At 35.0% G+C, this 235,431-nt stretch overlaps 14 protein-coding genes, 2 long non-coding RNA genes, 1 other non-coding gene and 4 pseudogenes across 25 annotated transcripts; 10 read left to right on the forward strand and 11 right to left on the reverse strand.

Annotated features, from left to right (window-relative positions):
• Positions 1-6,901: 6,901 nt before the first annotated feature.
• Positions 6,902-12,578, reverse strand: LOC110686707 (annotated as a pseudogene).
• Positions 12,579-13,330: 752 nt separating this feature from the next.
• On the forward strand, positions 13,331-16,505 carry LOC110686708 (F-box protein CPR30-like). 3 transcript variants are annotated; one of them, XM_021863312.1, is made up of 4 exons: positions 13,347-14,019; positions 14,462-15,123; positions 15,425-15,472; positions 16,199-16,505. In XM_021863312.1, the coding sequence occupies exons 2-4, from the start codon at positions 14,544-14,546 to the stop codon at positions 16,204-16,206; spliced, it is 636 nt and encodes a 211-aa protein (XP_021719004.1). In that variant the 5' UTR covers positions 13,347-14,019; positions 14,462-14,543; the 3' UTR covers positions 16,207-16,505. The 3 variants fall into 3 exon arrangements, 2 of the variants coding, with proteins under 2 accessions (XP_021719004.1, XP_021719005.1); XR_002504286.1 differs by having other exon boundaries at positions 13,331-15,325; XM_021863313.1 differs by lacking the exon at positions 15,425-15,472 and having other exon boundaries at positions 13,350-15,123.
• A 4,179-nt stretch (positions 16,506-20,684) lies between these two features.
• On the reverse strand, positions 20,685-26,041 carry LOC110686709 (putative DNA glycosylase At3g47830). 4 transcript variants are annotated; one of them, XR_002504287.1, is made up of 6 exons: positions 25,235-26,041; positions 24,258-24,458; positions 23,852-23,908; positions 23,645-23,774; positions 22,017-22,103; positions 20,687-21,116 (listed from the first exon to the last, which is right to left on the reverse strand). XR_002504287.1 is itself a non-coding variant. In XM_021863316.1 (5 exons), exons 1-5 carry the CDS (start codon positions 25,646-25,648, stop codon positions 22,072-22,074), a joined length of 834 nt encoding a protein of 277 aa, XP_021719008.1. In that variant the 5' UTR covers positions 25,649-26,041; the 3' UTR covers positions 20,685-22,071. The 4 variants fall into 4 exon arrangements, 3 of the variants coding, with proteins under 3 accessions (XP_021719008.1, XP_021719007.1, XP_021719006.1); XM_021863316.1 differs by having other exon boundaries at positions 20,685-22,103; XM_021863315.1 differs by lacking the exons at positions 20,687-21,116; positions 22,017-22,103 and having other exon boundaries at positions 22,625-23,765; positions 25,235-26,040.
• Positions 26,042-28,872: 2,831 nt separating this feature from the next.
• Positions 28,873-31,079, reverse strand: LOC110686711 (U-box domain-containing protein 38-like). Its single transcript, XM_021863317.1, has one exon. It carries the CDS (start codon positions 30,783-30,785, stop codon positions 29,133-29,135), a length of 1,653 nt encoding a protein of 550 aa, XP_021719009.1. The 5' UTR covers positions 30,786-31,079; the 3' UTR covers positions 28,873-29,132.
• Positions 31,080-45,439: 14,360 nt separating this feature from the next.
• On the reverse strand, positions 45,440-48,745 carry LOC110686712. Of its 2 annotated transcripts, none has more exons than XR_002504289.1 (2): positions 48,100-48,745; positions 45,440-45,884 (listed from the first exon to the last, which is right to left on the reverse strand). It is a non-coding gene; the product is annotated as an uncharacterized LOC110686712 (long non-coding RNA). The 2 variants fall into 2 exon arrangements; XR_002504288.1 differs by having other exon boundaries at positions 45,440-45,906.
• A 10,217-nt stretch (positions 48,746-58,962) lies between these two features.
• LOC110686713 (ribosomal RNA small subunit methyltransferase G-like) lies at positions 58,963-65,541 on the forward strand. The gene is made up of 7 exons (XM_021863318.1): positions 58,963-59,419; positions 59,517-59,709; positions 60,308-60,417; positions 60,530-60,608; positions 60,701-60,768; positions 63,753-63,819; positions 65,202-65,541. The coding sequence occupies exons 1-7, from the start codon at positions 59,198-59,200 to the stop codon at positions 65,312-65,314; spliced, it is 852 nt and encodes a 283-aa protein (XP_021719010.1). The 5' UTR covers positions 58,963-59,197; the 3' UTR covers positions 65,315-65,541.
• Positions 65,542-67,858: 2,317 nt separating this feature from the next.
• Positions 67,859-70,094, reverse strand: LOC110686714 (protein JINGUBANG-like). Its single transcript, XM_021863320.1, has one exon. It carries the CDS (start codon positions 69,234-69,236, stop codon positions 68,010-68,012), a length of 1,227 nt encoding a protein of 408 aa, XP_021719012.1. The 5' UTR covers positions 69,237-70,094; the 3' UTR covers positions 67,859-68,009.
• Positions 70,095-84,494: 14,400 nt separating this feature from the next.
• LOC110686715 (F-box/kelch-repeat protein At3g23880-like) lies at positions 84,495-87,281 on the reverse strand. Its single transcript, XM_021863321.1, has 3 exons — positions 86,260-87,281; positions 85,976-86,048; positions 84,495-85,882 (listed from the first exon to the last, which is right to left on the reverse strand). The coding sequence occupies exons 2-3, from the start codon at positions 86,044-86,046 to the stop codon at positions 84,673-84,675; spliced, it is 1,281 nt and encodes a 426-aa protein (XP_021719013.1). The 5' UTR covers positions 86,047-86,048; positions 86,260-87,281; the 3' UTR covers positions 84,495-84,672.
• A 1,232-nt stretch (positions 87,282-88,513) lies between these two features.
• Positions 88,514-92,050, forward strand: LOC110686618 (annotated as a pseudogene).
• An 11,281-nt stretch (positions 92,051-103,331) lies between these two features.
• LOC110686716 (betaine aldehyde dehydrogenase, chloroplastic-like) lies at positions 103,332-108,903 on the forward strand. The gene is made up of 15 exons (XM_021863322.1): positions 103,332-103,596; positions 103,885-104,027; positions 105,557-105,637; positions 105,724-105,872; positions 106,296-106,388; positions 106,485-106,608; positions 106,708-106,773; positions 106,852-106,918; positions 107,067-107,143; positions 107,287-107,400; positions 107,482-107,559; positions 107,947-108,098; positions 108,174-108,234; positions 108,338-108,444; positions 108,544-108,903. The coding sequence occupies exons 1-15, from the start codon at positions 103,488-103,490 to the stop codon at positions 108,623-108,625; spliced, it is 1,503 nt and encodes a 500-aa protein (XP_021719014.1). The 5' UTR covers positions 103,332-103,487; the 3' UTR covers positions 108,626-108,903.
• A 6,410-nt stretch (positions 108,904-115,313) lies between these two features.
• Positions 115,314-116,349, forward strand: LOC110686619 (calcium-binding protein PBP1-like). The gene has a single exon (XM_021863216.1). The coding sequence runs from the start codon at positions 115,682-115,684 to the stop codon at positions 116,054-116,056; it is 375 nt and encodes a 124-aa protein (XP_021718908.1). The 5' UTR covers positions 115,314-115,681; the 3' UTR covers positions 116,057-116,349.
• Positions 116,350-130,710: 14,361 nt separating this feature from the next.
• LOC110686717 lies at positions 130,711-136,809 on the forward strand (annotated as a pseudogene).
• Positions 136,810-137,983: 1,174 nt separating this feature from the next.
• Positions 137,984-146,279, forward strand: LOC110686718 (mannose-1-phosphate guanyltransferase alpha-like). Its single transcript, XM_021863324.1, has 15 exons — positions 137,984-138,364; positions 138,822-138,919; positions 139,042-139,142; positions 139,258-139,336; positions 139,481-139,541; positions 139,634-139,680; positions 139,785-139,877; positions 140,012-140,102; positions 142,643-142,691; positions 144,404-144,520; positions 144,632-144,779; positions 144,881-144,973; positions 145,063-145,131; positions 145,850-145,892; positions 145,988-146,279. The coding sequence occupies exons 1-15, from the start codon at positions 138,307-138,309 to the stop codon at positions 146,086-146,088; spliced, it is 1,248 nt and encodes a 415-aa protein (XP_021719016.1). The 5' UTR covers positions 137,984-138,306; the 3' UTR covers positions 146,089-146,279.
• A 589-nt stretch (positions 146,280-146,868) lies between these two features.
• LOC110686719 (E2F transcription factor-like E2FE) lies at positions 146,869-150,485 on the reverse strand. 2 transcript variants are annotated; one of them, XM_021863325.1, is made up of 11 exons: positions 150,104-150,485; positions 149,904-149,971; positions 149,747-149,799; positions 149,186-149,263; positions 149,026-149,076; positions 148,844-148,937; positions 148,602-148,669; positions 148,441-148,513; positions 148,291-148,361; positions 147,526-147,919; positions 146,869-147,432 (listed from the first exon to the last, which is right to left on the reverse strand). In XM_021863325.1, exons 1-11 carry the CDS (start codon positions 150,199-150,201, stop codon positions 147,344-147,346), a joined length of 1,137 nt encoding a protein of 378 aa, XP_021719017.1. In that variant the 5' UTR covers positions 150,202-150,485; the 3' UTR covers positions 146,869-147,343. The 2 variants fall into 2 exon arrangements, with proteins under 2 accessions (XP_021719017.1, XP_021719018.1); XM_021863326.1 differs by having other exon boundaries at positions 148,291-148,352; positions 150,104-150,479.
• A 13,073-nt stretch (positions 150,486-163,558) lies between these two features.
• Positions 163,559-167,494, reverse strand: LOC110686773 (annotated as a pseudogene).
• Positions 167,495-171,118: 3,624 nt separating this feature from the next.
• Positions 171,119-174,803, forward strand: LOC110686620. Its single transcript, XR_002504266.1, has 3 exons — positions 171,119-171,279; positions 171,380-172,734; positions 174,333-174,803. It is a non-coding gene; the product is annotated as an uncharacterized LOC110686620 (long non-coding RNA).
• Positions 174,804-183,597: 8,794 nt separating this feature from the next.
• TRNAD-GUC lies at positions 183,598-183,669 on the forward strand. Its single transcript has one exon. It is a non-coding gene; the product is annotated as a tRNA-Asp (tRNA).
• A 13,861-nt stretch (positions 183,670-197,530) lies between these two features.
• Positions 197,531-203,514, reverse strand: LOC110686720 (alpha-L-arabinofuranosidase 1-like). 2 transcript variants are annotated; one of them, XM_021863327.1, is made up of 18 exons: positions 202,612-203,514; positions 202,020-202,225; positions 201,839-201,893; positions 201,471-201,673; positions 201,270-201,391; positions 200,760-200,913; positions 200,609-200,678; positions 200,370-200,515; positions 200,015-200,060; positions 199,878-199,930; positions 199,628-199,772; positions 199,428-199,546; positions 199,235-199,312; positions 198,949-199,058; positions 198,784-198,840; positions 198,457-198,658; positions 198,230-198,370; positions 197,531-198,019 (listed from the first exon to the last, which is right to left on the reverse strand). In XM_021863327.1, exons 2-18 carry the CDS (start codon positions 202,209-202,211, stop codon positions 197,876-197,878), a joined length of 2,037 nt encoding a protein of 678 aa, XP_021719019.1. In that variant the 5' UTR covers positions 202,212-202,225; positions 202,612-203,514; the 3' UTR covers positions 197,531-197,875. The 2 variants fall into 2 exon arrangements, with proteins under 2 accessions (XP_021719019.1, XP_021719020.1); XM_021863328.1 differs by lacking the exon at positions 202,612-203,514 and having other exon boundaries at positions 202,020-202,278.
• Positions 203,515-209,444: 5,930 nt separating this feature from the next.
• On the forward strand, positions 209,445-215,568 carry LOC110686721 (anaphase-promoting complex subunit 8-like). Its single transcript, XM_021863329.1, has 4 exons — positions 209,445-211,011; positions 211,480-211,789; positions 213,481-214,731; positions 214,880-215,568. The coding sequence occupies exons 1-4, from the start codon at positions 210,926-210,928 to the stop codon at positions 214,982-214,984; spliced, it is 1,752 nt and encodes a 583-aa protein (XP_021719021.1). The 5' UTR covers positions 209,445-210,925; the 3' UTR covers positions 214,985-215,568.
• A 2,157-nt stretch (positions 215,569-217,725) lies between these two features.
• LOC110686723 lies at positions 217,726-218,936 on the reverse strand. The gene is made up of 2 exons (XM_021863331.1): positions 218,323-218,936; positions 217,726-218,052 (listed from the first exon to the last, which is right to left on the reverse strand). The coding sequence occupies exons 1-2, from the start codon at positions 218,442-218,444 to the stop codon at positions 217,899-217,901; spliced, it is 276 nt and encodes a 91-aa protein (XP_021719023.1). The 5' UTR covers positions 218,445-218,936; the 3' UTR covers positions 217,726-217,898.
• A 161-nt stretch (positions 218,937-219,097) lies between these two features.
• On the reverse strand, positions 219,098-225,517 carry LOC110686722 (probable ATP-dependent RNA helicase DDX46). The gene is made up of 6 exons (XM_021863330.1): positions 224,670-225,517; positions 222,675-222,726; positions 220,226-220,315; positions 219,933-219,997; positions 219,631-219,801; positions 219,098-219,548 (listed from the first exon to the last, which is right to left on the reverse strand). Exons 1-6 carry the CDS (start codon positions 225,429-225,431, stop codon positions 219,492-219,494), a joined length of 1,197 nt encoding a protein of 398 aa, XP_021719022.1. The 5' UTR covers positions 225,432-225,517; the 3' UTR covers positions 219,098-219,491.
• Between the last annotated feature and the right edge of the window lie 9,914 nt (positions 225,518-235,431).

Here is a 235,431-nt window from a genome sequence, read left to right on the forward strand (position 1 = left end):
AACAGTATCGGCAGCCGCCCACAAGCGGAAAATAACAGCTGCCGAAATACGTACATAAGCAAAAAAAATAAAACTGCTGTACGACAAGGCAAGCTGAAGCAAAAAACAAGGCAAAAAATTCAGAAAGCGGCAAGTCTAAAGTTAAGCACATGATGAACCGCAAGATTCTGAAGACGACTGCCCGAGTTCCTATGCTTCAGCCTGAGGATCAGACTGATCAGCGTTGAGCCCCATGGTGGCCTCAGCCCCAGCAGCAGAAGAAGCGGGCTTTGCACTCTGCCGAGCCTCCCTTTCCCTCTGTTCAGCTTCCAACTCCATTCTCTCAGCTTCCTCTTCGGCTTCCTCAGCCTTAAGGATTTCAGCTTCGGCTGGAGTTGCATACTTCATATGAGGGTCTTCGGGATTCTGGACCCATTCAGCACACTTAGACCAGTCCAGCTTCGGTTCAGCATGAAGGCAGACTCTTCGGCATACTCGGAACCCGTTTCTGAAACCCATCTCATATTCCTCTTGGGTATAGACACGGACTTTGAGTAGAGCCTCAGCATCAGCCAGCTTCTTCTGGGTCTCCTCCAAGTCTTCCTTGGATTTCTTCAGCTCATCAGCGAGCTTGGAGGAGGAACCTTTCAGCTCGTTCAGCTCCTGCTGAATTTGGGAAGCCTTTGTCTGGGCTTGGGCCACTTCAACTTTTTGGATCATCAGTTGATCCTCAGCCTCATGGAGTTCAGCTCTCTGAGCTTCGGCAGCAGCAGCAGCCTCTGAGAGTTGGACATCTTTGGCATGGAGCAGCTCTTCAGCAGCCATTCGGCTGGCTTCAAGAGCCTCTAGACGTTGCTGCACTTCAGCTTGTGCAGCAGCTCCTTCCTGAATTCGGCTCTCAACAGCAGCCTTGAATTTGGAGACGTCCACTCCCATATGCTCCTGGAGGAATTTTTCCACTTCTATCAGTGGGGGAAAAACTTCCTTCTCCATAGCGTCGCAGAAGGTTTTGAGGGCTTCAGCAGCTCTTTTCTCATACTCCTCACCCTTCTGCTGCTTCTCTTCAGCTGTTGCTTGCTTCAGCTTAGCAAGCTTTAATTCCTCTTCAGCCACCTTCTTGTCGTGCACAGCAGCGTCTACCCTATCTTGTAGGGTATCTATCAGCTCTACAGTGAGAGTCTGATTGTGCACGAACTGAAAACAGGAAGACAAAAAAAAAATAATAATAATAAATAAATAAAAAAAAAATATATAGAGCTGAATTTCAGAGGAAATGAAGACAAGGAAAATTACCTGCATCATCAGCAGTTGGTTAGACCTGGCTGGGTCAGGAACTGATCTGCTGGATTCGCCCATCCCAGCAGTGGCCTTTAGCGACCAGATCCTTGCCCTATCTACTTCGGACATGCCAGCAAAATCGCCGAAGTAGGCTGCAGCTCCTTCTCGGTTCTGACCCCATATGAGGTCCCAGATGTGGTCTGGGATTGGAATTCGGGGGCCGAGAAACCCATTTCTCAAGAATGCAGAGTCTGGAAAGAAGGGAAGGATGACGATGGAGCTTGATTAGCTTTGGTTGTCTCAGCATCATCCTTCTCAGAGGAGTCAATTACTATGACCTCCTCTTCTTCAGGGGTGAGGACGAAAGCCTCAACCTCTCTTGCGATGTCTGCCGTGAAGCCCTCAGCACTGGACATCACGACATCCTTATTTTCGTGCTCAGCAGCACTCTTCTTGATTTCTTCTTGGACCCCTCCCTTAGATTCGGGAGTTCTCTGATCCACCTCCATCTCAGGAGGTGGCGGAGGGGTCTTTTGAGGTGATTGGGGTGGTGGCCGGGGAACCCTCGGCGATCCATTGCCTTCATCGGGTTCCCTTATTGCAACGCTGATGGTCATCGGCCTCCTCTGAAAGTCATGAGGGCCGATGATGGCCATCCTTCGGCGCCTTTTCAGAAGGGGCTGCTCGTCCATATCTGAGTCTGAAGACTCTTGTATTTGGTCTTCGGGACGAACAGGAGCTTTGCCTTCTCTGTGTCTGTTACTCTCTTCAGACTGTAACAGACAGGGGGGAAGAAGAATGTGAGTAAAAAAAAAAAGAAAAGAAAAAAGAAAAAGTTGTCTGAAAGCTCACCGAGGTCTTCAGCAAAGCCTCGTCTTCTTCAGCTGCTCTAGCTGCAGCTTCGGCTTCAGCAGCTCTGGAGGACCCTTCTCCTCCTTCGCAAGCTTCGAGAACCCGTGCAACCTCTTCGGCTGTGCGGGCAGCTTCAGCTTCTTCGTCCAGCAGCTGAAACCAGGGGTCTCTCTTCTTCCACCAAGGCTTCTGCCTCTGATATAGAGCAACAACCTCAATTTGGAAGTGGGAAGAGTCTAGATGAACTTCCCTATGCCTCGGCTCAGTGATAGACGGGGCCCGTTCAGTTACAACTCGTTCTCGGTTGACACCAAGACGAGCGTAGTTAATGCCAACGTTGGTCTCGTCCCGCTCTGAAAAAAGGAAAAGGGAAAGATTAGCTCAGATAGGTTGGCACAGCATAAAAAAGCAAAGCGAGAGAAGAAAAAGAGGTAGTTAAAAAGCCTCGGCCCCAGCCGAAGAAGCTTACCATCCTTAAACTTTCGGCTGAGGCCAACAGCTGCTAGCATGTTCTCTTGGCGGGGAGCCAAGTCTCCGGGATATGCTGCATTCGGCCACTGCCCCCCCGGTTCGGCAGCTTGCCGAAGATATGTTGCTGATCCAGGTTCGGATCCGCCCCGTTATCTGCGGGGGGACCTAGACTTCCCATTTCGGGATCAGGCTCAGCGAGGTACCGGGGAGCGCTGAAGACACAAGGGTGGCCCGGATCTGTGGGTGCCCTAACCCAAATCCATTGACCTCTCCAGTCCTTGTCTGAAGAGTCGTTTGGCCACATGGTTAGGTATTGGGGCCGGGACTCAATCCGGTACCACCCAGAACCATGGCTTCCGTGCCCACTTTGAATATTTGGCACTAGCCGATGGAGCTTTTTGAAGCAGTGCAGGTTCGGCACGTACTTGAAGAACTTGCAGACCCATAAGTATGTCATCACCCTTCGGATGCTGGTGGGAGTTAACTGACATAGAGAGATGTTGTAATGGATCAGCAAGTCTCGGACGAATACGTCCAAAGGGAACCTCAGCCCATACTGAAGCTGTCTTGTGTACACCCCCACATACCCCGGGGGTGGACGATGGATTCTATCGGATGCCGAGGGCATTCGGCACCAGTACCCATCAGCTTCAAAAATGCCGTAATGCAACTCAATTTGCTCGGCAAATCGATATTGATCGGCATTCTCCACCCACCATGAGTAGGGGCGGTTCTTTATCATGGCCGAAGTAACTTCGGCATTCTCCCATTCTGAAAACCCGGGGAGGATATCCCAAAGGACAGCGGGAACTTCATCATCCCGTCCAGAAGCGCTCGGCTCCTCCGTTCTCTGAGGAGGAGCCGAGGAAAGGGGAGTCGCCCTAATCCCTTCAGCAGGGTCAAACTCCGGCCTTTGACCATTCCAGGTCCCAATCCTGTTCCTAGGATCGGGAATCAGCCTTGCTCTTCTTGGAGCACGGGCTCTACCTCTAACTCCTCTTGCCATTGATTATTTCGAAGAAAAAAGTCGAAAGAAAAGGGGAAGGAGTTCGAATTCGAAGAAAAATAAACTGAAATCAAAGGAATTTACCTTAATCTGAAGCGAAAGTTGCCGATTTACGAGTTCGTAGTGGCAAGTCTTAGTTTCTAAGCTTAATGCTCGGGGAATTTGCGAAGTTTTGATGCGGGTTCTTGGTTTCTCTCTCGAGAATTCTGGGTTTGTGTTGGTGAATAAGTGAGGAGAAATGACGCGCCTCTGTTTATATCTCCAGGTACGGGATACGAGGAGTCTGCGTTTTAATTTCTCTTAAATACTCCACTAAGTAACCATTAAACACATGATCTTGTGATTAAACTGCCCATTATCCGTCCAACTTCCACAATCATTAACCGTTGTTATCTCATTAATTACGGTTTAAATTCAAATTTTTGGATTAATTAAATCATTTACTTCCCTCCTTTTCTGAATTAAATCAAACCCGACCCGTCATCCTTCCAAATCGGGTCTGGGGGGCAAGTTGTTTGGGTCCAATTTAGTCCAATTGGGCCTAAGCACTAAATGATCCAATTAAAAGCCCAAGGTCAAGGTTCAACTCTCCAATTGTGCTAAAGTCAAAGGTCAGCCCACAAAGCAAGCCAATTGGGCTAAGGCCCAACCTCTCCATATATGATGAGGTATAAAAGCCATCATATATACACATTCATATATATATATTCTGATTCATTCATAGATTCACAGGTTCATTGATACATTCTGATATATTCCATAAAAGCCTCAAGCTACAAACTCTCTTGCATAGTGTCTTCTTCTTACACATTGTACTGACTTTAGCATCGGAGGGGCCTTCCTCGGCAACACCCCCGAGGCTAGTTTACGTGTGTTTACTGTGCAGGAAACCTTCGGCCCAACATAACTTGGACCGAATCCAGTCTTCTCCATCTCAGCGGACCTTCGGCAAGGTCCCATTATTTTCACCCGAAACACTTACTATCCACTATTTCATAGAAATTACAATACTAATCTTATCATGTTTCAAAAGGATTGCAACATCTTTTTATGCTATTTTGCAATTAGTACAACTTAAACTATTTACTTCACACTATTTCTCTGTGCTCTCCTCTCTTCATTCCTTGTTTTTTTTCTTCTTGAGATACTCCTTTCTACATTCCTTAATTAAATGAAGTATATACTTTTTGTATTTCTTAATTTAAAGTATGATTGCGTGATTTGGTTTACCTCTATCCTTTTGCCTAAATCAATGAGTTGCATGCAAATATTGCAACTTTAGTGTAATAGAAAAATTATATGAGTAATATGATAATTTAATATAAAACAAATTCAAAAAATTCTACACTTTAACATTATCAACTTTCACGCTTTTTATGATGAATGGTATTATGTAAGTAGTTAAATATGAAGTAATAGCAGTTAAATACTCTGTACAAAGTTATATATTCTGAAGTCTAGTTAGTAAAATAATTTATTCAGCCTGTCAAAAAAAAAAAAAAAAAATTATTCAGAAGACGTTTCTAACCAAACCATCTATATACCGTACATGTCCTATTGTACCTTTTACGCAGAATTCTTTTTTGTGAAACATGGAAGTTGCATTAATCATGCACTAATTGATACGGAGTACTAGTGTTTGGTGACGCAAGCAGCCAAGCAGTGGCATGTACTCGTACATGTTAGGTTACCACTGGGTCTTGGCCCTCTCAGCCTTTCTCTTTAATTTAAAGAGACTTTTTTTTTGGCAATTTTTTTAATATTTGTTTGAAATAAAAGAAAAAAAAAATAAAAATTCACCATCCATATAATACCTTTGGCCATACATATTTTTTTTTTTTACGAGAAACCGTATATGTTCACTAATTCATAATGTTCAAAGCACGCAAAGATTTAAAAAAAAATAATAATAATAAAAAATTAAAAAAAAAACAACGTTATTACAACAATTTCATTATATATTTTCATGGCATGATCAACTTTTTCGAATTATTTCTTTTTTATTATTATGAGTAGGTCATTTTATATTACATTGTTTAAAGTTGTACGTTGATATGGTACTAGTCAAAGTGTTGTAGGCATTTTAAAATGGAAGAATTTTTGTTAATCACTTTTCAAAGGTCCACAACAAGTGGACAAGGTTTACTTAATGAGATTATTGATCCCATAGACATGTAAATGTAATGGACATTAGTTGTTTGTGTTGGCTATAACCTCCTCAATCAAAGACAAAAACAAATTAGGTTTACAATAAAATTAAAAACACTAGCAATAATGTGATCCCTACCACCAATAAAATCTTTATATGTGGAGCACTGGAGCGTCACACAATCTGCAAATGGTGTGACACGTACACATGAACTGGAATCCGGGGTGACAAAATTTATGACGGTCATGCTCAAGATAACACCAAATTCACTAAATTCACTAGGTTGCTCTTTCTCTATTTGAAATTTGTCTATTTTGATCGATTGATTGCAAATTTGATAGAATAGGATTCGATTGGAGATCTCTAGTTTTGTGGTTAGAAATTAGAGGGCCTTTATCACTCTAGTTTTGTCACTCTCTGTTTAAAATCTGATTAACTTAAATTTCGAATGTTTCAGTGTGAACACACCACACTGTCAATTGATAGTATGGCCCGTCATATAAGTTACGACTTGGGATTTGAAAATAATTTGAATTAGGCAAATAAGATTAGGGTGTACGTATTGTGTTAAACAAATAAATCCACTAGTTAAAACTTCTATTCAATTGCATATCAAATATCATTCTTCATAGTCTCTCATAGTGATTTACAACCTTCTTTAACAAGGGGTTTATAACTTAGTTTTAGTCGTTAAGACAATTTTCTTCTAATTCAATTGATCTGACTGTAGTCGAAGCATTGGTCTCTTATATAAAACCCCCTCCCCTAAATATTTGTTAGACTTAGTTTGTACTAGACCCGAACTTGCATAAATTCCAACATAATGTAACGTAGTTATTTTCGACCTATATAACCCTAATTTTAACAAGCTCCGGAGTATTGTTTAAAAAGGAAGGGGCGGGGGGGGGGGGGAGAGAGAGAGAGAGAGTTTGGATCAGAGGTTGCTTTAGAATAAAATACCAACCTTCTTGAAATAGGAGTACAAAGGAGTAAGTGGACCAACCATTTTCAACAAGAGAATAGAAATGACATGGAAGTTTCATTTGCCCCACAACAAAGAAAAACAGGACCATCAAATTATTCTTTTTCTGTCCTCTTAGATCTTAACTTTACAACTACAGAACTTAGAGAGATTCGGCCCAAAATTTAGAAAAATTCACTGAAGCTAATTCCAAAATACTTGTGCTATATGATAAACTATTGCTACTTCTTCATTCTCAGTTTTCAGTACAATAATTCAGTATACAAAGATACAGTTTTGTAATAGATGCCGACAACTCATGTTCGATCAACATAAGTATTATGTCCAAAGCTCCGAGCTCATAACTTCACGACCGTACACCACTACTCCCACTTCATTCCTTGAAGCTTTACATTCTGTATAACTTAATATATGGTTGTCAAGAACACTGTTTTACATGATTTACGGAGTAAATGACAGTAAATAATATTTATCTCTATACTTGATCTACCTTCAGCAATGAGGAGATATTCGACTATTTTTCATTCTAGACTAGACTGATAGATGGAGATAGTAATATGTATCTGTAGACTTTCATACAAATAACCACAGCCCACAAAAGCCAGCAATGCTGCATGATCTTCGCCTACAACTGGTTGCATCAACACCACAATCTTCATCAGTCAAACACCTATAATCGATACGTGCATCAGCGACATGGCATGCACTTTCGAGTTTCTGGTAGGCTTGTCTACTAGTGCTTGCAGTCATTGCAGGACATACCTGCAGTGACATCGCACTTGCTCGTCTCACCTTACTTGCTCTCTGTAAACAAGATGATTTCAGCTTTCAATACATGGATTTTGTATTAACCCAATTATTTCTCTCCATACTATATTCATTCAGTTAATGTGAATTGGAGTTAAATTATCCAAAAATGTGTACCTGAATGAAAGTATTATTTGCCAAGGTATACTCTTCTGGAAATTTATCATGCCAGGCAGAAAGCATGGGGAGAGGGTGACCTTCAGTTGTGAAGATGTAGTTCCGATCAGCTAAAAATGAGTCATCGTAAAGTAGATACAGGTATTTGCATCTGCAGATACAAATGGGAAGTTTATTAAGGGAATTGATATATTTGAATCAAAAAAATTCTTTCATTGTTGAGTAGAATATATACGTCTCAGAAAGGAAGAAACTGTGCTGATGGTCTTCCAACACCATAGTTGAGACATCTCGAACACTTGCAAAACCACCTTTGACTTTGGTGTGCAAATTTAGAGAGTCTGTAATTGATTCACCCACTTCTAGGTACCACGGATCTGACAATAAGGGCAAAATGAGAAATAATTGGAGCACAGATACATAACAATTTGTTTAGGCCTATGCTATTTTTGAGACTTCAATTTGTTTAAACTTTTATATACCCAAGAGTCCAAGACAGACCCTCAACACTCATACAAGGGTATGTAATCTTTTTGCACACAAACACCTCAATTATCTTACACCGCATATTTATGAGAAAGAAAAACAAAAAAAAATGAGAAAAATAAGAGATGACAATGTGACATACACAAACAGACTAGAGAGTAGAGACAAAAATTTAACAAGAACTAGCCACCAAATTCAACTTAAAAAGCATACATATATTTGAAACATGAAAAAATACATGCAAATGTTTTTGAGATTAAAATTATATTCCATGCAAGCCAATGTTGCCGTGTCTAAAAATTTGAGACCTAACCTAACATGTCCAGCACTTGGATATGTACCTATACCCAACACTCATACCGGTATATAGAAACATAGACTAGGTTAAACAGCAACAAGGAGAATTGTATGAGTGCAGCTACATCCCAAAAAGCTGATGAAAACCTGTGCTACAGTGCTACCTATATTAGCATTGTTTGAAGGCTAATTAGCTAACCTTTGGTAGCTTGATACAAGTAGAAAGTTGATTCTGCCAATTCAGGGCGTAGCGGATAATACTTTTCTGTTGGATGCAGCATTTGATGGTCAAGAAGATATCTAAAAACAATTGAGGCTCAATTCAGTGCAAAATAGGGCATCGTCATCAGTTTGACAAAAAGACAAGATAGAGGTTACAGCTCTGATAATACCTTTCAGGCAAAACACCAAATCTTTCCCAAACCTTGAAAAACTCACGGTGTGAGGAATTCGCAGCTGCAATATCTCCGACAAGAACCTATGCACAACCACAAAGATAAAACTATTGGATTAATCAGAATAATTTTGCTACACTAAACTGTAGTCCAGACAAAATCATTTCAAACTTGCCTGTACTCCAGGCCAAAAGGCTTGAAGGCTCGTAAGTTGCCAGTAAGTAGCATGCCCAGTTCTCATATCAGCTTCATGATACCTACTCAATAAGAAACAGTTAACAATTATTAATGCATCGACTGTACATGCCAATCATTCTATTATTTGCTAACTATAGTCCTAAGGGTTAAATATAAGCACAAATTTTTCCTAATACGGGAATTCATGACAATATCAAGAATCATCCAGTGTTATTAAATGCTTTTAGTATCATAATTTCTAATTATACCCGTAGCCCTTAAGGTCACGTGTAGCCTTAGCATTTCAATACAACTGAAAACTTATTAACTTTTCAAATTAGAAAGCAGTGTAGTTCATTATTATACCATGGACCATGTCTGAAATATTTCTGGACAGCAACATAAGCAGACTGAAACATTCTCCAATACTCCTCCTTTCCAAAGAGAATGTAGGCTTTGACTAAATACTCATAAAATGAGTCAACTCCTACACGGCATCAAAAATACTTCAGCCACGAGAATAGTAAAATTCATAATCCATAACACATGCAGATGAAATTACTGAAGTGACGATTGAAAAAATGACAGCTTACCAGCACCAATCCCAGAAGAATGCTCTATCCACTTTCCAGTAACCACGTCCAGTGTTGTCCCCAACAGATTCAAGGAACTTCTTAAGCTCCATAACTTACACAAAGCACGAAAAGCTGCAGCTTCATACTGTGGGTTTCCGGTCAATTTTGATAACGCCCCCATTTCAAGAATCAGGGAGCCTGAAATTAGAATAATAAGTAAGCCATACTTATCACTAAATGTCCAAATTTCACATGACTGAACCCAAGAAAAATCTCCACACCAGAACCAGATGTGCTTGTTTCCGTTGTCTCATTCGCCATTACTCCATACTGTTCACATAATTTTGCATTCATCCTGAGTCATATATCCTTCTTAAAGCAAAACCAGTGGACCATCTTCATATATTAAAAAGAAGTCTAAGCAAAACAATAACATTTCACTCAGCGCAAACTAATAACAAACTATCTTTCATCACAATGTGAATATGCCGAATTGCCAAGGGAATTCAGAAAAACCAGACTATAGGGAAAGGAATTCTGTTACAGAAAAAGAAGCACTAAAAAAATGGCGGGGAAAACTGTGAATGGGATGACTCTCATCGTGAAAAAGAAAATGTGCTTAGCTGCACTTAGATATATTTCCTGATAAAATTCTACTCTTCACGGTCAAAAACACATTCCAGGAATTGGCATTACCTTAAGATTAATCCATGCATATGGTAATCCCGTTGGTGTACTAAATGCAGGCAAGAAGCGTTGTCCCAAGTCTTCAGCTAGAGTAAGAAGCTCATTCTTGTAAGTTCCTTGAGTGAACCTGTTTCTAGAATCAATTGCAAGCATATGAGCAGAAACAAGTCCCCCAAGAACTCTTATGTTGCACTACAGATTGTCATCAAGAGAAGGAGATATCAATTAACTTCTACATAAGCTAAGATTTTATGGCTTCAAGCATCAAGTTAAGGAACATTAATGAAATTTGAAATACATGCTGAAGGATACGCATCCTTGTTAGCATCTATTTTTGTTTCATTTACAGTGTACTGCAAAAACTCAAATGATAATGAAAACATTAGAATTGGTTCCATTTCATGAACACATGCTGCTTAAGTTCTACAGAATTCTCTAGGTAATGTATCCCTTTGCATCCAAATTTATTTAACCTTCCCAATAAACAAATCCTTTATTAGAGATATTACTACAGGCAGCTCGGCAACTTGACATAACAGAAATTAGTTGGTTTGTTAGAGCTGTGTAACAAACTCTTTGTAGTATAACCCAAAGTCTGTTAGTTAGCTTGTAATGAGAATTATATAGTTATTCAACCAACAATAAACACAACATTTTTTCTCAATTTTTCTTTTCTTCTACATTTCTCTCTAGTTGCTTCGATGGAAACTTCCATAGAGTTCTAAGCAACAGCTTCTGTTTCATCATCCTTACTACCTTAGTATCAAATAAGCCAATGTGATACAAACAAAGAAGCTAAATTCTACAAATGATATACACACAAGGAATTGTGATCAGCATAAGAACAAAAAGAATAAAAACTAAAAAATAAAATCATATAACCACTAGAATCACATTTTGCTAACGTGAATATCTTTGAAAAAGATTTTTAATGACTATAACGAATTAAAGCGTACCTCAAACAGATTCACCCTTGCATCCACATCAAATGTTAGGTTTTCAGAAAGCCATGACACTGCCCTTTCAAACTCTGTATTGTTACCTAATATAAGAAGACTGAAAGAAAAAATGTTTCCTACAGTCAAAACACAAAGCCAACAAAACTGAGCATATAAACTTGTAATCTAAATACTCACTATTACAAAACGAATACCTGGATAATGACTCGATAAGTGTAAGGGCAGAACCCTTGTAATTTTGTGGCAAGTGTTCTAACTGAAAAATAAACCAGTAATCAATAATGATGCAGGTGTAATCAATGGAAGGGTAATCAATTTCCTTGCAAGATATCTCTCACCCTCAAATTTCCCAGCTCGCTGAGCGAGTCCGTGAAAGATTTTGTCAGAGGTTTCAGCTCATCATGCTACAAGAATGACAAAGCAAATAAAATTACTTTAAGTGTTAAAGTTCCTACAAACTGCAATAGTTGACGGAATTGCATATTAGGGAGCTTATACGAACCGGAAAGGCGTATTCATGTAGTTGTCATAGGCATGATAAAACCTGAAATGGAGATGTACAAGCTCATACTGTCAAAAGATCAAGCTTGATAAGTTGAATTCGAAAAAGCAATGAAAGATTAGAACTTTAGCGAAAAATTATTGGAGATTTTGTTAGTAGGATTATCCAACATATTGAAATTTGAGAAAAAAACTGTGAATTGATCATGCGAAAATGATTTTAAGGTTTGAAATAGTAAGCTACAAGATTCCACTGATGCCTTCATATTTATGAATTGATTACGTGCAATTGGCAACAAATTGAAGTAAATTGAACATACAAGTCAAAATTGCAAATTGCAATAGATTTTAAAGTAAACAAATTTAATTTATCATGAATTAGAACACTGTAATTAGATGGGAAAAACCCAGAACATGTAAATCAACAAGATTGAGCAAACATATCGAGTACCCAACAAGAAATTGAGAGAGAAAGGATTACAAATGAAACAAGAATTGAAGTAGAAATTGTAAAAATAGCTAGAATCTTACATACGGCGGACTTTCTCTCTCATCAAAAGTTTCTTACGGCAGAGATGGGAATCGGGATCAGATAGAGAAAGCTTGAGAAGGGTAGTCGAAATCAGGAAAACTAAGAGAACCCATGTTCTCCAATGGCGGATTGACATGATTTTTCAGGTCAATCCCTAAGTTTCTGGGATGTGATGATGAAGAGTTGTTCTTGTGGATGTTGAGGGAGGGAGGATGGTGGTAAATGGTAATGAAGGGAACCAGGGGAATTCAATTGAGTCATGGAGATATCTAATGGGCATTTGGGTTACCCATCGCCTTTTGATGCTAACTTGGCCCTCCCGAGGTCGGTTTGTGACTCCGGGCGGGCTATGAAATGGCAATGTGGCAATGGGTCACACATTGCCCATACCGGCTAGATATGGTTGACTAGTTATATAGTCGTATTACTCGTGTATAGATATAATGTTGATGAAGTTTTTAGTAGCTTTGGTCTAACATCAAAGTCAACATCATTTTCGAGGTGTTTGTATGGAGTCTTCTTGGTCGATTTTATTGGATATGCAAATATATTTTGATACAAGGATGAATAAGTGACAAAGGATGTTTAACATGTAAGGAGAATAATAGGGTTATCCTAGTTATTTTGATACGAGGATGATCAAGTGACACGATTTTATGATGATCATATTACAAAATAGTAGTTTTCTATTCTTATTTAAGTGACATTTTACTTTATTACGTATGCCAACACACAAGTTTAACAATATTTTTATTGATCAATATATAAAAATATTACTCGTAAAAAGTAAATATTATAAAAATATACTCCCTCCGTGTTTGAAGAATGTCAATGCAAAAATTATAACGGTTGAATACTAATAAACTATTCATTGGGACAATCCAACAAGTACCCATAAGATTATATTTATTCTTACGTATAAATCACAAAATTAGTCAAAGTAAATTAGATGAATAGTAGAAAAATGCAAAACGTTTCACTTATTAAAAAACGAAGGGAGTACATTAAAAGTTTTAAAGCAATTCATCTCATATGATTATGTTTTAGTATAATTACGAGTATAAAAATCTAGTTGAAATAAAAATTTGTAAACAATGTCAAAAATTAAAATATGTCAATTTAAAATATTTTGTATATACCAATTACTCAATTAGTTGTTGCCTGTTGGTGTAGTAGTAACTGAGATTTTACATGTTAAGGAGAACTGCATATTCGATCCCTCGCAACAACAATTGGAAGCGAACTGAACATAACAACCCAGCACTGATCCCAAATCCGAATCAACCCAAAAGGTGAATCGGGTGACACCACTTCGTATATCTATACTTTGTACTTCATACTAGTATACTGCCTTACAAGGTAAAGGTAAGTTGAGGATAGAGCTCGCCCCTCCTGAGGAGGGGTTTTAATTCTTTCCTTTTTTCGTACCTTAAAAAAAAATAAAAAAATAAAAAAATAAAAACAAAAACTCGAGGATAGAGCTGGCCACAAGCTGAGCTAGTCAAAGTAGGTCCCGCTAATTTCGGTTTGGAGTCAAAGATTAAGGTCCCGCTAATTTTGTTTTCGAGTCAAAACAGAAAATTCATTAATTCCAATTCCCCTTGTCTTCAATTACTTCAAATAACAAAGTCGAGCAATATCTCCGAAAATTCGAGTGAATAATCAACCATGGAAGAAGAGAGAGAGATTAATCCATCCGATAAACTGCTGCCGGAATTATGGATGGAGATCTTCTCAAAACTTCCAGCAAAAACTCTGCGAAAATCAAGGTGTGTTTCCAAATCATGGCGCTCTTTAATCGATAACCCTAGTTTCATTTCTATGCATATCACCCATTTCAAGAACAATTCCAACAAACATTTCGTTTTATCCTATGAAACCCAGAATACAATGTGGGTTTTAAATCAATTTGAATTGAAGATTAGGGTTCGAACAATGGGTAAATTTAGAAAACGTCAAGAAATTTTGGGAACAACCTTTTTATCATCTGAGTATCATCTTGATCATAAGGGTTATGTTGATGGGTTGATTTTATTTGGTCAATTAATTGGCGATAAATATGATTTGTTCTTGTTTAATCCTTCAATTAGGAAGCGTATGTTGTTACCCCAGATACCCGTCCTGGTGGTCGTGCTGATACTGTTATTGGGTTTGATCCTGTTATTAATGATTATAAGGTTGTTATGATTTTCTTCCCTTTCGTGTTGGCAGAGCTTGAGGGCTTGCTTCGATTCTAGTTTACGAGCTTGGCACGGGCTGTTGGAGGGTTAATGTTGGTGTTGAGGTTCCAATTATGTGGTATTTTGGAGATAAAGTGTTAGCTAGAGGTGTTATGCATTGGATATCATTTAGTCTTGATGAGCGTCCATTGCGTACGAATTATACCCATATTGTTTCCTTTGATTTTGGTAGTGAGACGTTTAGCTACACGGAGTTGCCTGGTGATCGATGGAGTGATAAGGATAAATTCACTTGGCCTTTCCGTCTAGGTGATCAATTTGCTGTCTTGGATGTTGCTCGTGCGAGTGTTTGCATATGGGTGTTGAAGAAGTGTGGGGGAAGTAGGATGGAAGCGTGGAGTAAATGGTATCATACTACAGATTCAGGCACGTATAAGTTTTTTCTGAAGCACAAAGCTGTAAAAAATTTGATATATATCGAGAGTATCCACAAGTTTCTTTTGGAGGTGAATGGAGTAGTGAAATCTTATGACTTGGAGAGCCATAAGATGAAGAATCTTGAGGTTACTGATTGTCACTATGTTATGGATCCTTACGTGGAGAGTTTACTGCTGTGCGAAGGATTGAATGATCGGGTTTTCAACAAAAATAATGGAGTAGGGTGGTTTTGGCTGAGCAGCAGGGGAAAAAATGGTATGGCATTAGACTGCTTGTTTAATTGTTATCTTCAATCTTTTAGAAAATAAATTACTTTACAAATTTGAATTTACAGTGCTGTTGGCCTGTTGCATCTTCTATGCTAATATTGCAATTGTGTTGGTAGCATGAGTAGCATATATAGCAATTTTCCATCATTCGATTGGGTAATCAACATCTTTTCCGTCATTTTGTTGTGGTAGGCTTGTCTACTCATGTCTTAAGATTAATTTGGATGACTCTCAAAATATGCATATAACACTATAAAAACTTGAGTTGCTTTTGTATCTGATTCCAGGCACTACATTTGAAGCAGAATTTTGTGGCTTGGTGCTACTGATGGAAGGTTAAACACTTTCTTGGCCTATACTAGCTTTCTCCAAATTATTACAGGATCTATGGCTTGATATTCATAGTTGGGAATTGAGTTACATAGCTCATGGATATGATACGTCTTTTTCAATTGAAAACGTACTACAATTTGTTACTCAGCTCACTTGCACAATAGATGTAGCTTTTGTTCTCTCAGTGTCTGATACAAGTATATGTAGTACGGAGTAAGAGACTAAGAGTATTTAATTTCTTTTGTTCATGGAGAATGACCTCAATGTATGTGTGAATCTTTGTGATATGTATAAGTGTATAACATAATTGATCTCAAGATCTCTTCTTGTCGTCATTATGTAATGGAATGTAAGTTGGAGAGTCCAATGCTGTGAAAGGATTGAATTGCTTACTGTTTATATTTCATGGCTAAGGCAGAAAACAACAGAGAAGGGTAGTTGATGCTATGTTATAATACCTACTGCTACTTTGTTTTAACGTTCTTGTTCCTTTTCTTTTTATTAGTAAATGAGATCTCGTTATTTTCACTCTACCATTACTAGTTAGCATTGCTTAATCATGACAAAGATGATCCTCTGTCTAATCTTAATGTTAAGGTAGATTGCTGTTTTTGTGATACAACTTGTATATTTCTTGTGTGCTTGCATCCCTTTCATTGATGGTTCAAGTATTTGTTTGCCATTATGTTATTCCTCTGTAGCTTAATATTTGTTATGTTTTGTTTTAGGGGATTAACAGCTTATGATTAGGTGCTGATGGAGCTAAAAATTGTTGCAATCTGACCATCTGTTTGATGATCAAAGCCTACTTGGTAGAAGTTTTTCACCTCCAATCAACACCAGATTTGATTTTGGAAATTTAATCTGCATCAGACTTCCTCTTATAGTACTATGATCATGGTAAAATAATTGATGTTTTTAACTGCTTTTCATCTTTCCTAAATAATTCATTTTATGAGCCAGACTCCTCTAGATCCTGGTACTGTTCCTTTTGGTATTCTGCAGCAATTTAAGTGATGAGCATTATTATTACTACTTGCGACTTTACGAGTAGTATTCTAAATTTTTACTACTCCGTATAGTATATACCTAAATTCTGAATTGAAATAAATTGTCATCTTGATGCTTAATCGTATGCTTGGTTCTGTCCAATGCACGTGCAGATGGTTCGTTAAAAACGTTTGTTTCACTTGAGATCAAGTTATTTGTTTGCGTTTGAAACTGTTTTTTTACTAAGCTATACCGTCAGATCAGCCTACAATGCTACCGATAGAAGGTCAAATTTTTATGTTGTTGATACTACTCTGTTTCCCTTTACTGATTTGTTTTGTTTCTGGTTTCTTATTCGCCTAGAGCCTTTACTGTTATTCCGGAAAACCTTGAGGAGGCTCCCAAAACAATGATCAAAAGCTCGAAACTTCCATATAACAAGTTACTCCGTATTTTGATCTCTAAAATATGTTTATACTAGTGTATTACTCAAAAGATTGAAGTAGGAGATTGACTTTGGTTGTATGAAAATTCTATCTATTTTGGGAAGTTTTGTAGACAAGTCTTATCTTAGAAAGTCCTTCATGGAAACTACGACGATACTCTGATTACGATGAAGAAATAGATGACAACGAAGATGATTATGAGGAAGCTGATCAAATTAAATGTTTGTGTCGAAAACCTTGGTTATTTGATACAAGCTAAAGGGGGTAACTGGTAACGATAACATAATTCTAGAGCAAGACCCTGACCCTGACCCTGACCCTGACCCGTCCTACTATTATTGGTAGTCAAAGAAGCGTGTTGAGTTTAAGGTTGCAATAGGAATAAGTACTTCAAATTGAACCTACGGAAGTTTATGGAAGGCCGAGTTAGCAAGTTGTCTAGCCCTAACCCATAAATAGATTGTACTCCGTAACAATTTTGTGGGTTCAAGCATGATTGTTTATCCTGGCCCAGTGTTTTATATTATCAACTCTTGTCTCTACAAAACAAAAACCCTAACAGCTAAAAACACCTAAGAAGCAACATAAATCCTAAAACCCTAGGAAGCAACATAAACCCTAAAACCCTAGGAAGTAACATAAACCCTAATACTTTAATATAAGAAGCAGCAATTTGCGTATCAGAAAAATTAAACCAACCCCTAAAGAAAATCAAATCAAAGCAAACCAGCCATGCCAAGAAGAAGAGGAGGGCGAAGAAAAGGAAGAAAGCCAAGACGAAGGAAAGCGAGACGTCTTCCTAATGATGTATTAACAGACATATTTCACAAATTACCCTTCAATTCCATGGTTCGCTCCAAGTTAGAATGCAAGGAATGGTACTCCATAATCTCTAATCCAAAGTTTATGGACGAGTATTTTAAGCGCATTGGTAAATGTTTCATCTTTTTTGAGTCTGTTTCGTACAGGAAATTCAACATTTACGACGTGAATTGCTCTAATCTCATTAACAACGACACAGCAATATTATCATCCATACCTCCTTTAGAGGATCCCTGTAAATGGGGGTATAATGATGAAAATCTTGAGATAATTGGTTCTTGTAATGGATTAGTTGCGTTAGCTAATTATAATAGCTTAATTTTGTGGAACCTATAAATAAATATTACAAGTCTCTTTCGGGGAAATATTGGTTCTTTGAGCCTCGTTGGGAATTGGGTTTCAACGCTCGCATTCTATGGGGACTTAGTTATGATGCTGATCGCGAAGAGTACAGCGTTGTGGTAGCTATAGACTATCAGCCCGCCTGTCTCACCCAGGAATTTCAATGATCGTATAAATTATGAAACTGAATCTGTTCACGTAGAGGATTGCCAGACGGGTAAATTTCGGAGGCTACAGAATCATGCTCTTCCAAGCAGACTACTCGACGGTAAACTATTTAATGGAGAAGCAGGGAAGGTTGTTTCTGGTGTTCCTCATTGGGTGGTGAAGTTTTATGATTTTAAGAATCCATGGGTTCAAAGGGAGATCCTTTACTTTGATAACAAGGATGAGAAGGTTAAGCAGATGGCTCGGCCAAATCAAGGAGGAGAAGGTGGTGGAGAGGAGAAAACAATGCTCGGTCTAGCAACCTTGGAAGGAGAACGACAACTTGGAATCGTGTTACACCATGTGAACGCATCTACTCTTGAGGTATGGGTGATGAAGGAGTATGGAGAGCCGGAATCATGGACTAATTTATTCATGATTCCATACTTAAGCGATATTGCTGGTGATTCAATGGACGTGCTTGGATTTATGCTGAATGGGGAACTCTTGATTCGAAGCAATGATCTATGGGCTCATGCTCTTGAAAATGGCAGGTCGAAGAAGATAGAGATTAAGGATGAGGCCAAAAAATCATATTTTGTTGCTGTTGAATATGAGCCTAGTTTAATTTCGAACCCTGGATCAAGAAGGAATACAACACCGAAGAACCAAAAGGAGCTCAAGTGCACAAGGAAACACTAAGCTAGCTAATGACTAGTAAGAATGATATGCAAGTTTCAAGTATGGTGTCTTAATTATAGTAATTAGTTTTTACCTACTGTATTACTCAAGAACTGTTTTTTATTATTATTATTATTACTACAAAATAAATTGAAAATTAGTTTTGTTTATCTTAATGATGCCATATATGTGTTTCCAATGATAATGAAGAGCATTAATTATATATATTAAGATCTCGTAGGATGTATATTTTGCTTTCTGATAGAGGTTGTGGCAAATAGCCCACTTGGATATGATTTGATTAGGGTCGAATTAGTATATAATCATTTGAGTAAGTTGCTTTAGTTAAAAATACTAAAAATTAGTCATATTTGAGTGTGTTGCAAAATGAAAATGAGCTTTTCAATTAAACTTTAATCGTATTTAATTATGATAACAACTTATGGACATGACCTCTTGATATTACATAGATGGGGATTGAGCTACATAGCTCATGGATATGATACGCGTCTTGTGCAATTGAAAGCTTAGTGCATTTTGTTACTCGATCAGCTCACTTGCACAATAGACATAGCTTTTGTTACAGAAAAGAGTATTTACAACGACCTCAATGTATGTGTGAAGTGTGAAGTGTGAAATGTGAAGCTTTGTGATATGTATAACATAATCGATCTCAAGATCTCTTCTTTGCTTACTTTTTTGTATTTCCATTGCAAAGGCAGAAAATAACAGAGAAGGGTAGTTGTGATGTTATGTTATAATAATTGATGTTTTTAAATGCTTGTCATCTTGCCTATATAATTCATTTTATGAGCCAGACTCCTCTAGATCCTGGTACTGTTGTTCCTTTTGGTATTCTGTAGCAATTTAAGTGATGATGTTAACTGTTATCCTTATTGTTTTGCTGTCAATTCATGGAAAGTATGAGTATCATTATTAGTACTTGCGACTTTATGAGCAATATTCTAAAATTTAAATTTAGTATATACCCACACTCTGAATTGAAATAAATTGTCATCTTGATGCTTAATCGTATGCTTGGTTCAGTCCAATCTACGTGCAAATGGTTCGTTTGTTGCACTTGAGATCAGATCAAGTTATGGTTGGTTGCGCTGCGTTTGATACTGTTTTTCACTAAGCCATACCGTCAGTCGTCAGATCAGCCTACAATGCTACAGATAGAAGGTCAAATTTGTATGTTGCTGATACTAGTCTGCTTCCCCTTTTCTGATTTGTTTTGTTTCTGGTTTCTTATGAGCCTTTACTGTTAACCTTGAGGAGGCTCCCAAAACAATGTTCAAAAGCTCAAACCTTCCATATGATAAGTTGCTTTATTTTATCATGTTTATAATAGTGTATTAAAAAGACTGAAGTAGGAGATTGACTTTGGTTGTATGAAGATTCTATTTATTTTGGGAAGTTTTGTAGGACAAATCTAATTCTAGAAAGTACTTCATGGAAACTACCACAATACTTTGATCACGATGAAGAAAAAGATGATGACATTGAAGATGATTATGAGGAAGCTGATCAAATCTAGTTATACTTAGTATTTAAAAACACAAACCATCAAAAACATTGTCTCATCCTCTTCTGATCTCCCAACCCACCCTTTTTTTAAAGCAATTCTATGTATCAAACTCTATAATGAAAGTGATGATGTTATGTTTTTTTTACACATTACCCACGATAAGGATAGGTTAACACTCACTTCTATGGGTAATGAAGGAGTATGGAGAGCCGGAATCATGGACTAATTTGTTCAAGATTCCATACTTAAGCGATATTGCTGGTTCATTTGATTCAATGGACATGCTTGGATTTATGCCGAATGGGGAACTTTTGATTAAAAGCTTGTATCTATGGGCTTATTATAAGAATTATGAAAGAAGTTGTTATTTTCTCATTAAACGATTACATATACGAAGTATATAGTATACAATTGGTAAGGGCTTTGGCTAAGTTAGGCTATACAAGATTACAATCAATCAGTCACTAAGATTAAGGCTAAAATATATTGACTAATTTACTGACTAATATTCCTAGAATCAAGCTAGAGAATATTTACAAAAAAAATAGAAGATATTTAATTTGAGAAGATCAATCCTTAACACTTATGATCTTGAAAATGGCACGTCGAAGAAGATACAGATTAGGGATGGGGCCAAATAACCATATTTTACTGTAGTTGAATATGAACCTAATTTAATTTCGAACCCTGGATCAGAGAAGGAACACAAAACCAAAGAAGAGACGAGATCAAAAGGAGCTCAAGTGCACAAGTAAGAGATGTGTGCTAAGAAACACTAAGCTAGCTAGTGACTAGTGAGAATGATATGCAAGTTTCTAGTATGGTGTCTTAATTATAGGAATCAGTTTTTATTTACTGTGTTAGTCTTGATCGAACTGTTTGATTTTTTTTTTTTTTTTTTTGCACCTTTTTAATTACAAAATAAATTGAAAATTAAGTATTCAATTATGACTTAATGTACTGGTGATTTAATCTCTTTAAGTTTTGCTTATCTTAATGATGTCACATATGTGTTTCCAAATGATAATGAATAACATCAATTATATATTATCATGTCTCGTAGGATGTATATTTTGTTTTGTGATAGAGGTGGCAAATAGCTCACTCATATATGATTTGATTAGGGTCATATTAGTATTCAATCATTTGAGTAAGTTGCTTCAATTTAGAATACTAAAATTAGTCGTATGAAAACGAGATTTTCAATTAAACTTAATTCGCATTTAATTATGACAGATTGCTGATGGACAAGACCTCTTATGAAGATTAATGCTTGCGGAGTACCTCTTATGAATATACCCACCTTAGGTGTTCCAATAAAACAGGTTGAAGATTAATCGGGAACACTTTTAAGAACTAATATTTGACCTTGTCCATTATACTTAAAGATAACTTTTAAGTTAAGATTAGGTTCATGCAACTTGCCTAACCCCTAATGTGCAGGAAAGATAAGCAAAAGCCCTTAATCTTCTGTTGTGAAACATAATTTGGAACTTTAATCAAAACAATGGATAATAAAAGGCGCAAAATGAAAGAAACAATATCTGGATTTCTTGCATCTTTTAAGACGAAACAGCAGTGGAATACCTTTTTAAAAGCACATTTGACACCTTATCTTAAGATATACCATACTTTTGATTCGCTAACATTTGCTTGTCATACCTCTTTTTTTTTCTGCACGCAAGAAAACTTTGGTTGTCAATTGCAATTAGCATACATAAGACGTATTACATTCTAAAGCTCACCAGCTTAGTGGAACAACTTTAAACACCAAACCCCCCCCCCCCCCCACCCCCACCCTCTTCTCCCCATTTTTGTTTGTGTAATCTTTTGGCATCCTAATGTTGGACGCCAAGCCGAGCCGCCTATTTCCATTTCATATTAATCTATTTTCGCTACGCTTAGCCTGATCAAGTAATAAAATCTCGATTCAAGTTAGATTTTATTTATCCGAATGAGCCACAAGGGTATATAGAAAATGAAATAGTAGACAAAGAGGCAAGCAACTTATCTAAAACTTTACTTGTAGTACAGAAAACAAGTTTAGCACTTCAGCAATGGAAACTTGACTTGGATTGTGATCTGCATCTTTACTAGTTGAGGCGAATAAAACTAACGTAAAAGAAAAAGAAACATAGGAGTAGGATCAAACTATAAGTGTGATAAAGTTAAGTCATATAGATATGATTCAGATGTTTTTTTATCTGTAAACAAAGATATGCTCCAATCATTCATAAAAGGCAACAAGTGCTTTTCTATCTATCCTAGGGACAATTATGAGAGAAAAATAGTTGCTCTCCCTTTTCACAACTTTTTGAACTCCGGTAAAAGATGTGTGTGGCTCCTATTTTAAACTATTTTCAGCATCTTCCTACCAGCCCTTGGGTCACAATAAAGCATAAAAATCTTCCTATAACTTCTGCAGAAAGAAAAATCGCACTAGAAAAGGTCAAGTAATTTGAAACAAGATTCAATTGGGTTGATGTTTAAGTTCGCTTGATATACACAGAATTGATTGATCGGAAAATGACCCTAAGCATTCTGTTTATACATTACTCCCATCCGAAACAATCAATATTGCCCCCACAACCTCACTTCCTTAGATAAAAAGTACTCCCATCCGAAACAATCAATAAACTCCTAGGTGAGATCGTCTCACATTAATTTATTGTGAGACTTACAGCTATCCCCATCCGAAACAATCAATAAACTCTTATGTGAGACCGTCTCACATTAATTTATTGTGAGACTTACAGCTATCAAAGTAATGAGAGAGCCAATTTGGTCTCATTATAAGCTATTGCAAGATTTCCCATAAAAATGTTTCGCTATGGTTTTAATAAAATAAGCCTTCTTACTCTATTGGAAATAGAACCTTAACAGATTATGTTGCAAATCTTGTAAACCAAGTCAATAGTTTCAGAAGCAACCTCTCTACTAGACTCGACTAATTTGGAGTTAAGTCGCATTCACCTATACTAAGAATCTAAGATTACTAACCCAGCAAAACGGTGGGGACCTATACAAGGTTCTCTGTTGTTGTGACCATGTGAACTGGGATAGAATGACATAGAGATATAACTGAAGAAGTTGCAATGTACACATGCATTTCTAATCAGACTTCTTACAGTGGTTTAGTAAAGGACAGGGCTTATTGACTGATTCTTTCTTCTCCTGTTTTACGGTTTTTGTAGAACATCTATTGCACATCTTACCATGTGTAAACAGAAGGCAGTTCAGATCAAATTTCAGTTCATTTGGAATTCTACGGTTCAGGTGAAGGTACGTCTTCTTCGCATCAGCTCCTTCTGGTACCCAACCAAGAGTAGTTGCAATCTGCAAAATCTGGATTTATAATTCAGTTTTAGAGGATCTTACAAACATGTGATAGTCTTTTCACCAGCACAAAAACTCAAACTTACATGTGTGTCAACTGGAAAGTCATCTAGCTGTAAATGGAACATGAGAACACAAGCTACCTGAAACCAATTACCAAATTATCACGAAGCCATCAAAAATAATACTAGTATATGTTTTTATCTATTTCACGCATTTATAAAATCACGTCATAATGAAAACAACTCAAACACCAGGAAGCTTACAAGTAATACGCAATTGACAGAAATGGGCACATATCTATGTTTTCGGAGTATTAGGCACTATTCACATATCCACATTTTCTTTTAACCACACATCTTGCAAAATTACCAAACAAACAGGTAGTAATAAAAATTAGACACATAACGCAATATATTCCTCCTGCATAACATAGCATCCTACAAGCCAAATCACATGCACAGATGTAATGAAACATAAAACAATACTCACAGTTTTAGGTCCGATTCCTTTGAAAGAGGAGAGCTCGGACTTGATTTCGTCTATGGACAAATCCCGCAAGTATTCCAAGCATAACTTCCCACTCCTCTCCTTGAGGCAACTCAGAATGTTTCTAATGCAGGAAGCTTTAGTTGGAGCTAAACCTCCACATCTGATGGCATTCTCTAACAAATTTTGATCAGCAGCAAGGACCTAAAATTCATACGAGTAGATTAAGTTACAAACAGATTACACAGACATCTAACGGAAGGAGTAAGATTTCAACACTTGCGAACCTCAGTGAAAACTGATACACCACTAGCTATTAGCTACGACTCATCATATACTCAACATATAAGAATTTCATTCCTTCTGAATGGTTAATGATAAAAGGAACAATGTATGAATAATCGCGACTCTTATTGATGGAATGCTACTTAATAACAATGACATTCAATCAGTCAATCAATCAATCAATCAAAGCCTTAATCCCATAAGTATATGTGTCATTGATGGAATGCTACTTAATAACAATGACATTGCACTTAAAAAAATCAACATAAAGCTAAAACATTATTACAGAACCTTCAGTAGTATTGTATATGTGTCATTGAGCAATTTGAACCTGAATAATTCCACATCAAACAAAATACAGCAGAACACATTTAAGAGCCCAAATGTCAATTACTATTACGTACTATGTAAATAACTCACTAATTCAATCAAAAATTAGAGGCAACTATTGCCTAACATCTTCATTCTTAATCTAACATGCATGATATATTATTTGCACATTCCTAAGCATACTTTCTAAACCAAGATATAATCAGAAACATGAGATTCTCCACCGAAAACAGTACAATCAACACCCAGAAAGAACAGTAGCAAAGACTGAGAATCTCCCTCCCATTTGCAAATTTGTATCCAACAATTGAATCATAAATCTTAAATAAAATTGTATAAAAGTCTGAAACTTAATGCAAACTTACAAGTTCCCAAGTGGGAAATGCAGCTTTAAGAGAACCAAAAGCCTTTTGAGAATTAACATCAGTAGTATTCTGAGAAAGAACAATGCTCACTAAACCATCCAAAACGCTCAATTTCTCAGCTGAAACCTCTGATTTCTCTGACCCATTAATCAATTTTGAAGAATTGAGTTCTGGGTTTTCTCGCTCGTCGCGATATTTTGCGAATTCTTCAGGAAATCCTTGAAATTCCAACAGTTCATCTCTAATGGCTAAACAATCTTCAGGTGTTGGTCTTGGGTGAGATGGGTATGGTTCAATTGTATCTGTTTTTGGGTTTTTCTTGGTTTTATTTGATTTGATTTTCGTAATTGTGATTTCTGATTGTTGTTTATTGTTTTTGGGAAAAATTTGCTTCCTTTTTCTGGTATTCTGCATTTTTTCAGCTGGGTTTAGGTTTGCAATTGAGAAGGGGATTTTTAAAAAAAATGGCTAGATTAGAGATTTACTAGAAGGGGAGTATTGTATTTTCTCTTAATGTTCCCCTTTTCTTAATTTTCTCCCTTTTTTTTTTATTTTCTAAATGTACATTTTGTTGGTTGGTACTATATCCACTACAAAGTGATTGCAAAGTATTTAAATCTTACTATTATGATATAGGTTTAATAATTTTTAATTATATAATGCAAGATATTGGGTACGATTTTTTAAATATTACTGGCAGTTTCACCCATAAAGTGATAAAACAAAGCAAATACGGAATATTGGCTAATTATTTACATTGTTTGTCAGATGATAAGCTTGTATTTTCTCCAAACACACACAAGCTATCAATGAGCTCTTGGCTTAGTGGTTAAAATTGAGAATTTGTGTACGATATGTCGCAAGCTCAATTCCCTCAATCCCCATTTGTCATATACTCATATCTATTGCCTTTGCGGCTCATCCACAACAAAAACACACCGGACAAGCTAGAATATAGCCCTGTTCTCTCACCTTATTATTGTTGAGCTTATATTAATTTTGCTGAACTAGAATTAGTTTTTACTAATTAAAACCTATTTTTAATGATTTTCTAATTTATTTGTTCTTCAAAGTTATTGATAAAAAATTATTTTTATTTAACTGAGATTATTTTTGTTGGACCGAACTTATTATTGCTAAACTGAAAATATTTTTAAAAAAAAAACTAATGGGATTTTTTTTGAGAAAAAAAAAACAACCAATGGCTTAGAGTGAACTAATTAAGGATTATCATTGTGCAACGCAAAACTATATATTTTAAGCTCATGAGTTTAAAAGATACACGCGCACATGGAAAGAATTAATTAACTATTAAGGATTTTCATTGTGCAACGCAAGTACATCAACTCAAAAGAGTTGTAGGAAAGAATTGACATTGGTTATAGACCTTATAGTATTATACCATGCAGTAAGGGAAGAAGCTAAGTTTCCTTTTTAGACCCTCTTGAGCAATATTATTGTAGAATAAACATTGATTATACTATGCATTAACATTGGTTTCCCGAGTCCCCTTTTTTAGATCCTCTTGAGCCACCACTTGAGCAATATTGTACCGGAGTATGCTTCTAATGAAAAGGGAAGAAGTTTCCTTTATATTTTCTAAAGCTTTTTATTCCAACAAAACACTTCCCTCCAAAAATAACAAACAAAAACTTAACAAGTGAAAATGACGATCTACATTGTCAAAAAGTGGTGGTTGTTGGTAGAGTAGTTGTTAATATAGTGATTAATAATTGACAAAATATAACATTTCCTAAACCAACCCCAAACTGTACGTTGGGGTCAAAAACTACATTATAGTTTCATGCTTAAAAGGTAGCTATCATTATTGATGCACATTAATTACATGGTTTAAGATGGAATTAAGGAAAGTGGCGTATCTTTATTCCTATTTATAGTTGATCTCATGCAGTTTTACCTTGTGGTTCAAATGTTCAATTCATACAGAGAGGAGCACATGAAACTGGCTTTGTACAAGTATATGCAACTCACATAACCAACCCGTAACAAGTACTGATGAGTTATGCAGAAGTGTAACGAGTACTTAGGTGTAGGGGCGGATACAGCTCACACAATGGATATGCAAGTGCATAGCCCTAGGTATTTATTTAATGTTTTATGAAGCAAAATTTACTCACGAAATGAGAGTAGTTCAGCTTGTTATTTGATACTTCTTCGGAGTTATAGCTAGTTAATTAGTGTATCGTTTGAATCTTGATATACCCACTATTTAACCTTTCTTCAATATTTTTTTTCTTCTTGATATTTTTCACCTTTATGAGTCATATTTTATAATTGATGTTATTTCCTTTATTTTTTCCCATCTTTAAATTAATTAATATTTAGTGGTCAATGACTAAAAGACATAGCTTAATTAGCCTAATGGAAAATGGGTTTGGTTATTTAATTTTGTGCATATTCTATATGTATATCCTGGATACGCCACTACTTAGGTGAGGTTGTAATACTATAAAGTCTGTAATAGCAATGTGACATAGAGTTCTTGTTATGCGATTATAAATTGTTCTAAAAGAAATTTCAACGAATCCAATGTATTTACATTAAATATTATTTATTTTTTATTAATTATATTAAATTAAAATCATAAAATTCGTTTTGCTTATTATTTAAACATTGTTGTAATAAGATGACTATAGTATTTATCAAAATGAAGTTATAGAAAGTACGTATTCTTAGCAATGACATTCCTAAGCCTATCACATCTAAATTTATACTTCGTATTTATTATCACTCACATATAGTCATATACAGTACTACATACATAGAGAACAATTTGGAATTATCCCATAAAGGATGGAACGAAATCTTCAATGAAGATAACATCTGCTATTATTAAAAATCATTCAGCATTCTACTTCAATAAAATATCAAATTAAAAGTTATTATAAATTACATATCACTGTCTTGAAATATATTCATTAGGACTTCCCAATTAAAAAATAATACAGTCAATATCAAATAAATTCAATACTGCGAGTAATAAAGTATTATAGTCCTGTAGTCCACTTTCAGGATGTAACAACAGCTTATAAGTTAATTTTAATGGAAACAATTAATAATGCATCACAAATTATACTGAAAGGGTTAAAAAAAAAATTGGCAGTGACATAAAAGATCTCTAGTCAAACCAATGAGAACGAGGAACCTTAACATTGAAGAAATCAGATTTCTTCTTTTGAATGTCTTCTTTGTTTGTGGTCATCATCTCATTTCCTTGCTACTTCTATCTAGTTTGTAGTAGTCCATATTTATTTTATAGCTGCCAAAAGAGATATTTAAAAGTTATTTTATTCAACAACTTTAGTTACACGTACATTTTGTTACGCTACCTTCACTAGTAATGAGTATAACGTAATTATAATTCGAGTCAAGTCATATGAGAGTATAGCGTATTTTAGATTCGAGTCAGGTCATATGCTACATCCTAATTTAAGGAAAACTAAAGTATAATTTCGTTAATTTGGTCATAAAACCTTGAGTAAAGCTCATATAAATCTATTTCACGGTACCGTTTTAGCAAATCGCTTGATGTCATTTTACCTCAAAGAGCCAAAAAAATTAGATGTATACAAATATACAATAAAAAAAACAAAAACATTCTACTAAGTACTAACAGAGACACAAATGTTGCATGAGAATAATGAGAAGAATAAAACGTGTTCAAAGAGACTTTCCAAAACCATCAATATTTCCAAAATGTAACACTAATTATTTACATAATCCACAAGTATTTATAGAGAGAATCCACAATTAAATGTAAATTAAATACCCCAAAATCACAAAATCCAGCAATAATAATTACATCCTGTACCTAAATTTAATACCCAAAAAGATAATTAATGAAAATCATCAAACACCAAATAAAAAAGTCAAAGAGTCAAAACTCAGCCGTTTTACCAAAAGCAGGACCATCACCAAGTCGGTTCCGAGTCCGACTGAGTCCACCACCACCACCATCCGATTCAAGAATCGCCTCCCAATCAATACTCTCCCCAAGTCCATCCTCACTCTCCCTCCTCCCCTTCAACACCACCATTATCCGCCTCGCTTTCTCCTTCGCTCGCTCGCTCCCGTTCTCCTCTACCTCCTTCAACACCTCCATCACCCTCGCCTCCTTCGCAAGCGCCTTGAACCTCATGCTCCCGTGACTCAGCGCGTACAGCGCGGCAACACAGTTCTCCCGAGTCGACTCGGACTCGAACTCGCCCTTCCCCTTTCTCAACATCCACACCAAATGCGCCACCGCATTTCCGTCCAACATCGCCGCCTTTCCCTCCGCACTCGCCGCTAATTGATACAGCACCAGCAGCACTCTCCCGGCGATCGACTCCTTTTCCTGCCGGAGCACCGCCAGCAACGGCGGCACCGCGTTGAATTGCTTAACGAGTTTGACTCTGTTGCTATGATCGAGCGAGAGGTTATACAGCGCTAAAGCTGCGTCACTCCGAGTTCGCTCCGATTCCGACCTTAACAAGCAGTTCAACAATGGCGGCAAAGCACCGAGAACTCCGATTGCTGTACGATTCTTCTCTTCTAATGAGAGAGAAAATATCAACCCTGCCGCGTGTTCCTGCGCCTCGGATAATCTCCCTCGCAACAACTGAATCACCGTCGGAACTATTCCTGACCGTACGATCTTCACCTTGTTCGTCTTCTCAAGCGAGAGGTTCACCAGCGCAGCAATTGCGTTTATCTGAACTTTCTCGTAGCTCGAGAAAAGCAACGATCCAAGCGCAAGCAACAAACGTGGCGTACACGCTGATTTCCGCGCTTCTTCATCATTTCTCGTCGCGTTTCTCAGCGAAATCGCACCTTGTTCCTGTTCATACGGATCACAACTCTTGAATTTCGCGATAAATTCCTCGTCATCGGAAATATCAAAGCTAGGGTTAGGGTTCATCGCATCGTCGGAAACTAGGGTTTCCGATGACGAAGTATGAAACGGCGACCAACACGAAGCAGGTCGAGTGGTGAACGGTAACGGCGTAAGCGGACTCGCCGCCGCAATCACCGACTCCTCCGAACTCGTCGACGTGTCAAACCGGTTAACCCGGTGAGTCAACTCGGTAACAGCGTGGGAAGCGTCGGGGTCAGCCTTATCCTTTACCGACTCAATGAGAAACCTTTCCGACGGCCGAATCAAATCGTTGCCTCTCTCCTCCTTCTCAATCATCTCCTTCACAATCTTCTCGATTGCAACCTTATCATTCCCCTGCGGCAAAGCGACGCCGTTTTTGGAGCACCAGGCAGGGATAGCAGAGCGCAGGGCTAAATTGGGGATTTTGGTGGAGAAATCGGGTCGGGTTTTATCTGGGAATTCGGGCTTGTAGTTATGGGTTTCGCAAACCTCGGCACAAAGACGGTCGACGGTGTGACCCGACCCGACAACAACCGGGTCGGAGAAGAGGGAATTACAAACGGGGCAAATATACTCTGGTGGTGGTGGTGAAGATTTGGAAGAACGTGAAGGTGAGTTCCTGTAAAATGAGAAATTCAATTTGAGGAATTTGCCCTTTCCCTTTCCCCCCATTTTTATAATTAATTTTGATTTGATTTGATTGGTTTTAATTTATGATTTTCATTTGGGATGAGAGAGATAGAGTGAAGAAGGAGGAGAGAGAAAGCGAGGAGGATATCGAGGAGGTTGAAGAAGAGACTGAGTCGTAGGAAGAGGAGATGTAGTTTAGTATTCAGTCGAGATGACTCAAAGGAGAGTGATGAATGAATGATGATGATGAGGTTTTGAGGTGAGAGTGAGACAAGAGAAGTGTGGGAACTGGGAACCAACTACTGTTTTTTTTTTAAAAAAAAAAAAAAAATTTAATATAGGAGGAAAAGTAATCGATGATAATGACTTTATTTCGTGTTTGGAATTAATGGTCGTGTATAAGAAAAAGTTTGAGTTCAGTATCAAATAAGGGACTCAATTCTTGCAAAATGTGGACAAAGAGGACTCTATTTATTTTACAGAGGGAAAGGGGACTGGACTAGAATAGGTTTGGGTTTTCAGTGGGTTTTAATTAAATAAGGGAAAGAATAGAGTCCCCTTGGTTAAACAATTGAGTCCCCTTAGTTAAACAATTGATTCCTTTTGTTCATTCTTTTTTCTTTTTTAGAGTTCCTTCCTCTTTTTGGAACAAAAATAAGGCATGCCATAGAATTACAATTTGAATGTTTATTTTCTTCATCATCTTCATTACATCCTCGACCTTCCAACTAAATATTTCTCTTTAAAATCATGACTATCTCATAAGCTAACTCTGACTCAGGTAGATTGTCAACCCACCTATCACCTAATATACTCACACGAAACTCTCCTTAATGACCTTCTGTTGCAATATGCACAGGACATATCGATAATCAATTTATTTATTTTTTAATTTAATTTTAGGGCTCTACAAGCCTTTACTAAAATTGCGATGTGTGTTTCTACTACATATGCAAGACAAATAAGCTACAAACTAGAGAGATGAAGAACATGCTTTGGCTTATTATGATTATTATTATTGTTATTGAAAGAATTTTTTTTTTTTGGATAACAAACATTAAAAAAATTTCAAGAACAAAGCTTTTGTATTGCTGTTGCACTTGCTTAATTTCAAATGGCTATATTTTTTAAACAATCAGCAGGAATGATTAATGAAGGGATTCAAAGATGAAATTGTAAAACTTGTGGGTAATTATTCCGTAAGTCCGTAATCCATTATGTCTTCAAAAAAAAAATATTGTAGAATATCTAAACTTTTCTCATTATCCCTTAAAAAATAAAAAAAATAAAAAAAATAAAAACTTTTCTAATTAGAATTTTGACAGATTTTTTTAATTATTATTTTAATTTTGAAAAAGTAAATTTGTGATAAATGAAAAAAGGTAAAATATTAAATTTGTCAAATTAATGCAAATGTAATTATAACCAAATCAATTATTAGATTTTAATATTCTAGCCTCTTATCTAGCGTCTCGGAGCGCTCGTTAGCAATATTGTAGAATTAAAAATAAGAGATGGTTGATGAGAAACATGGCCTCGTACTTTGGGTGATGTTTATGTTTATCACTTTAGTGGCAATAAATTAATAATAGGTCCATTCTAATTTGTCTGGTATATATGTGGGTGTGTGTTGTATGCTTGGAATGGATGCTAAAATTGACCAAATTATAGTGTAGTCAAGACTTAATAACAACAACTGTATTGGGTAAAGCGTTGACAGCTGAGACTTAAAACAGGGTTCAAGAGTAGAGTACTTCTTAAGGCTTCAATTAGACGGCTAATCATAACTTTTAATCATTTTTTAAACATGATTATTAGAAATAGTGTGTGCGTTATAATGCCGATATATTCCATCATTTTCTTTTTTAAGCTACGATTGAATATGTTATTTTTATTTATGCAACAAACCTTATTTTTATTTTTATTTATTTAAAAAAGGATAATATTGGTGTTCCCAAATAATCGGTGTCAACAATGTCACTTGAGAATCGCTCAATGTTAACTAATTTAGTTTTAGATGATTCAAAATTTGCTTTAATATGTGATGAATAATTGTTTTTCTCCTTTGAACTTGGTCATTACTTTCTATAAAATTCTATGCAGTATATCCTCAGTAGTTAGTACTGTTACAGTAGTAGTTAGTTGCATGTCACATTGTTTTGATGTAATCACCATTAATTTCATAATGTTGGAGTGAGTGCGTTAATTGCCTTGTCAATGATGTAGAGTGAGTGTGTCTGATATACCTGTTATTGATACTATACGAAACTTGTATTAAAAAATCAAATAATTATATATCTATTATATAATACAAAAAAAAAAAAAAAAAAAAAAAAAAAAAAAAAAAAACCTTTATAATTGATTCAAAATATAGAGTATTATGACCCGAGCCCAACAAATCACGTTGTGTCGTTAAGACAATTTTGCTCAATCTATGATACCCAAGGTTATTGAGCAATTGTCTCCCAAGATAGAACGGGTTTCGTTTCTTATAAAATGGTATTTTAATTATAAGAAACCAACGAACAAACTAGATTAGAGTAACCACAACTGTATACATGTAAATTTAGAGAGAGTAATTTAAACTAATATGCAGTCCCCATAAATCAAAACAACCAACAATTATTTATAGAAAAAGAAACATGGATGAAAAGGTGCAAGTAATGAAACGACAAAACTATCCATTATAACTAATGAATAGTTAATGAAATAACACAACTATTCACATTAAAAATTGTGAAACGCTAAACATCGCCCGCAATTTACCATATAAAGCCCACAAATATGATATGGTTTGACCATTATGCCCTTTTTCTAAAATTGAAATAATCTCGGTGTAAAAAATGTGGAGCCGTACTGGCTCGCCGGGGGAGACCGGAGGGCAGGCCGGAGATGCGGGGGACGCCGGAGGTACGTCGTCGTCGACGGAAAACGAGGTAAGTCACCGTTAAAATTCACGGTTTACCGTCGGAGTGGCTCCGGCGCCTAGGGTGGACGCCCAAACCGTAGCCTGGACGTCCAAGCCAGACGCCAGAACCACCAGAGTGGCGTCCAGCCCAGACGCCCAGACCACCAGACTGGCGTCCTGGCCAGGCGCCACTCCACTGGGTGAGGCGGCCCTGCCAGGCGCCAGTCCAGTGGCTGTGGCAGCCCTGGCAGACGCCACCCTTATAAATTAATTTTTTTTTTCTTTTTTGATTTTGTTGTTGTTTTTTATTTAATTTTTTAAAAAAAAAAATCGAAAATGATTTTTAAAAAAAATTCGAAATGGGTTTTTTTTTAAATTAAATTTGAAAATTCGAAATAGGTTTTTTTAAAATTAAATTTGAAAATTCGAAATGGTATATTTTTAAATTTAGTTTGAAAATTCGAATTGGGTTTTTATAAAAATTAAGTTTGATTATACATAATTATGCTTTTTTTGTGTTAATTCTGTGTAAATATAGAAATTAAATGTATTATCCGTTAAATGTATTTATTGTAATATATAATTAATGCAGGATTATGGTGGAGACGGAAATGATTACAGTGGGATATTTGGACATGATGGTCCATTCGAAAAAGCTCAACAGGCGATTGATTGGGCAAAACAGGTTGCAATTGCAGCTGGATTTTGCTTGGTAGTAGTAACTCATAAATCTCAACGGGATGGTAGAATGGATCGCATTTTGAGATGTGACCGTTATCGCAAAAGAGAAGAAAGAGATTTTCGTACAGCCACTCGGTTTGATACAAAGCGGAAAGGTTGTGGGTGTGAGTTCAGAGTAAAGGTTCGACAACTACGGAGTCGTGACGGTTGGGAAGTGATTGGTTACTCTAAATGGGGGTATCACAACCATGAGATGATAGTATATGAAGAGGGTCATCGACAACTGAGCGGCTTAAGTCCTGCTGCGAAACTAGTTGTGAAAGAAATGAGTGATGCTCAAGTGAAGCCTGCTAAAATATTAGCATCTGTGTTAGAGAAATTTCCAGAAGACCATCCAAACCGAAGACACATCTACAACGTCAGACAGCAACTCAGGTTTGAACGGTCAGAGGGAAGGAACCCTATACAGCAGCTGCTACACCAGGCACAATCACGTGGTTACCTGTTCTGGTGTGATTCTGATGAAGATACAGCGGAGGTGACTCATCATTTCCTTGTGCATCCTGATTGTGCTGATATGATCAAGTCTTGGCCATTTGTGATTTTGATCGACTCAACATACAAGACAAACAAGTACAAGTTCCCACTGGTTGAGATGGTTGGGATGGCTCCAACGAACCAGAACTTTCTGATTGGTCATGCAATCATCAGGGATGAGACGGCTCCAAGTTATTATTGGGTGTTGGAGAAGCTGAGAAACTACATCGGGCCTAATGTTCATCCAGCAGCCATCGTCAGCGACTGTGAGGGAGGTCTCTTTGCCCCCATAGCAGAGCTGTTTCCCGAATCGAACCACTTATTGTGCACATGGCACATCAACAACTGCGTGAAAGTGAAAGCCTACAACCTTTTCAAGAAGAATTTGGAAATGGCAGAGAGATTGGTGAATGGTAAGTGGCAGAAGATCCTACAGGCTACCACAGAGGAAGCGTATGAGCGAGCATTGGCTAACTTCAGGGATTCGTACCAGTGGTGTTCGGCACTGGTGGACTATGTGATGCATCAATGGGTCCCTCACAGGGAAACGTTTGTCAAATATTGGACAAACCAGGTACTTCATTTTGGGAACACTACAACATGTAGAGTTGAGAGCGCTCATAGAGCTACCAAGGACTGGATTGATTCATCGACCGCTGCTTTGGATACACTGTTCGCTAGACTGAATAAGTCAATTGAAACTCAGAAGAACGACATCAGGAACTCTCTAGAGGACTCCAAACAACGACATGGTACGATGTATAGCCATTTTATATTTAAGATTCTCCATGGTCGTGTGTCGCACTACTGCTTGGGGATCCACGAATGGAACACCCTAGCTGCATTTTAGTTTTTCATGTTTACATTCTTTATTTGTAATCTTATTTGTACGTTGCTCTTTTAATGAGAACATTAATATTTTATATTGTATTGCTTACTGCATTCTATATGTTGCATGGGTAAGTTGCGCGGATCCACGAACGGTTATATCAAAATTTAAAAACAACACTGATAATATGTTTAAGTTGGAAGCTAAAAGAACAATCTAAAATGTTACAATCTTACAACATAATGTCCAACATAATGCTCTATAAATAAAATACAATAACCATCAGTAATCCCTCCTCGACGACGACTCCCACTGCGCAAGGGTCTGTTCCAGACTATCAACAACAGCTCTCCCTGTTGCACTCATGCTGTCCTTCTCAAGAGAGAGTTTCTGTACGTCCTGCATTATCTTTCCCATCCACTGCATACAACAAAAAACAGAAGATGAAATACAATAACAACATATAAAACTTAATTAAAAGACAACGATAAATATAATAAAAGACATACCGCTTCCGTGGCAGTAGGCGGTGGCACATAATCATCATCGCTGTGGTCGAGATCTGCGATCAACCTCGGATGCGAATATCGGTTGAACCATTCCATGTAGTAATGGTCACACATGGGAGTAACCCCAGAGGTCGGCCGCTGCAACTCCGCAGTCCATAAGCGGGCCACCATCGGAAACTGGTCCCACGTCCCGGTCATGATATCCGGCCATTGCACGACGTAGTCCCTCGACGATGCAGGTCGGACCACCTTCATCGGGCATGCCGGGGGAGGAGGGACAACTTGGACAAATCCAAGCTGGCGAAGATAACGCTGGGGCATGTACGCCTCGACGATATCACGATACTGAATGAGTCCCGTGTACAGGGTCCTGGGTACCCTAACACTAGGGTTCGGGCCGAAAGGCATCCAGTTCACCTGTACAATAACAACATATAAAATTTAATAACATGAATATAATATGTGCAAATAATAAAATGTAGACTCTATAAATAAACGTTACCTCTAAGGGGGACAGCCTGTCCAGCAATAACCGTATCGATCGGAGGCGGTCAACGGACTTCTTCTCCGAGCGCGGACTCCACGCACAAGCACGCGGCATCCCCTCATCAATAGGAACTGGGTCACGATGTGGTCGCAATGCAGGAAAGTACTCGTATATCCAGGTCTGCAATAGAGTCAGACACCCAGTGATACCTGCCGCGTCAGCCCGACTCGCAAATCCTAGTTGGCGATACAAATACGCCAACGTAGCCGATCCCCAGGAAAACTGGCTTACACTGTCGGGGTCACACGCCTCTACTATGTCGCGTGGCCTGAGCTTGTTTCCGCCGCTCTTATCCGGAAACAAGGTACATCCGAGGAGTAGAAAAACATAAGCACTCAGCTGTGCGTCGGGCGTCCTACGTGCACTGGGGTACAAACACCGCTGCAACACGGATGCGATCTTCACACTTCCGTGTTCCCAAACACCTAGCGCCTCGGTGTACAGTGCAGCCCTGTCCACCGCCAACAACTCCGCCAGCGAATCTGCCTGATCCGCATCAGCCACAGCACAAAGTCGTCTACCCTCAACACGAATCCCCAGAATGGCCTCGACGTCATCTCACCGAACGGAAGGTGGAAAGAGTTTGTATCCGGCTGCCATCGCTCAATGAAAGCCGTGATCAGCGTACTGTCAATCTTATCGTGCATGGTGGCAGGAACGTGATTCACCCCAGTGCCCTCCAGTCGCTCGAACATCTCGCTCTCCGCCGGCCAGGCCTCAGCCCATGTACGCAAAAAGCTACAAGTCTTTTCCCGGGTATGACATTTCAACAACCCCGTAACTGAAGGCCTCTCCTGGTCCTCCCAAATACGGGCAGCTATGTGTCCTAGAAATCTAGGAATCACACTCCCGTCAACAGGCCCACCGGGCACCTCACTCCTAACAACCCAAGAATCATTACCGGCCCTCGACCGTTTCCTGCTTGCCCCAGATACAGTGGACGCAGATGATGTGCCAGATCTACTAACAAACCTACCACCCCTACCCTTACGCACCTCCACCATATGTGTCTCGTACATGTCATCAACCCTCTGACTGAATGGACCGTAATCATCATACGGTCCACTGCCATCGTCCACATCCTCATCCTCATCTGCGCCCTCCTCCTGCTCCTCCTCCTGGTCACCCTCCTCAGCATCATCATCGTCATCGTCATCCTCATCCCGACGGTGGATCCGTTCTCTACGAGCTGAGGCCGAAATACCACGGGATCTGACATGTCTATGCCCCGACCTCTCCACTGAATAGCTTCTACTAAGAAGCTCTATATTCTTCCCCGCACCATGACGACCCAGTGAATTCTACACAAAATTTTAAAATATATAAACATACAAAAATTTATACGAAAATAGCTACCACTCCCAAATCAAATAAACTAAAAACATACAAATAATTGTAAACAAAATATAAACATAGAAAAAATACAACGAAATTGAAAATTTTTATAAAAATAAACAACAAAATATAAAAACAATTCAAATTTATATTACACAAAAAAAAAAAAATTAAAAACAATTTTTTAAAAAAATATATAAAAAAAAGGGGGGGGGGGGCGCCCTGGCTGGACGCCCAGCCAGCGGTGGTGGCGCCAGCTGCAGACGCCGCCACCAGTGGGCTGGCGCCTGGGCTGGACGCCACAGCTACGGCTGCGGCGCCTTGAATAAACGCCACAACCGTGGCTATGGCGTCCAGCCCAGGCGCCAGCCAACTGGTGGCGGCGTCTGCAGCTGGCGCCACCACCGCTGGCTGGGCGTCCAGCCAGGGCGCCCTACTGCCGTCACGGCGGTTTTTCCCTTTTTTTTTTTTTTTTTTAACAAAATGTACCTTTCCTCCTTGGGACATCCTTCCCTCCGCCGCCGCCGCCAATTCCTTGCCTTGCCGCCTCGACATTGCCGTTATTTGAATTTTTTTTTTTTTAGATAGGTTGAAAGAAGATGAGCAATGAGAGTGTGAGTGATGAGAGTGTGAGTGTTTTTTTTTTAAGGTCAAGGGCAATTTTGGCAAACTAAGTGAATTTTGTGGGCTTTATGTAGTAATTTGTGGGCGATGTTTAACAAATCCCTAAAAATTACCATTATCCAAAAATACAATCCAAATAGTCATACAACACTACTCTACATTAGATACAGAATTATTCATTAATACAGAAATATTTACAAAATAATTAAATATCCAACAATACCTTAAATTTGTTCTAAGATCTTGAATATCTCCCATTAAAGTTTTAACTAATAGATCTAGCTAACATCCACAATAATTATTCAATCCATTCTATAGTATGTCACCTTAGCATTCACATATTATACATGAAAATATTCTCTCTTTTAGGAAAATAAAAATATTTGGGTTGCAATTATTCTTTGTATGTGGGTGACAATTGATACTCCATCTGTCCCTTTATTTTTGTCCTATTTGACTTTACGCGGTGACCAAGACATGTGTTAAAACGTTTATATATCAATTTTCATATGCGTAAAAATTATAAAAAGTAGATATTAATTAAACTTATAATGAGAGGAACCAAACAATGAAACAATATCACACATGACTATATTTCCTTTGATAGAACAACGAGAATTTATGGTCAAAATTATCAAAGTTTGACCCATATTTTGACAATGGGGCAAACAAATAGAGACGAAAGAAGTAATAAATTAACATAGTGTTGGGCGCTATGGCTTGAGATTTGTGAATGTTAAAATTTGTCATGTCAATATATATGGACACTTTAGAAACCACCAAACTATAAACTAGGGTTTAAAACTTTGTTTGTGGCCAAAACATTGTATTGTTAGTATCTACATATCTGTACGTAAGCGTAGGTTTTTTCTTAGGAAACTTTTACTTAATCTATCTTTTTTTTCTTTTTTTTTTCCTTTTTCAAATTATTATTTGCCTAGAAATCTCATTATTTTTTTTTATTACTATGATTGGCTATTATGTTACATTTCTCTATAAACTTATATATTTCATTACTAGTTAATTTAAAAATTGAGCATGGTACGAAAATTATCTAATTTAATAATACTCTAAAATAAACAAACTAGTTTATGAGGGTTTACCGGTTTAGTACTAGTCAAGTAGTAGCATTACTAAGCTCACGCCTCATAGCCAAGATCAAGGATTAAGTCCTCATTTAGTAAAATGAGAAAAGACGTTTCGAATTCCAAGTACTTCAATACTCATTGGCGGATCTATGTGTGCACACTGGTGCACGTGCATCACAAGTCAAAAAATAAAATTTTGAAGTTCAGTTTTATTTTTATTTTATTTTTTCATTTTTTTTAAAAAATATCAGTCTCTTTGCTATTGCAATTGAGCGTGAAACTAGCTTTGAAAGTGTAGTAGCAATATCAAAGACCTGTCATCTATATAACAGGTCGCTTTATTGTTTAAAATTAAAGAGAACGGTTTTCCTTATAACAGGTCTCTTAAGGTTTTTATTTATTTATTTATTTTATTTTTGTCTTTTATTTATATCTTTTTATGTGTGCAACTATTTTTAATTTTTTTTGCCTAAAGCTTCTCAATTAAGTTTTTTTTTTTAAAAAAAAAAAAAACAAAACCCATAAAGTTAAGTAATATGAGTAGTTTTATAGTACCATTTAATATGTTATTTGTACTACTTTCGGCTTTTAAGATGAAATTTTTATTTATTACTATTCGGTTATAGTATGGATTTTTATGTCCTATTTTCGGATAGAAAATAATTTGGTTGTAATATAATTTTTGGATTGAAATTAATTATGAACTAGATCCGGGGGAAAAAAAATTGTACTTTCACAAGCGATCAATAATTGATGGTGACTCACCATCTCGGAAATACTGGATCCGCCCCTGTCAATACTTCTTAAAATATAAGGGTGCGTTCTATTCACCTGATTTTTACTTATCTGAACTTATTTAATCTTATCTAAACTTATTAGCCCTTATTAGAACTTATTTTAGTTATAAATTAAACTTGGGTAACACTGATTAACCCTTATCACAACTTATCTAAACTTATTTTTCCTGAACTTATCTTATCTGAACTTATTAACCCTAAAATAAATGAAAATAAGGTGAAGGCCTAAATCTCTAGTTATATTAAGTGACGAATAATTTGAAGCATTTAAAACAACTTAAATATAAAAATGAAATAAAATAATACGAATGTGTAATTTTAATATATGCAAGTCATCGCAAATCAATACACTACTTTAACATAGTCCATATAATAGGTGCTCTCCTATAACTACGGAGTTATAAAATAAAAACACATAAATCAAGCATTCAAACAATTTTACTTACATATCCAATATTTATATCTGTACGAAGTATATATAGTATCCACTTATACATCGTACACCCAAGGTTAGTTTTTAATTTTTATTTGATGATCAAATAAAAAACCATCATCAAAATGAAAACAAAATATTTATGAGTGTACGATACACCCAAATGTATATAACAATCTCTCCCTTATGAACATCTAAGTTAGTAACATAAATATTTGTTTTACTTGCAGCTTTTGCAATTTAAGAATGTATCTGCATATATTTTTTTATTTTTCCAATATCTTAAATTGAGCATAAAGGTAAGGTCCACTTAGGCCTCGTTTAGTAAAAGGGGTTCAACTATTGTTGTGATTTTGGGTAGGGACATAAAGGTGGAGAATCATGTGGTTGGATTAAGATGGTATGCTGAGATATACCAAAAGGTTTACTTCTTTATTGAGGCAGGAATTGTTTGCCTTCTTAATTGATTTGATGTTTCTTGTTCTATTTTCTTGGCATTTAATACTCATTTTATCATTAATATTCTTATAATGAGAGAAACGTGATATTTTTCCTCTTATAACTTGTGATGTATATTTATGCTTAGAATGAATCCCTTTCTTGCTATTGTTTTTATTTCATCTTGTAAGAGATGTGATCTTATTATAAAAATAATATAAAGATGATAACATTCAAAGAATTGTATAGAAAGTATGAGAGTATCTTGGATGAAAGCTATTTACGCTCATTTATCGTAAAAGTCGAAAAAATTTAAAAGGTATGGTTGTATGAAAATGATAAATATAGTATGATTTATAAGAAAGAAAATGTAAAAACAATTAAAGTTGATATAAGAATTGAGATAGGAAATTATTCAAATTAAAGCAATTAAATAGCTCTATAACTTTCAATCCTTAGGTTAGTGAGGTCACAAGCTACACAATACGTGTAACTTATTTTGCAAAATTTCAATTAATCGATAGTTAACCATATTATAATCTATCTATAATGTAATACAAGTGATAACTAATACGAGTATTATTTAACGAATACTTCTCTAGTTTTAGTAAGTCATAATAAAAACCTATAAAACCACTAATAAATCCCAAAAATATTGAATTTAAGTACTCTTCAAGGTCAAACTGTCAAAGAACCGTTAGGAGAATCAACAAGTTAGTACTTTAATAGAGCATAGTTTAAGTCACAATTTTTTAAGCTAAGATCCAGCTGTTACTTAAGAAAGACAAGCTTAAATTAGTATTAATTTTGCTGTCAAAAAAAATAAAAAATAATATTAATTTATTATTAATATACATACATATAGATTATCCATGTAAAAGTCAACTTAATTGGTGGTTAAGATTAGTTAGTGGACGATTTGGTAGTGTGGAACATTCTAGTGCATATTCAGAACCTTCCCACTAATTGAACATCAATTTACGTAGTATTTTTTTAATTAAGTGGCCCAATTGGCCCATATATAATGTAATAATATAAGTTGTTATTGGGCCATGAGTTTGTATCACTACTTAGTAGGCCCAATTATAGTAGGAATTGCCTATTTTTATAGAGGTCCACGCATTTCACGCTCCAAAAGATCAGCAACTTTAGTTTCAGGTAGAGTAGATAATTAAGCATGCCAAATTTGATTTAATGTTAGAAGTCGTTTGGTTTGCACGGGGTAAATGGAATGGAATGAACAAAGGGAATGAAATGAAATGGAATGAAAATCCCTCAAATGTAGTATGTTGTTTGGTTGTAAAAAAACAATGGGAATCACTAGATTCACCACCACCACTGTTAATCTCTTTCATTAAAATTTTCCCCACTCCCGGGCCACCGGCGACCCCCTGCCAGCACCCACAACCCCCAACCCCGGCCTCCTTGCCGTTCCCTCTCCCTTTTCCGACTCCTACCCACCACGTAAAAAACCCCAACTCCGACGACGTATCAATCTCATTGCTCCAACGTTCAGATTCGTTGGTGGTTTGAGGGGAGGGGAATGAGGTTTCGGTGATGGTGGTTTGGGGGAGGGGAGGGCGGCGACGACGGTGACGAAGGTAGCCGGGGGGTTTGGGGAGGGGAGCTGTTTCCGGTGATGTGTTGTTGGTGGTAATATTATAGTCACATGTTCATTGTTTATAGTGAAATGTTCTTTGAATTTTGTATCCGTATCATGTTCAACTTTTATGATGTACTTTTTTGTCACATAATGTTCATTGTTTATTGTGAAATGTTCTTTGAATTTTGTCTTTGAATCAAGATGGGTGGGTAAATATACATAATGTTCATTACATAATATAATCTTGTTCTTCATTAATATTACGAATGTTCTTTATCACTAGAGGAGGTTCCAAAAGAATATCGTTATCAATTTCAAAACAAAAATAAAATAAAATAAAATAAAATAAAATTAGATGATAATAAATACACAAAATAATAAATAACTAGATGGAAGCCCGTGCGATGCACGATTTTTTCATCTAAGATTTTTAATTATTTGATTTATTGTATTTAATAATTTCAGACAAAATTATAATAGTTTAATATTTCCTTTTTTTTTTACTATAATTTATAATGAATTTATTAAATATAAATAAATTGTAAATATGATATTTTTTCTGTTATATAAAATCTTTAATGTGAAATGATAAATTTATAGTAATTTAAATCCTAAATCATTATTCATTGTTTTACCATATTTTTTATTTCGATAGAATCACCAACCTCATCCACAACCAACCTACTACATCAATGGATAAATTGAACCGTGAAATGTTAGCCAAACTGAAATTGATATAAATTAAATCTTTACATTTATATAAAATAAATCAATATATTTACCAATAAATGAAAAATTGTTGCAATATAAAATCAAATTTATGTATTATTGGAATTTTTTCATCATCTCCAAAAATAACTAAAGCCAACCATATATTAAGTATATAACATCTAATCGTATGCCATTACATAAACAAATAAACGTTAAGTATCCTAAATAAATACAATGTAACTAATAATTACAAATATAAATTTAAACATAAGATTTTAAAAATTACCCGGATATTGATGACCTAAAACTAACACAAAATTACTAACACAAAATTCGCTTGATGGGGTTTTGTATTGATTCGAAATTTTATTTGTGTCGTATGATGTGTTATATTTGCATGTAAAATAACATTTAGTAAATAAAACATAAACATATAATCGTTGAATATCCTAAATTAATACAATGTAAGTAATAACTAGAAATACTAATTTAAACATAGGATTTTAAAAATTAAGCTAAAAATTACCCGGCCATTGATGACCAAAAATTAACACAAAATTACTAATACAAAATTCGCTTGATGAGGTTTTTTTTATTGATACGAAATTTTGTTTGTGTCGTATGATGTGTCAATTTATAATGGTAGGTATCACAAATTTTAATTTAATTATAATTAACGAACAATTTGTATTTATTATCATAAATACTATCAAAATTTATCTTATAATGATAGGTATCAAACTTTATTATAAGCGTTTATCATTTAAATATTTGTAGTATATTTTTTTGGATTTCTTATATACTCGTAGTATTGAATTAATAAATTTATCTTTTCCTATATTTTTACTTTATTTTTTTCATTAAAATAATTTAATTCGTGGATTATAATCTACATGGCATTAAAATTTTAGATATATCAAATCTAATTCGTTACTTTTATTTAGGTGGCGACATAATTTTTTAATTCAAAAATAAAAATACAAATCTTTCTTCTTATTGGTCGAAATAAGTATAGTTCTTACGTGGCGCTCCAAATGCTCTCCAAAAATGTCTACTTTATTTATATAATATATATATTAGATTAATAAATGATATTCAAAATAAATATCATATAATTAAAAATGTCATCTAAATCCTATGAATATAAGGTTCTATTTAAAGAATTCAAAGAACGTAAGCCTTAAAGCACATAAAAATTAAATATGTATCAAAAAATGAAAAAGAACATTAATCATAAATTCATAATCCAAAGAATATCATCTTCAACCTCCGAAAAATAACACAAATTCAGAAAAAATGCAAAATCTATTAATAGTTGAAAATTAATTATTGATTATCAAAACTAAAATCAATATTGATTTCACATGATCTAAATTCTGGAAAAAAAAAAACAATAATAATAATAAAAAAAACTTAAATACGTAAATATATAATAATTACCTTCTCCTTCGGATTCAAAGTCAACAAAATCACCATCATCATCAAAAAAAATTTCTTCCTCATGGCCATCCATTGCAAATCGACAATCCGAATCATGATAGAAATTTGTCCCGTACCACCATTTTTGCTATTAACCTTCTACTTCTCTATCTAAATATTGAATATCTCTCTCTAGATTTTTCCTCTCTGTTTTTAAAATTTAAAAATGAATGAATGTAGAGAAATTCTAATTTAAAAAGGTATAAATATGGAAGATAATAACATAATGCTTTAATTAAGAAATCAGTTACAAAAAAAAAGTGTTGTAGATTTACACAGGGTATGGTACACCCTAGTGTTTGATAGAATTTTCAGTTCTACTTAGCTATGAGCCCGTGATTAAGAAATTGCTGCTTCAGCTTCGGCCTCATTGAGGTTGATTTGCTTCTGCAGTACCTCTTGGAGGGTTTGCAGTCATAGTCTTGAGCCGTGGCCACAGGCCAACATAAGGGTTCATTCTTCCTAACATTTAAATGTTGCAACTCCACATATCAGTAGAATGACACAATATATAGATTTAAGGATCTTTGTCACAAGCGAAAGCAGCATGGTATGTACCAAGAAAGAGGACAAAATGATAAAATCTTCCACTTTTGTATCCATCGTCGTTACTAGCAATTCTCTGTGGAGTAGCGGGTTGAGACCTATCAGCAACAGCCGTGACACGAAATAGTTCAAGCCTAACACATCAAATTTCAACTATGGAGAGCTTCACTTGTACTAAATTACATGCTTTTGAAAATTAATAGGGTTTCATTAGTATTGGAAGGTCTATATTTGACAGTAATAGGGTTGCATTTTGGAATTGAATCCTATGCAAAATTCGAATACAACTCTACTAAATAAAGAGACTGTTTGCTAAGGGATATAGACGGAGAAAATATAGTCAAATATTCTTGATAATCTATGATTATACATTTGATCAAGCATATAATCAAGAAGAGAGAGCCAACAAGTACATTCATACCATCTTTGCATATAAACTATACTTTACATTTTTGGGTTTTGAGGGAACATCATAGTAGACCTTTATAACAAAAGTGACTTCGTTTGTTGCAACAACTTTCAATATTGACAGTAAATTGCATAGGAAAAGATGAAATGTGTCGCATCATTTTAGAATTTTATGAGATTTGAAATTATAGAACATATAGAAAAAATGATCCTTAGGTTTGTTGATATCAAAACACGGAATGATATTATTGTCATCTACTAAACGTTTTTTCTTTTTGGTATTTTGACAACATATAATAGTTAACTTATCTACTCCAAACCAAACAAGACCACACACAATGCACATTTTTAGACGGAAGCTCGTTTATTTAATTTATATCCTTTGTAAATGAATATAATTTTTATACTTGTATATCGTAAAGATATACATGAGATATTACGGAAAATTTATACGAGTAATAAACTTTAGAATAATAAAATTACCTTCATTCTTATTTCATATGTATATATGAAGTATATTGTATATCAACCTTAATTAGAATGTGCATGCATGAAGATAGTGAGCTAGCTTGCTTAAGGATCCAAAAATATGCTATTTCTAATTCTCATCTTTCTTTCTGATCTCTAATACTTGTATATACTTCTTACACAATTACAGTACTTGTATATATTCATATGTAACGATTGATCAAAAGTCAAGAAAGTAATCCGAAACTCTAGAAGCAACAAATTATAATCATAAAAGAGTTGAAAAATTAGCAAATTTCATGAATCTAGCTATCTAGTACGTCATTATTTCAATCCTTGAGAATTTTAGGTATGATTAGATTGGAGTACTATGCTCATGATGATAGACAGCTCATTTATAGCCAGGCATAATCAAAGATCCGGTTGACCACCGGGTCAATAGGTTTTGTATACATTGATTTATTGTTTTACAACATGCTTAGTCACCTAAATCGCATAAAAACCAACAATTATCAAGTTTTTATAGGAAGTATATATGTGATTTGCGATGTAGAAGTCTACAATATACAATACACTTATTGTATTTACAATATAGTGATATTTGATGCCGTGATGCAAGAAAATATTTCTTACATAAAATCCTACGTACAGTACAAGTATATACTTCCTCACATACATAACATCATATAGATTTGTTCTCGAATTAAACAACATCTAAGGTAAGACATTAAGCTAGATACATAATTAATATACTTCGTAGATTATCTATACAAACCCTAACTTGTAGGTCAAAGATTATGATATTATATATTCTTAATTAATAAACATGGCATCGATCATATAGATGGATTACACTTGCCCAATATAAATTTTGTTATGAAATAATTAATAATATAAACTCATATCAATTTATTAGGAACACATAGGTTGATTAAGATCGAGTGCAAACTATCATTATATATCACACAAGAAAATTAATAAAAATAAAATATAATAAAAACGTCATAATTCTAGAAATCAAAGGTAATACAAAGTACAAATCAAGGGTAAAATCAAAGAAAATTTATTAAACAAGCAATGATAAAGTGTAAACTTATCAAAGAACTTTGTTTCAAATTAATACAAAAAACACGCGAATACAATTAATTAAAAATTGCACGACATAAAAAAAAACATAGTAATAGTAATAACAGTACAGAAATTAGATAATATAAAAACTTAATTTTGATGGAGATCTTGCAAAAAGGATTTAGATCTACCTAATTAAACAAACCAAAAAACCAAGTTAGCTAGATGTCTAGCCAACTAGGGCTAATTAACGTACAAACAATCGGACCAAGATGCTTGATTCCCCGTGATGAGCAACTAACAACTCAAGAGATAGAAAGAAATATTTAAGAGAGAATAAATTAAACCTCTTTTTAATTTCTTCAACTTTGTTTTGTTTGTTGCTTCAAATAGTAAGAAGAATAGTCATCATGTTGTTGTTGCTGCTCTTCTTCTAGTTGTTGTTGATGATGATAATGATAATAAGGTGTCGTGTTCGAGGGGGAGGTTGAAATAGCAATAGTAATAATAACAGGACACGACGATTATTTGAGGACAGAGGAAGTACGACGAGAGGAGGATAGTGGTGGAGGAAATGATGGTGATGATGAGAGTTGAAAAAAGGAATAAGAAGAGGAGTGAGGATGTAATGATGATGATGAACAAGAGTCAGAGTGTAGGGTAATAATAATAAGAGACTACTAATTTTAGAGGAGGAAGAAAACATCATCATGATGAATTTCTTTGTTTTTTTTTTGGGGTAGGTGTTTGATTTTGATGATAATTTGTGTGAGAATGTAGGAGTTTATTTTTTTGGGGGATAATCAAGAAATATTGTTTGTAATTGAGTACCAAAAATGAAAGAGGCTAAGAAGAAAAAAACAAGAATGGTTTGCGTGCACTCACCATCATCATGATTTCTATCTCATTCATTCTCTCTCTTTTAATTTTCTCTCTCCTCTTTGTTTCTGACTCTCACACATTCTATCTTTGAGATGGAATTATGATGATGGAGATAATTATGAAGAGGGTAAGGAGGCTCTTTTTGGTGGGTCCCATTTTAGGGGGTCATACACCCTTATTCTCTAAAGTATGTGCCCTAGCTAATTTACCACTATTTTTAATGGTTTCTTCCTTTTTTGTATCTGTGGTGGACGTATATCATGATTCATTCAACTTTTGAATGTTTTTTCCCCTTATGATGAAGAGAAGAACCACCTTACTGAATTGAGATTTCTTACAAGTCAATTTAGTCAAACTTTGTATGTGAGATTTCATTAAAAGTGAGGGAAAATAATATGGAGTAAGATCATTATTCTCATTCTTTTCAGAGTGAGCCCAAGTAAAATTTGATTTAGTACCATGATCTTTAAGTCATGAGGCAAAATTCTTAAGAAGACGAAGAATAATAATGAACCAGGGATTAAAGTAAGCAATTTACAATAAAAATAAGTTTAACAAAAGTAAGTTTTATAGTAAGTGCATGTAGATAAATTTAAATATGTGAACATCATGTGATTCAAATGAACTCTTAGCTCATGTAAACTGTTTTAGCAAAACCTAGGCAATTGATTTTAGCATTCCTAAAGCTAGGATTGTCATGTAATCATTCTCAAAATGTACGTTTACCTTATATCTTATGTACCTCGAATCCGGTTATCCCAAGTCCTTTTCAAAGTACTCCATAATTTTGTTAACGTTAAACTTAATTAAATTTTACATTTTTCATATCCTTGTAAATTTATACTCTCGTAATATAACAAATGAAGAAATATTAGAATGCCCTTAATTAGTTATTCCATATATTTTGAAAGGTACATTCACAATAATGACCCTATCTCATGGGTTACAATAATATAGAATAGAAAGGAGTGATGAATTGATCCTTAATGAGGTAATTAGGTTGGGTATCTTGTAGAACAACTAGCTACATTGTAATAATTAAGGTCAAAATAAAGTAGTCCTCAGCTCGGCCAATATAATTGGTAATCTATCTTGTACAAGTAATTATGTTATGATGATGCAATGTGGTGTACGTACGTAATCATGAGTGTATCATTGTGACAATATGGTGCATCATAGATAACAAGCAAGCATAAGAGCTATCGCTAGGTGAATAGTTATGTTTATGTAGAATAAGAATGAAGGAATTCGAGCAGCAGATTAATACGCTACAATCTCATCAATCATTACAGGTAAAACTAATCAACTCATTAAGTGATATGAGCCCCATTAATAAAATGACTCCCTAATCTATGTTTTTATTAACATTTTTTAGTTGAATAATGATAGCCACTGTCCTAATATTGGTGTAGTATATAATTATTGGGTAGTCTAAGATGCGGTTGCAGAGTTGAAAACATTCTTTTTAAGTGTCTCAATAATAATAATCTTGTTATACAAATATTAATTGTAAGAAAAGGCTGTTTATGACTGTATATGCATGCTTTTATTAGAATATTGTTGGGACTTGGGAGTAGATTAGATGCTTTGGTGCTTTATTGGGTTTAGTTATGAACAACAAAATCATGGATCTTAGGAATCACAGAGGCCTTCACATAAATATATATTGATTGGAAAGTGAGAGATTAGAAAGCCTCTTTTTGGTTGTCCTCTTAACCAAGTTATTTTATGGATTCTAAGCTAGTTTGCAACTCTACTTCAAAATTCACCAAATTGTGTAACGCTTAAGTTAATATAATTAATCTTGATCCAGTCCAGTGGTTAGAACATCGATTATGTTTTTCATCTCTATTAGGGTTGGGTCTTGTTCTTTTGAGGTGGTCTGCTCTGCTTTGCTGAGTATAAATTAGCTGATGTGCTCTCCCGACACCTATTCTGCTCTGCTCTGCCAAAAGCTCAAAAACACACGGCCTATTGTGTCTTAGGAAATTGTAATGCATAGCTGCGTAAGTTAATTTTAATCTAGTACATGGTTAGAAAATATGTATGTGTTCAATAGTGTCATGACTTGAAAATCACGAGTTTGATTCTCAACTCTATTATTAGGGACACAACGCCTTGTGGGAGCTAATGATATTTAATTATTTTTATTGATTTATGTATTTACATCTCTATAATCCATTAATCAACTACTTCTTCCAAATAACTAAAAAAAAAAATTAAATAAATAAAAAAAATGGCGAGATAGCCTTGTCCGTAGGACTAATTATCTGGCCATTAAATGTGCTTACTTCAAGACAAGGGCATGTATTTCAACAAGCTTTATTTGACTGCTTATATGTATGAGTGTGGCCTTGACTTCCTTAAGCATGATTAAGTTATTATATATCTTTATTAACTTTCTACTTCGTTCTTCGAGATTATGAGTTAAATATGACACAGGTACACTTCACTCCAAATTTATTTTACTATATACTTATATATTTAGTTCTCCTCTTCATTCCTATTTACATTTGCAACCCATCCATTTCATTGATGTTATGAATAGGAATAACTAATCTAGAGTAATACAATTATACAAGGATTAAATCATCCAAACTTTTAACGTCGCAAGCTTTACCCTTTTACTACACAATGATGCAGCCCTAATTAGATGTATGGAGTTTTATTATTCTTAAACTATGATATGTTACATAAAATAATTGTAATCACCCTAGTTGGTCGGAAAATCTAAGTCGGTCAAAAGAAATGTCATTATAAGAAGACATGGAGAACAAAGGAGGTCTAGTTGACGCCATTAAAATTTATGTTTTGATCGATATCTTGCATTTAAAATGCTCCATTATATTATAAAACTTCGTCTATATGTAAACTTGCATTCGTCTATATGGTTTGATCATTAAGGATTGTATTCTTTGGGGGCTATGCTAGCTCCTAATCTCCCCATCATGGAGACATTGGAAGATTTAAAATTTGTAAGGTAATTAATTAAAGTATGTATCAAAAATATTTACCAAACTTAATTTGACATTTAGGGTTTGACTCTGACAAAGTTTGATGAAAATTCTAGCCTTTTTGATCAACTTTTTTAAGTTGGTTAGCCAAAAAAGGCATTTTAGTGGAAAGACCACAAAGTAGGCATAAATGTCTAAAGATAAAGAAAAGTTAAGGGATTTTCTGATAAAAGATGGTCTTTTAATTTAACTTACATTACTTAGAGATCCAATTTTTTTTATACATCAAAACAAAGTCTAAAACCTAAAGGATAAAGATGATTAAGAAAGCTCACCCTATTTTTTTGTTCATCAATTAAATTAACTTAAATTATTACTTGTATTAAAAATGTAAAAAAAAATAAAATAATAAATAAATAAAAAATTAAAGAAATAGTCTCAATGGAATCTTGAATAAACCTGATGATATCACATGGCAATGTGCCAATTCATCTGATCTGTGTAAAATTTTGCTTTTCTCTTTTGCAGGGGTTCCCACCAAAAAGATCCCATATATCTTATATGCTAAAAGTATTGTCATTTGCATCACAAAAGAATATTTCTGTTGATTAGAGTACATCTAATTGGATTTAATCTAACTAAGATTAGCTCATTAGCAGTTTAAAGTGCAGTATTGCTGAATGAAAATTTGAATGTAATTCTCTAACGGCAAGATTTTGTATAATGCAAACTAATAAGAACTTATGTTGGAATATTAAAAGTAACAACTCATTTCCCCAAAGCCTTCAAACTTTGGCGGACCTTGTTTTAGCCTAGTACTAGTATGTCCCTGCTCGGGTTCTTTACAAAAACAAAAAATATTGCATCTTAAAAAAAATAAAGTGAGTAAAAAAATTCATGTGCTAACATTAGGTTGGGCTGAGCTTTAATTTGTCTGTTGAAAGGCTATTTTGTAGAAACATTTGGAGTTGGACTGGAAACTCCAGCCCTCAAACATGGGCTTTTTTGTTGGGCCAGTCCAGGCTATCATAAGGAAGTAATGGCAATATAATTCAACATATCTCTTCGTATCTTAATTTGTATGCATATAATTACTATAAACTCACTTTGGCATTCAAAAATGGAGTTAGCATTAATTTAAAATGGTATACACCAAATGAGAAATGACTCAAGTTAAGGGGAGGAAAATCATTTGTGGTGGATCCATAATTAATTCATAAAAATCTTGTCTAAAATGATTACATATGAGAAAGTTGTGTAGTGAATGTCCATGATCTTTGTCAAAATATAAACCACACGTAAAATGGACAAGCATTGGTCATTGGACATTTCCTTGTCTTCCTCCAAGCAAGATTACCAGTATATTGGTATATTCCCACATCCTCTTGCCTCTAATAATGCTACTTAAGAATTATGCACCTTGTACAAAAAAATCTGTACTTTTTAAAAAATTTAGATTTTTATCAAAATTATGATATAATACTTGTTTAACGTTGCCTAATACATATTTCAATGTAGGAGTCTATTTATTAGTGTGCTACTTAAAATTATTTCATTTTTAAGGATAAATTGATAGGTTGTACTTGTAATGAGGAAGCTTCTAAAATTCAAATTTCAAAATTATTAAATATGATAGCTAAAATAAAAAATAAAAAAAAATAAAAAAATAAAAAATAAAAAAAAGATGACATCATCCTTGCATTTAGGCGGGAAATTTTTTATTATGAGAGTGACGCATGTGGATAGTGATGACGTCAGCAACATTTTGTTTTAGTAATAGATAATTTTTTTGACTGGAAGCAGAGATATTTTATTAAACATCAAAGTGGAATCAGCCATAACAAAAGCAGTTACATCACTTGAAAAATCTTCCATCCAAACTCTAAGCTCATCAAATTGACTACACAATTTAGCTAAATTATGGGCCACCATGTTGCCAGAATGTTTCACAAAGGAAAAAGAGCAGGAGTGGCACCTTTGTGAGAGCTTAAGTATATCATTCACAATCGTACCGAAGGCATTTGGCGTAACCGTCCCTTTGGCCAAAGCATTGTGTAACTTCAAGCAATCTGACTCCAAGCATACCCTTGTAAACCCCGATTCAATTGTTATGTTCAAAGCATGTCTCATGGCGAGAGCTTCCGCAATATCAGGTTCGAAAGAGGCATCGAGCTTCAAGCAGGTGAAAACCATGATAGAACAATGTCTACTACAAGAGGGGGGGTGAATTGTAGACTATAGAAAATTTTACGAAATTAAACTATCTACTAACAGAGAAGACACTCGAGATAGGCAATGAATGATTTCACTATGTAAAGATGAATTACAATCGCTAATATTCTGCCTAGACTCAAGTTCCGTGAGGAACTCAAGTTTACCCAACTACGATCCCTCAATCGCAGTTTCACACTCTCTGTAATTCGACTCTGAATCACTTGTACAATGTGATGAACTCTCTCAAGCCTCACACTTACAACTCTCACAAACCCCAATCCCAATTACAAAGTAATTACAAGGATTTCCCTAATGCACTCAAGAAACTTAAGGATGGAAGGAACTCTGGTTTCAAAACACATTTATGCTCAGAAAACTTAAGTTGTTTTTCCACACATTCAAAAAGCCACGTTGATCTATTTTTACAGGGAGATTATCCAAGCTTCCATCATGTTTCCACTTCCCCCTCAATCCCATGTTCACCTATACTGGGAAGTTGGGATGTAAGTAGAGGAAGTTGAGAAACATGATTTCACTAACTTGACTCTCAAGTCCAACGTGCATCCTGTTTTTAAGCAAACAGAATTTTACCAAGTCAAAATCAGTTTAAAAGATTATTTATTAAAAAGATAAATATTTATTTATTAAAAAGATACTTAAACAATTAATTAATTTAAAATAAAATTATCTTTTAAATTGAAGAATTATTTAGATTTTATTTATTTATGAAATAAATCTATTCAAACTGATTTTATCTCTTCCTTAAATTAAGGATTTTGAAAACTGTTGTAAAACTGTCGTTTAGAAAGTTTTCTGAGTCATCCGTCAAGTTCCTTCACGAACTTCGAGTTTCTTTATTAATTCCTTCCAACACTTAGGCTTCTCAAGTAAGTACAAGAATATACTAAGTATATGGAGTTTATGAGGATATCTTGATTTCTTGCATCTTACGTCAAGTCTTCCAAACTCTTATGTTCCTACTCCGGAACATGTATTTGTGTACCTGAATCTTTCTGTTCAACCAAGACTCATAAACATCATTAGTCAGAGTTTGTTTTATGAAAGTCAATCATCAAAATATTAAGGTAGTAAATTCAACAATATTCCCCCTTTTTGATGATGACAAGCAAAAACAAACTCGGTTAAACAAAATAATCATCCAGGTAGTCAGAGTAACCATTAACTAAGTAAACCAACAGAATTATTAAAACGAAAAATTAACTAAGTGCAAAGAAGTCTGCATCGTCAAAATTGTGAAATTTATACCTTTGTACTTAAATGATGAAGACTTGAAATGGTATCGGTTTGAGTCCGGCTTTCTGAGTTTGTTCCTCTTTTTCCCCCTTTTGGCATTATCAAAATAATAGAAAGAGCATGCTATACATAGTACTAAACCACGGAGGGATTAGTAAATCTGAATTCATAAACAATCGAGCATGCGCACACAGAACATATGTAACCAAAATGAGAATATCAAATTCAAAAACAAATCGAGCCAGTTGAGTTCAAATCGAGCCAGTTGAGTTGAACAATCGGCTCGATTTGTTTTTGAATATAGAATTAATTTGGCATTCAAAAATGGAGTTAGAATTAATTTAAAATGGTATACACCAAATGAGAAATGACTCAAGTTAAGGGGAGGAAAATCATTTGCGGTGGATCCTAATTAATTCATAATAATCTTGTCTAAAATGATTACGTATGAGAAAGTTGTGTAGTGAATGTCCATCATCTCTGTCAAAATATAAACCACACGTAAAATGGACAACCATTGGTCATTGGACACTTCCTTGTCTTCCTCCAAGCAAGATTACCACTATATTGGTATGTTCCCACATCCTTATGCCTCCAATAATGCTACTTCCTATGTCTCTAAATAAAATAATTATTTGTGTTTAACATGTTAAATATAATCTATTTGTCTTTAAAGAAAATTATTATTAGCCTTATATATATATATATATATATATATATATATATATATATATATATATATATATATATATATATATATATATATATATTAGGTTAGTTTTCACGGTTTATGTAAAATCTATTTTTATAATTTATACATTTTTTTAGAGAAATGGATAAAGATAAATAAGAATTATGCACCTTGTACAAAAATATTTGTACTTTTAAAACTTTTTAGATTTTTATCAAAAAATAAGATATAATACCTGTTGAATGTCACCTAATACTATTTCAATGTAGGAGTCTATTAATTAGTGTGCTACTTAAAATTATTTCATGTCTAAGGATAAATTGATAGGTTGTAGTTGTAATGTATAAGATTCTAAAATTCAAATTTCAAAATTATTAAATATGATAGCTCAAAAAAATGACATCATCCTTGTATTTAGGCGGGAAATTTTTTATTATGAGAGTGACATGTGGATAGTAATGACGTCAACAACGTTTTGTTTTAGTAATAGTTAAATTTTTTTTTTTACGGGAAGCAGAGATATTTTATTAAACATCAAAGTGGCTTAAATCAGCCATAACAAAAGCAGTTACATCACTTGAAAAATCCTCCATCCAAACTCTAAGCTCATCAAATTGACTACACAATTTAGCTAAATTATGGGCCACCATGTTGCCAGAATGTTTCACAAAGGAGGAAGAGCAGGAGTGGCACCTTTGTGAGAGCTTCATTATATCATTCACAATCGTAACGAAGGCATTTGGCCAAAGCATTGTGTAACTTGAAGCAATCTGACTCCAAGCATACCCTTGTGAACCCCGATTCAATTGTTATGTTCAAAGCATGTCTAGAGCTTCCGCAACATTAGGTTTGAAAGAGCCATCGAGCTTCAAGCATGTGGAAACTGTTGGAAATAAATGCTAAGAAAGGTTTTTATTTGGGATTTGTTAAACATCACCCACAAATCTCTACATAAAGCCCACAATTATTTTTACTTCGACTCTTTTGCCCTTTTTCAAATTTTTATCGAAACCGTAATTCACTTTCACGAAGAATGTGGAGCTAGAGTGGATTGCTGAGGGACACCGAAGAGCCGTCATCGTCGCCGGAAAGCGAGATAGTCCGGGGAAAAAATTACGAAAAGTAGGGGTGGCGTCTGGCCGAAACACCACTACCGTGGCGGTGGCGTCTGGCCGGGACGCCGCAACCGTGGCGGTGGCGTCTGGCCGGGACGCTCCAACCGTGGCGGTGGCGTCTGGCCAGGACGCCGCCACCATGGCTGTGGCGTCTGGTGGCGGCGTCCTGGCCAGACGCCACTCCTATTTTTTGTATTATTTTTTTTTTATTTAAACTTTTTGTAATTTTTTGTAATTTTTTTCCTTTTTTTTAATTTTATTTAAACTTTTTGTAATTTTTTTAATTTTTTTTTGTTTTTTTGGTTTTTTAACTTTGATAAATTTGAATTAAATATGCATTAATAAGTTATGTTAAAAAATAATTGTTTTAAATATAAACATAAAAAAATACAACAAATTTGAAAAAAATATATAAAAATAAACAAAAAAAAATATACAATAAAATGAAAAAAAAATATAAACATAAACCAAAAAAAAATCTGAAAAAAATAAAAAAATTACAGAAAACTAAAAAAACAAAATTAACATAAACAAAAAAAATAAAAAAAAGGGTGGCGGCGCCCAGGCCAAACGCCAGCCCCATGGCGGCGGCGCCCTCACAAGACGCCACCACCGTGGCCCTAGCGTCCCGGCCAGCCACCGCCGCCGCTGTGGAGCTGGCGTCTGGCCTGGGCGCAGCCATGGCGTCCTGGCCAGGCGCCCCGCCCTCTTCGAGTTTTTTTTTTTTAAATTTAAAAATAAAAAAAATTACCTTGTCACCGTAACCGCCTTCCTCCACCTCCGTCGCCGCCAATTCCTTGCGGTAGAAAGAAGATGGGTGAGCGGTTGGGTGATGAGAGTGTGTGAGGATTTTTTTTTTTTTTTTTATATATTAAGGGCAAAAGTGTCAATTCAAAGAAAATTTGTGGGCTTTATGTGGAGATTTGCGGGCGATATTTAGCAATCCACTTTTATTTTATTTTGGAGGAAAACTCTTTGTCCCATATTGATGGGATAAGGAAGATTTATTTGGTTTATATATTGGAGGGAAGGGGTTTGGTCCCACATTAGTGGGAGAAGCAAATGTTATTTTGTTTAAATATGTGAGCTTATACTTTGATGTTTGAAATGCTTTCTCTATTGTTGTGGGCGAGAGGGGGGCATCCCCTTTGAGTTTTTTCCAAATTTGATTTCCTCTCTTCAACACGTGTTTTAAATGTCTAAATAAGTCAAATGAGAACTATATTTAGGGAAAAAGGGGGGGTATTAAAGAATTGAAGATTGAAAAGTAAAAATGGTGGCTAATTGAAAGTGATAGGAGATAAAGGGTAAAATTATGAAAATCTAAATTTTTAAGTAAGGGTAAATATGTAATTTCTCCAAGTCATGTTCAGTTTTAAAATCAATGGTAACTAGGTGTCTTGTGTCTAGATTATGTCATGTGTCATGCACAGTTATTTAAATTGCTCCATATTTTCTTTTGATAAATTAATGAATAATGGTATATGTAGGGTTTTTCATCGATCCAAGACCGGATTGGACCCTACCAAAATTTCGAATTTCAAGAACCGAAGACTGGACCGATAAAGCTGGAATCGAACCCGACTCGGACCGAAAAAATCGTTCCAAAACCCGGACCTGACCGTTGTGGACCAATTAATTTTTTTTTTAAATTTCTAAATTTTTAATAATTTTATGAAAAACTCGAAAAAAGTAAAGAAAAAACAATATTTTTAACGTCTTTTTATGTATGTTTAGTACAAAAAAGCTAATAATTAAAGTTTTTTAAAGCTAATTAAGGATAATCTTAATATTTTTTAAGGATTTATGCATAATTTTAAGCGAAAAATCGATTCGGTCCAAGACCGATTCTTATAGGGTTTTGGACCACGAAAAATTAAATTTCTCAACTCGGAGACCGGATCGATTAATTCAGTCCGGTCCTGTCAGGTCTGGTCCATTTATTCAGTCTGGACCGATGTTTGGACATCCCTAGCTATATGCAACTTTTAGGGCTACAGATAAGCATTTAATATCTTTCTTTTTTTGGTATAAATTTGGGAATGTATGACAAAATCACGAGCAAATTAGTATAGTTAATAAATATATTTTATTAATACATTTTTCTTTTAGCTTCTTAAACATATGTCCTAGGACTACATTAAATTAATTTATAGCATAAAAAAACTCCATAATTATTATCACCCTGCTAATATGTATATTAATTTATAGCATGGTGATATAAATAAATATCCATAATTCAAATCTTGGTGATTGAAAACTATTGAGTATATCACCCATCTCCCCCATAATAAAAAAATAATAATAATAAAAAAAAACACAGCGCGGGAACACAATGTTGTGCTTGCGTAGTAAACTCATACTATCCCCATTTTCTCTCAGGACTTTCATCGAACACCTTCCGTACCACAAACCCAACTCCTTCAAATTCACTGCAAACACCCGCAAATCCCTAATTACTGCAACACCCATCAATTCTTCTCACTTTGAAACCCTAAATTCTCATCAAAAACACCAGATTTCTCTATATGTTGATACCCTTCTTGAATGGAATCAGGTCCCTTTTCTCTCTCTTGCTTCTTCAATGTTCAATGTGTTGAATTAGTATTAATTATTTTGTTTTTGTTATTGAATTGTGTTTTATTTTATTACAGAAGATGAATTTAACTGCTGTTACAGAGAGGAGTGAAGTAATGGAAAGGCACATTGAAGATTCACTCGCAATTCTTCCGCCTATTAATGAGTCTTACACTTCACATTGTGGTTCTTCGTGTGAAAGTGTGAGTCTTGTTGATGTTGGCACTGGTGCCGGGCTTCCGGGTTTGATCTTAGCCATTGCTTGCCCAGGTATTTGTTAATTTTTACTTACAATTATAAATTGTTGTGAAATTTGTGGAAATTTATGAGCTATCTTAGTGCTTACTTAAATTTCTCTCATGTAAAGTTTAATTGGTGTAAGGAATGCTACGAATGGAGTGATGTAGCCGCCTAGCCGGCAAACCCGAATACATGATTTGAATTTTAACCAAGGCATATTGCATATGGTCATTATGTATTTATGTTGTATATATAAGGAAATAGATTATAAGCTCATTGTTTTCAGAGTGATTGTTCTAGTTGGTCTCTCAGTTGCATCTTTGAAACATTTTTAAACAGTTTGGTTTTGTTAGTTTGAGACTTTGAGTTACTACTATTAGAATTTCATAAATAATTAGTTTTCATACATTGGTAGAAAATTATGTCACAGTTTTGTAAGTTTAATGCTGAAAGTCAAACTATAGAATCACCTGAGTTCCTACACAATAATGGATGGGTTATAGCTACTAGGAAATGTTATTGCGTTAGACTGATGCTGATTTGAATGTCAACCAGTGTTGGGTTTTGATTCATCGTATTATTGTTTTGTCTTATTACGTTTTGATCTAGTAGTGTTACTTATGTATAGGTTGGAAGGTTACACTTCTAGAGTCAATGAACAAGCGTTGCTTATTCTTGGAGCATGCAATTAATGTAACTGGTGTGTCCAATGTAAAAATTGTTCGTGACAGGGCTGAGGTATTTCTTTCGTAATTTCTTAGTGTTTTTTTTTTCTTAAAAGATATGGGCATGTGTGATTGAGTAATTTACTTCTTTATTTGCACACTAAATATCCTTGGCTATAGGGCAGAATTTTGGACAAACATTGGAGTTCAGAGAATCATTCGATATAGCTGTTGCTAGGGCTGTTGCAGAACTGAGAGTTCTAGGTGCTGATTAGCTCTTTATTATAGCTGTTCATTACAATTGTGAAGCTCTTTATATCTTCTCATGGAATGTTTGATTTTCTTTTAATGGTCAGCTGAGTATTGTATTCCTTTGGTTCGCATGGGTGGTCTGTTCGTAGCTGCAAAGGGTCATGACCCTCAGGTATCCAATGTTTCTTTTGCTTATATAGCCCTATTATTAATATTTTTGTTAGTTAATCCTTTTCATAATATGGTGTGCTACTCTTGACTCAGGCAATAGGTCCTTTCTCTAGGATAGGGAAGTGAGCTAAGTATATAACTATGCTCACAAAGTTTACTAAAACAATCTCTATGTAAAAGGACTGCAACATTCAATGCTTTTGTTGAGTATGTTAGCATGTTTGTGTTACGGCTGTTACCACTTACCAAAAAAAACTGAAAAATGAAGTATATATCCAAAGCTAGTAACCTTAAGATAAGACTATCCAGTAAAGCCAATTGTCAAAATTACTTCTCAGGAGCTATAGATGTTATGAACACTAAAATTTCAGATAGATGACTGTCTTTACTGAATGTAGATGAGAAGGGATAAATCATTGTGGAAGGAAAATAAAATCTGCATCAATATTACAGTAGTATGTAGGAAGGAAAATCTTGCTACATAGCAAGTAAGATTCTGATTATTTTATTTTATGGTCAATAGCGCTCACAAAAATGGAGTTCATGGCTTGAAGTTACTGTTACTTTTTCACGTGCTATGATTATGTTTGAACTGCGATGTTCTTTGTGGAACTGTAATAATTTGTTATTGCATAAAAGCAATATAGAGAAAAACATGGTGAAAAACAAAGCCTGTTTATTATGAATAATGAATATACTATTAAATTTCCTGGGCTTTGCAATTATGTGTGCTTGACAACAATACTGTAACACTGTACTAATATTTTTAATTTGTTTTCTATTCTATCTGGTTGTTATAAACAAACTATGATTAAAAAATACTGCGTAAGCTGGATGGTGGAATTTGTTGAGTGAGGGGAAGCCTTGTGCTTTATTCAATCAGACGTTCTCAACATGCTGGGTTACAAACTCTAAAATGCATTATATGAAGTTGTCTTGCACCCAAGAAAGTATTGTGTCAATTGAGCTTCTGTTCATCTGATGTCAAAATGGAACTACTCAACTACCCACTTTGTTGAGCCTTATTTTGATTTGATAAGAGCTGAGACTAATCTCTTTTGACCTCTGCACATTACCGAGCTAGGATTAATAATTGTGGGAATCATTTTGTTTAACGAACTTTACTGAACCAGCAGTCTAACGATAGCAGAGGCCATAGGGTATCACTGTGTCAGCATCTGACATGTGGTTTCTGCAGGTAAACTGATCCAACTTACAACGAAAATCAGGGGTTGAAGGACTGTTTTTCATCTCGTTTGTGTGTTAGGTTTCCATTCCTTTTTTCCCCCCTGCCCAACATGCACATCCCTGAGATGGTGGCATTATTGTTGGTTTACTTCTAAACACTTCCCTTTGAGCCGATATTATTGTATAGTTTTTTGCATTGTGTAGTACTAGACAGTTTGAACTTAAGTACTATCCCATATTGGAGAGTGGACATTCCCCCTACGTTTATTTGGCTTTTGGGATGATACCATTTGTAAATGTTCAGCTTCTTAACTACAAAATCTGAGTGATAAAGATCTAAATGGTTATTAATTTAGCTCCTGCCCAATCTTGCTGGCTTCCTGTAACCCTTTGGACATATCACTGGACCAAAATTTCTCCTTTTTAGCTAATCCTTATACTATTCAATAAAGGCTTCATATATGAGCACATAACTGACTAATACAGCATCTGATTGTGAATGTGAATGTTCAGATTTGTTACAGCACACATAAGACTTATTAAAGAAAAAATGATTGTATTAGCCTTGTCGATCATTAATGAATATAAACCCTAGTTATCTTACAATGAAGCTTATGCAATTGCCAATGCTGCAGCACTCTATCTCAAAGCTTCAAATGCTTGTTATGGCACTATCATTAGAATACTACCTATCCTGACCACAAAACTAATTGGTGCTTCAACTTTAGTCTATAAATAAACTTATACGAAATATCAACTATTTGATTTATGTCAGCTAGGTGTGAGTAGAGCTAACAAAGGCTGCTAGAGGCTTAACTAATACTCCACAACAAGAGCATATTTTAGAAACGCTCACACCTATGTTCGTCTACTATGTCTTTGGTTAGTGACTTATTGTTTGAGCAGCAAGATATCTACTTTTCAACGTCTCTACTTCCCAGTCAACCAATTTCCATGTCATGTTGCTTTTCTGTCTTAATCTGCTCTTGCTTTTCTATTCTTCCTGTCGCCGTAGATACAAATACGTCAAATATCTTTATCCATTTAATATCCTTTATAAGCAGTGATTCGATGACATACCATTAGATTCTAGAAGGATTTTGTTTTTGCTCTTATGCTGTTGTCTGCAGGTTGCAGCCGTCTCAGCTGTGCTAAGATTATTTTTGAACTTTGCCTACTTAATTTAAATATTAATATATAAATATCCTTAGAATTAATCAACTGTAGTTGAAATTTGACTTTCCATTCCAAACATTAATCACTTTTCAAAACCACTGTCCTGCTCCCAAGTGGTAAGGAATTTTAAATTATGATAGATGTGTATACTAGGTTACTCTGACCATTGGAAAGTGGGCGATGTTTGATTTTCATTAGATTTATAGTTTGTGAGGGGATGTTTATATATAGACAGGAGTTTTGAATACGTGGATGACAAGTGTGAAGTTTGTGTTCCGAATACCTCCCCCCTCTCCTCTTTCCCAAGGAAAGGGACAATATAACATACATCAAGAAAGTGAAATTCTATGCTGTTGCATATTCTGCAATCTGATCCATGATTTTGTCCTTCGTGTTTTGGGGGCAGTTGTGGCTGCAATCCTTTCAGCATGACAGTTGTATAAGTATGACATGCCATACAATGAACTCATGCCCAAAAAAAGAGTCCCTTTTCAAATGTCCTCCTAGCTCATATACTTTGCTTCAACAGCATACATCGATTACTGCATGCTTTTTTTAATTTTTTTTTTTTTTAGTATTCTTAATCATCAACTGATTGTAACATTTGCTATTTCTGAACAGGTGGAAGTTAGAAATGCTGAAAGAGCAATAAATTTATTGGGTGCTTCTCTTTTGCATCAGCATTTAGGTATGCTTTCGAGGAAATAATCTTGCCTTTAAAGTTTGTATGCACTGCTGCTTATCATTATTCATTCTTACTAAAAAAAAGTATAATCATTGATATAATGTTTTATATGAAAAAAGTTGTTACTATTTATTGATTCAAGAACTTTGTTCATCTGCACTTTTATGATCATCACCACAATTCTATTGCTATAATACAGACCATAAGTAAATTCTACTGATTCACACAAACTCATATATGATTAAGTTTACCGATTTAGACAAACTTAGTCCTGTTATAAAAGGAGCAATTTAGCTCAACTAAGCCTTCTTCTACATCTTGATTTAACTTGTTTAAGGTAGCCTTTCAAGTCCTCTTAAAGATATTCTTTATATAATGCTAATAAGTATAACTTGAGTTATTTATGTAAAAAATGGAAGATTACAACATTCCCTCTTATTATGCAAGAGTAGGCTATTGTTTTGGCTAACATCCAACTCGTGCTTTACTTCATCAGGTTTTATTGATTTTAGTTCTTTGTTTCCCGCCTGTGTTTGGTGAGGAACATATGGTGATTTTTTTGTGACCCTTTCTATGACGTACATTGTAATGTTGTATATATGTATTAATATCAACATTATTCCAAGGTAGGGTGGCTGGAAATATGCCGTCTTGCCTTATTATAATGAGAGGCACTGTACATAAAGGTTAAGATGCACCAAGGTTGTGCAATAGTGTTAATACAAAATGCGGAGGAATGCCTCACCAAAATCGCCTCACCTAAGATTTTGTTTCCATGCGACTCTTGATTGATATGCAACGATTGTTGCTCCTACATAGCAATTCAAAAGCTGATGAATAAAGAATCTTTGTCTCCTTTTGAACTTTTCATATGATGGTGTATACATCAACTTGAAAATTGTAAGCTTGGTTGGAAAATTTTTAAGTTGTGACAATGCAATTAATAAATAGTTACAATGAGTTGATTTTAAAAGGATTTGGTATTGAGGTTTATTTAAAACTGAAATTAAAATTACAAACTCCATTTAAGGGGCACAAATAGTTTCCAACTGTTGGAGTATGCTCACTTGTTGACTAGAACTCAGATTTGTTGGGTTATGTGAATGCATGTTTCTTAATTGATGTCGTTTTTAACTGATAAAGCCGGAAGAATAAAAAATATAGAACACACATACGTACGTCACGGTGTTTTAGATATCATGCCACGTATTACCTTGATGACTGTCTCATTTTTCCGCGTTTATTGAGATGAGAACATCTGTCTATAGATACTATGTTTGCTATTATATTTAAAGCAGATGCACATTGCTTATGTGTAAACAACTTTTTAGCCTTTTTATTAATAACTGGTATGAGAAAATGACAATTTATTATTTCCTATTCAGTGGAATCACATGGCCCTTTTGGACAGCGAACTGCTATCATATGTTTCAAAGACCGTCCTACCTCTAGAAAGTATCCCCGCTCTCCAGGTACACCAGCAAAAATGCCCTTATGAGTGATCAAGATGAATGACTTCTATTTGTTTCCACTATAGTCTGGCAACTTGCCTCTGTATTGCATCTTGGAGTTTTTATTATCATCCATACTGCATAATGTAGCCAGATAATATACAGTCTTTGCGCTATACAAAGATGTTGGCAAGAATCAATGTATCACAAACTCTAATACCTGAAATAGGCTTGGTTTGATTTGGTATTTGAAAATCCTTAATGTTGCAATCCATATACAATCCATGTCTCTTTCCCTCTTCTTTAGCTGCTTGTTGAAGTTCTTTTAAGCAATTTAGATAGTTAAAATTTTGGAGTAATTTATTTCAACAATTTCAACCATAATGCATAATGTAACATAACTCCTATGCTGGAGCAAGAGCTGGTTTTATTAGCTCTTTGCTCTTCGCAATGTTGCAAGTCATGTGTGACTTGTCTTTTTCTTCCTCTTCTTTCTTAACTAATCATTGGGTTCTGGTAGGCCAGTGAGATTTTGTTTTTCTCTGGTGAAAGGTAAATTCATTTGTTGATGAAAATAGTGTCTAGCAACATCTCAAGTAGCACCATTTTGTATGTAATACAGTCTTGTGGTTTCTTGCAGAATGTCTGATACTAAATAGAATGATTATATTGAGAGAATTAGAAGTTGAGGATTCTGCTCTCTTCGTTTTATAAGATAGCATACAATATTTTTGATGTCAAATTTTGACCGTTTATTTCTCACAAAATAATAATTTAAAAGAAAATACACATGAAAGTACTATATAATAATCATACAGTACAATAAAGATTATGAAACGTTTTTAATTAAGAGGGTTTAATTTCAAAAGTTTGACCTTCACAGCATGCAAGTGTCGCAGTGTTATATTTCTTGATAAATTAGGGAATACAACTCAGAGAAGGGTTCCCTAATTTTATATAGTACCGTTTTGAAAAACAAAATCTACATAATAATTTAATTGGAAATCTGTCAGTATGAATGTAGGAGCCATACAGAAAGTGCTTGGACTTCACGTTTGTTTGTTTTTTTTTTTTTTTTCTTCTAGTGTAGAGCATTATATTGATTGCCTTAGAGGGCTGCTACGAAGTGCTTCTCAGCCTTTGTAATTAATATCTGCAATTTGCTAATGCATCTGCCATCTAGTGCAAACTTAGCACTATGATCGGCATAATTTTGCTAATCATTGAGCAACTTTTCTGTATTTGTGCTGAAACAATTGGCCAACATGCTTTTTGTCTGGATCTTTGAGCATTATACAATAATACAGAACTTCGTAGATTTGTTATAAAGTTTGTTTACATTTTTTTTAAATATTTTTATAATTTCCGACTGTTATAGGAGTTATTTATTAGCAGTGGTTTGCAAGTGCTTAAGGGAGCATATTATTTTTAAAGGCTTGATTGCTAAAGTGTTTCAATTTTTTTTTTGTTGGGGAAGGGTAGGGGGTGTGCATTTGGCTGCTTCCCTAATATTTTGCTGGTTGACTTAACTCTGGTTGTTGTGGACAATGAATGTGGTTATGTGTCCAAACTATGTCTGGGACTTCAATATAACAACTTTAGTTGTGGCTGTTTGAGTTCTAGCCACTAAAGGTGCTCCCATGAAGGCGGTAATTTATATTATTGAATTACACTGTTAATGGTACTAGTAAATGTGACCAAAGTTTTATTTTTGGAAAACAATTAGAAGTTAAATTGTAGAAGATGAACTATGAGAACCAGACAACCACGAGGCCACCTGCTAAGAAGGGTGTCCCTTAGAATGGTTTTGTATTGCAAGCAAAACATCATATTCATAGACTGATCTTATCTTTCAACCTTCCTAGCTGAGATCTGACCTGTCCTAATCCTTCTGCTCATCTCCAATAATTTAGAGAGTCAGGTCTTACATATGCTTATGAAATATTGGTTGCTTTTTTGTGAATTGCGTAAATGATGTCCAAACTTGTAAATTTTAGGCAGATTGCTGTAGGTAGATGCATTTTCCATTTTTTAAATTCTATTGGTCGAAAAATGTAGAAAATGTTGATACAGATTGAATGAATTGCTTCTGGAGACATTGGCCAAGTGAACTCATTTTTTCATGTTTTGCTTGAGAAACCTTTTGTTGTTTCTGCTTTATATGTGTACTTTTGTACCTATAATATATTAATAGGTAATAGTTTTAATGCTTTGGTCAGTCAAGATGAACACAATTATGTTATGTAATTTTTCTATGTTCAATGTCGCACCTAAATCTGCTAGTTTGGCAAACTGTTAGCCACCAAAATAAAGAAAAAAGTTGTGCTTTCCTGAAACTCAAGTTTTTAGCCTGTAGATCATTAAGCAAGGACAAAACTAGTCAACATTAAGCTTTATAGAATTTCTTATCCTATAAATATAATATTATTTATCTAAGTGACATCACATTCGACCCGACTCCAGGGCATTTTTGTCATATCATGATTTAATGTTGATCTGGTTTATTGCTTGTTTTCTCCTCCCCTTTCCTCTATGTTTGGAATTGTTAAAATCTATAGACTGATAATTACCCTGTTTAGGAACATTGGAGATGTGCAATATTGGAAATTTTTAATATTATCTTAAATTATTCATCAAACACTGAAGTGCACATTGCAAATCTGCAATTTGTGGAACTTAAATTTATAACTAGCTGGGAGATACTTTGCTATCTGGTACTAGATTTTATGCATAGATGATGAATCAATTAGATACCAACACCTGCCATACTCGAATATCACAATCTAAACTACCACTATAAACAAGATAATTAGAGGATGGCATGCTATTATGAGGGTAGTAAGCATCAGCTGCTGCAGTCAAGCACTTGACTGGACCCTGGTGTCCTTCCAGTACCGCCAGACAAACATAGCTTCCTTCAACCCTTCTCCAAACTCGTATAGTTTTATCAGCTGAACCACTGAAAATCAAGTCATCAACGGTGGCCAAGCACAATATGGCTTTGGAATGGCCCCGTAGTGCTCCTAGAAGTTCCATGCTATCATCATCACAACTCTTTTCCCACACTAATATTGATCTATCACACGCCCCTGAGTACAGCAACAACCCATCAGGACTAAGTGCTAAGGCGTTTATTCCTGAAATGTGCTTCTCTAGCGTGTTGACCAGAGTATGCTTCTTGTCTCCTGGGAGTTTCTTCCATACTTTGATTTTCTTATCTGCTGATCCTGTGTAAATATCTCCATCATAAGACACTGCGATTGCATTTATTGCATCGTCATGTGCATTCGTAACTGACTCCAAACATTTGAAGTCAGATGTTTGCCAGATTTTTAGTGTTCTGTCCCATGAAACAGAATAGAGCAGGGACTGGTCTTGCGATAAAGCTATCGCAGAGACAGTGTCAACATGATGTACCCATGTACATTTCTTATGTCTACGAATCTCAACTTGGTTGTTCGGGTTTAGAAGTTTCTTAGTACGATCACCAAGTGTGGGTAGGGTAGCGACTTTTTCATATTTTATGTTCTTAAATGGTTCCTGGGCTTTTATCTTCCATATCCGGATTTTGCAATCTTGATGTGCACTGAAGAGCTGGTTAGCTAAAACAACCAGAGACTTCACTGCAGTTTTTCCAACTGCCACCACGTTATTAGCTAGGCTCTCTTCATCAGCTTCATAGCTGAAGGGGTTACGTTTCCATACTCGAATTTCATTGTCGGAGGAGCCTGTGTAGAGATATTTTCCAGCCAAAGTAAGAGAGAATATGTAGGAGGTATGTCCTGTGAGAGTGGTTATGCACTGGTGTAAGGCGCTGGAAAGATGGTTTAGTTGATTGGGATGCACTGTAAGGCCTGGAACTCTTGGGAGGCTTGGGAGCGAAGAGAAGGAAGCTGACCTTGAATCATAGTGGTCATGCTCAGAATCTTCATTCGAGAAAGAACTTGAATGAGATGTTGAAGTCTGCATTTTATTGCAGAAAGAAGGGATTAAGGAAAAGATTGAGAGCAAAGATGGGATGAGTTTGTGGAACTAATAGCTGAATGTGAGAATATTGAATGAATTAATGTCAGAAAGATGAATGATTGAATAGGTTATGATCCTTTGGAAATGCATAAAAAAAATTGAATATCTGTTGGTGGTAAAGAGCGGAGAGAATAGATATCCTGATAGAGGGTATGCCTTATATAGAGGTAGCAATTCTTCGGGTAGAGGGGTCACGAAATTACTAGTTTTTGACGTATACTATTGATTTTGATTAAGTAGTTCACACCAAATTAAAACGTTAAACCCATCTCTAGTAGTAGATTTATACGTCCATTTTTTAAAATATTAGTTACAAAACTTTCCTAAATATCCTTACACATGGCAGAAATTAATTTTTAATGTCAGAGTGTATAAAAAACCACCCAAAATATTGGTTTTCTTACGTGGATGATCAACTACCTTAATTAGTTAAAGTGTTGAGGAGCGGTATGAAATCAAAAACTCGTTTACATCCTTTGTCTTTATCGCTCTCACTTGCTCCTGAGCAAAAAAAAAAAAAAAAAAAAAAATATCAATCTTCTTATTGGGAGTAGAAAAAGGCATCCTCCACTATTTTAGTTATACAAATACGCAGTTGTATATTTCTACTTGCCAGTGTTTTAATAGTTTTTCCAAGTACTTTAAACCTTTAAGCAGATTATCCATCTTGTTAAGTTGTAATTGTCTGATCTATGCCTGCTAATCAGTTTTTGTTTTTATGCTGTGCTTTCATTGGATGATTGGTTGGCACAATATTTTAGTTGCTAAACAAAGATTATGACCTTGGTAATTGGATAGAAATTCGACACTTTGTTTGGAGTAGTTGAAACCAATGGTTATTGAAGGAATCTAATCTTTAGTTTAGTCAGATGTATTCTTATATCTTTTTGTGTAATCTTATTTTATTACTCTGTATAAGACTTGGTTTGATAGTTTATATCTACTCAGATACGTGTATATCTTTGTGTGGTATGACTTTTTATTTTTCGTTGAGTTCTGTGGTTTGACTTTTTTAATATATACTTGTATGTATATTTTTAATTATATTTGCACCAGAGTCAAGATAAAATATGGTCAGGAAACCAATAGCCAATAGGCATCTTCTGATATTATAAGGCTGAGTTCAGATTAATTTCCTTAAAGTTTGTGAATGGTTCTTTTTTAATGGAGTACAATGAGCATCAAAATCGATGTCACATTGTTGATATTTGATAAATCCCTTAGGCTACTAGAGGAGCCTTTAGGCGTTCTGGAGTACCCTAAACCTTGGCATTTCCATTAATTCAGGAATCTGCTAACTAATGGATTATACTGTAATACTATACTACTCATTCTTCCATGCTTGTCTACCACACTCATAGTGCCATGACTATCCTCTTAGTATTGTTTGTAGGCAAAGTCTTGTATGAGATCATCTCATACTTAATTACGGTTACTAGGCTTGTACGGTAATGTTGTGCGATTTTGCAAGAGTAGTATGCTATCTGAGTTTGGTATAACAGCTTAACCTTTCAGTATATGTTTGATTTATGCATTTCTATCACCACCTCTTAGAGAAAATGACCTAACCGGCAATGGAAATTAGTGAAGAAAGGAGTAGAGTTGATATTATTATAGACATTCAAAACGGGTAGCCTGTAATTACGGCTTACCTAAGAAGCCATTAGGGCTACTTCCTATTTTTTGGGTAAACTTTTAAAGCTTCATAATATGTTAATGTGCTCGTATATGTAGATGGTAATTTGTTACATAAAGTTATGGCCTATTATTTGAATTTATATTAGTAGTGTTTGGCCAATTTGCTCTAAAGATCTAGGTCCCTTCTTTAATATCTTGGTGTAGAAGGTAATCTTTTTTTAACCCTAAAAACCCTTAGGAGTTGACCTTTTCTATGGTGCTTTGACAGAATAGTCAATCATCTCAGCACTAACCATTAGGGTAATGTGGCCATTTTTATATTGTTATATTTTTCTTATTCAAGCCACATGACATGAAATCAAGCAGCTAATATTCTACATTTGTTAAGAAAAAAAGGAAGGAGTTTCATGGATGCCATGATGGCAAAGTGATGCTTTTTAAAATTTTGTCCTAGCTATTATTATTAAGGCGTTCTTGGAATTAGTTATTGAAATAACCGTCTGCGGTCCTAATTGCTCCTCTTTTCTTTTTGCTTGTTTATCTTCTTTACTAGTCTAAAACACATTGATGATAAAGGCAATTAGTGATCTTGGAGGATGTTATTTTGAAATAGAATGTAGTTTAGTCTTCCCCTATAAACTCTTTGCCGGTCATTTTAAAGATGACATCAAAATCTAATGGTTGAAAATAGGTTCTAAAATGTAAATAGAGTCCTAGATCATTTACAATTATTGAGTTTTATTGGTCATTTATAAAATAATTATCATCCAAGAAGTTGATAAAATTTAAGTATAAAACTGTTTCTTAATTCAATTTTTAACCATTTACTTGACTTAAAGCCCCTCAAGAATGTATCATTTTGTCCAATACCAAAGAGTGATAAGTACTCTGTATGCCATTTTTCCATCCCACCCCACATGTCTAAGCCATGCCTACCTTCTCTAGGAACCTTGAATCTAGAAGGACAAAAAAAGGGAATCTTTACAATGTCATTGGTTATATGCCACTCAAGTTTTTAACCATTGTATCTTTTCTTGATTATATTAACATGGCTACTTGTGAATTATATCATTCCCTGTAACAGTGATGGCTATTCTTGTTGTTTTCTCTGATTTATGTTTATCTGTGATTAGTTTTAGTTGAACAAATAATTTTGGAATTGATTGTATTTAGTGGTTAGAAAGTGCGCCAAAAATAGCAAATAAATTAACTACGATTTATTCTACTTATATACATACTATTAGAAAATTAGACTAGGCCGAAAGCAGCAGCCTTTGTCACTTATGATGGTCGGTAAAAATTCAATTGGCTACCTTAATTTGATATCAAATTTTCATATTTTTTGTTTTATTTTGGTAACTGCTGTATTGTGTTTGGTTGTTCATAAAGTTAACCTTTTTAAGTAATTATATTGTGTTTTCTTCTGTCCTAATTCAGAGCAAATAGGCTATATGAAGGTAGTGGTCCAAACAGCAGCTTTTCTTAAGCTTTATATTCCCCTTTTTTTTTTTTATCTATCGGCATATTAAGTTTGTTTGCTTACATTCTAAACTGTTACTTTAAGATTGAAGATGCAATGGGGTATTGTTGCACCTTCCAAGATCTTAGCATTTGTACTAATAAATAATTTTATCAGGGATTGCCCTTGTTAATCAGTCAGCATATGACAACATGAATCATCATAATACTCTCACATTATGTATAGATTTTTGCTACAGTTAAAAAGGTGAAAACTTTTCTGTTTATCCTAAATGGCTTAAGTGACTATTAATTCCCGACAAAGTGAGTATGTTTTTGCGTTTGATTCTTCCTTGAGGATGGTTTTCATTTATTGCGTAGTAAATGCTTTGGATCCGTAAAAGTGTATAACCATATTGCACGTCTTGTACCATTTTAGAGTTATTTGATCACATTCACGCTTTTGATTTGGTGGGAGTCTCTTTCTTGAATAGTTTCTTTAAAAATAAGATATTTGTAGTTTGGCATCAGCGCGACAATGTCCTTAGATTAGGCTTTAAGACCCCTAGATGGAAATTCGAATCGACCCATGTGCAAATGTGCAATGTAGATTCATAGACCTATTTTTTCATGGTCTTTATGTTTCATCCTTTAATTCTATTTTTCACAAGATAACTGTTTTTTTGCTAATTTCTTGCATTTGGTGAGAATACCATCATCTTGACCTCACTTGATTAAGTTTCGGTTGGTTTTGGCCGTTGGAAAGTGATCAAATATCAACCGTTGAGGAGTCTTTGAGCAGGTACAATTGGTTTCGAAGTCTGACATCTGTAACACTTAAAATAGCATGGTAGGAAACACCTAACCTGAAAGTCTAATGTCCACAACTAGAGAAATGAATTCTGATGCTGCATCTGAAATCCTTTCTGCTGTGTTAATGGTTAACATTGCTATTGCATGTTCTATTGGTTCATTATTTTCCTGCAAGAAATCGGAAGATTTTCAGGAAATACATGTGTTGAACTTCACATCGCACTCTTAAGCCCACGAGGGCCATGACTATTATCAGCTTGGTTTGGTTGCAGCTTTCTGCTGTAATGCTGTTAAATGTGCGAGACTGACAGCCATGATGTTGTATAATGTCAGTGTACATTACAGTAAATATGTTTGCCATTAGGTCTTGTTAGAACTGTTTATCTACGATTCAGAACAAGGGGTGATAAATGAGTTGACCATCGTATGTTAGCTCGAGCTGAGTTTAGGAACTTTTCAGACTAAGCATATCAGGTTTAACTTATCTACTCAACTTAAAATTGTGACAAGTTTATACTCTTCTATATGTTAGAATTTTCCTATGACTCAGATTTTGGCTAATATTTTGAAGTAGTCCTACTTGGCTCATGAACTTCTCAGGTTCAGTTTTAAGTAGTTTGCAACCCTGCTAAGCTCATTACCACCCCGTGTTTAGGGAAGGCTTATAGAGTCTGATTGGAAACGTAGCCAAATATCTTGCTGATAATCCATCCCTTTCGCTTTATTATTGGTTACATGTCGTTGTGCAATATACAAAATACATCTGGTAGATTGACATTAGTGACAGGTAAATCACCTTATTATAGCCTGAATCACGTATTGTAATTTAAGGAAACTTGAAAGCAGCTCTCTTTATGATGATGTCTTTCCTTTTTTGCCCTCTCTTTATCCCATACAAGCATTGCAGAAAGTGGATATTGAAGTGCTCTTAAACTTCTGATGGAACTTTTTTTTGATTCAGCTTACCATTGTCATGCCCTGGTTGTCTCCAGAAAGCAAAATTAAGACAAACTGTGTACGCGTGCGCGTGTACTTGTACGTGTACTCCGTACGCTATGAATTGACCCTGAATCTTTTATATCTGCTGGTATTCTGAAATGCTACTTGTATTATCTTGTTTAAGATCTTTGTATGGAGATTTTGTTTAATCTGGGACCCTGAAACTCATTTCATGGGAAAGGAAAGCAGCCAACTTGGTCTTAATTAAACATTAGTAGCCCAATTAGTTGTTAGCTCTCTTATTATATGGGTGTATTAAGATGATGGAAATGATTAGATATTCCAGCTTAAATTAGCTAATAGAGTTGATCTTCAAGATATTTTCCCAAGACTTGTGGAATGAGAGTCAAAGAGTCGGCCTTGGTTATTAGATTAATTTTCATGCTTTTGGTTCAAAATTAAGTGTCAAGGGTCTGACTTTATCGACGTGAACAAGGTAGTGAAGTTAAGAATTTAATCTCCTTAAAGATGCAACATAATTTTTAATTTTCCAATGTTAAGTCACTTTTGTATTCCCTAGTTCAACCTGCGTTTCTGATGTTTTATGTATATTTTTGATGTTAAACACTTAAACATGCATCAAATACGTTATTTGTTTAAAATTGTCCGACTCAAATGCAGAGTATAATGTGTTGATGCTATTTACTTGGTACATATTTTATGTTAGGCTGTGTTGCTTGTGTATTGAGAATCGTTTGGTACATAGTTCATGGAAATCAACACACTTTACTTGCTTCTCTAAGCTTTTATGGAAAGAATTCCTTTTCATCGTTGCTTACATATGGAACCCTATCCTCCTAACATGTTCTGGACAGCTTTTGTTGGAGGTACTCTTCTACTACTATTATTATTATTATTATATTTTTTTTTATTAGAAGGTGCTCCTTCTGTTTCAAAATTAATTGCAAAAGTTTGACTTTTACAATATTCATATGCTACATCCATTACCAAAAGTTCTTAACTTTTAATGTGCTAAAATGTCAAGTTAATGAGGGTAGTTCTAACTTTTATTTTAAGTTTTAGAATTTTAACTTTTTAACAAATATTAATGGTCAAACTTATGTATTGATAAGTGTTTCAATCAAATTGTCGCAAATATTCTGAAATGATCGGAGTACTAGCCATGGCAATAATGTGTATAGGGTAGGAGTAGGTGTTGAATTCATCGATGAATGAAGATAAAAATTGGGAATCACTCCATGTGCTCACTCAAACTCAATCATGACTTGATTTCTTAACACATGTGTTGAAACTTCTTTTCAGTTTATAAGTTGTATGTTTGTGTATATTTGGCCAAGTTTCAACTTTCTTGAGATGGTGCTTCATTTCTTCTTTCACCTGAATTCTAGAAATAAAATCTTAGGATTCATGTCATGTTGCCACGTCTCAAACCTCCTCCAATCATCTTGCAACAAACCTAATTATTAAGATCATCTTACTTTTGTGTAGATTTTCTCTCATTTTTGTTTAGATTCTTTTGAATGTCCATGAAAGGTGTATGTTATTTACTATAGTATTAAGTTTTCGAAAGTAATTCCTTTCCCTTTGGTCTTTGTTTTCAAAATCCAATGTATTTCCAAATATTGCGCATATAAGTACAATTTAGGATGTTCAAGAAAAGTTATATAATTTTTAAACTAATATGGACAAGCATTTATCGTATTATGATCGATTTACCAGTTACAAAAAATCATGCATTTTTTATCATAAATTTGATTAATCGGAAAAAATAAATCAAATAAGTTTCAAAGAGCTATAAAAAATTCAAATAAGTTTAATCCATAACTATGATAGTTTTAACAAGTTCATTATATTTGTTTACACAAAGTTTAATAAGTTTTGATCAAATCGTTTTTAACTCAAATTTAGTGTAACATTTGTAGAGCTCGCTCTAAATGTAATACTGCATTTTTTTTTTGTTTGATTGGAGATTAGTGAATCTTTGGTAAAGTCACAAACATTGATGATTACGAACATTGAACAGTATAACTTGTGACAATTTTTTTTGTTAAAGTAGTAATACAATTAATTGATTTAGATTATTGTATGATTGCCAATAAAATTATTGTAAAATTTAATGTATATAGTTGTATACGTGTCAAATGCAATTCATGAAAGTATTTTTTTTTCTCTTTTAAATATAGAAAACTCATAAAATTTTGGATAGTTGATGATTGTAATTGACTCTATATATAGGCGTACCAATTTGTTTGTTACAAGTGTTCAGAATCTTCTGATAATGGATGTATACTTGTATTCATTCAAATTTGTGTATAACATTCAATAGATAATAATTGAATCTAGTTTTTATGTAATGAATGTGTTTAAGGTTCATGGTTGACTAATGCATATTGTTAATCTTACTAAGAGAGACTTTTTTTAATAATGTTTGAAGTTAGGAATGCCATCCATTTGATCATATCATGAAGCTTTATTGTGTATATGCGACCACAAACTCTAATATTTCTAGGATTAATGTAACTGTAAGAAAGAAAAAAAAAAGGGATAGATGTATATGTGTAGATTGATATGATTATTATAGTGATTAATCATCATGGAAAATATGTTGTAAGGTAGACAACCCGATATCACAATATATATTAGAAAAAAAAAAAAGCTAAAAGTGAAAAGAATAGAAAATAAATAAACATTCATTATACTGATCTGATTTACTCGTCAATTGTCGATAAACTTCCAACTTAATACTTAAAAAAAAACAAGTATATTAAATATTTAGGATTGCATATAACATTACCCAATATATCAAATGTTTGTACTACTTCATAACTTGTTACATGAATTGAGATTATTGATACTTAAGGCAACTCGTGTAAGATGTATGAGGATTAGAGAGTTATATATGTTTTTTTTAATTCTCTTTTTTTTCTTTTTCATATTTTTTTTTTCAAATCCTGCACTTACTCTTTGTGTTTTGAGAGTATCATTGTTGAGTTTTATGCATGTTACAAACCAAGAAAATAGAATTATACGCTTGTTTTTTATGCAAGAGTGGGGGCTAGGGAGTGGGCATGGTGCACATGGACATATACACAAAAACACAAAATCATATGAACGATTAGAAACCAAAGTTAATAATAGATCGTCAAATCATGTTTGATTAAGTATTACCTATAAAGAAACCACATAAATGGTAGTATTAGGTTATTTAACGCCTTAACTCAGATTTAATCCTAATTATAATTAATAATTCTTTTCCTATTTCACTAATCATCCTATAATTGCATGTTTCTACTTTAGGGTGTAGTGGAAGGTTGAGTGTTGCAGCCACTTTTTACTCATGGAAAAGACGTAGTGCAACTTGCTTAGGATTGCACCTTTTTTTTATTTCATTTGGTGGGATTTACGCAGACAAATTATTTTAGTTGAGATCTTATAATATGTGAATGAACAAATCATGTTATATGACATCAAAAATATGACATCCAACATGAAATCAATCTTAGAGAATAATTATTTTGAAGAAATAGGGCTATGATAAGACGTCCTCGTTTGTTACTGAAGGTCTAGGCTTCTAGGGGAATTCATGTGATTATGTGATGGTTGGTCGAACATGAATGTTGCATATACAAGGTGAGTCGTTGTTTCACAAGCTAAAGATCGAATTTGTGGGGGTGGAGTTGTGGAGAGGGTGCATTTTCTTAAAGAGAGCCACATGTGCCTGTAAAAAGAAATCGTACATCATATGAGATTTCACCTTAAATCTAAGGATATGGAGTGGTTTTGATATCATATAAAGTATGAGTAGGTGTTAACTACATGAGATCGAATGAGATTTCATTGTAAAATTATATGACAATAGCTAGGAGAAGTACATCTTAATCTCACTAAGTATTTAATGTTTTTTTTTATTTATTTATTATTATTTAATAGAAGAAACTCGCATGTGACTTTTTATGGGGCAAAAATATAACTTTATTAAGTCCCAACACTCCCATCCACATGTGAGTTTGTTTATTTTTTTAAGTCTAATTGTTCTAGAGTATATTGAATCTATTTAAGGTCTCAACCTTAGCTCTAATCACATGATAACTACAGGATAGGCCACTTTGTCATATGGCTTGATATCCATATAAATTTTATGCTAGTATTTAGGAAAATAATATATCTTAGTAAAATTCTAATATAGAATTGTGTCAAATTATTAGTGGGCTATTAGAAGCTTAGTTAGTTTCTTTGTTGTCATAGGTTTGCCTTCTACACAAAAGTTTGAACTCATCTAATTATGCTTATGATATGATCAGATTAGAAACGAGCTTTACAATCAACCTATTACCCTTAACTTATCATACATTTATGTCCAATTTACTCTAGAGTTTAACAATGACTCTTTACAAAATGCAAGATACATGTTAATTTTTGGAGTAGATTTACTAACCTTGGGTTTATGAAAGAAGATTCATGTAATAATAGACCAAACTGAATATATTCATAATTCAGGTCATCCATAGTTCACAAGTGGTTTTAATATATGTGGATGTAAATAAGCCAAGTTAAGTCAAACAAGTATTATTTAGACAATTTAGAATATAGTAAACTCATTAAAATTAGTCAATAGGTTGAAATTTAAATCTCTATATAGTTTGTTCAACCTATACCACCTATAATAACAGGATATGTTTAAGGAGAATAAATAATTCTCAATCTTCATTTATTATTAGCCCATGCATAGAAAGAGATAAACACCTAAAGTAATCAATGTAGTTTGAAAATTGAACAAACTTATAATCTCCTAACTTACAAGTTGCAGCTTAATGTAATTAGAAAATTAAACAATCTAACTTTATTACTTAATGATTTTTTTTTTTTTTTTTGAGGGATTATTACTTAATGATTTTATTAAGATTAAAAGTAGTAAAAACTACAATTATGTTGGACAGATTGAAGATATTTTTCATGTGTGTTAGACTGTTAATGTGTGCAGTGTTCTTGGGCCTAGGCCCATTTCTTCAATTGGTTTAGTGATTACTGAAATGGGCCACAAACTTTATGGACAAAAATCAACAATGCAGCTTGAACACAAATTACATTTGATGATGTTTTGTGGAGAGATGCTTAGGTTTTGAGTCTCTTATTAATGGTGATGTTTTTATACAATGTCTTGCAAACAAGCTTAACATAATAATATTAAGTGGTGATTTTTTTTAATTATTTTTTTTTTGGTGTATTGCTGTATTTTCTAATTGAAAATTTGAAACGAATGAGATATTAGACTATTTATTTTTTTCAATCATTTTTTATGATTTATATAAATACAAAATCTTATTATATCGTTCTCAAAATAAATTTTGCAATATTACAGGTAATAGATGTTAAACTTTGACAATGACTATATTTCTTTAGGAAAGATGTTTCATTTGTAATAATATTGCTATAATGTACAAGACTTTATTTACAAAACTAGTTAAAATTCCGTGCAATGCATGGATTTTACCAAAAAGTTTAATATATTGTGAATTCAATCATACTGTAATAATTTACCAAAAGAAAAATATATTTTAAATAAAAAAACCCTTAGAATTTGAAATTATATTTTAGTTGAATATATATGGTAAATATATTATGAATAAATGGGAAGGAAATATTATTATAATATTTTAAATATTCTTTAATGATTTGATTAAGTAAACAAAAATGTAAAAATAAATAAATTAATTTAAAGGTAAAATAACATTACCAAAAAAATAACACATGTCATTTCTAATATCTATTTTAATATTATGTATTGATTACATACGAATATGAAAAATTGAATGTAGTAGGGTTAAATTAGAGCTAAAATTTGCATTGGTTACCGAGGTGAATTTTAGACAGAAATTCATCAGTGCGATTGAGCACATGCACATGAGCCAACATGTGGACTGCACGAACAGGTTAAGTTCAACTTTCAAGATGTCGTTTTCTTCAATAATCGGCAAAATTGGGCATTGTTTTAACAGATTTCGGTCCATTTGGGTTATGAACCGTGTTACTGTTTTGATCCATTTCATACAGTTATATGTTTCTCAACTCTCAAACATGATAGGCTTATCAGAAGGTTTATTGTCTTTTGATTGAGAATAAATACGGAGTACCAATTTAGTTAACTTCATCATAACAATGGTAGAAGACTAGAAGAGGTAAGGAGCTGGCATATATGAAATGTTTGTCATGCTGTGTTCGTATCTGAATTTGAAGATGAATGGTTTGATTGATTAAGCTCAAACATTAACCCGACCTAGCTATTTAATAAATAATGGTAGTCATGTTGATGATTAAATACGACGTAATTATTAACACTAATCTGTTTTTTTTTTCTTTTATGGATCATGGATTGTGGTGTGTTATACTTCGTATTAAAATTAGTCTCCCTCCGTTTTTTTTTATTTTTATTTTAAAATGTTACACTTTGACTTTTTTCACTATTTATATAATGGTTTTGACTTGATTATTTTACTAATATATATATTATATTATTGTATGATAATTGTTGGATTTAGTAGCAATGTAACATGCATCGTTGATAAGATATACTTCCATTCCTATATACTTTTACCGACTTTGTCTCATAAAAACATTTCAAGTAGGAAGAACAATATAATCATTGGTTCATGAAGGCGGATGTACCATGTGCATAGTAATCCGTTCAATAAAAAAATAAAAATAAATAAAAAAAGCGAAAAGAACATTGTATAGAAATGTAAAGTACATTTAGTTAAAGTGAAAAGAACATGATATAGAATTGTAAAGAACATATATCTAAAGTGAAAATAACATATTGTAAAAATGTAATGAACGTGTAAAAGAACATAAGAGATATAAAAAAAGAATATAAAACTTTTAATAACAATGAACATGACACTATTTTATAAAGAACACATGTTAAATAATATTCTTTATCTCCATGTTATTTAATTGTCAGTGTAATATATTATTATTTGTGACATAATATTCATTATTTACTGTAAAATGTTCTATAAATTTTGTCTTTAGATTATGTTGGGTGAACATAAATAATGTTCATTACATAATATTATCATGTTATTTATTAATATTATGGATGTTCTTTAAGTATACAAAAAGAACATAAAGATGGATGTTTATCAAATGATCGTGTCGTGTCGTGTTGACTTATCTAATTAAACATTGTCTTTTTTTTTATACTTTTTTTGTGTATGGTTTATCGATTCATATTGTGTCAACTTTTACCAATGCTAGAAGTATTGCCCAACATTCTAACGTCACTATTATTCCTTTGTCCAGAAATGTTTAACCAAATAAAGAAAATTCACAATTTTTCTACGGAGTTTGTCATAAATATTTGAATTCAGTTTAAGCTTTTATGGATAGATATAAAATTAATTAGAAAAGAAAAAAATCAGATATTGATAAGGTTTGTTTCAATGTGTTGATGGGCAGGTCATGCAGGGTGAAGCTTCTAGAGACCTCTAGAGTCTAGTCAGACGCCATTGTATATTGACTTTTTAGTTGACGTTGGTGGACTTGTATGCCTACTTCTAAACCTGGACCAACAGCTTCTAGATATACCAATTTCTTTAACAACATCAAGCTCTACCATTTTTTTCCAAAATCAATTTAGAAAAATATAAGTCAACTTTGGCAAAAACAGAAGTATAAAAGTATGATCTACTTTACATAACAATATCTACAAGAATATCATAATAATACAGTAAGTTTTAATCAATTACTCCGTAAAATAATTAAATTTAGAAAAATAACACCTGATCATATGGCCAATTTTAGAAATAACATTTAAAAAGTTGACAAAAATGGAAAGCAGCTTCCAAGAAACCTCTCATGCGATCAGAAGAAGGTTCACATTAAGCGGTCTAACTTCTACTCGTAGTAGACATCTCGTACGCGCTACATCATAATCCACTCGTGCCAAATCTCAATTTTAATCTCAATATCACAGCTATTTTTTTTTTTTTTTTTTTTTTTGAAACACTCAATATGACAGCTATTAGATATGCATGTTAGGGATATGGGATATAATAATCAACATTGGAAAATATATTAGAAGATAATATTAAATTAGACAGCCGGTCATGTGTGTTGCTAGCTACATCGTGTAACCTCTTATAAAATGACAAAGTGACATAACACTGACCAAGTGACTTCTATAATACATTAATACTGACCGAGTAACCCTATAACATTGACCGAGTACCCGATAACTTTGACGAAGTAACCTCTTTGACACTGACCAAGTAACCCCTATTATAGTAACGAAGTAACCCCTATGATGATTGTAGCCACATACGAAGGATAAGAATTTGTGTAAGTTGGAAGGTGTTAGGTTTGTTTCCTATAACTAGGATTAGAGCATCCAAAATGGTTACATGTAGCTAAAGGTTGTCACAACCTCTACAATGACAAGCTACTTCTTTTGTAATTTTATTATGTCCATGATGACATAAAATAAATAAATATTTTTAACAAATATATAAATTATATTAAATAAATAAATATAATAGCATTGGGTGGAGTAAAACTACATTACTCTATAATTAGGCTTAATTATAAGAGGTTGTAACTGCACAATGACTAGCATGTAGCTAGCAATTATTTAAAAATTGCTAGCAGGTCATTATACACAATTATTGTGAGGGATCTTAATTAGCTGTAGAAATACAATATACGAAGTAAAGCATAACGGCGGTCCAAGCAAGGATTTCAACACGGTTGAAATATTCCGCATTTGCACCATATAAATACCAATCTCATTGAATTCTCAAGAAAAATGTCATAAAATCTTGAACACAAATATTTCTCTAACAAAGAATTCCTTCTCTTTATCCCATCTTCCTTTTCCCATATCATTATTTTGGTAGGATCAAATATATATTTTCAAGTAAACAATGGAAGGGACGTCGTGGGCGGATCAATGGGATCCGCAACCAGCTTATGGTAGCCACGAGTACGATGGTAAAACGGCTAAGAAGAAGAAGAACAACAACAACGATGGATCAGGAGGCGCGAAGAAGAAGGTCGAAGAAGGGCTTAATAAGACTAAGGAAGTTGCTTCAACGGGTTTTAAGAAGGTCAAGCAGGGTACTTCAATGGGTTTCAATTGGATCAAAGACAAGTACCAAAAATCTACCCAAAAACATTGATTACAACTTACTGTCATGTAATTATATGATCTTAATCATCATCTTGATTATTCTTCATACATATCTATACCTTTACTCGATTCGATTTCTTTTATCAAGTTTTGTGTACTTCCAGATTCCTTCACTCGTCTTTTCTATTTTTTTAGTTATGCATTTGAATGTATATTATATATACGAAATAGTGTAAAAAGTTCGATTTTGTATAAATCTTTTTCTATTTTCTCTGTTTATTTTTGCTGCAAATCTCAATCCCATGATTCTTTTCCTTGTTCTCCTGATCATCTATTTTATGACAAATATATTAATACTCCTTCCATTTTATATGGTTCAATTCTTCCCACTCTAACACCAATCTTGTACTGTCTCACCGAAAGATTTAAATGGAAAAACCATCACCGAAAGATTTAAATGGAAAAACCAATATGTAGCGGAGGAAGTACGGAAAAAATGTCTTGTGAGACTTGTTTATTGTTGTTGTGAAATATGAGATTTTAGTTTCTTATAAAACTAAAAATTTATATGTAAGGTATCATATTATTTCGATTTTTATATGTCAAACTTTATTTTTTTATTTTTTTTATTTTGATACTATCTATCATGTATTGAATAGTTATTGTACAAATGATCAAATTTTATATATATTAAACAACTCCTATTCACTGTCACTCACAAAAATAATAGTCAAGATTACGAGTCTTGTAAAATTCTATATATATTAATCAATGGAACACACTTCAATTTGAGGAGTTTTGCTGAAATCTAAAATCTAATCTACTACAAATATTATCATAACTATAATAATATTTATCAATTTAAATCATTAAATTAAAAAGTAAAAATACCATTAAAAAAATTAAGATTTAATCTTTAAATAAATTCGGTAAGTTCATACTTAAAAACATTGAATTAACATGCATGATTTAGTTGTCCATATAATGAAAAGTTGCGATAAGGATCAGCAGCACGCCAACAACCACCGTCCTCTTTGATAGTTTGATGGGTCAACTGCAATTACTTATTGGTTACCTTCCTTGCCTCTATTCAAATGGGAAATATGTTAAGTATGAAAATTCGTATAAAATAAAATTAAATACAAATTCAAAGGATAGGATAAATTATTCACGCTTTCATTTTTTATTTAATAATCATAATTATAATATCCTCATATTATTAGGTAAAGAATAATCTTTCTACAAAGAATCAAAGACTAATTAGGCCTTAATTGATTTGCAATTACATATGTTAAGATTAGGTAATAAAAATTCGAATTTCACATGCAATGACAAATCTATATGTATCTATAACTATAACTAAAGTAATTAACGCTGACATGACTACTATCCACGTGCCAATTTCTTATAAAAAATATTTGCGCCAAAATAATCAATGATTTCTTCAACGTTCTGAGGCCCTGCCTCGTTCTTATCTTTGATCGAAACCAGACTTTCCATGTAAGCAAAAACTCCTTGACACGACTTTTCCTTCTGAAATGCAAGATCCTTAATTTCTTGGGGTTTTTCGGGATCCAATAAGACCAGCTTACCATCGTTACATTCTAGTAAGAGCCTGTTATTTCTCCAATGACCAACAGGACACCAGATATCTGACAATGGTCCCACAGTAAATTTCCTGGTCCAACACTCCTCACTCCATATCCAAATATCGAACTTCTTAGTCTGATGGAGACACAGAATCGCAAGAGAATCATCATACACTCCCAGACGCTTAGAACTTGGTTGTGCATAGTCTGGAACATCAATTTCTTTGAACGCATCAGTAGCCATATCAAAAGAAATGATCAGTTCAGAACTATATTCAAATGATCCGAACCAGTAACAACATCCATTCACATAGATGTAACATTTATTACTTTCCAAACTATAAGCTCTAGCCAGATCTCCACAATACCTCCACGAATTAGTCCTTAACGAATAGACAAGGACTGATACAGGATGCTTGGCATCACTTTCATCGTCATAATTAGTAAGCCAATAACCTTTCATAACAACCACCTTATAGTCTCCACTAACAGGATCAAACCCGAAACCATAAACTTCATACGAAGCATAAGTGAATTCGGATGGAAGATCAGGCTTACAAATTATTTTAGGCAAGGGTCTAAATTCATTGATGGCTGGATTCCACAAAGCACGACCACTACAATCGTAGTGATACACATAATATAATCCGTGACACGAACCACAAACATACAAGCTATGCATTGGCATACTATCTAACTCTTGATCAGCTAAAACTCGAGGAGATTCATCAACCAACAGCTCATACAGCTCAAGTTCAGAATGGCTAACATAATATTGAACAGGGATACAACCGCGCCAACTTTCATCATTGTTATAGTAGTTATTCAGGTGTTTTGATATGAAATCCGGACTCGAAATAATAGCATACCATAATTTGCAAACACTCTTAAACTGTAACAGAGCTTTCACAGGTAACCATGACAGAATCTCAATGATTAAATTTTCATGCAGATGATCAATCTTCTCAATTGCAATTAACATTGACCTCTCTTTTTCTTCATTAATTCTGATAAATTAAAACCCAAAACTAGAATCAGCAAATTTAAACCACCCATCAAAATAAATTAAATCAGAAGGGATAAAGATATAAGGATTTGACCTTTGTTTCAAGAGATGATAAAAACGGCTGTTGTCATTTGACCAAATGTAACGCTGCAAAGATAGAGCCATTGCTGCAACAACAACAAGATAATTGAGTTAATTTTTTAACTATATAATGTATCAAATAAGAAATTGAAAGCAGAAAATGAACGGGGTTTAGAGAATATACAATTAATATTGCAGGATTGAAGACAAAGCAGAAAAAAACGAATGACAATTATATGAAATATAGCATCAATTTATGAAACTTATAGAAGAGAAATACAGAAAATAATACAGTACCTGGGTATTAGTTTAAAAAGATCGATCTGAATCTGGGTTTGAAGAAGAAGAAGAAAATAAAGTCAATTTGGCGAGCAAATTCTGCCTGATGTCAGTTTTAACAACTGAATTTGATTATAGTAAATGGCTAATCAATAATTTCCTCGCTTCAATATTGTGTGTGTACTCGAACTTGTCTTCTCGTCTAGTTTAACTGTTTAAGTAATAAGTATAGGAACTCTTTTGGTTCTTAAATACGGAATATGAGAATCATGATATACGGACGGGGCGTTTGGTATGGTATGTGAGATCAAGAAGGATATTTGGTATGGTATGTGAGATCAAGAAGGATAAGAGAGTCCGTAAAAAAAATAAAAAATTAATTAAATAAATAAGAGGGTAGGAAAAGGATAGTGAGTTATGGGTGGTATAAAGATAAAATAAAGTGTTATCTTTTGTTTGGTATAAGTTAGGGATAAAAGTAGAATCTGTGATAAAGTTATAAATATATGTTTACTAACTCTATCTTTCTCCTTTATTTTTTTCATTAAGGTTACATATGTCATTTTTGTTATAATCCTTGTCCAACCATCCTTATACCAACCTCTTATGTATAGATGAGGGTAGAGGTGATCAAAGTTAGCCCGGCCCGACCTGGCTCAATCTTGGGCGGGATTTGGACATATTTTTTTTTGCCTGAAATCGGGTTGGGATCGGCCGTCTCAAAACTTATTTTGGGCGGGTTTGGAAATACATTTTTATGCGTTTTTAGTTGATTTTTTAGCCTCGGCCCGAAAATGCCCCCGAAAAGCCTACACGGTCCGACCATTTTGGACAGATTTGGGCACAAAAAATCCGGCCCGCAGCTTCACCCGATCCGGCGTGGCCCGAGAAGTGTGCATAATTTTTTAACTTCAGCCCGACCCACCTAATGATAACCTCTAGATGAGGGATAAAGGGGGTTTAAACCTTGTCCCATCCCTCTCTCTAGTCCCAATCCCTATAAACAAACAATCAAACATGGTATTTTATTAGGAAAAATTACTCTGAATAATTTGATCTTTGCTTCATCCGTCCAAAATAATTTCACATTTCGATTGTTTTTAATAATCCGACATTTATACTTAATGCGCTCTTAATGGTCCTAACCAATCATCCAACTTGTTATTACAAGTTATTAGACATGTGTCAACCTATAATTGGTAAAAAAATTATAATAAAAAATAAATTAAAAAGCCCCAAACCCAGATGGGTATAGGAGGTGGGTGGGCTGGGTAGAGGAGGTGGTTTCAATGGTGGGTTTGCCAGAGAGCGTGGCCGTGTTTTTCCTTTTAATTTTTCGATAATTTTTTACCAACCATGTGTTGGCACGTGTGCAAACAATCCCAAGTCACAAATGGCAACTTGTTTAGCCGACTTCAAGTCACTTAATTGGGGCTATTGGGATTTGGGGGTGGATTGAGCGTATAGGTCATATTATTAAAAAATAGGAAAAATTCATGGCAATAATCCGACCTTTAGCCCATTCTTTTTTAATAATCCGACCTTTAGGGGTCTTTAATTTTTATTGGTCCCAACCGGTCATGTAACCTGTTATAACAGGTTACATGACACGTGGCGGCCTGCGATTGGTAAAAACAAAAAACAAAAAAATAACAAAAAAACAGAAAAAAATAAAAATAGCCAGCCACCAGGGAGCCCCCTGCTCCGGCAGACGCGCCCAGGCCAGCCCCCTGCTCCGGCAGGCGCGCCGGCGGCTGGCGGCTTACCCCCCCTTCCTTCTCCTTCCTCCCCTTCCCTCTACCCCTGATCTTGCCCTGCCATCCGAGCAACACCGAACCACCCCCGTCCCGCATCTCTCTCACTCGCTCCCTCACTGCCACCACAGCAGCCCATTTGGGGGAATAGGGTTTATGGAGGCCAGAAAACATGGTAAGGGTGGTTTCGGGGCTGCGGTGGTCGGAAGGGGTTGCGATGAGGCAAGGTGGAGGTTGGTTGCGGTTTTCGCGGGTTAGGGTTTGTTTGGATGGGTGGGGCGACGGTTAAGGGAAGGTTGGAGTAATAAGGTGTGGTTCGGCCGGCGGTGGGTGAGCGCGACGCCGGCCGGTCGATTTCTGGGCTGGGGAGAGGGGAGCTGCGTGAATGGGAGGGGGAGAGGGAATGGTGGCAGGGGTGGTGGGGAAGGTAGTGGCAGGGGTGGTTCTGTTTTTTTTTTATTATTTCTTTTTTTTTGTAAAAATTATTAAAAATTAAAAAAAATTGTTTTTCTTTTTTTAATTTTGTTTTTTAATTTGAAATTTTAAACAAATTGCATAGTGACACGTGTATTTAAAATCAAAAAAAAAAATTGACCGGTTTAACCGATTTCTGGTCAAATGGGACCATTAAAAAAGAATTGGAGGTAAAGGTCGGATTATTAAAAAAGAATGGGCTAAAGGTCGGAATATTCCCATGATTTTTTCCTAAAAAATAATCTAAACGTGAGATTAATTTGGGCGTGTGAGGCAAATGTCGAATTATTCCGGACAATTTTTTCATACTCTTCCCTTTGTTTAATTATTTTTTTTATTTTATTAATTAGGATCTTTATTTACTATATTTCCACTCAACACAAGCTTTGGCTTAGTTTTGTTGTAAGTTAATCTACATACTCTTCCCCTTTTTTTTTTCTTTTTTTTATTAATCAGAATATTATTTACTATATTTATTTCCGCTCAACACAAGCTTTGGCTTAGTTTTATTGCAAGCTACTTTGATCTCCATACTCTTCCCCTTTTCTTTATTTTATTTTATTAATTAGGATCTTATTTACTATATATACTTCCACTCAACACAAGTTTTGGCTAGGATCTTAATTTATTATATTTCCACTCAACATAAGTTTTGGCTTAGTTTGTTGTAAGCTACTCTGATCTCCATACTCTTCCCTTTTTTTTTTTTTTTTAAAAAAAAAAAAAAAAAAAAAAAAAAAAAAAAAAAAATATTTTATTAATTAGGATCTTTATTATTTACTATATTTCCGCTCAACACAAGCTTTGTCCTAGTTTTGTTGTAAGTTACTTTGATCTCCATACTCTTCTTTTTATTTTATTTTTTTATTAATTAGGATCTTTATTTACTATAATTTGATACTTATTTTATACAATTTCTACAAAATGAACTTTGTTGATTGTAATAATTTATCCAGGCCATTTTAAAACTTGTACAATACCAATCACTTTTACAATCTCTAATACACGTATTATTTTCTCCTCCTCTATCTTGATTTCCTGATTTCCATACACTTTGTAATAACATTAGTATTTTCATTTTTGTGTAACAATACTAGGTTAAAATGGAAAAAGAAAACAAGAAGGCATGGCTTGTTCTCACGATAACTATATGGGTCATCTTTCAACAGATTAATGCAGCTGATATAACCTTCAAACTGAGAGTGAGGGACAGCTTAGTTGGTAACAGCTTTTCTCCCGGTTTAAGTTGATCTAGGATCGATTTCCATCCCCGCCCTAAGTGACTCATATGAACCAAAAAAAATTTAAAACCTTAAAACTCGAACCAAAACCTACACATCGTACTTATAACACCTTTCTGCAAAGTATACGTAACCAAGTTAAGGATCCAAGCTTAGTGTACAAGGGAATTCCGATGATTCGAGCACCAACCAACCCAAATACATATCTTTTGGTTGACCTTGAATCTAAAAAGGATAATAATCAGATATCCGTTACACTTGCTTTAAGTAGAAACGATTTGTATCTAATGGCCTTTGCTGATAAATATAGAGGTGAAGTACGCGGCCATTTCTTTCCCGTTCTTGATATTGATACCATTGATAAGGCAAATAAAGTTTTTCCAGAAGTTCAGCATTTTGTAAATATTAATTATGGGGAAAGATAATTATGGGGAAAGTTACAGTCAAATCGAAAGAAATGGTGATACAAACCGATTAAGTTTCCCATTATTTGATAACCTTAAAACTTTCACGGATAAGGTCTATGGAATGGATACTACGGCCATAGATTATACCTGATAGGCGTGTCGCGTATCTAACAAAAATAACCTAACTAACCACTACTATGTAGACATGCAAGTAAGGGTCGAATCCCAAGAGACTAAGGTTCAAACAATTAAATAGACTCAAGTTATTACTAAGCAAGAATCAATAATGGTGGATTAAACTATATGCTAAAATATGGAAAACTAGAAATAATCAAATGAATATGATAAATCAAATAATTAAAACATCCAAGATCTAGTATCACCACAATTACGCTTGATGCAATTATATTTCTACCCCTAACATACGATTCCAATTGAACGGGGAAAAGTAAACCCTAATCAATACCAAAGACCTCTCTCGAGTATCAATGGATTCTCTAACATACAATCAAGCCTATTCTCATGGTATCATGCAAATTAGAGACATTAAACACATTATTCTAACTTCCCAATCATCAACCCAACTATTCTCATGTTGAATATCAAACCCTAAATTGATCTACTCAAATCCGTTTAAACCCAACTCTCGCTGTGATAGAAACAATGGAATAATCACAATACTAAATTACGTCTAACCTAGTATTGGCATAATCACAATCAATTTAGCATAGCAATTGCAAAAGTTATTAGAGAATTTAAAGATTTAATTCATGCATCAATCATAATTGGGCTACCCTAGATCTTGGAATAGGAAATCTACTCACTCATAATGAAATAAACAATAACAAAAATAATTAAAGAAAACATAATTAAGGAATAAGGGATTAAAAGAAAATACCGAATCTTGAATTGAATTGAAAGCGAAAAGTAGAAATCTTGAATCTTGAATTACAAAAGCAAGGAAAATAAAATAGAGAGAACTAGTTCTTAACAACGTAAAACTAATGAATAATAAAAACTTAATTAATAATAAAACACTACTTAATGTATATATAGGCCTAGGAAGATAAAAAGATAAACATCTTTTCTTGGCGCACAAGGACTCCAGGAGGCACGGACGTGCCTCTATGCGTGCATAAACTGCTGTGGCTACTGACTTCCAGGCACGGACGTGCCTGCTCTGCTGCGCGTATCACTCATCTTAAATCAGTCATAACTTCATATCCGGAGCTCCGTTTGAGGCGTATAATATATCGTTGGAAAGGTCTTCAAGTCTAATTTCCAATGAAATTTGAATCACTCCATTTTAATTTGTATAACAAAAGTTATGAGCATAATAGTGAACAGGTGTCATATTTGTCAAGTATTTCATCAACGTTTTGCTTCATTTTCACTCAAGTTCGTCTCGAACACATGATTTGATATTCTTAAGCAATATGTTTTCATACTCCATGATTATTATACTCAAGATTAGCCAACCATACTCCATTTGCATATAAATCACCTGAAATTCATCAAAACACACAAACGAAGAGTAGTAGAGCACAACTTAAGCAAATAATGCAAATATGCACCAAAGATCTCTAATTTTGTAATCAAATGAGCTTAGATACCCACCTAAAACATGTGCAAAATAGGACCTATCAATACCAAAACTGAAGCTCGGTTCCTACTCATTGCGGTTCAAATGGTTGCAGAGGCAGCACGTTTCAAGTACATCCAGGGTTAGTAGAGCTATCGTAACTACAACTCCTAACAATCATAAAATGCGGTCTATAGAGAACGACTGGGAGATATTTCGAAAGGCATTCAGAATGCTGTTAAAAAAGTCATTATTCCACCAATGATTTTACAATACCCTGATGGTAAGACATGGACAGTTACACGAGTGAGTGATGTGAAAAATGATACGGGACTCCTAAAGTACGTTTAGTAATTAATACGGTACGTCGGTACATATTTCAAACTTAAATAATTCTATATTAATTAATTAATGTTAGTCTACTACTAGTAAGTTATTTTATATGTAGACAATATTTTGGATACGGTTGCTACTTAAAATAATAATGTGTAATAATAGAGTAGTTTAAGAGTTTTGTCTTCCATATACGTGAGTTTATCTTAAAACTAAGGAAAAATTCATGGGAATAATCTCACCTTTGGGCCATTCGTTTATAATAATCCCATTTTTGGATTATTTTTTAATAATCCGACCTTTATCCCCATTCTTTTTTATTGGTTCCAACCGGTCATGTAACCTATAACAGATTACATGACACGTGGTAGCCTGTCATTGGTCCAAAAAAATTAAGGAAAAAAAAAAAAAAAACTACTCCACTGCTCCTCACAACCCACAATCGCCACCAATATAATCCGCAACAGCACACTCCAGCCACGCATCTCCATGCCAGCCCAACACTTTCAGCCACCCAAACCGAGCCAATTACCACCAATCAGATGCAACAACTGCATCCCCTTAATCTCCTCGCCACCAATCGACAGCCACAAACCAACCACCATCATCACTACTCCCCTGTCGCACCTACCAGCCCAGACCAAACTGCCCAGCAGCCACCTGACCACCACCTCTACACACCCCTCGCAACCACCTACATCATCACTCAGAAGCAAAGCAGCCATCTGACCACACATCGAACCACCTGCTGCCCCTCCTTGTCCTCCGTAACCACCATCCCCAACCACCCCGAAATCAACCCCCCTTCCCCCCCTCCTCTTCCTTATCCCTGAAACCCCTTTCTCTAGCCTTGAAACCCAATCCCGTCCCCTCCCCTTCTCTAGCTTCAACACCAACACCACCTCTTTTGGGGTTTTAGGGGCTTGGGAAATGGAGGGGTTAGGGTTTCGGTGCTTGGAAAGATGAGAGGGGCGGTTTTCAGGCCATTCCGGTGGTGGGTTAGGTGGGTAGGGCAGTCGAATTGCAGCAGGGGATTGGGTGTTCGGAAAAGGGAGGAGTAAGGGAACGGAGTGTGGGGAAGGGTGGTCGGAATGAGGAAAGGGTGAGGTGAAGTGGGTTGAGCGGCGCCGGTGTTGGCTGGTGGGGTGGTTTTGGGGTTCGGGTCTGGTAGATGGTGGTTCTAGAGTTTGGGTTTGGGTGGTGGTAGGGATGGTGGTGGCTGAATTGGGTTTGAGTTTTTTTTTTTTTTAACTAATTTAAGTAACGATACGTGTAAATTAATTAAAAAAAAAAAATTACCTCCTCAATCGGTTTCAGGTAAAATGAGACCAATATAAATGAATTGGGGGGTAAAAGTTGGATTATTTAGAAAAAATAATCAAAGGTGGGATTATTAAAAATGAATGGCCCAAAGGTGGGATTATTCCCATGAATTTTTCCTAAAAATAAATACGAAATACTGTAATGTGTAAGTAATAGTAGAGTAATAAATACTGCATACGTATGCATACGAGGTTCATCAATTAATACAAAAAATAAGCAAATTACAGACAACACATCAAAGCTATCTCTAATTTCCAACACTCATCAGTCATCACTCCATAACCAAGAATCAAACTTCTTCTGAGTCTCATGGAGAGACAGAAACGCAACAGAATCATCAAATATTCCAAGACACTTAATTAGAACTTGGCTTTGCATAGTCTGGAACATCAATCTCTTTAATGCATATGTCAAAAAAATTATAATCAAATCATCCAATTCGATCCATCGTTGTTGTTGTTCTTCTTCTTCAGAACTATAAGCTGTTGGTCCAGGTTTAGAAGTAGGCATACAACTATACAAGTCCACCAACGGTAATTAAACAGTCAATATACAATGGCGTCTGACTAGACTCTAGAGGTCTCTAGAAGCAAGTTAGCACGACAAGACACGATTTCGACACAACACATCTAATTAGGGAATTGATGATACTTCCACCTTATCATATTGTTCTTCCTACTTGGAATATTTTTGTGAGACAAAGTTGGTCAAAGTAGGAAAATCAATATGAAAAGAAGGGAGTATATGTTGTATACTTATGAGTTATGAGCGATGCATGTTACACTGCTACTAAATCCAACAATTATCATACAATAATATTTGTAATTTATATGTTAATTAAATAATCAAGTCAAAACCATACTATGAATAGTAAAAATAGTCAAAGTTTAAAACTTTAAAAAAAATAAAAAAAATAAAATCGGAGGAAGACTATTTTTAATACTTCGTATAACACACCACGATTCATGACCCACAAAGAAAAAACAGGTTAGTGTCAATGATTTCTGTAATATTTAATTATCAACATGACCAACATTATTGATTAAATAGGTCAGCTTACTCAATCAAACCATTCATTTTCAAATTTAGACACGAGTACAATATGACAGGAGTCACCAGTGGCGTCACCAGGATTTTCGAAGTGTGGGTTCGAAACTTCGGAAATTTGAAATCGTAATTAACAAAAGAAAAAAAATATAATAATTAAATATTCAGTACATAAATAAGTTCAAAATATGGATTACAAATAGATTACACATAGGTAAATGAAAAGAAAAAAAAAAAGATTACAGAAGCATTCTTCGAGTCTTCATACTTTGAAAGTGTTCCAATACATCATCATCACTAACTCTTGAAAATAAATCTCTCTTAAGAAAAGTGACTAAATTATCATTCAATAATTGATCACCCATACTATTTCGCAACTTATTTTTTACGTATGTCATTGATTAAAACACTTGTTCCACGTTTGCAGTTGCAACCGGAAGGATCAATGCTAGTCTTATAAGCAAGTAAACTTTTGTAAGTAGTATGCTTATTTGTTTCAACAAGCATCATAGAAAGCTCATGAATACCCTACTATATCAAAAAGCTATTCAAAATTAATTTAGCATCACCAAATTAATAATAGAAGCAACCTACTATTACTTCTATTAGACCACCATTAGTACTAAACAACAAAATTCAGCACAAATGACAAATCCCAAGATTAATCCAACATCCATAATCCATCCAATCCAACAAACAAACAAAAGATAACACCAAATTCAAACAAATTCCAAATCAAAGTTCATAAAATAGCTTAAAAAGTTAAAAGCCAAAACAAATTACCTTGAGGGCTTGAGAAAAATCAGCAAGGTAAAACATCGAAACAAAGAGAAACAACATCACTGAAACTCTGAAAGTTGCATTTTCCACCATTTACAATATCAAAAAGCTATTCAAAATATCACAAAAAAAATCCCCAAATTGAGAAGTAAATTACATTAGCCAAAAATAAATCCCCAAATTCACTTACCTAGAGTCCTAGACGAGTAGACACGGGCACACGGATGTCGGGCTGTGACTGTGACTTGCTGACTTCCGCCAGTCCGCCACTGGGTTGAGTGGTTGTGGCCTGTGGGTCTGCTTCGCTTCGCAGCTTCGAGCCTTGGCTAGTACTCAGCCTGCATTTGCGCCGGTGGGTTGCAAGAAAAGGAGGACGAAAGAGAAGAGAGAGAGGAAGAACGGGAAGAGAAGGAGGAAGAGGTTAGGGTTTTTCAATTTGGGGGAATGAGGAAGACTGGAAGAGGAAAGGTTTCATTCTTCAGTGTTAGGAAAACAGAAAATGAAATTAAAAAAAAAAGTGTGAGTTATGGATTTTGAACCCACGACTCTTGTGTGATGGGAGCTAAAAATAACCACTGGGTTACAGCTTTACTTTTTGTCATATATTACACAAATATTCTATTTAAACCTATTTTGATTTTTTTTTTTTTAATTTTTTTTTTTTAATTTTTTTCAAAAGATTAGTGGGTTCAATGAACCCACTTGAACCCATGCTAGTTCCGCCCCTGAGAGTCACAGGACATATTTGTTAGCTCCACGCCTCCACTTACATACCTCTTTTACCATTGTTACGATGAAGTTAAATTGATATTTATTCTCAATCAAAAGATAATCATTAGTAAACTTTTAAGCCCAATTTTGGTGATGATTGAAGAAAACGACACCTTGAAAGTTGAACTTAACCTGTTCGTGCAGTCCACATGTTAGCTCAGGTAGGTGCATGTGCTCAGTCGCACTTATGAATTTTCTGGCAACCAATCAAATTTTAGCTTTAAGTCTTTCATGACAATTTGAGGTGAACAGTCCGCTAAATCGATCTGATCCATAAATGTACGGGTTTAAACAAATTAAAAAACACAATTTAGTTAAAAATCCTAACTCGACTAGAGAAAAACCCTGAAAATCTATTTTGGCCTGATAAGCCTAACACTTTTTGTGGATTTAGAAAATACAACATTGTTACAAATGTAACTTCTTTCCTTAATAAATATTTAGTCGTCGAAGTTTAATGTTTATTACTAGAAATAATACGAATTTTATATTTGAGATGAATTTAACAAAATTTTGTATCTATATAAATCAATGATCAAGGAAAAAAGGGCCATAATTAATTTTTGTCATGTTATTATCACTATAAGCCCACAAAGTTTGTGGCCCATTTCAGTAATCACTAAACCACTTGAAGAAAATGGGCCTAGGCCCAATACACTGCACACTAACAGTCTAACATACATGAAAAATATCTTTAATCTATCCAACATAGTTAGTTGTAGTCTTTACTTAATTTTAATCTAAATAAAATCATTAAACAATAAAGTTAGATTGTTAAATTTTCTAGTTATATTAAGTTGTAACTTGTAAGTTTGTTCAATCTTCAAACTACATTGATTACTCTAGGTGTTTATTTCTTTCTATGCACGGGCTAATAACAAATGAAGATATCCTGTTATTATAGGTGGTATAGGTTGAACAAACTCTTTAGAGATTTAAATCTCAACATATTGACTAATTTTAATGAGTTTACTATATTCTAAATAATACTTGTTTGACTTGACTTGGCTTATTTACATCCACATATATTGAAACCTCTTGTGAACTATAGACAACCTTAATTATAAATATATTCAGTTTGATCTATCATTACATGAATTTTCTTTCATCAACCCAAGGTTAGTAAATCTACTCCAAAAATTAACATGTATATATCTTGCATTTTGTAAAGAGTCATTGTTAAACTCTGGAGTAAATTGGACATAAATGTATGATAAGTTAAGGGTAATAGGTTGATTGTAAAGCTCCATATTCTTATTTGATCATATCATAAAGGATATTTATACGAGTTCAAACTTTTGTGTAGAAGGCAAACCTATGACAATAAAGAAACTAACTAAGCTTTTTATAGCCACTAATAATTTAACACAATTCTATATTAGAATTTCACTAAGATATATTATATTCCTAAATACTAGCATAAAATTCGTATGGAAATCTAGCCATATGACAAAGTTGCCTATCATATAATTATCATGTTATTAGAGCTAAGGTTGAGACCTTGAATAACTTCAATATACTCTAGCACAATTAAACTTTAAAAATAAACGAATTCACATGTGGATGGGAGTGTTGGGACTTAATAAAGTTAATTGCCCTATAAAAAGTCACATGCGAGTTTCTGATGTTGAGTAAAAAAAAAAAACATTAAATACTTAGTGAGGTTAAGATGACTTCTCCTAGATACTAGTAGCGGATCTTAAAAACTTTTCTTTCGGGGGCTGAATTAAATGTTCAATTCATAATTTTTTTAATCATGCCTTAAATACCTTAATGTATATGTAAAAACTTAAATAACTCTTTTTTTAAGAAAAAAATCACTATTAATTGTAAAATATTGTTAATCCAATGCATTTCAAAATAATTGCTTAAATATATTTCATATCTTATGTAATTTACAAAAATGAAATAATACATACAGAAAAAAAATGTAAAAGATTTGGGTAGGGGTGAGCATGGGTCGGGTATCTGCACCGTTAACACTATCGGTTTGGGTACCCGATAACCAATAACACTAAAAATGATATACATTACCCGAACCAATAAGTTCGGGTACCTGGATTTTCGGATCGGTTATTGGGTACCCAATATAATATCCAATAATAAAAATTTAGACTTTATAATATAGTTATTATGATATCATTATTCAACACTAATCAACAATAATAACACATGATTATGACCAAATTACTAATAATTACTAATCATTTAAATTATAAAGTGATTACGAAGTAAAGTAAGAGTTTAGATTTTGGATAAATAGATTTAAGTAGGAAAAGAAAAGAAAAAATTGCTTATCGGATTGGGTACCCGAACCATTATGGTTATCGAAACGGGTACCCTAATTTTCGGTTCAGTAACGGTTCGGTTTTTCGGATAATAATTTTCCTCAGCCCTAGATTTGGGAGTATGATGTATGAATCTTTTTCCATTTTTAATTTCCCGGTTTATTTTTGCTGCAAATCTCAATCCCATGATTCTTTTCTTTGTTCTCCTGATCATCTTTTATGACAAATATATTAATACTCCCTCCATTTTATATGGTTCAATTCTTCCTCTCTAACGCCAATCTTGTATTGTGTCACCAAAAGATTTAAATAGAAGACAATATGAAGCAGAGGAAGTACAAAGAAAAAATGTCTATATATGAGACTTGTTTATTATTGTTGTGAAATATTTTATTTTAATTTGTTATAAAACTAAAGATTTATATGTAATGTATCAGATTATTTCGATTTTTATATGCCATTTTTTTTTTTAAAACTATCTATCACGTATTGAATAGTTATTATACATATGATCAAATCTTAACTTTATTAAACAAATCCTAATCACTGCCACTCACAAAAATAATAGTCAACACAAAGTAGTTTGAATCATTAAATTAAAAGGTAATAACACTTTACAAAAAAAAAAAAAAAAAAAAAGTTTTAACTCGTAAATATATCCCGTATATTCATACTTAAAAACACTGAATTAACATGCATGATTTAGTTGTCCATCATAAAATAAAATTAAATACAAATTCAAAGGATGGATAAATTATTCACGCTTTCATTTTTTAATATCATAATTATAACATCATCATATTATTAGGTGAAGAATCTTTCTTCAAAGACTAATAGGCCTTAATTGATTTGCAATTATATACGGAGTATATAAAGATTAGGTAATAATGATTCGAATTTCCCATGCAATGACAAATTATTCATGAATTTTGCTTTCACATTATAAACTAGTCTTTTTTTTTTTTTTTTTTTTTGACAAATCATTATAAACTAGTTAATTGTGTCAATTATATGCTAAATTATTAGTTTTGTCTCATTGTAGTTGTTCAATAATAAAGTTTGTGTTGCTGGTTGTAGGAGATGCAACGCTCTTGCCTCTTGGTGTTTAAGCAATTTTTTTTATTATCTTAATGAAAGTTCGTGTGAGGTGTTTTAAACTTTTAATCCAACTAAATCTTTAATCTAAGCTAAATATCGTGTTGTTAGATTTAGAAACATATAGTTGATGACTGTGTATTAATTAGCTTGGTATAATACAAAGAATATGTTCAAATAAAATTAGGGGAAGAGCATAAGACCTAATTTAGAGTAATAATGAGATGAGTGAATTCCTTGAAAGTATAACATGCCAAACATAGCCCAACATGCTAGCTAGCTCACAAAAATGCAAAATGACGGTTTTAAGCAGGTTCTTTTGAGGGAAAAATTCTTTTGAGGTCAGTAAAAATCTAAGCTAATACACAAATAGGGTGAGCAAATCGGGTATCCGGTCAAAATTTTAAGATCCGGACCCGGAATTGGTTGGGACCGGGTCCTAAAATTTAAAACCGGAATTGAAACTGGTACAACCGGGTCCAAAAATTTAGGAATTGGAATTGGTTCCACCGGGTACCGGTTCCGATTCCGGGTACCCATTTATATATATAAGTGTTGAAATATAATACAAATCATAAATTTTTTTTTTGGTGTATTTATACATTTAGCGTTTAATACTTATATTTTTATATACATTTAGCTATTTTAATTATATTAAATATTAATATTTTTTTATTTTACTAATTAGTTACGTTAAACATATTTTTGTTTTTTTAAATATATTTTGTACAATATATGTTGGGTAATCGGTATAGTAGATCGGAGAGGGAAATTTAGAAGTTTTAGGATTTTGTTTGATAGTGGGTTGAGAGTTTTATAAGCAATTGAGCTTAGAAATTAAAATGGGTTGTACATAACTCTTTAGTTTCTTAAAAATACAAACAATCCACATACTATATCATATACAACCGGATACCCAGTGGGTACCGGGTCCAAAATTTTAGGATCTGGAACCGGAACCGATTACAACCGGGTCCAAAATTTTAGACCCAGTCCCGGAACCGATGAGATCAGTTCTGGGTCTAGACCTGGCGGATCCTAACCGGTTCCGGGTCCGGCACTGGATACCTTGGATCTTGCTCACCCCTAACACAATCATCAACTCATCAATTAGATTCTCAAAATACACATCTAGTTATCGAGAATTTATGTTATGGAGCATATGTCATATATCTAAGCATTAACGACACTAGGTTAACAAAAAGCAAACCATAAACCAGGTAAATTAAAGACGAACACCTCTAAAAGGGAGTTTCAAATTTGAAATAAGATATTACTCTCCTGGGCTATACGAAAAAGTAGACATGACTATCCATGGATGTAGTCCATGTTATTGTTGCTCTTGCTAAAGATTATTTATTACTTCTTAGTAAAACCGTGCGCGCGTCTTGATTACTGTGTTTATCAAAGTTTAATAAAAAGAGTATTAAGGGCTTTAAGGCTGTGTTTTATTTGTTAGATTTTCACTTATTTGAACCTATTTGAACTTAACTGAACTTATCAAAACTTAATTTAATTGTAATTTGAACTTTCCTTATTATAACTTATTTTTTCTGAATTGAACTTATGTGAACATATTTTTCCTGAACTGAACTTTTCTTAACTTAACTGAACTTATTAGACCTCAAATAATGAAAAATAAGGTGAATAGAACATACCCTAAATTTAAAAATTATTTATGTAGATGAGTTTTTCTTTTAGAAAGTGGTTTGGCTATGATAATGTGTGGGTGCGAAAGTGATGCACTCGGAGTGGTTCAAGCTGCTAATACTCCAATTGTTGGTTGCGCTCCTATCTTTTTAGTTTAATTATGATGACATTAGAAGGCTGTTATATTCTTTTAACTTCATTAATATTTCTCATGTTAAGAGAGACGGCAATACCGTTGCCCATTTTGTGGCTAAATGGGACAAGAAAGATAGTTTAAGTTTGTTTATATGGACTTTTTCACCCAAAGTATCATTAATTCATGCATTACATTGACGGAGCCTAGCTTGATTTTGCAATATTATTGCTTGCTTTTTTTTTTCAAAGAAAGTCCTTTTGTCGATTTTAGAAGAAGTACTTCATATTTATTATTATTATTATTATTATTATTATTATAAACAGACAAAGTCATACAACCTACCATAAATTAGTGGGAAGCCGAGATACAATCAGCTTAGTTTGATCTAGATAAATAGGTTGATTATTATTATTATTATTATTATTATTATTATTTTGGACTCTGACTGTTGGAGTTTGATAACAATATTGTTTTACACAGGACATTGAATTTTTTTTTTTTTTTTTTTTTTATATAGTTTGATTCTGAATATTGATCATAACTTCATAAGGGGGCCAAAAGGGGCCTCTTAATTTTTTTTTAATCACCAGACTAGAAAATGACATTCGATTATTTCGAACACCAAACACGTTGCTTGTCATCTTGTCCAAAACTTTCTTAGGAATAATAAAAAAAATAAAAAAAAAAAAAAAGAAAAGAAAAATAATACAAAAAACAAAAAGCATTTTGACCTATGGTTGTAGTTTGTAATAAGCCTTAACGCCAACATTAGATTGCAACCACTAATATAACCAAAGAAGGCATCAGCCACATACATTAGATATTTCATCTAAAATCTATTGTATTTAAACTAGTAACATTTTACTCGACTCTATAATTATCTCACCAACAAAGTGATTTGGAAAAAAATTGTTTATTTTATATAAATTGTAACATTTTAGATCATAAATGATAATAAATATGCGTGCTTTTATAAAATGATGAATGTTTGTTCATATGGAAATTTGAAAAGAAAATCAAAGAACAATTGATCTCCTCATAATTATATGAGCCAATTGATTGGATAATGCAATAAAATTGATTACTTCTTTATATCAACATTGCTATATCAAACTTGTAGCTTTAGACATTGAAAACCCTGAAGAGGAGGTGAAAAAAGGAGAGTAGAAAAGTATACTTATGAAAGCAATTGGTAGGTATATGAGGATATATTTGCTTAGACACACATAAAATAAAACTCTTTAAAAACTAGGTCATATAGTCATACTATCAAAGATATATTCCATGTATCGTGAAATTGTTTGATGATCGAAATATTCAACCTATTTATCTAGATCAAACTAAGCTGATTGAATAGTTATTACAATATGTAAATATGCTTGATTCCTTTCCATATGTTTATAAATATAACTATAGCTGTAGCTTGCAACTTTCTTCGAATATTAATTCAAACTCGTAAGGTATTTCTTTTTGTAAGGAGGCATAATGTATAAGTCGATTAAGTCTACATGTATATTTGTATATTTGTATAGTGTTAACCAATAGGGCAATAGATGTGTAACATTAGCAAAATACAAATTACTCTCAGTGCATCTATATATACCTATTTGTTTTCACTAATTTTTATATGTGGCCGGTCAAACTGTGTGATTAGGATTACTTATTTTGGGGGTTACTCGGTTGGTCAAGGGTTACTTATTCAAGGGTTACTCGGTCAGGGATTACTTATTCAGGGGTTACTCGGTTGGTAAAGGGTTACTTATTCAGAGGTTAGTTGGTCAGGGGTTACACAATCGGTCAGGGGGTTACTCTTACACATAAAATGTGCTAACCGACTGAGTAATAGCAGAATAAGTAACTCTTAACCAACTGAGTAACCCCTGAATAAATAACCTCGGGCTACACAGAAAAAGCACCGTTATGTTTTTCATCCTAGCTTTGTTATCTTAGTGCATATACTTTCCCTAATTGATTTTTTTTTTCCAAGTATGTTAAGGTATAACTTAACCATTATTACTCACTTACAATAAATGTGGAGTAGCTAACCTTTAAAAGTAGTACTATGTACATAGATATTCAAGAAATAAGATCGCACATCGATAAAAGAAGAGTGTATCAACTAAGTCAAAACGTGTCAATTAAACAATAAAAAAAAACAAAACCAATTAAATAAAACATTAGACAAAAGACACCCATGAAAAATGGACATATATGCAACGAGTAGCCACGTAGTAATTCATCCTCATCCTAAATTAAATTTGGTACCTTCAATTCAATTATATAAGCAACACTATTATACTATCACTCTTTGCTTCCCACTCTTTCTCTCTCCTCCCCTTTTCATTTCTTTGTTAAATCACCTAAAATGGCGTTTCCTATGCCTGTTCGTCAACTCTTCATCGATGGAGAGTGGAGAGAACCCATTAAAAAAAATCGCATCCCCATCATTAACCCTTCCACTGAGGAAATCATCGGTTAGATTCTTAATATAGTAAATAAATTTCTCAATTTCTATATAAAAATTGTAGTTAATGAGCTAAAAATTTGATGTTTCATCAGATATAGTACATACCCAAGTGGGTGTTTTAATTACTTGTTTAAACTAAACATTAGTAACGCCGATTGAAACGTGATTTTGACACGAGTTTCTAAATCATTTCTAAATCAATTCCCGTTTAGGAAATGTATTTAATGCTTATACTTAGCGGGTCTGCTAGAGTTCATGTTTAGTGATGTGGGTATTAATTAAAGTGTACTTTCAGGTGATATTCCGGCAGCAACTGCAGAGGATGTTGAGGTTGCAGTGGTGGCTGCTCGAAAAGCATTTAAGAAGAACAAAGGCAGAGATTGGGCTGCAACTTCTGGTGCTCATCGTGCTAGATACTTGCGTGCTATTGCTGCTAAGGTGCTGAGTTATATCTTTCTTTTTGTTTGACAAAGTACTAAATTATACAAGTATGATGTTTATTTTTGTTTTGATGGTGATAATTTGTGTTGTTGGGTATTTTTATTGCTGAATTATTTGTGGATTGGTGATGTTGGCATAATCTGCATGTCATCTTTTGATTTGGGAATTTGATCTGCAAGCTGTAAGAAGTGTTTTGAATAATTGTCCTCATTTAGTTTTGGAATGAGCTGTATGTAAGTGTAAAAGTGTAATTATTGGTTAAAATTTTCTCTTTGGATTAAAATGTGGTACATTAATGCTTCAGAGTTCGGTATATAGGGCTAATAAGCTCATCAGATGGACAATTCCGGGTTAAACGATTGTTTTCCTGAATTTAGTCTCTTGTGGTGGTATGCAGAATCAATTTGAATTGTATGAGCAAATAGGCAGTCATGTTTATTCAGCTTGGGTGATATTTTTGGAGTTCTATTATTTCGAATTCATCTTAGTTATTGGGCGAAAGTGTGCAATTTCGGTAGTAAATAGGTAATTCGACATTATTTAGTTTCATTTTTCATTTTTATTGTCCAAATAGAATGACCCTTCTACCCTCTAAGAGAGGGCGGCATTGCTCAAATATGGAGCAATGTTTTCTTATTCTATAGACAAAAAGGGTGTATTTCTCTTGAACTGAGTTTCACTTATCTGAACTGATTGCATTTAATTGAACTTTCCTATACTTTTTGTAGATGTAAATTGGACTTGGGTAGCCCTTTGGCCCATAACATTAGTTATTAGCTCATATCTGAACTTATTTTCATGAATTAAGTGAGAATAAAATAAGGAATATAAAGTTTAACTTGTGGCAAGGTTATCTAACGATTGCAGTTACAGAGGTATGATAGTGTACAGTACATGTGAGCAGTGATTATATGACCTTTTAAACATGAAGGGGCACTGGCATGTCGATGTTTGTATGGTTTAGTTTGAGTTGTGGTTCCTGGTATGGATAAGCTGTTGGTTTTAGCAAATTAGCAGATGTAGGATATGTTTTAGTTTGAGCTTGAGCTTGCAGCAAAACTACACGGAGAAATTTCAGCTTACTTGAAGGGAAAACTGGAAGAACTATACAGAATTACAGTGTTATCTGATCTTAGTCATTAAAGAAGTAAAGGCTGTACTTCAAATGCTGAAATGTGATACTGAGTACAAAATATTCTTCCATCCCTCTCTCCTTTACGGTGATTACTATCTACCATGTATTAGTCCTTAAATAATTACAGTGTTAACTGATCTTAGTCATTAACTATACTTCATGGACATAGCAACAATGGGTCAAGGCCTAAATATTACTGTAGAATTTGGGGTACTAATGGACCCTTATAAGACTTACTTTCAAATTTGGTTTGAAGTATTCAAGTTGTTTTCTATCTATCTATACCTGATTCAGGTGTATTTTTGGTTGAAAGGTTTATTTCTATGAGACATGGGGAATAAAATTGATGCTTTAGTCAAATATATACCTAAATCTGACTTTTATTTTGCAGATCACAGAAAGAAAAGATCATTTCGTTAAACTGGAAACTCTTGATTCTGGAAAACCATTTGATGAAGCAGTGTTGGACATTGTGAGCTAACAATTTGAATATACTCTTTTAGATTCTTGACTCCGCATTCCTGTTGAGTTTCATGCTTTGATTTTGTATTGTTTTAGGATGATGTTGCTTCATGTTTTGAATATTTTGCCGGTCAAGCTGAAAAGCTGGATGCCAAACAAAAGGCTCCAGTCACCCTGCCTATGGATAGATTTAAAAGTCATGTTCTCAGGCAGCCCATTGGTGTTGTTGGATTAATATCCCCATGGTAATTCCTTCTGCCTAAAATTGCAATATCCCCTCTCCCACTTTCCAAAGTTCAATGTTTACAAATTCTCTAACGCACATCTTTGACCATAAATCACTTTAGTTTTGAATGTTAAGATTTATTTTAAAAGTTGATGTTTTGTAATATACACAATGATGCTATTAACAAAATCCCACATTTTTTTTGCTTGGTCAAAGTTCACAAAGTTTGACCAAAAAAATGATAAATGATGCTACCAAAAAATCCATGGAATAGTTTGTTGTTGTTGTCGTCATTGTAATGTCAAGTATCTAACATGATAGTGAAAATTAATTAAAGAGTCTGAGTAACATAGACTAAGTGTAATGCTTAGGCTGTGCCATGCTTACTGTTAGTCTGTTACTGATACTTTTCATTTTTTTTTTCTTTTCTTTTCCGCTGAAGGAATTACCCACTTCTAATGGCCACATGGAAAATTGCACCAGCACTTGCTGCTGGATGCACAGCTGTACTTAAACCATCAGAGTTGGCATCTGTGTAAGTTATTCACTAAAGCTCTATAATATAAAACTGCTCTCTCTATGAAACGGTCAATGCTAATGTCAGATAACAAATTGTATGGCTCAATTTCAGGACTTGTCTAGAATTCGGTGACGTTTGTAACGAAGTGGGACTTCCTCCTGGTGTGTTAAATATTTTGACAGGATTAGGTCCTGATGCTGGTGCACCAATAGTATCTCATCCTGATATTGACAAGGTTTTACCTTGCCCTGCCTCAGTACCTCATGCTCTACCTTTTGAAAACTTTTGGTGATTCATATTGTTTTAAAGGTGACCATATTTTTTGATAAAACAGGTTGCTTTTACTGGGAGTAGTGCCACTGGCAGCAAGATTATGGCTTCTGCTGCCCAACTAGTTAAGGTAGAGAAATTCAGCCAAAATTTCAATCTTCTTTCTATGGTTTGGGTGCCCCCATTTCTAAAACTAACTTGATTGCAGCCTGTTACGTTAGAGCTTGGAGGTAAAAGTCCGATTATTATGTTTGAAGATATTGATATTGATACAGGTTAGTTGATCTAAGATCAAACAAAATTTGGTCCTTTTAGTATCTAATATATCTTTTCATTCCAGAATCAATTTTTTCTGACTTTTGTTCATCAGAGAAGCTTAATCAATTCCATCTCTTTAACATATTGAAATTTGTAATTGAGCAGCTGTTGAATGGACTATTTTTGGCGTTTTCTGGACAAATGGTCAAATCTGTAGTGCAACGTCTAGACTTCTTGTGCATGTAAGCATCCTAATCTGCAAGAAATTTGATGAATTGACGTTAACTAGTTAACAAGATTGATTTTCATTACTAAGTATGTACAAGCATGCTAAGAAGGATCCTTTTCTGACTTTGGAATTATCTGTTCTATAATCAATTTACAGGAAAGTATTGCAACCGAATTTGTTGATAGGATGGTAAAATGGACGAAAAACATAAAAATTTCTGACCCGTTTGAGGAAGGATGCCGGCTTGGCCCTGTTATTAGTAAAGGACAGGTATTATGGATTATTTCTTAATTTTAGCTTTTACAATTCTGTGCCAGCGGAACCATCTAATGTTTACTTCATTTGCTTCAGTACGACAAAATTATGAATTTCATATCAACAGCAAAGAGTGAAGGGGCAACTATTTTGTGTGGAGGCTCCCGCCCTGAGGTAAAATAAACAATTGTTGTTTCTGAGTACAATAGAATTATTTGGTGAACCACACATCAAATTAAAGAGAATATATTTTATTTGGAATCTGATAAACATCTTGACCAAATTGATATGCTAATATGATGTTTGGAACACATTCACCCCATATTACCGCTTATTACGTACTATCTAATCTTCAGAATGCTACTTTTTTTTTTCTTCCATTTTGGACACTAGATAGCAAAATGGTTTACAGTACATGCTAAATCCCTATGCGTAAATCTGTTAATGCTATAATCTTATCAAACTTGCAAACCCAACTTAATACTGATAATTTAATAACTTATATTATTGCTGCAATGCTGATACCTAATGAGGCCTGAATCTTTGATGTATTTGTTGCAGCATTTGAAGAAAGGGTATTTTATTGAACCCACCATTGTAACTGATATCTCCACATCCATGCAAATATGGAAGGAGGAAGTGTTTGGTCCTGTCATATGTGTTAAAACATTTAGTACTGAAGATGAAGCCATTGAATTGGCAAATGATACACAGTAAGTTTGTTGAATAATGATTCTGCCTCCTTAGAGATACTCTTTCTCGTGTTGATTGTAGTTGTGTGATTCCAGATATGGTTTAGCTGCTGCTGTGTTTTCTAAAGATCTTGAAAGATGTGAGAGGGTAACTAAGGTAAGCATAATTGCAACAATCAAGCAAACCATATCGTCTTCTTGGTTGATTCAAGATTTGGCTCTGTGATTTTCGTCTATTCCTTATTTGTTTGGTTATGCAGGCTCTAGAAGTTGGAGCTGTTTGGGTTAATTGTTCACAACCATGCTTTGTTCAAGCTCCATGGGGAGGAATCAAGCGTAGTGGATTTGGACGTGAACTTGGGGAATGGTGAGATTACACTAACAATAATGTCTCTTTTTCTTATTCACAATATTGTGATTCTGCTATCATGCTTCTTTTCTGATGTGTACTCTGTAAATTCTTCAGGGGTATCGAGAATTACTTAAATATCAAGCAGGTGACTAGCGATATTTCTGGTGAACAATGGGGCTGGTACAAGTCTCCTTGAAGGTGGAAGAAATTTGAATTCCGGCATTGTAGCAAAGTGAACTGTGGTGAGACTGGATCTTGAAATGATTCACGGAGGTCTAGTTTACAGTATGAATGGATTAAATAAAAGGTTATTTGATGCTGGAGTCCACTCTTCTTTTTTTTTTTTTTTTTTTTTTTTTTTTGAGGAAATGCTGAAGTCTACTTAGCAAAGCTTAATTTTGTTGTGCGTTTTATTACTTCAGACAATTGAATCAGATCGAAAAATAAGATGCTACGTAGTTTGACTATGAAATTCTTTGTTCATCTACTATTCCACACTGAGTCATGAACTCATGCCACAGGTTCTATACTTCTGTTATACTATTCATCTTATCTATGAATTCCTAGCTTAAGTTTCGACAGTGGAGCTAAATGAGGGTTTATAACCCGATCCGATCATCCAAATTATTGTATGTGCCACCCTTGGGCACAAAATGAGATTAATCATCTGCCTGTTTAAGTTTAAGGGTAAAAGGGCTAATGTCATAACTTGTTTATTATTCATAATACGTAGTGTTTGTATACAAATCTTAAGATGACATAAGATAGGTAACACTTCACATATCATAAATCCTAAAGATATGATTCACTAATCACTACATTATATCAACATTATTTAGCAAATCAAATCCTAAAATATAAAGTTAAAAAAATAAATAAATTGTTTACCTAGAATATCTCGCACAAGTTCATGACAAAATATACCAGTCCAACCTCTTTTTATTTACCCCTTCTGTGATAGGAGAAGCGCCCCCCATCTTACTTTTTTTGTAAAAAAAAAGAAAAAAAATAATCTCTTTTTATTTTTGTTTGTTTGTTTCAAAAAGAAGATCATTCCAACTTGTGTCACTATTATTTAGCTAAGAATACTCAAACATTATGTAAAACGAGTATAACTTTAATACTTCCTCCGTTTTTTAAATATTGCACAACTTGCCTTTTAAGAAAAATTCACAAATAATGCACCATACCCATTTTAGAAAAGAAAATATTTGTATTCATATTACAAATAACCTATATATTGGAGGATTTCTCAGGGTCTAGTACATTAGTCCTTATGGACTCAAGGGAAAGGTTGGGCCCCACTTGTACGGCAATGAACAACTAAAAGACAAAAAAAAAGAAAAAAAAGAAAAAGACAAGACAGTATTGTGGGTCCTTTTTGTCATAATTTGTCCCAAATTTATTGTTATTTCTGCCAAACTTCATGAATTTTCACATTCTTCCTCCCAATTCACAAAATTCTTTATTCTCAAACTTATCTCCAATATTTATTCTTTTTTGCACACAATAAATTACAAGAATCAATTTAATCATTTCCCATTCAATTTCTTGTAATTCATGTTTTTGAGTTTTGTAAAATAATCTTGTGAAATTCGTTGGGCCTTCGATTTGTTGTGTGGTTGGGTAATTATTGTTCCAGATGTGGAAGTTGAAATTGGTGAATTGGTTTTGCGTTAGCCGAAATTGATTGAAGATGCATTGTGTTGATGGATGGAGCGATGTTGGTGGTAGTCGGAGTGCTGAGGTTAGTGCACACTTTATTTGTAATAATTTTGCAGCTGTAATTTTTGATGTAAAGTAGTGGAATGTGGAATTATTACTCATGGATAATTGACTTAATTGGTAGTTATAATTGCATTAATTAGTATTGTTATTGAATAAGAACTTGTGGAATTAATGGTAGTGATGATAGCATTAATTACTGTTAAATTCTATTGTGGAATTTTTGGTATTGATATTGTGGAATTATTGTTATTGATATGTTAGCATGAATTATAAGTTTGTAGTTATTTGCTGTTACATGGTTTCTATTGAAGTATGAAATTGGGAATACAGTTTCTGTTGCAGTTTATAAGTATGGAGGATATTCTATTGTAGTATAAAATTGGGAATAGTGGTGACATTGTGATCTAATTATGTAGTATGAAATACCAATTAAAGATTAGTTGGTATTTGATATTAATACCAACTACGAACTGAATTGTACTGTTGTGATGTTTTGTGTATGATTGTTAAATTGTTTATACATGGGGTATGTGAAAGTGAATTTGTTGTTGATATTGTCGGTTAACAGAAGAGTGAAACTGTTGTTGATGATATTGTGAGTTAATGTAAGTGATATACCATAGTCAAATTTGTTGATATTGTGAGGAAAAGCCCATGGATCGAGATGAAGAGGAAAATGGTAGATCATGTCCTAATTTTGATGATGAAATTTTGGGAGAAAGTGATGTTTTTGATCATGTAGGGGATGATGGTATAGACTTAAATAATGCAGGGGGTGATGGTATAGGCTTAAATAATGCAGGGGATGATGGTATTGACATGAATCATGTAAGGGGTGATGGGATTGACTTAAATCAGGTTGTAGAGGGAGGTGATGATGGAGTGTTTGTGACTCCGTTGAGGAATGTCCCCTTGGTGCCTCATCCAAGTCCATTACGGTGATCCAAGAGCACAACTCTTTACGGCTGGACATGTTCTGAACATGGGACTCGATGACTTCTCTAGCTATGGCAACCATGGCTGAAATATGTACTTAGCTTGTTAAATGTTGTTGGACTGTGTAGTAATTTAGTAGTTTGGATAATGTATGTCTTATTTTTAATCATAACATGTTCTGACGTTTTAGTTTATATTAAAACCAAGAATATTGTTGATGGTATGTCATAGTAACACCAACATTCAATATGCTGGTATGTTTTATTACTACCAACGTATTCTAAATGGTATATCTATTAATATACTAGTTTAACTTGAAATGGTACATGATGTGAATACCTATATATCCTTTGATGGTATATCACATTAATACCACGTAATCCTGAGATGATATATCATGTTCATAATTATCCAACACAGTAAAGTGACCATTTGTTGCTCCTGTAGGTATACTTTAATTCAATTGTTAATAGTATATTATCCAAAAACAAATTATGTTGAGGTAAATTTCAATGAATGTTACCAATTTCAGTTTCAATCAATTACGGTTTTTTAAATTCGAACTCTTCCTCTTAAATTTCAAAACCGGAATTAGTGTCTAATGCGTACTCAAGTATGAATTACTGTCGAACGCGCAAATTTGCATTTTAGTTAAATCATAATTCGTAAAAACTGATACTACAGATGTATTTGTCTATTGTGTGTGTTGTAAAAGAATGAACCCTTCATGACCTTTGCATAAATTACATACTACCCAAGACCATATTTTCAGTTGTTGTGACTTGGTGGTTGCCAATGAAGTACCAACAATGCATGTTGTCATACCAACACAGGGTTGTATTTTTGATCAAATATTTTGGAGGGAATTTTGCGCACCTACGTACATGCCTTCTGGTTGTCTTATATAATAAAATGACAAAACCCCAAGACAACCTTCGGGTCCTTAGGTCTCATATTCAAACTGTAAGGGATGCATGATTAACACCCCGAATTTTGGGAAAATATTTTAATAATTTCTTGAATTATTTAATTTAGAGCCAAAATGAATTTTAAATTTTGGCGCCAAATATAAGTATTTAATCATTTGAATAATTAATTATTTTCGGACTTTTAAATTAATAATATTGGTTTAATTATCTTTTATAGGTCAATCCATATTTTATTCAATATGTATGTTGTTATCTTAGAAATTTCAAGAGTGTTTTAAAGATAATACCTAATATACATTATGATTTACAACTAATTTTAGTTTTGATATTATCTAAAATATTTATATATTTATATAATAACTTGATTTAAGTATCAAATTCAATTATTCTATTTAAATATGATTTTCGTTTTTTTTCATTTAAAAAAAATAAAAAATAAATTGATGTGAAGCTAGACCATGTTTTTATTTAAGAATGATTTTTATGATAAACATATTTCTTATTTATTAACCTCTAGCCTTCTTCTTCATTATCCTATTTTTCTTCCTATCATCATTCTTCCAATCATATGTATATCTATCTAAATTTCTTCTCATCTTTTAACACAACTACTAAACTAGACTCAATTTGATCCAAGTACTTTAACAAACCCCAAAACTTATCATATTTTCTAGTAACCATATCATACCTTCAACTCTATCTTTTCCACCCTCTAAACACTATAAATAGACCCTCAATCCTTCACAAATTCCTCACACCAAAAAAAAAAAAAAAAAAAAAAAAAAAAAAAAAAAAAAAAAAAAATCAGAAAACCCTCTTCTCTACTCTCAATCTCACGCCCTCCTCTTCCTCTATTTCCTTCTTGCTCAAATAAACACCGCACCGCAACCACACTAGCGTTTTTGGCGCCCAAACAACCACCATTACTGCTACCTAACTACTGCCACACCACCCAACTGCTGCCAGGAGGTGGCATACCCCTCTTCTCCTTGTTTCTTTTGCCGCAAGCTCGCATGCATGGTTTTAATACCCATACTACGTACCATATATATACATATGATCCTAATACTTTGTTTGTAATACCCATACTACGTACTATGTATATATACATATGATCCTAATACTACTACCTAATACTAACTCTATTATTATTATACTACTATGTTATTTATATACTATTATTATGATGTTACGATAAGCCTATTGTTTTAGTAAAACAATTCTTGTTTTAAAAGGGTTAATGGTTTGGTAATTCATGCACAAGCATAGTATTATTTTGTGTTTATTTTGTTAACCTTATATTAATTAAGGTTATTTTAATTGTGATGGAGGAGTCCCTCGATCGTGGTCAAGTTTAGTGATTGTACCTTAATTGTTCTTATGATCAAGGTATGTATAGGTGGCTAGGTCCCTAATATAAGTTTTGAACGCATGCTTTGGTGAATGTTTATAATTGTTTAAATAAATGTTCGTATCAAGATTGATTAATAGTTTTCATGTTGAGTTAAAATATAATTTTACGATTTAAAGGTTTGATCTTTAAAAGTGTAGCTTAACTTAATAAAAGTTGTTTATTGATCACCGGATTTCAAGCTATTGAATTAAAAGAATTAATTTAAACTTGTAGCTCATTATGGGCCTGAGTATTTATTATTTTAATTGTCCCTCTACCCGGGACTGGTTAAGTAAGACCATGAGCTTTGTATGATCTGGTCTTTCCTCGAGTATAGTTTAACTTGCTTAGGGGGTGTGCACACTTAGGTGAGGAAAATTGATTTTTGGAATTCGTCTAAAAATTGGAAAATCTATTGGTTTGGAAAGTTTCTATTAATGGAAGTTACTACTTTTGGAAGGTTTAAATTTGGAAAGTCTAATTTTGGAAAGTGACCTTTGGCAAGTTTGAATTGGAATAATTATTTCGAAAGCATGTTTGTCTAATAAAAGCATTTACATGCCTTGCACTTATATGTACTTAACGTTTTTGCTAATCCGTTTTCCCTTTTGTTTTGGTTCGCCCTGTTTACCATTATTGGTAAGCAGTTTTGATTTTAGGTGTGGAGTTGATCGTGCGCATACTTGAGTCGGGATCGGGATCACTTAGCTAGGAATTTACTCATTCATGAGTCGGACATGTTTTATTTGGAGTATTTTTTTCAAACTTTATATTATGGTTATTATAATATTAATAAAAGTCAGTTATTTTTCCGCTGCCATTTTTAGTAGTTAAGTAAGCCTTACGTTTTCACGTGGTGGTAATACGCCCAAGTCTATCTCTACGGTATTTTATACGTATAAATATAGTATCTACATGGAGGGAAATTTGGGGGCGTTATACATGAATATACTTATGAGCATTAGATCCTCTTTACGGATTCTGACCTCAGTTATTATGAAAATCGTAGGGTGAAATTTGTTATGGACTGCGTACAGATGACATATGAAGGATGGCCAGTTCATCCTTCTGGCATTCCAACAAACAACTTTGGTACCCCGGGTTATAATTGGTGCATCGTTACGGGATGATGCCAAAGAAGTTGTTACTCTAATTGTATGGAAACGTAGATGCCTTATGTCGTTAATGACATAATACACCTGGGCATGCATAACAGCGGCTAACATAGATAGTTCCATAACACGGATAGTATCAGTGAATGAACCGACGAAGATAGGGCTTATCTTTGTTGGTATAGCATATACAAGAATCTGCTCTAGTTGGTATGCTGGCTTGGGGTCGAATATGGGTAATAGATTTTCTAGAATAACTCCAACAACGTTGTTATCCTCATTATAGTGTAGTAGTTAGATTTAGAAGTGGGACAATTATATTTGAGTTGGTATGGATACACTAATTATTTAATAATGAAATGCTTTCGTTTCATATTGCTCCTCCTCAACGACATATTATTAAATCATGTTGCAAGGGTCATGTTACATTAGAGTATCGGAAACTAAAAGACCATTGTTGGTATATATTTACATACCATTAATTTGGTCGATGGTATATATCATATTATCATTCAACTGTATATACCAGCAACTCATTGAAGTATATATATCAGCGAGGTTTTCTATGGTATAAAATGATCTTTGTAGTACTACCAACTAGGGGTGAGCAAAAACCCAGGGTACCAGGAACTGGTTAGGATCCGTCGGGTCCGGACCCGGAATTGGCCTCACCGATTCCGGGACCGAGTCCAAAATTTCGGACCCGGTTGTAACTGGTTCCGGGACCGGATCCTAAAATTTCGGACCCGGTACCCACTAAGTACCCGGTTTAAACCAATTCCAGTTCCGGGTACCCGGTTCCGGATTCAGACAAACCGGGTACTCGGAACCGGTACTGGTTTAGTTATAAAAATTTAATTTTTTTTTGTAAAAAAACCTACAGTCCAGTACAAAAGTAGGCCCATTTATTCATTTTCACGGTTTACAGACTTTACACTAGGGTTTTCTACTTTTCTGCCAGCCTCCAACTTCATTTCAATGTCTCTTTCTCCGTAACTCCCTTCCTTTTTCCCTTTCCTTCCTTCATTCCTTCCTATTATTTATTCCCCTTCTCTCAATCTCCAACTTAATCGCAACTAAACCCCCAAACAAACCCATAATCAATCAATCATTCAATCGATCAGTAATCCCCTGTTCAAAATATAGCATCAACAATGGCGTCTTCAAAGAACGAGCAACAACAAGTATTCCAAGATGAACTTCCATTAATGGCGGAAAAGCTTGGCGGAGATAATTTAATTGGAGAATTATGTAAAGGGTTTGAGTTGCTTGTTGATAATGATAAAGGGGTTATTACATTTGATAGTTTGAAGAAGAACGTTGCTATTCTGGGGTTGCAGGATCTTACCACTGATGATTTAAGAAGTATGTTGCGTGAAGGTGATTGTGATGGTGATGGTGCGCTTAATCAGATGGAGTTTTGTGTTTTGATGTTTAGATTGAGTCCTGAATTGATGGATGAAGCCAAGTTTTTGCTTCACCAACAACTTCAATTTGCTTTTCTATTTTGTGTGCTATTTTGGTTTTAATTTGTCTGATTATTGACATATGTTAGATTTTAGGGTTTAGGTTTTTGTGAGAGTTTGAATAGTGTGATGGTTTTGCAGAATTGGGTTTTGAAGGAAGTCCATCAATGGCGATTGCCGAATTAACTAGCATTATTTTACTATTGAATAAGACCGGGTACCCAGTTTTGGAACCGGTTCCTACTGGTTCCGGGACCATTTCTAAGAAACTTGGATTCGGTATTAACCGGTTCCAAAACCAGTTCCAATTCTTGGGACCCGGTCATAACCGGTTCCGGATCTGGGTCTTGAGAATATGACCGGGTACCCGGTTTTGCTCACCCCTACTACCAACACATTAAAAAATCATACCAGGATGAACTAACATTAGCACAATTGAACACAGTTGTCAAACACTGATAATGGTTTTGGATTGTGGCTAAAGAGAATAAAGAGGATTGCATCAACTTATGACATTGCTTTCGTAGTTGTCAATGAGGTGTGATTAGGGGATTTTTATCCACCAAGCGCCGTTTGACAAGTGGACCAACCAGGTTCCGCCACGCGTCCTCCACGGACCACTTAAGACACGCCACGTGTCCACCCATGCCAAATGGGACAACCGGCCATCAAGGCCCATTTCAGTCTAGAAGCCCGTTCGGCCCTAGGTTTACCTTAAACCTAGAGAGTTGCACGCTTCCCAAGGCTATAAATACTCGATTAATCCTCATTAATCGGGGGACCGAATAATGAACGGAACACACTAATAACCGGCTGATCTCGCTAGCAAAGCAGATTACCTTCATTAAATACTCTCACCTAGAGAGACCTTATTACTTTAATTTCTGTATTAATTACTCCTTAATCAGGTACTAACTTGACCGTTGGAGGCGGAGCTCTCAGGAGTCTCCGTTATTTTGCAGGTACAGGCGTCCGGTTCCAGTCTCGGAATTGTAACTCTCCCGCAGGACATCAGAAAACCCCGAAACATTTGGCGCCGTCTGTGGGGAGAGTACTTCAGAGATGGCATCCAAGTCTGTACCGACCCCAGAAGAGAGGCGTCCCCTAGACGACCCTCAAGTTCAGTCGGACCATGATACCGAAAGTGAATTTGAAGTTGAAACTCATACAGCTCCAGACGGGACCCTAAGGGCCCGCCGTACCCGTCATACTGAAATAAGGGAACGGGAGTATCTTCAAACAGGAAGCGAGCCAGCAGGCGCACCGCTTGCTCGGCAACAGCCGACTGATGGGTCTGCTCCCATCACAAGGAACGAACTCATGACCTTCATGAGGGGATTCAAGGGAGAGATCCAAGAGTTGATCAACAAAAAACCGCCTGCTTCAGTCAAAGAGCAGGCGGCCAAAAAACCTTCCACTTCACTCAAGAGGAAGCCAGTTAAAGGGCGAGAGGCGACTCCCCATCCTAAATCTAAGAAGCGGGAGCCGTCTGCTCTTGATTTCACAAAACTCCGTTATCCTACGGGAAATAGGAAACCGGTTCGTCATATTCAGGCGGACGGGTCAAAGCAAACGTTCACAGATGCTCGGCACCTGCTAGAGCAGAAGAAGAGTGACCGATTATCAGAGTCGGCTTCTACTTCAAATTTTCAGGACAGTTTGCAAAATGCCTCGATGAGGCCAACTCAGTCGTACCATGCGAGTCAGTCAGGCGGCACCTCCCGTCAGTCTGGCTTTCATAGTGCGCAGGCGGTACCAAATTTACCATTTGTGCCGCAACAACAATATTTTATGCAGCCACCTCCATTTGGTGGACCTGCAGCAAAAAACGTCCAACCTATGGACTGGCAGCTACGGCTGCTTAGACTTGGTGAACAGCCGTCGGCCTTCTCCAAGGAAATTACTGAAGCCGCTCAGCCGGCCAAAGTAAAAAATGTTTTAGTAGGCGCCTATGATGGCACTACTAACCCGGAAGACCATCTGATGGCATTCACCAACCTGATGTACCTTCAAGGGTTGGATGATCCCACTTGGTGCAAGTGTTTCCCAGCAACTCTCAAGGGAATTGCACAGCAATGGTTCGGCAACCTGCCGACTGGTTGTGTAAACAGTTTCAGGACGCTTGCTTACTTATTTGCCTCCAACTTTGCAATGAACATCCCTGCGAAGAAAACGACCCTTGATTTGGGAACAATTCAGCAGGGTGAAAAGGAGGGGCTTCGTTCCTACATCAGGCGGTTCAACCTGATGAGAATACAGATTCAAGGGTTACCGGATGAGGTAGCTTATACTGACTTTTTTAGAGGTCTCAAAGACGGGTCTACCTTCAAATTTGATTTAGTTCGAAAAAGGGTGGCGACTCTTCAAGAGGCCTTGATTGAAGCAGAAGCCTATATACAGGCGACTGATCTGTGTACAATGAAACAGTCGGACGGGAAGAGGTTCGACAATAGAGAAGGACGACAGAAACAGTCGTCCAACAAAGATGAAAAAAGAAAAGGGGTCTGGGCGGCTGATTCCTCTAAACAGCCGGCCAAGAAGAAAAAGGAATTCAAACCATACTCCCCAAAGTATGTGTTTAACAAGGATAACCAGTTTATCCTAAAAGAAATAAAGGGACGGCTCTCAATTGAGAAACCGCTCCCCATGAAGGGTTCTGCGAGCAACCGGAACCAAGACAAAATCTGTGCTTATCATGATGACATTGGTCATCACACCAACGACTGCATTAGTCTCATGCGGTACCTAGACCGCTTGGCTGATCAAGGTGATCTTGACACTTATGTCAAGAAATCTACGGGGAATACTTCCTCAAAAAAGCAGTCGGCCAAAAAGAATCAACAGGCCGACAGTTCCGATACAGATGATGCAGTCGTCTACACCATTGCAGGCGGCTTCTCAGGAGGCGGCCCCACTATTAGGGGCAACAAAGAAAATATAAGGCGGTTAGATGTAAATTCCGTTCACCAAGAACGACCGTCCAAATATACATTTCCTGAGATTGTCATCACTGAAGAGGATCTAGGAGGAATAAGGGGGCCGCATGACGACCCTCTCGTTATTGAATGTAAAGTGGCCAACCAGAGAGTTGGTCGAATCCTCATAGATACTGGGAGCTCTTCAGATCTCATCAGCAGCAAATGTCTGTCAAAACTGAAATATCAGACGGACTGCATACATCCGGCCTCCCACCCTTTAATAGGGTTTGGAGGAGGAGTCGTCCACCCACTGGGACGAGTTGATCTACCCGTCCGCCTGGGCGAAAAAGGGGAAGGACGACACATGGTAGTCCGATTCCTAGTTGTAGAGGAACTCTCTGCCTACAACATGATTCTGGGTCGCCCAACCCTGAATAGTGCCAAGGCTGTTATAATCCCGTCACTTATGCTGCTTAAGTTTGAAAGGGACAATGGAACAGTCGGCTCCCTAAGGGGAGATCAGAGGATGGCCCGAGAGTGCTATCTCTCGGATGTCAAACCCACTGCTAAGGCCACTGGGTCAAGTGGAGAAAAAACAGACCTTGACAATGTCAAGGAAAGTGCGCCTGTTCAAGAAACAGGCGACAGAAAAAGAAAGGCGTCCCAGACAGAGTCCGCCAGAAAGGCAAGAAAATAGCAATCATTGGCAGAGGACCGGCCGGATGAGCTCCGCCCTCAGCCGGCTGGTGAGCATACGGACCTGATATTAGACGACTCCCGCCCTGACCGAACAGTCAAAGTTGGGACGACTGCTCTGAGAAACCTTGGTGATGACTTTCACAACCTGTTGAAAGAATACAAGGACATCTTTGCATTTGAAGTCCATGAAATGCCAGGCATTAGTCCTGATCTGGCAGTACACAAACTCGCTGTGGATCCGAAAAAGAAGCCGGTACGGCAAAAGAAGCGGAACCATGGTGAAGAAAGAGGTCAGGCGGCCGCCGCCGAAGTCAAAAAATTACTTGATGCAGGGTTCATTCGGCAATGTTACTTCCCAGATTGGGTTGCAAATGTGGTACTTGTTAAAAAGCCGAATGGCACCTGGCGAATGTGTGTAGACTACACAGACTTGAACAAGGCGTGCCCCAAAGACAGTTACCCTCTGCCAAAAATTGATAACCTGGTCGACTCAACAGCCGGCCATGCCTTGATGAGTTTTATGGACGCCTATTCTGGTTTTCATCAAATTCCTTTGTGGAAGAAAGATCAGGAGAAGACGGCCTTCGTCACTGATCAGGGATTATACTGTTATACGGTCATGCCGTTTGGTCTTAAGAATGCCCCGGCTACATTCCAACGAATGATAAACACAGTGTTCTTTGATCAGATTGGGAGAAACGTCGAGGCATACATTGATGATATGATTGTTAAGACTAAACTTCAGAAAGATCATCTGACGGACCTCCGAGAAACTTTCGCCACACTCAGGCGGCACCATGTCATGCTCAATCCCAAGAAATGTGTATTTGGAGTTGAGTCTGGGAAATTTCTCGGATTCCTTATCAACCAGAGAGGAATAGAGGCGAACCCTGAGAAGGTACAGGCGGTCATTGACATGCAGTCGCCTCGTACCGTCCGAGAGGTTCAGAAGTTAACAGGTTGTCTGGCGGCCTTGGGAAGATTTCTAAGCCGATCAGGCGACAAATGCCTATACTTTTTCCAGGCAATTAAGAAAAAGGCAAGGTTTGAATGGGGGCCGGATGCTGAGGCCGCCTTCCAGAAATTAAAGGTTCACTTGCATTCCTTGCCAAGGCTGGTCAGCCCTTTGCCAAAAGAAAAACTCTACATGTACCTGGCCGTCTCTGATCATGCGTTAAGCGCGGTGCTCCTTGCTGAAAGGGACGGCTGTCAACTTCCGGTCTACTTTGTCAGTCACGTACTGAAAAATGCCGAGTTGAGGTATCCCCTAGTGGAGAAATTTGGTCTTGCACTCTTCATGGCTGTTAAAAAATTGAAGCCCTACTTTCTGGCACATGCAGTCGTCGTGTATACCGACCAACCGATCAAACGGCCCCTTACCACCATGGAGTCCTCCGGACGAATGATCAAATGGGCCATAGAAATGCAGAGTCTCGAAGTTACTTTCGAGCCTAGAAAAGCAGTGAAGGGGCAAGCCTTTGCTGACTTTATTGTAGAGATGACTCGTCCTCCTGACTCTCAAGTTCCAGACCAAGTCTGGAAGGTATATGTGGACGGAAGCTCTACTATTCAATTTTGTATTAGAGGGGCATGCCGTCTGTACCTTTACAGTCGGCTACTCTCCATTGAGTTTTTTCACTCTATCTTCAGAGGGGCATGCCGTCTGTACCTTTACAGTCGGCTACTCTCCATTGAGTTTTTTCACTCTATCTTCAGAGGGGCATGCCGTCTGTTCCTTTACAGTCGGCTACTCTCCATTGAGTTTTTTCACTCTATCATCAGAGGGGCATGCCGTCTGTACCTTTACAGTCGGCTACTCTCCATTGAGTATTTTACTCACAATACTTAGCTAAAAAGATTAGGGCCTGGCCGACCCTGTGCCTAACAGGCGGCTACCCTTCTTTGACTTAGCACCTACGTTCACCAAGAACTTACCAAGGCCACCGGCCGAATGATCAGACCAGGCGCCTAGTCAACTGATCTAACTTTTAAAAACTAATCCGACCTGTCCCAACATTATAGCAGGCGTCCGGCGGCATCCATTCGGATGAAATTCGTCGCAGAGAGCAGCTCCCTTTTGGGTGGAACATTGTTCTATAAACTAATTACACGGCACCTATACGACTGCCCCAAAGGGCAACCACGTAGCCGTTTTTGAGACAAGGATAACTCTATCACTAACCAAACCAGAGGTAGCAGTTGACATCTGAGTCAGATGACCGCCTGTATTACTTGGGATAAATGCAGGGGGTACCTATTGAGTTAATAGCCAACAAACATTGGCGAATCAAGGGGTCTAGCCGGTCTACGCCGCCTGGTACCTCTACTTCTCAAACAAAAGTGACGGCGACTGAGTAACTCCAAAGTTAACTCATAGTCACTCCTTCAAATTTGGTACGGAACCTAAAAAGTTTGAGTCGTCCGCCTGTTTTATACAAACAAGGGCACTCGAACCCCTATTCCTACTGGATAACCTATTGAGTAAATAGCCAACAAACATTGGTAAATCAAGGGGTCTAGCCGGCCTACGCCGCCTGATACCTTTACTACTCAATCAAGATTGTGACGAAGACTAAGTAACTCCTATGTTAACTTAATAGTCACTCAAACTTAGTACTGAGCCTAAAAGGTACGAGTCGTCCACTTGTTTTTAATAAACAAAGGCTCTCAACCAATACTCTTGCTAGGTTAACAAATAACAAATTAGAGGCCAACATTGGCAATAAAGGGAAACAACCGGTACCCGCCGCTTGTTTTCCTACTTAAATTCCTTGGCTACTTGGTAATTCTATTTACTTGGTCAAATTGAATAAAGAGTTCGAATACCGATTGATTAAATGGCCGACTGATCATCTATCCTGGAAACAGACAACCAGTCGTCCAGGGGCATAGGCGGCATACTTACTATTTGTACCTGTCTTAACGTTCGGCCATACACAACAGTCTGTCTAGTGAGCAAATTTCAAATACTTAGACAAATTTGAACAAAAACAAAAAATTTGATTAAAATGAGCCGGCCATAAAAGACCAGCAGAATATTCAAAACCCCGGCCCCCTGGCCGGGTAATTACAAAGCAAACGGCACGCAGGCCGTGAAAAAAAAAAAAATATACTTAAAGCTTAAGAAGGGGGCAGTTCAGTATCAGCAGCAGCCGCCTGGTCAGCACTCTTCTTGCTGGACTCGGCCTTCGCTGCATCATCTTTTGATGCCTTTCCCCCAAGTGGCACAAGCGCCACAACCGGCTCTTCCTCCTCCAACGCAACGTCCATCGCCTCTTCTTCAGCAGCCGCCAGGATCTGTTGATTATATATTTCCGAACACTGGCGGTACGTTCTTTCCCATGAGGCAAAGTCGGCACTGGGGAACAGTCGTTCCCAGGTCATGCGTTGGATTTGGGCGGAGTCTTCCACCATCTCCCGGACGAGCTCTTGTTTTTCTTGCTCGGCCTTGTCCGAGAGCTCTTGGGTAAGACTCTTCTCCTGGTTCACCAGGCGTTCTTTTACGTTAGCCAAAGATTTCTCCATGGCTTCGTAAGAGTGCATTTTCTGACGAAGGGGCTTCAGCTCGGCTTTAAGTTTGGTGACGGTCCCCTCCAGCTCGTCAACCTTCTTTTGGGCCGCCTCTAGCTGAGCCCGAACAGCGGCGGTCGCCTGCGCCTGATAATAAAGAAGATCAATGGTCAGTACTTCATTTTGGGCAATTTGAAACATTGCTTTATCACAGCTGGAGGCGGCCATAGCCTTTGCGGCCTTTACCTCTTTGTTTTTCCGATCAATCGGCTTGCGAAGGCTGTTGACTCGGAGCAGGGCCTAAGTACAAAGAAAAACAGGCGTCAGTTTCCAATCATAAGGGTTAACAGGCGTCCTGGAACTTCAAAAGGGTATACCTCAGCTAGGATCCCCGAAATTCCATCGAGGTCAAGGGTGCCGGCACCCTTGACCGCCTCCCTGTCAGAGGGAGGAACTACTTTAACCATTGACTTGGCTACCTCAACCAAGTCAAGTCCCTGGGGGCCGGCTGCATTAAGCAGAAGGAAAAACAAGTTAGACCTAATCAAGAAGGAAGCAAGAGTGAGTTTTTACAAGCAAGGGTCCATACATCTAGGCGGCCCCGCTTGGGTTTTTGAAGAAGTGGCCGGCTGCTTCTCAGCCGCCACTGTTTTCCTGGAAGACCCAGGAGAGCTTGCAACAGTCGTCCTCCGGGCCTTGGGGTCCGGCTGTTGCGAGGAAGAAGCCCTTGGAGTGCCAGACTGAAAACAAAAAGAGTTAGTATATGCATAATACAACTTAAAGGGGAAGAGTTTTCAAAGCTTACCAAGGGTGCCTCCTTGCTGGGGGAGTCGGCGTACGACTGCTTCATTAGCGAAACCCGCAGCATGGCCGCCGCAGTCTTAGATGCTGTTATTTTACTCATGGCGTCGGCTGAAAGAAATAAACAGCAAAGTTAGTAAAAATCCCAAGTAAACAAGGCGTGAGAAAACAGAGTATTCGTCAGGCCGGCTACCTCTAGAGCACCGACTGCCGAGGCCACAGGCGGCCAAGAAGTACTCATCATAGAGCCACTTGAAGCTCGGGACGCAGTGAAGGGGTACTTGCTCTCGTACCCCTGAAGTAGAGTTCACCCTAGTCTCTACTTTGAAGAGTCCTTTGTCTAGGATCTCTCTTTTAGCCTTTGGGGGAACAGGCGGCATGCTGCGGCCGCCTGCAAGAAGAGGCGGATCTCTGTTCCACTTGTTAAAACGTTTGTTCAGCTCCGTGTCTGAACTCTCGATAATAAGGAAGGTGTTCCGCCAATCCTTCCATTTGTTTGCCTTACCTCTCGTCATGAGGTAACCCCTGTGGCTTGTTAGTTGATACCAGCCGGTACCTCCCGACTTAGGGGTCCGGCTGAGATAGTTCATGTGGGCGAAAGCCTCAAAGCTTGGCTCCACCCCGTTCAGTTCGCACCCGGCCACATAGCCGAGTACGTTTACCCAAGAGTTGGGGGCTAACTGCCATAACCCCAGATCATACCCATCTAAAATCCGCTGAACAGCCGGATGTAATGGGAAGCGCAGACCAGCTTTGATGGCCGCCACATAGCAGCCAAAACAGCCGTCACCATAGCTGGTACCAGCCGGCCAGACGACAGTATCTTCTGGATCCGGCACAAACAGTAAATACTCCGGGCCCATTTTGTGGTTAGCAATAAAGCTAGCCACGTTGTCTCGCATGGTTGCGATCCGGCCCCGGGGCACCCTGCAGTAGTAGGGGGTGTTTTCCTCTCTGTAAGAGGCGGACGGCTCTGCCCAATTATCCCCCTTCTCCACTGCATGGGAACTTCTCGCCTCTTGTAGGCGGTTATGTTTTTCTTCTGAGTCAGAAGAACTATGGTCAGAAGAGCTGGAATCGGACTCGTCCCCTGACGAGTCCGAAGAGGACGACTCCTCCCCTCTCCTAGAGGGGCCCGCCTCCTCTCCCTTAGAAGGAGCAGAAGGTAAATTGGACATGTCCACGGTTAGATGAGAAGGGAACACCTTGGTCCCTCTCTCAGAACTGTCAGCTTGACAGTCGCCTCGTTCCACATCTGGCGCCTGGTCAGATGTTTCGCTAAGGAGTACCCTTTGGGAGGAGCCGTCTGAGTTTGATATTCTAGCAGTCTTTTTTGTTCTGGCCATCACGTTCTGCATAGACACAGATTCAGTCGGACTTTGTATAAAGGGCAAAGATGGGTCCAGAAAAGGGCAGGCGGCACTCCTAGTCCTAGATTCAGCCGTCCCCGGTGACCGGCTGATCACTAACTTAGGGCGTGTCGTGTGCTTCCATGGTGCCATTTCAAAAAATAAAAAGAAAATTAAGAGTAAGAGAACTGAGTTACCTGAATGGATGACAGTTGATGAAGTCCTGAAAGTTCGGGTCAGTCGGCTTGTCAGAACAGGCGGTAGGCAGAAAAAGTCCGAAAATGTCAGAGCAAGTTCAGGGGTCCGAATGTTCTCGCAAAAATTCTCAAATGTGAAAATGACCGAAGTCAGCACTTCCTTTTATAGGCAAAATGAGAAGGCGAAGGGTCGCTTCCGAATTCAAATTTGGGCGGGAGAGTCTCCCGGCCGTCTGCAAGGTGACACCTGTAACGGGCTGTCGCCTGTCACCGTGCGACGCCTGTCACAGGCGACACGTGACCAGTCGCGTGCCACCTGTGAGGGGCAAATGATTAGGGGATTTTTATCCACCAAGCGCCGTTTGACAAGTGGACCAACCAGGTTCCGCCACGCGTCCTCCACGGACCACTTAAGACACGCCACGTGTCCACCCATGCCAAATGGGACAACCGGCCATCAAGGCCCATTTCAGTCTAGAAGCCCGTTCGGCCCTAGGTTTACCTTAAACCTAGAGAGTTGCACGCTTCCCAAGGCTATAAATACTCGATTAATCCTCATTAATCGGGGGACCGAATAATGAACGGAACACACTAATAACCGGCTGATCTCGCTAGCAAAGCAGATTACCTTCATTAAATACTCTCACCTAGAGAGACCTTATTACTTTAATTTCTGTATTAATTACTCCTTAATCAGGTACTAACTTGACCGTTGGAGGCGGAGCTCTCAGGAGTCTCCGTTATTTTGCAGGTACAGGCGTCCGGTTCCAGTCTCGGAATTGTAACTCTCCCGCAGGACATCAGAAAACCCCGAAACAAGGTGTATGATGAAATAGAAATAGATCGTTGTCAATGAGGTGTAATTAGTAATAAGTATGATAGATTTTGGGGAAATACTACTTGCCACGATGTCAACCTAGTAGGACGTCGATAGATGTATGTTTCATATAAAAGCCAAAGGTCTTGTAGATCCTACAAATGGAGCCTCAACATCCTTATGACAAATATTTTGCATCCTAATATAATGATGCAAGTGTTGTAATGTATGAACATACATATAATAATAATATAGGAAAATATAATTTACTTTATACGATAATATAGTTCACAAAAGTGTGGTATACCTATAGTCAAAGTGCAAACCAATAGTCACTCTATTGGTATGTACCCAAGGTTTGACATACATACTAGAAAAATCATCAAACCATATAATGGTATACCAAACATGATCTGAAATAGTACCACCGAAATAGCAAAAGATAGTGCCTAAACGTAAAGTACTAGCATCACATACTAGCAGCATCACATACTAGCAGCATCACCTACTACCATCATCACCTACACATGTTTTTTCAACCACAAAAATATTTACAAACTGCATTGTATTGAGGTAAATCATTTCCCTTGCCTTTTATCCCATGCCTCCACTAACTTGTGAACCTCCTCCTGGCGTTCGTTGGACGAGCATAGTAGGTCACCCAACACAGCGGGACTACTCTTCGAAATCAGCGGAGCTCAAATCGCAAACTGGTGTTCGCAACCTTCAAATCGCCACCTTCAAATCGCCACCTTCGAATTGCCACCTTCAAATTCGCAATTTTCTTCGACCCGTTACTCTACAAAGCCCCTATGTTTTCTCTCTCCTCTAGCAATCCTATTTTTTTACTTTACAATTGCTTTTTCATTTACCCTTCTTTTATTTATTAAAATTCATTTTATAACACCACCTGACCATGTGCAGGAGGGGGGTGATAAGCCGTCGTCGAGCCTGCCAAAGATAAAAACCTAACTCGGTCTCTCTAATGGGTAGAAAGGGTAAGTAAGGGTCGATCCTACAAGGACTAAGGGGAGCACTAACAAATATCGATTTGTGATAAGCTAAGTCAAGTCTTTTTGGGTTATGAGTTATGAAGAAAAACTACAAACAATAATAAAGAGGATCTTGGGAAGGTATCCACCAATTAAGTCGTTCACAAACTACAATTTAACATACAAGACATAGCAATTTGGGGATAAATTAGGGGAAGTCATCTAAGGCACCCAACTACTCTCTCAAGCTAGAGGGATTACTTGAATCATGAATGTAACCTACTCTCGTGGTTACAAAGCATAAAACAAGTGTTAAAGCATAATCACGATGACATAAACATTCCCTTGATCGGAAATTCCTATTCTCATGGCATTTCGGGTCAATCAAGCATAAGGGAGCTAACTCAAGTTCATTTCTCGATCCTTCGTTGAGAAAGCTTAGATAAATAGTTCTAGCAATGGCCACTTACAAGAACTAACAATGAAACCACTTAAGCTCAACTAATTAACATCCCACATTAGCTAAATCAACACATACAAACAAGTATTTGTGAATTCATCAATGATTTCAACAATCCCAAGTAAAAGAACTACTCACAAATCATAATAAATTGCAAAACTAAAGGAATTAACAACTAAGAACATGAAATCAAACACTAATCTAACATAAACAAGTAATTAAGGATGAAAAGATACAAAAATAAGTAAATAGAATAACAAAATAGGAGAGAGAGTAAGAAATTCTCATTGATATTGCAAGGAGTATCCAAATCTTCAAGTCTCCTTCCTTCAATTCTTCATATTCCAAGCTTTCAACAAGATTTTCTCACTTTCTCTCTCTAGAAAATGAGAGTTTCTCTCTCTAAAAACCCTAACCTAAGCTAAAAATAAACTAAGAAGATCCCCCCTTTACAAATGAAGCTAAGGGATATTATATAACCCCCAAGTAAAAGGACGGAGAAACCAAGAATCGACCCGTCTACAGGTCGGCACGGACGTGCCAAAGGTTGCACGAACGTGCAGACCTGTTAAAATGAGAACAATAGCTACTGCCTGACCTTGCACGAACGTGCATCAATTGGCACGGACGTGCATGAATTGGCACGGACGTGCATGAATTGGCACGGACGTGCATCAGTTGGCACGGATGTGCAGCTTTTTCTGGCGAAACAGCTTCATTTCGGAAGGTCATAACTTCTTCATTACTCATTGGAATAAGGCATGTAAGAAGTCGTTGGATAGCTCTTGAGATGAACTTTAATCTCCAATTTGAATCACTTCAAAAACTTGAGTAGAAAAAAATTTATAGTCATTTGAAGTTGACCTTAGTGAAAAAATCCTTCCAAAACCCTTCCAAATGCTCTTATTTCACTCTTGTACACTTTTCCTTGCTTCTTTCATTCTTCCATAGCTCCCTTATTTCCTCTTCTTGTCTCCAACTTCTTTTCTTCTTTGTCCAAAAGCTTCAAAGTGCCATATTTATACCTAAATATGCACCAAAACACTAGCAAACCCGTGAAGCATATGATACACCAAAAATGCATAAAAATAGAGTAATTAGTGAACTAAGCATTGATTTCCCACAATTCTAAGGCTCAAAATCACTTTAAAATCATACAAAATAACAAGTTATCAGGGGGCCGCTGCTTTTCTCTTTCTCTTCAACTAACAAGAAAATTACTAAAAATCCCTTTCCTTGAATCAATAAGAATATTCCTTCTATATACCCTTACCTTTAAACCCTTGATTCTTTAGTTTATGGTTCAATCACTTGACAATTTTGTACTTCCTTCGTTTTTAAATATTTGCACCATGTTGACTTCTACATTATTCACATGCTTTATTTTAAAGAATAGAACCCAGGTAGCTCGATACATTAACTTTTTTTTGGTATTTAGAGAGCCACAAGGGCTAGCGATGACAATCGATTTCAAGATCAATTGATATCGAGAGAGAAGTTTTAACCACTTGAGCCATCCCTCACTCTCGCTCGATCCAATAACTAATTTCAAGTTTCTAACTGTTAGCAGTACCAAAACTGCTCCAACAATTTACTGAGTATTCGACAAACAGAGTCACAGTTCTACAAAAAGACAATATAAACAACAAACTAGGTTAGTTCCCATGCCATGCGCGGTAATTTTCAATAACTATTATTAAAATATTATTATAATTAGTTTTTTTTTTTTAAAAAAAATTAAAAATATAGTTGACAAATTTCAATTAAAATAAAGGATTACGAAAGATATGTCAGATATAAAATGACGCAGAAAATTATCAAAATTATATTAAGAATATTTTTTATACTTCGTAGCTATACAAATATTTGTATTAAAGATATGTCAAATCTTTTTTAGTTTAAGTAACTATATTTTATAAGATTAGTAACTATTTTAGTATAAGATTTATTTTTTTAATAGAATTTTATTCAAAAAAAAAAACACATCAGAAGATGACACATGTCATTGCTGGCTTGTCTTTTAGTATTAAAGAAGATATGTCAAATCTTTTTTATTTTAAGTAATTATATTTTATAAGATTAGAAACTATTTTAGTATAAGATTTGTTTTTTTTAATAGAATTATATTTAAAAAAAAACCTAAACTTAGGACACACCAGAAGATGACACGTGTCATTGCTTATGTGTCTTTTAGTATATAGTTATTATTGATTATTGATTATTGATTGATGTAAAATTATTTCAATTTCTATAGATTAATTACTAGGTGATTTTAGCTGTAATGTAGAAGCTACCAATATTTAAATTTCAAAAATGTTAAATATGATAGCTCAAAAAAAAAGAAAAATTAAAAGATGACATCATCCTTCCATTTAGGCGGGAATTTTTTTTTATTGAGAGAGCGACATATAGGCATCGGCAACGTCAACGTCAACATACTCTGTTTTAGTAATAGATTAAATTAATAGATTAATAGATTTCTAATGTGAATAACTATAGGCGCATAGCACCTATATGTTAGCAAACATATAGGATGACATTCTTGAAATTAAGTTGAAGTTTGTCACATGAAAGTGGGCCAAAGTATAAGGAATTTTGGTAGAAAATATAATGGTAAAAAGTACACTACGTGCATAAGTACTATTAAGACAATTTATACTTAATGGTACATTATACATGCATAATAGTACACATGAATGTACCACTGTAACATAATAGTACACATGAATGTACCACTATAGAAAAAAAATCAAACAAAAAAAAAATTGAAAACCCCAAATCGCCCTCCTATATACACGCTAAATAAATAATTGCTATGCGCCTATATGCACCTTTTTAAGGTAGGATATCATTTTCAAGAACTTAATTACACTATAACGTGGCACAATTTCCAATCCATTCTAGAATAATCCATACATAGTACAATAGCGGTTATAGTCCCTCAATCATCACGTGTTTTTTCTCCTTCAAATCCTCTTTCTTTCATCATTTATTATTTCATCAACTTTCTATATTTCTACTCATTTTTCTCTATCCAAGGAAAAATGGCGATTCCTTCTCGTCAGCTATTCATTGACGGGGAATGGAAAGAACCCATCAACAAGAATCGCATTCCTGTCATCAATCCTTCCACTGAAGAGATCATCGGTTAGTTTACTGGATTAATTGCTTCCCCTTTTTAATTTTTTTTTAATAAAAATCTTTTTAAATTTCATGCTTTGAGCTTAATTTCTTCATTTGTAGTTGATTAAGATCCTAGCATTGTGTTATTCAACTCCTAAAGATTTGCTTATAGTGTATAATTTGATGGGATTTTTTATTTATTTTTCTGATAGTGTGATTTCTTGGGATTTGAGTTTGTGATTGCATTTTTTTGACTTGGGTATTTGTTGAAATTTGAAGTTTCTTTCAATCTTCTCTGAACTTGATGTAGTACTGGTGACATATTTGTCAATATGGGGTTTGATTGGAAGGTGATAGAGTGGTTTATTGGGGGATTGAAATTACTTTGTTTGGATCCGATGATTGAAGATTGATATTTTTTATTTTTAAAAGTGATTGAATATTGTATTTAATGAACTGGGTATTAATCAAAATGGGGTTTTACTTTTTATAGGTGACATCCCGGCAGCAACTGCTGAGGATGTGGAGCTTGCAGTTGCTGCAGCTAGAAAGGCTCTTAAGAGGAACAAAGGGGCAGATTGGGCAGCTGCATCTGGAGCTCATCGTGCCAAGTACTTACGTGCTATCGCTAAGAAGGTATGGATTCAGTGGCTTATTTGATCTGATTTGGTAATGTGATCATGTTTTGATAAGTTTGTGTAGGTGGAGTACCAGTGCTAGTTATTCAGTGGCTTATTTGATCTGATTTGGTAATGTGATCATGTTTTGATAAGTTTGTGTAGTTGGAGTACCAGTGGTAGTTGTTTGGAGGTTGGAACTGTAGGTGAATCGGAACACTCGGGTTTGATGATTCTATTTGATTGAAGTGGAGGAGTGATAAAACGAATAGCTCATATAGTATATGTTTGGCAAACTTTGTTAGGATGTTAGGTGAAAGATGAAAGTTAGCTTAATGTTAAAAGCTACTAGCTGGAGATTAGAAGTTAATCTGCTAATTGATTGTACTACAAGTGTTGGTTACTTATCTTAAATGTCTTTATTTTCGCTTCTAGTGGGAATTTGCAGAAGACATTAAGATATATCATTTCTCCTTATTTCATTTGAGTTCAAGATTCTCTCTTGAGCAACATTTCAACTTTCATTTTAAATGGATGAAAATACTATGGATGGATGTTTAGTTTTTATTTAAGTTGAGGTGTGTGTTAATGCCAATCGGATCTTCTAGTAGTTTGAGTGAACTTGTTGGTTAGCTAGTCAGAGAATTTGAGCACTTTTGTTGATACCACTGAATGTTTAATTACTATTGTGGTGGATTTCCCAGGTGTAAATTTTATAACAGTCTTAAGGTCTGTCTTGGCTTTCCCAGCTCTTGGGAAGTAAGGCTGACTGTCCTCGTTTCCCATTGGTATAATCCTGCAATTTGTTACTACCTTATTATAGTCGGTTTGACATATCTACTTAAACAGGGACATGGGGCATTGAGAATATGGTCAAAGTGGATTTATGTTTCATCATCTTAGGGCCAAGTATTAGATACAGATTGATATAAAGGGTCAGACAGGAGATTTTAAAGCATTCCTTTAATTTTGTTTCAATTTAAGCGTTCAAGACTCACTTGTATGTAATCCTTCAAGGGTCATATATTGGTAGAGAATCAGGTGGTAGCTTAGTAACAAAGTTCCCACCTTCCTTGTATCCTTTAGTTGTAAGATGCTTAATCACTTGCCTTTGGCTGGGAATTCTCTTTGGAGATCTCCTTCACACCCCCCCCCCAACCCCCAAACACACACAAACCCTCATTTTGCTTCATTGGACCTGCAAATCTCCAAATAAATTATGTTTCGCCTCTCTCTATCTTTATACGTGGTACTTCGGTAGAAAATATGGATCTGCTTGATACTGGTGTGGACTTCAGGGGTGGCAATATCAAGCCTAACTTTATCTTCACATGCAGGTAACAGAAAGAAAAGATGAACTTGCAAAGCTTGAAGCCATGGATTGTGGAAAACCTTTGGATGAAGCAGCATGGGACATTGTAAGCTCGTAATCTTGTATTCAATATTTCTTGATTCTGTGTCTTTTTTGAGTGCTAATTAGTAACCAAGGCTTTTGTTCTTATGTACAGGATGATGTTGCTGGGTGTTTTGAATACTATGCTGATCAAGCAGAAGCTCTTGATGCTAAACAAAAGGCTCCAATTGCCCTTCCTATGGAGACATTCAAGTCTCATGTGCTCAGGCAGCCCATTGGTGTTGTTGGGTTAATTTCTCCGTGGTAAGTTTTGACCTTAGCCCTCATCCCTCAAAATAAAAAGGCGAAATTGAAACAACTTTAAAGAAATCCCATTTGTTGGCGTCATCAGATTTATTAAGGGAAGATAGTAGTAATGTTGTTAAATTGACAAGGCAATCAGTCAAATTGAGGAAGTACAACATGATACCACAAGAACACAAGATAGTTAGTGTCATTTTGTATCACATGATCAATCTTAATTGTCTTTATGTGTACTGAGTACCTTTTTTTGGTGGACCATATGTCCATATCATCTAGATAGACAAATAAGACTATAGATATGGGCTATGAGATGCTAGCAAATTTTCTTTTTAGCCTCCCATGCATGTAAATCTTATTCTTCCTCCGTTTTTTTAGTTGCAATGCGAATTTTACACTAATCACACACTTGACTTTGACATCTAACCTAAACTGAGTATACTATAGTTCATAAGGTATTTGGATTAAAATCTCTTTACAGCTAAATTTGATGCATAGTGTTGCTATTTTTTCTTTGCTGAAGGAACTACCCACTTCTAATGGCTACATGGAAAGTTGCTCCAGCTCTTGCTGCTGGTTGTGCAGCAATACTTAAGCCCTCAGAAATGGCATCTGTGTATGTTTCTTGTCAAAACATTTCAAGCTAGAATCACTTTCTGATGCTTCTGTTATACTAATACTTTGTTACATGATTTCTCATATCAGGACTTGTCTAGAATTGGCTGATGTGTGCAGAGAAGTGGGACTGCCTCCAGGTGTGCTAAATATATTGTCAGGATATGGCCCAGAAGCTGGTGGCCCATTAGCATCCCACCCTGATGTTGACAAGGTTCATCCTTGGCTCCTTGTCCACTTTAAGCTTTACATTCTTACTGCATTTGTGTAGCTTCCCGAATATTGAATATGTGGATGTGAACTCTTCTTCATATGCTTCTGTCCATCACATTTCTGTTCAATAGGTTGCATTTACTGGGAGCACTGCTACTGGTAGCAAGATTATGTCTTCTGCTGCTCAACTGGTCAAGGTATGTCATAGCATGTTTAGTCCATATATATTTTTGTGAAATTAATTATAGTTCCTTTGACAACATCATTTCTAACATGAACTGCAGCCTGTTACATTAGAACTTGGTGGGAAAAGTCCAATTATCGTCTTTGAAGATGTTGATTTGGATCAAGGTTAGTGGCATTAAGTTCAGGCAACGTTGGTGCTTTATTATCTAGTAAACCTTTCGATCAAATACATGTCATAACATGTCAAAATCTATTTTAAATTGGACAGCTGCTGAATAGGCTGCTTTTGGCTGTTTTTGGACTAATGGTCAAATCTGCAGTGCAACATCTAGACTGCTCGTTCATGTGAGTGTCCACTTGCAACAGAATATCTCCTGAATTTCGATGGTTTATTGTTTTTGTGTTGATATAAATGATATATGTAGGTGAGGTTCTCTACAGTATAATTTCGTAAAGTTGAATCCTTACAATCTTTTCAGGAAAACATTGCAGCTGAATTTTTGGACAGGCTTGTGAAATGGTGCAAAAACATTAAGATTGCTGACCCATTTGAGGACGGCTGCCGGCTTGGTCCTGTTGTCAGCAAGGGGCAGGTTTGATAAATTCTTTCCTTTTCTTTTTGGCTTTATTTATTCTTAGCTATGTTGCACGGCCAATTAATGTTTACTTCATATTCTTCAGTATGAGAAAGTTTTGAAGTTCATTTCAACTGCAAAGAGTGAGGGTGCAACTATTTTGTGTGGAGGCTCTCGTCCTGAGGTAAATTAGTGCGTGTACTTGTTACTAGCCACTAATGTAGTTTCTATAACCTAATATTATATAGTCATGGAACTATGCAGCATTTGAAGAAAGGGTATTTCATTGAACCAACAATTATAAGTGATGTCTCTACGTCCATGCAAATATGGAAGGATGAAGTTTTTGGCCCTGTCTTATGTGTTAAAACTTTTAGTTCTGATGAAGAGGCCATCGCATTGGCAAATGACACCCAGTAAGGCTTTTGAATTGTGGAGCTGCTCAAAATATATTTTAAGACTCTTACCTTCTGTACACCTGCTCTCCCAGTTCATGAGCATCCTATTCTGACCATTTTCTGTGTTTCACAGATACGGTTTAGGTGCTGCTGTGCTATCCAAAAATCTTGAAAGGTGTGAGAAAGTGACAAAGGTGAGAATTATCATCTATTAGAGCTTATTTGAATGTCGAACTATTTGTCAAACCAAGGTTTTTATGCTGTTTATTTATGCTTTGATCCAGGCACTGGAAGCTGGAATTGTTTGGGTAAATTGCTCACAACCGTGCTTTTGCCAAGCTCCATGGGGTGGCACCAAGCGCAGCGGCTTTGGACGTGAACTTGGAGAATGGTGAGACCTTAATTTTTTGCGGTTGTACTATTAATTCCTGGAATCCTGATCTATAAATGATGCACAATCTTTTAGCTCTGATGCGCATATAGCATTAAACTGTTCAAATTTAGGGTATATACAGAACATATTAACACTGGCATATCACCCATAGCAATCTGCTTGTGTCTCCTTCCTGCTTTCAACATTTTTGATGATCCTGTATAGTTAACTTTGAAAAGTAGCGATTACAGCCTTAATGCATTTGTAGACACTGTTTCTATTTAGACTACAGAAGCAGTATATAAAGATTATTGACCCAAACAGATCAGTTACATGGAAAGTTCTGGTGACGAAGAAAGGCAAACTTTTGGGAAGGATCATAACTAGGGAATGAGGATAGGATGGATTGGAGAGATGAATATTGGAGAAGAGGAAAGGGGTCAGGAAAGAGGAGAGTTTAGAGAAAGTGTTTGTTAGATTTTGTCCATTGTCCAATAAGATCAGTTCTCTTTGTTCTTGCAGCATCCTATTTTTATGATATTGAGTATCAATTCTCTTATACATTATCTATCTACTGCATAAACGATTTTCTCTATGGTACAATGCATTTATTCTTGTAATTTCTTCAAATTACTTGAGTTATTGTGGTGCTCTTATTTGCTATCTGAAATTAGGCCTTTTTCAGCATCACACATTATAAATTGTGAATTAGTATAGGAACCATTGTAACTTGAAAGGGCCTTCATGTTAACAAATTTATGTCTTGGGTTGACCAAATATGTATCTATGGTCAAGACTCAAGAATATTTCATAGTATTCTATCAATGTTGTTGTCTGAGTTAGGGGAAATAAACCTAAAAGTTGACAACAGAGAGATGTTTATGAGGAAATTTAGCTTATAGCTTTTTCTGACATATTTGTTGATTGCATGAAAGACGTAAACAAATTGCTCTTAGCTCTTGTAAATTGAGTTTTTTCCTTGACTTTTTCTGCAGGGGTATTGAGAATTACTTGATAATCAAACAAGTGACTGAATATATCTCTGATGAACCATGGGGATGGTACAAGAATCCTTCAAAGCTTTGAAGGAATTTTAGTGGGTGTTATTAAAGCGATGGAGGTATTGAGATATCGAGGAACTTGTCAGGATTGAAATAGAGAGCTTACATAGTTTGAATAAAGAGCTGAATATTAAGAGTGTATTATGTGTGTGCTGTACTGTACTACTTGGTGGATACTCATTCTTCAATCTTTTAAGCAATGAAGTATGTACTATGTATACTTGATCCTCTCATTAATGGACATACAATTTTTTTTTATTGTGTGTTCATGTCACCCATCGAGCTTTCCATCGTCACCCATCTCAATCAATCAAACAGTAGAGAAAAAAAAATCAGAATTTTAGGGTTTTTAGTGTTTAGAGTATAGAGGCTCCGATACCATGTCAGGAATTAATTTTCCGTAGTTGTATTACTGTATGAACAAGTATATATATACATCCTAAAAGAGATTAGAGTTTACAACATTGGCCCATTAGCTATACACATATATAAGGCTTTACAGTTCATTTTGGCTCACAGTGTTGAACTTGTCGTGAATAAGCAAGGTACATTTGATCTTTTCATTATTACCTCACATATTGGCGAAGATGGGAATAGAAAAATTGCTTAGCTTGAATGTTATTCGTATCATTGGATTCCAAACCCCCCAGATTAGAGTGTTTCTGACCACCTATTGAAGATAGCCATTATAAATTCATAATGAAGTAGAAAATATAAATTGCAAAGGTTGAGGGAAAGAATAGATGTAAATCATAATATTGATGGATGTAGATTAGCTTCCTTTTTTTTTTCTTTTTCTGTCATGAAATGCTGTTAAATCAAATATTACACCTCTCGTAAAAAATAAAAAAAAAAATGACACACCCAAATGATGGATATTACACTCCTAATTAAGGGATCCACAACAATATTATCATATCTGTTTTTTTTTTTTGTTTTTTTATTTATTTTCATCATCTAGTATTTGTTGAAATCATAGAAGATACTCGTAAAAAATAATTCATATGTGACCAGTTCAGTGAATGAAATAAAAATACCCGTTTTGATTCTTTGAGCAGTGTTTGTAAATATAGGATTAAATATAGTCATGTAGGTTGTATCAATAGACACTTACTTCATTTCTCCTGGACACGTATGCCGATGTTAATCTTTAATCAATTATATTTTTAATTATCAATTAATATAAATTTTAAAATTAATAATTTTTTCATTGAGACGATTTCAACAAGTACCTACAAAAAAAAAAGTAAAAATAGAACAAGTATTTAAAAACGAAGAGAGTATTATTTACATATTCTTTGTACTATGCACGCACTATGGCACCACGTGCTTACATTTCATATGTGGTTCCAATTTGGAGAGCACGGTTCTGTGTGCTCGAGTCTTAGATGCATGGTATAATTTGCGGATCCAGTATATCCGCGGATCCGCCTGTATCGAACATAAAGTGTGACGGTGGAAATCGTTTGGATTCACAAGAAATGGCCAAACTTTAAAACAATGCAAAAAAATACGTTAAATTACCAACAAGGCAACAACCTACCTTCCTCCAGCTCATCAATCTCTCTCTTTGAGTGTAAATTAATCAACCACCTCGTATCTTATACAATATAGATCTCCATTATCCTCACTCACTCACTGTTTCAGCGCTTCAAATCTTCAATTGCTAACATTAAAAATCACTTCTTTCCATGCTAATTTAAGTCCTTTATTCTTGAATTTTTGTGGGAGTTGTTCACTTGTTTGATTTTAACAATGGGGACCTCAGATGACAAAGTTGTAGCTGTGATCATGGTGGGTGGACCCACTAAAGGTATGCAATTCCCCAATATAATTCTGATTCTGGGTTTTAATTGTGTATAAATCTCATGATTTTAGTTTATGTTGAATTGAAATTGTATGAACCCATTTACCAATCTATAGATTTTGATGGAATTATTGTGGCATGTTTTGATGAATTGTAGTTTTTTATTGTAATTTGTGTAGAATTATATGAACCCATTAGGCCATTACTAATTTGTTGATCTTGATTAAATTTTGTGGCATAATCTGATAAATTATAATTAATTATTCTAATTTGTGTAGAATTTAATGAACCCTTTTGTCTATCACCATTTTGTTAATTTTGATTGAATTTTGTGGCATAATCCGATAGAATTGTATATTTTTTTTCTTTAGTTTTAATTTGTGCAGAATTGAATGAACCCATTACCTATTTGTAGATTTTGATGTGCATGATTTGATAAAATTTTAGTTTTTTTTTTGGGCAGGTACTCGATTCAGGCCTTTATCTCTGAATATACCAAAACCTCTTTTTCCTTTAGCTGGACAACCTATGGTTCATCATCCAATTTCTGCTTGTAAAAGGGTATTTTCTTTCAACAATTGGAAATTGTTTTTTTTTTTTTTTTTTTTTTTTTTCTAGGAATAATTTTGTAATATGCATTACTCAAAATTTCAATTTATTTATAATTTGTTGGCACTTGGCAGATTCCTAACCTAGCACAAATTTACTTGGTTGGTTTCTATGAAGAACGGGAATTTGCATTATATGTATCTTCAATTTCTAATGAGTTGAAAGTTCCTGTCAGGTGAACGCTTCCTTAGCCCTTACAAGTCTATCGGATTTTTGGTCTTGTTGAAATTTGAAGCCTTTTATAGAATCATCGTTGTAACTTTTGAAACATTTTTGTCAATGTGGTTCAGATACTTGAAGGAAGACAAGCCTCATGGTTCTGCTGGATGCCTGTATAATTTCCGGGATATAATCATGGAAGACAGTCCGGTTAAGCTCTCCATATTACTTTTTATGATTATAGATGATTAGATTAACTTGATGGCTGTTGATATTTGTAAATGTGTAATTTAACGTTTGTATGTTGATCTTGTGGAGCTGACAATGTGGTTGCTTTTCTTCTTTGTCCTGCAGTCGCAAATATTCTTGTTGAATTGTGATGTTTGCTGTAGTTTTCCTTTGCCGGAAATGCTTGGTAATTTACTTATTATGTCACAGTCTATCTTATCATAACTTCTCTTCAAGGGTATTCAAAATTTGTAAGTCCATTTACTTTATGATATTCAGAGGCCCACAAAAAGTATGGAGGAATGGGGACTATATTGGTCAGCAAGGTTAGTCAGCTCTCTTTGTGACTCATAAGTTTGGGGATATATCTTGCACGTGTTATATAATTAGTGCTTCAGTACGTTGAATTTTCGTTAGGTGCTCTTGACAGGTTTCTGCAGAGTCTGCCAGCCAGTTCGGTGAATTGGTTGCGGATCCTGCCACCAATGAGGTTTTGCATTACACCGAGAGGCCTGAAACTTTTGTATGTGCAATTTCCTGAGCTTTCTTTTTTGTATCTTTACTTTTTTAACTTGGTCCAGCTTTACATCATGAAGCAGTAACATCTTTGCATCTTCTTTTATTAGTACTTGAATATGTTATGTTTGTATCATGTAGGTTAGTGATAGAATAAACTGTGGGGTCTATGTTTTTACACCAGACGTATTTGCAGCCATCCAAGATGTTTCAAGACACCGGAAAGATTCAGGTGATTCACCCACAGTTTTCTTTTTCTTTTTTTTCTTTTTTTTTTCGGGCATGTCCTAGGGGTTTTACATTATTGCACTTCTTAACTAAGTTGTCACCACTAACACGAGTTACACCAATATTCCTGCAGAATGGTATCTGATCATCTATTGTTGATTTAATTGTCTCCGAGTCTTGAGTATATAACTGCTTGTGTCATGTGTAGAATTCACATGCATGCACATTTGAAGATAATTGAATTGTTCTTTTATATTGATGTGCAATAAACTTATGTTCATGTAATTACATGTATGTCATATAATATAGCAATTTTTATTTTTTTATTATTATTTTTTTTTCAGTTTAGTTGCTTGAACGTGGCAGTTTAGTTATTTAAATTAAAGCCTAAGTTAAGAGTTGTAAAGAGTTTGAAATTTTCCTTATGGAGTTTTAGAATGTAGACACAAGGGAGAATTATGGCAACAGGGAATCCTATAAATTGAAAGGTCTTACGGAATAGTTTATTTTTCTGTAACAACTATGTGATATAATTGATATTAGAATCAGCCCATAATCTCCATGATTCAGAATCATTTATGGGTTTTTTTTATTTTTTAATTTTTTTATTGTGTGTAAGAATGTCAAGGACAGTTGTGTAGACGGGATTTGTTCCCAGTTTTTGGGTGGTTCTACCCCCAAGACTCTTATCAAACTAAGCTATAGGCAATTTGGCATCCAATGTAGATACCTGACTGTGGTTGTATTATAATTTTGATTGCTCTAGTAAAAGGAATTATTAATGCATAAGAATGACTAATTTGGTTTTGTTCATTAAAAGCATTTCGAGTGAAAGGTTTTTATTGACGGTAGATTCGAAACATGTAAGCCTCATCCTCTAGGGCTGAAACCTTCTTGTTTACCTCTACCTCTTCTTCTATCCTACAACATAAAGGTTTAGATAAGTGGCCAAAACATGATCATCTTCTTCTCTTTCCTGTTTTGTTTTAGGTGCTGGCTTGCCAGGTAGGGGTGTTTCCCAAAGGTTTAAAGTGCTAGATTCATAGATTACTGGGGAAGTGTTTGTCAATACAAGTATAAGTCAACATTTTGAATTTTGTCATCTCTAATTGCAAGGCAAGGCAATAGGTCTTCTCTTTTGATTAAATCATAGTGTAGTTTAAGTAGACCTAGAAGCAAACATAGGGAAGAACAGAGAACCCCTCCACTAAATAAGGGCTGACAGAAGGTCCTACCACAACCTTAATGGCTTTATCTATAAAAGAGCTCTCGTGATAGAGTATAAACAGTTGAGAAGTCACATGTTGGGGGATACAAAATGAAGAAAAAGTAGTTAAGATGTCAAGTAAACAAATTTCAGTTGGTGAGGAGAGAATATTTTGCAATGATATGAGCTGTAGCCATCAAATGCGTGGAGGAGGTTTGTAAGGCTGATAACATTGTTTCTTAGAGAAAGCTAGGGACCAGAGGAGTTGTGCGGATGGTTCTTGGGCTCAGTTAATTATTATGTGCAATACCCCAAAGTTGCACATAATAATTAACGGAGGTAGTATAATTATAGGTTTCAAAGTGGGGTCTAGTAGGATCTAGGAATAATTTGGGTCCAGTATAATCTATTTACCATATGGCTCCCAATAATATGTCATAGACCCAAGAGGGATCAAGGAGGCTAGTAGGGAGAGAACGACAATATCCTCCATGCTCAGTCTGAGGTTGAGTTTTTTTATCCATGTTAGAAATGTGTCTCCTTGACTTTACTTAGAAAAAAAAAAACCTTGGTCTGATTATCAAATGATCATAAAAACTGACCAGTGTGCACTTCAACAACCCATAAGGTTTCTTTCAAGATGTTGTAGTTATTATCTCATGAAGCACAAAAAAGTTCTCAAAAGGCATGATTTGCTTACAGCCTTCTCAATAGGATGCCCTTGCTCTCATTTCAAGTATAAATCTGCCAATATGGATGATGGATGGAGACTGTGGAAGATTCTTTGGATGTGGGAAGCTATAGTGTTATAATTTCTAAAGTGCTCTTTTTAAATGAGTTTTAATCACAGTAAAAAAAACTGTCTAGTATGTCATTCAGTCATTCCATCAAGTTTAGAACAAGTAATCATTAATAAAAAGCTGCAAATAATTTTACTTGTACATCCAGATCTTCATTAAATTTCTTGTGGTGAAACTTTTCTGTGTCTTTGAATTCTTGTTTTGTCAATTAGCACTAGTAGAATTTTGTAAGAGAAATATTTTTACATGGTGACTAATGTGACATAAGTAAAGGCAATGTCTAGAAATATGCGAATGTTGAAGAAAGGATATATGATATTTAATTTTCATCTTAGTGCCTGTTGTCTTCTTTCCTAACCCAATTCACAAGGCATTCAAGTTTTATAGGGCTGGAAAACTTGTAGCGTACGTCTAATAAACCGATACGTGTTACTTTTCTTTATGGGAGTGATGGCTAGTTATGTCATTGAATAATCTTGTCAGTAGTCTGATATTAATTGAAACTACTAACATCTGATTCTGATCTTTTCCCTGCAGCCAATATGAGACGTGTATCCAGCTTTGAAGCACTTCAATCTGCAACAAAGTAATGTTCTTCTCCATTTCTATAACTTGTTTTAGCTTATAATTACATGTAGCAGCTATCAGAGCACGTCCTCTGTCACCCTCCACCACGATCATTGCTTTGTGTTCTTTATAATACCACATTTGCTTTCTTAAACTGATGGCAATACACAGACATGGGTCTTTGACAAATTCAGTCACTGCCTACTTGGGGCTTCTTAAAATGCTATCCTTAAGATACTTGGAATTGGAATGGGGACTAAAGTCCAGAGCTCCATGTAGCTTTAAGTAAATGTCCATGGCTTGACGTTGGTCCTCTGTTGTGCTACAGGCAACTGAACAATTGTGTTATACTTTATTGATGTTGTCTGCTTTAGTTTGTATCGAAGCCCTACATCTTCGTACAATTAAGGAAGTATAACTCTGCTTCTGTTACCTGTTCCAGCAAGTATACATTTGTTACACTTGTAGGTTAAACGAGGGAGTGGGAGACCAAAAATGACTTGGTTGGAAAGAGTTAGGAAGGATATGAAGCATATGGATTTGCATGAGAATGAGGTATTTGATCGTAAGGGATGGAGGAGGAAGATTTTTGTGGATGACTGTACGGAATAATTACTTTTGGTTCATGGAGCCAACCCCACTTATGGGATTAAGGCTTTGATTGATTGATTGTAGGCTAAAGGAGCTGGGTGCCAAAGATTAGAAAAAAGATAGGGTATATATGAAGCAATTTGATAATCTTATTGACCATAGTATATGCTAGTTTTCTATTGACCTATATTAATTTCAAACTTAATCAGAAATTGAAAGTTATCTTTCAAGATTTGTAACTCCAAATTTTCTTAATCTATCATCCGTAAAACCTTGAATATCACTATTTGGAGAATGGGTCAATTCAGCTGAAATCTAAAGTCTCGTTTTAAAGGTCAAATTGTTTTCTGGTTATAGCATAAGTTTGCTGATTGAGGGTTAAGTTTTGTAAGCTCATGTGGAGAACATAGTTTCTATTATCTTCTTTATAAAGAAGGAAAAATGTCATATTATATCGGAAATAATTCCCCTTTTCCTGAAATAGTAGTATAAGGTTAGATTTGCATATATGTTCCACTCTTTACGTAAATGTGATAGAGGATATGAATGAAATCCACATGGTATTTTTAGAGAAGTATTATAGAGTTGAATTCTTATTTGTCTGATTGTCATTTTCAATAGAATCAGGGATACATTGTATTGTGAGTTTTGGATTTTAATGGACTTAGGATCAAATTTAAATGGTGCATTAAATACCCATGCTTCTTATTTTCTTATTCTTGTGAAGTAGCATATGGTCCTTTTTTTTTTTTTTTTTTAAAGGAATTAGGACTAATACTCTTATAGCCATGGACCCATGGTGCATTTAACTATCCTTGCATCTTATTATTGTGAAGTAGCGTATGTTCAGCGCTTGTCAGATCAAGGAACAATCACTTAAAAGTTTCTTTATTACCATGATGGTGAAGGGCTAAGGATACTCCCACCCCACCCTAGGCCGGCTCCTGTTTATAGGCATTGGAATAATGCCGATGTTTACCTTAGTTGTGTTAGATAAGACGGTAATTTTTTGGTAGGTGTATGTATTCTTATATAAGCCTATGTAGCTATTAGGGTACTTGGACGTTGATTTCGCATTTAATTGATTGTCAATTTTAACAAAATTGCTGGACTAACTAGACCTTCCCGTTTCTTTCACAGGAGTCTGCCCTCAGATTTTGTGAGGCTGGACCAAGATATTTTAACACCGCTAGCTGGAAAGAAAAAATTGTATACATATGAGACCATGGACTTCTGGGAGCAAATCAAGACCCCTGGGTAAGATGGATTCATATAAATATCAACTTGTTGAGTATATTTTTTTTTTTTTTGGTGGAAACTTGTTGAGTATTATTTCTTCCCGCCATCATCAATTATCAATTATTGCAGAATGTCTCTGAAATGTTCTGGTCTCTATCTGCACCAATTTCGAGTGACCTCCCCACATCTTTTGTCAAGTGGTGATGGCACAAAGAGTGCAACCATAATTGGCGATGTATACATTCATCCCTCAGCTAAAATATATCCCACAGCAAAGGTATAATTAATGCTCCTTGTTTTGATGAGTAATCTGATACAAGAACTTGCTATGGTGCTACTTTCTGAATTCTATACACAAATTCTCCTGAATGACAACAGATTGGTCCAAATGTTTCAATCTCTGCAAATGCTCGTGTAGGAGCTGGTGCGAGGCTTATCAACTGTATTGTTCTAGATGATGTTGAAATCAAGGTGATGTTAAAATATTGAAAGATTTGAAATGTGCATATAATTCTGTGAAAAAGTTTTTGACCTGTAAATAATTGTGATTGATATTCCAGGACAATGCAGTTGTTATCCATTCAATTGTTGGGTGGAAATCAACAATTGGAAAATGGTCTCGGGTCCAGGTAAGCATTTATATTATGTTGCTTCAAATGTTACATTGCTTAGAATATACCAATGTTTGCTTTTGAATATCAGCTTGATATATGCAAAAACCATTCCATATAAATCCTCTTACTTTTGTCAAAATATATATATATATATATATATATATATATATATATATATATATATATATATATATATATATATATATCCTCTTACTGAAATTAAATTCATATCAACGAAACTTGCTAAATTGCTATGCGCTCAACTAGGGGTGATGAGTACCTTAGCGAGCTTGCGAGCTACTCAAGCATGGTCTAAGTATTTACAAGTTGAGCTGATGACGACGTACGGCTCAACTTGAAAGGCTTGTGCGCAGGCTCAAATTTCTGTTAACTATTGTATTTTCACATATTATATATTTTGACATGCAGTTAATGGTTAAGATCTTACACAATACTTGTTAGAATGTTACAAAAACTTAGAATTAAGAATGTTGTAAGCTTGTAAACTGAATGAGTTTTTGCTTTGTTACGGTTTTTACACTAAGAAACAAAATAAAAATTTATCTATAATTTTAGCTCGGGTATATGTTTAATGAGCAGTCATCCAATGCTCAACAACTATGAGTCTATGAGGTTATAAACCCTTTAGTTTTGAGTTGTATGCTATATCTCTCCTGTTTGTACTTTTGTAGGGCTTTTAAGATTTCTGATGTTATTTGATGATTCTTAACAGGCGGAAGGAGAATACAATGCGAAACTTGGAATCACAATTCTAGGTACTTGTACTTGCTCGTGTAGAATGTGTTGTTTCATGTCTCTTCCGGTATATATTTCCTTGCCCTGATTGCTTGGTGCTTTTTTTTTGATGCAGGGGAATCTGTAAATGTAGAAGATGAAGTGGTGGTGATCAAGAGCATTGTGCTTCCAAACAAGACTCTTAATGTTAGTGTCCAGGAGGAAATCATACTGTAGCCAAGATGTCGATACCTCCATGAACACGTTTTTTTTTGTCAACTTATTAATACTGTTTCTTCCCAATGTATCAATTTCATAGATCTTATACTGACAATCTTCATCATTTTGTACTGTTAATGCGTAATTGTATATGTTTTTCCAAATAGAATAATTTTGACTCAATAAAAGTTTACCTTTGTTTCCTCTAATATTTGTGTATAGCTTTACAATGTCATAGTAGGGGTCATTTCAGCAGAATACAATGATTAATATGTCAATAATAAAAGAAACATGTCAAATTAAAAATAACAGAGGAGGTATGTAGCAATTAATTGAGAACAGAAAAGGTATTAGTATCATACTATCATTTATTGGTAGTTTCAGAGTATGAACCAAGGTAATCTCCCTATGATTTCTTGCCCTTCCAGCTGTATTCGAGACATTGAGCCACCAAAACTGTTATACTACGTATTTGGAACGCTTTCATTCCTTGAATGGTAGGTATGTCTGAACCTGGATAACTAGTTACTGCTATATAACAATCAAAATTTTTAAGCTTGGAAGCTGACCCTTGATTTCATATGATCAAACCTAAATTTTCAAAATTTATTCAAGTTGGGGTAAATCGAGAACTTTAACACATTAGATTAATTCAAGTGATCAAGATTCATATTTTAATTTACTCATTATTATTTAAAATTTAAATCACATGTTATAGTAGTTCGTTATTTCAGATTTTCAGCTAAGTAAATGTTGAATGGTCACAGTGAATAAGTTTCGGCATAAAGACAGCACAAATCCATTGCAACTATCTTGTCAAATTTCTTTGCAATGAGTTATATAGTTCTACACAATTGTACTAAGAAAAATTCTCCACACTCTACGACATTTTCCAGCATACTGCAAATAGCGCTATTCTTTGATGCTGAAAGAGCAATTCCTAGTTAGCAAAGACGCATTGGATGGCTCATGAAGGTGCATATCATTAATCCACTCAAATAACCTCATGGGAATTTGCAACAAATCCATTTACAATGTTGAGTTTCTTCCCAATCCTTAGAACTTTTAGCTTCACCCTTTGTTTGTCCCGTGAAGAAACAAAGGATGTGCATGCTCTCCCTAAATTAGGCATGTTGATTTGGTGCATTGAGAAAATGCGTCTGAGCCATCTGTTATATTGTGTTGGACTTCCGAATGTGTGGATAACAAGCAAACTCCCACTGTTGTAATTCAAGCTCTAAGAATGGCCGTTGTTTGGTGTTGGTTAAATGTATCAGGAAACCTGCTCGAGTGACTTCCCAGCTACTTCTGAGTACCAAGATCTCCATGCTTCCGTATAATGGTCAAACAGATCTCTCAAAGCTACAAATATATAGCCAATATACTTCTGAGCGGCATGAAAAAAAAAAAAACACAAATGTACTAACAGAAGCAAAAAAATAGTTTACATTGTACCTTGATTGTGATACTGAGGGCGATAAACAGAGGCAAGACTTTCCAAGTCGTGGACACGCTTAGTGTCTTTCTGATCAGCAACACCTGCTTTAGCCACGGTAACCGGAGCAAATGGACCATATTGGTAGCTTCTTGGTCTTGCATTCTGCTCAGCAGGGTTTGTGTGAAACTCACTTTCAACCTTTTCTGTTTTCACCTGCAGCTTTAGCTGCTTTCCTTCCTCATTAGCTGAAAAATCAACCTTGCTCCTTTTGAAACTAATGTTTGTAACGTCAGTTCCAAATGCCCTTTTTTTAGTCTCAGTCGACATAGGCACACCACATATAGTATTTTCCCTCCTTTCATTTAAGCCCAACCACCTGAAGGCTGGCTTTCGGGTCTCTGTTTGATGAGTCTGGTTATCATTCAACAAAATACTTCAGAATATTTTTATTTCTGTTTTGAACAAAAATACTTCAGAATATAAAATTTGCTTAATAAACCCATAAATGATAAACTCTCTAATGATGTTTAACCAAAAGGTCCAAAACCTGACTCAAATTACCATGAATAAGATACAGACAATGTAGGTCTAATGTCCAGCATTTCACTGATTTTCAACTATAACAAACTCACAACAGGATTTTCTCAATATCAAGATAATTCCTTTTCCAGGTAGCAACGATACATCTAATTGCACAGTAGAGATGATTATGCAAACACCTAATAAGATCGTGATACGAGTCTTAAAGACTATATCTGCCAATGTAGTATTAGTGTTCTTACCTTTTCAATAAGTTGCATGGAGGACAACACGTTGGCAATGTCATACAACCGTCTGACTTTGGCTGCATTATCTTATGAAGGAAGAGTTAGATACTGATAATGTGTTATGAGTAACCACAAAACTAAAGAAAGTGGAATAGAAAACCCTACTTCGCATTACTGTACTGTTGTGACCATCACCAAGCAAGATCTTTGCAGCTTCATCCAACGAGATAAGATCAACCTAAAAATTAAATCCATCATAAATAAGTTTAGGGGTAAAGAGGAAAAATAACAAGGTAAAAGAATAGGAGTCCTGCAGTTATTCATACATTAGAGCATATGAACAGCTTGACAAAGTTCTGTGTCAAAAGCCCCAATGACTTCTCCCTTCTATTGTCTGCGAAATTATCAAACAAATGATATTCATACTCACTACTTAACTATGAAACATTGATCTCTATTCACAAAATATCATGATAATCCCATAATACCTTAATAAGAAGCATAAAGAACAACATATGAACCATTAATTGTAAGATACTAAGATTACAGCATAAAGCAAAGAAGTTACCAGGCTTTGAATTAGCATTGTTGCTTGGTGCTTCTGGCTGACTTATAGTATCAGGATTAGAATTAGTATCCTCGTCATCGTCAAAAACATGAAACTATAAGACAAATTACGATAATTAGTCATTTGTTAACACCAGTGGACTCACATAATAAAGATCAAGTCCCAAAATAACTCAAACTCACCTTCATTTTGCCACTACCACTAGAGCCAAAATTGTCCCTCAAACCTTCTTCCTAATGATTACAAATATAAGAGAAAGAGATTCATTAAGCTTCAAACATTATGCGCCTTTTTTAAGTGTTAAAAGATCATAATTTGAATTAAATGTTGGGTTTTTGTTACCTTAAGCGCGGCAAGAGCTTTGGGAATTCCTTTAAAGCCCTTCCATGTATACTGATTTTTTGCCTTCCTTGCTAACACCTACACCCAATTACACTCCAACCTTTATTACAAGGTAAACACAAACTCAAGATGAGCAATTCTCAACTTCTTATCAAAGAACGAAAAGAATTCATCTTTTTAATTATAATTATTACTGAATTACCATTACCAATTAATCAAAAATACATTGTTTAAGAACAAAATCTATACCACATACCAATCTGCAATTGGATGCCAACTAGCTTAATTGATTTTAGGGGTTTCGCGAAGTTAGTATACCCTAAATTTTGTCTATATAGACAAAAAATAAAAAATAAAAACTCGTATACGGTTGTTCTTGGTCTTGGAGTCAATTTGGCCGAGGTTTACTAATGAAAATCGTTATAAAGACCAAAAGGATCGAATAATATGCAAAAACTCTAATTTTTATGCCACATAAATAAGCAAACTAATTAAATAAAATTTATAACAAAAACAAATTAAAATAAATAAATAGTACGAAGTAGAGGAAATCAATATTACCCCAACACTTTCCAAAACATTGACAATATCATAGATCCGCCGTCTCTCAACTCCTGCAAAATCCCAACAAAAATTACAAATCAATTAATCATCGGGAAAAAAAAAATTCACAAAAAAAAAATAATAAAAAATAAAAAATAATTCAGATCTAGTATACCTAATTTATTGGCAGCATCATCCAATCCAATAGATTCAACCCCATCTCGATTGTACAAGCTCAAAAAACTGCGAATTAAGCACACCCAAAATTACAAAGAAGAAAATCGATTCAAATTTAAAATCCTATTTTGAAAAAAATAATTAAAAAAAAAACCCAGGAAACAAATTGAAAAAAAAAATATTGAAGAGAGAAATTACTTGGAACACAAAAGTCCCAAAGATTTCTGCTTCCTACTGTAAGTATGGTGCCTAGATCCAGAACCTTCTGGAGCAGATGAAGGTGGTGAGGTCGCCATTCAAGACACTTCGAAACTTTCTCTCTCCTCACTTCACCGAAACAAAACAAAACAAACCCAGAAAAATCAAAGAGCAACCCAGAAAAATTGAAGAAAAAATAGAGCAACCCAGAAAAAGAGATGAGAAATAAAGTGAAGATTCAAAGGACCGTTGAAATTAGGGATTGGCGGGGGCGAAGAGGAAAGTAGGAAATTTGGGGAAGAAACAAGAAAGAAGAAAAAAAGGAGGTGATTAGAAAAACAGTGATTTTGGGTTAAATTTATTTAGGGTGGTGATTTTGAAACTTCAAAATAAGCGGGAATTTGAATTTACGTTGTTGCGGCTAAGGCGCTCAATTCATGGGTTTTTGTTCAGAATGACATATGTACCCCTACGAACAAATTTTTGGTATATTAGGAGTGGGGTTTTGAGGAGGGTATGTTCGTCATTTTTATGAGTGGGGTAAATTTTTTTAATCATGGTTGTTTAGTGAATTTGTTTATTAATGATTATATGTGATCACGTGGCTGTTTGGCAGAAAGCATGAGAGGTTTTTTTGGGGGGATTTCTCCTTTTTTATGTCTTTTTCCCGCTTTTGTTTCAAATCGTGAATGTTTAAGGAGGGATTATTAAACTAATTAACTAAATTAAGGATTAATAACAAACAATATTTCTTGTAAAAATAAAAAATAACAAACAATATTTGTTTTAAAAAAAAAATTAATAACAAACAATATTTGTTTAAAAAAAAAAAAAAAACAATATAACAATCAATAATTTCCAAAGAGTGCAACTAGGCGCATAGCTGCTATTTGTTTATAATGCATATGGGAGGGCTAATTGGTAAATTTACTTAATTTTTGTGATTTTTATTGCTATAGTGGTATTCTAATGTACTACTATACTTACAGTGGTATTTTTGATGTACTATTATACATGTATTTTATACTATTAAAGTATAAGTTTTTTTTAATAGTACTATTTATAACCATTATAGGTAATAGTGGTACAATATTTGTACCACTAGGAAAAAAAAAAATTCATCACTCTTTTCTCTTATAGCTGCTATTTACTTGCCATGTAAATAGCAGCTATGCGCCAATACTTAACCCTAGTGTATTACTCTGATAAAGTTTTTTTAATGTTTTTTTATGGGGCTCTATTAAATTATTGATTCAATTCATTACTCATAATTGAAAAAAAAATAAAATGAAAAAAAAGCCCTTTTTTATACAGTAAGGCAACTAGGCTTCTATTGGCATAAGGGGAGGGGATTGGTTCATGGTCAGACAATCATACCTTATTGAAACTTAAGTTGTATACTCCACTAGGTTAAATTAAAATCCCGTGCAATGCACGGTTGTTAAATATTTTTTACAATAATATTACAAAATATAAAGTATATAAAAAATATTTTATTTGGGTATATATGAAATATGATTGTCAAAAAAAAAAAGTATAAATAATTTACTTAAAGATTTTGCAAGAAAAAAATTAAAATAAAATAAAATAAAGGAGAGTAAAGAGAAAAACAAAAAAGGCGGAAAAAATTTTCACAAGGTAATGACAAGTGTCATTGATTATTCGCTTTTAGTATAACTTAATAGATAGATATTTCACCCAATTTCTATACCTTATTACTTATTTTTTCTTTTTTTTTTTGACAAGAATACCTTATTACTTATTTTGTACTTTGTATTTCATATTAGATTAAAAAATAAAATAGGGAAATTCTTATAACTTAAAAAATAAATATATATTTTGTACTTATATATATATTTGGTAGGATTAATACTTAACCACATGTTCTTAATTTTCATTAATCATGCTTTAAAACTTTTGTCTAGGAGTCTGCGCAGACCTCCTATGTTGTAAATAACTGTTAACGGAGGTAGTATTTAATTTTTATTGCTTATAACATTAATGATTATTTTTTATTAAAATTTTAAGTATAGTTAAAGCTGTTTGGTTAGTTTAATTATTTTTTAATAATAAAATCACATAAAATTATTTTTAAAAATAATTTTTTTTTTTTAAATCCAAACCCATCCCCCACCTCACCTAGTCACCAGCAGCCCATCCTCTGCCGGCGGCCAGGCGCCTGACCAACGGCCGACGACAACCGGCGATGCCCGACCTCTCCCACCCTGACCGGCGACGCCCGACCTTTCCCTTGCCACACCTTCTCTCTTTCCCCCCACCCCGACCCCCACACCCTCCCATTTCCTCCACCCAACGCCCCACTGCCGGACCACCCCAAACAACCCCGAAAACTGGCCCCCCTCCCCTATGTGCCGAGGCCAGAAACCCTAAATCCCACCCAAACCACCGGAAAACCCAAATTGTTTCCTGGTTTGGTTTCAAAACCCTAACGGGTTTGGGTTTTTTTTGGTGTTTCAGAGTGGGATTTAGGATTTTCAACCGGCGAACAGGGGAGGTTGGACGTCGGGGGTAGGGAAGGCCGAGCGCCGCCGGGCAAAGTTGGAGCCCCTGGCCGCCGGCAGAGGGAGGGGTTGCTCGGGTTTGGTTTTTTTTTTTTTTAAATAATTTTTTTTATATATAATTTATTTATTAAAGAAATATAAAAACTAACTATACTTAAGGATTTTTATTCACTTATCAATGGTAATCATTTAATCAATAATACAAGATTACCAAAGGGAATTGAAATTTTTGCAATTTACCAAATAGAAAAAAAGAAATTTGAGTGTTACCAAAAAGAATTTTCTAAAATAAGTTGTGATCGACTAAAATTTATCATATCAATCATGATCTCACTCGCTAAATATTTAAAATTTGTTTATGGAAAAAAATAATTAAATACATATTTGAAAAATACACATTAATGAAGTTCTAATAATGTCTCATTTGATAAATTTTTTCCTTATAAATTAACGTATAATATAAAGTTCAAGTTTAGTGAAGTCAGATAATCTTAGATATACGTGAATAATCTAAATAGATCATTAAAATGACATTCAATTAAAATTCACATACATGGATTCTTTTTTGTTTATATGTTCTAATTTCATTTTGGTAGCTTGGTCACATGTTAAAAGAAGTGGCAACCTTGTCGCCAATCATTTAGTTATAGGGTAGTGTCTTTTGGAGATGAACAAAATTTGGGAGAATATCATTATTCGGATGAGGTCTATCCATATGTAATGTTTTGATGGACATTTTTGTCCCTAATTTAATTTGTTTCTTAAAAAAAAAAAAAAAAAAAAAAAGCATAGCCTTAGAATTTTTTTTCAGTGCGTCTTGTGTGCGACTGGCTACACCATGTGACCACTTATAAAAGACCAAGTAATCCCTATAACACTGACCCGGTAACCCTATAATACTGACCAAGTAACCCCTATAACACTAATGAAGTAATCCTCATGATGGATGATCACACCGTGTGACCAGCCACATATAAGACTTTAATTTGTGTTTTTTTTTTCACCTTATTCTCATTATTTATTTCTCATTTTTGTTGAAATCTTATCAGAGCAAGTCAAATATAATCACATTGAAGATTCAGACCAAAACAAACAAAGTTAGTTATAAAGGGAAATCTATTCATATCAATCAATTAATTTATACAAACTTAATAAAATCATACCATACTTTAAATAATACCCTGTATTACGGATCTTAATCGACCATGAGCGGGATGATCCTTGAATAATTAATAATTAATACGGAGTGCCATTTTAATTACAAAAGTTAGCCATAAAACTAAAAAAGGACACTACACTTAATTTTGCAAAATTAGAGTGCCAGTTGAGAGAGTTGGAAAAAAGTTTGTCTTTCACGTAGAAAAATTGAAACCTGGAGGCCACTATGTAGAATTTCCCAATTATTTAATATGGAAATAATACGAAATTTCGGAAAAATTGTATGTGTCAACTTTATAATTACCCATATTATATATGTGCAATATGTATGCAATATATGATATATAATATACATAAAAATCATACTCCGTATCAAGTTTAAAGTTACTCAAAAAAGGGTAAAAGTTACTCTAAATTGGCTAAAAGTTACCTTAATACTGTTTAATATACACTAATATTAATGTAAATCGCGTGTACACAAAAGTTTTTATTTTTTGAGGTGTCAAAATGAAAAAGTTGAATTATAATTGGACAAAGGGGTTATAATTAGAAAATGCTATACTTAGGACTACATATAAGGAGCTAAAAATGGAAAAAAACAAATGTAAATATAACATTAATTACAACGATTTGTACGTGATGTTGTCATGCATTCCTACATTAATACCAAATTAATAAAGATATTAAATGCTTATTCTTAATTAGCATTACTCTTATAATTGATAGAAATAATATCATTACTACTCATATGTAATTATGTTGTTTTTTTATGCTCCTTAAAAAAGGCTTAATGTACCCTCACTAGCCTTAACCCTACATTCAGGAGAATGGATAGAATTAGAGACATTGATTTAACACTTGGAAATTCAATTCTTGAATGCATGTAGCAATCATTAATACGAGTAGTATATAACGACATAATAATTTATATGATAATGTAAAAACATCCATTAATAAATTTGTAGAGGCAATTTCCCTTGCACTTGCAAATAAAACATTAAATTTGGTATAGATTGTAAAAATGTTCATAATTAAAATTTGTCAATCGAGTTCATTGCACTTGCACTACTTCCTTGGCTCGTTGTGTTTATTAATTTAACAATTTAACCACAAATTAACTACAGATTACAACAACATTGTTCGTTGGGAGGGCCCCTACGACAATCAGCAATGCGATTACCACATTTATCCGTACACAATGATTGAGTACAACCTGGATAAGGTGTACATTCGTCGTCGTCATTTGTTCCAATGTGTTGAAGGAACACTTTGTCAAACCTTGAACTCATAGCACTAGAACCTGCACTTATCAAATATAGTAGAAAAAATAAATTAATACGAGTACAGGCCAGTAATTTTAATGATTACAATATCATCGGTTGATATGATAAGAAGATTTTCAGATTGGTTTCGGTTCACATTTTGATTTTTGCGTATGCTTGAAATATTTGACGTTTTTATTATTCTGTAAATTTAAAATAAACTATAAAAATATTAATAAAGTTTATTAAAAGTAAAACATTAATAAATCAATTAAATTAAGGATAAAGTAATTTAAAGTTTTAACACAAATATTATTTAAATTTTAACACGTATAATATTTTAAAGCATATAAAATTTTAAGCAATGTCTGAAAATTTTGTTAAATTATATTCTACCAAGTACTACGTATAAAAATAGAAAGTATAATCATAATTCATAATAAGAAGATTTATCAAACTTTGTAATGTATAACACTTACCGCAAGATAGAATAACTATTAGCACTAGCATGAGAGACACAAAGAACCTCTTTCCAGCCATTTGTTATACCTTCTTATTGCTTGTATTTAGAGTTATGGAGATGAAAAATTGAATTATATATAATTAAGTATAAAGAATAAGTGATGTGAGACAACCCTTAAAACTTTTGGCCTCTTTATATACTAGTAGATTATGATATTATAGTTGATTTCCTATTAATTATATGATTCCTTTCCTTTTTTCTAAAATATATTGTCCTTTTACATATGATTATATTTGATTTGTTATATGTAAATTCTATATATATATAAAAAAGGATTATTACATTCCAAATTTATTCATAATTTTCCAGATTTGGCTCCTTTCTTAATGAAAATTATTGCACTATTTAATATGCATATATAATTATTGATTTCCTAAGATTTTAATAAAAACTTGTTCTTTTCACCTTATTTTTGCGGAATAGAAATTATTGCTAATGAAATAAAATTATTTATACCTATTCTTTATTGTTGTATTTGTTCTTCGATGTTAAGCCCTATTCACTTCACCTTAAATAAATAATATTTAGTAAAAGTAATTTTAGTTTAGTAAAAATAGTTTCAGTTCAGCAAAAATAATTTCAGTTCAGTAAGAATTAGTTCGGATCAGAAAAAATAATTTCATTTCTATAAAAATCAGTAACTTGAAAGAAGAATAACAGAGAATTAGTAAAAATAATTTTAGTTCAACAAAGATAATTTCAGTTCAGTAAAACAATTTAAGTTCAGTAAAAATAAGGAAAAATTAGAAAATAATACCACAAATTTCTCAAAATTGGATTATAACACCATAAAATCTCAAACTTTTATTATAACACCATAAAAAAAACAAAAATTCAATTTCTCCACCATCTAACGAATTTTTGCATGGAATTCTTTTGTGGGACCTACCAAATACACGTGTCACTCATTGGTTAGTTTAAAAAAAAGAAAAATTAAAAAAAACCTAAACCCTAACCCAGCATCAGCCCCACCACCAGCTGGTGTGACCCTACTGCCGACAACCCAACTCCAGCCGGAAACCACCACTGCCCCCCACCTTGACCAGCGAAACCGAGCGACCACCACCCCTACACAAGCGACTCTACCCGTTCACCCTTTCCCCCTCCCCGAAAACAGCCCAACTCCTTCAAACCACCGCGCAAAACCACTGCGAAAACCACCCCCTTTTGCCCTACCCTTGGAACGGCCAAACCGACCATCGAAATTTACCATTCTGGGTTTTCATGGTCGATTCTGGCCATTTTGATTGTGAAAGGGTAAAGGAGAGGTGGTTTTTGGCCATTAAAATTCCAACCGTTAGGGTTTAAACGCCGACTTTCGGTGGCTGGGGTGTTTCAAGGTTGGGTTAGGTGGGTTTTTCGGTGGCTGGGGTGTTTCAAGGTCGGCTCAGGTTGATTTTTCGGTGGCTGGGGGTGCCGATGGTGGGAAAGGGATGAGGAGAGGGGTTGTCGGCGGCAGTGGTAGGGTTGCCGATGGAGGGGCTGGGTAAGGGTTAAGGTTGTTTTTTTTTTATTTATTTATTTTTTTTATTTTTCTTTTTTTAATACCAATCCATGAGTGACACGTGTACTTGGTGGGTCCCACTAACGGATTTCATCCAAAAATTCGTTAGATAGTGGTGAAATCCAATTTTTGGTTTTTTTTTTTGTGGTGTTATAATAAAAGTTTGAGATTTTATGGTGTTATAATCCAATTTTTGAGAAATTTGTGGTGTTTTTTTTTTTTTTTTTTCTAATTTTTCATAAAAATAATTCAATTCGATAAAAATAATTTCAGTTAAGCAAAAATAAGGTGAAGTGAACGGGGCCTTACTGATTTTGTTGATTAAAATTATATTTAATGACATCGAATTAATTTTTTTTATGAAAATAAATAATTGTATTTTTCTTATTGTATTTATTCTTCGATTCTTTGTTATTCTCTATTATTTGTAAATTTTATAAAAGGAATTATTTTCTTCCAATTTCATTAATAATTTTCCAGATTTGGCTCTTTTCTTAATGAAAATTATTATTGCACTAATTAATAATATGTAAAGAGAATTATTGATTTCCTAAGATTTTAATGATTTAGAAGTTGTTCTTTCCACCTTATTTTTATTGAATAGAAATTATTTTTTAATGAAATTAAATTATTTTATTTGTTCTTCGATTCTCTATTATTCTGTATTATTATACTAGATGAAGCCCGTGCGATGCACGGTTTATTTGTTTATTTTAAAACAAATAGTTTTTGTATTTATTATATTATTTATTGTACGTAGTAACGTAGTATATCATTTAATATTTTTATTTTAAAATAAATTGTGAATTTCTTCTCATCCGTTATATATTTAGATAAAATTCCCTAATCAAAAGATAATATATTATATTTAATTAATTTAAACTTTTAAGTCTTATTCGCCAATTTTGCTTATGTGCATGACATTTGAATTATTTAATTCTAACAGAATTTACAAATCTCTTATTTGATTGGTATAACTAAAATTTATAATCCTACATGGCGCGTTAAGAAAATTTTATCCACATGGCTCTCTATAAACTTGGGAAAAAACTTCCTTTTATATATATATATTAGATTTGTTCTTCGATGCTACTGATTTCAACAACGGGGCCTAACTTACCTTGTAAGGCCAATACATGAACGATGAACCTTATAAGTAATTAAGTACTTCTATTAACCCAATAACCCGCCTTCTATTCTCATCAAAAAATTAAAACACGCCTCCTCCATTTTTGCTCAATAAATCCGTCCTCTGAATTCTCTCCTCTCCATTGAAGCCGTACTGTTAATTCTCCATTGAAGCGGCTTCTGAGATTTCTATTCTCTGTTGAATAAGCCTTTCAAGTAAATAATTTTTTTTTTCTTTTTAATCATCGACTATCAATTTCACAAGGGAAATTCTCAATGGTAATCTCAAACTTTTGTTTTTTTATCAGTGGTAGCCAAACTTTTTTCTGTTTATTATTGATAGCCTCATAGTTATTAATTTTCTACAACATGGCATTGCTAATACTAAAAAGGTAAAGTAACCTTTTAACTTAACGTTTTTGTGGTTAATATGATAAACTAAGGTTAGTAATAGCTTAGAAGTTATAACAGCCAATTTTATTTTATTTTATTTATTTATTATTATTTTTTTTAATATTTGGCTCCAACATTTCCCTCCAAAAATTTCCCCCTTTTTTTTTTTTTTTCCTTTTATATGCTTAACCTAGCGTAGCAGCAACCCCTCTTTTATTAATATTTCTTCCTCTTTTTTCCATTGAGGATTTTTTCTTGCTATTACCATAAGAGATCTAGGGTGATTGTATTACAACTGCAATATACGTGGGTTTTTCTTGTGAGAAAATGAAGATAATTTTTATTATTTTTTTATTTTTTTTGAAAGAGTAAATGAAGATACTGACATTGTAAATTAGAGCAGTAACATGGTTTTCAATCCTGAGCATTAGTTCACCAAAATATTAGAGTTTAACAACAAAATAAACACCTGATTCCCAATGTTAAACATGAGTATACAAAAACTAGCAGTAAATCTCTGTTACTCACTGTGAGAAACGTTTTTGTTTCTCACAGTGGCAGTTTCGTAAATAAAATGTACCACCGTGACTAAAGTGGTATAATTTTATCATCCATTTCGTAAATAAAATGTACCACTTTGTGGAAAGTGGTACATTTTATTTACGAAATTGCCATTGTGAGAAACAAAAACGTTTCTCACAGTGAGTAATGGGAGCGCCCTCAAAAACTAGTACCTAAAAACCATAACTAGGCATAGTATAGCAACTACTTATGATTAGATGTTGATGCCCTATTTGCGTACTTGTTCTTCGTAACTGTGGCTGGTTGCTTCTTCTGGTTCTTTATTCTTGTACTTTTCCTTGCAGTCACCCCTCCTTTACAGGTTTGGGTATTATGCCCAAATGCCTTGCAGTTGCTACATTGTACCGTTTTAGCTCTTTTACCTTTATATGCTTCATCATCTGCTCTTTTCCGGTTCCTACAAGGTCTCCCCACACCTTTTTTCATTTTTGGTGGGTGTATGTAAGGCATGTTGATCTCCGGCCATTGTTCAACATCTGGTATTGGCTTGATACCATGGTTGTAAGTTGCCTTATACCTCCTCACTAAGTACCATTCATGCACAAAAGTGTGGGGGTCTAATTTTGCGTGTAATATTGCTCTCATGCCATGTTTACACGGAATACCTGATAGTTTCCATGCCCCACATAGGCATGTATGGTTCTTCAAGCTAACTGGAAGGACAGACTTTCCATCTAAAATCTCATACTCTCCATCTCCACACATGAACGACCTACAGGTTCTAGAATCATGACTAAGCTTTTGATCCTTTTTTATAATGTTAGGACATATATCATTCCTTTCCCATTCTTCACATGCCTGTCTCCTAGTAGCTATTCTGACCATAGTATGTCTTCTAACGCCTTCAACAAATAAGAAATTATTAATGTTAATGCATATTTTATCATAGAATAATAAAGAAATAAAGTGAGGATAGATCTGCATCTATCTATGCCAAGGGCCGCACTAAAGCTTTCGAAAAAATTAGTCTTTTTCACATCACATTTGAGTTCTGGATTAAATTTGTGTTTGGTCCATCTACTCAGATCTCCTAGTGTAGAAAGCCAAAGTCTACTAGATGGGTTAACCTTGTCCAATTGATCTGATAACACGATAAAATACACATTTTATGTGCCATATTTATATGACAGTTGTCGTGCTTTCTTCCTACATTTAATTATTCAAGCGTCAATTTATACACATATTTCGATATTGCTCTCCTCAGGATCTTTTTCTTTGTTTTGTAGGATTTTCGCCTATAAGGTCGCATTTGCAAGCCGAGTTAAGCTAGGAGCATTTAGAAGATTATGAGCTTGACATCATATGATCACATTCCAATCTTGAAGTTGCATTTGCATGAGCATAGTGTGGAGATTGCTTAAGCCTTGGCTTGGTCGTGGCTTGTTGCATTAAGCCTTGCATTGGTCGTGGCTCCTCTGTTTGTGCTCAAGCAAAATACACCAATGTAGTAAACACCACGGGCAGCCCGTGACGGGCAAATCGTGGCTAGCTTCAATGCAGCGTTTTGGATAAGTTTTGCTGACCTTAAAGAGTCCTAATCCTACTTTACATCCTTAATGCTAATGCTTATATATATATTATCTTTAGGGGTTTATAAAGGGGGGGGGGGGTATTTTGTCGCAAGCAACCATCCACTTTATTGGAAATCTTAGAGTTTGTTATTTTCTTTTAATCTTTTAATCATGTTTGAGTAGTATTTTATTCTAGGGTCAGGTTGAACCCTAGCCATGATTGATACTTGATTTATTCTTTTAAATTCTCAATTAATTGTTTATATTGTTCATACTTAATTGATTGTGCTTATGCCAATACTAGATTAGGGATAATGGGTATTGTTATTATTCCATTGTCTTTATCGCAATGGGAGTTGGGTTTTGACGGATTTGAATAGATCAATTAAGGGTATGAAATTCTCCAAGGAAGTAGGTAGAATGGATTGTTAGGAAGTTAGGGTGCTGGACTTAATGTCTTTAATTTGCATGATTCCACGGAAGTAGGTTTGGTTGTTAATTAGGGAAGCCATTGAAAACTCAGGAGAGATTTTTGGTTTTTTACTGGGCGTACCTTTCCTTGTGAACATATAATTGATTATTTGGGTTAAGAATTTGTCTTGTATTGATTATGCTAGTGGTGATACTTAATTCTAGATGTTTTTATTATTTGATTTTCTTTTGTTAGTAGTAGTATAATAATTCCAACCCTATATTTATTTGACTCAACTATTATTATTCATAGCAACCAAATATTGATACTACCTTCTGTGTGGGATCGACCCTGACTACCCTATTACATATTAGGAGGATAGTTAGGCTTTTATTATTTTTGTTAGGTGTGCGACCGCCTATCACGATCCACTGCCTTCTTAAAAGTCACTACTAGAAGAGAGGCCATTTTCGACGGAAAAATTCCGTTGGAAAACCCGTTTCTAACGGAAATTCCGTCGGAACCGGTTGTTGGAAAATCTTTTGTAGAAAAAAACGACCTTTTCCGACGGAATTTCCGTCGGAAACGGTTTTTTCGACGGAATTTCGTCGGAACTGTTTCGTTGGAAGTGGAATTCCGGCACCGGAAAAGTTCGTCGGAAATTTCCGACGGAATACAAATCCGTCGGAAAATTCCGACTGAAATTCCGTCGGAAACTGGTATATTGAAATTAAAAAAAACACGACGCGCCACCACCGGCACGACGTATCACCACCTCAGAACACCACCAGCCACTTTAACCCACCACCGCCACAACCCACAACCGAAACCCTTAACCACTTTAACCCACAAACACCGAAACCCACTTTAACCCACAACCACCAAAACCCACAACCCAGATCCACTACAACCCACAACCACTTTAACCCACCACTGCCGAAACCCCTACAACCCATACTACCCAGATCCACCACTACAACCCACAACCCACTAACTGAAACCCCTAACCCACAACCCACTAATCGAAACCATTAACCCACACACACCAACAACCCACAACCATTCCCCAAAGAGAGTATGCATCGACTTCATCGATCTCAATAAGGCATGCCCCAAAGATTCATTCCCGTTGCAGCACATCGACGCCATGGTAGATGCAACAACAGGTCACGAGCTCTTGACGTTCATGGACGCCTACTCTGGATACAACCAAATTCTCATGCATCCTGCCGATCAGAAAAAGAAGACATTCATGACAGATAGAGGTATATATTGTTATAAAGTTATGCCTTTTGGATTATAAAATGCAGGCTCGACATATAAGAGACTCGTCAACAAAATGTTCAAAGACCAATTAGACGACACAATGGAGGTGTATATCGATGACATGCTGGTAAAATCCAAAAAATCCGAGGACCACGTCGATCACCTCCGTCAAACATTTGAGGTTTTGCGAAAGTACGGTATGAAACTTAACCCTACTAAGTGTTCTTTTGGTGTATCTGCTGGTAAATTTCTTGGGTATGTCGTAACGCAAAGGGGAATTGAAGCTAGTCTCGACCAAGTCAGGGCCTTATAAATATTCAATCCCCCCAAAACGTTAAAGAAACCCAGAAGTTGACAGGACGAGTGGTAGCATTAAATCGCATCATCTCTCGATCGTAGGACAAATGCCATCTTTTATATATGTTTTACGAAAAAATAAAGGCTTTGAATGGACCGACGATCATGAGAAAGCATTACAGGATTTGAAAAAAATATTTAATGACGCCGCCCCTTCTGTCGAAACCAAAAGCTAACGAGCCTTTGCAGTTCTGCGAGTTCTAGCAAACAACACCTCGCCACTTGCATTTCTTGCCACAGCTCCAAGACCAACCCACCCTTCGTCTCGCAGACTTGCATCACAATTGATCTTTATAAAATCAGTTGGGAAAGAGCTCCAGACCTTCGGGCTTCTTTTCCTTTGCAAACCAACATCGCCATAAATCTTTGCCAAGTACTTAACACAATCTTCTGCAAGCTTAGCTGTGATACCACGTTAGATTTCGGGAAAACTCTTCCATGTGGAGTGTGTACCATTGATCAATATATATAGAGTTTTACAAATATCGTAAACCTATTACGATAAGGATACAAAATATATACAATTATTATCCTAATCTACGATAAATATTATCATAACTATAATATCTAGCAGCTTTTGCACCCTCTCTATTACAACAAGGTGCGGCATCTCCTTAGCATTGAAAATTTGATCGTTCCTTCTACTCCACAGGTACCACAATAGATCAGCCCCTCTCAAGCATCTCTTAGGATCCATCTTCTGCCAACGCACCACCATTTCCTTAAAGTCTTCATTCGGGTCTGTAGGCACAAGCATATCACAGTCAAGCTCCCTCCATAAATCGCGCACTGTATGGCAGAAAAAGAGAGCATGATTCAGAGATTCACACGTGGAAGGGCACCATGGGCATGAATTTGACTCAGCCATGTGTCTGTAGTGGAGCAGGTCTCGAATTGGGAGGGAATTGGTGCAAGCTCGCCATAAAAATTGCTTCACCTTCCCGAAGATTTACTTTGGTCTAGTTTTCGCGGCAAGTCAGAAAATTTCACTTGATCCAACAGTCTTTATTTATTTATTTTTTTAACGAGACCAGAATAATATAGTAGCCCAAGATACTACAAATTCTTCAATCATCCAAAATTGGGCAAGTGTAAAAATGTAACCCCTTATTATCCTCAAATTGAAAGTTATACAATTACAAACTAGACCACGGAAAACATACAGAAGAATTTTGCAATATCAGAATTCAAAATAGTAGAACCAGTCTAAACTCAACACAACTAATCCTGTTGCATTACTTGACTACTTGAAAACATGGCAAAGGGGAGGGAAAAAAACAACTTACAAACTTACAATTTGTTCTTCCCAAAAAAAGGTACAAATTGCTACAAGGTACTAAAAAAAATTGAAGTGCCGAATGTTTTGATTAGAACATTATTGGAGGGGCTTGCTTCTAATCAGATCAAACGCCGTCAATGAGTACGGCTGAACCTCCACAATTATGTCTTTCTCTACTTTGGAATTTAGAATACTGGATAAAGGCACCACCTAGCAATTACATGTTACATCACATTAGAAATGGCTATTATAATCGATGATAAGAAGATATAGTATACATAAATGTTAAAATTATACCTTAATAGGGTTATCAAAGGTGTTATCGGCTTGTAGGTAATCACAAGCTAGCACAACTTTCCTCCAAATTATTATGGAGTTTGAGTCAACTCCATTGAGAGAAATGTTCAGTTTCAACGACTCATCATTGTAGTTGACAACCTACGTGATTAAATGTGCAAATTATAATAATGTAAGACTAGTATAATGTATTGATTATAGAAGTAGAAGTATGATATCAAAGAGTAGAAATTTTCATAACCTTGATCATTATATGGCTCTTTTTCTCTTTAGTCGTCCAACTTATAGCAGTAATGAATGTGTCTTTCGGTTTAAAATGGTTGTGGAAACGAACACTCAAAAGTGTTGCTCCACTTGAGTTTTGAAAAAAAGTTTGCACCCAATAACTTGCGATCCCGAACACTTAATATGCGTTGAAGGAAATTGCGTCTGGGATCCAACTATGACTAACAAGTAAAATTAAGAGAAATAATTAATACTTCGTATGATTTACAATATAAATCCCAAAATGTAATCACCAAGTATATACTTACCTTCTGTTATAATTCTGATTTAGAAAAAGTGAGGCGTAACTCACCATTTCAACAACATCACTATATTATAATCAATAGCATGAACGAACATTAATAATACTCATATATAATCAATATAGTTAGATTATTTTGAAAGGGAGCCCCAGTTCCTCATTATGAGAAATAGTTTTGTTTCTCATAATGACATTTGGAAAATAATGTGATGTTTTTCACTGGTGGAGACCGCGTATGTGTCATGAGTGGGAGCCCTAGATCTTGACACATACCCCATGAGAAACAAAACTTGTTTCTCACAATGAGAAACAGAGAATTACCCTTATTTTGATGAGTTAAAAATTGATCAAAGTGATGATAAGTGAAATATGCATACCTGTTCTGCTCTAATGAAAGCAAGAAAGCAGCTTCTGCTAATGCTGCTCCAAATGTTCCATTCTTCTTCTTTGAATCATTCAAATTCCTCACAGCATATTCACTCACGAAGGCCTATAGATCAATACCGTTTATCAATGTTGTTAAATACTCCGTATTGATAGTGTATCTTAAAACTATTGACGTGAACTAAAATTGAGAGGATAGAAGGGATGCATTGTCAAATTATCAATGTATTATACTATTATGTAAAAAGTATCATTTAATTTAATAAAATATACCTACTAACATGATATTTTAATAGCATGATTCATACCTTTGGGGTACTAGAATCTCTTCTTATCTTCCCAAATAAATTAGTTAGTTGAAGCATTTCTGAAGTATTTGGGTATGTCTGAAAATCATGAAAGAATAAAAGATTACTTTATCCTAGAATTAAATTGTTAAAACAATAGCAAGCAAAGAGTCAATCAAAAAATTATTACATGATAGTCATATATGTCAGCACGATGGTCTAAAGGCTTCAAGGTTGCATCGCAATTTGATATCACTTTGATATCATGATGTATTTTCTTTAGCGATTTGTAAAACTTGAGATAGTTTCCTATAAAATAGCCAAAACAGAAAAGTAACTCCTTTTACAAAACCAATTGAAAAGATCATATCATATACTTATATATATATGCAATGATTCAAGTACCTGTGTAGGTGTTGAAATAACAACCCTCATTTCCGAAAGCGATGTAATTTAGTTTAAATGGTTTTGGGTGCCCCAACCTTGCACGAAGGGAGCCCCATGTCGAATTTGGACTACCCCTTGCAAATTCGACACTGTCTAACATTTCCTATATTTTCATGGTGAATATTTGTAGTCAATTGGTAGTTTATATAAGATAGTGCAACACAAAATCATTTTGTAACGTTTCAATTCAATGGTCAAGGATTCATTACTTACTTGCACAAATGGTGCAATTAAGGAGGTGTCTATTTGATCTACGTCACCAATTCCTGCAGTAAGATTATATACAGAGTAATAATTAGTTCTGTTGATCATGGATTAGCCTAGAGGATATAGCGGAAGAGTTAAATATAATGAACCATTGTTGATAACCCACACAGGCTCGGCATCTAAATCTTCGGCCAGCTGCAAAGAGAAAAAAAAAAAAGACTAATTATAACAAAATTACTGGTTAACTAATAATTATGTAATGACATTTATATATTTAAATTAATTTTATTACTTTCCCAAGAAAATTGCATTGATGAAGTGACAATTAAAATATAATGATACGGCGAGTACAATGTAGAAGTGTTTTACTTAATCACCTGAAGATATTCAAGGTAGCCCAGACCATCATCACTCCAGTAACCCCACACATCATTAAGATGTCCTGGTCTTTCTTCCCATGGTCCGACGGTGTCTTTCCATCGAAAAGCATTCCTTAGATAGTTGCCTTCAACGTAACATCCACCTACATTTTAATATATAGTTGCATCATAAGAAGTATTAGTGCATAGTACACATTTTTAAGCATTCAAAACAATACTAGAGTTTTTATATTTGTGAAATACCCGGAAATCTAAGGAACCTTGGCTTCAAGTTGAGAAGCATTTCCATCAAATCGTTTCGGAATCCATGACCCTAAACAACAAATTCATGTTTAATTCAAATTTGACGTCTTACAACCCGAAAAAACAGTTACTCCGTATTTATTTATTACGTATGTAAAAATAATACGAGTACGTAGTAATTCGATCACCTTGTATGTGTCAATTGGCATAGCAGAAACTTGATCAAGCCAAATGGTTCCTTTTTGGCTGGTAGTGAATTGAAGTCTGGCTGTTTTTTATGAACCTCTGGCTTTCAATGTGATCTCTATTTTTGTCCATTTTTTAACTATTGCAGCATCAACTCTGCATCAATAATAAAAGTAATCACATTCACATATTAATGATAGTATGAAACTACACCTATTATGTTGCTAATGGGTCCGATTTGGTCCAGGTTTGTTTTAGGCGATTTCAATCGTGACTATCGTGTCATATGAATGTATTTTTTTTACAAGCATTTATGTAACATCAACTAATAGTAGTATTGATATTTATATTAAGGTATATATGCTAGAAAAATAGTTTATCATGCATATCATAGTTTTGGGTCGTCATGTATGTCAATATAAATTGGGCTTATATCAACAAATAACAAGTCACTGTAATATAGCATAATTATTTATGTATATGTACTTACGCAATATGTTGAAAGGCAAGTGTTTTTGTCCCATCTATTATGGGCATTAATTTATACTATACAACATGATATAGCGTGCTCCATATTGGGTAATTTAACATTCATAAATTAGGTAAAATTTCAAAAAAATTGGATTCCTCAATTTCATTTTGTCTGATTATTGTAAAAGAACAATGAAAAAGAAAATTGTAGAAACATGCATGCATGTGGAAATCAAATTGCATTGGTTATAATTGGCCATCTAGTACATTTTTTTATTGTTTTCTTTCCAAACTTACTAGAAAAAATTGAGAAATTAAAAGAAATCTAAAATATCTCTAAACTCTGTAATTTCAAACATTAAGCCAACCAACCAGCGAAACTAGCTAGGTAAATACAGAGTAATATTAATGCAAGTTATATAAAAACAAAAAAGCAAAAAATAAAAAATAAAAAAAAATTGACGTAGTTATCAAACGCGGAGTACTGTAATAATTAAACCTTATTTGTAGTAACAATAATTAATGTAGCTTCTAATTAATGAAGCAATAACATTATTTGTAGTAACATTATTTGCAATAACAAAAGGAAAATGAAGCAGTCCACATGTAAAATAGATAAAGTAGCTTCTAATTAATGAAGCAATAACATTAGTTTCTCTCACTTTTTTTTGGTCTACTTCAACTCACTTTTTCGTTGACTTTTTTTCTTGATCATATAGTATGAATAGGAGTGGTTCTAAGCATGTACAGGGTGGTCGATCGCACCGGGTCTCTAAATGAAAATACTATAAAAGGGCCTAATATTTGAAACTTACTTATACAAAGTACAGGGAAATAACTACTACAAAAAGAGTGTTTTATCGACGCTGGGCCCTCAACGCTAGGGAAGGAGCGTCAGCTAAAAGTTATACTATGCATCTTTTGTCGACGCTTTTTATAGGCGAAATTAATTTTCGACATAATTAGCGTCGAGAAACTGTAGCACGTGCCCCACACGTGAATGCAAACTCCTTACTACTCAGTTATGAACCCTAACTTTTCTTCTCCCCTTCATTCATAATCCTTCAAACTCAGATCTTTATCCCTCTTTGAGGCGATTTTGAAATTACGTATATGGATTATAAATTCAAATTTTCGCCCCTCTTTGAATCAATTTCGAAGAGTGTTACATCAGTTTCAAACTCAGATCTTCGTCCCTCTCCGATTCTATTTCGAAATGAGGTAAAACAATTTAAATTTAGATATTTGTCTCTCTAAATCAATTTCAAATTAAGGTACATCAATTTCAAATTCAGATCTTTGTCTAATTGTAATCAATTTCGTCCCTCATATATGTGCCGATAATATGATGTACATCTTTTTCTTCGGTCAGACTATGGGTTCAATTGATGAACAATAGAGATTTCAAGGTTTCGTTATGTATATAAACTAGGTGTGAAGCCCGTGCGATGCACGGGTTTGGTAATATTTTTTTTTATTATTATTGTTAAATAAGAACAGATAAAGTCATAAATATGAAGACATCAATTATTACTGTAATGGATTAGCTATTACAATTATTTTTTAAGAAAAGGAAAATTGTTACAATTAATTAAAATCTACTTTTTATTAATAATATAATTAAAATTCAATTTGCTTATATTTTTTTGTAAAATGTCTCATTATTTTTAAATATTAGAGTTGGCAAACTTCTCGTATTGTGTCAAGTTAACCCATTTAAACAGATATTTATTTATTTATTTATTTTTCGACGGAAAGTAGTTATTTCTCTAAAGCAAAGAATAAAATGGTAAAAAAAATTGTGGTTGAAACAAAATGGACCCATCTACGAATATGAAAGATATACAAATACAAACTATCCATCGTTAATCAACTCACCTTCAAAATTCATAGATACCGTTAATTTCCCACTGAAATGTTAGTTTCTCCATTTTCCTCTAAATTCACGACTGTAACAATCAAAATCCCTAATTCACAAATTCTTAAATCCCTAAATTCAATCAAATTCCCCCAATTTTTGTAATCAAATTCAAAGATTATCTTCGTGCTTGCATTTTATATCACACGTGGATTAATGATGGTTGAGGCTGTAGTCATATCTTATTTCAACTACAAAGTTTTTTTTTAATCAATTATTTTCGCTATTTTTGGGTAGATTTAACATATTATTTAAGATTTGTATCTTATTGGTAAATTATTAAAATTGATATAACAATTCAAAAATAAAGGTAAACAAAAGTATTAAGTATATGATTTGTTGTTAATAATAAAACATATATAAAAGAAAACTATCATCTAGAATCTCGAAAGTTGTTACATAATAAAAAAATTAAAAAGCTAACATAAGTATTATTTGCTACTATCATCTAAATATCTATTTCTTGAATATTATAAAAATTATTGTTGATGCGTATTTTATTTGTGTCGTATGATGTGTTAGATCTGCATGTAGAAAAACATTTAGTAAATAAAACATAAACATATAATTTTAATTTTCATATTTTTACAATTATTAAATACAATCAAATAATTTTCATAGGTTAAAAAGATATGGTAAATTATTAAATACAATCAAATAATATTTTTCAAATTATAATTTCTAATGAATTAACCTTTGATGCGTGGAATGTCCAAACTAATCAAACTATTATGCTTTCGAAAGTTCAAAACATCAAAAAGCCTTGATACGTGTACTATAATTTTCCAATCATTTTTGGTTGAATTAAGTTCTCGAATTGACGAAGTAGACCTAAGAAAACAATACAATGAAAAAAATAGTTAAAAATATTACCAGTAATTATAATTTGAAAAAAAAATTGAGTTTAAGGAATTACACCGACATTTTCTTAAACCTCAATATGCAATTTGTTTTGTATGAGGTATTGTGTGATTCTTTGATGGTGTGTGAATTAAATTAATGCCTATTTATAATAATAACAAATTATAAGCTAATTAAATTAATTTATATCTTTTTCCCAACTTAAATTTTATCATTTTATTAACTATTGAAACAATTGATAATATTTTGCTTGACTGATAAAATAGATAAAAAAAATAAAAATTGCCTTGATAAATTATAGAAGGCCGCAATCTTTTGGCAAATTGCCTTGATAAGGCTTATCTTTTATTGGGATCACGTATTTGAAAATACTATGAATTAATTCATCTTTGTACAAAATGTCTTATACCTTTCATTTCATGATCAAAATTCAAAATGTTCTTATTTTATTTTGTAACGTACTTTGAATCATTGAAGGAATCTTTAAGTCCCTTTATATTCAAAATCTACTAATACTCTCATGGATAACAATAATTTAAAAATAATAAAAATTTATAGATATATCAAATCTTTCTTCTTATTTTCTTATTGGTCGAAAAAAGTATATTTTTAATTCAAAAATAAATACAAACTTTTATTCTTATTGGTCGAAATAATGATATTTCTTACGTGGCAAACGAATTTTTTAATTCCAAAATAAAATAGAAATTACGTGGCAAAATTCTTAAATATCATTCGTCACTTTTGTTTAGGTGGCAAACGAATTTTTTAATTTCAAAATAAAATAGAAATCTAATTTTTAATTGGTCGAAAACATACCTTTGCTTACGTGGCGCACCGAATACTCTCTAAAAATGCCTACTTTATATATATATATATTAGATTATTTGGTTTAATTTTGTGCTACAGAATTCAGGTGCAATTGTGGTCGTGCTGTTCACGAAAATGAGAGAGAGATTCTTCAAATCAAACTCTCTTCTATGTTCTCTTTAGTTCGGATTTCAGGATTCAATTCAAAAATGGCGAACCAAGAAGAGATTAAGCATGAATGATAATATACTATTGGCTTGAGGTTAATCTTCTTTGTACCTCTCATTTTTTTAACATCTCAATTCCATCATTTTGGTAGTAGTTTAGACAAACTAACTCCAATTTTTCCCCAAAATTTTTAGTTAAATGGAGTGGAGCTATGAGGTTGCAACAGCAAATACTGTGATTCCAGTAAAGGTTTTGGTCTATTTCAAGTACTAATGCTTCTGATGGTTAGTTTTATGTATCTTCCATAGTTTAAACCGATTTTTATCTGGGCAATTATATATTTCTTGATTTAAAAACATGTCAGCTTGATGTTTAGTTTTGGTCTATATGATATAATATGATTGCTTACTTTATATTGTTCTTGGTTTTCTTGGAAATATGTCATATGGGGTTTTGTTGGTTGTGCCACTTGATTTGGCACTAACCTATGAGAGTTTTGTTGGTTGTTCTTTCTTGGTTTTGTACTAATGAGTTGATTTTGTGATGGAAATATTAGAGAATGTTAGGTGCTAGAGTTTACAAGTTTATAAAATTGCCAAAAGTTAAAACCTGAGTGAGGAATTAGATACACCCTCCATAGATGTAAAAACTCAGATCAACTTGTAGTTTAATATTCTGAGGGCTAAACACCCATTTCAGTACATGTTGTTTCTATTGGGTATGATAATGAATTTCACTTCTGATTAACTATTACATTTTGGTATCTAGTTTATCTTCCTAATGAAATTTTATTTCCTGACATATTTAGAGTGGGTGCTGTCAAAGTCTTCCTTTTCTTTAGATGCTATTTTTGATGGTCTTTCATCAGTTTTATGCACAAGCAGTCTCGTGGCTATGGCAACAATAACTGAGGATGATTTATGATGTTCCTGGCTCCACGATATATGTGGTGGTAGTTGGCACAACTACACAAGCTAAGCTATACCGAGCTTTAGAAAAGATTCTCCTGACACATGGTTTGCTTCCATCCATTATTGACTGATACGAGTCTTCTGAAAATTTTAACTGCGTTTTTATATACATTGCTAAAGTTGCCATTAGTATCATACTGATACATATCGTGCTTTCTTAGTGGAAACTTTTAGTTTTCTCACAAAATGATCTTAGACGAGTGTGGTCTGGTTTAATCTAATTGAAGATCTTAGCTTTTATAACTACTCCGTTGATTAGTTAGTGTGCTCAGATTCAATATTGGCACGTTCTTACATCGAGTTTGCTTACTTTCTGTTTTTGCTACACTTGGTGGCAAGTCCTCAGCTCTCAGCTAGTTTGCTTACTTTCTGTCATGCTTCAAGGAAGACCTGCGGCAAGCTAATATAACTTTACAGTTTTATTAAGGGCTTAATCTTTATCTGATAAAATGCTCTTCCAATTCTGCCATTTCATTTTTAAGCTAACTGAAATACTATAAATAGCAGGTTTCTGCTGGGATGATCACTTACCCGGGAGTCAGGACAGGACTTAAATATTTTACTTACTTCCTAACCAGGTATAACTACACATATTTACTTGGTTTTGACGTTTCGTTAGTAGTATATATTTCTATATTCACATTCATATAAGTAAGGATGATATGTACTACTCAAACAGTAAGGAGCTACAATGAGTCAACGAATGCCCTGATATAAAAGTCACAGTGTGACGCTTGCCTATTATAGTCACAATGTTGACTTTAAAAAAAAAAAATTCAGCTCTTTACTTGTACGTGTTTCACATTCCTGATTCGGTTTCTGGTGAATTCTGGCAATACAGAGTTACAGACTACAGAGAATGTACTTGGAGATCGAATTTACTTATTTTATTTTTACAGCTTTCTCATCTTAAAACTTGAGAAAGTTATAAGTCTTGATACATATAAGCCAAGATCAATGCGAAATTATCTATGGATCTAACTAACTCAATAAGGTGTATATTTTTTTGCCTATCTTAGATTCAAGTAAGTCTTCTAGAATCTATAGCAGTGGTAAATCTTTAGAAATAATTTGTGTACATGTCAATTCAATATGTTTTAAGGTGGTGCATGATAATCTGATTGAGAAGGTTGTTATTACTTTCTAGGAATTTCCACTTTGATATGTTCTTGAGGTAGTCCATTTGGAGAAGACAAAAAAGTTGTCGGGTTTATTAATTAGAAATTGCAGATCCATGAGCTGTTGAAGGGACTTAGTTTTACTTTCTAGTTCTCCCTCTCCCTCCCCCCCCCCCCCCCCCCCCCAACATACACCACCACCACCAAAATGATCTTGGTGAGAAGAGTATTAATATCTATTATGGAATTTACTAGTGACCAAGGGTATCAAGTTTTGGATGATTGCTAGTTCAAGTACAATTAAATGACATCTGCTCGGCTGCCTTATGTTTGATAATTAAATTTTATGGAATAAGAAGATTTGTGGCTTAGAGGGGTCTATTTTTCATGACATTATTAAATAGGTATTTTTTTGTCTCTAGAGTACCATGAGATTCCCCATGAAATTTGTTGCCTAGACTCGTGAAGTAAATCTCCAGTGAACTTTTGGCAGTTAGATTCTGATTTCTGATGCTGGTAGTCACATTTGGAAAGCAAGTGATGCCAATGTTGCTAGCAGGCTGTGTACCCTTGCTATTGCTGGTTTAAACTTTGCAGAGGTGGGAGGAGAGTAAATTAAAGCTGTAACATTGATGTCATACCTTTTCCAGTGTTTTGAGTTGTGTTTGTTAATTGAGGGTCAAAGAGAGAGACATAAGATGCTAAAGGTTTAAGATCTTAAATTATCTACTATAGTTGCCTGTTCAGTTATGCATTTTGCTGTTGACAGGAATTGTTATTTGCAAAGATCTTGTTAGCTTCTGAATCTAGAGGAGGAATTATGAGAAGCTATTTGTATCTAAGCATTTCTCTACACTCACGACAACTTAATAATTAAAAATTCAGTCTTTGAACTAGAAGTCGTGATCATTGTATTGATGAGATTGACCTATATGCATGTAAAAGGAGGGGGGGGGGGGTGTTTACAGTAGAATGGAACATGACTCATGTGAATTAATCAGTTAAGTTGCTGCTAATATATTCTGATTGCTAAATAATTTTTATAAATGCATATGCAGGGATACCTTGACCCATCAACTGGCAGATAAAAGCGACGTGTACATCCTGGGACTAATTCTGGAGCTACAGGCTACAGGTAAAAGGAGATTGAGCAGCTTTGTTAGATTTGACAATCAAAATAATTTAGGAAAAAATTTGCTGTAATAAGTATTACTTTTCTTATTTTTAGATTACTTAATAAGTCTTGTTGCCAACAAATAAAAGTTGAACAAAGTACTGTAAAGTATTTTTTTTTTTTTTTTAAAGTACATTATAAAAATTTTAGATTTTTTATTCTTAGTTGTTAGTCACATTTTGTTTTATGCTTTAATTTAATTAGCTTGCAATAAATATACGGAGTAGTTGTTGGTGAAAAAAAAATCATACACATATATACATTGAAATAAAAAAGTAACAAATTCTCGACGCTTTTCTGAGTAGAGAATTGTTTGCCATTTGGAAATTTGATGATGAAATTCTTGACGCCAAAAATCGTCCAGAATAAGGGCGACGACAAAAAGTGACGAATTTTTTAACTGTAGACTTGAAAAAGTGTCGAAAAACTTGAGAAATTGCGCGTACCAATGCACATGTGGACGCTTCATATAATAATTAGGACATAATAGCATAGAGAATCTCGACGCTTTTAAGTATCCTGCAAAATTCTCGACTCACGTTTTTCGACGCGTTTCTAAAGCGTTTGAGAAAAATCCTCGACGCTTTTTCGTGTCCAAAATAGCATAACAAGCGTTGCAAAAATAAAAAATTCTAGTAGTGAAACTTGTTAATCAATAATGTATTCTTCAATTTTATCATAAAATTTATAATTTAGTAAAATTATTTTTCTTACGAAAATGATTTTAAGGCCAATTAAACAAAATTGCACCGGGCCATTTTTAGTGTTAGTATTTGTAGCCCCGTCTCTGTGTATGAATTTTTATTTTTATTTTTATTTTTTTGAGGAAAGATCATACTGTATGATTCATAACCCTTCAATTATTTTCCCCCCTTTTTTTTTAGCAAATTTTATCAATTTAAATATTTTATATATTGATTATCATGTAATATGCACAATTTTATCACCTCCTTTTCCTAAATTTTTTAACACTCACTCATATTTTCACATTTTCACATTACCTCTTACCTTTATTCTATAAGTATTCCTCCAAACCACTCACCTACCCTTCTTTAAAAAATAATCATAATCTATATAGCTACATTATAATAAATAAATAAATGAATAAATAAAAAAATAAAATATAAAGATGGTATTTGTTTATTAATTTGTAAATTATTAAAAATAGTAAGTATTTAAAACTTAATACTTTATGAGATTTCTTATGCGAGAACGAAGCACAAAATTTATATATAAATAAGATGTCCAAAAATAAAAAAAATACAATGCTCAAACCATAAATTTCTAATTCAATCTACATACATAATTATCATTATTAAATTATATAACACTTTCTCATAGATATTTAATTAATATCTATAATTATGTCAAAATTTGTCCATATATCCTCTCCATTTATATATAGATAAACTAGGGTCTACTTGAATATGTAGGTTAGAATTTCAAATTATACACCTTCTTCCTAAAAAACTCCCTTGAAAGAAAGGGTTTTCTCTCTCGAGAAAAAGAGCGACCCCTATCTCTCTGATGAGCTGCTACCGGATTCCGGTGGTTTTTTGACCAATTAATGAGGCCTTTTTGCTGCAATTCAATGGCGGAAGAGATTACAGACCTTTGCTCTCATCTCCGATCGAGGAAGAGGAAAAAACAGCGATGGACCTTGGCGCAATTAACCTAAACGAGGATGACAATAATCTGGAACTCATGTTATTGGGTAAACTCTTAACAAAGAGATCTTTCAATGTTGATGCTTTCAAGAAGACGATGACAAGGGTATGGGCTCCTGCTCACGGCCTAGCAATTAGGGTTCTTAAACCCAATTTATTTGCATTCCAATTTTTCCATTGGAAGGATTTGGAGAAGGTGCTTAAAGGCAGGCCATGGTGCTTTGATAATATGCTTGTGTTATTGAAAAAAATTGATGGTAGTAAACAGCCTGAGGAGGTGAATTTATCTGATTCACCCTTTTGGGTTCGAATAAAGAATATGCCCTTCAATTGAAGATCTGATACCCATGTCAGAGCTTTATTGGAGGGGATGGGTGAAGTTTTAGAAACTGAGGAAGACGTTTTAGGGATTGGTTGGTATCGTTGAGTTAGAGGAATGCTTGATGCGTCCAAACCTCTTCGGCGTTTCCAGAAAATTATAGACCGTAGGGGAAGAGAATTGCAGGTTGATTTTGCTTATGAACGACTTTCGTTCTTCTGTTTTGCGTGTGGGATTATGGGGCATTCTAAGAAGAATTGCCATAGAGTTTCAGAAGAAGAGAAGTAGGAGAAGCTAGGGTGGAGCACTTCACTGAAAGTTATCCCAAGAAAAGGGCGCTCAAAAGAAGATGAGGAAGTGGAGTCCCTGAAATTAGCTAAAAAGCTCCAATTTGTGACAAAACAGCTTGATGAGGAGTGTGCTGTGATCAGGAAGGAGGATCCCTATCCCTAGAACTCGTCACTGCAAGGCTTGAACACTGCTGCCGCCCAAACAATCACGACAAAGGCGATAGCAATCTGATCTTCTGATGTACAACAGACAGAGTATGTATTTAAAGCAAGTGAAGTTCAGAACATGTCGACTGGTTCTATCTCTAAGCTACATATTCTAAATGACAAACCAAGGATTCGTAGTTGGAAGAGGTTGGCTAGAGACAGCGCAGTGAGGGGTATTCAGGAGAAGTGACCAAAATCTCTCAAACGTGCTCGAGGAAAGGATACTGATGTGATGGAGGAAGAGGTGGCTGGGTGAAGCGTGTTAAATTTGATACAACCACTATGGACATGATGATGGCGGCGGAGGTTGGTACAAACCAACCCCGCCTCTCCGGATGATTGTACTGTGTTGGAATTGCCAGGGATTGGGCAACTACCCGACACTTCGACAACTTCGAAGGTGGAGCAATATTCATGCCCTCGACATAATTTTTGTGTCGGAAACAATGATAAAGAATAATGCAGTAGAGAAATTAAAAGAGAATCTTGGCTTTTCAAATGCTTTTGGTGTGTCAAGTAAAGGAAATGGGGGTGGTGTGTGCTTATACTGGAGGGAGGAGGTAGATTTTAGCCTAGTCCTTTTCACAAAAACATATTTGCGGAGATGTTACTAGCTCTGAGGGGAAGTGGAGGTTTGTCGGGATGTATGGCTGGCTAAATGAGGAAGACAAGCACAAAACTTGGATTTTAATCTGACACCTTTGTGAGGAAAAAAATTTGCCAATCCTGCTTGGGGGACATTTCAATGAGGTTCTACAATATGGTGAGATTGAAGGTAGGGCAGAGAAAGAAAGGAAGGAATTAGCCAACTTTCGCGAGGCGTTAGATGACTGCAGTCTTAGGGGCTTGGGGTATGAGGGGTGCTGGTATACAAGGGAGAAGGGTAATTCGTTGGCTACTCGCATAAGGGAACGGCTTGACTGCTTCATTGCCTCACGCTCGTGGCATGCTCTTTTCCAAAACCATACTGTAGAACACTTAGTCAGGTATAAATCAGAACATAAAGCTATTGCACTCAGACACCTTGAAGGGAAAGCCAGGAAAAAGAAGAGAAGAAAGGAGTTTAAGTTCGAGACTTGTTGGCTCTTAGATAATACTTGTGAGCTTGCTGTAAAACAAGCTTGGGACGACTCAAATGGTTCACCTACCATCGAAAGGCTTGCGACAGTCGCTAGGGGTTTGGGGCACTGGAGCAAAAAGAAATTTAACAAGCTGAACGATCAAATTGCAGACACTGAAAAGGCTCTCCAAGATGTGCAACAAGGGGGAATTTTAAATGATAGTATTGCTGAATGTGCAAAGCTGGAGAAAATTTTAGATGACTTGAATGATAAAGCTGAGGCCTATTGGTACATCCGGAGCAGAGTATCGGAAGTGCGTGATGGGGACAAAAATACTAAGCATTTTCATCACAAAGCCTCCTAACGGAAAAAGAAGAATTTTATCACTAGCATCCTCGACAATAATAATGAGTGGCAGACGGAGGACGAGGAGATTGAGAGAATTATCACCCACCGCTTTGAGAACCTGTTTTCATCATCAAACTCGGAGGATGTAACTATTCATGATGTACTCAGCAATGTCAGGCCAAGTATCACATCTGAAATTAATAGAGAGCTTTTGAGACCGTTTACAAAGGATGAAATCCTTGCAGCACTCAAGCAAATGCATCCTTGTAAAGCCCCGGGACCGGACGGAATGCACGCCATATTTTACCAACGATCTTGGCACATTGTTGGTGATGAGGTGACTTCTTTTGTTAGTAATATTTTACATGGTCGTACTTCCCCTAGCTATGTAAATAATACTAACATTATTGTTCTTATTCCCAAAGTTAATAAGCATGTTTGTACTTTTGAGTATGGTCCTATTTCCTTGTGTAATGTATAAACTGGTGTCAAAATCGATTGTCCTCATATTAAAAAATTCTCCCTGATATTGTCTCTGAAAATCAAAGTGCCTTAGTGCCGGGGCGCCTTATTACAGATAATACTCTGATTGCTCTTGAGATATTCCATACTATGAAAAGCAAAAGCAATGGGAAGAAGGGAACTATGGCTATGAAGCTTGACATGAGTAAAGCGTATGATAGGGTAGAGTGGGGTTTTCTACAGAAATTACTTCTTATGATGGGCTTTGATGGAAGATGGGTGAACCTGGTGATGGATTGTGTGTCGTTAGTGTCATACTCTTTCGTAATTAATGGAGGAGTATGTGGCTCGGTTCGCCCCACTTGGGGGCTTCGACAAAGGGATCCCTTATTCTTGTATTTGTTTATCCTTGTGGCTGATGTGTTTTCAAATATGATACAAAATAAAATCCGAGGAAGACAGTTACATGGAGCAAAAGCTAGTCGCAATGGGCCTGAAATATCTCATCTTCTTTTTGCTGATGACAGTTTACTCTTTATTCGAGCTAACCGGCAGGGATGTTCAGTTGTAGTTGATATTCTCAACCCGTATAAAGGATCATCGTGGCAGAAAATTAATTATGATAAATCGGAAGTCTCGTTTAGTATATGGGTTAGTCTAGAGCAAAGGGAAGAGTTGATGAATTTTCTGAATATGCGGCAAGTGGAGAGACATGATGAGAAATATTTGGGCATTCCGACAATCGTTGGCAGATCGAAAAGAGCGGTTTTTGAGGTGGTTATTGATAGGATCTAGAAAACGTTGCAGGGGTGGAAAGAGAAACTTTTCTCTAGGGGGGCAAAGAGGTTCTCCTAAAATCGGTTATTCAGGCTATCCTGACGTATCTTATGGCCGTCTACAAATTTCCAGGAGTAATTATTCAAAAATTTCACTCTGTCATGGCTCATTTCTAGTGGGGTTCGGATGGGACAAAGAGGAAAATACACTAGAAAAATTGGAACTCGATGTGTACACTCAAGTGTCTTGGTGGTATGGGGTTCCGAGATCTTGCTGTATTCAACGATGCTTTGCTTGGTCGCCAAGCTCGGCGTCTTGTCAAAGCCCCAAACTCCTTACTTGGCCGTGTGTTTAAGGCAAATTACTTCTCCCATGATCAATTCCTAGATTCGTACCTTGGTTATGGAGGCAGCTATACATGGAGGAGCATTTGGGCAACCAAATCTCTCATGAAAGAGGGGCTGATCTAGAAGTTAGGGGATGGGAGTAGCATCAACCATATGGAAGGACCCTTGGATTGCGGATGAAGAAGGGCGTTTTATCACGAGCAATGCCTCAATAGATTTGAATGTTGTGAGTGATTTGATTGATCTAGAGAAGATGGAGTGGAATTGGGAATTTATTGAGGAGCATTTTAATGAGAGAGATTCTCGCTGCATTCTCGCAATACCGCTAAGTGAGAAGGGCCAAGGGGATGAACTTACTTGGGCATTTTCTAAAACTGGTGAGTACTCTGTGAAATCCTCATATTTACTAGGGAAAGGTTATGATTTTGACAACTTTCACCAAGCATGGGTGGAGATATGGAAAGCCGAGGTATCCCCGAAGGTGAGGCACTTTTTCTGGAGGTTGTGTGCGGGCACCCTTGCAACGCGCAGCCTGCTTCAATACCACCACATGATTGAAGAGGACTCATGTCCTTGGTGCAGAGTGGAGGTGGAAACACCGCAACATGCACTTTTCGAATGTATGAGAGTTCGTGAACTATGGGAAGATTGTCACTGCGATGGTATGAGGAAATAGAGAGAAGGGGACTCGATCGATCTGCGATCTGGTTGTGAGTTGGAAAGGACTAGATGCCAAGACTAGACAAACGGGCATGTATCTAGCTTGGTGTATTTGGGGGGAAAGAAACCGTAAGGTGTTTGATGATAAGCATACCCCCAATAGCGTGTTGATTAATCGTGTTAAGAGGTATGTAGCTGATCACGGGGAATACACCAAGCGCATTTATAGTGCTGCTAGCTTGCGTCATTCCCATAGCCCAAACCTTGGCATCCCCCCCCCCTACGAGTGTGCTGAAATAAATGTGGACGCCTCTTTGGCAGACGAAGGATGGGTTAGCCTTGGTGCGGTATGTAGGAATCAGGACGGAGAAGTTGTCATTGATGCAACAAGAAGAGCTTGTGCCTACTGCCCCCCCCCCCCCGAGATTGCTGAGGCCAAAGCAATCCTGCCGGCGAAGAAATATGGGCTGGCTGAGGTGATCCTTGAGTCCGATTGCATACTCCTCATTGATAAGCTATCATCAGGTGCCAAACACTCCCTAGAAACTGATACAATGCTAGGAGATATTCTGTTTATATGCTCTTCTCTTAATTCTATTACTTGGTCTCATGTAAAATGGGACGGTAATTATGTAGCGCATTATTAAGCTAAGTTAATCCCTTTCGGAGCTGAGCAAATCTGGGAAAATCATTGTCCTCAAGAGATAGCTCCATATGTACTCATGGATCGTTTATCCGTTGATTAATGAATGATGGCTTTGCTTGTTTTCAAAAAAAAAAAAAAAAAAAAAAAGAAGATAAACTAGGGTAGTTGAAAAATACGTGTAACAATGACGGAAATGTATCATAGTCCATCCTATAATTGTTATTTGCTCTTAAACACATTCAACCTATTGAATTCTTAACTTTTTCTAATTTGCTTGTTACTAATATAGCATCTTATGTATCACCTTAGATGAAATGCGTATGCTAATTGCATTTATAACCATGATGTTATTTCTAATTTCTTAATCTACTTCCTTTATCTCGCATTAGTCACACCAGGTCACTACTTTTCGTATAGATATAGAGTTGTGTGACTCGTGTGAGATTACTTGTAACAAATTCGTAAAAAGAAAGGGTCAATTCCTATATTTTTCATTAAATTTTTTTTACTTATCTTGTTTTAAGAACCGCTTTACACATTAATTTATTAATTAAAAAAAAAAACAAAAATCACTTACACCCCTCAATAATCACGGCAAAGTGGCAAAACTCCCCACTATACATTATAATAGAACGATGCATAGTACCATAGTAACAACTATGGAGTATATAATAGTCTGACACATACTTTATTGTTCTTTAAATCTATCATAAGCCAATCATCAAATCGATGCAATTAATGTCGGGCAGAAGAAGTACTTAGCTTAGCATAGAGAATATTGCATTATTACGGACGAATAAATTGACATTTGAAAAAGACAATTTTGAGAGAGCAGGTTAATGCATGCAGTAGGGAATGCATATATACTTCTTAAAAGTTAAGGCTCTGCTACTATACAAGTTGCCCAATTATTGCCTAGATTTATAGAAATTATAGGATTTGAAAAAAGTGTACAAGAACATGATAATTTATTAATGTCTTATTTCTAGGGAAATTAATATGATCAGTTTTACCTAGAATATTGTATGAATTTGATTGTCCAAACATTATACTTTAAGATAGAAATAAGTAAAAGCGCACAACATGTGAAAAATACAGTACTCTTAAAAAATACAGTATTTTATATCATTAAATTTATCATCCAAACATATATTCCTCTTGCATGTCATACAATAAAACTTTCATATTAACTTGTGCTTTTGTGGGTAGGGTAACGCACCTAATTTTATCATTTAATACATCAACCAAATATAAATCCCTCTCACATATCATATGATAAAACTTTCATATTAACTTGTGCATTTGTGGCTAGGGCACCTAATTTTATCCACAAAAGTCAAAATAAATACCATAGCATCAATATAATTATTGTACAAAGAATAACAACTGCATAAAATTTAGTACTCATAAACAAAATAAATAAAGATCCTCATATGAAATTTCTTATCGGGTAACATTTTGGTTTTTTTAAGGATTATATATTTTATTAAAGCCAGAATGAAATTTCTTATATACTCCTTCCGTCCCTTATTGATATTCCCTTATGGTCAATTTTAAGTCCAAAATGATAATCTCATTTGCTTTTTTCAAGTACCATTAATATTAATTTTTTACCAATATTCTCTCCAATTTGCAACAATATTTGTACAAATTTAACTTTTTCATGTAAATTTTGTTTTTTCATGTACTTTTATTACTTTCTCTCTCTACTTTTTTGCATACCCAATGTAAATTTACCTTTCTAATGTACTTTACTGCTTTTTATTTGTGTTTATTAATTCCCGTGAAAATTGTCCATAAGGGACTATCAATAAGGAACGGAGGGAGTATTTTATAAATTTAGGATAACGTATTTGATTTTATCATACATGTCGTATGAGTATGGATATGACTGTATGAATGTATGACTATTCACTAATGATAATATTTCTTCCAAAAAAAATAATAATTACAACTTACCGAATAATATACAAAGTACTTTGTAGTCTTTCAATAGGTCTACCACTTATATAATGCTACACATGTGAATTATTGTTCACTCTTGCTCTAAAAGTCACAAAATATAAAAATAACAAAAAGGATGTTCACTAATTAATTTGTCTTTACTCTTATTTTTACCTCTATCTATATATAAATGTTTTCTCTTATAGAAATGTAAAAGCGATGTTAGAACCCACACAAATACACTATACGGAGTACTGAAGATGCCTGTTGACGAGGCCAATGCCAACCAAAGCAAGTTGCTTGGAATATAATTATAGTTTAAAAAAATTAATAATAAAAACTAGTTTTATTGGAGTAAAGAATGAAATATATAAATTATAAATTAGACATTACACATTACACATTACACATTATTAAAAAAGTCGTTGTAGTATAGTGGTAAGTATTCCCGCCTGTCACGCGGGTGACCCGGGTTCGATCCCCGGCAACGGCGCATTTTTATTTTTTCTCCAATTCAGGAGTGAGTTGGCTTGCAAAATTACACTATTTATTATTTTTTTCATTATAATTGACTCCGTATTTTTTTTTCAATTGTTACCCTAAAAGGCTGTCAAAATTTAATTTATTTATTAATTTATTTTAATTATTTGCTTATTTTTGGTTTAAGTAGAGCAGATTAATTAAAGATTAAACGTTTTACAAAATTAAGCTTAATAATTCGTATTTATTCGTCCTTTCTTCATAGTATAAATTTTTCATTATGACTTTACGAGTTACAATAATAAAACTTACAAAGTTAGATTACTGGTAGGGAATCAAATTTATTCAAACACAAAGGAATTTTTTCAAAAAAATGAAAGCTTAACTAAAAACCAGAATAATAACTAGGGTAAAGAAGGACATCTTCATTTACTAACAATTATTGATAGATTATATAAATCAATCATAAGCTTAAACCAATTATTGATAGAGTACATGCATAAACCAAAAGGTTAAACTAACAGTTGAAGCCCCATATTGGTTTATATACTCTATAAGTTATATCTACATTCATGCAAATTGTGTTTTAGATTTCTAAATATTTATACACCAATTCATTTACTAATTAACTAATGTCTTTGTGATACTTTTAGGCACCGTTTGCAAGACTAGAACAATAAGTCAAACATACCATCACTCTAAAAGCTAAAGAATGCATAATGAAATTGATCAATCTATAGTAAACATATAAACACTGCTGAATTAAATAAAAATTTCTTGCCAGATACAAACATCTTTTAGAAGAAACTGTTTTATTTAAGACAGATCACGGATATGCCGAAAAGCAAAGCTTAGCTTAGCTTAGCTTGCAAACTAGATGTGTGAATGATTAAACAAGAAAACAAAAGTCCTGAACTGTAAATCAACCAAAGTAACCAGATTGCATTTTATGAAAAACTTCAATGATGTCAGACTCAAATACTTATCTTTATTTATCATCACTTAAAATTAAAACATGTCATTCCAAAATCATTTCTTTAATTTGTCGCTTGCTATAGACTCAAATGTGCAATTTATTTATGCTATGGACTATGAATAACAAATAGTCAATGAAAATTTAGTAACTAAGTCACGATAAAAAGATCATGGTTAATGAGATTTAACTACATTCAAGTTGATAAGAAACAGTAAAAAAAAAAAAAAAAAAAAAAAAAAAAAACCTAGCAATTACTACCAAATTTAATGACAAGCTTGTCCAAGTAGTAGACGAAGCTATTATAATGGGATTAACATAGATAAACAGCGGCAAAGGACAACCAATTATCTATATCAGCTGATTTCATGATCATTCAAATGCTTACACAAAATTGAGTAAACAAAACTCCTCACTATATTACATTCAATCCTTACAAATATTAAAGAACTAACAAAGACAGTGAAAACAATTCTCTATCGATCCGTATATATATCAATAATAGATCTAGAACTAGGCATAATAATGCACATATCAGCCTTAATAGTCGGGCATAGTAATACACTCTAGTAGTTTGTGACTTAATTGTGAAACAATTTTCAGTCACTAGGGTTATGATATAGGGTTTAGGGTATAGGTTTAGGGTTTTAGGGTTAAGGGTTTAAGGTTAGGGTTTAGGGTTTAGAGTTTAGGGCTTAGGGTTTAGGGTTTAGGGTTTGGTTTAGGGGGTTTGGTTTAGGGTTTAGGGTTAGGGTTTAGGTTTTCCGGTTTACGATTTACGGTTAGGGTTTAGGGTTAAGGGTTTAGGATTTGGGTTTAGGGTTCAGGGTTTAGGGTTTACAGTTAGGGTTTAGGGTCTAAGGTTAGTGTTTAGGGTATAGGGTTTAGAGTTTAGGGTTAGGGTTTAGGGTTAGGTTTTAGGGTTTAGGTTTAGGGGGTTAGGGTTAGTTTAGGGTTTAGGGTTAAGGTCAGGGTTTAGGGTTAGGGTTAGGGTTTAGGGTTAGAGTTAGGATTTAGGGTTTACACTACTAGAAAAAGGCCCTTTTCCGTCAGAATTGTTTCGACGGACCTCAAATTCCGTCGGAAAATTCGAAATTTCCAATAAATTTTAAACCGTTGGAATATTCCGACAGAATTTAGTCGTACCTACAGAATATCCCTCGCAATAATTCCGACGGAATTAAATTCTGTCGGAAATTAGAGCTTTTGACGGAATATTCCGTCGAAAACTTTTCTTCGACGGACTATTCCGTCGGAAGGTCTAATTTTCCACAAAATTTAATTACGTCCGAAATTTTTTAATTAAAAAAAACGAGTTCAGATCTCCTCTTTTGTCAAACCAGAAAGAATAGGGGGAAGAGAGAGAACGACGGAAAGAAAGGGAAAGAGATAGAGAAAGAGAAAGGGAAGTTTGAGGACGCCGTTTCGCCGCAACCACTGGCGTCTCACCGTCGCCGCTGTGTGAAAGGGAAAGAACGAGAAGGAATAGGGGAAAGTGAGAGAGCGACGGAAGAACGAGAAAGAGAAAGAGAAAGAGAAAGGGAAAGAGAAAAGGGGGCGCCGTTTTCCCGCAACCACCAGCGTCTCACCGTCGCCGCCTTGTGACCCCTGGTCCGCCGCTTGGTAAGTTTAATAATAGGTGTATTTGTTTTTTTTTTTCGTTAAACCCTAACCACCATCACCATTGTGCAGCCGTCGTCCTCCATCTGCATCCTCCCGCCACTGCGACTAGACCTTCCACCACCTCCATCCTCCCGCCGTTGTGCAACCGGTAAGACTCACCCTTTATTTTATTTTTTAAAATAATTAAAACTGACCAGAACCACCACCACCTCCATTTGCAGGGAAAACTAACGCCTCCTCTACGACGTTTTTCGGGCAGCCACCACCGAATCCTCCTCTACCCTTGGTGAATTCTTTCTCCCACGTTTTCTAATTCAATTTAAGTTGTTTACTTAATTGCAAACCCTAATTAAGTTTCTACTTGTAATTATTCGTAGGATTTGTAGATTTACTTAGTTTAATTGTCAATAAAAAGTGCAGATCTAGAGGTTAGTGACATTATACACCCTAAAATTCTTAGTTTAGTTTATACATGACATGTTAGTGACTAATTGTATATAGAACTATGTAAGTTTATCATTGTTTTTAGTGTAGTGTATACATGTTTGTTGTATTTTATGTTTAAATATGTTGAAATATTTGAAATGAATGTGTTGTATTATGATATATTAGTTTAGTTTGGTTTAGTTTAATATAATAATGTATGGTAGTTTTGTTTAGCTTAATATAATGTATGTTAGTTTATTTAGTTTAATATATTTGTTTTATATAATGTTTAATATAATATTTTAAATTGTTTAATATATTTGTTTAGTTTAGTTTAATTATGATATATTTGTATAGTATAATGCATGTGTCCTTTACTTTATATATTTTGTAAATGAATCATTTGCATAATCATATGCCTAAATACCCGTTCAAGGCACACACATTAGGAGTATGTCTTGAATAGTCCCTGTTTGGGACTGTCCTTGTACGCTTATTCTCACTTAGGTGGTGAATGTATGCCTTGTTACTGAATATAAGGAATATCTTGGCTTCTCATTTCTCTACAATGTTCTCTAGGTACATATGTAGGTGTATCTAATCGCCTACATTGTGTACTTGGAGAACTATAGGGAAATGCTGCCGGATTTTCTATAAAATGAAAAACCTGGCTTACATTCACTAGTGGGATTAAACGTACAAGGATGGGTTAGGTTGGAGTGATAAGGACCCTTGGACATCATTTCAAATCTCATTTGCATTTCCATAACACTTTGATGGATGATAGGCCGTCGTCGAGCCTACCAAAGATAATAATTCCTATCTTGGTCTCACTAACAATAGTAAGGGTAAGAAAGGGTCGAACCCAAGAGAGGCGTTGAATCAACCACCGAGTACTACCGTTTAAATAAGCTAAACGAATTCTAAATTGGGTTGGTTTTTAGTAACTTCTTCTAACACAATTCAACTAAGCTAAGAGGAGGTTAACAATATTAAGAGGAATCTAGGGCTTGTGTTATACCACTCAACTTCATCACAAATCACAATTAGCATGCAACAATCAAGGTAAATTAATGGGATAAATTAGGGGAAGTCATCTAAAGCACCCAACTACTCTCTCAAGCTAGAGGGATTACTTGAATCATTAATACGACCTACTCTCGTGGTTACATAGCATAAAACAAGTGTTAAAGCATAATCACGATGACATAAACATTCCCTTGACCGGTAATCCCTATTCTCATGGCATTTCGGGTCAATCAAGCATAAGGGAGCTAACTCAAGTTCATCTCTCGATCCTTCGTTGAGAAAGCTTGGATAAATAGTTCTAGCAATGGCCATATACAAGAACTAAGCAATTAAACCACTTAAGCTCAACTAATTAACATCCCACAACAACCAAATTAGCACATGCAACAAGTAATTAGTGACTACATTGAGGGTCTTGCCCAAACCCTAGAATTTAGACTACTCACAATCCATGGGGGTTAAAGCAATTAAAGATTTCAAGCAATTCATGAACAAATTCAAACTAAGGATTAAGCTAATTAACAATCCAAAACATGCAAGAACTAGCAAATAATTAACAACAAAGTAAAGAGAAGTAGAAAAGATGAGTAAGAAATGGTTACTATGAAGCTTCAAGGTGAGCAACAATGGTGGATTTTGTCTTCTACAATGATTGAATTTGAATAATTCCAAGCTAATAATTGAGAACTAACTAATGATTTGAGAATTTAATGTTCTAAGACTACAAACTAAGAGAAAAGCTCTGAAAAACTGCCTCTCCCGTACAAATGAGCTCTCAAGGGGTATTTATATGACCCCCAAATAAAAAGGACGGAGAAAACAAGGAAGGAGTTCGACTGCAGGTCTGCACGGACGTGCCAGATTTGGCACGGACGTGCAAGGCTAAGCACGGCCGTGCCAAGTTTGGCACGGACGTGCAGAGGGGGCAGAATTGAGGCAGAACGTACTGCTAAGAATCGAGCAGTTCCGCACGGACGTGCAGATATTGGCACGGACGTGCAGCTACATCTGCACGGACGTGCTTAATTTGGCACGTCCATGCAGGTCTTGGCAGAATGTTCTGAGTTTCTGGAGCACTTCTGCACGGACGTGCAAAGTCTGGCACGGTCGTGCACCCTCTTCTGCACGGACGTGCCAGATTAAGCACGGCCGTGCAGGCCTTGGCAGCTTGCTGAAGCTTTCTGGAACCTCCTGCACGGACGTGCAAGGTCTGGCACAGCCGTGCAGGGTCTTCTAAACCCCTTTTTTCATCTTTTCTTCTATAATGCTCCTTTCCTTGGCTTCTTTCATCCATCTTCTTGCTTCTAACCTCGGCTTTGTATCCATGGGCTCCATTTGGTCGTTCTTTTGAACCTAGAATCTCAACAAAAACACCAACAACCAGTGAAGCATAGGATACACAAGAATTGCATAATAATAGAGTAAAAATGAACCAAAACGCAATTTATATCAAGTAAACTAGGTTCAAAACACCCTAAAATCGTATCAAATAGCAAGTTATCAATGGATAATGAATATCAAGTAGAAGTTGTAATCATGAAACGTACAGAACGTAGCTGGATGTATGAAAGGAAGGTTGGGATTTCTATTAATCTAGAGTTCGTAAAAGGGGTTGATGAATTCTCAATACGTCAAAGATCATCCCGAGAGTAGTAAGCCGAATGAAGTTAGGTGTCCATGTTTTAAATGTTAGAACAAACGACTTTGGGATGCGGAAACGGTTAAAATTCATTTGTATCGCAAGGGTTTTGTACCTAATTACTATGAGTGGATGTGTCATGAGGAAGGGTTTCCAGGAGTTCCTGAACGACGGTCCAATGAATATCGTGAAATGGTGTTCGATGCTTTTGGTCATACTTAAGATCAAGGGCATTCCGAATAGTCTAGTGTTTCATCAGAGGAGGAGCCTAATGCACAAGCCAATCATTTTCTGGATTTGTTGAAGGCTTCTGAACAACCATTATACGAAGGGAGTTCATTGTCTGTGTTAGAGATGGCTGCTAGAATTACTAGTCTGAAGTGCGAGTATAATTTGCCCCACAGATGGGTTGATGGGTTTGCTTCTTTGGTCAATGAAGCGATTCCTAACAACAACCATATGGCCGACACATTCTATGAGGTGAAGAAGATTGTGAAGGGGTTGGAGCTGCTTCATGAAAAGATTCATGCATGCCCGAAAGGATGTATTGTCTCTTTGGAAGGATGATGCTCAGCTATCTACATGTAGGGTGTGTGGCAGCGACCGATATAAGAAGACTTCTAAAGGTAACTTAGTGCCTTTGAATGTTTTATTTAATTTCCCGATCACACCCAGGTTGCGAAGGCTCTTTGCAACCAAGAACATTTCGGAGGATATGACATGGCATCCGAAAAACCCTCGAGTAGGCACAATGGCACACCCTAGTGATAGTGAAACTTGGAAACACCTCGATAGTTGCTTTCCAGAGTTTGCCTCCGAGCCTCATAATGTTCGACTTGGCTTGTGTACAGATGGTTTTGCTCCTTATGGTAAGTTTGGGGGACAATATTCTTGTTGGCCTGTCATTTTGACCCCTTATAACTTGCCTCCATCAATAATGTGTATGAAAAGACAATTCATATTCCTTTCGTTGCTCGTTCCTGGTCCTAAAAACCCTAAGGGCAACTTGGATGTGTACATGCAACCGTTGATAGAAGAGTTGAAACAATTATGGGAAGTTGGTGCAAATACTTACGATATTTCGAGGAAACAGAATTTTAATCTTTGAGCAGCCATCCTATGGACCGTTAGTGACTTCTCGGCTTATGGTATGTTGTCTAGTTGGACCACATCTGGTAAGAAGGCTTGTCCATATTGCATGGAGAAAAGCAAAGCATTTTGGCTCGAACATGGTGGTAAAGGTTCTTGGTTTGATTGCCACCGCCAATTCCTTTCGACAGATCACCCTTTTCGGAATAGTAAAACTGCATTTTGTTAAAACAAAGTCGAAAAAGGTGCACCTCCACACATCATGTCAGATGGGCTGTGTGTGAAAGACCTTTCGAAGGCTGCAGATGGGCTCGAGGCACTTAAACGCCTCAGAAAAGCTAAAAAGGGGTGGTTCAAGCAAAACACACTGTGGGAGCTTCCATATTGGAAGCATCTGCTCATTCGTCACAACTTAGATGTCATGCACATTGGAAAAACTTCTTTGATCAGTTAATTCACACTATAATGGATGTGAAAAAGCATATACGTGACACGCCATTAGCTCAAAATTACATTGTCAAATATTGTAAACGGCCTCAGCTTCATCTTCAGGAGGATGATAGAGGAAAAGAGTTCATGCCAAAGGCTCCATTCGCTCTTGACAAGGCTCAGAGAAAAGTTTTGTGTGAGTTGGTTAAACAGCTGCGGTTTCCTGATGGTTACACCTCCAATTTGAGTAGATGCGTAGATTTGCAAGCATGTAAGATACACGGAATGAAAAACCATGATTGTCACGTGTTCATAGAGAGGTTATTGCCCACTGCTTTGAGGGAATTGCTCCCTGGACATATTTGGAATGCAATTACAGAGATCGGCCAATTCTTTCGCGATTTGTGTTGCTACACAATCATAGTTAGTGACATGGAGCGATTGGAGAAAAACATAGTTGAGATCCTTTGCAAGCTTGAGAAGGTCTTCCCTCTTGCATTTTTTAACTCAATGGAGCATTTACCTATTCATTTGCCATATGAGGGCAAGTTATGTGGTCCTGTTCAATATAGATGGATGTATCCCTTCGAAAGGTAAATCAAAGACCTTTTCACATCCTCTTTTTTACATCCGATTCATTGTCATGAGTTGTTTATACATTTATATAACTATAATTGCAGGTTCTTCAATCACTTGAAACGAAAAATTGGGAACAAGGCTCGAGTTGAAGGTTCCATATGCAATGCTTATCTCACCGAAGAGATAGCAAACTTCTGCTCTAATTACTTTCATGCGTCAGTTGACACAAAAACACGAGATCTCGGTCGAAATGTGAATGTCGACGTGGACTCCACAGTGGACGACGCTGAAATACTAGAGTTGTTCACGGTGGATAATGGTTGTGTGTCAAATAAGGGTAAAACTCGATTTTTAGATGAAAAAGAACTCGAGTGTGCTCATTTGTTCATGTTACGAAACAACGACATTCTTGGTGAATACGAAAGGTATAATATGTTTAGGAATGAATTGTATTCAAAGTTATGAACGATTAAAATGGTTACAATGTTGATTTACCGCGTGTCTTTGACCTCGTAGGAAGTTTGAGGACTACATTCTTAGTACTCGACCTTATTTGCGTAGAGAAGAAGTCATGGAGAAATGTGAAGCTGAATTCTCAGATTGGTTTCATCACAAGGTGATATAAACGGTCTAACCGTGACATAATTATGAATTTTACATCTTGCATTTCAATTTATTCAATTCATGATTGTGACGTTTATATTCAAAACGTTGATAGGTGGTTGAAGAGAAACCAAATTCGGATGTCCTGCGAGTGTTGTGCATGCGTCCTTTCAAGCGTGTTCGAACTTGGAGGCAGATTTTTGTCGGTGGTTTTAATTTCCATACACGTGCCCATGGCAAGCACAAATCTACAATGAATTATGGTGTGTGTGTGTATCAAGTGAGGATGGTGGAGAGTACTTCGACATTTTAGACGAGCAACATAGTTGAACTTGTCTACACTGGTCCCGAAAAAAAGTACAAGACTATTTTGTTTAAGTGTAGTTGGATGGATTCTGGTAGGGGAATGAACATACATGAACAATACAAGCTTTTCAAAGTAAATCGTACTAAGAAATACCCCAAGTACGATCTCTTTGTATTATCTTACCAAGTAACTCAAGTGTATTACGCATCATACCCTAGCCTGAAACGGGATCGAGTTCAATGCATGGTGGGTTGTGTTTTAAAACACAAGCAAGGTTAGTGGTTGATGCTCCGGTGGGCTTAGAATTTTGCAGGCACCATCCCCACAAGTACATGAAACTCTTTGCCCACCGAATGACATTCCAGACTATGTCCTAGATGATGATGATGAAGATGATGACGATAGAGATGATGACGATGGCTTTGTTATCTCAAGCGATGAAGATGATGAATCTAGTATCGACTCTAGTGATAGTGACGAGGATGATGACATCGATGTATTATTATATGATAGTAGTGATGATTACAGTAGTGATAGTAGTGATGAGATTAATTAATAGGAGAATATGTTAATCTCCCTTAAGAATTTGGTTGTTATTGTAAAATCAAAATATGACTTGGTCTTATTATAAATCACTACTTTTTGTATAAAATTTTATTACATTGCACTATACTTGTAATTTATAATATCATGCCATGTTACTAACAACTAGTTCAGGTGGTCATGGCGGGGGGTAGAGATAGAGAATCGTCGAAGAAAACAAAGGGGAAGGGGAAAGCTCAAAAATGGTGATCGACGACGATGACGAAGAAATGGAGGAAGCGGAGGCACATGATTTGGGTGCCACTCAGGAGCCCGCCTTCACCCAACCACAAAATCAGACACAACAACATTCAAAGTTGCCGGTATTAGACCCTACTACGCTCTGGTACGTACGTACATTTAATGAATTGGACTTATATTCTTATTTTCAAAAAATTAACCTATTTATTACTTCTAACAAGTTCTATATTACTTTTTGTTGATGATCATCTAACATTGTTGTTTCTCGTTTAATGTAGGTTTGATGATAACAAGGTGAGGAGTGTGGTCTCCGGTATGCTAACTGGTTACTATCGAGACCCTTGGAGGAATTATGGAGAGATTGATGAAGGAACGAAACAACACTGGTGGAACTTGTTCAGTGTACGCTATTTCTAACTTAATTAGTTAATACATGTTTTATTAAGTGTATTAATGGAGTTGAGTTTATAACTTTTAAAGCTTATCATTCGCAGAAACAATCACATGGGCACCTCAATTGAACGAGCATGTGAAGCAAACTTTTGAAAGGAAGTTTGCAACTCGCCTACGTGACATGTTCTACACGTACAGTCACACACAAGATGAATAGCGCCAAGTCAGGCTAGCTCATGAGGAAGTCCACAAGAAGATGATGGATATTGTTGCCACAAATCTGACGTATAAGAAGCGGTCAGCCCAAAATAGGAAGAACAAAAGGGGCGGTTCCGATCCCTAGAAAATGTGGTTGAACCAACCCACTATCAGGGTTCTATGTCAGCTATACAACATGCAAAAAGGATGGTAAGTTTGTTTAATAGGCAAGTAAAATAGAAGGCATTTGTGTATTACTATGTAAAGGTGGTGTGACATTTTTAACAATGATTTTCTACATGTATAATCACAGGCGGCGAAGAATCCAAAGGCCAGCTACCAACAGCTCCTGAGCTTTTTCTGAAGGTGCACTTCAAGGATGTGCGTGGGAAAGGCACAGTGCCAGCCAACACCAAAGCGAAGCAAATTGCGATAACAACTTCATTATAACTTAGAGTCTAAACTTATTTGATTGATTTCATAAAAATGGGCAAAGTAGTAGTCACTTAGTCCATATTTGGATGAATTTGGATGAAATTTGTTCTTAAAACTTAGTTAATTGATTTTTTTTTGTGATTTCAAGCCCTATTCACCTAAAACTACCTATTATATATTGACATGTTATGAGAAAGAAAGAGTTCATTTGGTAAGAAATAAAGAAAATGGGCAAAGTAGAAGTCACTTAAGCCATATTTGGATGAATTTGGTTCTTAAAACTCAGCTAATTGGTTTTTTTTTTTTTTTTTTTTTTTTTTTTTTTTTTTTTTTTGTGATTTCAAGCCCTATACACCTAAAAATACCTATTATTGACATGCTATGAGAAAGAAAGAGTTCGTTTCATAAGAAATAAAGAAAATGGGCAAAGTAGAAGTCACTTAGGCCATATTTGGATGAATTTGGATGAAATTGGTTCTTAAAACTTACTTAATTGGTTTTTTTTTTTTTTGTGATTTCAAGCCCTATACACCTAAAACTACCTATTATTGACATGTTATGAGAAAGAAAGAGTTCATTTGGTAAGAAATGAAGAAAATGGGCAAAGTAGAAGTCACTTAGGCCATATTTGGATGAATTTGGATGAAAATGGTTCTTAAAACTTAGTTAATTGGTTTTTTTTTTTTTTTTTTTTTTTTTTTGTGATTTCAAGCCACATACACCTAAAATTACCTATTATTGACATGCTATGAGAAATAAAGAGTTCATTTCGTAAGAAATAAAGAAAATGGGCAAAGTAGAAGTCATTTAGGCCTTACTTGGTTCTATTTTGTTGAAAATGCTTCCTTAAACTTAGTAAGTTGCTCCTTTTCATGTGTATATCTTGTAGGAGGCCTACCAGAAGAAGGTTGAATAAGCAAGCACTCAAGGGATTCGGAAGAGTCCGAATGAGTTGTATTGGGAGACTGTGGGTGGTCGCAACGAGAATGGTCGTGTGAATGGACTTTGCCAAAGTGTAGAGATGTACTATGGAAACCGGATGGGTCGAGTTTCCACGTCTTCACAGTAGTACACGCCTTCCGTTGTTTCTCAGATGCAGGATCAGATGGAGCATAGGGTGCAGGCTCTTCCCAGTGAAATTCGGAGTGAATTGTGTTAGGTTTACAGTGAATTCAAACTAGAAAACACTTAATAAAACGTGTGGGACAAAACCTAAGTAAAATGATCACACTAACAATGTAATGTAATACAAACAAACACAACCAAGGTGTTACAATCAAGTATTAGAAAATCAAAGAAATTACAGAAAATTTCTAAAAGAAACACTAATATGAAGGCTTAAACACTTGCCTAAACTCCAAGCCAATCAACCAAGCATGAACATGAGAATTGCAACGTCCCTTGAGACTATGATCTTGATACACTGTCAAAGGCGTATGAATACTTTCCTAAAGGGATTAATTTCCCCCACACAGTGCTTGGGTTAATCCGGAAATTCCCTTTGAGATACAATTGACAGCACTTTCCGTCCTTAGCACAAAGAATCGAAAACCGATGGATGATTCACAAAGAAGGCTAAAATCAAGAGGTTTTTCTCTAAATAGTTTGCAAGAAAATTTTGAGAAAAATGGAGAATTCTTGGGGGAGATGATCAGAGAATAATGTTCTGTTATTTCTTCGAAAAGAAACTCATTTCATATAAAATAGAATCAACCGTCGTATAAAACCGCAAAACGGCAAGAAGCGCGGGCGCGAGCGAAGAGGCGCGGGCGCGCCACCTGCCCGCGCGGGTGCGCCACTTGCTCGTGCGGGCGCGCATCCTTCTTTGCCCAACAACTCGATTTTTCCAGAAAGTTAGCGCGATTTTAGCGTGGGTTGCGCCATGCCATGACGCGGGCGCGCCTCCAAAATTTTCCAGTTTTTCCATAAACTTGTCGCGGTTTATGCGCGGTTTTGTCGCGGGTCGCGCCTATCTGGCGCGAGTGCGATTCAGTAGAGCGAACACTCCACTCCGATACTCTAAATTATCAACAAATTGGAAGTCTAGATGGAAGCCCGATTTCAAGCCCAAATAGCCGCAATAGAGAGGAGAAACCAGGAGAAGTGGAATGAGTTTATCCGTCGTTTCCCAAGCGACACATGTTCCACCATTCAACCTCAGAGTCGAGACCCCAGGGACGATCCGAGTAGTGGCGGAGCAGGGCAGGATACCCTGGCTATAGCTTAGCTTTTGTTTATGCAGTATGTACATGTACTTATATATATATATATATATATATATATATATATATATATATATATATATATATTCGTAATTAAATCATTAATTTAATTTTATCTTGAATTAGGTGCAGGAGGTATAGGTTTCGAATGGTGGTAATTAAAAAAAATCGATTAATTTGTTAAATTAGCAGGTGAAATTCCGACGGAATTTCTGATGGTATTATCCGTTGAAAATTCCTTTTTTTTGCGACGGAAAAATAATCCGTCGAAATATGGCAACGGATTTTCAGATGGAAAATTCCGTCGAAAATCATATATTTTCCGAGGGGAAATAAATACGTCGGAACTTTCCGACTAAAAAAAGCATCGTAAGATTCCGACGGAAATTTAATCCCTCGAAAAATACAGACCTTACGACGAAATATTTTCGTCGGAAACGTATTTGATTACGACAGATTATTCTGTCGGAAGAGGTATATACCGACGGAATTAATTTCGTCGGAATATTGCAAAGAACTCTCAATTTAAGTCAATCCAGGTGCCTATGGATCTATCTCCGTCGAAAATTTCGTCGGAATATATTTTTCCAACAGAAAATCCCTCAGAAAAAGTCGAATTTCCTACCAAATGTTTCGCGACAGACCATTTCGACAGAATTCCCTCGGAAAGATGATTTCCCACGGAATTTCAAATGATTCGAAAAACGGCTGAATGTTAGAATTATTTTTAACATAAGGGTTGCATATAGCATTAAAAAAAAAACTTGGATTATTCAATTTGTAATACATCAAATTTAATGCAATAGCAATCATCTTTTCATATTAAGAAAATTAAAGAAAGTCAATTTTTTGTACAGTTACAATTGGAAAACGAAAGGTAACATTATTACACAAAATTTACAAATTACAGCGAGAAAGGGATGAGAGCTAGAAGTTTAATTTGTGCTTAAAAGAAAGTCTAAAGACAATTTAATGCTTTGAATTGGAAAATAGTTGCAGGATCAAAATTGTAAAGTTGCAACTAAAATTCTAAAAGTAGTTGGCAATAGCATGTAGCCAAATGCTAGTTAATAGCAATAATTAATTAATAGAAACATAACTCGCTTATGAATAAAGCCATTAGAAAGTGAGAATTTCCATCCAGTAATTCGCACGTCTAAATTTTATTATTGTTGAATTGTTCTAACAGAGGTTGGATAAATATTATTTTTTTTGAAACCAAGGTTTAGATAAATATTTACAAGCAAAAGAAACATCAAATTTAATGTGATAGCAAATATCACTTCATATATTAGAAAAAGAAATTCGAATCTATCCTTTACAATTGAAAAACAATAGCTAACATTATTTGCCAACCCAAAAAGGGATGATAAAGCTAGAAACTTGTGCTTAAAAGAAATCTAAAGGTAGTGAGTGATCAATACGTGCACAATGTTTCCAAAACAACGATGAAAGTTGTTCTCTTTATTAGAGACGAAAACTTTACTTGGCTTATACTTGATTAGTTTGGTTAGCTTCGAGTTTTGGAATTTGTGCGCTATTGATCAGATCAAATGCTGTGAACGAGTACGGTTCAACCTCAAGAACAATGTCTTTTCTTACTTCGCTTTTGAGTAGAGTTGATATTGGCACCACCTAGCAATCATAAGTTACACATTACTACATTAGCAAGTACCAACCAAATTGGTGGAAAACAAAACAATAATATCAAGAATATCCCAACCCAATTTGTAGTCGGGTTTAGGTCAAGTCTTCTAATTAATTTGGCCTAACCCAACATGTTTACCGCCCAATCCACACCTAACTCTATAATAGATGATTAGCAATAAAGCAAATTAAAAGTACCTTTGTAGGATTATCGAATGTATTATCATCTTGCAAGTTATCACTAGTAAGTACGGTTTTCTTCCATAATTTAACCGCGTTAGGATCAATTCCATCGAATGAAACCTTCAAATTCTCTGTTACATTGTTGTAGTTTACAATCTACATGATTAAAATATCCGAGTTAGAATATTATTTATGAGATATGAATTGATTATAGTTAGAAGGTTGAGATTAATTTTTTATACCTTCACAGTTATATAATTCTTTCTATCCTGCTGGTTAGTCCAACTTATTGCGGTAACATATGTGTTCTCATGCATTGAGTGATTGTGGAAATGAACATTCAACAGTGTCGCTCCACTTGATTCTTTGAAAAATGTTTGAACCCAATAGCTAGCAATCCCAAACACTTTGTATGTATTGAAGAAAATCGCGTCTGGATTCCATCTATCAATAAGAAAAAGCCAAGAAAAAAAAAAATCATTTTATGAAATTTATGTTATATACGTACGAACTATAGTATAGCTACATTGAGATGCGAATTGTAATAAATCACCAAGCTAAGTACATACGTTCTGTCATTCTGGTTTACGAAAAGTGGGGCGTAGCTCACCATTTCAACAATATCGCTGCATTACGATCATTAAACATAAACATCAAATCAATTTAGATTACTTTGGTGGGATTAAATTGATCAAAGTACTTTATAATGAATAAGCTAAGTGAGATATGCGTGCCTGTTTTTCTCTAATGAAAGCAAGAAAGCTGCTTCTGCTAATGCTGCCCCAAATGTTCCATTCATCATTTGATCTTTTGGGTATATCACAGCATATTCACTAACAAAAGCCTGCAAGTTAAAATCACGTGTCAATAATTATATTATGTGTTGTCTCTTTCCAATATTATTATAAGTGTGGTGTAACTTAAACTGTCAATAAGAACTGAATACGAGGAGGGTACCGGTTAATAATCATAAAACCTACTAACATATATAATATTTTTTTAATAACATGTAATGCATACCTTTGGTGCGAGAGGATCCCTTCTAACCTTCCCAAATAGATGAGTGAGATTAAGCATATCCGGAATATTTGTATATCTCTGAAAGTCATGATCAATTAGACCAACTTATTTAGATGTGAAATAGTGAAATATGCTTAATATTTTTAATTTTTTGAAAAAAAAAAAAGTAGCTAATTGTTGGAAAAAATATTACATGAAAATCATATATATCAGCAGGATGATCTAAGGGCTTCTGTGTTGCATCACAATTTGAGATTACTTTGATGTCAGGATATAATTTCTTTAGGGCTTTGTAGAACTTAAGATAATTTCCTGTGGAATAGCAACATTAAAATAGTGAATTTGTATATATATACATGCTAGTACAAGAATTTTAAGTGAAGTAAATTGTACCTGTGTAGCTGTTTAAGTCACAACCCTCATTTCCAAAAGCAATGTACTTCAATTTAAATGGGTTTGGGTGTCCCAACTTCGCACGAAGAGAACCCCATGTCGAATTTGGACTACCTCTAGCAAACTCGACACTGTCCAACATTTCCTATTTTTTCATAACAAATATTAAGTCAACTGGTAATAATACACGTACTTGTACAACACATAAAATCATTTTGCAATGTTATGCATGGTTGTCAAGGAACATTACTTGTACAAAAGGGGCAATTAAAGAGGTATCAACTTGATCCTTGAGACCAATTCCTGCAATTAGATCATATACATTAGTTTCATAGAAAAGAAAATTAGCCTAAAGTGTACAAATAAAGAGTTGAACGTTTAACTAACCATTGTTAACAACCCACACAGGCTCAACATCTAGATCTTCGGCTAGCTGGAAGAAGAAAAGAATGTATTACGATTACAAGTTATATTTTTGTTATATAAAAAGAATGTATTCCGCATTACGAATTTACTTAGCTTCCATTATAATGATAAAAAGACAATATAAAAAAAAAAAAAATTGGTACGGATGGAGTATATTATATATATATAAGTACATGGAGATACTCAACATAACATAATACAATAAAATGGTACAGATGGAGTATATTATATACATCTTAAGTACATGGAGATATTCAAGACAACACAATACAATAAAAATGGTACGGATAAAGTATATTATATATATCGTAAGTACCTGGAGATATTCAAGATAACCAAGTCCATCATCACTCCAATAATTCCAAACATCCCCAAGATGTCCTGGCCTGTCTTCCCATGGACCAACAGTTTCCTTCCATCTAAAGGCATTGGTTAGAAAATTACCTTCAACGTAACACCCGCCTGCATTTCAATGTTTGATTAAGTTTTTTTTTATTTAATTTTATTCATCTTTTTAATTAAAGATATTATTTATCCCAATATTATGAAAAATACCAGGAAATCTAAGGAATCTAGGCTTGAGCTTGAGAAGCATTTCCATCAAATCGTTTCGGAATCCATGGCCCTAAGCAAAAAAACACCCAATTAAAAAATTAATACGAGTATTAAAAATTAATTAAACAAATTTAAGGAAAGAAAATTTCACCTTGTATGTGTCAATAGGCATAGCAGATACTTGATCAAGCCAAATAGTTCCTTTTTGACTGGTAGTGAATTGAAGTCTAGCTTTTTTATATGATCCTTTAGCTTTTAATGTGAACTCCATTTTTGTCCAATCCTTAACTTTCGTAGCATCAGCCCTACAATTTAAATAACATAACAATGAGAAAATATACTAGGTATGTATATCTTCGGAAAAAAAAGGGAGGCTAATAATATAATGAGTCATTCATTTTGATATCGTTTTGATTGAGATCAATTTAAGTCATCTTATCGAAATATATATTGAATTAAAAATTAATATTTATAACACGCCAACTATAAATTTATAACAATTCATATTAAATTTTTTTGGATCATGCCAATATGGTTGGGCAAATATTGGTTTATAGTCTAGTTAATTTGTGAACATATGATTGTACCATATATATACGAGTCAATTTAAACATGGTTCATTAAAAAAAAAATGTATTAAATACAAAGTATATGTACTTACGTAACACGCTGGAAGGCAAGTACTTGTGTTCCATCATCACTAACAAATGATATAACACCGTCAAGTGATCCAGATGATTTAACGTGAAATACCACTTTGTAACTCTTGCCTTCTTCGATATTCTAAAAAGATTTTAAAACGGTTTTTAGCACTTAACTAATACGAATTTCTCGTTCATATAAGAAATCAACTAGAACTAACCATTCCCCAATACCCGGGATTATAGAGTCCAACACCTCCCGGTGGACAAGTATTTTGGTCACAATGTATATCCATTCGAACAGCAACGGGGTTGTTTTTGAAGCATGATGATAGCTCAGTTACCACGTATATTGCTTCATCATCTCCAATCTTACCCCAAGGACTAATTGCCGAAGGAACATAGCGACCTCCGGCTTCGAATCCTAAACATTCATGTCATCAAACATATAATTAATGAGATAATGCTAAAGGATGATAAGTACTAGGAAATATTCTACGTATCAAATTGTTATCGTTAAGCTCAATGTAATTATTTAAAAATATGATATAATAATTTCAAGAGTAATCAAATACAAGTAATTAGTCACCTCGATTGCTGACAAGTTCCGCCCATAAACCACCAGCCCCGGCATGATTGATCTCCTGATCAAGTGTCGCAATTAGAAAGAAATGTAAGTTTCACTATAAAAAATATAATGTCATTATTTGGGTTTTGTTAACATATATGAAATGAGACGGAGAGAGTAATATTAATTATAAAGTATATACCTCAAAAAAGATACCAAAAAAGACAGGAGATATTTGACGCCCTTTAGAAAGATCCACGGAGAGGGATGCAGTGGGATACCGACTATCAATAAGGTTTAGGTCATTATGAGCCGAGCAAACTTGGAAAATGGTTAATGCTCCAACTAATAACCAAACCATCGTATGATCATAACTACGCTTAGAATAAACCATCTTGCATTGACAACCTATTTTAAATATATGCAAGAGAAATCAGAAAAGAAGAGTGAATTTGATAAAGAAATAATGCAAGGATTTGTATGCATTTATATTGTAGGTGGTTGCAAGTTGATTGTTATTGTAGCAATGATAACGATTTTCATTATGGTGATGAGTATTCAGCGTTAAGGGCAATTATGGTATGTACATGTAAATAGTATAGTAATGAATGCAATGCATCATATATCATCAAGGCCTCATTTTTTTTAAGCCTAATTTTATAATTAAAATGAATTAACCTTAATTAACTATTAGTGAAATCGATGTATGAAATAAAAAGATTAACATATAAGTCCACAATAGAATTAAATAGATAAAAAGTAAATGCAAAAGAAATTTTATAAACATAATCAACCTTAATTAACCTCAGAGTAGAAGCCGCCAACGAAATAGAGAATGAGACCAAGAAATGTAAATGAGCGTAATTATATATAGTGGAGAAGAAATGTTATGTTTAAAATGATATCTAAACGGAGGTATTTATAGTCTAATTTATATGTGGTAAACAGTAAATTTTATTTATTTATTTGCTAATATTGGATTATAAATAAGATAATGTCCCTTGATGTCTATCATGTGTCAACCATCCAGACTGTATCACTATTCATCCAAATTATCCAACTTTTTTTTTTTTTTCTTCCTACTCAGTAACTTGACAGCTTGTAACCCCATGATTTTTTAGACATATCAAACTTGGTGATATCAAACTATATTTAATCCGCTATTTAAATCATTAAATAATAGATAGATGGATAAAGTAATGCTAATGTTGATATATAGCTCGGTATTATCTTATTAATTGGAAAATAAAATTAGTTATGCGATATTAGCTTAAATAGTAGCTTAGAATGTGATGACTGATGAGGGCATTTTGTATGGCCTAAAATATAATGACCGGATGATGTCAATCCATTTCTAATCGATTATATATAGATTATTAAATTATATAACAGTATGTACAGAGTATATTATACGGACTTACGGAGTATCATTATCATGATATTATACGGTTTATTGTTTAATTTTACCCATTATCCTTTCTATCTCTAATTTTTTTTTTTTTTTTTTTTTTTTGAATAAACCTATCTCTAAATTGATAAAATAGGGTCAATGTATACATTATTTGTAATAGACGCATATAAATCTGCATGGCTGAAATGTATCCATTATTGTCGAATTTATAATTATAATAACATGCTCAAAAAATCCATTAAATTTGAAATCTTAACAATTATGAATTATTTTGAGATACATGCACATCAATTTTGTAATTGTTTATGAATGACTTATCCGAATCAACTTAAATGAGAACAGATTAATTGCCGATTTGCCTGATTGGATTAATGTGAGACTGTGAGAGTATATTGCGTTATCAAGGAAGATAATAATTGAAAAAGATAATTACGAGTGTGCATGTTGACAAGATGGGACTGGATACTAAATTAATTAATGTGCATGTTGCCAAAATAAATACTACGGAGTACTACCTAAGAATTTAAGGAATAAATGAATGATAGGATCACATAAAGTTCACATACAAGCTAAGAGCATCACCAAAAATATCGAAATTTTTATTGAATATTTGGTATGAGGGATAGAGATAAGAAGAATAAGAGGTGGGATAAAAGATAAAGATAAAAATAATAATTTTCCTTATTTGATATAAGTTGATAATTAGATTTGAGATAAGTTAAGAAAAAACTTAACTAACTTATATATATCAATATAAACAAGATTTATCTTTTATTTCTCAATTTTATCCCTAATTCTTAATACTTGCAGTGATGCAACTAATTGTACGCGTTTCGGTCTTTAGGGTCACAAACTCACAATGCTAGTTATGATGTTTGGTGCCGCCAACCACTTATTAAAGAATTATGCCCCATATTATGTACTTCGTATTATCTTCATTGTTAATTTCAAATTTGAGCCAATTCTAGTAGCCGTTTGGACTTAGTTGGTGGGGCCCTTTGAAATTGCATGGTTATTAAGTCCGTTGTGTATGACTTAGACTGTTATGACTTATGAGGCGGCTTTTTATACATTTCACACTTGAACTATCACTATTAACTACTAATCCTAGTTGCATTATGAATTTCAATATGTCATGGCTTAGAATAAATTAGGACCCTTCTCTTAAAGTCATCATCATAAGGATTCATAACTACTAATCTCGAGAATATAATGTGCTTATGTGCAACATGATATGCTTATGTGTAAAATATAAAAATGCATGTGGAAAATATTGAACTTCTAAATTCACTTTTTTAATGTCATTGAATGAAAGTATTATTAGAAGACTCTCTTTAACGGCCGTGTTTAGTGAAAAGCTGAAAGCTGAAGCTTGATTGTGTTAGCTGATTTTGACTAGCTTGACTAACTTAATTTATTAGATGATTGTATAGAAGTGTTTGATAAATAGTTGATTGCTTAAAGTTGTTTGAGTGTGTAAAATGACCCATAAGCTAATTGTGAGGGTAGGTAGTTGTGGTTGGATTTTAATTTAAATAGGGGTATAAGTGTCATTCATCGTAAAATATTGAATAAACTAATTGAAAAAGCTCCTAAAAAGAGCTTTTTGAAAAGAAAAAAAAAAAAAACAACTTATTTAGTAGAATAAGCTCTTTAAATAAACTTTCCACAAAACACCTTAAATTAGCTATTTAATAGTCAATAAGCTAATGTTGATAAAATAAGTTAGTTACCTATAAACACAACCATTAAGTTGTTATTGTTGACTCTTAATATGTGGTCCTATTTTAGATGACATTTATTTGTGGGTGTTGGGAGTATTAGACTATTAAAACTCAAGTTGCTTGCTATTGCCTATTGATTGTGCACGTTTTGGGCCATTTTTTGTTGAAAACAATATACATCGTGCATGGAATATTATGCTTGTTATTTATTAGCTTAATTGAACTGGTATGGATTTATTAAACATAACACATTATACATTGATACTTATTACAATTGTGCACATTGTAGGACACACTTAAGGTGATCGTTAGGTTGTATGTAAAAATGTATAGCATTAGAAATCTCTAGAAGTTCAAACTTTAACAAAGGTGTGTGTAAGCAATTATTAAGATAATGGCAAAATTCAGGTGACAAAAGTTTCAACAGAAATTCTCCAAAAAAGCGGATGTACGTTAATTTATTATAAAACGGGTTAAAGTTATATTAAAAGTACTTAAAGTTACTCTTTATACTGCTAAAGTTATTATTTTTCTATAAATAAATTTTATCTTACAAAAAAACTTATAATGTATTAGATTAATCATATTAGTCTTTATAGTAGGTAAACACGTATCTAAAAGAAATTACACATTAAAATAAAATTCGAACCAACGATAAATTAAAAATTACCATAAAAATAGTTAAAGTTACACTGAAATTGATCGTTTTACAATAAAATTAATGTACACCCGTTGTACACAAGACTTATTCAAGTTTCAAATACCTTTATAAATAATTTTCTACATTTTGTAATGCCAACTAAAACTTTTCTTAAGTGAAATGAAGCTTCCTGTATTTTTTTGCATGGTTTTCCAAAGAAATTCTCAATTTGCACACACCTCACAAACAATGTATTTAAACTTGTCTAGGCAAAATAAAACAATAAAATAATTATTTTATACAAAATGAGCAAAATTTTATAGCTTATTGATATTGCAATTTAATTTTTCCTTCAATTCCAAATGAGCTTATGAATTAAGTGTGTCTAGAGATAAATACATTCTAGTTAATACTATAATATAATGATAGTAGAAATGAATTTAGGGCTATAGGGAGTAATATTCTAAAATCTTCTTTTCAAGGTACTGTATAGTTGTTGTTTTATGGATTTCAAAGTCAGTGACCAATTTCATAATTAATCCATAGCATTCCCTAAGCCATATTATCCTAAAAAAAATTAAGCAGGGAACGTACTTGAGATTGAAGCACATACAATATTTGCAAAAACCCTAGCTACTTAGTACTCCATATTAAACTCCTAATGATCTACTAAGGCCCTGTTTTTTTGAGCTTCTGGACAGAGCAGAGCAGGGCAAAGCAGAGCAAAGCAGATTTCATTATTATTATTATTATTATTATTATTATTATTATTATTATTATTATTATTATTATTATTATTATTATTATTATTATTATTATTATTATTCTCAAAAACAGAGAAAGTCATACAACCTACAATAAATTAGTGGGAAGCCGAGATACAATCTGGGCCCCCACTCCTCTAGCTATAGCAAAGCCTACCCTACTAAAGATATGAGTTGCAGCACGAGCCCCAATGTCTTGCGTCGCCGAGAACCTCTGAACCCGCTTCAACAACGCAACAACCTCCTTCTCTAATTCCCCAAGCGAAGAAAAGGAGAAGGGAATGAAACCATATCCAATTTGCCGACAACTAGCTTCATACTTCTCTCGCTTACGATGAGCCGCATCAGCTACAACCCGTCCAGGAACAAAGTCAGATAGCCCTGTCTGTGTCAAAGGAAAAGACCCAGTGAGGTCCACACAAACATCGCGACCACGATCCCAGGAATAAAGTAACACATCAGCAGGTCTGAGGGCCCCATCATTCCCTCTGGACAACCCTATATCAACCTCCTTTCTTGCTGAAATCCCAGATCTGTAGCAAATATCAACAATGGTATCCCGGACAACATTATGCCGATGTTTAATACCGACAACACCAGCACACGACACCGCGTGAACACCAAAAAAATCCCCAGTAAAAACCCGAGAACAAGCAGAGCATGGCGTCGAGATAGAAAACAATGGAACACCCATCCGGTAGCACAACACACATCGGAAGGTCTTTGCGTTCATCGTCTGACCCAAACCAAAAATAGGGACCGCCCGAAGCCAAGAAGAGGAGTGATCTCCCTGTTACGATTTCCACAATGCCGATTGCCGAGGAGACAAAGAAAAGGTGGATTCTGTAAAAGCGGTAACCTTTGTGAAATAAATATCTGCCAATTTCTTCATGAGTTTAGGGGCAGCGATCTCACTAGGATTACTCAAAATGTCAGACTCCACTATTCCATTAAACAGACTCAACGCATCTCCAAAGGCTCGTCCAAGACCAACATTGCCAGCATATCGTAAAAGTTATGTCTGCAACCCAGCAGACTGTAACCGAGAAGCAAGAAAAGCATAATGACGAACATCACCTGCCGTCCTGCCGAATATACCCCAAGCCCTCCAAACGCAAATGGTAAGGTGGCAAGTCGCCATTGCCAATCACCAAACCCAGGCCCCGAAGCAGTAACAATACGCTCCAAGAAGGATCGAAGAGCCCCGTCAAAAGTGCGCTGAGCTGTCTCAAAAGTACTAGGAGGACAAGTACGCAATGCAAAGTAGAGTTTAGAAACTCCGGTACATGCTCTAAGTAACAATAACTCACACTGAGGGTCATAAGCATAGCAACCTTATCCATAAGCGCAATGGTCTTGGTTACCCTCTGCATCACAAGCTCTCCACCAAAACTGGAATCGAAACTAGCAGGACCACCAAGCAACTTAACACCACGCAAAGGTCGAGCAATATTGGGTGGAAAACACCCACAAGCCTGCTTCGAGGGTCTTCTGTAGGCCAGAATACTTCAGTTTTTTCGACATTAAGATGTAACCCAAAACAAGGTCCTTCCTCCATAATCAACTGCAGAACCTTCCCCACAACCAAAGTGTCACCAATAACAGTGCCGTCATCCAAATACTAGGCATGAAGACATAAGTCAAAAACATCTCTAATTTTACAAACCAGGGGTTGTAAAACCAAAGCAAAAAGTAGAGGACCAAGGGGATCACCCTGCTGCACCCCTTGACACGACCATAAGGATTGGTCCCCATAATACAATCTGGTTGGATTGGAATAGCAGAATTCAACCCATCGCGAAATGCCAGGACAACGACGACGAACTTCACGCAACATGACCGTACGATCAACAAGATTGAAGGCATTTTGAAAATCCACCAACAACATAGAAAGACCAACATTAGAACCTCGGTCCTCAATCAACCGATTCACAGCATGAAGAATTGCCTCTCCACCCGAAGAAACCCCAACGCCAAATTGAAGACCATCAAAGTAACTTCCTAAAGACTGGCCAATCATAACAACAACCACCTTCGAAACCAAACGCCGCCAAATAGTATCCACAGCTATAGAACGAATACCACCACCGGGCTTGACAAGTGGGGTAAGAGGAGCACTAGCAATATACTCTCCTAGTTCCATAGGACACTTTCCAGCTAGAAAGAGATTAACCACCGCGGAAATAGAACCAACTAACTCATCTGATACAGTCACAGCAGCACCACTCAAGCAATCCAGAAGGTGCTGAGCACGTAAACCGTCCCTACCACATGATGTGCCACGGGGAAAACTCTTAATCCGATCAAAAACAACAACAGAAGTAGTAACGAGATGAAGACCATCAACAGGTATATCAGGCAAGGATGGAGCCGGAGAAGTAGGGTGTTTAGACTGTAAATCCGCGAGAGTGACATCATTATAAGGGGCAACGCCTGAAGAAGAAAGAACCCGGACTGCAGCAGTGTAATGGCCGTCACAAATCTTCGTACGACATTATTATTATTATTATTATTATTAGTATTAGTATAATAATTATAATAATAATTGTTATTATTATTATTATTGCATTATTATTATTTATTATTATTATTAATATTTATTATTTATTATTATTATTAATATTATTATTAATATAATTATTATTATCATCATTATTATTATTAATAATAATAATATTATTATTAATATTACTAATTATTATTATTATTTATTTTTTTTAGTTTTTTTTTATAGAAAATGTGTTAAATAATATAAAATATTAATTATTTTCATTAAATATTAGTTATTATTATCAATTATTATTATACTACCTCCGTTTCATATTATTTGCAACGATTTGACATAAAGTGTGAGTGAAAAGTGTCTAATCGTTGCAAATAATATAAAACGGAGGTTGTATATTAATTTTTATTATTATAAAATATTAATTATTATTATCTATAAACATTAGTTATTATTAACAAAATATTAATAATTATTATTTTTAAGCAGAGTAGATGCCAGTAAGTTAAGGGACCTAGTTTGCGAGAGTGAGGAAATGTAAGGGAATTCCACCCCCCCCCCCCCCAAATTGTAACTAGTGGGGATTGAACCTTCAAGCTTATGGTTATAAGGTGCTCTTTTTCTATTAGACCAAGCTTAGCTTAATAGCTTGTATTGTATTATGAAAGTGATTTAAATTGTTTCCTTTTATTTTTTTCTTCACATTTATTGATAAGTTTTTATAGATAAGTAATATGAATTTTTCTAGGCACACTTTGCTAATTTTTTTTTTAAGGTCATTTTAATGAGTACAAATACAAACAACGTAACATAAATGACAAATCTAACTTTAGGTATACCCGAAAATAAGTAAATAACTGATGTTCCTAACTTCATATGGAGTGTAGTCTGTAGTGTACTTTCATTTATAAAAAAATTAAGGAAAAATTGCTCGGAATAATCCGACCTTTAGCTCATCCGCCAAAAATAATCCCACCTTTCGATTATTTTTTAATAATCCGACCTTTATACCTCTTCCGCTTTAAATGGTCCCTACCGGTCATCCAACCTGTTATTACAAGTTGCTAGACACGTGTCGGCCTATAATTGGTCTAATTTTTTTTTAAAAAAAAACTTTAAAAAATAGAAAAAAAATATTAAAAACCCACAAACCCTCTGGCAGTTCAGCCACCGCCCTCTACCCATTCCGACCACCATATCCCTTCCCCTCCCTGTTTTCGGCCACCAAATCCCCTCTCCTTCCCCTCCCAGTTTCCGGCCGACACCAATCCCAGCACTAGCCTGCAACACCACCAAAACAGCAACGATACTCCTGCTGTTACTCCTTCGCAAACGCACCACCCAATCAGTCCCAAAATCGATAACACCAAACGAACCACCCAAAATCAGCCCCAAAAACGCACCATCCAATCAGCCCCAAAATCGCAAACACCAAACGCACCACCCAAAATTGCAAACACACCGCATCACCCAAATCGCAAACAGGGACGGTTTCGGTGGTTGGGATGGGTAGAGGAGGAGATTTCGGTGCTTAGGCTGTGTAGAAGAGGAGATTTTGGTGGTTGGGCTGTGTAGAGGAGGAGATTCCGGTGGCCGGGCTGTGTAGGGGAGGTGGTTTCGTTGGGGTCTGCCGCAGAGGGGTGGTAGCCGTGGTTTTTTTTTTGTTTAACTTTTCAATATTTTTTAATTAATTTTTTATTTCTCTTTGGTCCAATCACGTGGTGACACTGTGCAAACAATCCAAAGTTACAAATTGTAACCTTTTTAGTCGGTTTCAAGTCATTTGGGACTATTAGGAGCATATTGAGTATAAAAGTCGGATTATTAAAAAATAATCGAAATGTGGAATTATTTTGGCGGATAAGGCAAAGGTCGGATTATTCCGACAATTTTTCCAAAAATTAATGCCGAGTAACGGAATATAGAAATTTGAATCGAAAAAAAACCTGACAGACAGACGTTAAAATTCAAAAAATCAAAAGGCAAGGCGCGGCCGTCAATGGTTGCTCAGTCCCTTCACTCTCTCTTTCTGTTTATCAAATCAAACAATCATTCAAAATTAAACCATGGATTCCAAAGATAATTGTCGAAATGAACTCCGAATTGCAATTCGTCAACTCACTAATCGCGGTCTCTATTCCCCTTCCAGATGGTCAGTTTCCCCCTCTCTCTCCTAAATTCTTCAATTGACAATTTTTGGGTGAATTTCTGGGGTTAGGATCTTCATGGCTATATCTAATTCAGTGCAGGAATTGATTTTTAGAGTAATTTGATTGATTTTAACTGGTTTTGGTACTATTCTCTTTACTGGGTGTGGTTTGAATTTCATAGATCTTATATTTGAATTCAAATTTTTGGTTATTTGATTGCTTGAAAATCGTTAAATTGGTTGTTCTTGGTTAAGCTTCTGGTTTTTTTTGAAATTTTTTATGTGGGGTTCTTGAATTTTTGGAGTTTTCTGTCACTTATTGTTTCGCCCACCATCTGTTCGACGAATTTCCTCTGATAACAAGGGTTCTAGCTCTTTGATTTTCTGTCTAAACTTGCTTACATGATCAAATTATTAAAAAAGTAATTAAATTTGGTTTTTATTGTGGATTTGGCATGATAATTATTCCAGGGCAGCTGAACAATTGCTAGGTATTGAGCAAGACCCTGCAAAGTTTACACCTTCTCATACTCGATTTCAACGAGGTAGCTCTAGCATTCGTCGTAGATTTAAAACCCATGACCCTACTTCAACGCCTAGTCCTAGTGTTTCCTTTGTCTCTACACCAATGCCAGAGGAGGATGATGATGTTGTGGATAGTGATTTCTACCTTTTGGCCAAGTCGTACTTCGACTGTAAGGAATTCCGGAGAGCTGCCCATGTACTTCGAGACCAGGTTGGACGGAAAGCTGTGTTCTTGCGATGTTATGCCTTGTACTTGGTATGCTTTGCTCCCTATCTTTTAGCTTTATGATTTCTGTTAGTGTAAGCTACTGCACAAATATTATCTTGAGTTTAGATAATCAACTTTGCTTGTGATATATTATTTCTCGACTCCTAGGTTTTGAATGGTTATGTAGCAAGTTATTTGAGACATCTAGAGTACTTGAAGTACTTGAAGTTTAATAGACATAAATTGCAGTGACAATTAGTGTATAATATTAGGCCTTAAATTGGAGACCTTACATAATTTGTATGAGCTCAAATTCGTTTGTTTGTAGCAAAGCAAGTATAAGGTGAGTTTGTAAATATGCACTTCCTTCTCTTAAAGCACTAAAGAGCACTGAGCTATTGACAGGCTAGTAATTTATATATAATAGCATTATATAGGATACCGATGCCACAGTTAATGGTGTGTGGTGCAGGGAGTTAAAATTGTAAGATTATTTCTTGTTTTCCCTTGAGGAAGGATTCAACAAAAGAATATATACGAGTGGAGTATCTAGAATATTTGTGGATCCTTGGGTTTATGAATTTGACGCTGTTGAAGTTGTAGATTAGACATCGTGATAAGTGGTACTGGCTTCCATGTTGAGGCAATGTTCTATATATAGGTGAGCAGGGTGCAGGTGGGATGTTGGTTTATTTATTATGTTGATTAAGGAAAGCATGTCTACTGGACATTTTATAAGTCCATTTTTAACAAAGTATGTCCATTTCCAACAAAATTGCTAGGATGAATATTTGAAAATCGTTACTTTTGGTTGCAAGGGACAGAATTGTTCTCATTTGGTTGATCACTTCTTCTTTATCATGAAGTAGGCCTCTCTAATGAAGGTTTGCTAGTAAACAGATTGTGCATTAAGATTAGCACCCTTCCTGCCTTCCATATAATAATCTTAATAAGCAAAACTGCCAAAGATTCTAGAGAGCCACTAGTGTAATGGATAGTACGGAGTATATTTCAATGACATGTCAATTATGATAATGAACCTCAAAACAAGTGAAAAAAAGTTTCCAGTCTGCTGATAAATTTAGTATGTATTGAAAGAGACTCCTTTAACTAGATCCATTAAATTGGGTATGCACCTGTAACTCTTCAAGTCTGCCACCAAGATTGGGGCCATGGGGATACTAAAGATTGAAAACAAGTTTACATCCTTGGATTCTCTTATGCAAATTATTTACCATTACGGAACCTATATTTTGTATTCCAAAATCTAAACACTTGTGTACAGCGATCAGGACCATGATTTGAGAAGCTTGCTGCTCAGATACTAGATCTAATAAATATGGCAGTGTTAATTATACGTCTCATTGCTAAATAGTTGGATTATGTCAGTTTGTATTTGTTGTTAATTGCTTTCTATGTTTTGTCTATTATCATCTCACAATCATTTATATTGTGTAGAAATAGATGCATAAATCAAGCCTCTCTTAGTATTCTCAAAGTGACTAAGGCTCTATTCTCCTTAGCGTATGATTGCGGAGTTTATCTTAACTCAATTTTGTTTGAACTTTACTTAATTTTGCTGAAAATTATATTAATAAGCCTGATTTAGGATGAAGCCTTGTCCAGACCTCCCACACCTCTCAACAGCAAGATTCGACTTCTTTTTATTTATTTATTTATTTTTAATGTATTCAATTCAATTGAGTGACTTCTTAATTTTTTTTTAAATTTTTATAAAGGCAGGGGAGAAGCGGAAGGAAGAAGAGATAATAGAGCTGGAGGGGCCTTTAGGGAAAAGTAATGTTGTGAATTGCGAATTGGTTTCCCTTGAAAGGGAACTATCCACACTGCGGAAAAGAGGTGTTCTGGATCCATTTGGGATGTACTTGTATGGTCTAGTGTTAAAAGACAAGGGAAATGAGAACCTTGCTCGTGCTATCCTCGTGGAGTCTGTAAATAGCTATCCATGGAATTGGAATGCATGGTTGGCATTGCAATCACTCTGCACCACCGTTGACATGTTAAACAGTCTTAATCTCAATAACCATTGGATGAAAGACTTCTTTCTTGCTAAAGCTTATGAAGAACTCAGGATGCACAAGGAATCCTTGGATAAATACGAGCAGCTCCAGAAAACATTTTCATTTAGCAGCTACATACAATCTCGGATGGCTAATGTGCAGTATCATTTAAGAGAATTTGAACAGGTAGAAGTCATCTTTGAGGAGTTATTAAGAAATGATCCATACCGAATTGAAGACATGGACATGTTTTCTAATGTGCTTTATGCTAAGGAAGCGTTCTCATCCCTCAGCTACCTAGCCCATAACGTATTCTTGACTGACAAATATCGACCTCAATCATGTTGCATCATTGGTAATTATTACAGTTCCAAGGGCCAACATGAGAAATCAGTTTTGTATTTCAGGAGGGCTCTCAAGTTGGACAAAAATTATTTATCTGCCTGGACTCTAATGGGCCATGAGTATGTTGAGATGCAGAACACAGCAGCCGCAGTGGATGCCTATCGTAGGGCTGTTGACATAAATCCATGTGATTATAGAGCGTGGTATGGTTTAGGGCAAGCCTATGAAATGATGGTAATGCCTCATTACGCTCTATATTATTTCAAAAAATCTGTTTTCCTGCAGCCAAATGATCCGAGGTTGTGGATTGCGATGGCTCATTGTTATGAGAGTGACCATCTACGTATGTTTGAAGAAGCAATCAAATGTTATAAACGAGCTGCAAATCGCCAAGACACTGAGGCAATTGCTATAAACAGACTGGCGAAACTATATGATCAGCAAGGGCAGCATGCAGAGGCTGCATTTTACTACAAGAAAGATTTAGACAGAATGGAGGCAGATGAAAGGGAAGGACCAAACTTAGTTGATGCTTTGATGTTTCTTGCTAAATATTATAGAGCCCAGAAAAGATTTGAAGAGGCAGAGATCTATTGTACCCGATTGTTGGATTACACAGGACCTGTGAGTTATCCTAACATCCAAGTGCTTGTATACTTTAACAATGATTTTGGTTGATTAGCTTGCTAATATCTCAGCTCGAATCAGCTTTATAACATCTCAGCTCAAATCAGCTTTATAACATCTGACCATGTTTTTTCTAATATTGCAGGAAAAGGAAACAGCAAAGAGTTTACTTAGATCTATGAAAATGGCGCAATCTGGTTTCCCGTCCATGGATGTTGAGCATTTTCCACCACACGGCTCTCATTCCTGAATGCAGACTGCGTATGTATGTTGGCAAAGCTTCTTTTGCTGTACACAATCATTCTGTATATGCATGGAGTAATTTAATTCATGGTAGATGGAATCTTACAATTGAATTTTGTAATTTGTAGTCTATAGAAGTAGCTTAGTCTATAGAAGTAGCTTTATTAGGACCTTAACATTATTTGGACAGTTTAATTATGATATTTTCTTCTTCCTCATCCCCAAGGCTGGGAGTCAAAGTTTGGATCTACTTCATTGACTTCAAAGTCAGAGGATCTCAAGTGTCTGAAAAAAATCTCTCAAAGAATTATATGAATAGTAAAAAAAAAAATGGAGGGAGTAACAGCTTTTGTGAATTTGTGTGGCTTCTAAAGTCTATTACATTTGGAAAAAAAAATAGTTGAGAAGATTAAGTTTATTGAAGATGGTTTGACAAATTATTATCTGTTGATTTAGCAAAGAGTGTATTTGGTGAAGGTAAAAAGTAACTGTTGTTTTTGGTCAAATCGTCTTTCTGAATGCTATTTCCCCTCCCCAGCCCCCTCTCAAACACACACACAAACCCAAAAAAAAAAAAAAAAAAAAAAAAAGGCAACAGAAAAATACTACTCAAGTCTATAACATTACTGGCCATTAAAAGATAATAATTAATTAAAAGAAAAGAAAAAATCTTTCACAATATTATCTTGGTGCTTTTGTGTCTAAATATTAATAATTTTTGTATAAAAGATTTTTTTCCGAAAATTAGGACTATATATATAAAATAGGGTTTGAAGTTTAACTCAAAGGAATTCTAGTAGCCCTTCCATATCACCGGGTGCGGGTGGTCATACCTCATACGTACTAGTGACCTTCATAATATCCTAAGTTCCTTATTGTACTACAGAAAATCATAGCATTGTAGCACTTTTAGTAATCATGACCCATATAGATCAAGAAAGGTTAGGCCTTAGTGGCTTACAAGTACAAAATCTACACATAGGTCTTATATACAACGAGTGTATTGCGTACATCACCCTTAAATCCTTATCAAATAAATAAAAAATTACTATTTGTAAAGTTGACTTTTATTTAATCTAGGTGACTAACCCTGTTGTATATTTCGCGTAATACACCACGATGTACAAGTTTTTGTCAAATCCGAATGCAGGAACCGTGTGTGTGGCCAGCCACGTATAAAAATTTGTGTTTAAGCAGACCTTCTAGCTGTTAAATTAGGATTCTATTAGAACATCAAGTATCATAAATTGTCTTGATAATTTTGATGTATTAATTGTTTTTTCCCCTGTTTTTGTAGATTTCAGCTCGCTGTTATGTCCAATCGTTCTTCCAATTCCCTTTGCTTGACTAATATTCTAACAGATGATCTGCTCTTTGAAATTTTCTGCCGTCTACCATGCTGTGAATCAGTCTTACAGTGCAAGTGTGTCTGCAAGTAATAGTTCAATGTGATATCAGAACCTAGATTTGTCGCGCAATTTTTTGCTCATAAATTCAATGCTCAGTTGTCCAAGGACAGCAAAAGCCAAAGGGAATTAGAAGGGGAAGAAAAAGATGATCCTGGAGTGATTTACATAAAATCAAACAATCAGAAATCCGTAATTTATCCCAACAATCAGCGTTTTACATCTCCTGGCAGACTTGACTATTGGCTCGATTTTCTTCCATGTTATAGAAGAAAAGGACATTACCCTATCATTGTGGAAGCAAGGTGTAAGGACATGCTTTTATGCAGCGGCTTCACATTATCGAAAGGTATTCTTCTGTACATTTGCAATCCTCGTACGAAGCAATATTTACAGCTCCCTGCACCATCCCACAGAAAACGGTCTTGTTTGGTAGGTTTACTTGGGATCCTTATTATGTGTTTGATAAAGAAGCTGGCCTAGTTACTGTCAATTCTTCTTGTCAATGCACTGTATTCAGTTCAACCAAGAGGAAGATTTTCGAATGGCAAATGTTATCTTCTGAAACAGGAGTTTGGAGGAAAGTAATCTTTTCGTCACCAATACCAGTTGGTTTTGGTTTTAAAAATTTTGTGTACAAAGGGGTGTTGCATTCTTATACTAGTAAAAACATAATTGGATTTGATGCTAAAAAGATGGATGAGATTGGTGTCATCAACGGCCATTTAATTCGAATACCTCCATATCATGCTTCCGGTACTGATTAAGTGATTATAGGCAGATCAGTGAGTGCATTAGAGTTTTTGGAGGACAAATACTTGTTGCAAAGTGCTATATAGCTGATCCTTATATCGAACCACAGGCCACTGGTATATATGGTATTAAGGTTTGAGAGCTTAAGAATTACAATAGTGGTGAATGGTCTTTGAAGCATACCATTTATCTACACAATTCGTTTTCTGAAGAGACTGTCTTAACAGGACATATTAATCGAGGATGTCCGGACACAAGGGTTGTATGTTTCCACCCAAACTATGCCAATATCGTGTTGTTATGGCTAGCTAAACAAGTTGTTGTCGAATGTAACTTGCTCCGGAGAACACTAGAACCAATTTGTAACGTTGAAAGCAGTCGGAAAATTTATGGTCTTGATTTCCCGGTGTGGCCATCACCACTTCCCAAACCTACTTAATTTTGATGACTACTATTGTAGTTTGCCCCATTAGGACTTAGGAGTTGTATAACAACTATTTTGGCATTCATATTGTTTCCCCTTAAGTCATAGATTTCCATCAATTTACTTATATTAATTTTATCTTTGATTTCTAATTATAAAAACATGTTGAAGGAAATAAAGAGAACTATCTATAAAACAGTCGGCGAGCGAGTTTGAATTCCAACTTAATTCATACAACGGAGAAAACTCGAAAGTAATTTGTTTATCAAATCATGGTAAAATCAATAATGTAATGAAATTGAAAGCAGTCTTTCTCGAAATAGATTTATATAGAAGTTTTAGCTACGATCAGGATCTGCGAAAAAGATGTTGATCGACGGCATGATTTCAGGGGACTTATTACGAATGTATTTCCTCAGTAAATGCTCAGCATATTTCTCACCCTCTGAGAAATTCTCTAGAACTCCAGCAGTTCTGTTCTCCTTGGTAACCCTGGTTCAACCAAAACGGTATTAGTAATCATACAGATACACATGTAGTACATGACTATGTATTTATTTAACACTAAATCACAAAACGAAGTCAGAAGCTTATGTGAATAGTGTATAAAGTAAAAAACATGTCAACTAAAAAAACGGAGGTATTATTTTGAGACAAAAGAAGTACGTTACTTGACAAAACTCCGTGATATACCACCACAAATCAACAAAGTAACAAACATCAGGTAAATGCATCACGTAACAAAAGCGTTTTTAACAATACCTGACTTCAGGGTTGATGCAGAAGTTACGAACGAGCTGTAAACCACAGATACCAACAGCAACTCCAACCGCGGCTAACAAAGGATAAACCTCAGGTCTCAACCAACGATTGACAGAGGCCATTTTTAGGTAATGACTTCCGATCACGTCGCCGGAGAGAGAAAGTTGAACGCGGGTGAAGTGAGAGAGGAGAATGGAGATGGAGCGAATTGAGCTGAAGGAAGGATGAATATGTAGGAAAGGAATGCAGTTGCTAGTTGGTACAATTGTTGGTCAGACTTTACAATTCCCAAGGAGGTAATGATTCTGCCAATCACAGAATTTGGCAAGAATGATACGCAGCTGGAGTTATGCTATGGCCGCCCATTGGTAAAATATGGGGCGGTCCATATTGCCACTTGCTTTGAGTCCGCACGCAAAGCAAATCACCGCCCAATTTGAATTTCTATAATAAAATATATCTACCTGTCCGGACAAGTGGTAAATGATAACCCGTAAAAAACCATAGTGAGACATAAAATATTTCTCTATTACACATAATAAAAAATAAAAATAAAAACAGAAGTAGTATCAAACTATACTAATTGTTAGTCAACACTCTCCCAAGTTGTCTAGTTGTTAATTTGGGCCGAGTTAACCCGTGAGGAGTTCTAACACGATAAGGATCTTTCATTTTATGTTCTTGCGTACATACAAAAAATTGTAAGGACAAAAGGGGTAATTGATGATCTATACTTGTTAGGTGCAAAAATTAACTGCGAATATATATGTTTACAAGTCCCAACCTCAATTGCCCCTATTTTAATCCAAATACAAAAGTGAATCACCTTTGTATTCATATGTACATCACATTGGTAGATCATTTAAACAGCAAAAGTGAATGTAAAAACATACTTTAACCGCACGAATATGACATATTAGAGGTTGCTTCATTAATCGGAGTATAATCATAATGTGATTAATGTCCAAAACCATAACCCATTTCATATATGTACGACTTTACAATGAAGGAATGACATGTTGTACACTAGCCATTCTAATAGCATAATTTTTCATTGCAGCTGCAACAAATTATACTGAATCAACATATAGGGATATGAGAAAAAGTTCCTCAGAGGCTATTTAACAAAGGTTTTTGTGGTATATGTCTTCCACCTTGTTTACCAGTAATCATCCAGTAGTTCTGCGAGCCCGATCCCGCCAAGAACCTTGCGGCTTCGAAAGCACCTATACATAATTACAACTCATGATTTCCCATAATCTCCCTTTTCATTGAACAATATTGCAAGTGTTCAGTTTAGAAACTTACCTTCTCATTGATGAGGCTGCTAGCAGGTTCATCATCTTTAGTCTCTTCGTTTCCATTCTCATTCTCATTCTCTCTCCCTTCTCCATTTTCCGAAGCACATGATGGACCGGCTTCTGGGATTCCAAACATGGCTTCATCATGAGCATTCTGTATTTTATCCTCACCCTTTGCCTTCAATATGACAAGAAATTAACTCCCATTAGGTAAGCAACTATACGTCAAAAGTTTTGGGTTCTGCTTTCAGATACAAGATCTGCCCACCCAAAAACAGCAACAGAATTATGATTACGATTATAAAGTACCTCTAAAGATTTGAACCGGAAGCTTTTACCAATATGCTTGACCAGTGCCGCATCATCAGCAGCAGCTACAGGCAGGAAGGATTAAAATCTTAGTTTAACATAACTTCACATCAAATGCATGCAAGAACATACGTAGTACAGAGTAGAAGGCAAATGAGGACAACCCATTTAAAAGTTAAAAATGAACTAGATAGAACTGTTATTATCAATTCCAATCCCAGATGCAGAACCAACGTCTTTCATGTACTGCACTGTGTCCCTGAAGTCTACCAGGCCAATGAGTATCCAATTACCTTCAATTTCCTCATCATCTACAGGAGCATCTTTGTTGAACTCAAACTGCTTCCATTGTGAGCTAGTCCCCATCTTAGTATCCTTCTCAGCTGCAGGAAATAATTAAAACCAAAATCAATTTTTATGGTTAAACAAATGAGGGGCTGAGAAGCTGATACAATATGAGCAGATAGTTCAGATCCCACACAACTATAGCTTTAAAAATCACATCTAAACTTTTTTTAACCATAATAAATTGACCTCATTACTAATAGTATCCCAAGTCTATTTCTTTTCCTACAGCTCCAAAGCTTTCCTATCCCCTTGAGCCTTCTAGGCTGCGGTAGAGGTAGAAATTGTAAGATGAAGATTAGTGCTCAAGACCTTTACCTTTCCAGGCTAGAGTCGAATATAAGAACAATCCAACAGTGCGAGTTCAATGGTCTCAAGGTGACATCATGCTAGGGCATCTTGGATTTTGGAGCAACAAACTTTACCTTTCACAGATATAACAAATGGCTGTGGACTCTACACTGGGATATACAAGGGCTCACCGAGTTGTGACCTATGCCATAACCTTTAATAAGGTCCACCTCAGGGTAACAAGTCTTCTAAATGAAGGAAAATGCCAAGGATCAAGGACTAAGCTGGCTGGGTCTCACAATAAAGACTGCTAAACATGCAAGGATCGGGAAAACGAGGCAAGACTTATGGCCAATTTCAAGTATGGGATGCTAATATTTCTTCGTAATTAAGACTTCATATAACTGAAAGTGGGTACAGATATTTAATACTCTGTATAGCCCCATAATGCACAACCTAGTAGCTTCAGGCGAACATCTGCAATCACGCTTAACTATTACAAAGTATTATGGTAAATAACTAAATAACAAACCGGACAATTCTTCAAGATAGAATACCTAGTCCAATTTTGAATGTAACTTAGAGAAAAAAATCAAGCAAGGAGTAAAAAGAATGCCCAGTTCTATACAGATAATGGAATATTGATGAAATTCTCCAAATAGCCAATGTTGGCAAGATATCAATCCCACTGAAGTCAAAATGCTTATCAATGCTTTCAAATCAATTAATCAATCAAAGCCTTATCAATCAATCAAAGCCTTAAGCCCTTAACCTTATAAGTGGGGCCATCTACATGAACCAAAAGTGAGTGTCACAAAGTGCACTTCAATACAAAAGGAGCTCTAAGTTGTACCAAAAAGGACTAATAATCAAGGTATAACACCCCACCAGACACAACCACTTGACCATAATAGATAGAAGTGAAAATGCTTATATATTGGATGCCAAAAAACTACTGATTATATGATCATGATGTTGGTTGAATGGGAGACAAGTCCATCATGCATCAATAAGATGGATTATCTGTTTCGTGTATACACATACATAAGCCAACAGAGGACTTCATTATCAGAATTACTCTATACAAGGGTTTGATTTAAAACTGAAGGGGGCAAGAATTTGGTTAAGGACTGTTCAGTAATACTCCTTCCTACAGTCTCCTACATCCAAAGTATTTGTCCCAATTTCAAATTAATTTATACGTCTATATAATAATCTAACACTAAATCCAAGTCCCACCAATTCACCATGCTAATACACTAATGATTAAAATTCAATTATTAACTATACTTAATGATATTTGTAAAAGTTCAGACAATGAATTCCTTTAGGAAGAAATAGAGTAGTTAAACTCAGTAGGGGAATTTATAACTCAATGCTTTAAAATATAACGCTAAATCTAATATGTGTCTAATAAAGTCATGGTGAAAAACTAAGAACCTTCATCATTAGCTTAGCAAGCATGTATCAGGTAAAAAAAAAAAAAGTCCAACCCAGATGTCAACTGAAATTAGTCTGGATCAGATGTAGAGGGTTTCACCGACAAGTTTTAATCTCAAAAAGAGCAGGTAGCATGAAAGAAGAGGGATGGAAATAACTTATTTATATACTCAGATGAAGCAAAAAACGTTTCATACTTGCTAGCCAAATAGAATTGGTAGTTAGTGGTCCGGTTTACGGCCAATATCACAATTCAAGCATTCTAATTAATTCTCCATATACAGCAGATAGCTATCTTGAAGGACACGGGGGAATGATCTATCAGGTAAAAACATATGGACCAGATACGAATAGGTAGATGTAACCTCATATGTAATAATTTTTGACATCAAACATAGACAAGTCCCTTAAAATATAAAACCAAAGAGATCGCTTTTTAATAACATATATAGAGCATGTGTAGATTCTAAAAGAAGGGAACAGAATATCAGTGAAGTGTACATTGGTACAATATCATATGTAACCCCATCTCACAGTCCCAGCCTCCTAGGGTAACTGACAATGTGTATCTCTTTTAAGCTATAAAGTGTAAAGTTAGACAGGCACTGTCATAAATACTCCTACACCAGCTAAAAATAAAGCAAGTAAACAAAAGTCAGGTAATACCTGTTTGTGTAAGCTGAAGTTTCACCTTAGCTTTGACTCTTTCTGCAGGTGTCTATTACAATCAAGTAAAAATGGAGTATTAACAATCACACATTCACACTTGTCAATAACATGTTACAAAGTTCCTGAAGATGCCTGCACACAGACAGAGGAGCGGCAGATGGCAGGGACGGCATTGTAAAACCACTCCCTACCCCCCCTCTTCTCAAAGGAACATTCCTCGATCATGCTCAAGAATAAAAGAGTAGGCTTATTTATCAGAGATGTGTAAGAACTACTGGGTACTTTAACAGCCCTTCAACAAGAAAATCACATATCATAAATGTGATATTAATTAATCTAGTGCAATTATACCCCCATATGAAACCTATCTTTTCACCTCAAATCCTGAAATTTCAATTATGTTGCCTTTCATCAACCACAAACCAAAATACTTAAGGTTACAGTCAACTAGTCAAGAGACTAAAACCATGTACAAAAGCCAATAAAACCAAAAAGAAGGTGTGATTTAGCAAGAAAGGATCAAAACTGCTGGCTGAAGAGATACAGCATGGAACAATTATAAGCAAATAAGTGATAATTAACAGTCTTCTTGTTGGGTAAGTGTGACGCAAATTCTATAGCCCAACTTATTACATCTCAAGGTTTCTAGACAACTCTACTATATTGAGAAATTGATGGAGAATTGTGGAAGAATCTAAAATCGGTTAATGCTCCCGAAGATTCTAGATTTATGTGGAGAATTTAAAGAGCTTGTGTGTAGAATTTTCCATACACTTCTTCCACCTCCATATATCACCTATAAATAAAAGGTGTTGGGCATCATTTGGGAGCATTTATCCACCTACATATCCTCTAATACTCCAATGTCATACACTCTATGAGTGTCCCTCCATACATATCATGATCGGAGTTTCTACCTACACACAATCTCCCTAATCCACTATTTCTTTTTTGTATTACTCCTTTGTGAGTCCTTATAGTGAGAATTTTCTTGTATTACTCACCCTTTCAAATTCCCACATTCCCGTCAGCCGTGGGTTTTTTGATAATTTTTCTCACGTAAAATATTGTGTCCAGTTGTTTACTACTTGTCTTGCCTTTATCTTTCCCCTAATAATTTTCTCAATCTCTACATCTTTAATTTGCTTCCACTGCGCTCTCACCAACCCTAACACTTCTTCCTTTAAAAGACAAGCAAGTGGCATATAGATAAGGTTAATATTTAGGCGACATCGAGCCCTAAAAATGTATTCTGGTCATGTAGCAACCTATGTTGAGTTGGAAAAAATAGAGTGGGAATTCAATAAAGAGCTAGAGAACTTCATCTTATCTACTGTTTTCACTATAGAAACATGCATCTCAAGGGAAATAGTAAAGATAGTTGACTGATTGGCCAAGAAACCCCATTCACATCAAAATCATGAATAGGAGAATCTTAAAATCCTGGCCAACAATGAATAATAGTACAACTTCCATGAATGTCAAATGGGAAAAATTACAAGGATTTAGAAGCTTGCAAGGTCAACGGTAAAGCATAGGTGAGAAATAGAATTTTTTTTGACAAATATACAACTGCTTCATGAAGAGTTAAAGACCTGATAACTGATTTAATACATCAAACCATCAGCGACGGCTGAAAAAAGTCAGAAAACTCTGGTAAATCGATCAACAAAGGCAAAGGCACGCAATTATACTACATTTATTCAAAGCCTGAATTAAGTATCAACTAGAAACACTGTAACTCCTATCAAATCAAATCAAAGAACAATCAACCAGAAATTTCAATATAAGCAATTTTAAGTTATATAGTTTTTTTTTTTTACAAGAAGTTATATGGTTATATAAAGCATTTTAAGTTTTGAATTCAACAGAATCAAGCAGCAAGCAGCATAAATCATATGCAATAAAAATAACAAATGACTAACTAATGCATATTCATTATTCAATTGAAACTCAAAAATTGCTTTAAAAGATAAATTAAAAAACACATACCATCTTATCATAGCCGCCAATTAACTTAGCATAATCAACTACACCATTACCCTCCTTCTTCACCACTCTCCCATCTTTCCCACCACCTTCTCTTCCTTTATCCGACCGCCTTCTATCCCTCGGCGAAAAACTCCTACTCCTACTCCTCCTATGCCTCCTCCCAGACCTTCTCTCATCATCAGAACAACTCCTAGACCTACTCCTCCTCCTCCCTCTCCTCTCTCTACTCCTCTCCCTCCTCCTCTCTTTACTCGAACCTCGATACCGCCTTTTCAACCTCTCTCTCTCCTCATCAGACCCACCACCACTCCTCCTACTCCTCCTCCTCTCCCTGCTCCTACTCCTACTTCTACTCCTACTCCTCCCCCTCCTCAAATCCTTCTCTCTTCCTCTTTCTCTATCTCTATCTCTCTCTCTGCTCCTACTTCTCCTTCTATCCCGGCTTTTTGGAGAATCCCTAACCCTAATTTTCTCACTTGGGGCATCAATTGAGGTTGTGGGTTCCTTCTTTTTGAGCTTATTTTGGATATTTTCAAGCTGGGTTTTTCGATCAATCACTGTATCCTTAGTGGGGCTTGAAGCTTTGACGAAATTGCTGAGAAATGAGGATGAAGAAGGTAAAGCTGAACCCTTTTTGGGTGGTTCGTCGGAAGTAGTGGTGGTTGTGGATGAGGAGAAGCCGAGTCCTTGCTTGAATCGGGCTGCACCACCTCCTTTCCGAGTTAACTCGTCGTAGTACGCTGCCGCTTTATCTTCCTCCATTGTTGATTTTTTTAAGCTCGAAGTTTAGTTGAGGAGAGAAGGAAGAGTGTAATTTAACATTAAGGGTTAATTTAACATTTGGTTCAACTGTTTAAATATCATTTTTATTTTTTTTGGGAAAAGGAAATATGGGTTAAATTTGTAAAATTACATATAAAATCGCTATTTTAGGGCAAAATACATGAGTTTGACTTTTCTTAAAATAACAAAAAAAAAAAAAAAAAAAAAAAAAATGTAGCGATTAAGGGCAGAAAATGCCAATAAAGTGTAAAAAAAATTCAAATATTTGCTATTTGAGAAATTGGAAATTTGTAAATAATAATACTTCATATTAGTAATACGTAGTAAAATACTATTATCTATCAAATTTCAAAACAAATCAACCAATGGCCAAACAACTACCTTAATTTTGTGGCTTTCTTTTAAGAGCTCTTGCTTGAACATGTTGAGAAACGATTGACCCTTGGTCTGGATCGGTTTTTGACGGTTTTAGGCACCAACGCCCCATTGTACCTTGTGGCGGACCACCATATATCAAAACGGTACCCAAAACCGGTCCAGACCAAGGGTCAACCCCCGACCGGACCAATTTTGGGCGGACTATAGAAATAAAGATTTGGCTTGAAATTAAATTTTTTTTTGGGTGAGCCATGAACAAGCATCTTAAACATTTTTTTGGTTGTTGTTTTTTTTAGGAGGGCCCAGAAAGACTGCTAGGCACGATCAAAATTTACGGGGTTTGAAGAAGCATTTTCAGACCGAACCTTGACCCAACCTATTCAGTCCAACGTAACAAGCTGATTTTTTAGCCTCCAGCTTGGCATGTCCCATGATCATTTGAAAAATATAAGTGTTGACACTTTTTGAGAATATAAGTGCTGAAATTTTTTCCAATAGTGCGCACTTCTAAACTTTTTAGCTTGCGCTTATATACTCGTAAAACAAAGTATGCTTATCATAATAGCTTATAAGTGATCCCAAAAATTAATGTCAAATATGTATCTAAAATTCTAGGGAACTGATACACATACAACCCTTGTATGTGGTCCCAACATACATTACCATTCAGGAGCTATCACATCAGCAAGAGTAAAAAAAAAAGATGGAAAATTAGGGGGGAAATTTTCACCCTTAATGGGCCCCCCAACGTCCTTTCTAAGCGGGAAAAATGCTTGGGAAAATCTTGGCGCCTAATAGCATTAATTGCACAAATTTTATTTTTTTTCTGAAATTTTATTAATTTATTTAGGATATTATTACAACCATTATACAGGTTAAAAAAAATTGCTTACCGGGAGAAGATGAACAGGACACCGGAGAAGATGACGGAATCCAACGCCGACGATTTTTCCGATGAAGTAATTAGAATTTTGAATTCGCGAGCATGTTCACTGGTCAAACTAATTCGATTTTGTGTTCAACAATCCAGCATGATCGATTTATTTATAACATTTCTTTAATGTAATTAAATCAATTTTACTGTACTTATCTCATTTTTCTAGATTCAACAATCGACCGTGAACGGTTAATTAATTTTCAGTACATGATATCAATTTAGTTAATATATACTTTATATTGAAATAATGTCATTCATTTCTTGTATTATGATTTCGACGAAATTCCAAACTTGATTTTGAACTTGAACGGGTAATTAATTTTCAGTCCTTGCGACATTCATGGAGGATATAAAGATAGATATTTATTTAGTAAAAATAACAATTGTTAAAGTAAAATCATATTATTTCATTAATCATGTACAAACTAAAATGTTTGGATACTAGTCAACCTTCCTATTATTCATGTCACAATCAATTACTAATTAAATGAGTAAAAAATCCTACCCCGACCTATATTATGAAAAAAAATTAACTATTTATATTAGTGTTTTCTAAATTTAAGTAAAAAAAATTAACTATTTATGTTAGCAATTTGCAGACTATACCTTGAAGCCCCAATTACAAAGGGACTTGTTACAAGAAATGTGGTTTACATTAGTTTTTCATTGACTGTAACATGTACACGGTAACTACAATATTCTTCTGTTATCAGGTTATGTTATAATTACAAAAATTAAAACTAATCAAATAGTTGTTGTTACAAAATAATCATGTAAAAAACGAAATAATCTTAAGCAACAACTATTATCTGCATAGCTATCCTTCAATAATAATAATAATAATAATAATAATAATAATAATAATAATAATAATAATAATAATAATAATAAGAAGAAGAATCACACCAACTCCTATAATAAGAACCACGTTAATAATATGACCTAGTCGTCGCCCGAGCTCATACCACTTTGATCTAAGTTGATTAATCGGGGCTCATGTGTGAACACTATTTGTAAGGGAAATAAATTATTGTGCTGTTAACCTATACCATCTTTCATTATTATACATAAGACATATCGCATTTAAATAAGGAGGTTATACAAATGAAACTTTTTCAGGTAGATTTATTTTATATAATGAAATTCACGTCAAATAAACTTATCATTATTGTGATGCTAGTAAGGATCTAAGGAGAAACAAGAAATTTATTACAATTTTATTCCTTGTAACATACAAAGTTCTTTTGACAAGTAAACATTTTTAACTTGTTTGAAGGTGATCCGTCAACAAAATTTAAAGTATTTATTTCATTATTTTGCTCAAGTATCTCATATTACACTAACTAATTATTTTAATTGCTAACAACTAATCATTGCCAAATTATCCATTGTGTTTACAACTAATTTTGTGAATCAACTATCCTATTACTAGATAATTAAGTTATATATTCTACATTTTTCCCCTAACATGTATACAGTTACTAATTAATATACTAACAAAATGAACAAAGATGTGTGGGGGGGGGGGGGAGGAGGGTTATAATAATAATAATAATAATAATAATAATAATAATAATAATAATAATAATAATAATAATAATAATAATAATAAGAAGAAGAAGAAGAAGAAGAAAAATAATCACACCAACAACTTTAATAAGAACAACAATAATAATATGACCTGGCCGTTGCCCGAGCTCATAATAAGCTTACAACTTTGATCTAAGTTGATTAATCAGGGCTCATGTTGAACACTATTTGTAAGTGAAATAAATTATTGTATTGCTAACCTATACCATCTTCATATATTATAGTACTGTTAAGCTATGCCATCTTTCATTATTATACATAAGATATATAACATTTAATAAGGAGGTTATACAAATGAAACTTTTTTCGGTAGATTTATTTTATATAACAAAATTCACATAAATGATGATTTTTCCAAATAAATTTATCATTATTGTGATGCTAGTAAGGATATAATGAGAAATAATACATTTATTACACTTTTATTCCTTGTAACATACAAAGTTCTTTGACAAATAAACGCTTTTAACTTGTTTGAAGGTGATCCATCAACAAAATTTATAGTATTTGTTTCATTATTTTGCTCATGTATCTCATATTACACTAACTAATAATTTTAATTGCTAACAACTAATCATTGCCAAATTACCCATTGTGTTTACAAGTAATTGCATGAATTAACTATCCTGTTACTAGATAATTAAGTTATATATTCTATATTTTTTCTCTAACATGTATACGGTTACTAATTAATATACTAACAAAATGAACAAAGATGTGGGGGGGGGAGGGGGGTTAATAATAATAATAATAATAATAATAATAATAAGAAGAAGAAGAAGAAGAAGAAGAAGAAGAAGAAGAAGAAGAAGAAGAAGAAAAATCACAACAACAACTACTATAAGAAAAACAATAATAATATGACCTGACGTTTGCTTGATGAGCTCATAATAAGCTTACAACTTTGATCTAAGTTGATTAATAAGGGCTCAAGTTAAACACTATTTCCAAGAGAAAGAGATTATAGTACTGATAACCTATACTGTCTTTCATTATTATATATAAGATATGTCGCATATCAATAAAGACTATGTACAAATTAAGATTTTTCAGTTAAATTTTTTATATAGAATGAAATACAAGCCAATAATTATTTTTTCAAAGGAACTTATCATATTGTGATGGTAGTAAGGATTTGAGAAGAAATAATACATTTATTACAATTTTATACTCCGTAACATAGAAAGTTCCTTTGACAAGTAAACGCTTTTTAATTGTATGAAGCCTTGAAGGTGATCGTTCAACAAAATTTATAGTATTTATTTCATTATTTTGCTCATGTATGACATTTTACACTATGATTATTTCAATTGCTAAAAACTTATCATTGCTAAATTATCCATATTGTTTACAACTAATTTCATGAATCAACATCCCTTATTTTAGAAAAGCAAGTTATATATTCTACATTTTTCCTCTAACATATAAACGGTTACTAATTAATGTACTAAACTAATGAACAAATTAAGAAAAATAATTATTTACTTAATTACCTTTACTTTTTCACCTTGATTTCGTATTACTTTTCATTGATTGTGTCTTTTTCACATTATCTAACTCTCAAAAGACTAGATGAGGCGGCCTTTTTTCCTCAAAACATGAAATTATTTTAAACAAATACAATTATACAAGATCAACACCACTTTAATATTATAAATTACCTTTTTTGTAACCTTTGGAAGTTATAATTACCAAAAAAATAATTACACAAGATCACTGTAAAGGTAACAACAAAAAAATTTAGAAGGGAAAAACCTGCGCTTTTAAGGAATCACATAACTCGGAATTGATATGTGCTTACCAAATATAGTTGCCTGTGTAACTAAAAATTATATTATTGTTATGAAATATTATGTTGTGTGGATATCCATTATCCTCTATCATTTTGGAATGTTCTAGATCTAGGGTTTATTGCTATTTAAGCAAACCCTAGTTATATTGTATGTATATATATATCTCCCCACTCTATGGAATAATACAGACTAATCAATTCTCTCTCAATTTCTCTCATATTTCTACTTATTTTATAACACGTTATCAGCATCAAAGCTCTACCCGATTAAATCAAGTTATCCTACTCTAAAACCAATTACCCACCAAACAAGTATGTGCGGCTATTCCTTATAATTTATTTAATAATATCTATTATGGTTATGGATTTAATTTGGCATCAGGATTGAATTTTTGATTAGCCTATTCACATGTGCACAAATTATGTTTTATTTATATTGCATTGTATCGTATTGGTTAGTTCTTTTTTTGTTACTATGACTTTGATTTAGTGTAGAATTTTATAGCATGATCGGCAAATACCATTAATGCTTTTGAGATATCTATTGATCGTAATAACGTGATGTTGAACTTATTTATCAAGACCCTTGCTGCTCATTAAGTCGGTTAATCGATCGATTATGTTATTTTATCACTTTATTGATAAATAATAAGATCAAATTAACTTCCTATGCTAATCTTTATATTTTGTGTTGTAGTTTATGATACTACTAAATTATAATATAATAATTTATTATCATTTTTTCTTTTGGCTATGATACGATAATTATTAACAATACATACCCTATGGAATTCAACCCTATCCGATTAAGCGAAAAAAAAATAAATAAATAAAATGAGGAAAACCAATCATCAACGAGGTAAGTGTTTTGTACTTACTGGATTAATTTGAACGAAATTTATAAAGTATACTTATTAAGATTGGTATATTCGTAATTGACTAATCCATGAGTATACCCAATAGATCAACCTATGTTGGTAGCGACAGTGTTAATAAAGGCCCAAGGGAGGTAATATAAGCTTGCAAAGTATAAGATTGAATCTGCTGTCAAAACAGAGCTTGTTGTTAGTGTTTTCATTTATTTGTTCTTTGTTAGTTTGCTTTCTTAAAATTTATGATTAGAACTATATTTCAATTTATTAAATATGTATGTTTTCCATTAATGCAAAGTATATATGGTATGCGCCACTTGTTGAATTTGTGGTATATAGTGCTACTTATGCTTGCTTCTATTAAAATAAATGACTAAATAGTTTGTATAATCTTCTCATATGCATGAAGAGTGCAATTTGATATCTTGCATGCACCGAAGACGTAGCAGAATGCTAACACCCTACCACTATGTATAAATTTATATATATCTTTATAATTTCATGATTATTATGCTTGATTATTTCTACCTTATTATTGCACATGCTTGATTAAGGATTATCATTGCTACCTTATTATAATAAAGCTTTATATAAGCTTTATTGGATGATGGTAGATATATTGTTCGATTTTTTTTTATGTCTCATTTTTTTACTCTGATAGGCGTATGGTATTTAATTATATTGTATCATAATCATTGTTAAATCCTTTGTAACACCATTGTATAGCAAGCAACTCTCATGAGCCTATTAGTCGATAATTAATTACATGAACTCATTTTGGAGTTGGTTGAATTATGATGTTCATTTCTTATGTGCATTGAATTGTGTTTTTCTATTCCATAAGTAGTAATGAGACGTTGCTTTGAATATTCATATTATTTCGTATAACGATTGATATCATTATTTGCGTAGTAGTGTTTGAACTTGATTTTAATTGTTAGTGGTAATGGTTGCCTTTTAGATTAATAAAATGTTGAATATATATAGACTATTGAAGTAGAGTATCCATTATTATCCTTTTTTATAAGTTCAATAATTATCTTAAAAACTTCCTCCTTGTTTAAAGCATATATGCTAGTTTTCTAGCTCACTAAGAATAAACTTCTATTTTAGATAGTCTCGGAATACGCATATGTATATATTAATTGTGTTACAGATTTAACTAAGAATATAATATTAGTTTTATATTTTGTTAATGCAACCCCTCTTGCTTCACATGCAATATGAGATATTAATTGATGTGTGATTGAATTTGATTATATACCTATATACATGAAGTTGAAATAATGTATGAATTGAACATGAAGTGTTCACACGTAAGGACCTGAAGTTCCTTAAACTAATGAAGGGTCATATATACATGATCTGATAATGTCTACCGTTCACAAGACTAAAATGATTTTATCAACACAATGTCAAGAGAAAAACATACAAATTATTTTGATTAGTTCTAATATTGTCTTTTGGGTGCACATTATATATATATATATATATAGGATAAAAATACCCTAAGACACATGGCCCTATAAAGGCTTGCCACGTGTCAAGCTTGCAACGGTCAGCAAAGGCTCAATCCCTTTGCGACACATGTCATTGTACCCTAATTGAGGTATAGCTCTCCCCTACTATAAATAGTAAGGGCAGACCTCATTAATGGGGATCGAATCATTTTCCACTAACCAAAAAAACACAAATCCCCTTGCAACCGCTCTTAAATCGAGAAGCATTTATTGTCTTATTTCCTCATTAAGAAATCGACTAACTAAATCTTCGGAGGCGGAACACCCCAGCCCCAGCCGGAGTATTCCGTTATTTGTGCAGGTACAGGCTAAGGAAGGAGCATACTAGGAAATTGTAACTCTCCCGTAGGACATATAAAAAACCCCCAAACATCTGGCGCCGTCTGTGGGGAGAGTACTTTCTAGATGACTTCAGAACCGGTGCTGCCGGGTAAAGGTAGTCAACCTGCTGCTGAGGCTGAGGTCCACTCGGACCAAGCTACAGCCGACAATCATGAGATTGAGACTTACACAGCTGTCGATGGTTCTTTCAGAACCAAGCATACTCGTTCCAAAGACAAAAGGGAACGAGTAGAGCAGCAGACAGGCCCAAACCATCCTACCAGGGGACCGCTTGGGTTAACTCCTGCTTCAGAGGGGGCCACCCCAGTCTTCAGGGATGAACTCATGAACATGATGATGAGTTTCAAAGGTGAGAGGTGGATTTGCGGGAGGTGGGCCTACCATCCGGGGCACAAAGTATAACATTCGGAAACTGGTCAACTCAGTGGATGAGGGCCAGTCGTCTGAATATTCATTTTCAGAAGTTAACATCTCTGAGAAAGGTAGAGGAGAGGTCAGGCGGCCTCATGATGACCCCATAGTCATCGAGTGCAAAATCGCCAATCAAAGAGTTGGCCGGATCTTGATTGATACCGGGAGCTCGTCTGACCTCATAAGCTACCGGTGCTTGGAAAAACTCAAGTACAAGCCCAGTAGCATGCATCTGGCCTCATACCCTCTTGTTGGCTTTGGGGGAGGAGTAGTACATCCGGTGGGCATGATTGATCTACCCATCCGGTTCGGAGAAAAGGGAAAGGGCCGGCACATGGTTGTCAAGTTTCTTGTTGTAGGAGAGCTAACTGCCTACAACTTGATTATTGGCCGCCCAACCCTTAACATCTCAAAAGCAGTCATCATCCCATCCCTAATGTTGATCAAGTTTGAGAGGGATGATGGCACAATCGGTTCCTTGAGTGGGGACCAAAAGATGGCGAGAGAGTGTTACCTCTCGGACATCAAACCAACGCTTGACACAGACGGACAAGAGAAAGAAATAGTTGAACTTGACGACTGTGATCAAAGCTTACCGGCTACTAAGCCAGCCGGTAAAAAGAGGAAGGCGGACCAATTGGCGCCAGTAAAGGAGAAACAATAGCAATCACTGTCAGGGGAGAGGCCAGACGTCCTTCACCCTCAGCCGGCTGGAGAAATAATTGACATTGTCCTTGAAGACAGCCGGCCAAACATAACCGTCAAGATTGGAACGGTTGCTTTTGAAAGCTTGGGACTCGACTTGCTCCTTTTGCTGAAGGAGTTCAAAGATGTGTTTGCCTTTGAAGTAGAAGAGATGTCGGGTGTAAGTCCGGATCTTGCTGTTCATAAACTCGTTGTGGATCCTAAGAAGAAGCCGGTTAGGCAAAAGAAAAGGAACCATGGCGAGGAAAGGTCCCAGGCGACAGCAACCGAGGTCAAGAAGCTCTTAGATGTTGGGTTCATCCGGCAATGTTACTACCCGGATTGGGTAGCCAATGTTGTCCTTGTGAAAAAAGCCGAATGGAACCTGGCGGATGTGTGTAGATTACACGGACTTGAATAGAGCTTGTCCAAAAGATAGCTACCCGCTTCCAAAGATAGATCATTTGGTAGACTCTACAGTCGGCCATGCCCTGATAAGTTACATGGATGCCTACTCCGGCTTCCATCAGATACCCTTGTGGAAGAAAGACCAAGAGAAGACGGCTTTCGTCACAGATCAAGGGCTATACTGCTACACGGTGATGTTTGGGTTGAAGAATGCGCCCGCCACTTTCCAACAAATGATGAACTCGGTCTTTTATGATCAGATTGGAAGGAATGTGGAGGCGTACATCGATGACATGATAGTCAAGTCAAAGCTACAGGCGGATCATCTAGCCGACCTCCGAGAAACCTTCACCACCCTCAGGCGGCATAAAGTCATGTTAAATTCGAAAAAAATGCTTCTTTGGAGTTGAGTCTGGGAAGTTTCTCGGATTTTTTATTGATCAGAGAGGCATAGAGGCCAATCCGGACAAAATACAGGCGATGATTGACATGCAATCGCCTCGTACCGTCAGGGAGGCTCAAAAGCTTACTGGTTGCCTGGCGGCATTGGGGAGATTCCTCAGCCGGTCAGGTGACAAGTGCCTGTATTTCTTTCAAGCAATCAAAAAGAGGTCGAGGTTTGAATGGGGCGAAAAGGCTGAGGCGGCGTTTCAAAGGCTGAAGCAACATTTGCATTATTTGCCAAGATTAGTGAGTCCCCTACCCCAGGAGGCTCTCTACATGTACTTGGACGTCTCAGATCATTCCTTAAGTGTCGTTCTTCTTGCTGAGAGAGACGGCAACCAGCTCCCGGTCTACTTTATAAGCCACGTCCTCCGGAATGCTGAACTTTGCTATCCCATGATTGAAAAATTCGGTCTGGCATTGTTCAAGGCAGTCAAGCGGTTGAAACCTTATTTCCTGGCTCATCCGGTGACCGTCTACACTGACCAACCGCTCAAAAGGCCTATGACCACTTTAGAGTCATCCGGAAGAATGATTAAATGGGCTGTGGAAATTCAAAGTCTAGAAATCACTTTCGAACCTAGGAGGGCAGTGAAGGGTC

The sequence above is a fragment of the Chenopodium quinoa genome, unplaced genomic scaffold, assembly GCF_001683475.1.
Source record: "Chenopodium quinoa cultivar QQ74 unplaced genomic scaffold, ASM168347v1, whole genome shotgun sequence".
NCBI classification, from domain to species: Eukaryota; Viridiplantae; Streptophyta; class Magnoliopsida; order Caryophyllales; family Amaranthaceae; genus Chenopodium; species Chenopodium quinoa.

Bases quoted from the DNA above. Each gene is read 5' to 3' on its own strand.
- LOC110686715 (XM_021863321.1), bottom strand. From the start codon at position 86,046: ATGGCTCTATCTTTGCAGCGTTACATTTGGTCAAATGACAACAGCCGT. The intron at 85,883-85,975 runs GTCAAATCCTTA...TTAATTTATCAG, and splicing joins TATCATCTCTTGAAACAAAG to AATTAATGAAGAAAAAGAGA.
- LOC110686708 (XM_021863312.1), top strand. From the start codon at position 14,544: ATGTGGTATTTTGGAGATAAAGTGTTAGCTAGAGGTGTTATGCATTGG. The intron at 15,124-15,424 runs GTATGGCATTAG...ATCTGATTCCAG, and splicing joins GAGCAGCAGGGGAAAAAATG to GCACTACATTTGAAGCAGAA.
- LOC110686722 (XM_021863330.1), bottom strand. From the start codon at position 225,431: ATGGAGGAAGATAAAGCGGCAGCGTACTACGACGAGTTAACTCGGAAA. The intron at 220,316-222,674 runs GTATTACCTGAC...TATTTCCTGCAG, and splicing joins ACTTCAGCTTACACAAACAG to CTGAGAAGGATACTAAGATG. The intron at 219,802-219,932 runs GTACTTTATAAT...GTCATATTGAAG, and splicing joins TCCGGTTCAAATCTTTAGAG to GCAAAGGGTGAGGATAAAAT.
- LOC110686714 (XM_021863320.1), bottom strand. From the start codon at position 69,236: ATGCAGACTTCAACATCTCATTCAAGTTCTTTCTCGAATGAAGATTCT.
- LOC110686721 (XM_021863329.1), top strand. From the start codon at position 210,926: ATGGATTCCAAAGATAATTGTCGAAATGAACTCCGAATTGCAATTCGT. The intron at 211,012-211,479 runs GTCAGTTTCCCC...TAATTATTCCAG, and splicing joins CTCTATTCCCCTTCCAGATG to GGCAGCTGAACAATTGCTAG. The intron at 211,790-213,480 runs GTATGCTTTGCT...ATTTTTATAAAG, and splicing joins GATGTTATGCCTTGTACTTG to GCAGGGGAGAAGCGGAAGGA.
- LOC110686716 (XM_021863322.1), top strand. From the start codon at position 103,488: ATGGCGTTTCCTATGCCTGTTCGTCAACTCTTCATCGATGGAGAGTGG. The intron at 105,638-105,723 runs GTGAGCTAACAA...GTATTGTTTTAG, and splicing joins ATGAAGCAGTGTTGGACATT to GATGATGTTGCTTCATGTTT. The intron at 106,389-106,484 runs GTAAGTTATTCA...GCTCAATTTCAG, and splicing joins CCATCAGAGTTGGCATCTGT to GACTTGTCTAGAATTCGGTG.
- LOC110686720 (XM_021863327.1), bottom strand. From the start codon at position 202,211: ATGGTTTATTCTAAGCGTAGTTATGATCATACGATGGTTTGGTTATTA. The intron at 200,679-200,759 runs GTGAAATTTTCT...TTTTTTGCTTAG, and splicing joins TGCCTATTGACACATACAAG to GGCCATGGATTCCGAAACGA. The intron at 200,061-200,369 runs GTACTTACGATA...TTCTTCTTCCAG, and splicing joins GTTATCTTGAATATCTCCAG to CTAGCCGAAGATCTAGATGT.
- LOC110686713 (XM_021863318.1), top strand. From the start codon at position 59,198: ATGTTGTGCTTGCGTAGTAAACTCATACTATCCCCATTTTCTCTCAGG. The intron at 60,609-60,700 runs GTGCTGATTAGC...TTTAATGGTCAG, and splicing joins TGCAGAACTGAGAGTTCTAG to CTGAGTATTGTATTCCTTTG. The intron at 63,820-65,201 runs GTATGCTTTCGA...TTTCCTATTCAG, and splicing joins TCTTTTGCATCAGCATTTAG to TGGAATCACATGGCCCTTTT.
- LOC110686719 (XM_021863325.1), bottom strand. From the start codon at position 150,201: ATGGCGACCTCACCACCTTCATCTGCTCCAGAAGGTTCTGGATCTAGG. The intron at 148,938-149,025 runs GTGAGTTTGAGT...TTTGTCTTATAG, and splicing joins GTGGTAGTGGCAAAATGAAG to TTTCATGTTTTTGACGATGA. The intron at 148,514-148,601 runs GTATGAATAACT...TTTAATTTTTAG, and splicing joins AGCTGTTCATATGCTCTAAT to GTTGATCTTATCTCGTTGGA.
- LOC110686718 (XM_021863324.1), top strand. From the start codon at position 138,307: ATGGGGACCTCAGATGACAAAGTTGTAGCTGTGATCATGGTGGGTGGA. The intron at 138,920-139,041 runs GTATTTTCTTTC...GGCACTTGGCAG, and splicing joins CAATTTCTGCTTGTAAAAGG to ATTCCTAACCTAGCACAAAT. The intron at 139,878-140,011 runs GTATGTGCAATT...TGTATCATGTAG, and splicing joins CCGAGAGGCCTGAAACTTTT to GTTAGTGATAGAATAAACTG.
- LOC110686619 (XM_021863216.1), top strand. From the start codon at position 115,682: ATGGCGTCTTCAAAGAACGAGCAACAACAAGTATTCCAAGATGAACTT.
- LOC110686709 (XM_021863314.1), bottom strand. From the start codon at position 25,648: ATGCAGAATACCAGAAAAAGGAAGCAAATTTTTCCCAAAAACAATAAA. The intron at 23,909-24,257 runs GTGAGTATTGTT...AATTGGTTTCAG, and splicing joins AAGGAATCGGACCTAAAACT to GTAGCTTGTGTTCTCATGTT. The intron at 23,775-23,851 runs GTAAGTTTGAGT...TTATAAATCCAG, and splicing joins ACTTTCCAGTTGACACACAT to ATTTTGCAGATTGCAACTAC.
- LOC110686711 (XM_021863317.1), bottom strand. From the start codon at position 30,785: ATGGGGGGAAAGGGAAAGGGCAAATTCCTCAAATTGAATTTCTCATTT.
- LOC110686723 (XM_021863331.1), bottom strand. From the start codon at position 218,444: ATGGCCTCTGTCAATCGTTGGTTGAGACCTGAGGTTTATCCTTTGTTA. The intron at 218,053-218,322 runs GTATTGTTAAAA...TGGTTGAACCAG, and splicing joins TGCATCAACCCTGAAGTCAG to GGTTACCAAGGAGAACAGAA.